The 288,358-nt window shown below is 43.9% G+C and overlaps 3 protein-coding genes and 1 pseudogene across 3 annotated transcripts; 2 read left to right on the top strand and 2 right to left on the bottom strand.

Annotated features, from left to right (window-relative positions):
* The first annotated feature begins 97,001 nt into the window (after nucleotides 1-97,001).
* Nucleotides 97,002-184,119, top strand: KIZ (kizuna centrosomal protein). The gene is made up of 14 exons (XM_066625164.1): nucleotides 97,002-97,171; nucleotides 105,136-105,198; nucleotides 111,931-112,093; nucleotides 114,748-114,825; nucleotides 119,425-120,052; nucleotides 126,570-126,840; nucleotides 136,837-136,971; nucleotides 139,402-139,566; nucleotides 141,656-141,806; nucleotides 142,826-142,982; nucleotides 145,282-145,347; nucleotides 161,498-161,597; nucleotides 182,252-182,295; nucleotides 183,255-184,119. Exons 1-14 carry the CDS (start codon nucleotides 97,074-97,076, stop codon nucleotides 183,356-183,358), a joined length of 2,223 nt encoding a protein of 740 aa, XP_066481261.1. The 5' UTR covers nucleotides 97,002-97,073; the 3' UTR covers nucleotides 183,359-184,119.
* Nucleotides 184,120-189,941: 5,822 nt separating this feature from the next.
* On the top strand, nucleotides 189,942-268,826 carry XRN2 (5'-3' exoribonuclease 2). The gene is made up of 30 exons (XM_066623388.1): nucleotides 189,942-190,086; nucleotides 209,089-209,216; nucleotides 209,294-209,405; nucleotides 211,947-212,058; nucleotides 212,689-212,747; nucleotides 215,093-215,182; nucleotides 215,839-215,911; nucleotides 216,011-216,061; nucleotides 216,735-216,892; nucleotides 217,380-217,454; nucleotides 217,643-217,776; nucleotides 218,738-218,795; nucleotides 218,883-218,990; nucleotides 228,633-228,677; nucleotides 233,305-233,439; nucleotides 236,545-236,663; nucleotides 237,458-237,593; nucleotides 238,569-238,676; nucleotides 238,764-238,853; nucleotides 240,550-240,622; nucleotides 241,442-241,525; nucleotides 243,420-243,517; nucleotides 243,605-243,684; nucleotides 244,974-245,030; nucleotides 249,035-249,103; nucleotides 249,287-249,421; nucleotides 250,517-250,656; nucleotides 260,362-260,431; nucleotides 263,981-264,137; nucleotides 268,290-268,826. The coding sequence occupies exons 1-30, from the start codon at nucleotides 190,012-190,014 to the stop codon at nucleotides 268,344-268,346; spliced, it is 2,886 nt and encodes a 961-aa protein (XP_066479485.1). The 5' UTR covers nucleotides 189,942-190,011; the 3' UTR covers nucleotides 268,347-268,826.
* On the bottom strand, nucleotides 249,893-250,009 carry LOC136650311 (5S ribosomal RNA; annotated as a pseudogene).
* Nucleotides 268,827-279,576: 10,750 nt separating the features above from the next.
* On the bottom strand, nucleotides 279,577-280,978 carry NKX2-4 (NK2 homeobox 4). The gene is made up of 3 exons (XM_066625896.1): nucleotides 280,594-280,978; nucleotides 279,790-280,271; nucleotides 279,577-279,735 (listed from the first exon to the last, which is right to left on the bottom strand). The coding sequence occupies exons 1-3, from the start codon at nucleotides 280,976-280,978 to the stop codon at nucleotides 279,577-279,579; spliced, it is 1,026 nt and encodes a 341-aa protein (XP_066481993.1).
* Nucleotides 280,979-288,358: the final 7,380 nt, after the last annotated feature.

The raw sequence follows: 288,358 nt of genomic DNA, 5'->3' as shown, positions 1-288,358 counted from the left end.
GTAACATTTGCATCAAAATAATACAGCAGGCCGGAGAAAAATCACAATCACATCACTCGGAAGGAAGGAACTGAATACAAATTAAAGGGAAGAATGTAAATTTGGTGCCATTAAGCTTCAATGGCCATTGGAAATGGTGCAAAAGCACAAAAGGGTTTTTTTTTAAATATATATGAGCATCATCCACTTTGATTATTCATACTTGTGTTTCTGCTTGAATTAAAGCAGGAGTGCTAGAGCCTGTTACAGCAAAAATATTTGAATTGGTAGTGAACTCTCACCTTTGCTTGCATCCATTTACTTTTCAAATGAATACCAGATAAGTTAGTGCATTTTCTAATCGGCCTGTTTTTCCAGTGAGTGCTGCCATTACATACCAATTTCTTTGAGAAGTGCCTCCTAAGAAACATTAAATACTTACAAATAAGGATGTGTCCATCACTTTCAGCTGGGCTGCAAGAGCTGCTTGACTAGTGCTCCAAGACTCCAGGAGGGAACTGCTGTTACTTGCCCCTTCTTTGATTGCCTTGCTCCAACCTTATTTGCATCTGCTTTTGTACAGGCACAGTTACTATCTTTTTCTTAAAAACACACACACACACACACACACACACAAAACCTGGCCCAGCCTGACACACAGAATAGAGCAGGTGATGCTTTTCTCATCATGCTGTGTACCAGGAAAACTGTCACCCACTTCATTTCAGTGCATGAGGCTCAAGCACCAGGCCCTGTGTGGGGCTTTTTTCAGAGCACACTTCAGGAGCCTGAAGTAGAAAATCCCAATGGTTAGGACCTGCCTGCCTGTGAGGTGAGGTTTGGTAGCTGCCTCAGGCTGTGGGTGGCAGGCTCCCCCCCCCTTCAGCTGCCATGCCTGCCTGCCTGCCAGCCACCTATCTGGCCTCAGCTTGGCTCAAGAGTCCGCTTGGTTTCAGGCAAGCAGGAGTGGCAGTCTCCTGCTTGCCCTCAGAACCTGGGAGGAATTGGTACCTGCTGCTCCAGCCCATCATCAGCTGCTGTCACCACCACTGCAACTTTAAGATGTGGAGAGTAGAGAAGGGACACTCTAGGCCACCCTACTCAATTTGCTTCACACTGGAAAGAGGAATGCCAAGGTAGGATAATGCATGTGTGTTAGTTGTAACACACACACACACACCAACACCAACACCAACAGAAGGACAGGCAGATGCTTCAGGTAGTGATAGTGGATTGAGCTATGTTTACACATTATGTATTGGGTACGCATATGTGATTGGAACTAGTAAAGAGACTGAGCTGTGAACGTCTAGCCTAGACGCCTTTAAAAGGGGATTGGACAAGTTTCTGGAGGAAAAATCCATTATGGGGTACAAGCCATGATGTGTATGCGTAACCTCCTGATTTTAACCCCTGCTAATTGGGTAAGAGGCACTTTTTCAAGTGGGTGCTCCTTTTTTTAGCAGGGGGAGAGTAACTGGCCCACCTCACCCCAGCACTGTCTGTTTTAGTGGCTGTCTGCTGGCATTCATTTGCATCTTTTTAGATTGTGAGCCCTTTTGGGACAGGGAGCCATTTAGTTATTTGATTTTTCTCTGTAAACCGCTTTGTGAACTTTAGTTGATGAGCGGTATATAAATACTGTTAATAATAATAATAATAATAATAATAATAATAATAATTTTAGAAATGGGTTATGTTAGAATGCCAGATGCAAGGGAGGGCACCAGGATGAGGTCTCTTGTTATCTGGTGTGCTCCCTGGGGCATTTGGTGGGCCGCTGTGAGATACAGGAAGCTGGACTAGATGGGCCTATGGCCTGATCCAGTGGGGCTGTTCTTATGTTCTTATGAACCACTCCCTCCACCATATGCACTATGGGAATAATAATGTACAAAAAGGCTTTATACAAGAGGTAGCCCCCAAGGGCCTACAGTTACAAGCCCCCAATTACAAGTGAAGGGTAGAAGCAACAAAGAGTTCCTAAAGTTCAAGGTCCTCTGTAGTATGAGAGCTTTCTGAGACAAGGCTTGTGAGAAAGGAGATGAGGAGAACTGTCTAAAAAGAGAACTTCTGTTCTGACTGGATCCATATTATCACTGAAGAACAATCTGCCTGACTGAGTTGCTTGATTAAGGGCATAATCCTAACCAACTTTCCAGCACCAAGATGAGGGCAATGCAGCTCCGAGGTAAGGGAACAAACATTCTCTGTGACTGCCACCCAACTATAGGATGCAGCACACACCTCATTGGTACAGCTATGTTGGTGCATGTGGCTCTTTCAGCTGTCTGCTGTGGCTCCTCCGGGTGAAAGTGGCAAAGGGGGTAACAGGAGGCACCTGCATTGGGAGGGAAGACTGCTTCCCTCCTCCCCCTGAGCTCACTGCCCTCCTCTCCCTTCACCCCCACCTGCCCGCATTGGTTTCCCTTTTCAATTTTGCCCTTTCTGCAGGCTTAAGCTCCCTGTTTTTCCCTTCCCCAACTCTCCAGCAGGATGCCCTCCTCCTCAGCCATTGCGAGCCCTTGCAGGTCCCCACTCAGTGCAAGGAGAGGCTTTTCCTCCACAGCAGAGGAGACACCATGTGTGTCTACTCAGTAGTAAGCCCCATTACAGCAGATGAGGCTTACTCCCAGGAAAGGGTACCTGGGATTGCAGCCTTGTAGCCTGCTCAAGGCCAAGCACGAGTGAGTGGGAGCCCAAGCCCGGCAGGTCTGTTTGCGAGCAAGCCCCGATGTAGTCCCTGGGCTACTCCCAGGAAGGTGTGGAGGGCTGTAGCCTCAGCCTCCTCCTGTGCAGGTCTACTCACAAGTAAGCCCCACTGTAGTCAGTGGGGCTTCCTCCCAGGAAGGTGTGGAGGGCTGCAGCCTCAGCTCCCTCCTATGCAGGTCTACCCACAAGTAGTCAGTGAGGCTTCCTCCCAGGAAAGTGTGGAGAGGACTGCAACCTGAGAGCTCCAACCAACTTGTCTGCTCAGAAGTCCCATTGTAGTCAATGGGGCTTACTCCCAGGATAGTGTGGAGAGGGTTGCAGCCTGAGTGAGGGAGGACAGGCAGGCAGGCAGGCAGGCAGGCAGGGCAGAAGCTGGCCTGTGGCTGCCCCCACCTCCCGCTCTGGCTTCTTCTCTTCCCCACCTCTGGAGTCTGTGTCCTTTTTTCCTTCCAGCAGGGTGCCTCTGGAAGGTGGGGGGAGTTCTTTAGTATCCATGTAAGATAAGCAGATGTCATAACTGCCGTATGTATTGGAATCCTGGAAGATCTGGTGAGGAGGTAGATGTGGTGTCAGCAGTGGCCCCTTTAAAGGTAAGGCCTGGGCATCCAGCAGAGTGTGCTGCACAGCTGCAGCCACTTGAAGGCCATAGGGCCCTCAGGGATATAAGCAGCACCTGAGGCAGGAAAGGGGTGCAGGTTGGAGAAGGAGTGCAGGTTGGAGAGGAGACTGGCTGACTTGGCTTATTGATTTTGATTTGGATACTCTGACTGATTTGACTGACTTACTTTGGAATCTGACCTTGGACTGTGACTTGGCTTATTGACTTTGGACTCTGCCCTGGATACTCTTGACTGACTTTGTGACTAATGGAGTGCTGGAGACACTGGAGTTTGAAGTGTGGCTGCTGTGCCCAAGACCTGCTGAGGACCAAGGGGCTGCTGTAGTGGTGGGAGGCTGCTGGCAGGAGAGAGGATCTCTGCAGGTTGAACAGGCGAGCTACCCTGGAGGTGGGGTCCAGCAGGACTGCAGGGCAGAACCAGGGTCATTTGTTGGGGTCTTTAATCATTTGTTTAAGATTTGCTTAATGTGGGCATAATTCTCCAGGCAGAGAATGGCCTTGGAATCAGGCAAAACACCATAGAGGACCAGGCCTCTGAAAACACAGGACAAGAATGTATGACAAAACTAACTAAAAGCTACAAGAGGGGGCTACATTATAAAAATGGGACCTATAAGAGCATTGTTGGCATCCTTCAGTCTCGGAAGACTATGGTGTCACGCTCTGAATGGTGGTTCTGGAACAGTGTCCTCTCCAGTGCGTGAAGCCTGGGTAAAGTAGGTATGGAGGATAGGCTGTTACCCATGCAGCAAATCCCCCCTCTCCACGTCGCTGAAATGGTCCAATAGAAAGGCAGAGGCCAATACGGTTGGTTCCAAGCAGCGTTGCAGGAGTTGCCAGAACGTGACTGTGTTCAGCCATGAACTGCCTCAGGGACTCTGGCTCCAGATTTTGCCTCAAGGTTGACTCCTGAAGCCTTTTCCATAACTGGATGTAGCCACAAGGCAGTGGAGGTTTGGGATCAGAGTTTTCCTTCTCTCAGATGAGCTGCCTTCCCAGGCTGACGAGCCCCATCTACCCAGTGGCTGTTTAGTCGCCTCTTACGACAAGTACAGCCAAACTGAGGGCCTATTCTTATCCCCAGCCCCCAGGGGACATATAAGAGCATAAAGTTAAAAAAAAAAACCAACTATATATGCAGTGTTATCTTCATTTTAGATGTCAAAAGGGTTTTGTGGCTCCTGAGGTTTCTTTTCCTCCAGAAAACGGGTCCAAATGGCTCTTTTAGTGTTTAAGTTTGCCGACCCCTGCCTTAGCCTGACCTGCCTACCTGAGAGGGAGGAGCTACCCACAAGTGGAGGACTGACCCTGCCATGTAACTGACCCTGTTACTGATCTACCTTGTATGATTGTTGTAAAGATGACTTATTTGAAGTGCTTTAACCATCATGAAGTGCTATAAGAAATGCTGATTATTATGAGAGGAGAACACCCATAGCTCCAGAGTAGAACAGTATGTATGTTCCATGCAGAAAGTCCCTGGAACCACCTCTTGAGCTAAAAAAATGCAGGATATAGAACCTTGAATGACCCTGTAGAGCTGCTGCCAGCCAGAGCAACCAGTACTACTAAATGAATCATTAGTCTGACTCAGTATAAGGCAACTTCATCTGTTGATATAAAAGGACACCCAGCAAGAAATATACCAGTTTTGAGAGCGATTTTTAGAAGTTGTGCTATGGCTTTGCAGATTTTTCATCTCATCTTATTTTGATTTGTGATGTAACTTGTTTTGTTGGTTCTCTTCTTCTCCAGAGCTAGGGATTCTAGCTTCCTATTTGGCCTTTGAATACTTCAGTGCCTTCTAATCATTTAACAACAAAGGCTCCCAAATTGCTTGTAGGGCATTTGTTAAATCAGAAATTTCTGATAGGGAGATTGAAGCCTGAGCGCATTTCTTCTGCCACAAATAATGGTTAGGAATCATTCCACTTGACTAGCTGTGGAGAAAAACTGGTCTGATAGAAACTATTTTATAATAGTTGGGAACTTTTATAACAATGCAATACAATTGGAGCTTATTTATTCTAATGTGCCAGTGTGCCGAATTGTTATTCACTAAAGCAGAAAATGGAGCTGGTTTTCCAAAGTGTTTAAAATCAAACATCTCTGAAGTCACGAGCTGATCACTGGAGTAATCATTTGGTGGTAAGGCAATCAGCTTTCATTATTGAGTGGTGCTCTTCTCCAAAGTAATGAGCCAATCCCTACCCCCAGAGGAGGGTGCCTAGGCTCTCAGGTGCTCTCATTATGATGTGGTCAGTTAAGCTGCATTGCAGCCTGCTAGCAAAATAATCTGGGTAGATTCTGAAGAGCCATCACTAGGGTAAAGTCTAACGTTAATCTGGTGATCCTAGTTTCTAGGGCTAGAGCCTAGTTTTACTCCCTCAACGTTATCCCTTCAGTCTATTTACAGCGTCCTAGAGAACCTAGAGTCAGGCCCTAGTGGCATAATCCTACCTCTGTATTTTCATAGCACCACCTGGATTCTATCTCTTGAGATACCAACACTAGCTTTTCATCATACAGATGAATACACATTACTTGATATTAAGGTGGGGGGTTTGCCCATTGTAATGTTAAATGAGATCTTAATACTGCATTAGTCACAGGATAAGGATTTACCTTATTCAAATTTAGCAGATAACCTTCTTCCTTAATTCTAGGAGGCCATTTGTTGTATCATGTATATAGAAGGGCACCATGGCCATTTTTTGTGTTACAGTTGATGTCTGAAATTTGGTGAATGTCCACATGTGAAGACTGACATTCACCAGATTTCAAGTCCAGAAAATTTGATCAATGTCTAGAAGCTTATGGCATAATCCTATCTGGCCTCTGCTCTGGCAGAGTGCATGCTCCTCTGGCACAGACTGTTGTAAAGGTGCCATAAAGCATATTGCCTCAGCGCGCCAGTTAGTGGTGCTGAGAAGAATTCTTGAACCCTCCCGCCAATGCCAGTACAAGGAGCAATGCCCACCAGAGCAGGTAAGCTCCTCTCTGAGCTGCATAGGGATGGGGGAACTGTGGGGAGGGAAAGGGTAGGGAAAGGGCAGCAATATGGGCAGGGGTGAGTGGATGGGGCTTGAGGGGGGAGGAGTTGGTGATACTGGCTGCATCATATCCTATCCCCTTTCCTGGGCCTGATCCACTGACTTAAGCATGAAATATTAAAATCGCTGAAATATTAATAAAGTGAAGTCTTGACACCGTTACTTACTAGTGCTTAATATTATTCTTTTGTCTCTTATATCAAAAAGTTACTATGTAATACCAAAAAGAAACAGCCTCGGGCCTGTTCTCAGTGTTTGTTCACATCATACCTGAAGATCTGTCTTTACACAGAGGGTGGGATTGTTTTCTTCATGGTTCAACAATCCCTTGTGAATGTCATTGATTGTGCCCATAATGGACAAACTGTGCCACTACATCCAAGTTAATCAAAATTCAGTCTGTATGTGAAAGAAAAAATGGTCTATCCATAATCTTTCAATACATTAGTGTGCCTTCAAGTTCCCGTTTTCCTATATTCAGGTCATATCTCATAATCCACTGGGGTTCCATTCTAGAACTTTCAGTTGATTAAAAAAAATCAGTGGATACTAGATCAGTGGAAAAATAACTTTTAAGACCCATGTCCAGGTTTCTTGATCTATGCCGATGCATTCTGGGCTGACAATGGAGCAGCAAGAAACCCAGTAATGGGTCTCTTAAAGCTATCTTTAGCCCCGAGAAGCTTGCAACCAGGGCAGTTTCACAGCATGAAGGTAGAAAATGGGATTTTGGCTTTTTTTTTCCTTGTTACAAGACCTTTAAAGGAAGACCCCAATATCAGTGGTGAGTTAAATCAATGGATGCCAAATCAGTGGATAATGTGGCAAGGTCTGTAATAGCAAGTAAGGGTGCAATCTTCACTGTGCCTTGGGCTGGCACAAGGCCCTTGTGCCGGCCCAGGAGGGTTGCAAACATGCCATAAAGCACATTTGCGCCTCCCTCGGAGTAAGCTGTGCCGGCGCATGGAGGTGCACTGGCCTGCAGAGGTCAGATCTAGCCTCTGCGGTGGAAGTAGCAGGTGATTCTGTACTGGCCAAGCTCAGCCAGCCCATGGATCTGGGGGTGTGTGTGTGGCAAGGGTGGGGAGAAGGCATTTTGGAGCAGGAGGGTGGGCCCATGGGCAGGAAGATGGAGAGTAGGAGGTGGGGCCAGGATCTGGCAGTTATGCCAGATCCTAACCGTTCCTGGGTGGCGCAGAGCAGCTCCTCATCAGGTGGTGCAGATCCATGTAGATCCTTTGGGGCCCACTGTGGCTCTCTCCATAGTAAGGGGCAAAGCCTCAGCCAGCCCCAAACTTGCACTGAATACAGCACAGGCCTGCTGGCCTGCGCAAGTTAGGACTGTGTTGTAAGTGTTCACAGAATACAGTGTAGGATTCCGAGAGCTGATTTAGATCTGCATGAAATGTAGGGATATCAGATGTATATGTATGCTTTTAATTCTCCACTTCCACTGTTGGTAGGAAAACCCAAAACATGGGTTTTTTTTCAGGACCACCAACATGTATGAAGGGACAATCTTGTGCCCCCATCTTTCATGCCATTTATGTTTATTCTCAGTAGCACCAATGTCTGTGACTACTAAATTTACAACCCAATCCTATTTTTTTCTTGCCATAACATTCAGAGCTGTGCCAAAACAGACTATGACACATGCTATGGGTGGGCAGTGGAGGGTGATCAGGAGGCTTTAGAGAGGTAAGGGAAGATATTTTCCTTTACCCCTTCATAAGCCCCTTGACCACCAGTGGGTCTCCTAGGACCTGTGCCAGTACTTTAGCTGGCACAAGTCTAAGGAGACAAAGGTGGTGTGTTGGCTGCCTCTGAAGGGGATAGCATCCAGTGCAAGTCACTCACTCCAGGTGTCACCCATGCCTGCTTCCAACATGCCCCTGGACCTCCCCCAATCAACTCTGATCTACCCACCCCATGGCCCTGTGCTGCCCACACCACTGACTTACCAGCATCAGTGGGGCTCCTCTTCACTGCTGCTGCATGCGGGGTCCTCCTTGCTATCTGCAGCAGTGGTCCAGGAGCAAGAGACTATCAATGCTTCTAGACTGGGATTTACAATGCCATAAAGTGTGTGCCACCACTGGGACACTAGTTCCAGCAATGGTACAGCCAAATATGATTGGCTGTTGATGGGTTTTCCACTGAGTAGTGTTTAGTGGAGGTATTTTGAAAATGGTGTTATTTACTTTACTCAGAAGTAAGTCCATTGTGTTCAGTAAGACTTAGGCTGTAATCCTATCTTACTCACCAGAAACTAACACCTCTAGTTATAAGCAATGAAATGTGTTCATGGACTACATGTACATACTAAAGGCACAAATGCCTTTAATGCCATTGTTCAAAAAGAACAATGAGAAAGGTGACTATAGTTATGAGACAGAATAAAGAAAAGAATTGCAACAAACTTTTACTTGGTTGGTTTGTTTGCAATTTAATGTTGATTGTATTGGGGGGGGGATGACTTGCTGAATTTTATTCTTATAGACTAAGCCTGAGGTATTCAATCTGTATGTTAGGCCTCCCTAGGGAGGTGTGGCTAGTCCCCAGGGGCATCCTGAGGCATCTTGGGGAGAGAGGTGGCCTCAGCTGCACATGCTGCCTCTCTACTTGCTGCTTTTCTGTGAATGAGGTGGGTGGGGCAATGTGAGGTAGGGAGGGTGTGTGAAACATGGTGGGGGGAAGTGGTGGAGCCTCCCTGCCAAACCAAGAGAAGGCTGGGGGGGGATGCTGCATCTCATCAGCACAGGGTGCGCTCCTGGCAGGCTTCAAACTGGGAGGGAAGCCTGACCTAGAGAGAGCAGCGCAGCACTTTCCTCCACTTGGGAAGGAGGGAGTTCAGCCTGCTCTTAGTGGGGGGGGGGAGTGTCTAAATGCCACAGCCTGCATTCCTCCATCTTGCCTGGGGGGAATAGGGGTAGCATCTGCATGTTGGAGTGTATGTGTGTGAGCATGCCCCCATCTACTTTAGGGGTGAGTTGTAAACTTGCTCTGTGTGTCTGCAATCCTATCCACACTTTCCTGGGAGTAAGCCCCATTGACTCAAATGGGACTTACTTCTGAGTAGACCTACATAGGCTTGGGGTCTGTCAGCTTAACCAAGGATCTTCACCTTTCTCTTTTTCCTCCCCCTTCAAAAAAGAAAAAAGCCACTCTTGATCAGCCAAGCTTTGTCTCCAAAAATTGGTTAAAAAATAAAAATACCCATTCCTTTTCAGCCACCCCCCTTTTTCCTCCTGCCTCCTTTTGGGGGGGGGGGCATACTTCCCATGTTGGCTGCTATTATAAGACAAAAGGCACAATCCTAGCTAGGTCTACTCAGTAGTAAGTTCTATTGTGTTCAATGGGACTTACTCCCAGGAAAATGAGCTTAGAATTGCAGCCAAACAGTCTCTGGGTCTCAGTTTCACATCAGTTTGCAATTAGCAGATACACACAAAACAAAGTCTCCCCTCCCCCAGGAAATTCATCACTTCTCTCACCCCTCCCTTTCTAAAACCCTCCAGGTGAGCTGCTAACAAACTCAGGGTACAATCCTAACCAGGTCTACTCAGAAGTAAGCCCTATTTTGTTCAGTGGGGCTTACTCTCAGGTAACTGGTCAGGATTGCAACCTCAGAGTGCTGGCAGTTGTTTTGTTTTTTTGTTTCTAATGTATAATTATAACACCTTCATCCCCATTTTGGGGGTAACTGAGGTGAGGTGATGTAATGGGGAGCTGTGGGCCGGAAAAGTTTGAGAACCACTGGCCTAAGACGTAGCAGTTCCTAGCTGAGACCTGTATTCCATAGCTAGCTTCATGGGATCAAGAATGGCAGGTCCCTTTTTCTTTGATAACCTCTGGCCCTTCTATCTTTGGATTGATGGAGGAATCGGTATCTGGCCTGATCAAACATCATTTCTGATCTCTGACATTATGCCTGTTGGACATTGTCTTAACCAGCTGACTGGTGGAAGAGTAAAGAAAGCAATGTTTCCTAATATACCTTGGGGTTGCTGTCTGAAGTTGAGAACTGCTGTCAGCTATGGATGGCTGAGGGAGGTGTTAAGACAGGGATGTCAACAAATGTATGTAGGGTTTTGTTCTTGGGAGGTTTTCCATAATACACATTGACGGTTTTGAAATTGGTCCTGTGTCGCCCAACAATGAGGGACAGTGCAGCTTACATAGCAGAAAATCCATAGTCTGTAGACACTTGCTTACTACAGAAGAATCACTAGATGTTGACCTTCAATTCAGTCTGCACTATGAGCTGATTCAGGCAGATAACCGCAACTAATCTGTCAGTCTTCTCTTGCTTTTTATTGACTTACTGACACATTGTTATTTCAGTGTCAGTGTCAGCTGTGCCATGGTGTCACGAAAAATACAATTCATATACCTATTGGGTGTTTATTGGACCTGATTGAAACCCTCTTATCTAAAAGACCTTCTTTAAAAACAGCAGCATTTTGGGATGAAGTGAGCCTGTTAAATGGCCCAAATTTTCTTCCAGTTTCTTGACATCAGTTAAACTCCTGAGTGCACTTTGCTTATTTATATTTATACTATGGCGTTACATTAGTTTTAAAATAATATGAACATTTTCATGTCGGCTCCTTGCAGGTTTGAAAATAATTCCACCAAGGCAATATTTCATGGAGAGGTAGAGGGCTCAATACTGCATCGTAAATCAATTCATGGCAAAACTCAATGTAATGTTATATTTGAAATTTATTTTTCCAACAAATAAAAATGAAAGTTATGGAACATCGGGGTCCTTTATGGAACTTCCCAAGGAAAATTTATTGATGGGGCCGTATCTGTGAAAGTCTTTTATGTACTCGTTACAGTATCTCAGCTGGGTGCCATGTTGCAGAGCGATGGTTTACAAACAATTATTTGAACACTGATTCACCCAGACACTAAAAAGCAATTATTTCATAGTTTTTGTTACTCCATTTCCCCCCCCAGCACACTTTGTGCAGCTCAAGTTGTTTTATGCGGTAAATTGACAAGGTTCAAAACTGCGACTCCTCTGAACTTTTTAACCTTCTATGAAAGGGAAGAATTCTAAGAGCAATGGATAAAATTCAATTAACTGAGATGACAGAAAATAATCTACTGAGCAAATACATCAGGCAATTGGAAGCTTTCAAAAAGGAAATAACCTATTTCTTTCCTTGTTATCTAATGATACAGGAGTTTATTTCTCTAGTAGCAGTTACAAATCTATGTAATGTCCCCTAAATACTTTGGCAAGCAATTAAGACCTTTATTGTGTAACTAATTCATTGAGTTAGCAATTATTAGCATATAGCACTAGCAATCTGTCTTTGGTATCTAAAGCTGAATGTCTGTGTGCTTGTACTGTATATTCATATGTGTATATATGTACATATGTAAATATTTGCCCTGATTCATCTAGGGGCGCATATATATATGTATAAAGTAGATCTCTACAAGCATATTCTTATCTGCATTAAGAATTGCTCTTGCAAACATGGGCTGCATGCATGATTCACAACAAGATCTAACAGTGATATTACAGGTAGGAGTAAGAGGTGGGACTGATTCCCTGCTCCTAACAGCTGAGCAAGGCTATTACAAGCTATTTTAGGGCATCTACATATACAGTTAATAGCCATGATACCTGCATACACATGTTGAATCAGGGTTATTTTGTGTGTATGCTTATGAATATTTACATATGTCTGTATTATAAGTGACAATTCCTGGTGGAGAGGGAGAAAGAGACTCTCCCATTCTCCCTTTTCCTGTTCTTCCTCCCACTGCAAACTTGAAGATAGACATCAAGCGATTACTGCTCCCTCTGCAGTTGCTACAACCACAGGCTCATTTAGCCCAGGAGCTTCACAAGTTGAGTAGGTGTGCTTCCATGAAGGCAGCGGTCCTTCTGAGCCAGGGTATGACAACCCATCCATGAGGCCAGCTGAAGCAGTCACCTCAGGCAGCAGATTGGCAGGTAAGCACCCACTTCCATCCACCGGCTTGCCTCCACTGATCCTCCTCCTCCCATTCCCTGGATTAGAAAAGGAAGAGGAGGCCAGAGCAGAAGGGTGGAGGAAAGAAGAGTAGCAGGCTAGAGTGTCAGAGCAGCAGAATCTGACACATCACCAAATAAGGGGGGGCAGCATTTGACATGCCACCTCAAGCACAAGGAGGTCCTCTCTTAAAATATTATCACCATCCTACATGGGTAAATTGAGCAGTAGCTGGGCATCACACAGAAGGGAGGAATGAGAAGAACTAGGCCTTACCATTGCCACATTGTCTCTCAGTACCTTCCCTACTTCTGATGTTCTCCAATGTATGCAGTGACTTAATGGTACCTGTGATGGACTCTGGCACCAAGAAAGTAGTTTAGGTCTGCTTCTTAAATCTCAGTGTGGAGTAGTTATCTCAGTAGTTATCTTTGTAACCATCATGCAGAAAGGAAGAATGAGAAGGACTAGGCCAACAAGGCACATATACAAACAAATGCATTCCTCATCTTTTCCAAGTGTTTGATCATGTTCTACATACTTTTTACCATTGTCAGTTTATTTCTCAGCACATCTCCCCAACTTCTGATGCTCTCTAATATATGCTCCTCAGAGGAGCACCAACCAGTCTGTTGCATTTACATAGTGGTATCCGTAAAGGACCCTGGCATCAAGCAAGTATTTTGTGCCTGCTTCTGAAATCTCAGTGTGGATCAGGATAGAAGCTCCTTGTGGTTGCAATGCACTTAAGAATATCCAAGCACGATCCAAGGAAGAATTTGGCAAGCCAATGTGTCGCTGGCTGTTCCTTACATTTTATAATTGATTTGATTGAAGTTGCAATCAGACTCACTAAGGAAGATCCCAAACTGCATAATTGTGAGCCTGGTCCTGCATTGGTTTCAGCTCATTAATGAAAACGTTGTCCATAATTATTATGCCTAAAAAAGCATTTTATATGCACAGTGACACACTTCAGGGTGTGTGATCGCTATGTCATAGACACACTTCTCAGGTGCTGGTAGCACTTGAACTTTGACCTTGCTCCTCACAATTTCATCTCAGGCATGCTTCGATGGCATTATAGGCTTATGCTTTCTGCTGATGCCTGCGCACTGAACTCCCTGAAGTAGTCCCACAGGCTAGTGGCATTATTCACATATAAGGTGTGAGGGAGTTGTTCTGCGACTATGTAGCTATTAAGATGTGTAGCATACCACCTTACTAAAGGCTCTGAGTGTGTGACAAATTTATGTAAGTTATTAAAAGTCCTGACATGAAGGTTCACAACCTAAAACACAAAGAAAATGGGAGCACAAAGAAAGGAATGATTGGACAGTAAATGAATGAAACTACTCTCAAGGACACTGTTTAGGGAGGGAAGGGTTGGGCAGTCACTAATCCTCACCCCTACCCTGGGTTTCAGACCATATGCAATTATTCCTCAAGGGTATCTCTTTCTCTTGCTAGCTCAGGGGTCCAACACTCATAGTGACTATTGTTATAAATACACATAAATAGGCCTGTGATGCAGAGAGAGAGAAAGAGAGTCATAAGTCATCACAACCCTTCTTGGCCCTGCTGGTCTAAAAGATCCAATTTTCTATGCTAATGCAAAGTATATACTCTCTCTCTCTCTGTGTGTGTGTGTGTGTGTGTGTGTGTGTGTGTGTGTGTGTGTGTGTGTGTAGAAAGGGAGAGAGAACATAAGAAGAGTGGTATAAAAATCTTTTAAATAAATATAGGGGTTTCACCCCTGTGTCAAGAGTGAACGCAATGCCAGTCTCAACCCATTAAAAATCATGGCCAAATGTCACATATTAATTTTTAAAATATGTTCAGGTTGTGTGTCACTCAGATTTCTTCATCTTTCAGTGCCATGTATGAATGCTAAATGCAAAAGTTCCTTTGTGACATACCCAAAAAAAGTGCGTTTTGACCCCCCCACAAAAGGGAAGAAAGCTGGAGCCACACATTGGCCAGCTACAGCAACACTGTTTCCGATCCAGTCCTGTGAGGGGCTGTGGAAAGCCACAGCTTGGTTGTCCATGTGATGAGGGCACAGCCCCTCACCACCACCCCCAAACTGAAATCTTGCACACAGTGTTTACCATGTTATATTTGGCACAGGAAGTGAGTTAACTGAGGAGGAGTCTGCTCTGAAGACCTGCTCCTGAAGTAATGTAAATACGGAGCAGGAAGAGAATGGCACAGCTGTCTCCCAACCAGTTGTCCTCCATCACTGAGGGAGGGCAGGGTGGCACAAAGGGATAGCAAAACACTCGTCCTGAGAAAGTCCAGTTACCTACACTGATAAAGCCCTAAATTGTTTGGGAGCAGGACTGGCTTCTCACATACATAACTGCCTGTAAATTGAGATCTTCAAATGAGTATCTCCTTACTTTCAGAGATTAGGCAGATGGCTATAAAGGGCATGTTTTGTTGTATCGCCCTGGCTCTGGAATCCTTACTTGGCAAATTCACTTGGCACCACTATGATTACCTTTTAGTTCCCAAGTGAAGGCTACTGTGGTTGCCTGACCTTTTAACACTAATTAGCATCAATTGTTAATGTTTATGAGCAATGGGGGGGGGGGGGAGGCAGTGACTGACTAAATATTAACTGCCTGGCTGTTCCATTCCAGGATGAAGCCAGTAGGAGTGTATAGCTGGCACAGCAAGACTCTAGAAGAAGTTGCAAGTGGTTAGGACCACAGAGAGCTCACTTTGAAGCTGGTTTTACAAAGTCATATATGGGCTATAAGTTAAAGCAAAGAATATGAGGCGTTATTCCAGCAATAGTTTGGGGGAACTGTGTTTTTTAAATCAGCCTATAGCTAGGCAGGTGTCTCAGGCACTCCTTTCTCAGTGGAAAACTGGGCTTCAAGGGGCCCTGCCATATTCAAAGCTGGCTAAGCCAGTAGGGCTGGAAAGCCCCCAATGCCCCTGGGTATGGTGTTGTAGTGTAGGGCTGTTGGGTTGGGCAATTTGCAAAGTTCTAAGGAGCCTGTCCTTGTTCTCCCTATGCAGTCTTGTGTGAGCTTCTTATCTTTTCATATACCATTATTAAAAAGCAACTTCTATTTTGGAGTTATTATAAACACTGGAAATGTCTAAAGCAAAGCATTACACTTTGGGAAGAGTGCCATTTTTGTGGCTGTTCTCCTGTCAACTCCTGGAGTATTTTATTTATTTATTCATTCATTCATTCAATTTATATTCCGCCTTTCTCCCCAAAGGGCACCCAAGGCGGCTAATTTTAATTTTTTCTAGTCCCCATTTTTCTAAACTTTAAGCAGAACACTGTGGTTATTTTTTGATAAAATCCACATGTCTCCCCCTTAAATAAATACCTATATATTTCTACTAAAAATGTATCAAATTCTGGTTTTATAGGAGATCCAAGACCAGGATTTGATACCATTTTTAATAGAAATATATAGGTGTTTATAGTTATATGAATTGGTTACACGTCTGGTGTGGTCCTCCATATACAAAACTTCTTTGTTATTTCTGTGTGGTCTTGCATAATGGAGTCACTAGGGGTGTGGCCTGCATTCCGTGATGTGCACAGGAGAGGTGATGCACACTGGGGGAGGTGATACCGCTAATGACCAAAATTGCTAAAATTGCTGTTGTAGGAATAATACTATCATGTTATATACCATTTGATGCATAATTTACAGTAGAATGCAATGGGGGGGGGGGAAATCTCCATTCTATCAAAAGTTAAGGCCAAAAAACAGAAAACAAAAAATGCAACTGTCTTATGCAGTGTTTCTCAAACTGTGGGTTGGGAGCCACTAAGTGGGTTGTGAGCCAATTTCAGATGAGTACCCATTCATTTCAATATTTTATTTTTAATATATTAGACTTGATGCTTACATGGTATGTGACTGCATTTGGGGAAATGTTACAGACCTGTACTTTTAACAAGCTACTATGTATATTCTTTTATCAATGATAATAAATGGAACTTACTCCTCGGTAAGTGTGGGTAGGATTGTAGCATAGGATTGTTAATGTCTGCTTGATTTCTGGTCATGACATCACTTAGGGTGGGTCCTGACAGATTCGCATTCTAGAAAGTAGGTCCCAGTGCTAAATGTGTGAGAACCACTGGTTTTATGTAACTAAGGGCACAATCCTAACCAGGTCTACTCAGAAGTAAGTCCTATTATGTTCAATGGAGCTTACTCTCAGGTAAGTGTGGTTAGGATTGCAGCCTAAAAAGTACATTTCCTTAATTCAAAATGGAGCAGTGAGACTGAATGTTTGAATAGCAATGAGATGTTATGACACAGTATGGAATCAATATGATGTTGGTATGGTGCTATCCTGGAAGGGGAGTGAACCACTAGTGACCAATAATTGCTAAAATCATGCTTTTTAGGAATAATACCTTCATGTTATATAACATTCAATGCATAGTTTACAGCGGAATGCTTTAAGAGGGCAGAGGCCAGGGCCCTCAGTCTGGGGTGTCGTGACACCCTAGTTTGAGAAGCCCTGACTCAATCCCTTTCCAACCACTGCCTCAGCCACATTGCTAAAGGAATATTTCTAGCTTGTCCTTCTCTCCCTCACCTTATTTGACAGAAAAATGACAATTTTTTCCTCGGTTTTTAGTTTATTTCTTTGGCAAGTTAGTGCTTTTTCATCTCATGATACACTGAGAAGGCTCTAAAATGGTAAAGGCACACCATCCTTTTCTTTTTTTAAACAATTGGCAAGGTACACCACACTGCTGTCTGGGGGCTCACATTCCTAATATCCCTATTAATATATGACCTTCAAACTCCACAGCACACCTGCAGACCATTCACAATACACCATTGTGCCATGGCAAAAGTGATTGAAAATCACTGCCCTAGAACAAAGGAGTTGGAGGGAACAGGTGAGGGCAAATTGGAGCTAGATAAGGCAATGGTGGATGAGTGCAGATGCTCTCTGTGTTCATTCGTTACCTGGTCCTGGTGTACTGATGGAGGGACATCAGCATGAGGGAGGACAATCAGTTACCAGCACAAGGTAACTAAATATAGTTTTTACTTACTCTCTGATACTCCATTGCCTATGGGTCTCTTTGGACCTACACCACCCATTTTACTGGCATATGTTCAAGGACAGAGAAGGGGCAGGGCAGCCTAGAAAGAGGGAAAATGATCTAGTACACACCAGTGCCACCAAGATTCACCCCTTCCTCCTCCTCCCTGCCTCCTGCCCTCCTTCTGATCCTTTCTTTTTGGATTCCAGACTGTATTCCAATATATGTATATTTATATTAGATATACTTTATTTTATGTATGTATTTTAAAATGCAAAGGTAGGGTTAGCATTAGGGCTGGGATAAGATACATAGATAGATATAAAACATGGGATTTGTTACCCAGTTATAGTTTGTTGCCTAGTTATGGTGGGATGAAAATAGCCAGGATGCAAAAAAGCCCACAGATGCTAATGTCCAGGGATGCCAATGACCAGGACACATTTGACCCAGGACGCTATCATCCAGGTTGCAAATACCTTAGTACTTAGCGGCAAGAAACAGGGCCTTCTCAGTAGTGGCACCAACACTATGGAATTCCCTTCCCATTGACCTTTGGATATTATCTTCAGGCAGATGGAGGCTCAACCCTCTAGACCAGTCCTCCTGCCTCCTGTTAATGTGTTTTAACCTTGTTTTGTAAGCCGCCTTGAGTCCCTTCAGGGAGACAGGTGGGGTAAAAATAAAGTATAATAATAATAATAATAATACTCCATTTGCAGCATTGACCTAGAAGCACTTGGTGGTGGTTTGGCTTTTGTGTGTCCGTAAAGGGCCTCTAGCTGCCAGAACACTAGTTCTAGCTGCACAAGGTCCCAATAGGATTGGGGCCTCAATAGGGCTGCCCACTTCATTAACATTGATTTTTAGTTCAAATCATATTCTAGACAAAGGTTACAATTACCATAGGCACTGTAATCTGTGCCTACATGTAATCAGTACCAAACCAGGATATGTAAACAAATAATTCAACAATTCACAGAAACTATCAAACAATTCAGGAAAAGCAGCTGACACCATCTTATTGGGCTCTTGGCCTGCTGGACCATTTGGTCACAACAAAAAATAGTTGGGGGAAAACACCAGAAGCAGTTAGAGAACAATTCTTAAAAGATAACCACACGTTTCACATTCAGCAAACTGTGTTAAGTAGAGTAAAATAACATGTAGAATGAACAGTCAAGATGTGTTCCAAATGCATATCAAAATCCCTCTTCTATCCCACAATGGGCTGAAAGTTCTCAAACTGTGGGTTGGGACCCATGTGCGGGTTGTAACCTGATTTTTGGTGGGTTGTGAAACTGATAGCTGATAAGGAAAATTTATTGAGCCCTATGGAAACCAAAATGGAGCAGCATGTTTGTGTTTACTCATGAGTAGGTGACTAAGCATTGGTCCACTTCAAAGGGCAAGCTGAGGGGAATGCAATGTCACCAAAATGGTCCTGTTCCAATGAACATAGGCCCCAACACATTCTTGAGAAAGAAGTTCCCCCTCCAAGCTGATTAGGGAAATGTATTGAGACCTATGGAAAGCAAAACTGAGCCGCACGTACTTGTTTATTCAAGAGTAGGTGAATGTGCCTCCGCTCTTATTGAAGGCCAAGTAAAGGGTAACATAAAGATATCAGAAGGATCCCAATATAATGAACGTGGAGCTCAACAAACTCTCCAGAAGGTGGCTCCGCACCATAGTCAAAAGGATAAAAACAACTTGAGAGGCTGGTAAAGTGAAACTTTTTTCACCTTCAAAGAGCTAGGTGCGTCCTGATAAAGTGTCATTTAAAAAAGTAGGCCGCAGGTCAAAAAAGTTTGGGAACAAATGCACTAGTGCAGGAGTGGAAAATCCACAGCACGAGTGCCACTAGTGGCATGTGCCATGTGGATACTTCCTAAGTGGCACACGCAAAGTCGCTTGTCATGGCCATGCTGGTCAACACAGGGCTCCATGGCTGTGAGTGCCGGCACTTCTCCAGGTGCGAAGCCCAGAAAGGGAGCAACAAGACCAAGGGCGGGTGAAGATAGCAGAGCAGAGACTAGTCAAATCATGTGAGCTGGTGAAACCACCTGAGCTGCTACAGAGAGGGTCAAAATAAGGTGGAGTGGCATGTTCTTGATCAGCCATTTTCAACCACTGTGCCGTGGCACACTAGTGTGCCATGAGTGGTCCACAGGTGTGCCACAGGAATTTGGGGGAAGATCATTTATTAGTAGGGCCAATGGGGATGTGAGCCCCCTTGTCAGTTGTCAAAAACCTGATGGTGTGCCTTGACAATTTTAGTGCCTTGTCAGTGTGCCACAAGATGAAAAAGGTTGAAAATAGCTGTTCTAGATTCTGTACATCAAAAGTGGCACGTAGGGTGCTGTGGGTTGGCCACATCTGGGCTGGATCATTAGAATGAACACCATTAGGGGCCAGTGTATGGTTTCTTAGGGCTTAAGCTCCTTTGTCCCAGAAGGCATCTGTTTAATGCCAGTTGAGTCTCCTACTGGAACTGGTGTGAACCTAGATTGGACACCCCTGGGCATTTGGTCAGGGTTTGAAGATAGAGGAGGATGCCCTGACGTGATCAATGAGGCAGAATGGTGACATCATTCAACAAAAAGGTGCATAAGATTAAACTGAAGGATGTTCTTGACTCTTGGCCCTGACTCAGAATGAGAGCCTGGTGCTTTGACCGGATTCAGCCCAACTTTGGGGAAGATAGGTGCTGTAGCAGATCGGAACCCATCGGGAATAAGATTAGGAACTTGTTTAGAAAAGTTTAGAAAATTGTGTCAGATTTTTGTTTATTTTGCATGCTTGTTTCTACCTACTAGCTGTTGCATTGTAAGGACTAGCTACCTTTTATCCTTTTTATCTGTTACCTCTGTTTTAATAAACTTCCCTCTTATTTTGATCTTTATTTTGCCTGGCCTGCTACCCATTTACTGCTGCATCCATTTTTGGTGATCTCCATTTTTGAATCTGGACCTCCCACCATGCAAGAGGGTGGGAAGTTTTCCATGGCAGCCCCTCTCTGCCTCTTTTTATCCTGAAATAAGAGTTAGGGCACAATCCTAACCACGGGTAAGGCTGGTGCAAGTTCTTTGTGCCATCGTAGGAGGGTCACAAATGTTCTGTAAAGCATGTTCACACCTCTTTGGGATCAAGACATGTCATTGCATGGAGGCTGCATCCAGCTTCAGTGGTGGCTTGCAGCGGGAGTCTTGTGTTGCCTTGGCTTGGCCAACAGAAGGCTCTGGGGTGGGCGGGGAGGAGGCAGGAGGAAGGCAGTGGGGAGAGGGCAGGCAGAGGGTGCCCTGGGACAGTTGGGGAGCGGGGGGGGCAGGGCTGGAATCTTGCTGTTATGCTGGACCCCAACCCCCGTTCCCAAGCAGCACGGAGTGACTTCTCACTACTCCACTCTCCTCTGACTTGTGCCACCTCCAGAGATGGCACAAGTCCAAGGAGACTTATAGGGGCTGCAGTGGCTTATTCAGGGGTAAGGGGAAGAGTATCCCCTTACCTCTGACTGAGCCAGTTTGGTGCCCTATCTCGCGCTGGATACAGCACAAGCCTCCTGGCTTGCCTGTTCCAGCGCAAGATAGGATTGCACTGTTAGTTGAGGAGAGGGAGAAGGGTATTGGGTGCCAAGTCCCCCTACTGACCATCAGAACTTGTGACCACTGTTCAAATAATCCCCAGAGGGATTCAAGTCAAAAGGGACTTGAGAGCGATGGTCAGTTACAAACAGTGCCTTTCTCTTTTGATGTGTGGATTTAACAAGATAGTTTGAATTTCACCTCTGATATGGTATCTTCCTAAGCTGGATCATGCCTGTTAAATGACCTTTGTTTTGCTAGGAACTAATGATTTCTTTTTCTGAAGACCTTGATTGATCCTTGTTTGTTAGAATCTCTGAGATAACTAAAATGGTCAGAATTCACTGGTGCAAGCATCTCAGGGTTCTTCTGTTTTAATATCTTCAAAAGCTTTCCCTTCATACTGGATTTTGAGTATGAATCATATATTTCCCTTTATATGTACTTGTGATCCAAAAGAGAAGCTCATGTGTATGAGAGATTTGTTTCTTGCAAGAGTATGATAATTGACTTAAGAGCCTTTTTCCTATGAAGAAGAAGAATCTTTTATTACGGTCACTGACCAGTACATTTCCTATGAAGGCTTTCTGATGATATGCCTTGAAATATGAGGCTTCTCATAACAAACAATGCTTTGCATTTGTTGGACCAGGACAGATAGACATCTCCTAAAAGAGAATTTAATAACAGTGTCCCTCAATCTCTTTTTTTCTTACAGGAGAAAGGAGTCAGGGACCAATGGGCCTCTTCAGTGTCCATTTCAGAGAATTGCAATCAGGCCATTGACCACTAAGCCATTGACCACTAAGACATGACTTTCTACTCCTCAAGGCTTTTCATATGCATGTGCTACATATTCTCCAGACCTTTGAGTTCTGAAATTCCCCTCAGTTCTATAAATTTTCAACAAACGTCTCTTGCAGCCCAATGGCAGGCTTAAGGCGGCAGATCTGAACTGCCACTCTTAAGTCCTCTTATGGCACTGTAAATAGCACATGCTAATGGTTCCTGGACTCCACGCAGGTGCAGATAAGGTAGTGGGCAGGGGAGGTCCAGAGGAGCTTCAGGGCAGAGAGCAGGGAGAAATTTAGGGGTGGGAAGGGTGGATCTGGGCAGCACAAGCACACACTAGGATCCTATCCCTGTTTTCCCAGACAACACACCCCTGCTTTGCCTCAAACTTATTATGCAAGCAAAATAGCAGGTGTTGGGTCCAAGGAGACTCATTGACAGTCAGGCATTCTATAGAGTAAAAGGCAGTCTAAGTAAAAACATTGTTTTACTTACCTCTCCCAGGTGATCTGGTCACTGTCCCCACTATCGCATGCAACACATGCTCCTGCCGGGCAGCTGCATTGCATAGGATGATGGAGAATAGGATTGACACCTTAATCTAGATGCCTGTTTCAAATACCTCATCAGTTACTTCTCCCTCCTTTATCCCTAAATGGGCCAGTACATACTTTGGATCACCACTTTTAGGAACCAGTTCATGGTTTATTGTTTCAGGATTAAGTTCTTTCATTCCAAAATGTGTCGGCTTAGCATGCCTCTTTCTGTTTTGCCAGCATTTTATTGAAATGTTTGCTTAAGTGGGGTTGTTACAAGATCCCACCCCAGTTTGCTTTATTTTCTAAAGAAGGCAAGCTACCAATTTGGCTTTATTGAAAATAATAATAATAATAATAATAAAGCACAACCTTGGGTCAAAGCACAATTTTTATTGATCCAAGCCAGTGCCAGATCTGCTAATGTGGATTTTGTTACATCTAGGTGGGCAGTGGAATTCTCAATTTATGTCTCAGTCTTAGCTGGATAATGTTGCCCCCTTTCCCTTTCACTACATGGCACCTCTCCATTATGATCACCTTTGGTTACATACTGATTATTTGGAATTGATTACTTCTTTCCAAGTAAATATGCTTTAGGACTAAAGTTTAAGATACAGCTGTGAAAACCACCTTTGGAAACTGTTTAATATTATGTAAAAAGAAGTGTTTACTAGGAGTCGATCCTAATCAAGAGTTGCCAAGACATGAATAATAAACAATGTTCAGTATGACCTCCATATCGGAGTAGTTTTTCTGTGTATCTGCAAATTGCTGCAGGATTGCTGTGTATCTGCAATCCTGCAAATATTCTATGCAAGGTCTAGAACAATACTAGAGAATGCTTGTTTCTTCCCAGATTCCTTCAGCCCATCTGCCAGTTGGGGGCATGCTGAGACAATGGAAAAGCTTTTACAGTTTAGCACAAGCTCTCAGTCCAGTCAAAGGGAGCAATTTCATTTCCAGTGGGTTTTTCCACATGATTAATTCCAGCAATCTAAAAAAAAGCATTTATTCTGAAACAACGTTTTAAAGAGACATTTTATATTTTTCTCTGTGTAAATGAAGAAACATGTGTGGCTCAGGGCAAAAAAAAAGTGTTTCTGATATTATTTTTTAAACCAGTAAAGTTAAACCAATGCAAAAGGCCAAAGAAAGATCTTATTTTGGCTTAAGCCAGCCAGGCTTTGTGTTTCATTCATGGGTGGATTAGGATAAGATGAAACAGGAGATGTTTACCCAGATGGCACTAAATTTGAATCAAGATACATACTAGAGGTCACTGGGGCTTGCTTACTATACTGGCATAAATTGTATGATGTACCTTCAAAGTTGTTCAGTGGAACTCCAAAGATCTATACCAGCTGGGGAGCTGGCTGATGGATTTTGTCTACAGTAGCACAAAGAAACTGTATAGAGCTCAGGGAAACAGGTTAATGTGAATTATCTGTTGGTAGTAATAATGGTCCTCATTCCTCCCTTCCCTTTTGAACCTCCCAGAGTTTTTTCTTAGGGTTAGGGAGGACACTTTGGAAATATTACCCAATACTGGAACTGATTTCAGGAGGAAATGAGGGATACTGCCCCCTCCATACAGGACCCTTTAGTGGTAGCTGGGCCATCCAGTATCAGTTGTGCTATTTCTTTCCCCAAAACATTATATCTAAGTGTAGTGTTTTGCATGCACTCAGAGATACCATATGGGATGGGGGTTAAACATGCTCTTGGTGATTTTCAGTGTTTGGAGTCATGAATGAATTTTACCTCCTTCTCAGTAGCTCCCAAGATTGAAGCCTGGGCAGACTGTTCCATGTGACTCAATGGCCACTGAGAACCAGGTCAGGTCCTATCTGCATAGCTTAATTTCTTCTTCTGCATTTCCCTGTTCCTAGTCACTAACTAAAGACCTTTTGATGGGTGAGCAGAGATGGTGCAGGAATGGATAATTCCAACCCTTTGTCCCATCCCACCTACCTGTATCTGCTTCCTAGAGATGCCAATCTTTTGTTCTGCACCCCACCACTATGACCCACATTTCAATAGTGAATGGGCTGGCAAAGAGATGAGGGTGGAAAGTTCTTCTTTTTTTCTAGCTCCTGCTTTCCCATTTTCAATGGGATATTTTCACAGGAAGAGTAAATGGATGGGGTTAGACAGGCCCTGCCTTTGTTGCTCCAAACTGACCATAGGCCACCAAGTGGAGATGAAGTGTAGAAACAAAGTGCACAGCTGGTGCCACTGACCTTTCTGCACATGCTTGGATGCACCCCAAGAAAACAGAAAGGGGTAGTTGCCACCCGGAAGGGAAAAGGCCCCCAAATACTAGGTACCCTGCTTCCTTCTGTTTGTGAGGGCAGGTGCCTAATTGCTGAGATCCCTCATTTCAAAAGCCATGTGTTACAGGAGTGACCCAGGAAACCACTGGCAGGGACAGCTCAAGCCCCTTAGTACCTGGGTAGAAATCAGCGGCGGACTTAGCACTTGGTGAACAGGGCAAATGCACTGGGTGCTGAGCCTGCATGACACTAGGACCACGAGGGAAGCCTTACTGAGGCTCCTGACACAATTGGAAACTGTACTTCCGGTTTTCTGGAAGTACAGTTTAAGACTGCGAGGAAGCCTCAGAATGCTTCCCCATCAGTTTCAGTGTCGCAAAAGGCTCCGTTGTGCTTGGTGGGTGTGGGGGGATGGCATCATGCAGGGGGTGCCATCGCAGACCTTTGTCCCGGGCTCAGGGTGGGCTGTTACTGGTAGCAATAACCCTGGAGTGATCTGTCAAGGTATGAGGGGTATAGCTCTTGGCTCTGAGCAGAAGAAAATGAGTAAGTAGCTTGCAAAAACAGCAACAGTTTGTAAAGAAAGACAAAAACAAAAAAGGGACATGAGAAAAGGTCAAACAAACAAAAAAACACACTTGAAATGAGAAGCAAAATGAAAATTAATTCTAATACAACTAGCTAGACTCAGGGCTCAATCCTACCTCCTGCCAACACTGCATGCTGTCTGTGGAGAGGGGGAACAACACATCCCAGGAGAGGTTAAAAAAAACATCTTTTTTACTTAACTCTGCATAGGCTGCCTGGTCTCCAATGGGAACTGGAGGTGGTTCAGTGGATTGCTGTTTGCCTACACACTGTTTCCAGCTGTTTGCCTTGGAGGCCAGAGCCCTCTATATGGTGGAGCAGCTTTTTCACTGTTGGTCCAGAACTTACACTGATGGATCACAATATCTGTCAAAGGAGCCTAAAGAGTTACTCAGGGCCCAATTTTATCCAACTTTCTAGCCTGGACACATCTGCAATGGAGCTCCAAGGTAAGGTAACAAACATTCCCTTACCTTAAGGAGGTTTCTCTGACTTCCACCATTACCACAGTTTCTTCTACCACATGCCCCGCTGGCGCAGCTGCATCAGTGCTGGAAAGTTGGATAGGATTGGTCCTTCAGTTACAGTTGCTCAGTTCACTTTGAAGGAGCTAAAGGGACAGTCAGCAAGGTACAGTATAAGTATCCTTTGTCTGTAACAAAATGCAGATTAGAACCGGCCAGTTGTTTATATGGAATATCATATGGAATTGGTTTATATGGAATTGGTTTATATGGAATTTATATCAGTGGTTTACCCTCCTGATAGGCTAATTCAAAGATGGGTTCAGCCCCTTGAACCTCCCATTGACCATGGTCAGATGGATAGTCTTGACTAATGTCCAGATGTTCACAAAACCCAACAAGGTACTAGTGGTTTCTGCCTGACCCATTACTTCACCTAGGTGAAGATGAGACACCCTGGCATGCCAATATACACTCAGGCCTTCCTACTGAATGTGCAGGTTACTGAGACCAAAATGGAGATGCTGCCCAAGCTGATTCATCCCAGTCAACACCATGTGACACACATATAGAGATTTTCTGTTAAGATGAAGGGTCCTCACCCACCACACCCTGCCTGAGCCCAGCTACAGAATTTGGAAGGCAGCTCCAAAGTTGAGTAGCCCATGCAACAGCTCCTTAGTTTTTGCCAAGAGCTTCTTGCATTTGGCACAGTGCTGCAGTGGCTCGCATAAGAAAGAAGCCTGTGATGGATAGTTGGGCCTATGGAAGAGAATGTTTGTATCCTTATAGATCTGTGGATGAATGACACAGCATATGGATTACAGGAGTTAAAAGACCACTATTCCACCTAGAAGGTGATTATAGAACATTAGCATGTACTGTACTTGGACAGTTTAAAGTACCAAAAATTGATCTTGGGGTGCATCCTTGTTCAAGTGACTATGCATTAGCAAGGTTAGGACCCATACTGTTTACAGTGTTGATTGAAATGTAATTAATCCTTGAAGTCAGCTTCAGGATCCAGTCTTATTTGGGAACCTAAGAAGACACAGGTTCATTTAGGGATGGAAGTGGAATCGCTCTGTTTGAAAGTGAATAAATGGGGACTGCTAAATCCATGGATTATGTAGTTGTCACTCATACATACAGGGCTGACTTACAATGAATCTTTCTGAAAATTTCATTCAAAATGAATATGAATACAAAACCAAGTACCATGTATGACTTACAGTCCCAATCCTATCTGGCAGCTGCATGACCAGAATACATGTTGTGGCGGTGTAGTGCACTTTACAGCCATTGCAAAATGCAACGCACCATAGAGTGCTGGCCTGCTGTGATAAATGGTGAGTGGTGGCAGTCAGGCGACAGCAGACTCTGTGGAAGCCTGACACTGGTATGTTCCTGTAGCATAGCTGGTAGGGGGGTGCACCATGGTGGTAGGCAGGTGGAATGGGGCAGGGGATGAGGTGGCAATGAGTGGTATAGCGAGAAGGGATGGCAGCAATTCAATCATTACACTATCCCCCTTCCTGGCCTTGATCCACCTACCTGGATCCACACAGACTTGTACCAGCAAACTGCTGGTGCAGATTCAGATAGAACTATTGGGACAGTGGAGACTTGGTTCAGGGTAAGAGAACAAGTGTTTCCTTACCTGGACAAGACCTCTAGGACCGCCCTTCCCCACAGGATGCAGTGAGCACTCTGGTGGTGTGGCTGCATCAGTGGGGGGGGGGATTTCAATAGGACTGGGCCAATATCTTTGGCCGAACACTGCCCACATTTCACTGAGGACAGTTCAGTTCAACTGACCTTGTTAAGCTCATAATGTGCCAACAGTTACATGGAAAAAATGTTAGAAACATGACAAATATTTTTGCAACCCATTCCTAAGCATATTTACTCACAGTTCTTACGTCCATGTGGAAACAAAATAGGATCAGGTTTTAGGCATTAATGTCATCAAACCATCTGGGAACTTGTAAAGTAAAGAAAAGTATTTACTGTATAATGTCTTTTCCATCTGCCCTTGCCTTGTTAATTAGTTGCTTTGGGGTTTTGTTGTTGTATTTTGTTCTAATTTTTTTATTGTATGGTTATTGCACTTTACATTTCATTCCTATTTTGGCATTTTACTTTTTTTTTTCTTTATATATATATATATATATATATATATATATATATATATATATATATATATATATATATATATATAGTATGCCACCTTGATCACTCTATATATTTGGAGGGAAAAGAGGGATAAATATCATATAAACAAATAAGGTAGTGGCTGAACATATAAGCATCAGCAATTGATAGGCCACTTTCATTACTCTATGAAGAGCATTACTTATTTGTCCATAAGATGACCCAGTACTTTGCCCGAGATGTGCCAGGAGTACAGTGGACTGCCCTGGGGACATCAAAGGTCCTGATCAGTCTCCAAAGCCTTTGTTTGACAGTCCTGATAAAAACATATTTATTATTATTATTATTCTAGAAAGCATGTGCACTGTCTGCTCCAAACCAGCTTTATAAACTGTCAGTGCCAGTTCCATGCCAGTTTCTAATCAGATGTATGTCTGTTACAGCAGCTTGAAGCACCTTTCACATCTTTAGAGTAGAGGTGGTCTTTTCTACACTAGCCTTCGGGACCAAGTTCTTGGATTTGGTTGGGCTGTCCATGCACATGGTTTGAATGGCAAAGGCAAATAAGGGTGCATTCTCAGTGACTAACAGCAATTTTGTCATTCCTTTCCCCCTGAAGTTCTATCAACACCTGAACCAATATACTGTCTGGGGGCCCAAGCCTATTGGGCCAGCACTGGCCCTCCACCAGTGCTGAGTGTCGCAAAGGTGCTATAAGGTGCTGAGCCAGCGCTGGGCAGAAGCCAGTTGCAGACCCCCTGGAATTATGGGCAAGTGCAGGGCAACGGAGGGGTGAGTGAAGGTGGAGGGAGGTGTTCCAGGGCTGGGGAAGGCAGAGGGAAGGTATGGTGGGGGAGGGAGCGAGGTGGGAGGGGGCGGAGATGGTGGCAGGTTATGCTGCCATATCCTAACCCCCTCCCAGCCTAGGAAACACGACATGGTCTCCTCGATTCTTCACCTGCTCAATAGCGGGCGCAGATCCAAGGAGATCCATTGGGGCTGCCTGGCTGGTACATGGGGTAAGGGAATGTGCAGCTGCTTCCTTGGCCCCACTGGATGCAGCGGTTGCAGTTTCAGCACCACTGCAGCCCTGGGTGTTGGAAAGCATAGGATTGTACTGTGGGAGAGTTATAATTTAATGATTAGGATTATGCAGGGTAGATCAATATTTGTTCTTATTGTGCTTTGCTCTATTTTTGTAATCTGCCCCAAGCTTTCAGGAAGTGCAGAAGAGACATTGAACAGGCACTGCCATCCTCTGGTTAGGCAAAGAAGGGTAAAACCAGGCCAAAAGTTCTGCTTGCACAATCCGGTAAGGATTCTGTGCTTCCCAGCAACAAAATCAAAAGCACAACAATAGCATTAGAGGAAAAAAGACCATAGCAACAATAGCCATGCCCACAGAACCCCTGGCAACTAAATTGCTGCCTACCAATCATGATGAAGCTCTTTGATGCCCCCACATTGTGCCCACATGGCTAATCAATACTCAGCAACATCAGGCACACTGGGATGACATTCCATTATCCATTCTATATCCTCTTCCACATAAACTGCACAAGGAGGTTGCCTGGAAGAGCTAGCCCAGGCTCTGATAGGCCCATATGTAGAAACTATCAGGGGCAGGTCTCCCAGAAAGAGGGGGTTCAAATCCTGATGTGGTACCAATATGGATTCCTCAACAACTAAAACTGTGTACAATAGTTTTCAATTCATGTCTGTGATGGGATTCAGGTTTTGCATTAAAGAAGAGACCGGCCACATTGGCAAGGAAGAATGGACATCACGAGCAAAGTCTCAATAGGTAACACAGTGACATAATAAACACCACTGGCTAGTTGTTCAGTGGGAAGGAATGTTGCAAGGGAATGTGGATGGACCTTTGAGCCTAAAAGAAGCTGAGGTGATGCTACAAAGAAAAGCCTGCCTTTTGGATATCCTACTGGGAATAATTCGGGGTAGAAAAAGAATAGACCATCAGGATTGGAACTCAAATCTCCCACATCAGAGCACAACATGTGACCACACAGTCACAGAAGAACACTACTCCTTGGACTTCTCAGAGGTGTTGGACCTCAGCAGGGGCCCAGACCAGACTGTTGGGTGCCTTCACCCAAGGACACTGACCATCAGAGAAGATAGGTCAATGTCCAAGAGACAAGTGCATAGTCATGGCCAGGTGGGTACTGAGATTTGAGTTAGCAGGGCTTGGGTAAAAAGGCCAGAAACAGGTTGCAAGATCATCAGATGGGGATCACTACCCAAGGCAAATGGGAAAAAGTAGTCATATCCTGGAGCCTGATAAACATGAGGGAGATGTGGTTGGATGTCATGAGGGGGTCTGGGCAAAATAAAAGGCATCCTGGAGTGTAGCTGCCCTACTGATCAGGTAAGATAGGAAGTTGTATTCAGCTGCTGCTGCCACTGAGCAGTGACAGAAAGGGCCCTATGCCCTTACTGGTGGGTGTCATAAGGTAGCAGCAGAGGCAGAGGTAGCTGGAATCAGCACTGCACAGACTTGCCACTACTGACTGACCAGCAGCATCCAGTGAAGGTACAGGCCAATGATATCCAGTGTGACACCTGGGAGATGTGGGGAAGGATAGGGTAGGGCACGTGAGGAAAATCTTCAAAGCAAGGGTGCAGTGCCTCAGTATCCAGGGGAGAGGATGAGAAGGGAGAGAGTTGGAATGCCACCCTAGTTCCCCTCCTCCAGACTGGTCAGGTCTGCCTCATGGCTCAATTACAGGCCACCAACACTTCTTGGCCTCAACTGGACCCTTGGATCCCCAGCCACCCTCATTATTGGCTTTTAAGCCACACCTCTTGTTCCACCAGCTCATCTGGCCACTCCCAATCCTGCCATCCTCAGATGCACTGCCCAGTCCACCACCAACTTGCTGTGGTACCTTACTTTTATTTGCTTGTTGCTCAGCAAGAGTAGCTGGGAATGGAAATTTGATCCTGTTTGTTTACAGGTGCAAAATTCAGTAAAGATTATGTACTCTGTAGGTGTATAATTTCCCAGTATCCTAATTCAAATGAGAGATGTTTCTGTTTACTGATTGTGGGAATCCTTTACTTTTGTAATGTTCAACATCCAGGTAAAATTCTGGCAGCTACTAGGTCTCTCTGAGTCTTGCTGAATAAACTTGGTGGGAGGAAACAGCTCTGCCCTTGAAAAGTTCCTCATCCATTGATATGGTTCAGTAAAATATCATCTCTGTAGACATTCCAAGAATACTTGGACTCTCCTCTTCAACTACAAAAGTTAAATCTGCCCAAGTAAATTATCTGTGCCTTGTTTCCTGCACCCCCACCCTCTTTTTAAAAAAAATTATTAAAAGATTACAATTCTGTGGGATTATTCTGAGTACAGGCACTTCTATTTCACACTTCCATTTCATTTCAATAAATATTATGCAGGAGAATTTTCCAGTGGATTTTACTCTTTTGCTGTTTTTGACCAAGGATAAAAGAATAGTAGGTATCGCATTGGGCTGTTATTTTTCTTTCTAGTGTGTTTGTTACAATGACTTATTTTGTGCCTGCTGTATGAGTTACCCTATTCTATACGCTGATTATGTTACTAGGAAAACACTTTTTTATAGCGTGTGCATCTTTTGATTATGAATGAGTGCGGTGTGATACATGCAGGAGTGTTTATTATTTATACAAAATATATAAGCAGGAAGAATTGTCATAAATCACAAGCCAGTATTATCCTTGGGGTTCATGACAGCCATATCTTTTTTTATATACAAAACCAGAATACATTAAATAATGTAGGCACTGGGAAAAGATTTCAGAAACTGGATGATTGTTGCATTTGTTCCATTCATTTTATATATAGCATTTTAAAATCTGACTCCATATAAATCAATCTTTGGAGAAAAAAAAAAAAACTACCAAGAAGAATTATGAGGAAGGCCGTTCTCTCTGTCCACGTTTGCTGTTCTCTCTGTCCACGTTTGCTTTGTGTTTTGTTACCTAAGAATGCAGTAAAAACATTTGGCATCAGACACATGGGAGTCACTCTTCTGCACCTCATTTGATGGGGAGTTTGGAAAATGTCTGCTGTGTAACACCAGCAGCTGAGCAGCAGCTTCTCTAAACCCAAACTGTATGGCAAGAATACATTTCTATGCTTAACCGGTACCTAACAATATCGATTACAGAGGAGGCTTACTTAGGTTGCAGTAGTCAATAGTACTTCTTTAGAGTCTACTAAACCATTTAATTAACTACGTTTATCTTTTAAAGGAAAATTCATTGCGTGCAATTTAGATGGTGGTGTGCTGCAATATTTTTTTTTTCTTGAGGTGACTAGTGCTTTTAACCACTGGCTAAAGTGCATCCAGTGTTAATTAGCATATTTATGATTAAGTAGATTTAGCATACAGTAATCATTCTCTAATTCAGTAAGAACTATCTCTGGTGAATAGTGGACATTAATGACAGTCGCAAGAGCTTAGATATTACATAATCACTAATTACATTCTGCACAATTAGTGGCGACTCCTCCATGTGCATCGCTAATGGCTGATTCATGTCATCAGACTATTCTGGTGGTAAGGAAACATAAACAGTCTGCATAATTTTCTGATTGTATTAGCATAGAGAAGGGCATTATTAATGAAGTTTGGGGAACCATGAAGAGGTTTTTATGTATGCAATGGACAAAAGCAAAAAGGCTCCCTCATTCTTGTACTACTTTTGCCTTGATATACTTGTTGTTCCTCGCAGACCAAAAAACACCACCACCAATGTATGGAGTTTTTAAAAATGCATATATCAAATATATTTATCCCCCATTTACAAAATGCACATGGTAGAACAAAAACAGAGAGTTTTCAATCTAAACAGTATAACATTATCAGGAAAATAATAACCATTCAAAGCTGCTGAAAACTTGTTTTAAGGCAAATAAATAGAGCAAGTATTTTCAATGGGTGCAGCATATAAGAATTGGTAGGCTGTGAGACACAAACAAAATGGAATCTGGAAGGCAAAATATTAAATATGAGCATTTTATCATATTCATTTGAAAGGATGTTGTTGTTAATTATTAAAATTATTATTGTGCAGAGTGGCTTACATTTTCAACTTAAGATGTTATCTTTCAATAAGCAGAAGATCGCATTTCCCTGCACTGAAATATTGCATGCTGCTATCTGTCCATTCACCCAGAATGATAGCAGGGATTGTGCCAGGCCTCTAAAAGACAATAGGCTCACTCTAGAAGGACCAAGAGAAAAATGTACTCTGTATCTATAGAATAAGTATCCCTCTGGCAACTGCTCTATAGTCATAACAGAAACACTAAAGAAAATTGAGTATCTGTGTTGTGCATGATTTCAAACTGTGGGACTTGGGAAGCTGATGTAGATGTATTCCAGAGGTAGCAAACTCCTTATTCATCTGAATAATCCTTATGCATTTGAGAAACATTATACTGTGTGACACAGGTATTAAAATGTCCTCAAAAATTCTTGTTGAGCTAAGTAAAGGATGCAGAATGGTATCTTTTGTATTATCTCATTTAGGTTTACATTGCACAGAGAGGTTGCTGAATTTTGGAAGGGACTCTAAATGCATATGTACTGAAAAATCAGCTTCTTTCTGAATTACCAAAATCAATATTATTAAATATAAGTGAACATTATTTTCTGGGGAGGGCAATATAATGTTTAACTGTACTAGCATCAGTTCATCTTTAAGCCTTACGTACATGTTATGGCAATGCCCCTAAAACAAAACAAACTGTATTTGGTGAGAATACTTTGCTGTTGATTTTTATTGCTCACATTTCCTGCTAACAGATAACAGTGATTTTTAAATCCTTACTCCTACAGAAGTCAGTGACAAACTCTCATTGATTTTAATAAATCTGGCTTGCAGCTCTTGTCATTTATTTTCCCCAATGACTATCACTGCTCCTTTTTTAATGAATCACTGTCATTTCAAATTGATCAAGATTCATTTGTTTCACCTATTTTGCACAACGTTAAGTCAAGTAACATGCTTCTTCAGATAGATATATTTTCCAACCAACAGCAGAGAATTTTGGGCCAATGGTTTCTGGCAACCAAGGGAAGCAAGACTTCATACTTGGAAAGATGTGGATTACTGATAAATAAAGAGGGCTATTTCAATGAAAGCATTATAAAGTTTATCACGTCAGATAAAATATTGCCACAAGAGCTACTAATTGCAACTGAGATCAACATTTCCTTCTTCTTCTTTTAGAATTAAGGTAGGTTTTAAATCAATATGTAGGTTAACAAAAATTATTGTTTGAAACTAGAAGCCAATGTGTATTTAAAGAGCTATTGGATTGTAAGCCCAGTTCAGCAAAATGCTGACAGCTATAGGAAAGCATCCTTTGATTGATCAGAATCTATTGTAATGAGAGTTTGCTTCAATTCTTTTCAATTTGAACTTTTAAAAAATTCCTTTGATTACTGTATCACTACAAGACACATCAAGAATGAATGACATTTAAGAAGATCTGTGCACTGTGTGAACCAATATGTAGGCCCATCACTGTGGAAGAGGAAGCAGTATGCTTTGGGATAAAGAGATGATGAAACAGCTGAAAGTCCAAGCAGAATTCAGGAAGGAAGAGGTAATTAGGCAAGTCAGAGACACTGGTCAAAACAAAAGCATAACTAAAATGCACAAGGCTGCTCTCATCAGGCCTTGCATTTGCTTACTTCCAAGTATATCTGTATGGAATACAGTATAAAATTGATCCACAATTCTGTGCCAATCCATGTACATTAATAACAGTATCTATTTTCTCTCTCTCTCTCTCTCTCTCTCTCTCTCTCTCTCTCACACACACACACACACACACACACACACACACACACACACAATAATGGCACACAGTCACACATCCAACCCTATGTGTCTCAGAAAAGCCATGTATAAACTATGTGTTACAGAAATTTCCAATCAAAGACTTTCTCTTGAAAGATTTAGCAGGATGACAGTAGAAAGTGACATAACTTATGCGGTCCTTCTGAATATAGTCTTTGCACACTGCCTGCTGAGGAATCTGTAGTAACTCCACCAATGAACACCTAATTCAAAAGTCTGCATCTTGAATAATATAGCTTACCATGGAGTAGTTGCACCATTGGAGCAAATTGAGTGGTTAGGTTCCATTGATCCAGGTATCCCACATGGATGCAGGAACTTAAGTGGGATCCCAAAAACCACACAGGCTTCCCCATTCCACAGAAGTGAATGATTCCATATACGAGGTAGATAGTATGTTATCCATCCACTTGTGTTAAGGGAGCTTGTGCTTGAAGGATAGCGCAAGATTCTTGAGTGGAGAAGTTCAAATGGAATCCTCACTTTGTATAATATATCACGCAAGATAAGAAACATAAAATTGTCAGTACTTCATTGTTGTGCAACTTCCTCCACACTTGTTTTCACAACTATATGTGGAACAGCTCAAAGACCATCAATATTTCCACATGTGCTCTTTATTATATAACTCAATACCATTGTATTATACAGCACAGAGAGCTGTGATTTTTAAAGGGCAAATACAAAAGCTACAATCGCGACACTTGAGTTAAGCATACCGCAGATACTCGCCTATAAGTCGATCCCACAGATAAGTCGAGGGCAGGTTTTGAGCCAACAATCATGGAATTTTCTATGACCCTCAGATAAGTCAGGGGTTAAACTTAGGGGGGTGTCTGACTATAGTTTTGTCTGATTTTACTCAAGGCCAGATCCTGAAAAATAACCCACCACTAACTGTTACCTAAGAACTGTAGTCTCTAATTTATTAAAAACATAGAAAAAGATCATAAGATACATTTTTATTCTTTTTAAATTCTGGTCTTCATCACCTTTTTGTAAGCACTATCAGAGTAAGTGCACTGTAAACCCATACCAGTAAAACAGTGGTTCCCAACCTGGTATTCATGTACTCCCAGGGTCATTCAACAGGACCTTTAGGGGTACTTGAAAAAGAATGGAATAATGGTAGAAAAAGGCTGGTCATGCTCCAGAATGCCTTGCAAGGACCAACAAGGCAGGAAGGGAGGTAGCTGGTTGGCTGTGAAAGCCCCACCAATGTGAAAGCTAGTTTTTGGTAATCAATTCATGTATGAACCAGTGATTGAAAACCAGCACAGTAAAAAAGCTGAAACATAATATGGAAAGTGATCAGTCACCCAGAATTTCTCAGCACACTTCTGGTGCAAAATAGTGCAAAGGCAGAGTCTTCTGTTCTTCAAACAGATAAAAAGAGAAAACACTGTAATAAGTACATGAAGTCTGGGCTTTCATATAGAGGAGATGAGGGCTTGTATTATTAATTACAAACATTTTGCTAATATGAAGGGTACAATTTATGAAAATGGGCTGCCCAGGGATATGCAAGTGAAAAAGGTTGGGAACCACTGCAGGAGAACCAGGAATCAAATCCTCCTTTAAGGTGTCCGGTGTGTTAAGCCAGAAGCTCTACGTACAACATACAACCCATAACACATAACTGAGAGTGTGCAATTCAATTCACAGCAGAGAGATGCAGCTGCAAATCTTTGCAACCCTTTTTACTCAGAAGTAGACCCACTGCTTTCCATGGGTGTTATTCTTAAGTAAGGGTGCACTGAATCGTAGCCTGCTTCAGATGGAAAGGAGGATTCCCATCCTGGTGTTTCCAAAAACAGACCTGCTTTGCAAGCATTTGCCAAGCAGAACCAGGCTGCAGCAGAAGGAAGGAGAATAAAAGGTTAACAAATTGCTTCTAAGGAGCTGTGCCTGCCTACTGCTTGAGAAACTTGGCGCCTGCCTGTCTGCCCTTGAGAAAGGAAACTGTTCAGAGTGGAAAGACTTTGCCCTCTGATTGACCCGGAGATCAGAGGAAGTGATAATTGGAACTTGATTACTTGGCAAAAATTTCAGGTACTATAGGCGAGTATCTATGGTACTTTATGCATTGTTGTCCTGTTCTGGGTACCATTACTGCTTTATCAGTAGTACAGGATATTACAAGGCAGGAGTGAATATTTCTAGCAGAGGTGTAGAGCAGACTGAAGGTGTGAGTATCTGCTGAGGAATGCAAGTTGGCTACCCACACAACTTCCCCTGAGAAGCCTGCCATTGCTCCAAAGGGCCTTCACCACATTCTGCAATTGTGGGCGAATGTGGTAGTTCTGACAGAGTGATAGTGGGAAATTGGTTCCCTTGCATGCTTCCCAGGGGAGTCTTTGTAGTTGGAAGAGGAGGGTACAGCTCTGGCCATGGAGGGGGTAATCCAGGAGTGTCTTCCCCCTTTTGCAGGAATTCTTTCCCCTAAATATGTTTAGGCCTCCTCGGCTGCATTTGCCTCATTCCCTAAATGTGGAGGTTCTGTTCCCAGGACCACATCAACTGCTTTCAATGGGCTTGAATGTCCCTAACTCTGTGGTGAATTGTGACCAAAATATTTTAAATTCTGAAATGACCAAAATATGCCAAAATGAACCCAGTCAATCTTTCACTGAAGCCACATCTTTTTTTTCTTATTTAAACTGGCTCATCCAGGCTGGGTGTGCAGTCTCTTAAACGATGCCTCTTGGCCAGGCAACTATAGGCCTAATTTAGCATGTAATCACTCTAATTTCATGCCTGTTAGATTCTATAGAAATCAGTGGTGTCTCCCTGTTGTAAAACAAGAATCAGACAATGCCACCACTGGATTCGCGTGTCAGCTGTGTTATCGGGAGCTGGCTTTTAACAGGGTCTGATCATACAATTTCCTCTGTTAAGAGAAGCCTCACACTACTCTGGAGGCTGCCAAAAACAGCTAATTGGCAATTATTCAAGTAGATAAATGCTTTCATACCAGTAAGTTCTTACAGAAGGAAAATAAAATCCACTCATGAATAATAGTTACCTTGGAAGGAGAATTTCCAAATCTCTAATATAAATTGGGCTGGGATTACATACTCTCCTTTTCTGCATAAAAGAGCGAGTCATTAGATTTAGTTTCACATGATCAGATAAGATTTAAAAACAGTTTATGACATTTCCAGTGTGTATTTTGAGACAGCTGACAGATAATATAATCCACCCCCCGTCAGAGAGCACTAGGTTTTAAGGATCAAGAAACAGTCTTCAGAGATTAGTGTTCTGCTGTAGCCTTTAGGTTCAATGGCCTGATCCTCAGCTCATGCAAGTCCAAGCAGCTCCATTGTAGATATGGCCCCGATATGCATACCTACCCATAAATCAGTGTGTAGAGTGTGTATGGAGGATAGATTTAAGAAGAAGCATTAAGAATTGTAATAGAAAATGTGACCAGACCGAACAAGTGTTATCTCCCTCCCTCCCCATGCAAAAACAAAATAAAAAAATAATTATGCATTGACTGTTTTCTAGGGTACAAAGACTGCATTCTCTGTTGATGAAATGGCTAATAATGTCATTGTTTTTATTTTGCTTCCAGGAAAGGATATTTAGAGGTTTCCCTTCTTCCAAACACTGCTCTCTTCTTGGGTGTGGATTAAATGCAGATCTTGGAATTGAAGGGAATTTACATAAGTGCTGTTTGTCAAAGCAGAAGCTATTCCTTACATTATCACCCGAACATTTAAATCTTAATGACGGGCATTGTTGCCTAAAAGATGGCGATTTTCCTGCTGAGAAACTGCATTAGATTCAAGGGACACAGCTCATTTCCATTCACTCAGCAGTCTCTCTAGAAATGACATGCAGTGCTTGAAACTGTTTATTTCCAAATTCAGGCCTCCTCCGCATCAGTCATCAGCTTCAATTACCAGTTTTCCCGGAGCCGAGCCATCAGGCAGCCTGACATCAGGGTCCAACCTAATTCCCACCTTCTCCAAAGTCAAGAGCATAATGTGCAGATGAAAAGGTGGGAAATAGCCTGGACTTCATTAGCATGCAGAGCCTGCTTGTTCATTTGCTTGCTGCGAATGAAAGTTCTGACACTTGGGTGCTTTCCTGCAATATGAGAAAAAGGCCTCTTCAGAGTATATGATGTCCTTACTGGCAAGGAAAGGTCATCAAACAGGCAGACACTGACCTTGCTCCCTGCTCTTCATGACTAGTTTATTGATTCCAGGAACACCTCATTACATGCTGGATCAACATATTATTGCCATGTTCAGTGACTGAATTGTTTACAAGTGTCTTTATCGCTGGCAAAAGCCGTCCACATGATGCATGACTGCACTCATTTGGATGTGACCTGCCAATTATGTGTTATCCGATATGTTGCTGGGTGTCTTGATCCTTGACCAGGTCTGTTGCCCTGCATCAGCGAAGTCCCATTTACTACTTCTTTCTAACCGCTCTTTGGGAAAGTATCCATTAGCCTGTCAGTGTGTAAATTTGTTTTCTTACCTCCGCTACAGGAAACCGGGAGCGTTATTGCGCCGTCATTTGCTATGCATGAGGTTCATAATCAGTTGGGGGAAGGAATTTTTTTTTTATGGTGTCTCATGATAACCTACACAATTTGCAGTCAGTATGCATGGCGAGAGAGTAATGGGACTTGTTACAGAGCCACACACATAGGCCCTACAAGAGAGACCTGTCATATTTTATTCAGGCACCGCTCCTGAAAAGCTGTGCAAGGCCAATGATTTACTGGCTGGGAAAAAAACCATAGAAACAAATCGCCCCCCCCCCTTGCCTCACCATCACCACTACCACTGCTGGTTGCCTTACCACACAGGGACATTTCTGCCCTCTGTGTGTGTGTGTGTGTGTGTGTGTGTAAGTTTGCACTATCTGCTAAATATTAATATCTGCTAAATATATATTTGATTTTACTGTGACTGGAAATGAGTAATACTGGTAGTAGCAGCAGCAGTAGTAGTGGTAGTTATATAGTATCATCAATGTACATGAAGCTTAACAGAGTAACAGAAACAGAGGACCGGTTCCTGCCCACCCTGACACTCTTCAGAACATCATCTCATAGTATTCGCATGAAATGAGAGCCGGTACAACATGCCTCATTCAATGTAATATTAACAGCCCTAGGTACGTAGGAGGAGCCTGTGCCATGACTCCTCCCTGTTGTCTCCCCCAGAAACTGGGCCAACACAGGGGTGCGGGAAAGAGTGGGGAGACAGAAACCAAGGCATGAATTCAGGGTGTATACAGATTTCATTTCTTTTTACTATTTTTTACTATTTCCTCGACCACATTATCCAGAATTGTTTTTAAATAAGGACACATCCAAAGCGCTTCAGCTCTGGGACTCTGACATTTCCAGAAAGTGAAAGGCATGATACCAATATGACTGATTACTAGTCATATTACTTGGTGTACTTTCTATTCATCCTGGCTTGCCTAGATGTAGGCAATCTGTAATATTAGATCTGTAATATTAGATCTAATAGAATCTATTAGAATCTGTAATAGAATCTATTAGATCTGTAATATTAGAATAGATTTACCCATCTGTAATCATAATCCATTCTAATATTCATATTTATTATCAGTTAGTACTAGTGACCAATAACCCTTTTTGCCCTGCAGAGATCATAAATTGTTCAGCCATTTTTTTTTTTTCCATGAAGAGGTTTGTCCTTATTCAGTAAACTCATTAAAGTATTTGTAACCTGAGCAAATTGAAACCATTTTGGTCCTTCCCTTCCATTCTTTCCATCACCTCTTGATAAGTCAAGACCTTTTCTGGCTGAATCAGATTGAGAGTTGATTCAGATCATGTTTATATCTGGTAGTAATACCCCCTAATAGTTGTGGAGCATGATCTCTGCACTTAACTGTGTACACAGTTTGTTGTTTTCCTGAGACTGTGTACGCTGTGCACTGTGTGCACTGACATCACGGCAAAGACATATTTTGTGATATATATCAGGATGCTTTTGGACATGCACTTCTCATTATGTGTTTACGTTTTAGCTTGTTATCAAAAACCATTGGGAATGTGCATTTTGTACTTGGGTAGTGCTGAGCATATACACATAAAAGAAAACGGCAGCTTCCAATGTGGTGAGTGCCTATATGTAGGTTGCCCTCTGTCATGCTATGCTACTATTGGTTGTAGTTTTTTTATGTATGTGAAAGCCGGGTCGCTTTGCAGGGTTGGGTCACATTCAAGCATCATATTAAGTAACAGACCCCAAAATCTGGAATATGTAGATGGAAGGGACAAGGATATGAACACTGAGGCTGACTAAGGGCCCGGTCCTATCCAATTTTCCAGGGCTGGTGCAGCTGTACCAATGGGGCACGTGCTGCATCCTGCAGTGGGGCGGGGGGGCAATCACAGAGGACTCCTCAAGGTATGGCAACATTTTTTGCCTTGCCTTGGGACTGCATTGTGGCTGCACTGGTGCTGGAAAGTTGGATAGGATTGGGCCCTCAGTTCTCCATTCATCCCTTTATAAGTTCTATTTGACAATATAAATGAGCTGCACTCTGTGATACATTTGAAAGAGTAGAAAACCTGGTCCACACCCCTGATGTTTAAGTCATCTGGATAGGAGAAGGCTTAGCCTCATTCCAATAGTAATTTCAAATGCACCCACTTGCTTTCTTCCATATAAATGAATGACTGTCATTCATTCGTAGTGGAACAAAATGCAGAGTCTATGTAGATCCATTGCAATTCCCCAGGGTCTCTACAATTTTCAGGCCTTCCCTCCAAAACAAAAAAAAACCTAATTACATATGACTGTGCTGCTCCGTCAGTGCTGCATTCGGAGCACCTGGCTGCCTGCACAAGCAGGTACGGCACTGAGTGGCGCAGGGATGTGGGAAGGGTGTTGGGGAAGTGGGGAGGAGGCATTTTGGGTGGGAGAAGGCCAAATGGGGACAGATCCAGCCCTTAAGGGATTGGCAGAGGCCTCCATTGCCATATTGTAACCCCCTTCACAGGGTAGGCAGCCCTTCACAGGGCTACTTGAATTTCCACCAGCTAAATAGCTGGTGGAGATCTGAGTAACCCCATAGGGCTGGCTGGGGTGTTACTTGGGTAAGGGGGAAAATATCTCCTTAACCCAAGGAGACGTCCAGCCAGCTCCCAACTAGTACTGGATACAGCACAGACCAGGCAGCTTGGCTGTGCTAGTGCTAGTTAGGATTGGGCTGTTAGTTAATTTATGAGGTGCCAATTTCAGTATTAGGCTGTAATCCTATACACATTCACCTGAAAATAAATCCCATTGAACTCAATGGGGCTTTTTTAGTAGATATGCATAAGATTGTGTTGTTAATGAATGATGATTTTAATTGGGAGGACTAAGATGAGGAACACACTTGCCTATTTGTGAGGCTCTTTTGCTATCAGTATGTTATTGAAATAGAAAGCAAAATGGATATTACAGATATCCTTTGCTTCTAAAAAAGAATAGCATCTTGCAATTTTTTTTTCCACTGCGATTTTCTCACACTTCTTTCAAGATCTCAAAAACTATATTGAGGATTTGGTAATATGAAAATATATTTAACTTCAGTGGGTCAGTTGCTTAAATCACAACTATTTAATCAACTAAAAATTCCTTGCTTATCAGAAAACTCTATTTTAAGGGAAAGCACTTCTGTACAATGATCAATGTAGCAATTAAAGCAAAAGCTTTGTTAAGTTAGGAACGCCATGTGTAACAAGATCACACAGGAATAAAGTCATCCAATCTGTTTAGGTATCTCCAAGTCATATTTTTCATGCATAGCTTTTCATGCTCAGCTTTTGTAAACCCTGGGCTCTGTTTTCTTGCTGAGAGGAAATGTTTCGCTGACACTGATGTCAGTGCTTTGCTTTATGTGGATAATTGAACATACTGGCATTAAACCATTCCTTTGGAAATATTCGCGGTCTTGCATCAGGCCCAGTGAAAGAGCATGTCTAAGAGCAAATCTCAGGCCAAAAGCATCTTTCAATGTATAATCTTGCCCAAGGGAAGTTGAGAACACTTTATCACTTTGTGTTATCAGGTTCCAGGTCCAATAAGAAGATCGACTTGCATGGAATTGAAAATTATTTTTGATTGATTTGAAGATTGGCAGATTGTTAGTCCTTTCAGGCTCTCGGGGTCTGCCATTTAAGGCTTTTATAGCTTTTGACAAGTTGAAAGGATTGTTGGGTCATCCAGGCTCAATTAAACACTAATTATCTACGCCATGCACCTTGTGCTCCCAAGCAAAGCTGCTGAGGTCATGACAGCAAGTTTGATCAGGCAATAAAAGTAATTATAGTAAGATACATAGCCTAGTGGTACAAGGAAAAAGAGAATATCATAACAAGGAATTATACAACTGAGGATTTTTGCACTCAGTTTTTCATGTATTTTAATGGGGATCACAAACACATATCCATTGTTACAGGATCTACAGTTATGTCAAAAGAAACTGATAAAAATAAGTATAATGGCTGAATTTGGATAGATGCATTTTAGTTCTGGTTTCAGTGGATTAGCATATGGTTGTGGACAAGTCTGTGTCTTAATTAAGACAAATGGAGATGATGCTTCATAAGGTATGCTTTTCAATTATTTAAAAGTCTTGAAAAATCACTGTGTAGACATGGGTGACATCAGGAGAGAGCCAGGTCAGTCACTGACCAAGTGTCCATGCCAATCAGAGGGCTGGGCCAGCCCCCCCCCCCCCAGCCCTGAACCCACCAGTACTAGTCAGCTGCTGCAGATTTCTCTCCCACCATTCAAGAAAGAGGAGGGTGGGAGAAAGTGCTATCTACTGCCAGTAAGCTTGGCCAGGGAGGGCAGTGCAGGGTGCCAGCACTGCAGTAACCTGGTGCCAGCACTGTACATAGAGCCTGATACTTTAATTGTTATTGCACCGGCAAACACTACTTGCATTCTGCAGGCCCAGATATATTTCTGACTGCCTGTGCCAGTCGCAAAGTATATGGCTGAAACATATGAAAGAAAGAGCCCTACCACCTTGCATTGTGTTAAAGATGCATCTCAGCTTGTCTACTATCTCATGCTATGGTAGTCTTCATGCTGCAAGTTTTGAGTGGGTGGGATGAAATGTCCCATTTTACTTTTTTCATTGTTATGGAAAACCCTATTTTTGCTTTACGTTTGTTTGGAATGAAAATAACTCACTCACCTCTGTATATATTTTTATTACATTGGGCCCATATAATATTTGGGGATTTTCTTGTCTGCCATGTTAGCAATAACAAACATAAGTGAATCAATAAGCAATAAATCTTTGGGAGAAGCTTTCAGGTCCCCATTCAGTGAATGGCTGTGGCTGTATCAATACTAAACTCATGGCACAAAAAAAGCATTCCATTGAAGGCATCCTGGCTGACAGCGCAATCCTAACTGGCCTTTGAACTGGCGTAGCTGTCCCTGTGCCATAAACTGGGCCATGCGTGTGGTTACTCATGAACTGGCAGCGCCCTGCACCAGCCTGCCAGTGCTGCATCCTGGAGCAGCATCAGCCAGCACAGGAAAAGTTGCACCAGGCAGCATGGGGTGGAGGCTAGAGAGGGTGGCATTAGGGTATTCTGGAAGTGAGGAGGGGCATTTTGGGGTGGGGAAAAGGTGAAACAGGGATGAATCAGGCCCAAGAGGGGAGCAGGATTGGCAGAGCAGGCCTCTGTCATATCCTCCCTCCTGGTCCACCAGGTGTTAAACTGGGCTTCCTGGATTTGTGCCAACTAAATACCTGGCATGGATCTGACAAGCCCCATAGGGATGACTGGGGCTTTACTTGGAGTAAATAAGGGGAAATAAATCTCCTTACTCTGAGGAGACCTCCAGTAGCCTCCCAAACTGCATTAGATGTAGTGTGGGCCATGTGGCCTCACTGTGCCTATGCAGTTTAGGATTGGATTACCTGTCTCTTCCTTGCTGTGCTGTACTACTTCCTCAGTTTCTGTGAACTGAAATAGTTTTTTGAAGTACCATAACTCTCTGCCACCCCCTTGCACCAAAATCCCACTCACTGTGTTTATGGGGACTTACTCCCAGGTAGGTGTGTGTATAAGATGGCAGTCATGACCTCTCCCTTCACCTAGGTCTTAAATTAAAAATATAACCTTGAGAAAAAATTTTTATTTAAACCCAATTTTACCACCCTTCTCCCTAGCTTATTAAATCCTCCCATCTTCATTCCTTCACTCTCTAAATCTTTTTCTCTTCCTGACCCCATCTCTATCTGATTACCTGTTTTCTTAGCAGCAATGAAATTAGTATTTTGAAGAAGTGTTTCTATATATGCTTCAATATATCTGTCCTAAAAAAAGTACCTTGTTATGAAACGTATTTTTAAACTATGCTGCAGTTATATGCTGTATTACAGGAATCCCGTTTCTTTTTAGAAACTGCAGAATTCAATACATAAAATTAAAAAATAGCAGAGAGTCACTCACCAGAAGCAACCTAATCACAATCACAGTGTCTAGTGTTTTCCACCACATCTGTCAGCCATCACAAAACTAAGGAAATATTCAGCTGTATCCATGGAAACTTAACCCATCTTTGTATACATTTACTGTTGACATTGTTTCACTAGGAAAATACTATGGATACAAAACAGTGATCATATTTATTCGATGGTTGAGGTATATATTGGGCTTTGTCACAGTAAGCAGGAATACCATGCAAACAATTCCATACTCTTCCATTAAGAAACCATGTGTTTTTCAAATTCACTCCAATTTAAAAAGTATTTTCACAAAAACAGTTACAACCTTGGTGAAATACTACTTCCTGGTGTATGGGCCTGGCCACCAGTAAAAAGTGCTGCAGGTGGCAATCTCCTTCCCGTCATTTTGAATCCATGGCTACACCTTCAATGTTATCCTACCATGGCAAGGCATTGGAAGACATGCTGGGAATCAAGGCAAACATCTATCCATTCTGCTTATATCCCACAGGAGGGAGGACCACAGATCCAGTCCCAGATGTCCTCCCAAAGGACGAATCAGGTGAAAGGGAGTAAGGCAATTCCATTAAAAGATAGCAGTCTAGGAAGACACTGGGGTAATTGTTGAGGGAGTACTGTATAGATCAAGGAGTTCCCAGTTCAAACCCCTGCCATAAATACAGTAATGGTCTTAACAACCACTGTCAACTTCAACCCTCCATCTGCAATATGGAAATAATAATTTCTAATCAATATTATAGAGAAATTGTGAGGATTATAATGTATGGAAGAGCTTTGAACATTTTTTTGTGTTTTCCCAAGTGATAAAAAAACTCACTGTGAAAGACTTGTTATCAAACCTGCTCTGTGGTGATGGTGGACATTCAACGCTCTCTGCAGAGGCCTACAGTTCTCCATGGTTCCTCAGTGGAGGCCATGGGGGGGTTGCTAAACAGTACAAGGGAAAAAAACACAAGCCAGGCAGGAACCACTGCTGATCTAGCAGCAAAAGCAACAAGGCTGGAGGGGGTATAGCTTCAGCAACTTCCAAAGTACCATACCACCTAAAGTTTCAGACCTACCTACCTTGCCAGCATCAGTCTTTTGCAGATGCACACCCAGCAATATGGGAGTTTGAAACCATCACTCTTCCCTCAGCTCTTTGATATTACAGACCCTGGCCCTATGTCCCATAGGAATTTTGAGGTGGACAAGTTTTCTCTTCAGATCCTGTCAGGGCATGCCTTAAGAAAGGGTAAAATCTTGGGTAGACATCTGGCAACCCAGGCGTAAGGCAGCAATTCTATACACACCGTCCTGGAAGTAAGCCCAATTGGAAAGTATGGGACTTACTTCTGAGTAGACATGCATAGAATTGTGCTGTAAGTTGTATAGAATGCCATTTTGTCTCTGACAGGATCTGAAGAGAAAACTTGTTCACCTCAAAATTCTTATGGGACTTATGGTCAGAAACTAGACTATGAGCGAAAAGTCTGAATTTCAAGACCCAATGCTGACAGTTCCCTGGAGAAGAATGCAGCTGAGGGCCAAGACCATATCCACATTCCCCATCCAAGTTCTTACCAAACTCTTATTCAAGATAATTAGAGTTCTAGAACTTTCTCAAGATCAGCAAGGGTAGGTGGGGCCCTCAGGCTTTGGCCCAGAGTTCTGACAAGTCCTTTGAAGTCCCATATGCTCTGTCTCTCCAAAATGGTCAATGAATAGCTGCCTTCCCCAGTCCAGGGCCAACATAAAAGCCAAGTTAAAAATTCATTCTTTCCGCAGAGGCTCTGAACAAGCTCAGAATTTTTTGGTGGATGCCCCAGTGACTATCCTGAGCTCTGCTCTGTGTCATTCCCACTGAGAGCAACTGGCTCCAACTGCACCAGTATGACAAGTCCATCGAGGCACCAGTAGCATAGCTGCAAACCTAGCATAGCTACAGCATAACACAGCACAAAGTTTTGCAGGGTACCTCAACACATGTCATGCAAGTTGCCCCTCCCCCTTGCTGGCAGAGCCATTCCAGGAGGTGAGAGCAAAGCAGGAGCCCTACAGAACTTAGTACTTGTGCCCCCCCCGCAGCTATGCTACTGTGGGCAGCATCCAGTGTCCGTCATACTATAATCTACAATTCTGAAGGTTTCCAGGGAAGAAGGCATTATTTCTAAACCGGGTTAGGTTTAGGTTTGTAATGTAAATATACCCTTACACCACAATCCTAGCTACAGTTACTCAGAAGTAATTTTCATTTATTCAGTGAGACTTACTTCCAAGTAAATAAGCTTAGGATTTTATAGTAAGTTCTCCAAAGCCATTTCCTCCCCCCCCCCCCTCCCAGTAGCATATTGGAGATTCTGCTGCACACCTGCTGTGCCTGCCCAATTCATTTTCTAAAGCTTGACGGCCTTGGAAAAAAAATTCAGATTTCTTGGCACAATAATTACTAAGGACAGCTGAATAACAAAACAATGCTAATATATGTTTTAAGCCTAGCTAAGATGACATTAACCTCCAGAATCCTTCCGGAAACCTTGAGATCTAGTTTTATAATACAATTGTTCAGCAAGCTTTTGGATATGAATCATGGAGGCGAATAGAGGGAAATGAAAGAAAGACCATTTGTTTTCTGCAAAACAAAATGCTGGAGAAAATATGTGGAGATATGCCTGCAAAATATAGAATGTGGAGGGCCTTGCTTCAAAAGACCCAATGACCAAATAAGTGAATTGAAAGGAGAATGGGCAGGAAATATAATTAAGACTGTTGAGAGAAGGTGGGAGAAGCAAACTCTGGAAGCCGAGGTAGAAGTAGAAAACTTTAACATGGAGGGACATCCAATATAAAAACTGCACTGGAACCAACAAATGGGGAAAAAAATAGGATCTGGAAGGAGATCCAAATCGCACTCTTCTAGTTAATTTGTATTAACCATCCAAACAGAAGAGTGTCTCCTTCCCAATAATATACTGGTTAGTAATTATTGCTATAATTTTAATTTTTTGGCTAAAGAAAGTAGCAAAATAAAACACACATTCCTGGCATGATTTGCCCAAAGTTAGGCTCTTTTAAGTTCTGTGGATTTCAGTGGGAAACTTACAGCTCAGTCCTAAACAAATTCCCATATTGTGGTGCAGTGAGGCTGGTGCAGCCTCCGCCACATCCTGTGTGGGAACTGTGGCTACTGGAGATGTCCTTGAGATAAGGGGACCATCATCCCTTACCCTAGGTAAAGCCCCAGCAGCCTCTATGGGGATACTCAGATCCTCACCAGCTGTATAGCTGGTCAGTGGTGTCACTAGGATTTGCATCACCCCATGTAGTGGGTGGGGCAATGCCCCAGGTGGGCATGGTGATGGAGCATCACCCCACCCCCACCAGTTTTTTTGGCTGTACCTTTTGTTGTAACATGGATATTTCAACGTGGTTTGTTTCATTGCATTCTGCATGAAAGTACGCATTGATTGATATATAACATGATGGTCTTATTCCCCCAAATTCTGATTTTAGTGATTTTGAAAACTTGTAGAGTCACACACACACCCTGTATCAACTTACTAACACCTTATTGCAGCAGTTCTCAAACTTTTAGCACTGGGACCCACTTTTTAGAATGACAATCTTCCAGGTCCCATTGGAAGTGATGTCATGGCCAGAAGTGACATCATCAAGCAAATTAAAATAAATAATTATAAATAATTAAATTAAAATAAAATAATTAAATAAGAGGAGCCAGTCCTGTTCCACCAAGTGAATCTACTCGGAAGTAAGTCCTATTGTGGTCAATGGGGCTTACTCTCAGGAAAGTGTGGGTAGGATTGCAGCCTGTGAGCCCAATCCTATGCATGTCTACTCTGAAGTAAGTCCCATAGTGGTCAATGGAGCTTACTCTGTAGCCTGCCTGCAATAACAACCCCCCAAAAAGAATCAGTGAGCTCTTCAGCCCTCCCCAGTGCCCAGTTTAAAGTTCTTCTATTTCAGGCATACCAATACAAAGACCCTCCTGGTTTTGCAAATGCAAACTAGAAAACTTCCCCTCAAGTCTCTTTTTTGTCCTTTTTAGTGGGGGAGGGGAACGGGACTGCCTTCTGTTGCACTCCAGCTCCATTGGATCAGGACCCTTCTGGTGTCCTCACATTCCCCTTTGCCTGGCCTGACCACCAGCCAAGGCACATCTGCCTGCTCACGAGTAAACATGACTGTGAGGCTGCTTTGCTTTCCATAGATGGGGAGGGAGGCAGCTGGGAGGGAAGGACCTCCTTCTCAGGTGTTTTTGGGGGCTGCATTCATTGGATAAGGACCATTGACATCCTTGGAGGCTCCAAGTTGGAGCCTCTTGGCCTGCCTCGACTAAGGCAAGTCCCCCTATGCATGAGTAAATGCAACCATGTGGCTTCGTTTTGGGCTGGGAGGGGGGAGCTTCTCCAGTGTTTTTTTGGGGGCTGCATTCATTGGATCGGGACCATTGTGGTGGTGTTGGATTTCTCTCAGCCTGCCCTTTCTGACATACTATGGCAAGTATGCCTATTCGCAAGTTAACGCGCGATATGGTTCACTTTCAGTTTCCATAGGGCTCCATGCATTTTTTCCTTCCGGTTTTTGGGCCATAACTTTTGAATGAAAGGAGTTATTGCAATTCAGTTTGTTGCACTGCACTGGCCATTCCGCATCCAGTGGTGTATGGCGCGATGTGGTAGCTCCTAATCCCGTGAAGTTAGCACGTCCTCCCCCAGAGCGCGTCCTCCCCACCCCCGTGCGTCACCTGGTGTGGCCCGCACCCCCCTAGCGACGCCAGTGTAGCTGGTACAAATCTGGGCACACCATGTGGGACATTCAGATTCAAGAGAAAGGATAGGATATGACAGAAGCCTCCTTCATCATCCCCACCCCATCTCCTGGGTCTGACCTGTCCACCTCCTCACCTTCCCCCATCCTCTCCCCATCCCGACTTCCCACCATCCTGAGAGTACGTGTGCTGGTCTCCAACTAGTGGAGACCAGCACATTTCCACTCTGGCACAGCGCATGGTTGTCTTGCAGGTGCAGGCCAACATACATAGGATTGGGCTGTTAAGCACATGCTTAAATATCTCTCATTAAAACCAGTGCAACTTAAATGTGTTTCATTTTGATTATATCATGTCTTACATTGTTGGGTGCTCTTTCAAACATCATCATAATTGGACAGTATAGAAATATATATAAAATTGATGTGTATATATAATTCATTAAAACGCTCCATTTTTGCAGCTACCAGTTATTTACGTAATTCAGACATAAAATTTTACCTTTTTTCATTGTTTTTCAGTGTTGCCAAGGCAAAGGCTACCACCATTTGAGTTTGTCCTATCCTAATTTTCAACTCCTGCCGACTACGCCAATTTGTCCCATCTGAATATCTCAATTCCCTTCTAATGCCCGCTTTTTGGTTAATTAACACCCTCTTTATCTCTAGAACAACCGCTGTGGTGTGCAAAGGAATGAACACAGAACTCCTTATCTATAGCAACTACTCAAATTTATTGCTATGAACACAGACACTCCCTGCAAGTCCTCTTGTCCAGAGGCTTTCCCTCCCCAAAACTCCACTTAACTCAGTGGGTAAAGGTCTGAAGCCTCCAATTCAAGTCCAATCTGGTCTCCAAAGCACAGTCCAGTCTTCTGTGTCCTCCAGCAGAGTCCTGGCAGTCCCCTTGATTGATTACAGCTGTGGAGCCAGCCCTGCCCTTCCCAGAGCTATCAAACAGCTGTCAAAACATGGGATCACTGTCAACACCACATCATCCTTCTGATGATCTTCTGATCTTCCATTACAAGTTGTTTCAGGATTTTCAATGCCAACCTGGGAATATGGAACACTTTTTATGGCCAACATACCAAGAAGAGATTATATGAAGCAGTACTAGCCACCTAAGGCTGCAATTCTATACACACTTACCTAGGAGTAAGTTTCACTGAAATAAGTGGGACATACTTCTGAGTAGACATGCCGAGGTCTAGATTCAACCTCCAAGAAAATTTTAACCTGGCCCCTTGCTCGCTTACCAAATGGTGGTCAATGTATGTAAAAAACAAAATGTTTGTTTATGGTTAGAAAAAGAAGCATATTTTCAAGTTGTAACAAGCATGTTCCACATCTGATTAATATGTCTCTCTTTTGGACTGCATGTAAAGCATTTTGTGATGTTTCTTTGTTGAAAAGTGGTATACAGTAGAAATAAAATAAGAATAAATGTAACAATATGAATCGGTATGTGCATCCACAAGGCTGAAAGGTATGCGATGAGGGACTCCTTCAGCTAATTTCTCCTGAGCTGCAAATACATTTCAAACCATAGCATTATTTTTCTAGGCATTTTTGAAAAAGGCACAAACTGTATGAACGGAGACAAACAAGAGAGGTATGAGACTCCAGGCACCAGGGCCTAGGAGAGGGCACTAAAGGGAGTAATTTGTACCCGGGCCCAGGATCAAAAGGGGGGCCCAGGAGCCAACTGAGGATGCTGGGGAGACTACTGATGGGTTGGTAGGCTTGAGCTCCAAAGACTTTTCCAGCTGTCTCTATCCTCCCCACCTTTCTCCCCTCCCTGCCCCTATTCTGCTCTCCTGTCACAACCCTCCCCCGCTCTGTTTCACCCTTTCCCCTCTGCAAAGGGGCCCAAAAGAAACTTTGTGCCCCTTGATAAAATTCCTCTCAGAGGCCCTGCCAGGCACAATCCTAACCAGTCCTATTTTGTTCAATGGGGCTTACTCTCAGGAAAATGTGGTTCGGATTGCAGCCTCCATGTGGTTCAGCACAGGCCTTCAATATACTTCACCCAGTTATGGTCAGGAATTAGTTAAATATAAAGATGGTGTTCCAGTATGATTTGGTTTGATTCCTAGAGCAAAAAATGTCCTTCAGTGATCTTCCAATTATTAGTAGAAAAGCAGGCCCACTGTAAAACTTAATAACTGAGTTCTGATCTCTCCTGTAACTACCACTTGTTACGTTCAGACAAAGCAACTGAATTAAACTGTCAGGGCTGCTTGCAAAGAGGTAGGTCAGGGCCTTTCCTCTCCTTTTTTAATTGCCTGTGTACTAAGGCTTTGGAAAAGGACTTTTGGGAGATTTATCCCACTGTTGGGTCATGCTGTGTCCCGTTTGTCTATACAATCTGTCACTTCTAGCCCAAATACAGCACTTAAGCTAAAGAGCTCAAATTTTGCTTTCCACAAGAGTTACAAGATGAGAACTTGATTTCTCCAATGTCTGCTATGAGCAAATACAAAAGAGAGATTGAGGACATCATCCGGGATTCAAGTGAACACTCCTGGCAATTTTTTTGTTTTGTGATATTCACCCAGCTCTAATAAGCTAGGTTTCTCTCATTCAACCACATGTCTGACAGTATGATCTTTTAAAAGAGAGGTCTGGAAAGTGGTTTGTTATTACAGTCTTCTCTTGAAGAATGTTTGCTGGCATTTAAGGATCAGCACTACCATTCTCTCATTAAAGTGCAAGGACATCCAGTTTATTTACTTCTTATTCAAGACTACTCTGAACTTGGGTATAGTCTTCAATGACTTCAAGTATCCATCCATCCAGTGCCATATTTAAGATGGCAAAGGATTTTTTTTCTTGTGTCTATCTGATTTACTTGTAGAACAAAACAACAATATAGTGACTTGCAAACTTATGAGATGATCTAGCCATAGTTATGAACTTTGAGCCTTGTTGATTTCACAAAAAGTTGAGCACAAACCTAACTCTCTCCCATTAATCTCAAAGAGATTAAAAAAAAACCCAACTTTATGTAGGTGTAGTTATATTAATATACCAATCCAACCCTATGTAGGCTTACTCTTGAAGTAAGTTCTGCTGTACTCAGTGGGGCTTACTCCCAGGTACATATGTATAGGAATGCAGCCTTAGCTAGATTGTTCCCAATTTGCTATATAATTATATTTAAACTATACTTTTACTATGGAAAAGTTCCAGAGGCGCAACCATGTTTGTTTCTTGCAACAAAAAACTGAATGGCCTTGTGATACCTTAAGAGACTAAAAAATTATTGTGGCATAAATGTTCATGGACTACAGCCATCATGTCTGATGTAATATCATCTGAACAGCTGACAAAGTGCAATGGCTTTAGTCCTACCAAGCTTATACCACATAAATCTGTTCATCCTCAAGGTACCACAAGATTCTTTGCTGTTTTTGCTATGGAAAAGTCTCTGTTAAAGGATCCTGTCAATTACCATGATGTGCCAGTTTGCACACAGATGTGTAAACTGCATAATCGATGACTGTCAGATGAGTGTGTGAACTGACTCAGTTTGAAAGTATTGCGTCCAGATGAATATTATTTTATTTTCTTGTTTTCTTATCCCACTGTTCAGTGGAGAGGCACTAACAAAGATTCAAAAGCAACAAAATAATTAAACTGTCACACTAAAAATGAACAGAGCAGCCACAGCACAAAACAACAGTCTATAAAATTAAAGTTGTTAAAAGAAAGAGTCAAATAAAAAAGTCTGAGTGCTCAAGCAACATCAAACTTGGTACTAGGTGAGACCAACCTGTGGATGGTTTTTCAAAGTCAGGGCATCACAACTGGAAAGTCTGCTATCTCCACTCACCACTTACCTCATCTCCAAAGACCAGGGGACCATAAAGTTCATGAGTTCATCCTTGTTCCATACTGTTAAGCATTATATGAAAGCAGTGGCGTAGCTGGAGGGAGGGCGAAGCACTCAGCCTGGCAGGGAGGTGGGCGAGTGGCCCCTCCCTTTGGAGCCATTCCCGGCGGGAGGGGGGAGGCAAAACGGAGCCATATGGCTCTTCCCCCCCCCCGCCAGGAATGGCTCTGAAAGGAGGGGCCGCTCGCCCACCTCCCTTCCAGGCTGAGTGCTCCACCCCCCCAGCTACACCACCGCATGAAAATCCAGTGCATAAGATTAGATCCATGATGATTAATTCACGCATGCAAGTCATCATTTGACATTGCAGTCATCAAGTGATGAACATGCATATGTGAACCAGACATGGATTTTTCTCCTGAATGCATTATAATTCTGGATGAACAAAGGCTTAGAAGGAACACAAAGGAGCTGAACCTGGAGTCTTTCCTTAGTCATAAAGCTTGAAAAATGAGGGAAGGCCTACATGAAGCCCCTTCTCTAGGGTAGTGTACTGGGTGAGCTGTTTTCTTGTCAAAGCAGGGCCAACTCACATCTACATGTACATGAGCGAATTTCTCATAATTTGATTATCCAGTTTTTAATGGCATGCAGCTGAAGGCATAAACTGAATGCTTAGCAAAGCCTGGCACTGGAGGTAATAGCAAAAGTCTGCCTGTGGTAAATTCAACTGTGATGGCTCATTCAGATACACAAATACCAAAGAGGAGCAAGCATGTCTGTCACAGCAAAAATGGCATCATGTATTCAGTGCCTTATATATATATATATATATATATATATATATATATATATATATATATATATATATATATGAGCTTGCATGGTACACACGCACATGCAAAAGTTTGAAAGAAAAAATATTGTCTAAAACAGTAGAGCTAAGATTCCCAAAATGACATGGGTAGCCCTAGCCTGTCACATTTCTATGCAGGGCCCAAATGCATATACAAGATAAGAGCAGAGTGGTCCCTTCCCAACAGCAGTAGCTGCTATCTTCCTACATAGCCTGCTACTTTAGTACCTGTAGGGCAGTGGTTCCTAAACCATGGGTTGCATGTAGATGTCCTGAGGATCATGGGAAGCAGCATTCCAGCAGCACAGCTGGAATTGATGTCCCATGCAGTTTCCCTCTCAGCTCTCTGGAGCTCAACAACTTCATCATCATTAGAATGTATACCAACAGCTTGGGTCACTGGATTGAGAAAAATATTGTATTTAGAGCAATGGTCAGTAATGTTTAGGAAACACTGTTGTAATGGGAATGCCTCAATTAAGGGGCTTCCAAATGGAATAAAATTGAATTTGCTGATACTCCTGCAGAGAGGCAATAGCTCAGCAGTAAAACACCTGCAAAAGATCCCAGGTTGTGGCTCTAGCTCTTACAGGTAGGACTGAGCAGGGCTGTCCCTTGGAGAGTGCCAGGCCCAAGACAATCTAGGTCTCACCAAAGTGGGTCACATGGGCAGTCCCTTGAAGCAGTTTCCAAATTCTCCTCACTGCTTTCCTAAAGAGTTCCCATATCCCATCCCCACTTACTGTCAACACCACCTCCTCCCACCTCTGTGATCCCAGAACAGGTGGGCATAGAAGGATGCTGGGAACAGAATCAGTACCCAGCCTGATTGTAAGGAGTAGGTGGGCAGTGGGGGAGTGAAAAGGTGGTGGTGGTGAAGAGTGGCTGCAATCCTGTTCCAGTTACTCTACAAAGGTGATTGGAACAGGATCACTGTGGCTCCCTCCCTTCCAACTTCTCCAGAGCAGCTTCCATCTTGATCCATGCACCTGCTAAGGACTCTGGAGCTTAGGAAGATCCCCTCTGAAACCCTGGGGAGCTGCCGCAGGTCACTGTTGACAATACTGAACTAGATGGACCAGTGATGCACCTCTGTAGACAACAGCTGGTTGTTGGCTGCAGTGATCAGGGGATGCCCACGAGAGCCAGCACTTAGAGCACCACATCAACAAGGGCATTTTCTTGCCAATCGGTGGAAGCTCTTGGAGCAATCTTATTCACAAATAAGAAGACTGAACCCTTCATAAGATTGAGCCCTTCACACATAAGAAGTCATCACTGGATGTTGCAACAGTCATCAAGGGATGACCATGCAACAGTCATCAGTGGATGACCACTTAGAGCATGGTGTCAGCAATGGCACTTTCTTGCCAAGGGGTGGAGGGATTGCTCCCAGAACAGCAATCCTTCCACCCCTTCACACATAAGAAGTCATCACTGGATGTTTGCAGCAGTCCTCAGGGGATGACCCTGGGAGCCAACACTTGCAGCATGGCACCAACAAGGACATTTTCTTGCCAAGGGGGGGGGATTGTTCCTGGAGGGTTTCTCCCTTGCAGTGGGGCTTGTGTTCTCGAGTCCCCGGCAGTACCCTGTCATCCCACCCCACCCGCTGATCCCCCTCCCCCCAGCGCCTGCAAGCATCTTGAGTTCAGCCCAGCGGGGCCCACCCATGCGGTGAATTGCTGGCCACTGCGGGTGGCGCCTGTCCTGGCCGTGGCCACGGGGCGCTTGTTGCCAGTCCCTGATCAGGGAGATGCAAAGCTGCTGGGGGGAGGCGAGGCCGCCTGGGCGCCGGAGCCTTGCCAAGCGCCCCCCTGCCTTGGCAGATGATTCGGAAACTATTTGTCTGCGCCATTTATCAGATGCTGAAGCGCACAGATGTTGCTGGGCTGAAGAGCAGCTGAACCTTCCCGCTGCCAGCCGCGGAGACAAAGGTCTGCGCGCGGAGCGGGAGATGTGCGCGGAATAGGCAATTAATGGACTGCTCGGGATTCTTATGCTAATCCTGACCTCTCCTCCAGCCGATCCATTACCCCGCGCGGGGGAAGGACCAGAAAGCCCGCGGAACAGCGTCTTCTCGGGGGAAGGGAAAGCGGGGGGGAGGGCTGCAGGGGAGCGCCCACTGGCAGGGACAGGGCTAGCTGGCTGGGGAGGGCGAGAGGGTGCTGGCAGAGCAGCGCACGAAGAACTCCCCCCCCCCCGCGTAGTTGGCAACACCATCGCCGGCTCCCTCCCACCCCCCTCAAGAAATGAACCGGGGGGCCTTTCGGTGAAAAACCCCACGATTTCTTTCTGCGTGTCTGAATGATCCAGACCCGTGTATGTCTGCTCTGTTTCAGGGTCCCTGGGCAGCCTCGGTCTGAAGCCAGCAAGCGGCACACACCCGGTCCGGGTCTCTGGGGCTTGAGGTGAGATGATCGGGGCTGCGATCCTATCCACACTTACCGGAGAGTAAGCCCCATTGACTAGAATGGGGCTTACTTCTGAGAAGACATGCATAGGAGTGGGCTCAAACTGAGCGCAGAGCAGAGCCCCCACCGGGATCAATCAGTGGGACAACTGACAGCTTCAGGGTGTCCGTTCCTTCCTTTCTCCACCCATGGACGGCGGCTGAATATTTGGGGCCTTCCCTGTGTTTATTCCTCCCTTTCCCACACCGGGCTAACCCACCTTTTTCTGCCTGCTTTTTAAAATATATGGAAGCCTGCGAGAACAACAACGAACTAGAAGAGATTGTCTCCAGTATTTTAGGCAGAAAGAAAGAAAGACCGCACAAGGGCCAAAAGACATTTATTTCGCCTTTCAAAAAAATAATAAAGTTGACGTCACGACTGCTATGACGTCATCGCATGTGGGGGAACATAAAATTGCGTTGACCTTGGGGAAAAAGTTATTTGTCTCGTAAGCCAGACAGGAGTGTGAAAAGAAGAGAGATCTCTTTGCGGTTGTTTACTCAGGGTGAGGATCTCCCTCCCCTCCCCACAGCATTTTGTTGGGTGCTTGTTTTGTTTTGCTTCCTCCTGTTTTCTCCTAAGGGGTAAATAAACAGGACGAGCAAGTAGGATCCGTCTCTTCCCTCCTCCCCCGCGGGCGACCTTTGGAAGACCTCGGCGGCGCAGTGAAGCCTCTCCAGCGCCGCGACTGGGCTCGGGAGCTGCGCCCTTTTCAGCTCTCCTTCTCCGCAGCGGCAGCAGCCCCCCTTCGCCAGAGCGACCCCACAATATCAATTAATCATGCGGCAGGCAAACAAGGAGATTTATTCCACTACAAATAGCCTCTAAGAGAGCTGCTGAATGGGGGTGATTAGCATGAGAAAAGCGGAGCAAAACTCCACAGTTCAACAGCTAAAGAGCAATTTGATGGGGCTGGGATGGGGAAATTACTTGATTAGCGTCTGTTGCGAAAGGACCACGCCGAAAGCGCGCCGCCCGCAGCCCTGCGCTCGGAGGGCCCGGGATCAAAAGGCAGCGGCCGACCACCGCCCTGCAAGCTCCTCGGGGCAGGGACGCGGCGGCCCCGCAGATAGAACAGCAGCAGCAGCAAAGTTTTAAGAGGCGCCAAGAGCACAAGCTTGTCTACTCAGGAGTAAGTCGCATTGTCCTCAATGGAGCTCACTCTCAGGAAAAGGCGAAAAAGGATGGCAGCCTCACAGCCCAATCCTAGGCCTGTCTACTCAGAAGTAAGTCCCATTAGAGACAATGGGGCTTACTACCAGGTAAGTGTGGACAGGATTGTAGCCTCAGTCTCACCGGGCGGGAACGGAAAGCCAGTTGGATGTAGCAATGCCTCCCGCACACTCAGTAGCCTAGGCACACGTCCTCGGAAATAAACACGCGTCTGCCCACGTCCATCTCAGTAGGTGTGCATAAAGTCACAGCAGCTCTCGACGTCTATACTCCGCACCCTTTAAAAACAAATGACTGGCAGCCCAATCCTAGTCATGTCTACTCAAAAGTAAGTCCCATTATAGTCAATAGGGCTTACTCCCAGGTAAATGTGCATAGGATTGTAGCCTGGATTGTCAAGCCAATTCAAGCGTCCTATGCACTTTTTTTTCGGAATAAATCCCTCTGGAATCAGCAGGGCGCAATCCCGAGTAAGGTGCCTATCAACAGACAGCACGACTAGCCTGTAGTCGAATCCTACCATTGCAGGCCAATTCTACCATGTTGACTCGGAAGTAAGACCCATGCAATTCAGGTGGTGTGGCTTCCACCCAACTGAACCTTGGGCGGGGTGTTGGGCACGATCCGGACAAACTTAAGGCCCAATCCTATCCAATTTTCCATTGCCGGTGTAGCCGTGCCGATGGGGCGTGCGCTGCATCCTATGGTGGCGGGGAAGTCACAGAAGCTTCCTCAAGGTATGGGAACATTTGTTCCCTTACCTCAAAGCTGCGTTGCAGCTACATCGGTGCTGGAAAGTTGGATAGGACTGGGCCCTTAAGCATCCCACGGATCTTCGTAGGCACATACTGAAATCGAGCATCCACACGTTTACACGATAGGGCTACAGTGATTAAGGGCTCAATCCTATCCAACGTTCCAGCACCGGTGCAGCCCCGAGATAAGGGAATAAACATGCCCTTCCCTTGAGGAGGCCTCCATGACTTCCCCTCTACCATTAGATGCAGTGCACGCCCGCTGGTACGGCTGCATCAGTGCTTGAAAATTGGATAGGCTTGGGTCCTACGCCTGCAATCCTGAATAAGTGTACCTGGGAGGCAGTCCCATTAAATTCCGTGAAAAGCAACTGAGTAAATGTGGACCAGGTTGCATTTTGGCTCAGCCATGCACATTGCGTAGTCAGTAAGTGGTGTTGATTCCCCATGTTTTGTTTGCTTCAGTCGAATCTGTGGGTCAGGCTGATGGAGTGGGATCCAATCCTGCCAACCGTGTGTGTTTAATTTGTAGTTCAAATTAACCACCACACCTCCCTTTTCTAGAACGAGATGAGGAAAAATCTTCTTGGGGTGGTGGCCTCTATGTCTCGCTCTTAGCCTGTGGCAGCAAAGACAACAGATTCTTTAGAACCCTTGAAGGCATTGATTGTGGTAGAAGCTGTCATGATCAGAGCTCACTTCATCAGATGCACAAAATGGTCAAGGATATATGTACCATGATTAGGGACATTCTTTTTCCAGGTGAGGCCAAAGAGTCAACCCATGCAAGGGAGAGCAGTGATAGATGCATATGGAGAGCTCGGCCCACAAAGATGCACTCAGGATAGATGTGGCCCAATCCAACATGGAACCACTGGGTAATAATCAGGCCTGAAGTGACTGCAGTGTATGTGTGATATGCAGATTTTTTCTTTAGATTCACAGGGCAGTGTGTGGTGTGGTTTTACATACTATACATAAACTGCAACTTCCTTTCATATATATAATACAAATGGAAGTCATATCTTATTGTCGTGGATTGTAAGGGATGAGTTGCTCTTATGCCAAAGTGGATATATACCATGGGCAGAAAACGAGATCGCAGTGCCCAGTTTTCAGCAGCAGATCACACTGATTTCTGTGGAAGGTGTTGCCGGATCCCAGTCTTCACATCTTCCCATCGTTTCATCCTTAAGAGGTACACAGCAGCTCAAGAGAGTGGATTGGAATTAGGACTGCACACGCCAAAACGCATGGCAACCAGGAGGAAATGGGCAAACTCATCCAACCCGTGGCAAGGGGCAGGGACGAAGGGACCTTCTTTCAATGAGTGTGTGTTCAAAGCTGGTGTGACCTAGATGCGCACTGGTATCTGGTTTGCGTGTTGTTCCCAATCTAGACAAGGAATCCGGTTTTTGTAGGGTGTATCTTCTCTTGTGCTGGAGCCCCATGTATTTAGCTTAGGAAATGTGGAGGCTTACGAACCTGGGGAGTGATCTATCCTAGCTTTTTCTCCGTTACCTTTCCTTTTCCTGGGGGCAGGGAGGGAGAGGGAGAGTGTGTGTGTGTACACAATTATAGCAACGATGGGGAATCCTTCCATCCAGCATACCATCTTTCTCCAGAATTTTATTTCAATCAGATACAGGCAGTTCAATAAGAAGAGCGGTTTTTCACTCTCACAACACTGAATCCTGTGCACATTTTGGCTGAGAGTGACTTTCTCTGAGCTCAGTGGAACACTTCCGGGTAAATATGCCTGGGATCAAGCTGCATTGCTGAAACAAACGTCGTTTAAAGCGCAACCTTTCGAAATCAGCAGGCAGGGTGACCTGATCCAATGGAGGACGGAGTGCTGTATAGGGCATTTGGGCAGGTGCAGCTTTTTCAACCTTCCATGTTGAGCTGCACCTGCCCCAATGCCCTCTTCTATATACAGTGGTTGAAGGTAGAGGCACCGTGTCTTCCATTGGATCTGGTCACCCTGCGTGGGTGTGTGCTGGCGCTGGAGTACTGCACTGGCGTGTGCAACAGAAAAAACCAGGGCAGTCATCTTCGCGTTCATAGGGAGCTGCTTTATAAGGAACGAGACAACTGGTGTGCCTGGCTCCTCGGCATTGTCTAACTCAGGTGGCGACGCCTCCCACGCAGGGGCTTTCCCAGCTCTACCTGGGACTGAATTTGGGAACTGACAAAGCCTGCAAAGCGACGGGATCCATCCCAGCCAAATGTGTCTGTCTTGTCTACGGTGCAGCTTTCTCCCAGACGATCTGCAGAAGCTCTGCTCATTTTAAGGGACGTCATCACGGGTTAATAAGGACGCGGTGTCCAGCCTGTGCATAAAAGTCTATTGTGGTCTGGCAAAAAGCACTGAGTGTTCTGCAAAGAACCTTCAAGGCCCTGATCCGGAAGGAGCTGAATGGAGACCAATGGAGACCTCACCAGCCATCAACCTCTATTGGGGGTGGGGGTGGGGGGGTAGTGGTAGAAATCAATGCACTGAATCGTCAGAAACATCAGGCTCAGGTTGGACTCGCCTTTTCTTTCCAAGTCTCAGGGCCACAATGTTCTTTCAGCCAACGAATGCAATGACATCGCCGCGCTGTCTGTTCGAGCTGAAGGCTTGTCAACCTGGGCTTTGAAATGAAAAAGGGAGGAAGAAGATGCTTTGCAGTCCTCGCTCCAATGAAATGCGACCTGCCAATCGCCTGGGACCCGTTTCCTGTCACTCCAGGCCTTCAAAGTTCTTGCCTCTCTCGATTCCGAGATCGTGATGTGTACCTGGTGTCGCTTAGGGGCGAAATCAGAAATCAATTCTTCAGAATATCTTCCCTTAGAACAGGGGTGCTCAAACTTTCAACTTTAGGGATGCTGGACCTTTAATAAGTGTATAGAAGAGAGAATTGCAGCAGGTGCAGCTTGTCATCCCACAGATGACAAGCTACACCTGCTGAAATTCTCTCTTCTATACACTTGTTAAAGGTCCAGCATCCCTAAAGTTGAAAGTTTGAGCACCCCTGCCTTAGAATCTCGTCTCTGTCCTCAATTCCCTTAGAGCCCAACCCTATGCATGTCTACTCAGAAGTAAGCCCCACTATAGTCAATGGGGCTTACTCCCAGGAAAGTGTGGGTAGGATGGAAGCCTTAGGCCAGCTACTCATCTCTCAGCCTCGGCTCCCCATATACAAAGCTGAGACAATAACGTTGGCCTACCTTGCAAGGAAGTTGTAAGGATTTCAACCATAACCTTGAAGCTATATGAATGTCAATCATCGGTTTTGGGGGGAGGGGCTTTAGGTCTGTAAAGTCAAAACCTTACAGCTCACGACCTTATACACATTTACTTGGGAGTAACTCTCATTGGGCCTTACTTCTGAGCAGACGCATAGGATTGTTCTGTCAGATCGCAATCCTGTCCACACATACTTGGGAGTAAATCCCACTGAGCTCAGTGCGACTTGAGTTGCAATTCTCTTCATGCTTACTTCCGAGTAAGTGAACACGGTGCGTATATAAACATACGTAGGATCAGACTGCACGTGGGGTCCTCACCCGGACATCCTCCCTTCCATGCCCAATGAGCTTCTGTCCCTTATTCGAACACGATTGAGCCAGAATTCTGACCACATGGTCTTCTGAAGATTTGAATTCACAAGAAGCATCTCTTCGGGGAGGCTTGATGCCTTGGAGAAGCATGGGCCTAAGTTCCTCCCATTGCTTCCTCTTCCGTGGGTCCCTCACCAGGGCAAGAGTTTTCTTGTCCCTTAGCTCTGTGATAAATAAAAGGCCACCCCTTCTGCACCCATCTGCGCAGGCTCTGCCCTGGCGCACTGAGAACTAGTGCAGTGTAGCTCAGGTGTGGCCAGAAGGTACCCTATCATTTTTTGGTAGACCACCTGGTGCCTGCTGGTTGCTGGGACTTGGTGACAGAACGCTGCCCTGTTTGGGTCTCGGTTTGATTCAGTAGGACTCATTTTGTATCTTACGCCGGAGCTGCAGACGTAGATCAACTTGACATAAGTACCTTGAGTAGGTTGTGGATTTAAAATATCAGTGAGGTTGGGGTGTGCGTATGCCTAGAGTTGACCTTGAACACGGTGCCCTAGGTTCCAATCCCCATTCAGCCCTGAAGCTCTCGAGATGTTTAGTCAACTTAATTCACTTCACAGGGTTGTTGTGAGGATAATGGGGATTCCTCCCATTATCCCCCCATTATCCATAGAAGTCTTCTATGGTCCCTATGGGTTAAAAACGTGATGAGGAGCTGCCCAATTTGAAAACAGGCGGGGTCAAGGTACTGGAGGTCCTATCAATGGATTTATTTATTTTTTTTAAATAAATGTGGAAACGAGAGAGGCCAGTTTACCTAAAAAGAAGCCCCTTGAACTCTGTTGCCTACACTGTCATGCAGATGGACAGGATCATGGATGCTGGCTGTGATATACGTGCAAAGCTAAGCATGTTTACTGGGAAGTTACTAGGAAGAAAAACGCTGTGTTCAATGGGACTTACTCCCTGGAAAATGTTATAGGATTGCAGGCTTAAATCCAAATACTCTCTCTTGGTGGACGCGATAGACGGACTGGTGGTGATTCTGTTTACTTTGAAGTTGGACTGCCAGTCTGCTAAAAAAGGTTTATGACAATCCCCTTGGCGACGAACGGGGAAGCAGCTGCGCATGTGCAAAGGTTGCTGAGCTTGGAATAGGTTCCTATCCTGGCACTTGTCAGCGTCCACAGGGAAGTGCTTTCTCCAGAAAGTAAGGGTGGGTTAAAACAGCTCCCCCCCCCCCCTTAGCTTCCATCCATTCCTGGAAGTACAATATTCAGGACGTGCTGGAACCCAGTAAAGGTTGTCCTTAACCCATTTCTGTCCAGCCCACAGATGCACATATTTGATCCCTGTTGCGTATATTCAACGTTAGGCAGAAATTTAACTAACCTTTGCTTAACTTTTTGATTCACCGTTGGGTTGTCTACTCGAATGGGTGGATCAATCGATTTAAAGCCACTCAGGGCAATCCTAAAGGTTTACTCTGAAGAAAGGCCCTTATGTTTCCCAAATCTCTTCCCAGGGAAGTGTGTATATAGCATTGGAGCCTTAAACGGAACTCCGTGAGATTCATTTTCGAGTAAACACGTATAGAATTACCCTGCTACGCCGATAAGGCGAAGAGGCAACATTTAATCAATGCAGTTAAGAGTTAAGGACTTCACGTTTCATTTCTAATGCTATTTTCGTTCTATGTGCTGCTGTATTAAGGAATGCAAATGCTAAATAAACCTTTTGTTTTGTACCTAAATGGTAACATTGTCTCGCACGCTCTTTAAAATCCCAAAATGTCATTTTTAATTAATGTTCCCGCAATGAGCAAGTGGGTTTAAAATCAATGATCAAGTCGTCACTGATGAACCAATTTAAAATTCTTTAATATGTGAAGAATCCAAATGTATTGAAACCTGCAGGCCCCCAAATGGTGTGGGGGTCTTTTGAAGAGTGATTTATTGTAGTGATATTGTGATGATTTTTTAAAATGTTGGTAATAACTAAACAATGCAAAAATATAGTATTTGGAAATTAATCTCAAGCTTATACCCAGAATTAAAAGAAACATAAACGGAGGCTGCAATCCTAGCCACGTGTCCCTGGGAGTAAGCCCCATTGACTATAATGGGACTGACTTCTGAATAGACATGTCTAGGATTGAGCTGTTAGGCTGCAATCCTATCCACACTTACACGGGAGCAAGTCCCATTGACGCCAATGGGACTTACTTCTGAGTAGACATTCAAAAGATTGGACTGTGAGTTGTTTAAGAACTGGGCCAGGAATACCACGGAGTGAAACCCAATGAGCTCTAAATATTGGTGCAGCTAGAGTGGTTTTTCCTGGCCTAATCAGGATGACCAGATTCAGTGGAGGACAGAGTGCCTCTGCCATTAACCACTGTATAGAAGAGAGAATGTTGGCAGTTGCAGCTCAACATGGAAGGGTTGAAAAAGGTACACCTGCCCACATTCCTTGTTCTATACAATGGTGAAAGGTAGAGCCACTCTGTCCTCCGCTGGATCTGGTCGCCCTGGGCATAATCCAAGAGAGGTTCTTCTTTGCAAGGCCCACTGCAATGAATGGGAGCTACGCCGGACCAGGCACAACATTGGTGCCAATGCACGGGGACGTTCTCTTCATTAAACTGGAATGAATGGGAAAGCGTCGTTCTTGCGCGACTCCCCACGGATTCCACGGTGGCTTGCGCCAGCCAGAGATCTCACCGGGTAACTGGGCGCCTTGTCCGCTTCTGTTAGTTAGTTTGCGGTGTATTCCAACGCAAAAAAAAAAAAAAAAACAGAGGATGAGGGCAGAGATACCAGTCTTCGCAATCAAGCAATTTGTGCGCATGCGCTTCTTGACTCCTTAAGTTTCCAAGGTAAGGCCTTCAAGGGGTTCTTTGCATGGAAAATAAAAGTTTCACGTGGCATCACACTGAATTTTATCTCTTTTATTTTTAAAAGACACATCTCTTTTATTTTTAAAAGACCAAAAGGTGATAAGAATGACGAAAATAAAAATCTGTTTTATCCTAAAATAAATAGGATAAGATGATCTTTCAGACAAAGAATGATGCTGGATTTCTAGATGTTGGGCTCTTCTGAAGGAAACGGTCCCAAATCTCATTGCTCCCTGCAGGATCAAGGATTATTTTGGAAGTGATGGGTTGAATGTCTTGGAGATCTCTAACCCAGGGCAGATGGTTCCAAACAGAGAACCAGACTAGAGGGTAGGAGTGATGGTGAGGCATACGCACGACCATTCCAACTTGAGTACTCCATAACACATACTCGTAATCCCTGCCTAGTTGAGTCCTAACAGGCTGCAATCCTAACCAAATTTACCTCGGAGTAAGCCCTATTGACTATAATGGGGCTTACTTCTGAGTAGACCCGCCTAGGATTGGGCTCTCAGTCAAGCAATTTGCGCGACTCTCAGAAACAGTGAAAAGGGTGGAGAAGTCTCCTCTTACGAACGCGAATGTGTGTAGGGCACTGTCGTTGGAGGTTGCTAATCCGCGTCATGTGAACTTGGGTAACCCTACTCCTGCCCTTCAATGAACTAATTCAGTCTCTAGCCAAGCCTGGATGGTCGTCACCCCTTGAATTTCCTCGCCAGGGATCGCGATCCAGCGTCTGGGGAGCCTTACAAAGACGTCTGCTGCATGCCCCGAAAAGAGGTTTTGCAGCCACGGGAGGCAGATCACGGGCAGAAAATGTCTTAACTCCCTTGGTGTTTGAGGCTGAGCTGAGAAGATCAGCTGCAACTGCTCGTAGACTCAGAGCGAGGTGGGAGAGATCCGGCACCATGTTAGATTCCAAGTTGTAGACGAAAATGGGGTCTCTCTCTCTCTCTCTCTCTCTCTCTCTCTCTCTCTCTCTCTCTCTCACACACACACACACACACACACACACACACAGAGAGAGAGAGAGAGAGAGAGAGAGAGTTTTCTTACACTCCTCTCCTAAATCACACGTGCAGCCGAAGCCTCTGCATGTTCACTTGGAAGAGAGTCTCGTTGAACTCAGTGATACTCATCTGAATGTGGACAGAATTGCTAAAGCTATTCAGAGCAAACCTTCTCATGTTTTCTTGGAAATGCAGCCTGGTGTGTTCAAAGGTGTGTTTAGTCCATATCAATGAGCCTGGACTGCAGACTTAGGTGGAAAGAATTTCCACTGGTGGCTTTCTGTAGGAGGTATGAGTAAAGGAAGCATTTTTAAAGGCTGCCATTGTAACATAGCAATGGTCTTTTCAGAAGCATCCCATTCTGTTCAGTAGGACCTACTTAGGGGCGAGCATGTCTAAGACACTGAACTCCGCGCCTCAGTGATTTCAGTGTGGGATCCCGGCAGGTGCTCGGCTCTTCTCCCATTAAAATCCATGGGATTTCGTTTGACTCCAAAGTGGAGTCAGGGGAGGGGGAAAAAAAAACCGACAGACGCTGCTTTGCGCTGAACCGAAGCAATGGGAAGACTTATGCAGGCTTACTCAGAAGTAAGCGCCTCTCTGATTTCCATGGGGCTTCCTCCTTAGTCAGTGTGTGTAGTATTAGGATCGCATCCTCCAAGACCCTCAGACTTCTTTTGGGAAGTCTGCCCTGCCGGTTTCAGAGGGACTGACGAAGTCTTCACTTCAGCCTACTCAGAAGTAAGTCCCATTCAGTTCAATGGGGTCTACTCCCAGGAAAGTGTGGCTAGGATTGCCGCCTGGGTCTGCTGGAAGGGCGCTTGGATTGCTCAGTGTGCCCAGCCAGGGTGCCTTGGCTGTCTCCACTCCCGGCAGGCGCGCTCCAGGGAGCTCCAGGGTGGGTCACCCCATCTCTTCTGCAGTGGGGGGGGGGCAACGTTAAGGCAAAGGGCGTCAGGAAGCCTGCCAGGCTCAGAGGGATGGAGCCGAAGGAGCCCCCTGCCTGCGCTGTGCCGGGGAACGGCGCCAGGGCGAGAAGAGCCCAGCCAGGGAGCCTGGGCGCAGGGGAGGCGCGCGCACCTCCGGCTGAGCACTCCAAGTTGCGGGGAGGGGGCGGAGGAGCCTTCGGAGCGCAGCTTATCTGCCTCGGAAATGTCACCCACGCGCATCTCCGGGGAAGCTGCGGAAAGCGGCGCCGGGAGAGGAGGAGGAAGGAGCGGCTGGAGGAAGGGTGGGCAGGCGGACTGACAGCCAGGACGGAGCCTTCCATTGCCGCGCGGGGGACCCTCGGAGACCAGCCAGGCACGTCCAGCCGCCGTCCCTCGGAGAGAGCGAGAGCGAGGCCCTCTTGGCAGAGAAACCCGGACGGGCCCAAGTGTCTCCCGCTCAAGGAGATCCACCAGCAGCGCCGCCGCGGTATGTGTGGGGGTGGGGGGGCGGAGCACTCCCTCTCTCTTGGCAACTGCAAGCCGAGTGAAGGGGGGAGCGCGGAGGAGGAGGAGGATTGCAGCCTGAGGGCCCAATCCTAGGCCTATCTACTCAGAAGCAAGTCGCACTAGAGTCAATGGGGCTTACTCCCAGGAAAGCGTGGCTAGGATTGGGCTGCGAGAGCCCAATCCTAGGCCTGTCTATTCAGAAGTCAGCCCCATTAGAGTCAGTGGGGCTTACTTCCAGGTAGGTTGGGATAGGATCTCAGAGACCAAGCCTATGCATGCCTACTCAGAAGTCAGTCCCATTAGAGACAGTGGGGCTTACTCCCAGGAAAGTGTGGCTAGGATTGCAGCCTCAGAGCCCAAGCCTATGCATGTTTCCTCAGAAGCAAGTCCCACTCTCGCCTATGGGACTTACTCCCAGGTAAATGTGGATAGGATTGCAGCCTCACTGCCTGCTGCAACAGAGGGGAGACCCAGCGTGCGCGAGCAGCGGAGTTTCCCCGCGCGCTCCCGCACCTCGGGCTCCCCACCTCCCCCCCCCCTTTAGTGCAAAGGCTGACTTAGGGGGCCCCCCGGCAGGCAGAGCAGCGCAAGCCCCTTCCCTCCCCGGAAAGGTCTGCTGCAGAAACCAGGCTCCGGGCGGAGGCTTTGCGGGTGGAGCTGGTGCGCCTCTTTCCCGAGCGGCTCCAGCGCGCGCTCCGCTCCCTTCCTGCGTGTCCAACGCTGCCCGGGAGCGGCGGCAGCCGAGAGCCGGCGCGCAGCTCGCGCAATTTGGGGGCGAGGGGGCGGCTTTTCAGAAGCTGGCAATTTGAGGCGGCTGGGTGTTATTTAGTGCAATATGAAATCAAATGATCCTATTTCTGAAATGACAGTGTCTGTGAGGGGAAGTGAAGGCCCTGAAAGGGGTAATTGTCTCCTGATGATATTTCCATTATCCCCAATCTTGGCCTTAAACGGCATTCAGCAGCAGGGCTGCGGGGGTGGGGTGGGGGGAAGTGTGTGTGTGAGCTCAGTAACAATCATGGAATCCAAAGAGACCCCCCCCCACACACATTACAGCAAGTTAGAGCCCAATCCTATCTGTCTACTCATAAGTAAGTCCCATTAGAGTTGATGGAGCTTATTCCCAGGAAAGCGTGGATAGGATTGCAGCCTTACAGCCCAATCCTACGCATTCCTCCTCAGAAATAAGCCCCATTAGAGTCAATCGAGCTTATTCCCAGGAAAGTGTGCATAGGACTGCAGCCACAGACCCCAATCCTAGGTCTGTCTACTCAGAAGTAAGTCCCATTAGAGTCAACGGAGCTTTCTCCCAGGGAAGTGTGGATAGGTTTGCAACCTTAAATGGATTCCCTGACTTCTCTTCCCGTCTGTGGCTACAATCCTAGCCACACTTGTTTGGGGAGTACGCCCCATTAACTATAAAGGGACCTACTTGGGCATGCCTAGGATTGGGCCCTCAGTTATTCCCTCTGGTTGAATGCAACTGAAATAGCCTTTAGTGTTTGTTTTGCCGCCCCCCCCCCAAACAAGGGGGGCGTTATTTCAGTACAAGACCGATTTACCCTTGAAAATGCTTCAGGACCCTTTAGATTTATTAAAGATGTCATAAAAAAAAACACCGAGACTTCTGTGGCCAGCAACCAACTGGAAAGTACAAAATTCACTGGATCGAAAAAATAATAAGTAGGTTGAAATGAATGGAAAAAAAACCCCAAAACAACACAACCACAACAAAGAAGAAGTGTGTTTTCATGGAAAAACATGGTGCAATTTTCCTATATTAATTTCCAAACCGGTTTCATTCCAAATTTGATTTTAGGGTGGGATTTTTGTGTTTGTGAAACCAGCCTCTTACTGATTTGCTCATTTGGGGGTAAGTTGAAAGCAGGCCCTTTCCTTCACAGATTCCTCTGTTTTTTTCTACACATTCCTTGATGTTGCATTTGAGACATAAGATGCTCCAGTAGCGACGGTTTCCTCCGCTCTGGTGAATGCACTCACATACAGGATCAGTGCGTAAAGCGAATTTAAAGAGGAGTTAAACGAGCATGATGATGATATTATAGGTCACATAAACGATTAAGGAAATCTAGAGATTTGGACTTGAACATGCATGCAAAAACAAGGTAGATTTCCACATAGTTTGCACAATGCTGATTTATTTATATGGCTGCTGCTGCTAAAACGCATTTCTTTGCAACTACAACCCAGTTGAATCGTTGTGGTATTTTGAGCTGAAACCTGGATCTGGATTTTCCCCTTTCAAAGCGGGTCTGTCGGAAACAGCAAAGGCGCGGAGCCCTTGAGATTGACTAGACTGGCGAGGAGCTGTCCACTGGTTCAGCAACGCCCGTTTGCTTTTGCTGACTCCAGTACAGTACTGTATTTGCAAAGGGCTTTGCCAAAGAATTCAGACCCTTCTCATACATTATCATGGGGCGATTTGCAGAACTGGGGAAGGGGGTAGTTAAAGTTTGGACTCCATTTTTTTTCACCTTATGGTTTGCAGAGATTTCCCCTCCCCACCCACCCCCAGCTCTGCTGCTGCTTTTCTACCATGGAAATTACAGTGTTTTAGGGTTTCAAGAGCACGTAGAGCTTGGTGCATTTTTTTTTTTAGAGTGAGTGCCGCTGCGCTTTATATATACACTTATAAGTGCATTGGGGAGGGGGAGAGAGAGAGAGAGACTGTATTGAGGGGTTCACACTGCACTATAGATGCTCTCTGTCTTTCCTTGGGCATACCTAAAAATGGCCACATGGTAGAACGCCGGCGGCTGTTGACAGCACTTTTAAGTCAAGGGCAGCATCCACTGGTGTCACTTCTCTTTTCCCAAGATTTACAAAGCGAGACACAGAATGATCCCCTGGATGTCACCAGACCGGGCATTTGTGACCTTCGCGGTAATGTAATTACGCACACACAATTACTAAGGAAGTATCGCCGGTGACCTGATTTACAATATATTCTAATGCCTTTAAGGGCCCTGCGCGCCGGTGTGTGTGTGCCCATGCATAAAGACGCACGAGGAATAAATCAGGCTTTTCGAAATCCCAGCGAGCAGTGTCATGAGTTGGTGCAACTCATCCCTGCACGAACCTCATTGGAATTAAGGGGAACTACTCGTGCTCCGCTAATCATTCATTTCAATGGGGCTGGTGGAAGAGAAGCTTCCGCTGGATGGTGCTCTTCGATTTATGTGCCTGCCCTTCTTTCGGTGCCTTTGCCACTCTCCCATCTAGAATTCCTCGATAGATCAGGGGACTAAAGACTGTAAATCAAATGCCTGCACCATTTCCCGCCCCCCCGCACATCCCACCCTCAGTGGTCTCCCACCCCAAGCATGTCCCCCCTCCCCACCTTCCCACTCTCAAGGGCACTGAGGTGCTTTCTCACCGTTTTATGCATGTTTAAATTCCGGAGTGTTTGCAGCTCTCAAGTACAAGAGCCCTGCAAGTTGTTTTCTTCTCCTCCTCTTGGCAGGTTTCCCATTCTTGGCCCAGCCTTAATCCTAATCTATTTAATCGAAGTAATCCCATTAATGTTAACGGAGTGGACTTCCAACTAAGCATTCAGTTTAGACTGTGTTGGCATAAACACTGAGTCCATTGGCGTCAACTCTCCTGAGTACCATGAAACAAAGATACAGCTTGTGGTTGGTTATAGTCTCTTACATCAAATATAAAAAAAAAAAAACAGATGTAAGGAAGTGTTATACTTTCTTACATCTGATTTTCTTTCCCCCTCAGCCAGGAATTTGGAAGCAGATTCCCATGGATTTTCATTAGGAAGTAGATATGGGGTGTTAACAAAAAGAGTACGGAAACCCCCACAAAAGCGTGCATTGCTTTTGACAGCAAAATGTTTAATTTCTCAAATGCAGCGTGTTTGAGAACTGCTGGCCCTCAAAACCAGATCCAGAACTGACTTGAAGTCCCTGAACAACCTGGAACCGTGACTGCGTTCTCCATAAGGCCCATAGCAGAAGCACTCTTAAATCACATCGAAGAAAATGGGATTAAACACCCAGAAGTGGTTTTGAATTAGGCGCCACTCGGTTTACACTCGAAGCGTTCTCTTTCAACTGGATTCCCTTATTTATCATTATTTACATTGCTCCACAACGTGCACTTTTTACAGTGATGACATTACCAGACTTTTTTTTTAAAAAAAATTAAATTTAATTAAGCGAAATAAAGCAGAACAGGAGATCTCCAGAGAGTAGCAAACACTCCCGATACACCAAAGCTGTAAAAAGTAAAGGAGATCCACCTGAATGCACTCACACCTGAATTAATAACCTCAGTTCATCAAAAGCGATGGGGGGGTGCAAGAGAGATCAGACACACTAAACTTCTCGCGTTTACTCGCCCATTTGAACGGAAAATGAGCCCCCACCGATTCAGGGCACAATCCTACGCATGTCTACTCAGAAGTGAGTTCCGTTGTGTTCAATGGGACTTACTCCCAGGAAAGTGTGGATAGGACTGCAGCTTCAATGCCTAGCTAGAGTGCACTGCCCGCCCCCGCCCCCCCAGTATCAACTTTCCGACGGGGAGGATTAAAACGCGAGCCTGTTATCCTGTCTGGTCCTGAAAGAGCTCAGCATCAAAACGGACAGCCAAACCAGCTTTGCCGGCAGAGGACCCAACGCTGCGAGTGGAGCTTCCGTCCGCCCCCCCCCCCCTTTTAAACAAAAGTGTCTGCCCGTGGAAGTAGTAGTGGTAGCAGCAGCTTCTGGCGAGCACTCCCGAAGGAAGAGATGCGTAATGGAGAGAAGGCAGGCAAACCTCACCAAAGCTCTCCACCAAACGTCAGCCGAAGACTCGTTTGGACATTGGAGGCCACGCTGGCGATCTCCCCGGGAACAGGACAGGGAGCCTGGAGGGTGACCCCAGAGGAAGGGGGGGGAGAGAGAGAGGAGAAGGGGCAAAGGGCCCTGCTTCCTGGTTCTGGACGATGCCCATCTCTGACAGCAGCACATAGCAAACAGGAGGCTGCAGCGCTACCTACCTCTTTCGTGGCGCCTTTGGCTTAACATTCCTGAGTGCAAACAAAGCCTAAGCACGAGTAAGGGCATTTGCGCACATTCATCCCCTCTGATCCGTGCCTCTCCTCCTCCTTTTGCCTCCCCCCCCCTCCCCGCCGATAGACTGTAAGCTGCTGGGGGCAGGGACCTGTCTTTTCTGCCTCCTGTTACTCTGTACCGCGCCCTGCACGTTGATCGAATAACCAATAAGAGGACCACACACGTTGAACGGTGTTTGCCTTTCTCCCCCCTCCCCAGTCTCAATTCTGAGCTCATCTTTCTTTTCCCAGACGCAGGCAGGCAGGCACACACTTCTGGGCTCTTCCCCTGCCTGGGAATGCCTTCCCGGGGATGTGCTCAGAGAGCTGGATGCAAAGGAAATGGCACCTTGGCTGAAAACTGGGGGGTGCAGGAAACCACCTCCGAAAGGGAGGCTGCTTGATCTCCTAGCCTAGCCCAAGGCGATGACCTCAGATTTCCCTCCACCTCCTCGCTTGCTCTTGCCCCGGCGGAGCAAGCTCGACCCAGGGGGGCTGATTCACCACCCAGCAAGCCTGAGTGACCCCAAAGCAGCCTCCTGGTGGAGCGTGATGACGACCGCCTTCCCTCTGTAGTCTGGCTTCTCCCTGCTGGAAGCCAGGAGCGTTTCTCGCTCTCCAGGAAGGAAAATGCCCAGATCTCCATCTGCTTAAAATTGAATTTTAATTGGTATTAAACTATCAAGCATTTAATTAATTAGCCCACCGTTAAATTTTAACACACAAACAGAAACAGAACAGGCTTCTTGCTGTCCTTTTGCAGGTTTCCATTAACAGGGATTCTCGTGATACTGAGGGTTGGAAGGCTGGTGTAAAACCGATTGCCTAGGCACAGACTGCCACTCACAAAACTCAAAGGAGGAGCAACATCCTTTAGCTTTAGCTGTCTTTGGACTGGCCTCTTTTCACCTTTCTCACAGGTATTTTTTCATTTGCTGGTTTTCTTTTGCCAACGCAGAATACTACTGCTACTGCTATCCCCCCCTCTCTCTCTGCAGTTCAAGGTCTGAATTTATATATGTGTTTCAATTATACCCTTGCCAACAATACCACAGCATTCGTGAGATATTTTTTGGGGTGGGGGGGTCAAAGTGTTCCATACACATTTTTCTGGTAATCCTTAAGCAATTTGATGTAAGGTAGAGAGCATGACTGTTATCCCCATATTGCAGGAGTGGGGACAGGCTTGAAGTCTAGATCTAACCACTTTCTTGCTTATTTATTTAATGAATTGCTTTTCTTTCTTTCTTTTTTAAAGGAAATATAAATAAAGTACCTGTACAAGTCCAGGTAAGTTAAGGTACTGCACAACCTGAATCAATGACTGAGGCAAGATTGACTTGCCAAGTTATTTATGTTGTTAATTGTTAAAGTAGAAGGAAGGCATTTGTAATGAAAATGAGCATTCTGTTAAATACTAACTTCCCATTCCTATCATGACTACAAGAGCCCTTTTCTGTCTCAAATGCTAAGGTGCCCTGTTGGAGGAATTTCTTAAAACTGGTTTCCTCTTTAGGGGGGAAGCAGAGTAGCTTCAGCAGCAGACCCCCCCTCTTGCTGGGAATCAACCCAGGGAGCCTCCCACACCTGGCTGACTGCTAATCAAGAAAGACAAACAACATTGGCTGGTTGAAGTTGCAAAGAAGATTCATTTACTCACGGTTCATTAGAAGTATGGTTACAGCATCTGATTGAGATCAGAGGTTACTCTAACTTAAAAGATAACAAGGCCCTGAAGCTGCCTCGTCCTGCATGTGCCATGTGGGCAAGATGGTGACACCAGCAGAGCCCTGCTGCATGCCATCTTGTCTGGTCAGTGGTCAGTGAGGAAGAGAGAGCGTGAGGAAGAAAAAGGGTAAGTTATAGAGTCTGGGCCACGCCCCCACATGGGTCATCCAAAGGGGACAGGTAAAGTGTAGGGTCATTGGGCTATGAGGTCAGAGTTTCCTTCTCTTAGATGAGCTGCCTTCCTAGGCTGACGAGTCCCATCTACCCGGTGGCTGTTTAGTCGCCTCTTACGACAAGTACAGCCAAACTGAGGGCCTATTCTTAGCCCCCAGCCCCCAGGGTAGGGGGGCTAAACAGCCACCGGGTAGATGGGACTCGTCAGCCTAGGAAGGCAGCTCATCTAAGAGAAGGAAACTCTGACCTCAAACCTCCACTGCCTTGTGGCTACATCCAGTTCTGGAAAAGGCTTCAGGAGTCAACCTCGAGGCAAAATCAGGAGCCGGAGTCCCTTAGGCAGTTCATGGCTGAACACAGTCACGTTCTGGCAACTCCTGCGACGCCGCTGGAACCAACCGTATTGGCTTCTGCCTTTCCATTGGACCATTCCAGCGACGTGGAGAGGGGGGATTTGCTGCATGGGTAACAGCCTATCCTCCATACCTTCTTTACCCAGGCTTCGCGCACTGGAGAGGACACTCCAACTTCGCCATACGGCGTCGGCACAACACGGGAAGCAGCAGTTTACCGGTTATAAGTCTTTGCTCAATTGGCGTAGAGCATGACGCCAGGGGCTGCTTCCGACGGTGGGAGAGATCATTGCATCTCATTGGGCAGCTACCGCCCGCCTTAAGCTGGGCAGTCCCCAGCCAGTAAGGTGTTGCCTCGCCACGGTCCGTTAACCTCATGGGGTGCGTGGGGTTTAGGGTGAAAACCGACAAGCGGATCGACAACTCTGCACCATGCAACAGAAAACAGAAAACTACTGCCCTAAAGCTGGGCACCTGGAACGTTAGGACAATGACACCTGGCTTCTCTGATGACCTGCAAGAAATAGACGACGCACGCAAAACAGCTGTCATCGACATGGAGCTGAGCAGACTGCAGATGGACATCGTCGCCCTTCAAGAGACTAGGCTGCCAGATTCCGGATCTGTCAAGGAGAGAAATTTCTCATTTTTCTGGCAGGGAAAACCACCAAACGAAACCAGGGAACATGGCGTTGGCTTTGCGGTCAGAAATACCCTGCTGAAATCCATCATCCCACCTACTGTGGGAAGTGAAAGAATTTTGTCCCTGCAGCTCCAGTCATCAGCAGGACCTATCACTCTCATCAGTGCTTATGCACCGACTCTGTCGTCTCCGGCAGAAGCCAAAGACAAATTCTATGATGACCTGGCCACCACTGTCAAGAAAATCCCTGTAAAAGAGCCATTGTTCATCCTCGGCGATTTCAATGCTAGAGTTGGTGCTGATAACAGTTCATGGCCCACTTGCTTAGGTCAGTTTGGCACTGGGAGGATGAACGAAAATGGCCAACGCCTGCTAGAGTTTTGCTGTCATCACGGTCTCTGTGTCAGCAACACATTCTTCAACACAAAGCCCCAACATAGAGTCTCTTGGAGACATCCAAGATCAAAGCACTGGCACCAGCTCGACCTGATCCTCACCAGACGCTCCAGCCTTCCCAGCATCAAGATCACACGCAGTTATCATGGTGCTGCCTGCGACACTGACCACTCCCTGGTGTGCAGCAGAGTGAAACTGCAAACAAAGCGACTGTATCACATGAAAAAGGAAGGAAGACCTCGCATTGATACCAGCAAGACCCGGGATCAGAGAAAAGTGGAGGAATTTGCACAAGCGCTTGAGGAATCTCTTCCAGGCCCGGCCGACGCAAACGCATCCAACAGATGGGAACATTTCAAGAATACCGTTTACAACACCGCCTTGTCCATATTCGGCAAGAAGACCAACAAGGCGGCAGACTGGTTTGAAGCCCACTCTGAGGAGTTGACACCTGCGATACAAGGACATCTGCAAGAGGGATCTGAAGGCCTTAGGGATGGACCTCAACAAGTGGGAAACCCTGGCCTCTGAGCGGCCCGCTTGGAGGCAGGCTGTGCAGCATGGCCTTTCCCAGTTTGAAGAGACACTTTGCCAACAGTCTGAGGCTAAGAGGCAAAGAAGGAAGGCCCATAGCCAGGGAGACAGACCAGGGACAGACTGCACTTGCTCCCGGTGTGGAAGGGATTGTCACTCCCGGATTGGCCTTTTCAGCCACACTAGACGCTGTGCCAGAACCACCTTTCAGAGCGCGATACCATAGTCTTTCGAGACTGAAGGTTGCCAATACAATTGGGCTATGGCTTAACCCTTTCCAGGACAGCATCCTGCCACCTTTGGAAGCAGACGGAGTTGTACCAACTCCAATATGCCCCATTAAATAGTAGAATAGATGTATACAGATCAGATGTATACAGATCAGACATTGTTTATCTTACACATTTTTATACTACCTGTCCTCCAAGGTGCTCAGAGTGGTTGGTGTACATTGTAACTCCACTCCTTTTGCCTTCACAACATTGCCATTACAACCTTGTGAAATAGGTGAGAGATAGTGACTGGTCCATTAACAGAATATACCACCCACCCACCCACACACACACATTAAAACACATACATATTTTTAAGCACACTAAATGGTTTCAACTAGCCCAAACCTCCTATGCTAGTGATAATCATGTAGAAGAAGGTAGGGTTTTTTTTACACTATCTGCTACTGTTCATCTGTGAATATACTCCACTCCCTAAAGCATTGTCACTCTTGACTATCATGTAAATAGGGGAAAGTATTGTAGGAGAAACTGTGCTTACTATATGCTTGGCACTTAAGCACTTTGTTATTTTTCAGCATTTTTGTTTTCACACAACAAAAACCTTTAAAAAATTTTTTTAAATAATTTCCTCAACCAAGGAACCATAAAAAATTGTTTAGAAAATGGAGTTCCTCTTTTTCAAAGACTGGGGCTGCAAACCTATCCATACTTTCCTGGGAGTAAGTCCCATTGAGCACAATGGGACTTACTTCTGAGTAGACATGCATAGGATTGGGCTGTCAGGGTCCAATCCTAACTGGTCCTTGGGCCAGTGCAAGTCACATGCGCTAGCTTGGGGATGTCAAGAAAGCGCTATAAGACACTTTTGCATTACGGGGAGAGGAGAGAAGCCGACCTAGGCCCAGAGGAGCTGGTGCAAAAGTAAGATTGCAGTGGCTGAGTCAGGCCAGTACGAGAGCTTGGGGAGAGTAGATGGTGGATGGACCTGTGGGCAGGCTGGGGCAGAGCTGGGGGGGGGCACTATTTGGCATTTAGGCCAGATCCTTATCCCACTCCCAGGTGACCTGGCACATCTCCAGGCTGCTTGGATCTTTGCCACCTATTTAGGTGACACAGGTCCAAATAGCCCCATTTAGGCTGCTGCAGCATTACCCAGGATAAGGGGAATGCATTGCTCTTGCCCCAGGTTGTGCTACAGGCAGCTCCAACCCCGTTCTGGATATGGGGCAGGCCAGCAGGCCTCCCTGTTCCAGCATGGGTTAGGATTGGGCTGTCCTTGACTCAACCTGTTGCATACCTGCCCATAGGTAGTGTCTGTTGTAGTTGCTGATTATCATTGTGAAGTATGCCACCACCCTCTCCCCCATTTCTGGTCACCACATCTCAAAAAAGATACAGTGGAAATAGAAAAGGTGCAGAAGAGAGCAATCAAAATGATTATTGGGCTGGGGCACCTCCTGTTACGTGAAAATCCCCCTTTTCCCTTCCAAGTTGTGTTTTTATATCTAGTTATGTATTTTGGACTATACAGACCAAGCAAGCAGGCCACTCCTCCCCCAGCACATGTTTCTAAGGGGCCATGGCCAAGCTACAAACACATGAATTACACAAACCCCCAATTCCTTGCAGGTCAATGTATAACCTAATCACCTTGTCTCCTGATTATGCAAAACAAGCATGCACCTATGGAGGAGGAAGTCTATTGTTCTTTTGTTGTAGCTTTAACACTCTTAAGCACCTTATGCAAATTGCCTCCCTCCCCCAGAGCCAAACTTTTGCTGATAACTGAGTTCTGGACCCTTCCACCTTTTCTTTACATACTCCATGTGTACCATTGTGTGTTACTGAGCATGCCCACAGCTCTGGGATACTTCCGGTCAGTTTAGATCAATTTCCAGGTCCAAGACAAATCTTATAAGAGAGAACTCAGAGCACATGGGCTCTCTCTCTGACTGCCCACCGGCCGGAGTGGCCAGACTCTTCCTCCAATTCTCCCCCCCCCCGACAGGTAAATATATCGTTGCGTCTAAACTCCCCCCCCTTCTTCCCTACCTATTCCTCCCTGCTCCCCCATCTTTAGTCAGCAACTGGGTTTAGCAGATTAAGGAACCCCTATAATAACTCCCTACTTCCTGTCCATTTCTGATTCTTTTTCGGATGCACCCAAAATACACAGCACACGCATCCACCACTAGTTAGGTACACCAGACCAGTACTAGAAATCTATACTTATCGATTCTCTATGTGTATTATGTTTTACCTTTGTGTATTTTTGCAATAAAAATATAATCCTTTGATTGAAAGTTACCTTTCTCCCAGTCTCATTAAGCTAAACAAGAGATTTCTTTGCTCTACGCTGTCTTGTATCCGGCCTATGGTCCCGAAAGTTTCCAAAAGGCTAATATAACTAATTCCCCTAAACAAAACAGCCTTTTTGGTAACACTCCCATATGAGGAAAGGTTACAGTGTTTGGACTCTTCAGTCTAGAAAAAAGGTACCTGAGGGGGGACATGATTGAGACATACAAAATTATGCAGGGGATGGATAGAGTGAATAGAGGGGTATTCTCACACAACACCAGAACCAGAGAACATACACTATAATTGGGACAGTTAGAACATACAAAATAAAATATTTCTTTCCCCAGTATGTAGGTAGCCTGTGGAACTCCTTGCCACTGGATATGGTGATGGCATCTGGCCTAGGTACCTTTTAAAAGTGAATTGGACAAATTTCTGGAGGAAAAGTTCATCACAGCTTACAAGCCATGATAGGTATGTGCAACCTCATGGTTTTAGAAGTAGGCTACACCAGAAGGTCAGATACAAGCGAGTGGCACCAGGATGCAGGTACCTTGTTATTTTGTGTGCTCCCTGAGACATCTGGTGGGCCACTGTAAGATATAAGAAGCTGGATTAGATGGGCCTGATTCAGAGGGGCACTTCTTATGTTCTTATGTTCTGTGTTCAATGGTCACAGAAGCAAGAATGTACCCCACTCAGCACTACAAAGATCAAAAAAGCACCAACGTCCAGTAAGAAACCAGTAGTTCCCATAGTTTTTTCATTAGAGGTCTTGTGCCTTTCAAAAGTATATGACAGATAGAAATGAAATAGGCACAAGTGTTGCCAGCATGCAGGGAGAAGCTATGCCTATCACTGCTCTGTCAGGGCAACACGAAATGCTTGGGGAAACTGCTTGTTCATTCCATTTGCTCCTGCTAACTGGGTAAGAGGCACTTTTTCAAGTGGGTGCTCCTCTTTTATTCAGCAGGGAGAGAGTAACTGGCCCTCCTCACCCCAGCAGTGTCTTTTCTAGTGGCTATCTGCTGGTGTTCTTTTGCATCTTTTTAGATTGTGAGCCCTTTTGGGACAGGGAGCCACTAGTTATCTGATTTTTCTCTGTAAACCGCTTTGTGAACTTTTTGTTGAAAAGCTGTATATAAATACTGTTAATAATAATAATAATTTGCTTATAAAGTGGGAGAAAGGTCTAACTTCTTCTATCAAGAGCAGCATGCAGGGAGAAGGACAAAACCCCGTCACCAAATGATTTCAAAATGCTCAGGTGTTTTAAGCAGTTTTCTCCCGAACCGGTTCATTTTCAATGGTTGGCAACCTTCAGTCTCGAAAGACTATGGTATAAGCCTACAGCACCCGGCATTCCCAGGCGGTCTCCCATCCAAGTACTAACCAGGCCTGACCCTGCTTAGCTTCTGAGATCAGACAAGATCGGGCATGTGCAGAGTTATTTCCTTAGTATATTGCTGGAGAAATATATCTTAAAAGCTGCAGAGCATGGCAATGCAAGTATGTGGGTTTCACTCTTCTCTCTCAAATGAACTCAGGTATAAAAAGTAACTCAACTACATCCTTTTTAAAAAAAAATGCTTTATTTTATTTTATGCAAAAGTAAAACACACACACGCACGCACGCACGCACGCACGCACGCACGATCATTATAAATTTACCAGTTAAAAAAAACAAAGCACATGGATACATCAACAGTCTCTAAAATATTGAATAAATGGATCTACATGCTTCACGCGGTTTTAAGTGATTTGGCAAGGAATGGTCTCCAGAGAGGGTGAACAGATGTCATAAATGCAAAAGAGGACAAGGCACCCCAAAATGTAGGGCACAATAATAATAATAATATTAGAATAATAGCTGTAGTTGTTATAATAAAATATCAGTATTTATATACCGCATTTCTTCTTGCATTTCTCCTCTGACTTTATTCAAGGTGGTTTACACAGGCAGCCTTACTAACAGTCCAAGCTTATGCATGTCTACTCAGAAGTAAGTCCCATTAGTGTCAATGGAGCTTACTCCCAGGAAAGTGTGGATAGGATTGGGCTGTAAATCCCCCATAGGGATTTTTACAATAACGAGTTCTATTTTTCAAGAATGCCTTCAGTCCAGGGGTGTCCTTCATAGTGTGCTTCTGGCTGCATTTGCCTCAGCTGCATAGCTGACACTCCATTCCACTCTCACTGGGGGGGAGGGGTGGAAGGGCCACCCCTGCTTCTCTCTCTAGCTGGGATGACTCAACTCCTCAACACTTCCTGCAGCTCTGCAGTTCTGGGACACTTCCGGCTGTTCTTTGGGCTTCATAGGGGGCAGCTCTACCCCCTGACAGACCTCCTGCCCAAGAAAAATGTAGGACATGACAAAATAAAAGCTAAAAACACTTGTATATTGATCTCATGCGGTTAATTTAAACATTATATTATTAAATTTAAAGAAATGGGCTATGTGAGAATGCCAATGCAAGGGAGGGCACCAGGATGCAGGTCTCTTGTTATCTGGTGTGCTCCCTGGGGCGTTTGGTGGGCCGCTGTGAGATACAGGAAGCTGGACTAGATGGGCCTATGGCCTGATCCAGTGGGGCTGTTCTTATGTTCTTAATTTATTACATACAATTTATTAATTACAAGAAGGCTCTGCGCTGCCTGCTCACAGGGAAAAGGAGGACATTGAAGTTCTTTTCCAGGACATGAGGCTAAAACAGAAGACATGTTCTAGAGAAAGAGAACATCTGGTCACAGTGCCTCCAGATAGTTTCAAACATCCCCTGTCCTGCTTTATAGGTTAAGAGAGCATGCCCTTGCAGGGATATGTTTAACAAACAGGCAGCTGACTCCAACATGCATCTAGGCCCTCACACAAGCAGCTCTCAAATGCAAGAGGAAGCTACAAGCAAAGTAAGATAGGCTCTTACATTCTCAGCCAAGTGGAGGAGAAGTTCCACTGTAATCTGATTCCAGATTAGTGTGTAGAGGTCATTCCCATGAGGGTTTTTAAAACTGAGCCCTGTGCAGTTTTAAGAACCAGCAGCTGACACAGCTGAAAAGCTCAATTAGCAGCCCAATCCTAACCCAACCGTCTGTGGTGAAATGTGGCGAAGTTAAAACGGCTGCTGCTGTATCCAGCATGGGCAATGAGGCAGCTGGAGGTCTCCCCAAGGAAACAGAACTTTTGTCTGCTTCCCTAAGGATAAACCCGAGCAGCCACTATGGGGCTACTCGATCTTACATCAGCAAAATCGCTGGCGCAGGAACATGCAGCCCCATCTTGGTGGATTGGGCCTGGAAGGGGGGTTAAGATTTGGCTGGAGCCTCTGATGCTGTCCCCGCCCCCTTCCAGACCTGGTCCACCCACCCCTGCATCACCCTTCCCCTCCTATCCCAGAATGCCTCCCTGCTGTTTGGCAAGGAACTTACTGCTGTCTGTGCCCAGTACCTCTTCGACTGGTGTGAAAGAGCAGCACCCCCACTGGCCTCCATGCCAGCACTTGCCTTTGTTCGGCTGCCATGATGTGCTTTATGACATTTTTGTCATAGCTGTTGCCAGGGCAGTGTACTGGAGAACAACCCTGTGGCCCTGGTGGATTGGGCTGTAAGGCTGCAAGCCTATCCACACTTACTTGAGAGTAAGCCCTGTTGACCTGAATGGAACATAGTAGTAGTTGGCAACCTTCAGTCTCGAAGGACTATGGTATCGTGCTCTGAAAGGTGGTTCTGGCACAGCGTCTAGTGTGGCTGAAAAGGCCAATCTGGGAGTGACAATCCCTTCCACACTGGGAGCAAGTGCAGTCTGTCCCTGGCCTGTCTCCCTGGCTATGGGCCTTCCTTCTTTGCCTCTTAGCCTCAGACTGTTGGCCAAGTGTCTCTTCAAACTGGGAAAGGCCATGTTGCACAGCCTGCCTCCAAGCGGGCCGCTCAGAGGCCAGGGTTTCCCACTTGTTGAGGTCCACTCCTAAGGCCTTCAGATCCCTCTTGCAGATGTCCTTGTATCGCAGCTGTGGTCTACCTGTAGGGCACTTTCCTTGCACGAGTTCTCCATAGAGGAGATCCGTTGGGATCCGGCCATCAGCCATTCTCACGACATGACCGAGCCAACGCAGGCGTCTCTGTTTCAGTAGTGCATACATGCTAGGGATTCCAGCACGTTCCAGGACTGGAATATAGCTCTGAGTAAATGTGCATAGGATTGGGCTGTGATTTATTTAAGTGCATTTAAACAGTTTTGAGGAAACCTGAAAGACAGTATAGTATACAAATAAGTTCAATCGATCGATCGATCAATTAGACTGTAGAACTAACCATCAGAGGTTTGGATCACCTTTGCTTCAAGGAAAGGCTAAATAAAGTTGGGCTTTTTAGCTAGGATTAAAAGAGGGAAAATGGTTTAGGTTTATAAAATTGTGCATGGTGTGGAAGGAGAGGCTAGAGAGAGATTTTTCTCTTTCATAATAGAACTTGGGATCACCCAGTGAAGTTGATTGCCAGTAGATCCAAAGACAGACAAAAGGAAGTACTTTCTTCAGACTATACATAATTCATTCATGTGGAAATTGCTGCCACACAATGTGGTTACAATCAATAGCTTAGTTTTAAAAGGGAATCAGACAAATTAATGGCAGATTTTGATGGGGGTTTTGATAGGATTGGGCTCCCTATGCAGTTACACTTGCACCTGATATGGTGCAGCCCCCAGCATTATTCACCAGTGTAAGCTTCTGGACCACCTTCAGAGGCAGCCCTGCATACAGCATGTTGGAATAAACCTTCATAGAGATTATCAGAGCTTGAGTGAGAGTGACCAAGCACCAATCCTGATGTATTATATGAAGAGCACAACTCAAAATCATGCTCTCCCTTTGCTTTTAACTGCCATGCAGGAGAAAAAAATTCCTATCAAACTGTTTTGGATCTCCCTCTTGAAATTTCATCAGTCAAGGAGTTCCAACTGTCTAAATAGTAAATCAAAAAGAAAAGAAAAAGATTAATCTAGGAAAGTATATGAAACTGTTATGTGAAAATCCCCTTTTCCCTTCCAAGTTGTGTTTTTATATCTAGTTATGTATTTTGGACTAAAATGCAGGCCTAAAACTTCTCTTTCAGGCCACAAAAGGAGTCAAATCTTAAGCTCACTCATTTCTCATGTTGTTTGTCAGTCTGGGAAGACTCATTTCCTCTAGAGACACTGGAAATGTCTTTATTGTTTAAGTCAATCACTGAATATGCAAACACCTTAAAGGAGGAGGACTTTGGCAGCAAAGTCTACCACCTATTGTTAACTAAATCACAGCCATTAAGCCACCTCCAGACTCCAAAATCCAGTAGCAACAGGAAGTAAGCTACTCCCCCTCCCCCAGAGTCAGGCTTTGCTGATAGCTGGTTGCTGGACCCTTCCACCTTTTTTTTCACCTGGGTGTTACTGAGCATGTGCACAGCTCTGGGATACTTCCGGTCATTTCCAGATCAACTTCCAGGTCAGACAACTCTTATAAGAGAGAACTCAGAGCACATGTCTCTCTCTTTCTGATTGCCCTCCTGCGAGAGTGGTTTTACAAGGGACTCTTCCTCCAACTGCCCCCCCCCCACAGGTAAATATATCTTGCATCTAAACTCCCTCCCCTCTTCCCTATCTATTCCTCCCTTCTCCCCCATCTTTAGTCAGCAACTGGGTTTAGCAGATTAAGGAACCCCTAAATACTTCCCTACACCCTATCCATTTCTGATTCCTTTTCGGATGCACCCAAATACATGGCACATGCAGCCACCACTAGCTGGGTACACTAGACAAGTACTAGAAATCTATACTTATCAATTCTCCATGTGTATTATGTTACCTTTGTGTGTTTTTGCAATAAAAATATAATCCTTTGATTGAAAGTTACCTTTCTCCAGTCTCCTCATTAAGCTAGACAAGGAATCTCTTTGCTTAACGCTGTCTTGGTATCCAGCCTATGGTCCCAAAAGTTTCCAAAAGGCTAATGTACTAATTCCCCTAAACAAAGCAGCCTTTTTGGTAACAAAACCATGGTAAGAAGTTTACTGAATCTTCTCCTTTTTCCCTTGAAATGTGAGTAATATTTGTGAACACAGCAATTAAAAGAAGCAAAGTTATTTTTCTTGTTATGTACCATGCTTACAACCAGTAAATCTCATACTGTAATTAATGTTGAACTACAGGATATACAGCATTTAAAAATGCAGTGCCACAATTTTCATGACTAGGCTAGACTTAGTCTTGCCCAAACCTCTTAAAATTGTAAGTGGGTATGCTGAGCAATATAATGTACAGGTATCTTTAGACTGTATGAAAAGCACTTGCTTAAGTCTTCCACTTCAATCCATTCTACCTCAAAATGGATTAATGCTGGTTGGCTTGTATCCCTTGGTAGTTACTCTCTGTCTTGGCAGTTTCTAACATAATATTTACTAGTAGACTTTTACCACTTTGCACAGGCATTGCCTTGTGATCTGAGGCAACAAATCAATCTTGCTCTGAGCGATACATTAATGAGCTAATGTATGGGGAGAAAATGTACAGCAGCAGCCCTAATTATATATCTTCCAGAATTCAATTGGGGTGTTCTACACTCTGAAATAAGAGTGTAAGGCCCAAATCCTAACCCTCTTTCCAGCACTGGCATAGCTGTGCCAATGGGACGTGTGGTGCATCTTGCAGTTGGGGGGCATTCATGGAGATCTCCTCAAAGTAAGGGAATGCTTGTTTCCTTACCTAAGAGCTTCATTGCTCTTATGTTCATGCTGGAAAGTGGGTTAGGATTGTGCCCTAAAGGACTGAAGCCTCTTTCCATTATGACAAGGGGGCAATAGAGAATTGTTCCACCTGCTCCATTTGGCTGTTCTTCTGCTGGGTACAGGCAATGACTTCAGGGAGAGCCCAGAATGGTGCTTAACACTGCAAGTGAGGACTTGGTTAACCTTCTGTATTCTAGGCAGCACATGGGAGGCCAGAACACTCAAAACTGCATGTGGCAGTTCAACTGGAGGTGGGAGAGGCCTCAGTAGTTCCACCTGCTTTCACCCCAATGCCTAGCTGGTAATTGGCTGCTGTTCTTCTTTTTACATTCATTGTTAATGCTGCTAAGCTCCAACTGTATGTCAAATGCTTCTGTTGTCTCCAACCTTTGTTAGCTTGGTGCACTTGTTCAACCTGGTGAAAAGTGGCAGACAATTATAGATAACATAAACCAATAGAACTGGAGACATTTCACACTTTAGAACATAATTCAGTCATATATGGGGTAATTTATTGATGCTCTTCTCATACTGACTATTATTCATAGTCCTGATATTCTCATTGTACAAGAGCATTCCATATTCAGGAAATATATTATCTTTCTGTGTAACGACTCCATTAATCAGAAGAGCCAAATCTTTTTTCAAGGTTGGGGTTTGAGATTTAAAAACAAAACAAAAAACCAAACACAACACCAGTGTTGTCACATCTCATTCCTGTCAGTGTGAAAAGTGTATTAAAATGTAATTTGGATATAAGGTTGATAATAAGGATATAATTCAGACAGAGGAGTAATTCACATCACACAAACCATAGTTTGTGGCTGTAGGAAATAAAGTTTGGGCTTTTGTGTTCCTTTCTCTCTGTTCGCATTCTAATTAATTGTCATTGCCAAGTGACAGTGCTACTCTTGTTGTTCTTCTGTGGACTACCACCATCTTCCAAAAAATCTCTACCCATTACAGAACTATCAAATACATCTAAAGCCCATGTTACTGTTATTTGTATATTTATTTCATACATTCTGTTGAACCTCATTGGAATAAATTGGGGGGGGGGGAAATGTTGAGAAGCTGATGGTGCCTCTTATGGTAAATGTAAAACTGTATCAAACACTGTCTGGAAATTTGAGGTCATATGCCTTCTACTGGCCTTTGGGAAGCAGAAACTGCTGGAGAGAGGCAAGATGGTGGCCTTTGTTTTAGAGGTCAGAGCCTTATGGCTTACCTGTATACAGTATTTGCAGCAAAATAAACTCTGTTCTTGATCTAACCTGGTGGTAGTTTTTATTAATTTTTTTATATGTTTTAGAAGCCAGAGGACATCTCCAGAAACATTTTACAATGCTAGAAAATAAATCAAATAATGGACCGTTTGCTACTCTTTAGTCCACAATCTGATGCCTGAAGCAGCTTCCTTGCTGTGCCTCAGACCTGCACACACCTTGAGACGCACCAAACCAAATGCACTGCTTTGAGACGCACCAAACCACTGCTGCCTGAGCATGCTCAGTGGAATTGCTGACTTTCTCTATTTGAGTGACAGATCTTCATGCCACGTGGCAAACTGCTTTCCAGAAAGTTTGAAACTGTCAGATGGGGCAGTTTGTAATATGGCACAGGAATCAATCACTCAAAAGGAGAACACCAGAGACTCCACCGCATGGAACAGCTCTCTGGCAAGCCATTATAAGGCTCAAACTAGATGTGGCATACGAAATCCATGCAAAGGATCTCCTACATGTTTTTCAAAGTTAATACCAGCCATGCAGTAATCAGATTGGAGAAGTGACTGGAATCAGATTTGAGAAGTGACTGGGTATTTAACCCTTTTTGTGATTTAAATTTCTTCTTCATATGCTATCTACCCTGCAAAAGAAAGCATACAAGTATCTGTATGGTCACCCCTGTTGGTCAAAAGTCAGTATCAGGGGGTTATTTAGAACAGCCCCTACTGTTGGGGGTGGGGACAGGGGTGGGGAGGAGGCATTCTGGGGAGGGGGGAGCCCAGTGGGGGGCGGAGAGAGGGTGGGGAGGAGGTGTGACAGGGAGGTGTGACATGTGGAGGGAGGCAGGTCCGTGGAGCTCCTCTCCGCAGGATCCAGGGCACTCGTGTAGGGCTGCACGGCCTACACGAGCGCCTTTGCATAAAGTGAAGTGAGTAGCCCCATTGCGGGGCTACTTACCTTAGCTGGGAGAAAGGGATGAAAGTCCGCTTCTCCTGAGGTGCCTCCCACAGTAGCTCGGGATGTGCAGGATCTGGTGGCAGCCCTTCTCGGTGTTGCCGAGCCTGGGTGGCCCAGGCAGCTCAGGATTGGGCTGCCTGGGAGCAATCCTAACCAACTTCCCAGCACTGACCTATCCGCAATGCAGCCTCAAGTTTAGGTAACAAACATGCCTATACCTTGAGGAGGCCCCCTTGACTGCCTCCCCACAGCAGGATGCAGTGCACACCACATTGGCACAGCTATGTCAGTGCTGCAAAGTGGTTAGGATTGTGCACTCATTCATCGAGCCCCTAGTGAGCCACCATGCATGTTGCATTTGTTTTGGTGGGACTCAAATTCTACACACTCTCCCTACTTCATGCACCATATACATTACCTTTAAAAAAATCACGCTTTTTCCATCTGTTTTGCCAAATCCTAATCCACTGGGCCTTGTAAACCAATCCAATCAATCAGAGTTGCCAATAAGCCAAGTTACTATCCAAAGTCAGGTTCCAGGTAGGTCAGTCCAATCAGTCAAGGTATCCAAATCAAAGTCCAAAGCCAAAGTCCAGTCACAATCCAGTCTGATTCCCAATTCCATAAACCAAGTCAGTCAGCCAGTCTCCTCTCCTACCTCCAACCTGCACTTCTTCAAAACCCACCAAACCCTTTCTGCCTCAGGTGCTCCCTATATACCTGAGGATCTCCTTATGATCTAGTGGCTGCAGCTGTGCAGCACACCTCCAGCTACCACCTGGGCTTTAATCCTGCATTTACTCAGAGCAAGGGGCACTGTGGACACCACACCCTATCTCCTCGGTAATATCTTCCGCAATTCCAATACACCATCCTAAAAACAAATCTTAAATGGCTTTGAAAAAAAACAAAAAACATTTAGGGGGACAGAGTAGGACATATGCAACTTCACAGTATGATTGCACAGGTCTGCAGTTTCTTTATGTTCTTCATTCATTTCTGCTGATATGGAAGCGTGCGGCAAAGCAAATGATTTTTATCCTTTGCGCAAAACAGAGGGTTATTTTTACTGCTGTACTCACACTGTTTGGATCCAATCATAATTCTATTGATCTTTCTGCCCGTCTATACAGCTATATCACCAACATGCACATACACATTTAAAAATATGTTCCAAACTGAGGGCCCAATCCTATCCAATTTTCCTGTACTAGTAAAACTGTGCCCATGGGGCATGTATGGTGGTGAGGTGGCAGTCTCAGAGGCCTCTTCAACATATGGGGACATTTGTTCCCTTACCTTGGGGCTGCATTACAGCTACACAGGTTCTGGAAAATTGGATAGGATTGGGCCCTAAAGCTGCAGTCCTATACACACTTACCTGAGAGTAAGCTCCACTGAATACAATGGGACTTACTTATGAATAAACATTTATAGATTGATGTGGCCTTTGTGCCAAAAAGTTTGGAGATGGCTGCTGTAAAATGAAGGATTCTGTAGTCAGAAAGGGCACAGTGACCAGCAACTAAAATATCAGAAGAAATCTGTGAATGTGTATTTGTTGCATAAAGATTCAAATGTTCTTTATGTCTCAGTATTGAGAGAATTGCTTCAAGCTGGCATCACAGTGGCCACTTACACCTTGGAAATGACACAGGATTTATGGTGTGATTGAAGGTAGATGTCGGTACCGTAGCCGTTGGTACCGCTTCACTCATCCAAATGTTTTGCTCCACTCAACTTCCTTAGTTGATAGGGGACCCTAGATTCACCTGGACATTCTAGCCAAAAAATTCAATGGTAACCTTAGGTCCAGGCCTTATCAACTTGCCAATTGCATGGAGGTATCCTTGCTCATTCCAATCTCCAAAAAGGGAGGATTTCTAGTGCTGGGAAGGATTTCCAGCCACCTTGAGTGCCTTTGACTGTAGTAGAAAGGTGGGGTATAAATTCAATAAATAAATAAATAAATAAATAAATAAATAAATAAATAAATTTCTAGTGCTAGTTAGAGATCAATGACTGTAGCAGCTCAGCACAATTATCTCACCAGTAGAGATGTTAGGCACCCTGATAAATTATGCTAGTCTTATCAAAACTCTTTTTGCTTCCCTCAAGATTCCTCAAATAGTTGTCCTGGGCCAGGTGTACAGGAGTCATGGAAGATATTGCAAGGAGATAGGATGTGACGTTGGCAGTGGCCCTTTGCTCTGGTGAATCTGGGGAACATAGGGTTAAGGCCTGGGCTTTCAGCAGAGGGTGTGCTGCACAGCTGCAGCCACTAGAGACAGCCAGGTCATTACAGGGATGAAAGCAGCAGCACCTGGAGCAGTGAGAGTTTGTAGTTGAAGAGAGAGTGGAGGAGGGAAGAGGAGACTTGCTGGCACACTGACTGATGGACTGGAGGATGGACAATGAACTGGCACACTGCCTGATAGACTAACAAATGAACTAAACAAACAGAGAATGTTGAGTGGTGGAGAGCTGAAGTGGTGGTGCTGCTGTACCTGAAAGAAGTGCTGTTTGGAGAACGAGGAGGAGGGATCCTGCAGCCTTATAGGCTAGTCACCTTCCTGCTGGAGCTTGGGTTCAGCAGTAGGTGTCTATGCTGTGACAGCTAGCTGTGCTTGAGCTGGAGGAGGGGCTAATTAGCATGAAACAGGCATTAAGTTCTCCAGGCAAAGGCTAGGATAGGAATGTGGCAAAATGGCAGGAACCAAATCTGCCTTATGAATTTGCACTACATGACATTCATTACAACTTTAGTACCAAGTCATGATGGAGGGAGTCAGAACACTCAATGTGCTGGAGTTGCTAGTGTATTGGACTGTGGTTTGTGAGACTTGTAGTTAAATTCCCCCCCTTTTGTCAATTGGATGATCTTATGCCTGTTGCTGTCTTCCAGATTCACTAACCCCCCCCCCCCCCAAGATTGTTCTGAAGTTAAAATGGGAAGGGAAAGCTACAAACAGAATAGATAAATTTACAGGAAAGGTAACTTCCTTTCAGCAAAGAGTAATTATTCTGGCAACGTGGGAAAGTCCAGTCTTCTATGTATGCTTAATAACAGATTCGAAACAGAGCTATCCGAACTGCAATTTTACTAGCTGGATGGTGTGATTGGCTTAAACTTTGTGGGGAGCTGCATCAGTATCTCATTTGAATTGATGAGCCAAACAGTCTTTAGTTGTCAAACAGCATCCGCAAATGTATTCTGCAATGGATGACTATCTTGTCAAGAGGCAGTTCTTTTGGCTAAGTCCTCAAGATTCTTATAAAGCATCTGAAGATTAAAATAAATATAGTCTTATCATTCATGTTTCAACACTCACTGCTTTTACCATAAGCTTCTTCTGAACGAAGAACCAGAAGAGCTCATTTGACTGACATTATGCAAAACACACTCCCCCCACAATATATTTGCTGTTTGTACATCAGAAGACAGCAATTATTGTAGTTTTAAGCAACTGCAACCCAGAGTGAAAGCATTTCACTGCATTAAAATTTATTAAAATGCAAACATTACATTCAACATATTAATTAGGACTATTTCCCATGCATTGACATTGACAGCAGGAAATGGATCTCCACAACTGCTCTGCAGAGATATGTTCACTGGTCTTATTTGCTCTTTGATTACTAGCATACTCATAGTGCTCTTCATTTAGGTCTTGATTCATTAACAAAGGTCTTAAATTGGCATTATGGAAATTTTGTTGTATGTCAGTTACACAGCTATCAGGCCAAGCATTATGGAAGGGAAATGAAAATATATTGTTGTATCCTGACTGGCATGAGAAGTTAAAGTGGCAATCCTTCATACACCTACCTGGAAGTAAGTCCCATTGACTATAGTGTGATTTATGTCTGAGTAGATGTGCCAAGAATTGGGCTGTTAGTTAAAATCCCAGCTGCATATCAAAAATCAAGTAAAGAAACACTTAAAAAAAGTTATTTAAATGGATTTATGCAAATTCCTGTTTTACAAATCAGAGTAATATAATAGTTTACTAGAATTAACCAACACTGCACTCCTAAGCAAGCTTATTCATAAGTAAGTCACAACTTACAAGTGTTAAGTAGATTTAGGGCCTAATCCTATCTAACTTTCCAGCACTGGTGCAACCTCAATGCAGCCCCAAGATAAGGCAACAAATGTTCCCATACCTTGAGGAGGCCTCTGACTGCCTCCCCACCACAGGATTCAGTTCATGCCCCATTGGCACAGCTGCAGTGGCCCTGGATAGAATTGGGCCCTTGAGAGTGCAATCCTAACCCCTTATGTCAGTGCTTTCCAGCACTGGCATAGTGGTGCCAATGGGATGTGTGCTGCATTCTGCAGTTGGGTGTCACTCATGGAGGCCACCTCAAAGTTAGGGAATGTTTGTTCCCTTACCTCAGAGCTGCATTGCCCTTAAGTCAGTGCTGGAAAGCACTGACATAAGGGGTTAGGATTGCCCCCTAACTCTCTAGTACAGTAATTGAATTTAGGCTTGTAGCCTAAAGTCTTGGCACAGCAAATATAGATTTAGATTGCCCTTCTTGTATGTATTTTGTCACTACCAGGACATGTGTTATGAGGGGTGGCAGGTGAGGAAGAACCACCTCATCAGAATCCTTCAAAAAGTAAAACTGCCATGGCTGTGAGTTCACTAGCAATCATAACCCATATGCTCTAACCACTGTTCAGAGCGTGTGGGTTATGAGTTCTTGCGCATCTCATACGGTGACAGCAATGGTGGTGCTTTTCAAAGGACTCAGGTGGGGCAGTTCTGCCTCACTTGCTGCCACCACAAAGCATGGCCTTGAGTCCCACACTTTACTGCTCCTGCTTTTTTTAAAAAAATCTGTTTTCTGTTCAAAGTCATAAGGTAAGGTTATGTGACCATGTCAGGAGGGCAGATTTGCTGTGTCAATTTATCTATCAGGCACAATCCATTGGGAGGTTCTGCTGTGCAGTTCCCTCTGAAATGAATACCACATACTCTTTTCCAAGACATGCTTATTGATTATGATTTCAAGGCACACTAGGCAATAATGTAATATATTTTTACCCATGAGAATAACATTGGGTATTGATACATGGTTAAGATGGTTTATCTCCAAAAAGATGATCAAGTATACACTAATAACGTATTCCAGTTGTCTGGGCAAACAACATTGTCAATATTATGTGTTTTCATTGTTATTGCTGAATTCCATCCTGGATTTTGGAATAAATCATGAGATCTGTACACCAAAGCACCTAGTTATTTACTCTGCCATATTGCTTAGACTGGTCCTTTTATTTCCCTTTTAGAAACAATTAGGAGCTGAAATGTCTGTTCCAGGACAAAGTCAAGTAACATGAGAAAACTGCTACAATACTGAGCAGGGAGCTTGGAGTAAGAAATTCTGTGAATGGGTACATGGATCAGGTAGAACTGCAAACAGAAATGTTAAAAGCAACATTGACAAGATAGTAAAGACTTCAATGGGAAGCTTGGTAGGCTCTAGTCAGGATCCCCCATCTTTCCCATGAGATCAATGGGCTTTCTACTGTGAAGAAAAAGGCTATTCTAGTTTGAATGTTTTATTAATAAAAATGTACCAATTTCAACAAAGCAGTTTACATAGTAAAATAAATAAATAATTCCTTGTTCCCAAAGAGTTAACAATTTAAATAAAAGAAGAGACACCAGCAAACATCCACTGGAAAAGATGCTATGCTGGAGTGAAGAGGGACAGTTGCTCTTCCCCCAAGCTTGACCAGATTGTTGTTCTCCTCTCTTGGTTTCTCATGAGGTGCTCTCCCTCTCACTCACACACACACCCTACACCCTTATGCAGTTCTGCATTGTGATTTTATGGCGACAACTGCTTAGTTGTACCTCTGTATATGGTCTTGTGAGTTTTTATCCACAGTCTTTGTGCAAACGGCATTTTGCTATAGTTGTGTTATAAGAACTGGAACGGGCTCCACCCAGGAACATTCAGTGCCCATAGAACTTTGCTCCAGGAGATAGGACAGCAAGAGCCACAGAATGCCATTTGCACAAAGGCTAGGCAAACACACATAAGAAAATCAACAGAGGCACAACCCAGCCATATTAGACATTTTTTCCATCCAAAAAACATTTATGTTTGGAGCCAGATCAAAGTGTTTTTGCAAGGCAATTGTTGTCATGCATGTATTTCTATACTGTGCTATGGCAACACTCCTGCTTTGGGCATAATGCTGTGTCCTTTGATTTGTTAGGATCACCTTAGACACTGTTTATGGCATGGTCTTCTGTTTCCATCAGTAGCTGAAGAGACATTTTGGGAAGAAGAGTTGCTTTTTTTCTCATTTTCTTATACCAAGCCTACTGCTGGGGTGTGGTTATGAAGTACACCATATATTGGATGGGTAACTCAGTACACCAGCTGACTCTGTGAATCAGAGGTATGTAATGTTGGCCAAGTTGATAATATGCAGTAACCATTTCAGAGACGAAAAGTGGCTACAGTGGTATTCTACACCTTTTCATCTTCCAGTAGTGCCGGGATGCTACTAAGAATATATGAATTGCCTTTTATGAGGTTGTCAAGAATTTCTATAGTCCAGCAGCCTATTTCCAACAATGGTTGGCCAGATGCTTCCAGAAAGCTGCAGTACTAGCACTTTCTAATTGATTCTGCAGTTTTGGCAACCAATAAGAAATACATTAAGCTAACTGCAGAACCGCCACTACTACCCAACAACCACAGATGCTCCAGCATAAAGCTTCAAAAGAATAATGCTTATGAAAACAATCTAAATTTCATGTAATTTTCTAGGACCTGCCACAAACTCCCAGTTCTATGAGGAACAGCTGCATCATCAAGAGCTTTTTTCATGCTCCAAACTAAAAATCTGCCTCACTAACCCAGAATCATCCATTTGTTTCTGCAGAGCTCTAGTACCTTCACCAGACTCTCCCATGCCTGCCCTTCCACAGACATTTATACTGAGCATCAGGGCCTAACTGCACATTATAGAAGATATATGGATGCTGTTGACCTGTGTTCTTTTTCTTCCCTCTCTGAACGTGATAAAAGAAACATGATGCAATGGCACCACATAAAGTGTTTCTTTGCAAGTGGCAGTCAAACTGGCAAGGAAATGTTAGACATGATGAGATCACATCATATGTTTCTTTAACAAAAATTATGCAGAAGCTTTGGGAGACAATGGTTGGCGGTAGCAGCCATGTGTCCCTCAGTAACATTTAGGCTACAATCCTAGACACTTTCCTGGGTGTGAGCCCCACTGAATACAATGGGACTTACTTCCATGTAGACATGCATAGAATTGTTCTGTTTGACATGCACAGTAGGGACCTAAATATTAGCAACAAGCATGAGAGATGCAGACATCTTTGTCACCTTCTAATCTTGCAAGAATATGTTTCATGAACTTGCTGTGATGCATTTAGTAATAAAAATTATAAACAGGCTTCCATATCAAATGCTCTAAACTTCAACTATATTGAGATCCAATCAATTACCATGATGGGAATAAGCGTCAAAATCTTCTTTTGCATTCCCAAAAGATATGGAATGACCTATTCGCTTTTGTGCATTAACATGTGTAGTAGTTTTTTTTTGCAAGAACAAACATAAATGCCTTTTATAAGGCTCAATAATGAAAGCTTCTCAGTTTCTAAATTGGTTGACTATTTTGAATTTTATAGTGGTTCTATAAGGTTGCAATCCTATACTGGGAGCAAATTCCATTGAACTCAATGGGACATTTCTAAGTAGATATGCATTGGATTGCGCTCTAGCAGTTGGCCCTTTAGCTATAGTTAGGCAAGTGACAAAGCTAATTGTGAAGTACTTAATAACACCTTATTCTTTCAATGGACAATTTAAAAACGAACTCCCCATGGACCTTTAATAGCTGAGAGGTAAATCTTGTTATGTCACCAGGTGCTCAGTGAAAACAATTTAGCAATCAAGTCCTACTACTTCAGCTTGTTTTGTCTGTGAATTTGACTGAGATGTCCTTTTGCCCAGAAAAGTGTTTTTGCCCCCCAAAGGAGTGTTTTTGTTGTTTATTTTTGGGAATGGGGGGGGGCAATTTTGTGACTCATCCAACAGCAAAATTGTTGAATGAATCAATGAAGCACTTCTTGTAACAATTTCACTGCGGAAAGCCTCACATGAATTACAGTGCAATCCAAGGCACTCAGGAGTAAGTCCCACTGTGTGCTCAAGGGGCTTACTCCCAAGGGAGTGTGGATAGGATTGAAGCCTTGGGGCCCAATCTCAGGCGTGTCTACTCAGGAGTAAGTGCCATTCTAGTCAATGGGGCTTACTCCCAGGAAAGTGTGGCTCGGAGCGCAGCCTCAGACAGCAGCCCTCTGCACACGTGCTGGGGGAGTGGAAGCGACTACTCCTGGTCTCAGTGGGCTTTACTCCCGAGTAAACAGGCAGCCTGAACCCCCTGCTTGCCAGGCAATGCAGCCAACTGGAAGTCCTTTAAAACGCAGCTGATTCCACTCAGGAAGAAAGAAGGTCGCAGAGCTGCAGCGCAGCCCCACGCACGCCTCCTCCAGCCGCCTTCCAGGCCCCGCCCCTCCTCCGCTTCCACACCCCGACGTTCAGAACGAGGGGGCGGGGCTGTGACGCCCCCTTGCCGGTGATTGGCTTACGGGGGGAGGGGGGAAAGAGGTGGCCGCCGTGCATGTCGGGAAAGAATCCTGTCGCGTAAACACCGAAAAAATAAAGGAGGGGTGGGTTGGCCTGCCTGCCGCGCTCGTTCGCTGACCGGCAGGATGTGCGGGGCCCCAAACCCTTCCTCGGCCGGGGGTGGCAATGGGGATTTAGACTATGTGGAGAAGCTCCGTCGCCTTCAGGTGCAGATCAGAGACAGGTGAGATGGTGGTGCTGCCGAGCGTCCCCCCCTCCGGGGAAAATGGTAGGGCTGGCCTTAACGGTTTCCTCTCTCCCCTCCTTTTAACTGTACCTCTAGGGGCGGAGCTTCCCGTTGCTACGCGACGATCTCTGGGGGCGGGGCTTGTCATTCCCGTTGCTAGGCGACGAGTTAGGGCAGGGTAAGCAATAGCACTCAGCGGGGGGGGAATCACCACGAAGGGAGGAGTAGCAGCAGACCGAACAGAGCTCTCAGGAAGTGTCTCCCGCGCAGCATGTGAAATGGAACAGTCCGCTTGGGCAGTTCTGCACCTGCCACCACCACACTCTGCAGCGTGTCTGCAGGTTCCAGAGAGAAGCCCGTGAAGTAGGAAGCGGTGGACTGATTTGGGGACTTGCAGGACTGTACCATGTTAGCCTTTGGGGGGTGAGCATGTTTTGAAAAGCCTGCCATGTGAAAATCTTCTTGCGTGTAGGAAATTTGGGTTTCTCTCTGATGCTCTGCTTGGCAGCAACATGCAAGGCGTCTTTCACATGGTGCAAAAATATGGCCCCCCAGCTACAAAAGCCACCCGCAATCTTGGCACCTGCATTTGAATGAGTCAGCCCACTCATCATTATCACCCTCATCATCATCATATGAATCTATATGACTTTTCAACAAAACAAATTCACAAAGTGGTTTACAGAGGAAAAAAAAACAACACAAGTAAACTAAATAGTCCTCTGCCCCCAAAGGGCTCCCAATCTATCATGTGTTCTCTAGCAAAGGTGTAGGCAAATTCACATGTCTATCAGAGGCTATTGGTCATGATGGAACTTCTCTCCTCCGAGGCAGTTTGTTCTGATTCTGGTGACAAGTGATGGGAGAAGGTTTTGAGGTTGGATTAACTAAGCCATTTCTGCCCAGCAGGGATCAAATGTGCACACCTGTGGGCTGGGCACAAATGGGTTAAAGGATCCAGTATGGCAAATTTTATGTTCAGAACTGGACCGTGGCTCTGATGGACACATTATTGTAAATATGGACATACAGTGATCCTCTTCATTCACTACACTTTCTCCCCCCCCAAAAAATTTATCTGGTGTGCTGGTTGATACTACTGAGAAATTGTGTAACTTTATCCAGGTTCCGGATACATGAGAATTTAAGTATAGGCAACTTTTAATATGTATGTTTACAGTTTGCCCAGTATTACTTGTAAAAATGTTTGTATGCATTCAGACTACTTTGTGTTTTGGCATATTCTAGGAGGCTGAAACTCATGCTAGCACTCATGTTTATTGTTGTTGTTGTTGTTATTATTAACAACAATATTTATATACTGCTTTTCAACAAAAAGTTCACAAAGTTACAGAGAAAAAAGTACCAATACTATTTTGATGTGGACGAGTTGGTATATCTTGGCTGCATAACTTTTAAAGGATCAAGTTAGATGCGACCTGTTAGGTGATGGATGGACTTTTAAAAATTATGAAACTGTTTGTTATTACTAATACTTATAAAAGCTAGATGAACCCTCTTTTTCATTTTCAATGAAATCTGCATTTGATACAAATATCAGCAAATACCTACAATTATAATCTTGTAAAATGGAGTCAATTACCCTCTTTTTAACACAATATCAAATAACAAACATGAGTTAAATGCTGTTGTCTAGATAACAGACTGTAGAAAACAAAGTTCCACTTTTTGAGGTAAAACAGAAATGATGTCCTGTACTGTATTTATTAGGTATTTGATATTGTAGGGTGAGAACTGACAAAGTTATTGCAGATGTTGAGATCCCATCTGTGACTCCAGGAGATGCCATCCTGCATCTCATCACTGTAATGTAATGAGCCACCCTGGATAAGTTTGAGTTTTTAATTGTTTAAGTTCTGCAGCCCTTACATTCAGGGTTGCCAACTCTGACTGAAAATATTCCTGGAGACTTTTCTTTTTCAAAAATATAATGTTAGACATTTCTGGAGGCCTTGTTGAAATTCCAGGTTTGCAGTCACTTGGATATTGATGCTGATTTTCTGGAGACTCCAGAAAATCATACTTGCATTTTGAATATGCGACTCTATTACCCTTGTGCATTTACTTTTCATCTTATGAAATACACTTCTAGTCACATCCAAGAGGTCTTCTGAGATCTTTCAGCTGATGGTTCTGCATTGTGAATGCCGAACCTGCCAATAAGGAAAGCCCCTCTGTAGTTAGTTTTTGAAAGTCCATCTGCTTTACTGATCTGACCAAGTGGTTACATTGCTCCTCCTGATTTTAGTCATCTCTCTTTCTTCTCCAGGAAGACATTAATGAATTTGAATCTCCCAGTGCCTTTTGGGGCCACACCACACAGCCATTCTGACAAATTCCATTAGCACATCTTTACAGTTAGCTTGGTCTGTCTCAAGATGTCTAGCACTTGGATGTATGGTGGAGGAAAATTTGAACATATAAATATGGCGTGAAAAAATGTTCTGAAATGTCTTCCATGTGGTGGTATTTTTTTAAAAAATCAATTAGAAAACAAGCATAGCAAATAACCTCGAAAGAGATTCACTTCATTCTGTCACTGCAATAACTATGAAAATGGTAAATGCATATTGACTCTGACTGAATTTATTAACAGGGTCAAATAGGCACTATGAATGGGAGATAAAGTAGGTAGGATGCTCATAAGGCAAATTAAAATGCTTTCATTGAAGAAATGTAATAATGTAATTTCTTGCATATTACTTGAAGATGGAAATGTCTCTCTTGAGCCAAGAGAGATCCACTACCAGTTTAAAAATTGTGTATGCCTGTATTTTTTGTGACTGATAGGCTGAGACAAGCCACTACTATGCCAGTAGGCATTGTTCCAGGTCTGATGCTGGTAGAATGAATCCCAACGTTATGCATGGCCAACAGCAGAATCAACAACGCAGTAATAGCTGCAGGAATACAAACAAATGTAACAACGGACACTGACCCAGTGTCCATGGCAATTTTTCTGCTACTCAGTAAGAACAGTGTTGATGTGCAATGGCAATGTCCCCAAGTTGTCCAACTGCAGAAGGTACCAGTTCATACCAATCAATTGAGGCACAAACAACTCAATGACACCGCTCAACTAAGAATGCTTCCCCATTCCCTGCACAATCAGGCTGTCTCTGTGAGTTGTCAGGTTAGCGTTTAACATGAGAACAAGGTAGAGGTCACATACACAGGAAACTTGAGATAATGTAGTATGATATCCAGTCAGTATGAGCACTTCTGCAACAGGAGGCAGTGCCACAGCTTCGCCGCTGGATGGGAAGGAGTGGATCTGGTGGCAGTGGCACATGCTGGATCCTATCCTGCCCATTTCAAACCTCTCTGGCCCTTTTTCTCTCCACGGTCAGATGCCACCAAAAGAGGTCTTCTTGGAAGACCCATAGTGGGCTCCAGGACTTATGCAGTAGTAATTGTAAATATTTTATACTTCCCATTTGCCCTTGGATTATCTCCCACTGCTGGTTACAGTGTGCACATTTTTGGTGCAGCTGCATTGGCGCTGCTGTGGGGGATAGGATTGGGGCCTTTGTCAAAATCACTCAAATCTTTTTCACTGTGCAGGAGCCATGTGAGGTGCAGTAGTCTCCAGAAGACAGATCATTCAACTGATGCATGCCTTGTTTCTGGTAGTGTTTGTGAATAACTGTACAATGTTCAGTATGCAAATGTAAGACCGAATCACAGAGTTTACCTGTTCAGTGGTTTGAAAACTTCTAGCTGGGTCAGTTCACATTTATGATCTTGATTCCCAAACAAGCTCTTTAATTACTCAGTCTGATGAGACAGCATCCCCTGTTCTATTGTAGGGATAGCATCAAAGACATGTGCCATTTCTACCTTCTTGGGGTTTAATATTGGTTTAAAAGCTGTTTGGAATAGGGAATTGAATTTGGACAGTCCACTTAAAGATTGGAATGGTATTGGGAGCAAACAATCCTTTTAAATTTCAGCTCTTATTAGGGAATATGCTTTTAAATTGAGCATTCGTATTTATACTCCTTTAAATGAAGTTGTATTCAAAATCTCAGCAATGCTGACACGTATGATCGGGCTGCCTGTCTAAGTATGTAAAATGCTTGTTTTGTTTTTGCTGTTGTATTTATTTTTGAGAAATGAATGAAATACACACACACACACACACGCATATATATATATATATATATATATATATATATATATATATATATATATATATATATATATATAGCAAAAAGAGTCTTCTTCTTTAGATTTCTCAGTCTCCAGCTGTTCCCCAAGAGTGTAAAATGGGTTGGCAGCTTCTGTGTGAAACATCAAATGTTTCTCACTGATTTGGAAACTGCTGGAATTACCTTGCTGCTAAACTTAATCAAATGACATTACAGTTTGGGTGATGTATTGCAAAACAGACAAACCTTGGCTAAAACATATATGAAAAGAAAGTCTGCTTCATATCTGCACGCGTCCTACTCTGGTGAATTCTATTTGTTGTAATGCTTCTGTTGCTCTTTTCTGCTTACAATAAATGGGGAAGTTCTTTCATGTGTTCTTTCATTCCATGCTGTTTGGAGTTCATAGCTTAGCAAGGGGAAGGGGAATACAATACAAGTAGTGAGGTGAAAAGTATGGTTTTGTGAAAGTGTGACAGTCTGATGATACAGTGTTAGGTCTGCCATGGGTGACTGGTCCTCCTTCAGAGATGAGTCCTACCCTCAAGCTCTGACTTTCATTTGTCTAGACTAGAGGAACGCTTTGTGAATAAACACATTACATGTGGGGGAAAAAAATGCTTCCATCAAAAGTGCTTATCAAAAATATTTGTAGGAAAGCATCCATAATTTATAGCAAATCTACAGGGAGGAGTGGTGTAATCACTAGTTTGTTTGGGCCATGTTACAGATCAAAGACTTTGAACAGGATTTGAACTCTAAAATACACCAGGGGAGGTACAGAAGAACAGTTAGGGTAACACCTTACTTTTTGTATTAGCCATGCATGGCAGTTCTAACGTGGCCTTTCTTCTCTTATAAAAATCTTACTTTTCACATGAATATTTTTTTGCTTGCTATTGGGGTGTGCATGTTCATCAGAGAGAGCAAATGGAGAATAGAGTGGGGTGCATGATGTTTGAACACTTTTAGGCTTTAAAGAAAGAGGTTGGAAGACCTGATCATGGAACTCATGCACAACAAAGGCAAGACCCATGTTGGGTACAGAACAGGTCCATCCTCCACCTTATCATTCATGACCTGTTGTTGCTATTAATGGAAGTGTCATAGAGTACTGATTATTACTTTAAATTGCAGGTGGAGAACCAGTGGCTTTTTTTCCAGTGAAATGGAGACAGGGACTAGGAAATTCTAGAGAGATAGAAGAAAGGGATGGATTAGTAGTAGTGACAAGAGTTGTGGCAAAATTAGGGATAGAATGATGAATGGGTAGACCTTTTAGTGAACCAGGGTGCATTTTATAAAAGGGGAGCTGAGTAGAGAAATGGTGACTTACTCAAGGCCACATGAAGACCTTGGGCTAGAAACTGAGTTTCAATCTACAACTATTCCAAGTTCACAGGACAAAGCTGTGGTAATCTATACAGGTTGGGCATCTCTGAAGTCTGAGGGACCAGAAGTGTTTTGGGTATTGGATTTTTTCAAATTTCAAAATACTTCCATATACATAATGAGAGATCTTGAGGATGGGACCCAGGTTTTAGCACATAATTCATTTATGTGTCATATACCCCTTATGCACATAGCCTGAAGATAATTTTAAACAATATTTTAAATAATTTTGTGCATGAACCAAGGTTTGTGCATGCAACGCAGTTTGTGATTTTTATTTCTTTAGGAAAACAGTAAAAACAAAAGTTATGTTGGCGCTAAAAAATGTTCTGTATTTTGGAATATTCTTTATTTCAGAATTCCAGATTAAGGATACTCAACCTGCAGTTCAGGAAAACTATATGTTAAAATAAATTTATTCTCTGAGGTGCCATAACTCTATTGTGTTTGAGCAGCAGATCAATGCAGCTGTCTCTCTGGAAAGCCAAAGCTGGTTCACACTTTCTTTTTTTCACTCTGCCCTTGCAGAAATGTGTGGGCAAATCAACATTATCACCATTGCAGTTTAAGCAACTCCCATGTATTTTTGCCAGGGTTGTTACTGCATTAATATTCTGATGCATATTGGGGGCTGTGAGTGTGGATAAATGAATGACTTCAGTCCTATAGACACTAACCAGGGAGTAAGTTCCATTGAAGTCAGTGGGACTTACTTCTGAGTAGGCATGTCCAGGATTGTGGTGTCAGTCAGGGCCATCTAGGAAGTTACTAATTAAGCACACTATAACCTGCTGAAATAGAAGTGGTACATTGGGGATAAATATAGATAATACCAGGTATGTTGAATGGAGGAGGAGGAGGATTGGAGTAAATAAGTGGCCCATGGGAAAGATGGCAAAACTGGGAAGCTGACTGGGGTTTTAAAGCAGGGTGTGGTGGCAAGTAGGCAAGTCCCTCCTCTCCCAGTGCAGACTTCTTTCTGTGGGCATGGATGACATGCCCATTCTCATAAACTGAAACTCAGTGTCCCATGAGGCACTGAAGCCAAACAAAGCTGCCAGGAACAAACCAAACAAAGAAGGGCACCACAGCCACTGTGGTTGTATGTTCTTTTTAATTATACAACACGCCACCTTCATCTGTGTGTGCACAGGCTAGAAATAGACTCACTTCTTGAAAGTTCCTTATGAACATATTGAGGTTATTAGTGCTCGGTTTTAGAAGATTCTAGATGGAATGGAACCTAGTATGCACAATGTTGTTGCACAGGCCCAGTGGACAGAACCTTCTCCATTATGATAGTGGCAACCAACATGCATAATAATGCCTCCTTGAATCTCCTTCAGTGTGGGAGAAAGTTGGCATAAAAATCCTATAAATAGGATGTGTGAAATGACCTTTGTTGATCAGTTATCATGGTCTGAGCATTTATGATGTGTAAGAGATGATCACTTACTCTGTTTAGCATTTCTAAACCTAAGTACAGTGCACATGTAATCAGGTGGGACCCAATGTCAATAGTGTATAGTCGGATGGCTGAAGTTCATTTGTGTATTTTGTCTGGTTCCCTGTCTTTCTAACAGGTAGCAGGATAGTATTTCTTCTCTTTTCCCCACATGAACCTGTATCTAGATGCTAAGATGACCCCATGTCATTGCAAGTGCTTACAGGGAGCAGTCCCCAGAGGGGGGACATGATTGAGACATACAAAATTATGCAGGGGATGGACAGAGTGAATAGAGAGATGCTCTTTACACTCTCGCATAACACCAGAACCAGGGGACATTCGCTAAAATTGAGTGTTGGGAGAGTTAGAACAGACAAAAGAAAATATTTCTTTACTCATCGTGTGGTTGGTCTGTGGAACTCCTTACCACAGGATGTGGTGATGGCGTCTGGCCTGGGTGCCTTTAAAAGGGGATTGGACAAGTTTCTGGAGGAAAAATCCATTACCGGTTACAAGCCATGAGGTGTATGTGCAACCCCTGATTTTAGAAATGGGCTATGTCAGATGCAAGGGAGGGCACCAGGATGAGGTCTCTTGTTATCTGGTGTGCTCCCTGGGGCATTTGGTGGGCCACTGTGAGATACAGGAAGCTGGACTAGATGGGCCTATGGCCTGATCCAGTGGGGCTGTTCTTATGTTCAGTATTTCCCAGTGAGAGGCAAAAGAATTAAAATTAACCAGCACCTCAGGCTAGATAAGCCTAGATAAGATTCTGGCCTAGATAAGATTCTAAAGTGTTTTGATTTAAAAAGGTATGACTTTGGTAGCAGAAAATTAAGGCCATTTTAATTTCTAACTCGTGAAATTTGATAAAATGCTTACCTCTTCTTTAAAGCAATTTATAGTGTTCCACTTGTATAGTAACTTGATAATTCTGTGTGTTTTTTCAGTGAAACAAAAAGGATGATGTTGGAAAGAAAAATGCTTGAGTACAGCGAATCTGACACCTCTGTGTAAGTCTGTTTAAGCAGCATTTGTTTTGTTTTAATAACAAATTTTGATGATTTAACACAAGGGTTCTCAAAGTCCTATTTGGTGTTTGAGAATCCTGTAAGTCAGTGTTCCTCACACTGTGGGTCGGGACTCACTAGGTGTGTCGCGAGCCAATTTCAGGTGGGTCCCCATTCATTTCAATATTTTATTTTTAATATATTAGACTTGATGCTCCCATGTTGTGTGACTGCATTTGGGGAAATGTTAGATGTGTACTTTTAACAAGCTACTATGTATGTTCTTTTAACAATGACAGTAAATGGGACTTACTCCTGTGTAAGTGTGGATAGGATTGCAGCCTAGGATTGTTAAAAATTTTCCTGCTTGATGATGTCACATCCGGTCATGACATCACTTCTGATGGGTCCTGACAGATTCTCATTCTAAAAAGTGGGTCCCTATGCTAAATCTGTGAGAACCACTGCTGTAAGTCTTTGTGGGGGGGGGCAGCAACGTAATTGCCATGATCGTGTTCCTGCTGGGAAGGTTTTTTCTAACTTACCCAGGGGTTGCTATGGCTCTCTGGAGGGTCTAGAAAACTTACTGTTTTCATTGCAAAACCGGAAGTTGTTTTTTCCCCTTTTTACAGTACTTTGGAGGTGCAGAGAGGGCTGCAGAGGGGTTGCATGCTCCCCAGACCTTCCAGAGAACCATAGCGACCTCTAGGTAACTTTAAAAAAGCTTTCCTTCCCAACAGCAGTACTTGTGGGGATCATGTTGCTGCCAATTTCTTGGTCACTCCCCTTAAGGGGAATGACCTTTTTCCATATCCCTTGGTGCGTCGTGACCCACCAGTTTAGGAACTACTGATTTAACTTATTATGTACTTCAGAAATTTTGAGTACTTAGAACTTTTCCACTGTGATATTTAAATTTTTAAAATTTTATTGAGAACTATTACAGTACTTGTATTACCATGTTGGTTGACCCATGCCATAAATATTGTGGTATTGTTCTCAGATTTTGATACTAAATGGTGAAATATGTTGGACAGAAGAAATCTACAACACATGATTCAGAGTTTTGAATGCAACAGCGCTGTTGGTTTTTCATAGTGTATTTCAATTTTTTAAATTGTTATTCAGTCAATCTTAACATCACAGTATGTTTTCAACTCTGAGAGTTAGACGTGATCAGTTGTGGCAGATAGTTGGGGGAAATCTTGTAAATATTTCTTCGTACCCTGAATTGAAATATTGCAAAAACTGAAATTATTTCAGAAAATAATTGTCCAGTAATTAACAGTAAAATCAACGTTGCCTCTGTGTTTTACTCTTCATTGGGAGGTACTTTATTTTATTTTTAAATAATTATTGTTGTTGTTATTCTTTAGTTCTTTTGCAAAATAAGGTAATAAATAAGGTAATAAAAACTGTAGGCCTGTGAAATCAGGAATATTTGGAATCAGTTATTCCATGTACAGAAATATATAGTCCTGCAACACGCTATTCACTCCTGCTAACTGGGCAAAGAGGCACCTTTTAAAGTGGTGCTCCTCTTATGTTTAGTAGGGGGGAGAGCAAGTGTCCCTCTTCAGCCCAGGATGCAATCTTTTGAAGTGGCTGTTGCTGGTGTCACTTCTGTATTTTATTTTTTAAGATTGTGAGCCCTTTGGGGACATGAAACCATTTGATTTGCAGTATTGTACTATGTAAACCCTTTTGTTAACTACTCTTGTTGAAAAGTGGTATACAGTATAAGCATTCTTAACAACAGCAACATGAGAGAAAGGGAAGAAGATGGCTATGAGTTTTAAATTTTCAGTTTTCTCAAATGTACTAGAGGTAAGAGATGGGTTTGGATTACTTGTCCCCAGTGCTTTTTTTGTAAGAAAAAAAGTGCAGGAACTCACAACTTGTTGATCATTCATTCATTCATTCATTCATTCATTCATTCATTTATTTATTTATAAACCATTTTTATTGGAGAAATAAAATATTTTTTATGTGCTTCCCCCCTAAAGATGAATTTACTTCTGAGTAGACATACATAGGATTGGGCTGTCAATCTCCACATGCCCTTCCCCCTAGCTACTTTTTCTACACATGGGGAAAAATACTGTACAGGTGCACTTGTAGCATGTAGTATGTAGTGTGGCACTACTTCCAGGAGAGGAAGCAGTGAATGGATTCCGAAAAATGGTTTACATGAGTTCCATGTAGTAAAATTACTCTAAGCAACTGTGGGAGTAAGAACAAAAAAGGAATTCTTACACGAGAGGGGTCCTTAGGTGCACATAGAAACAGCTACGTTTGCAAACAAGCGATTAAATATGGTTTAATTCAGGCATCAGAATAGTCTGTGTCTTTGGGAAGGCGCTTGGCATGCAATTGTATGTTCTCTGCTGCCCTGAGCAGCTGCTGTGCATTGCTGGAGAGGAGCTGCAAATGCTGGCTGGCAGAGGGCATGCTTGTGGGGGAAGGATGAGGAGGATCTCTGGCAAGGCTGGACAGCACATTGTACAAACGTAGAATCCCTTTTCACCTGCCCTTAGCATGTGAAAACGGGTGCAGATATATATCTCTGCCAGGATTAAGAGCCCAATCCTAGGTATGTCTACTCTGAAGTAACTCTTGTTCTAGTCAATGGAGCTTACTCCCAGGAAAGTGCCTAGGATTGCAGCCTAAGACCCCAATCCTATGCATGTCTACTCACAAGTCCACTTTAGTGAATGGGGCTTACTGTGGATAGGATGGCAGCCTCAGGGCCCAATCCTGTGCCTGTCTCCTCAGAAGTCAGTCCCATTAGAGTCAATGGGGCTTCCTCCCAGGAAGGTGTGGAGAGGACTGCAGCCTCAGAGCCCTTCTTCTGCCTGTCTACTAAGGTTGCAAGGCTATGACACTTTCCCCGGGAGTAAGCCCCATTGAACACAAATGGAACTTACTTCTGAGTAGACATGCATAGGCTTGGGCTCTCAGGCTGCAAGGCTATGCACCCTTTCCCAGGAGCAAAGCCATTGAGCACAATGAGACTTACTTCTGAGTAGACACGCCTAGGCTCGTGCTGCAGATTGGCATGGGGGCTGCACCAGCCAGCTTCCTTTCCCTCCTCCTTCACCAAGCCAGTACCTGGGCGTTCCGTGGGTGCCGCAGCCCGTCTCCCTGGCTGGCTGTCCGTCCTCCTCGGCGTCGGCACGTGTCCCCCACGCCCTCCACCGGCTTGGAAGCTGCATGGGGAAGCAGAGCGCGGGGGGAGGGGAGGCGGGCTGGGCTCAGGCGACAGTTTGGGGATGGGGGCAGGAGGGGGTCGTTGTGCGGTCAGGCAGAGGCCAGGTGCACGCCCACCCTGCACCCCCAGCACCCACCCAGTGAATGCCTCTGTTTTGCTCCCCCCAATGCCTCCGAAGGGGAGGGTCCCCTGCAAAAGGTGCCGGAACTCCGTCCCCCCGCGTTCCATTAGAAAAAAAGCCCTGCTTGTCCCCATCTTTCCTCAGCTATTGTATAACTATACATTGCTACTATTGTATTCTATGGCTAGTTTTACCTGCAACATGTAATATGTTTATTCAGTGGTATAGCTAAGGGGGTGCAGGGGGTAGCGCTTGCACCGGTCATCAAGCTTTGGGGGGGGCAACAAGTTGTGCTTGACACTAGTGACCCAAATTGTGAAAATCTGAGTATGTATAAATAATACCATCATGTTATATATCGTTGGAAAGGTAATTTAATGCAGAAAGCAATGAAACAAAAGGCACTGGAATATCTGTTTTCTGTTGAAAGTTATGGCCAATTAACCAGAAAATGAAAACACAACTGACTTGTTGAACAAAAAGTGGATTTGCTTAACTCCAAACTGACCTATGAGACTGTTTGTTCTGAGTGGAAATGAGAAGTCATTGTGATACAGCGTGGAACCAATAACTTTTTATTTAATTAATTAAATTTGATTTTGTCATGCAGGGGAGCTACAAAATCTTCTTTGACCCCAGGTTGCAGATAGATGCCTTAGCTATGCCACTGACTGGGGGGAGGCAGCAGAGCAAGTGGGTGGTGAGCTGCTGGGAGGAGTAGGAAGGTTCTTCCTAATTTTCACTTTTTAAAAAACCTAGGTATGATGTCACTTCCAGTTGTGAGATCACTTCCGGGGCTTCATTTTGAGCTTTGCAGCGGGCTACATGATCATTAGCTACACCACTGTGTTTATTAAAATGAAGCCTGGTGGATAACCACAACATTTTAGATAGTAATTCAGAACATTGCCAAGTCTGCTGCTCTACAATATTAGCTGCTGCATATAAGAAAGACAAGCAAGTTCTCTTTCCTATTTCTAAACTTCAAGGATATTATCAAATTTTAAATGGATAATCAAAGCAGATATTACACATATTTTATTTCCCCCCAAATGTCTACCCCCTTTCTTTTGAAAACGGAGGAAAGGAATCATAACTTTTCCCTATGCCTTTAGAATACTTGGAGAGCATACCTATTATATTGGAAATCAGGCACTTTTTTTTTTTTTAATGGGAAATGATATGGGTGATAGTGGGAGGGAAAAAGATTAGCTGAGGGCAAACTCTTAGAATGTTTCTATTTCCTTGCTTTTAAGATCCATTTACTATACAGGTATAACCTAATTATACACGGATTTTTCATTTGCCGTTTTTTCACTTGCAGTTTTTTCCTTTAAATTAAAGGAAAAAAGTTGTTTAACAGTAGCCTTGTTAATGCGAGAGGGGGCAGCTGGCTGACAATCCATCAATCATTCTCTCTCTAGGCACTTAGAACAGCTTCATTCCCAGACAACCCACCCTTCCCTTCCCCCTGAGCATGTGAAAGAAAGATAATCACTTTGCATTGGTGAAGGGAGGGGTCCCTGGCTTGGAGTGAAGCATTTCTAAGTGCCTGGAGATAGAATGATTGATGGATTGTCTGCCTAATGACTCTGTCTTACATCACAAAGATCAGCAAGGCTGTTTTTAAATTGTCTAAAAAAGGGACATTGTTTTTTAAATGGATTTGCTTTAATGTGAATTTTGCCATCCATGTGAGTTCTGGGAACCCTCTGGAATAATAAGACTAAACCTGTACACACATAAATTACAAAGAGCCCTATAGTTTTTTTCCTTTTAAAAAACAAATTTACATGTATGAAATCTACCCAGAAACTTAGAATAAGGCAAGATGAAAACCTAAAAAGTCTATTTGTGTGTCAATACAGCCTTTTACTAGAAAATGGAAGTATATGAATTTTCAAAGATGTGGGAACTTAGCTGAACTAAGAATCAAGTACACAAATACTGCTATATTTAAATGTGGATGTATGCTCAGTTTAGCTAGTCATTTCAACAGATTTTAAACATTCTTGGGGCCCAATCCTAGCCAACTTTCCAATGCTGATGCAGCTACAATGCAGACCTGAGATAAGGGAACCAACACTCCCTTGCCTTAAGGAGGCCTCTGTGACTGCCCCCCCCCCCAATGTGCTGGAGTCACTAAGTGTGAGTCACAAGTCAAGTTTTAAGTCTTTAAGATTTGACTTGTGAATCATAGTGCACAGCCCTCATGACTTTAGTAAAAGTCCATGTCTTTCGAGTCACAAGTCAAAGTCATTTACAGCCCAATCCTAAACTTCCCTAGTGCCTAGGGCTCCAGTGGTGCCAGAATGGCTGCTGCTAAATCCAGTGGGGCCAGGGAAACAGCCACAGTTCTCCTCAGGGTAAAGGAATGAATGTGTCCTGACTACCCGCGCCCTCTGATCCCTCCCACACCTCATGCAGCCAAAACAAGCAAACAAAAAAACCCGGAAGCCTTCCTCCTTCCCTCATTGCACTTCCCCCCCCAGCCCCCACATCCTGGAACCAACCTACCTCCCACCACGTCTGCTGATGCCGTCCTTGTGTATGCCTGCTTACAGATCGCCCATAAGGTCTTGCAGTGTGACATGGAAGAGGCAAAGAAAAAAGTAAGCAAGAAAACACAAACCATAAAGATTGGAACTCAAAGCCATTTTGAGTCCATAGTCAATTTACAAGTCACTGCCTTCAAAAAGTGAGTTGAATTGGAGCTTGCCTGTGGCTACTCAAATCTTCAAGGGTAGTGACTTAAGTGCGACTCTGAGTCAAGTCACCCTTTGAGTGCCCGTCCTGCCCCCCACTGTAAGATGCAGCTCAGCCATGTTAGCACAACTGCATCAGTCCTGGAAAGTTGGATAGGATTGGGCCCTTAGGTATCCAGTTCTGAGTGTGAGTGGAGTTCCCTTTGCCCTGTGCATGTTACATGTCCTCTGGAATATGAGTAACAGGAATGACATGGAGATAGACCTCCCTTTCCTCGTAATGGCCTCGTGTGCTGCCTGTGCTCTTGTTAGGGAGAGGGACTTGGTTGGTAGGACTGTATTAAACAGTGCCAGGAATCCTTTGATCAATAAGCCCATGCTTTGAACAGACTGGGTTAGGGCTCTTAATTTACACAAGAATTTTATTTTCTTAATTGTAGCAATGAATATTTCATTGAAGAAATTGATATGCATTTTTTTAAAGTGAAAAAGAATAAAATGATAAACTGTATTGGAATTCTTCTTCCATGAGCTTTTCTCAGATGATGGTTTTGGGCAAGATTTCCATGAGAATTTTCTTTGTGGTGAATATTGTCTTTCAAAAATAAGCAGATATATGTGTGTGTATATATAGTGTGTGTGTGTGTGTGTGTGTGTGTGTAATTTTTTGCTGTGTATATATCTTTCTCTTTGTGTAGAACAAAACTGAAACATGTGAAGCTTAAAAAATACTTAAAAGAAATATGTGAGCGTCAGAAGAAGTCCCTGCTCCGCAACCAAGATTTATTGAAGGAATTTGATGGCATTGAAGCTTGCATTAGGAAGTTTGCTTCATGTTCAGAGTCACTTCAGAAGCTGAAGGTATTCTTTTCTGTGTTGTAATAAACAGTGTCAATAATGGGGTAAAAACAGACTGAGTACTTTGAGACTTTGGATATTGATCAGTCCAAAACACCTTTCTTCAAATTTTGTTTGTTGTGTAACCAATGTAGAGCTCTCAAAAGTGCTGAGTCAACGTGTCCCTGTAGCTTTTGAAACCAGGAAAAGTTGAGGGCACACAGTTTCTTGAATGTTCCCACAATATTGTAGCGACTTGTTGGTTTTAAGAGCAGTAAAACTGGACCAAAAGGACTAAGGAGAAATATCTCTTGAAACATCGCTACAGTTTTTTGTGGAGCTGTTTTGTGGGGGTGAGAGGGTAGTATGTAATTTTAAAAAAAATTGCACAAGTTTCTGAAGCATTCTGGAATGATCCTAATAGATGCTGGACCTCTTGAGTTCCTTGTTTTCCTTTGATGTTGTCTATTTACTGTTGTTGTATATGAAGCTGGCTGATGGAACTGTTACTTTGGACTGGACCGCATCATTGTTCATTGTTTGGTTTCTGCTTCATACTTTTTGTTGAGATTCATTTTGATGACTAGTTCACAGCTATTATCCTTTTTGCAGTATACAGGCAGCCTAGTCCGATCCTCCCTGGTGCCAGCAGTTATAGCAATGCCAAAATGGCTACCTTCCATTCATTCATCCCCTTCCTCCGAGGAAAGCCACAGGCCCTGCAATGGGGCTACTTGAGTTTGTGCCAGCTATTTTGCCAGCACAGATGTGAGAATCCCATCATGGATGTCCTCTCAGAGCTGAGGCCCAGCTCCAGCACCCCTTCCTCCCTGGGTGCCACAAACTTGCTTTAAGGCACATTTGTGACATCCAGTGCTGGCAGAAAACTCGTACCGTCAGCTCTGGAGAACTCAAGATTGGGCTCTAAGTTTGCAAGATAAGTAGTGGTTCCATTGTTCAGAAGTCGGAATATATGTATGTCAAAACCGTGAGCCCAGCACTATTCTGCCTGTTGAGAAGCATCATGATGGACAATGGCTACACTAAAGTGCTGATGCAGCCATCCGTATGTTGTCGTCCATAACTCGTGTTCATAATTGGGGATTCACTGTATCTGGCAAACACAGTCTTTACCTGATCTCCCCCCCCCCCCCCAAGCATAGCTGATTACATATCTGCTGTCTGAAACAAACTCCTATGCAAATATATTGCAGCCATAGATTATGTGTGGGTGGCAGGCTCTGAAAATGGTATTGGAAGTTCTAAATCTAAACCTTTTACTTTAGACAATATGACTGATATGTTGTCACATATGACAAGGTAATTATGGCCCAATCATATCCTGTGCTTATGTGAGAGATGTAGGGCTAGCATTCTGGTCACTACATCCTTTGTACCATCTAGAGACAAAGCTGGTCTTGGAGCACTTCCAGGAGGTGCAGTGCTGGCCTCCTGGGGGGTCCAGGGAGCCTGCGGACCCCTCTGCAGGGCAACCCAAGCCTCTAATCTTCTTTAAAATATATTTTTTTAAAAGGCACTTCTAGTTTCACAAGTGTTCTGCTGGATGCACAGGAAGTGCTTTTTTGTTCTTGGTTTTTTTACTATTTTAAGAAGTTTGGAGGGTTGGGGAGCCCTACAGAGGGGTCTGCAGGCTCCCCGGATCCCCCAGCAGGCCAGCACTGCCTGAGGTAAGTGTTGAAAAACCCCTTTCACCCTTGGCAGCAGTGCGATTGCAGTGATCACATTGTTGCCTTTGCCCCTCCCCTGCAGGGACTTAGAGCAGTTCAGAAACTCTGAGAGAGTTTGGGAACTGCTGATCTAATGCATTCCCTGACAAAAAAAAGTTGTGTTTCTTTATAAATAATACATAAAAAGTGACAGTTTACCATTATTTCCTCTGCAGAATTGTAAGTCTGATGAGAACAAAATTGACCCCTTTAAGCAGTTTTTTAAAATGGTTTTTAATTTATGTGAGCATGTGCACATGCACACACTGTTTCTGCCCTGTTGATCCTTACCCCAATTTCTGCTGGTTGGGGTTCTGCTGGCCAGAAACCTGCCAGTAGCTGGTCTGTGCTGCTCATGGTACTCAGCTTTCTGATGGCTGTACTGGCAGCAGCAGTGCACAGACTGGCAGAGAGCAAGAGGATTGTGGCCTAACAGCCCAAAGTGTATCCAGTGGGATTTACTTCTGAGTAAGCATGCATAGGATAGTGTTGTAAGTCCAGTGAGGTCAATATGAATAGAGTTGATTTGGCACATGGATTAAATCAAGAAAAAAGGAGAAACTCATGAAATGTCATATAGACCAGCGTAATCATTTTTAGAGGAAAATGTTTTTATTTTGCACAACAGATGTTTGGGGTCGTTACGTTATACCTCTGTATGACAGTCATTAATTGTTTCCCACAGTTCAAAGTGCTAATGCCATTAAAAAATATATATATATTGACCTATGTTACTGTATCAATTTTGCAATATTTTTATTGCCACATGAACCAACCATAGTAAAGCACTTGGAAGATCTGTTCATTTCAGTCGGAGAACTTAAAACATGTGACATGCTTCTCTCCCTCCTGTGGAAATCAGTGGGATATAGACTTCACTTTGACTAGATGGCATCCTCTGCAAATAAATTGGTTGTTTAATCTTAATTTTAACACTTCTCTTTATATTAGGCAGAGTATGAACAAGAAATTAAAAGTAGACTGATCCTTCAGAAAAATAATACATTAAAAGGTGATGTGAAACAGCCGGTAAGTAACATCTTTTTTCAAGCGTGTAAAGCACATCCAGCCAGAGCTAAGCTCTTATAATAAGTCCCATTGATCTCAATGAGAGAGTTAGAAGCACATCTTAAAGTCTCTCCCATTTGAATCAATGAGACATAGAAGTGCCTAGCTCTGGCTTGATCATACCTGTAATCTTTATTAATTGAGGTGCTTTTTTGGTGGCTTTTTATTTTATGCGGCTCAAAAAGCAAAACTTGTAAAACTTCTGTAGTTATTTTCCACTGTGCAGTTTAAACCGTACAACACTGTGAAAAAAGTAGAGTCCTTCATTGTGTAATTAAGCAATGGGAAGAATAGCTTCCTCTTTAGCTTGTTCAGTTTGTCTCCTGCTCTTATGTGTCAAACTCAAAAAAAGCACGGCAAAATTTTTAAACTTAAACATGTAGCATTTGTAATTTTTGTACATTTTGACCTTCTTTCCCCCCAAAAGGCCCCCCTTCCCCTTCAAGAAAAGATTGCATATCTAAACCTCAGACAAAGGCTGACAAGGAATACTTAAATATATTCTGCTATATATCTGCAGTAATGCAGGCTTCTAATCCCTCCTCCTATCTCCATATAAATGATACAGTTCAACACCAGAGCTGTTTTTCTTCCCTAAAAGCAGGAAAGCTCTTTTAGATGAAATGTCTAAAAACATCTTGTAATAACTTGGAGCATGCTGGCAAGAGTAGTCACTTGTGACTATGTGTGAAACCCCCTCAGCTAGTCGATATTGTAATAAGCCAAAATGGGTAGCATCACTCCATTATTCAGAAAAGCCAACAGCATGCTTGTCCCTTAGGCTACAGCATTCATTAAGGAAAGCTTACTGGGCTGAAAGCTGGAAACAGATGATAACAGGATATGATTTTCATATTTAATACATTCCTTGGAAGAGTATGTGTGCTGCAGATTGATAGAAGAATCAACTGCTACTTTACTAAAAGACTTTCTAGTTTGCCCTATAGCTACCGATGGAATCATTCAGCCAAGAAATTAACTTTTCCTCCTTTTACCTGCTTTATGTATCAGCTAAGCAGGCTGTCTTGCTGCCAGTAAATGTTATTATGCATTTAACTGTTTGGTATTTAAGACTCTTATCAGAAAAGAAACAGAGGCGACACTATTTTGTGTGTGTGTGTTTTTAATAGGAGGAGGAAGGTTTTCATTTTTCTTTCTTCATTGCGTGAGCAGACATTAATCTGAGTTTATAGATGTTTTCCCATGCTGTAGATTAAAAAAAGTAGAAAAACCTTGAATTTTGGCCATTCTTCACAGTGTGCAGAGCAATGAGACTCCCCAGCCTTGACCTATATAAGTAGGCTTTCAACAATATATGAATTGTATTTAGTTCAGATGTTTAAGAAATGATATATTGTTGTTAGAATTCTGAAATACACATGCAAGCCACATAAAAGTTTGTGTGTTTTAATGAGTTTGAAAATATTTGTCCTTGGTGTTCTTGAGATCAAAAACTCCATTTTTTTTTTGCTGCTGTAGTTGTATAATTTCCTGCATACCAGAATCCTACAGTTTACAGTATACCTTTAACATAAATTGTTGTCATAGTTGCCTCTTCATTGTTTATTTACTTCCCATCTGTAAAGTGCCATGTATCATGGTCGTGCTACTGTATATCAAATAACCATACATTGAATGTATGGCTCATTCAAACAAACCGATGCATGATTGGAAAGCACTTTTGCATGTACTTGCAGAGGTGGACTTTGACAGTCTCCCCCCAACCCTTCATGGGTTGCATCCTTGTGCTATGTAGTGTGCTGATCTGTAACATCCCTGACCTAGAGGAGCAACTTTTGGGGGGAAATGGTGGACTGGAACATGCTTTGTTCACACAGAAATTCTGTGCGTAGCCCTTTTGCTCCTGGCCTGTTAAGTGCTACAAAATACTTGTATCCTGCCCCATCAATAAGGTTAGGACACTTTATATGTTAACATTTTAAAAGGAGGGGGGAAATGTCTTCTCAAAATAAACAGATCCCTTTATTGGAATTCATAAACCACTGGCAGTTCAGGTCATATTTGTGCTGAGGAAGGGCAATATAAACTCCAGGAGCTGCCAGTCTTCTGTCCATTGGATAGGGGACATGCTCTCTTGTTGCTTCTCTCTTTAACAGACTTCTTACTGCAAGGGGCATAGTCTCTCATTGGCTGGTGAATGCTGAGAGGCTTTGCATTTTCTTATAAATTAAAATTGCACAGGCTTATCCCTCTAGTAATGGATAGATCTCTATTTTCAAAATGTTATAAGTGGCCAATATATTCCTTGTATGCCTTGTGACAAGGGACCTGCCTTGTGACCTGCCATCTCTTGAACATTCAGAGATAGATGATGGACACAGTGCATAAGTATCATTGAAGTGAATGGAATTGGGGCGAAGATACCGTCTTTCATTCATTTCAGTGAGTCTTAAGTGAGATTGGTTTTTGAAGCTTAAGATGCTTTTGCCTTGACCTAAAGGACTGTAGACCAGGTTGGGCAGAAGGTAGATTAGGATCTGCTGGTAGATCTCATGGCCAATTGCAGTAGATCTGCTGGAGAAGTAAAATTGCAGGTTTAAAAAAACTGTACTTGACCTATACAAAGACCCTGTAGATGACCGGCCTTGTGCTAATAATTTCTCTGTTAGTCTCAGTGTTCCTCACCTGTATAGGAGTATTAGGACCCAATCCTAAACCAGCCTAGTGCCGGTGTTGAGCCCTAGCGCCTGCGCTGGGTGCTGTAAACGTGCCCCAAAGCATGTTTATGGCATCCTCAGAGCACTGGCTTTGGGCCCATGCCAGTCAGGTGCCTGGCTCAGTACCGGCAGAAGGAGGATGTGCCGCCGCTGGGGGTGACTGCAACCGCAGGGGGAAGATGAAATGAGGGTGGGGTGGAGGAGGAACCAGGGCAGAGCCGTATCCTGTTGTATCCTGCCGTATCCTGAACTTCGTGTCTGGTTGGAAGGCCCAACATGGAGTCTGTCAAGTCAGAGCCAGCAAAATAGCTGGCATTGAGAAGCCCCATTATGAGAAGCTCCATGAAATTCCCCTTCTTCCAAGGAGACCTCCAGCTGCTTTCCAGTGCCTACTGGATACAGTGGTAGCCACTTTGGCACCTCTGCTCCAGTGAGTGCCGGGAAGCTCAGGATTAGGCTGTTAATTGGCTGCCTTTTCAGTCTTTGGGCAGGACTCTTGGCTGGTTTGTGTTACTTTATGTTAGAATCCCTAATCTGTGGTAACCTGGAGACAGATTTATACAAGTTTATGCAAGTCATCCTATTGTATGGCTCATGAGGTACAGTAAGTACCCTTTGAGTGGGTGCCCTTCGGGGAGAATGGCGGAGTTTAAATCAAATAAATAAATAAATAAATAAATAAATAAATAATAATTATTATTATTATTATTATTATTATTATGTACAATAAAAGTTGTACTTTCCAGCACCTGATGATTCAGAAAGCTCTATAAACCAGCTTAGAAAGCTCACCAGCCCCAACTTCTGGTTTGTAACGTATGCTGCTGATGACTACAGAAACTAACAAGTCTAAAGTGAAATTGATAGCACTGGTAGATTCCAAGTGAAACCGACACTGTTGTGCATGACATTGATAGTATCTGAAATTGACAGCTACACCAATGAAGACGTTCTTATGTCTGGAAAATTATATCTAGCAACCCTTCAGTCCTGGAGGTGCCAGATATTGCAGCACATACTGTAATTGGCTCTACCCCCTGAACCATTGTTTTGCATCTGACTTCATCACCAGCTCATTATTTTGCACTTGGTGCACTTTGGGGTTCTAATGAAACAACAACAAAGTGGACCCTGCAAGACTGAAGCCTGCCCACCTCTGCCCTACACACCCCTATAGCTCTGCCCTCATAGTTCCTGTCCTTGAACTGTGCTGAGAATATACACATGTGCACAGATTCAAAATAGACATAGAGAACCATGCACACACAGTCAATTCCAGGGTTCAATCCCTGGCAACTCTGGTTACAAGAGGGGGGTTAAGTGATTAATTTGTACCCAGACCCACAATCAAAAAGAGTGTGCAGGAGCCAAAGAAGGGGGCCCATAAATTTCCTGGGATCTTATATTTTTCTATTTTATCTGGACTTGCTGCCCACATGGGATGCTGGGTGTGTGTCTGCTGCTACTATTGAAAGCCTTATGAGCTGGGCCAAAGAATGTCTACATGACACTCTAACACAGTCTCAAATCTCGGAGGAAACTGACCTGCTACAGTAGCTCTTAGGCTTGTATACATGCCATGAAGGAGTGTATAGCTGCTGAGGGACACAGCTCTTTGGCTTGTGGATCTGCTTACCATGGAGGAGTGCATAGGAGCTCAGGGATACATCCACGAGGCTGCAGCTGCTGCAGAAGGAAGTTTTAGTGGAAACCGGACACTTACCACTCTAGCATGAGCCTAAATATAATGATGCTAATTTACTGCAATGATTTTCAGTATTTAAAAGATTTTAGATAGGAGTGTGTTTGGTTTTCCGTATTACTGTACCTAGTTGCCCAGTAATGAAAAATTACTTCGTTGATTTTGCACTCTGTTTTTCAGATGGCACCAGAAGGAAGGCAGGCAGGAATTAACACCAGGACAGCCATGTCAAGAGGACTGTATCACACAGCAACAATCTTTATGGGCCGCCAAATGTCAGCTGTCTCAAGCGCTGAAGATTTAAGTTCGCTGCAGAAATCTTCCAAGCTCACAAAGAGCTTTTCAATTTCTGACCCACATTCTTGTAGACAGCCATCACAGAGCGGTTACATGACAGACAGCTGTGTAGTACAAACTAATAGTGATCTACAGCGCTCAAATAAGTCTGACAAAATAGATGGGAAGACATATCTGCCGATGGGTGAGGAAATGCCAGTCACATTCAGTGCATCAGATGAGGATGGAAGAACATGCCGTTTCACAGTAGAGAGCAAGACAAATAATTGCAGTGGTAATTTTGTGGAAAGCAAAATGTCTCCTGAACTTAACTCCCTGTTACATGGAAGATTAAGTCCTGAGAACAGAACCACCGATTTCAAAAGTGACAGTTCCTGCAGATCAGCAGGAGAAATACTGACATATAAGCACTCTGTAGTAAATGAACAGGGATCTAAACGGCCAATCTCACTGGTGTTTTGCCGTGAGCAGCTTGTTTCTGGAAATGAGCACTCAAGAGACAGACTCCCAGGTACAGTGATGATGCGTATGATGGTCTTGCTACGGGTTGGTGGTGAAAAAACTCCTGTCTAGTGGGATTTTTATGATGGTGCCCATCGCTGTAAGATCTAGGAATGCAAAGGGGAGGATAGTGCTCTGTTTTTAAAAACAAGATGGAGAGGAATGCAACTGGGGAGTATCCAATGCTTACATTAACATCTTGCTGTCTGAAGTTCTGTCATGGGACTCCATGCACTAGAGATTTCTTATGTGTGTCTTGTTTGCTCCATTTGGGTATAGCTCTGTGTGTGTATCTGTGGTTCTGGCACACAGGTATGTTTTCTGTTGTATCTGTCTCAGAAAGGATACAGGAATGCAAAACTTGATGTAAGAGTCTTTAAGGGAGAAATTCAACTGGAATACACCTTTATTTGGCTTCTCCAAAGACCCACCATGTCTAATCTGAGTTTTTTTAGAGTTGAGTTGTGTGTTTTTTTTTGAGAAGTCAGGTTTGTTCACTTATTTCTTATGAGATATTCTTATAGTTTTTAGATTGAATTTTCATTGCATTTCTGTGTTTATTCAGAGGGAATGGCAAGATAGAAATAATTTAAATAAAACTGTTTTTTTTCTGTGCTGCTTCTTGATAGCAAAGGCTTAGTCTTGCTCTCTGTTTAGCTGTTTTGTTTCGGTGATTCTCCAGTTCTTGCACATGTATTTCTTACTTACTCATACTTATATCCTACCTTTTAATTTATCTTTTCACTGCTTTGTAATTTTCCATGCAAGGCAGATCAATAATGACCAAGGAATAATGAGAATGGAATGGAGGGGGCGGGGGGAGGAGGAAGATGGGGGGGAAGTCTCACTGGAGATTCCGGGCCTAATCCTATCCAATTTTCCAGTACCGGTGCAGCCATACCAATGAGTCATGAACTGCATCCTGTGTTGGGGAGGCAGTCACAGAGGCCTCCCCAAGGTATGGGAACATTTGTTCCCTTACCACAGGGCTGCAATGTGGTGACAAGCAATCTGGGAAGTTGGATAGGATTTGGGCCCTCAGAGAAGGGCACTTCTAGAGGAGTTCTTTGGTCATGGTGCATAGAGTGCTAAGAGAAATCAGTGCAAGGATTTCACTTTGTGTTCTTTTGGGCATTGTCTGCTCAAGAACAGCAGAGTATCTAAATCTGTAATTTGCTGCTATGTGAGAACTTTTCTTTCCAGTGCTGCAAAATTAACCGTTTTGCCAAACCTAGAGCGCCAGATAACCACACCTTTTAATCAGATGAAAGTTTCCATATGAGGAATATAGTTATTCATATTAAAGAGTGTTGTATTTTCCAGCAGAATGTGAATGACTACCAAACCTGTTTCCAAAATAAGATATGACCAGTCAGTTCCACGTCAGGTGAGTTAGGTGCCCTGGACTGAAACCACTCCTCTAATAATTAGGAGAAGGAATCATGTTCTTCTGGGATAACTTTTTAAGAAGTTCAATAGACCGGAAACATTGGTTTTTGCTAAATGAGGCAACACTTTAGGTCTAGGGAAGAAACCTTTATAGCCTTGATTGAATTCTGCAGTCCAGTTCACCATTCCATCCATCACACAGATGAGAAAAATCTGCTTTCACACCTGCTGTTAGCCAAAACAAGAAAAGCTTTGCAAAACAAGAAAAGCTTTGACTTGCCTGCCTGGTGCGAAGGTTGCGGACATCACTTCTCGTCTAGACAGGCTAGTAGACAGTGCTGGGGGAGAGGTAGCGGCTGTGGTGCATGTCGGCACCAACAACGTGGGCAAGTGTAGCTGGGAGGTCCTGGAGGCCAAATTTAGGCTTTTAGGCAGGAAGCTGAAAGCCAGGACCTCGAAGGTAGCGTTCTCTGAAGTGCTACCTGTTCCACGCGCAGGGCCAGCTAGGCAGGCGGAGATCAGGGGTCTCAATGCGTGGATGAGACGGTGGTGTAGGGAGGAGGGGTTTAGATTCGTTAGGCACTGGGGAAAGTTTTGGGACAAGCGGGGCCTGTACAAGAGGGACGGGCTCCATTTGAACCAGAATGGAACCAGGCTGCTGGCGCATAACATTAAAAAGGTGGCAGAGCAGCTTTTAAACTGATCCCTGGGGGAAGGCCGACAGGAGCCGAGGGGCATCCGGTTCGGGACTCCTCATCCCTATGGGATGAGGATGGGGAGGTTAGAGAACAACAAGACAAAGGCTGAGTAGGAGAAGAAATTGGGAAAGGTAGGGTGATGGGATGTGATAGACGGTTTGGCACAATGAGAGGATGCGGGGACAAAGGAGCGAATAAGCAGCCCATCCTGGGGCATTCCGTGTATAAATGCTTTTATGCGAATGCCCGATGTCTACGAGCAAAGGTGGGAGAACTGGAATGTCTGGTGACAAGGGAAAATATTGACATAGTGGGCATAACGGAAACCTTGTGGAATGCGGAGAATCAGTGGGATACCACAATCCCAGGCTATAAACTCTACAGGAGGGACAGGCAGGGGCGTGTTGGAGGTGGGGTGGCCCTTTATGTTAAGGAAGGGATAGAATCCAGCAAAGTAGAGATTGAAGGTGGGTCCGACTCCACCGTAGAATCTCTGTGGGTTAAATTACCAGGCTTGTGCAGCGATGTAATACTGGGGGCATGCTATCGTCCTCCAGACCAGAAATCTGATGGGGACCTTGAAATGAGGAAACAGATCAGGGAGGTGACAAGGAGGGACAGGGTTGTAATCATGGGGGACTTCAATTATCCTCATATTGACTGGGTCAATTTGTGTTCTGGTCACGATAAGGAAACCAGATTTCTTGACATGCTAAATGACTGTGGCTTAGATCAGCTAGTCACGGAGCCCACCAGAGGACAGGTGACTCTGGATTTAATATTGTGCGGTACGCAGGACCTGGTTAGAGATGTAAACGTTACTGAGCCATTGGGGAACAGTGATCATGCTGCGATCCGTTTTGACGTGCACGTTGGGGGAAGAATACCAGGCAAATCTCTAACAAAAACCCTTGACTTCCGACGGGCGGACTTCCCTCAAATGAGGAGGCTGGTTAGAAGGAGGTTGAAAGGGAGGGTAAAAAGAGTCCAATCTCTCCAGAGTGCATGGAGGCTGCTTAAAACAACAGTAATAGAGGCCCAGCAGAGGTGTATACCGCAAAGAAAGAAGGGTTCCACTAAATCCAGGAGGGTGCCCGCATGGCTAACCAGCCAAGTTAGAGAGGCTGTGAAGGGCAAGGAAGCTTCCTTCCGTAAATGGAAGTCTTGCCCTAATGAGGAGAATAAAAAGGAACATAAACTGTGGCAAAAGAAATGTAAGAAGGTGATATGGGAGGCCAAGAGAGACTATGAGGAACGCATGGCCAGCAACATTAAGGGGAATAATAAAAGCTTCTTCAAATATGTTAGAAGCAGGAAACCCGCCAGAGAAGCGGTTGGCCCTCTGGATGGTGAGGGAGGGAAAGGGGAGATAAAAGGAGACTTAGAGATGGCAGAGAAATTAAATGAGTTCTTTGCATCTGTCTTCACGGCAGAAGACCTCGGGCAGATACCGCTGCCCGAATGGCCCCTCCTAACTGAGGACTTAAGTCAGATAGAGGTTAAAAGAGAAGATGTTTCAGACCTCATTGATAAATTAAAGATCAATAAGTCACCGGGCCCTGATGGCATCCACCCAAGGGTTATTAAGGAATTGAAGAATGAAGTTGCAGATCTCTTGACTAAGGTATGCAACTTGTCCCTCAAAACGGCCACGGTGCCAGAAGATTGGAGGATAGCAAATGTCACGCCTATTTTTAAAAAGGGAAAGAGGGGGGACCCGGGAAACTATAGGCCGGTCAGCCTAACATCCATACCGGGTAAGATGGTGGAATGCCTCATCAAAGATAGGATCTCAAAACACATAGACGAACAGGCCTTGCTGAGGGAGAGTCAGCATGGCTTCTGTAAGGGTAAGTCTTGCCTCACGAACCTTATAGAATTCTTTGAAAAGGTCAACAGGCATGTGGATGCGAGAGAACCCGTGGACATTATATATCTGGACTTTCAGAAGGCGTTTGACACGGTCCCTCACCAAAGGCTACTGAAAAAACTCCACAATCGGAATTAGAGGACAGGTCCTCTCGTGGATTGAGAACTGGTTGGAGGCCAGGAAGCAGAGAGTGGGTGTCAATGGGCAATTTTCACAATGGAGAGAGGTGAAAAGCGGTGTGCCCCAAGGATCTGTCCTGGGACCAGTGCTTTTCAACCTCTTCATAAATGACCTGGAGACAGGGTTGAGCAGTGAAGTGGCTAAGTTTGCAGACGACACCAAACTTTTCCGAGTAGTAAAGACCAGAAGTGATTGTGAGGAGCTCCAGAAGGATCTCTCCAGACTGGCAGAATGGGCAGCAAAATGGCAGATGCGCTTCAATGTCAGTAAGTGTAAAGTCATGCACATTGGGGCAAAAAATCAAAACTTTAGATATAGGCTGATGGGTTCTGAGCTGTCTGTGACAGATCAGGAGAGAGATCTTGGGGTGGTGGTGGACAGGTCGATGAAAGTGTCGACCCAATGTGCGGCGGCAGTGAAGAAGGCCAATTCTATGCTTGGGATCATTAGGAAGGGTATTGAGAACAAAACGGCTAGTATTATAATGCCGTTGTACAAATCTATGGTAAGGCCACACCTGGAGTATTGTGTCCAGTTCTGGTCGCCGCATCTCAAAAAAGACATAGTGGAAATGGAAAAGGTGCAAAAGAGACCGACTAAGATGATTACGGGGCTGGGGCACCTTCCTTATGAGGAAAGGTTATGGCGTTTGGGCCTCTTCAGCCTAGAAAAGAGACGCTTGAGGGGGGACATGATTGAGACATACAAAATTATGCAGGGAATGGACAGAGTGGATAGGGAGATGCTCTTTACACTCTCACATAATACCAGAACCAGGGGGCATCCACTAAAATTGAGTGTTGGGCGGGTTAGGACAGACAAAAGAAAATATTTCTTTACTCAGCGTGTGGTCGGTCTGTGGAACTCCTTGCCACAGGATGTGGTGCTGGCGTCTAGCCTAGACGCCTTTAAAAGGGGATTGGACAAGTTTCTGGAGGAAAAATCCATTATGGGGTACAAGCCATGATGTGTATGCACAACCTCCTGATTTTAGAAATGGGTTAAGTCAGAATGCCAGATGTAGGGGAGGGCACCAGGATGCAGGTCTCTTGTTATCTGGTGTGCTCCCTGGGGCATTTGGTGGGCCGCTGTGAGATACAGGAAGCTGGACTAGATGGGCCTATGGCCTGATCCAGTGGGGCTGTTCTTATGTTCTTATGTTCTTAGGTGTGGGCAAAGCAAGCAGCCAAAGCAAGTCAGTCAGTGCAATAGCATTGCTTCAAGTCCAATTGGGCATGGGGCAGAATCTTAATCTGTGGCCAAGGATTAAGTAATCGTACTTAGAGCCAACCCTATCTGCTCTGGTGGTGCCGCTGGCCCAACTATCGCAAAATGTGCTGTAAGTCACTTTTGCACTGGAAGTAAGGTGCACTGCCAGCACCGGCTCCAGTGGCAGTTGGTGTGGGGCCATGGCACCGAAGGATACATGGAGAGGACTGGAGAGGAAGTTTTGCTGGCAGCAGGGTATTTTGGGGCGTGGGGGGAGGGGGTAGTACTGGGTGGGGGAAGGTGGGGCAGGGGAGGAGTGGACCTGGGAGGGGCAGAGATGGCGACAGGCTTTGCTGCCATATCCTAACCCCCCTTCCAGGCCGGGAAACCCGACACAGGTATCCTCCAATCTGTGCCCACTCAATAGTGGGTGCAGATCCAAGGAGACCTATTGGGGCTGCCTGTGTCTTGAATGGCATAAAGGAACATAAGTTCCCTTTCCTTGAGGAGACCTGGTGGTGCTTCCCTGGCCCCACTGGATGCAGCGGTTGCCATTTCGGCACTGCTGCATCCCTGGGTGCTAGGGAAGCTTAGGATTGGGTTGCCTTTCTTCTGTACAATATGAGGAGCAGATGCAACAGAGGGATCAGTGTCTGTCTCTTGCCTTAGAGGGGAAGAAAGGAAGCAAAAAACTCAAGCTGATTAACATTTATATTTATTTATTTGAGAAATTTACATTCCACCTTTCCCATGCTGAAGGAAATGCCCAAGGTGGCTTTCGAAGCTCCATAGTAGAGTACAAATGAGTACTGCTGGCTTCAGATTCCTCTCTGGAAGCAAGGTCCGCCTTCAAAGGGTGGGGGGAGTTCCCTTGTATCTACAGTTTCATTTAACCACGGGGAGTTCTGGAATGGAACCCTGCGGATTCCAGGGCACGCCTGTGTTGGTTTTCTGTATGTAACTGCATATTGCTTTTGATGATATGTTGGAAAGTTGACAATTTTTAATATATGATATTATGGCCTGTAATAAGTGCAATTATCATTAACACCATCTTACTGTCTTGTTTTTTTTTTGGGGGGGGGGTGGTATATTCAAAAATATTGAAGTTTTTGCAACATAAAGTACTTGTCTTGTAATTTGTTTAATGTATAAGTAACACTGTGACATTTTTCTTACAGTTCAGAGGGATGGTCTACAGATGGAAAGAAATACACTAGAGGAGGAAGATGAAAATTCTGATGGAAGCAGTGACCTGACCATTTCATTGAGCGAGGAGGAGGAAGAAATAAATCTATTAAAAGAGCCGCCAAATGTACCAGGCATTGGCAGCAAGATGTCCTTAAAATCAGTAAACAGCAAGGAAGTTCTATCTAAAGAAGAACATCACTGCTTACAAACAATATTGCATCGTATCTCAAGTGAAGATTCATCTGTTAGTCCTGAAAGAAGGTGCAGTAAAGTTATTTTTACCTTATATTTCTCTCAGTTGCTGTGGCTTTTTCCCCCCTCAACTGATACACGTGCATGTTTGGACAACCTCTTTAGAAGGTTTTGCCACTGTCTTTTTTCCTCCTTGCTGATTCTCACACTGTTTAACCTGTCCACTTCATTCCTCATAAACCTTGTTCACTTCTGAACAGCAAACATCTGCCCTTGATGTCACAGATTTATGCTGGTAGCAGAAGTGGTACTGAGACCAGCTGGTCTGCTATTCATTGCCTCTTGTAGCGAGTCATGCAAGGTTGCAGAGAGAAGGCTGAAACAGTTGCATTACCCTCTTGGGTTCCAGCACAGCATCACAACCATCACCCAATCAACCCACTGGTTTCTTTCAATCTCACCTAGCTATTATTTGATTTTTCTCTGTAAACTGCTTTGTGAACTTTTTGTTGAAAAGCTGTATATAAATACTGTTGTTAATAATAATAATAATAATAAATTCTGAGATGAGCCTGGATCACTGCCTAAGCAACAAATATTCTTACCTCGTTTGTATGGCCCTCTTGTCTTCCAAGAACCTACATCCAAGCTTGTTTGCCTATTCTCAGTCTGCCTACTTAGAGATGCCATCCTACGCATACTTACATGGGAGTAAAGTCCATTCTAATAAATCATAGTTTTATCTCAGTAGACATGCATAGGATTGCAGTATAGGTCTCGTGCAAGCTTTGTGACATATTCCTTATAACTCCAGTCCATTTTCAATTGAATTTTCAACACCCTTCCACAATCTGTGCTCTTGGCTGTCCACACCTCAGTGCTGACAGAGAGTTTATGCAATTCTTTGCAGGTTGTACAGATTATGATTGTCCCTGTTTCAATATTTATGCTGCTTTACTGTTTTAATTTACTTTTCCACTTTTCCAGATAGTGAATTTTGAAAAGAAATCTCTCTCTTTCACAATCACCCCATATTTTAATTGAAGCACTTATGGCTATAGTTTAAATGGTATGTTGTAACAAATAAGTTGAGACAATTTACACAAATTGTTCTATTAAATCCATATCCCCCCCCCCCCCCCACATGTAAAAATTAATGAAATGTTTCAGGCTTGCCTGTTGTGCCAGAGCCAGGCTGCTTAAATTTCATTGACATTAACCATGTTTGAATCTTGCATTTCTACTTCATTCACTAGGCTATTGCAACGCAAATGCTTTAAGTTCTGCTGATGGCTTTGGTATGTAGTGGAACATCCAGATTTCTTCTTTCTGCAGATTTCATTTTTGGTGCTCTGAATTTTCTATAAAATGTTTAAAGAATGCTCTTTTGTAGCTAGCTTCTGGTACTTCCGGCCTCTGTATTATAAGAAATAGTCAGTATTGGTTATTGCAGGGTTTTAAGAAACTTACTGTATGTTAGTATTGCCAAACTAGAGGGGAAAGGTTCACCCTTTACTAGTTCCCATCACTAACCTGTACTTCATTTAGAAACGTTAAGCCTCTTGGATTTAGCACTTAGGAAAATAATGAGTATTTCAAACTCGTGTTTAAGACGAAGCAAGGCAGGGACCTTTGGTTTACTTCAGCTGCATTCAAGAGGACTTAGCACAGATGGATTGTGCATTACAAAATGTAACACATAATTCAAGCTGTCAGCTTAATCAGACTGTTTCCAGGAAGCAACCTGTAAAAGAGAAAGACCCCTTGTTTCGTGACCCTTGATCCATAGCCTGCTGCATCATGTCATCCATTTTGCTTTTCTTTATTTATGTGTCCTTTCCTTCCCCTCCTTTTTATTAATGTATTCCCTTCAAGTGGCACCCTGGAAAGACCACCCAGAGGGAGGAGCACAATAGGGAATGAGCTGGCTGAAATAGAGATTTTGTAAGACTTCAGTGCAATGAAAAGCACTGTTGAACTGCCTGTGTGTTCTGACTGGTTGGATGTGTGTTACATCTAAACTTGAAAACTTCACTCCTGCACCATCTTCATTTTCCTCTGTTCTCAGTCACTGTTGTGGAAGTGCATTGCTGTAGGGTTTAGCAAATTTGAGAGAGCGTGTTACAGCTTCATGGGGGAAATCCACAATATAGACTAAAACTACAGATATTTTGAAAAATCTTGACAAGACTACTGAACTTGGTGGTTGTTGTTGTAGGGTTTATAGCCCAGCTGTGCCTTTGCTTTGTGGAGTTCTGCCCTTGAATGCCAGAACAAAGCAGGCAGGCCCAGATAAAAATCTGAATAGCTATTTACACCTCTGTAAAAGGATTAGCAGTGCCCATTGTTAGAATGTTTAAATCTTAATTTGCATCATTATAGAGGTATCATTTTACTACAATTCCCTTTCCCTCCCAGTTCTGTTTTGTACCTCTGAGCGGTCACTAGCTTTTTTCATTCATATGGATATTGGAGATGTGTATAAAAAGATATGTCATATTATTTGAGTCTTGTTAACGTAACCTTTTCTAATTTATTTGAGCTATAGTTTGCTACTGGTTGTTTCAGTGTTCAAACTTTTGTTCATGATGCATTGTTTCTTTCCTAATCTTGATGGTTTCTATCACTTTCCCTTTTTATTTATTTATTTTTAATAAAATAAACTTGCCACTTCTGCTAGAAAAGCCTAGCAGAAAATAGTTGTAATGTCTATTAGCCATAACATGATTATTTAGACAGATTTAAGTGCTAGATGTGCAGTTTTTGTGACTCTAGGGAATATGAACTCAGGCTGGAGCTGGGGTTGCCACAGGCACATGGCTGCCACTGGAAACAGCAGCTCCCTTGTTGCTTCTCCTATCTCTTCCCTGCAGTGTCTTGTAGTGCTCAGTGTATAAGGTAATGTTATCACCCTGTGGGTTTCCCTGCCCCGCTCTGCAGGCAGCCTAATCCAAACTGCATGTTGTGCTGGTGTAGGTCCCCTTTGCCAGCTCAACTTATGAACCAGCTGCACTGGCACAATGATGTGTGCTGGCCTGCCAGCGCTGGCTCAGACCCCAGAGGAGGTGGTGCATGTGAGTGCAGAACCGGGCAGGGAAGGATGATGGAGATGGTGGTGGGAGGGCATTCTGGGACCTGGGAGGGGAGCGGGATCGGCCGCGATGGCACAGGCTGCATTTAATTTCTGTCCCTGGCCCAAGCAGCCTTACACGGGCTGCTTGAATTTGTGTCTGCTAAACAGCTGGTGTAGATCTGAGTAGCCCCACAGGGCAGGCTGGGGCTTGACACAGGGTGAGGGGAAAAATATCCCCTTACTGCAAGGTGACCTCCAGATTGCACGTAACCTGTGCTGAGTACAGCGCAGAGTACTTGGCCTGGCTTGTTCCAGTGTAGGTTAGGATTGCGCCCTTGGTTGGCTGCTTGTCTGCCAAGGAAACTCACAGCATAATGTTACCTTGTACACTGAGTATCCCTGAATGTCATAGGGAGGAGGGTAGAAAGTGACACGCTGCTCTGTTTTCAGCACCAGCCCTGCTTCTACCATAACCTCTAGTTCCAACCTCATTCATGTCATCTTCTGTCATGTCATATGACAGAAGAGGATGCTCTGAGAAAAAAGAAAGAAGCTGGAACATGGCTTTCATCCAGCATTTCTTTCGATAGCTTCTTTTACATTGACTTCACCAATCAGCAGTAGAATAAGAAGAAAACCTCCAAAGATGCTGTAGAATAGTGTTCTTAAAAGTATGGGTTGTGACCTAGTCCTGGGTCATGAGGTTAAAAAAAAAAAAAAAAGAGGTACATGATATGTTCTTGCAAAGTACATCAGGAATTCAGATTTTTATCAACAATTCACTTAATCAAATACTGTATTAGAGCCCGATCCTGTGGTTCATGCTGCGCCTCTGTGGCGCGGACCACAGTTACAAATGTGCTGTAAGGCACGTTTGTGGGACTTACCGCTGGGCTTCTGCCGGAGCTAGGTCAGCTCCGGCTGGTGCTGAGCCAGCGCTCGGCGGGCGCCCGGGCTCCGCGGCTTGGCGGTCTCCTGGACCGCTGGACCGCGGAACGGGAAATGGGGGTGTGGCTGGGGGTGTGGAGGAGGCGTGTTGGGGGCGGGGGAGAGGCGGATCCGCGGAGCGAGCTCTGCAGGATCCAAGGCGCTCGGGCAGGGCTGCTTGCCCTACACGAGCACCTTTACTTTAGCGGCGACCAACCAGTCGCCGCTAAAGTGAGTAGCCCCATTGCAGGGCTACTCATTTACCTGGGGGAAGGGAGCAAACATCCCCTTTTCCTGAGGAGCCTCCCGCGGTAGCATGGGAGGCGCTGTATACGGCGGGAGCCCTCTGTGGAGCCACCAGGTCCCGGAGCTCTGGGCAGTTCAGGATTGGGCTGCCCGTTATCTTACTGGAGTTCTTCATAATATTATTACTGTATTACTTGTACTTAGTGCCATATATTTGTTTTTATTAGGTATTTATGAAAAAAGTATTTTTAAGTTAATAAGAATATCAGGCAATAATAAATACTCTCTCTCTCTCTCTCTCTCTCTCTGAAATGCATGCGTGTGTTTATTCCCATGAGTCAATCACAGTCCACACCTCACAGTATGTCTAAGCCAGACATTTTAAATTTATTTATTTGTTGTATGTTTAATTATCAAGAATATCTTTAATACTGTGCACCTTGAGGCTTTAAATTAGTGTACCTATTGTTTTATATTGCATGTCAGACATTTTCAGACAGACTAAGTACAGGAATAGGGTCGTGAGAGTATGTGATATTGCAAAGTGAGAAAAAAGGTAGAATGTTTTCTTTTTAGAAATTTTTTTAACAGAGAAGAAACAAATTTCAAAAGCATTTGCATTGACTAAATGAAGTTTCTAAAATCTCTTTCTTTAAGGAGAGTGATGAAGGCACATCACATTTGCTTGTGTTCATCTCGTTCATGTATAAATCGGGTTATGGGAATGCTTCTTCTACCAGAAAGAGAGTAGTAGAGCATGGGAAGCGGATGACTTGGCTCTCCTCACCCATGCTCCTTTTTTGATTCAAAAAGTGGAACCCTCCCCACTCCACCTTTATATATGAACTTGGCAAACATGAATAAACAAACGTAACAGCATTCTTTAAGTCTAATTTGGCCCTAAGAAATGAAGTGTGCATTAATAACTGCATTAAGTGTTTTCACTATTTGAAAAAAAAACTCTTCTCCAGTACAGTGCAAAATACTTTGTATGAGTAAAACCAACCTTCTACTGCCTTTGACTATTTTCATCTTGCTTCTTTCTTTAGCTTCTTTCTTGTTATGCCAATAAAAGGTTTCTGAATCTGAACCTTTTAGTGCAACAGGTATGGAGAGCAACCTTCTGTGGAATGTCCATTGCAAAGAATTAAAAGTTCTCGCAACTTATTTATTTTATTTCAAATTTATACCTCGCTGTATCTCCCTAATGGGCATTCAGCTTATGCTTTCCTCCTCTTCCCTGTGAAGGTTTCAGTTTGCAAGTTCTTTCTACCATAATGAACTGCTTAAAAATTAACAACCGAATCCTATTGGGCCTGTGCACTGCTGGAACACATGCTCTGGTGGTGCAGAGTGTTTTTTAGCAGTTGCAAAGTGCAACCTGCCATGACATGCAACCTGCCAATGGCATGACTGCCATTTTGTGCAGTCATGCCACCTGCAGACGGACCACACGCCAGTGGCCATGGAAGCAGCCCAGGTGCTGGTAAGTTGGTACAGAACGGTGGGTGGAATGGAGCAGGGAGGGGGGAGAAATGGGGCAGAGACCTGGACAGAGAGTGTGTCAAGGCCAGGAAGGGGACAGTATCGGGGGCATTGAGATAGCACCTAGTTCAGCCACCATTGAAAATACAGAGCTGAAAATACAGGATACAGTGCTGCAGGCTCCCCCAGTGGGAGAGAGGCATGGTGCTTTGCCCTGAATAGATGGGAAGTTGGGACACTGGAAATGTGGGAAGGGCTGTGTGGTTGGAGGTGGATCCAAGTCTGTTTTCTGCTTTGACTTCTGAACTGGAATGTTTTGAATTCTGAGCTATGCAAAATAGCAGCATGAGCACACTGTGTAATGAGACCTTTGGCTGATCTTGGCTTAGGTTTGAAACCTAAAATGATTATTTCACTTCCAGCCATGACATCACTTCCAGGTCAATGATAACACTTCTGGTGGGTCCCAATAGATTGTCATTCTGAAAAGTGGGGTCCCAGTTCAAAAAGTTTGAGAACCACTACAGTAGCTAATATTGTGACACGTGTCACGTGTGACATGTGTCACAATACATGTCACAACACTTGGAGGACAGGTAAAAGCTAAAAATCCAAAAACTGCAACATGACTTCTTGTTAATCTCTGTGTAACTCCTGGACACACTTTGATGATTTTCCTTTCAAATTGGCTCACACCTTGAGGCTATAAATCAGAACTGCTGGGGACATACACGTGTGCACTCTCAATCAATGATATCTCTGGATCCTGGCATTCAGAGATCTGCTGTCTGTATTTTGCATAGCTTCCCATTCTAGCAATAGCAGTTCAGTTGAGCCTTTAGTGTAGTTCTTCAGTTTTGTGGAAAGTGGCCAAAGCTGCACACCATAAACACTGTCTCAGACAAGTTTATAGGCCTTTATTTTAAAGGACCATGACTTAGTTCAGTATCACAGATGCTAATTGAAAGATTGCCCACCTGTAGAGGCAAACCCTTTTTGCTTCAAAGTTTAAACTCTATGAAGAGTTGCAGCCAATTGTAGCTTCCCTATCAGTATACCTGCAATTGTTTCTTGCTTTTACACTTATTTAGGTGGATGACTGATTTTTTCATATATTTTTTTAAATATTTTTTCCTCCAATGAGCTCAGGGTGGTGTACATGGTTCCTTCCCTTCTTTTTGTCCTCAAAACAACTCTGGCCAAAATCCTAACCAACTTTCCAGCACTGGCATAGCGGTGCCAGTGGGGCATGTGCTGCATCCTGCAGTTGGGTGTCACTCATGGAGGCCTCCTCAAAGTAAGGGAATGTTTGTTCCCTTATCTAAGAGCTGCATTGCCCTTATGTCGGTGCTGGAAAGTGGGTTAGAATAGCGCCCTCAGTGAGTTAGGTGAGGTTGATAGATAATGACTGGTCCCAAAGTAACCGAGGAAGCATCCTGGCTGAGCAAGGATTTGAACCTGGATCAAATGATTAAAGCATCTTCTGTTTTAACATCTAAAAATGCAGCATTTGAAGTGATCAACATATGAAGGCTTCTTAATACTGGGATAAAAAGTTCCCAAAAGTTTCAATAATGTTCTGCTCTTTCTATGCAGGGGAAAGTTCAGTGCTATGGTGCATCATCTCTTCTGACCTTAAGAGACTTTAAGAGAGAAAACATGTGCCCTTGTAGGTATTGCTGTAGCACTTGTTCTGCAGCTGTACAGGGTAGCACCAGACTCTACCAACTGCTTCTAGTCTCAATATTGTGCTCTGCCAATTATCTGAGCTTTTCCCTCTTGAATTGTTAATCTCTTTTTTGCCTGCATAATCATGAGAGGGCAACTGTATTTAAATAAGCTCAAAGGACTAAAAGGAAACAACCCCACACCCTTCCTTGTGATCTCTACAACAGTATTTTTTTTCTTGTTCTGAACATGTTTCAGACGGAAAAAACGGACACACATGAATACCTGAGCATACAAATCTCTGCTGATTGCTTATCTGTATTTCCGGTCTTTGTGCAAACTGGAGCTGAAAACAGACTAGTGTGTTTTGTGTTCAAACTCTTATGTTCCGACATATAATTTAATTCAGATAAAAATAACACCTAGTCCTTCTCTGTTTTCAACAAACAACCCAATCCTATACTTACCACAGGAAACTGACTGATGCCAGTTCCCCCTTTGTGATGGCACTGATTGTCGTAAAGCAGTCAGAGCCTATTGGAAAAGGCACTCCTACAGTGTGCAATTTAGTGCATTGCCGGGAGTGCTGGTGGGAAGGACTGCGCCTTCCTGCCCTGTCATCAGATGTTTCCCTGCTTACCGGAGCAGGTAAGATGTTGGAAAAAGTGGGAAGGGGTGGCGGAATTGAGGGGGGATGAAACGGGGAGGGGGTGGGCAGATTGGGTGCCAGGAGGGACAGGATTGGCGGTGCCAGTGCTGCTGATGTCCTAACCCCTTTCCTGGGCCCAGTCCTGCAGCACAGATCAAGGCAGATCTATGCCAGCAAAACTGTCATAGTCCCACGCACACCACAGGGGCTTACTTCTAGGCCAGTGTTTCTCAAACTGTGTGTCGGGACCCACTAGGTGGGTCGCTGGCCAGTTTCAGGTGGGTCCTCATTTATTTCAGTATTTTATTTTTAATATATTAGACTTGATGCTACCATGGTATGTGCCTGCATTTGGGCAAATGTTACAGATCTGTACTTTTAACAGGCTACTATGTATATGCTTTGAACAATGATAGTCAGTGGGGCTTTCTCCCGGGTAAGTGTGGGTAGGTTTGCAGCCTGGGATGTTAAAATTTTTTCCACTTTATGAACTTCTGGTCATGACATCGCTTATGGTGGGTCCTGACAACTTCTCATTCAAAAAGTGAGTCCCAGTGCTAAACATTTGAGAACCACTGCTTTAGGTAATAGATTGATGGTTTCCTTACCTAGAAGAGACTGCCTCCCACCATAGAATGCAGCGGTCACCATTTTGGTGCTGCTGTTTCAACAGGTGGTGGAGGGGATGGGATTGGGTTCAAAATCTTCTATATTATAGGACCTTGGGCCAGTCATTATCTCTCAGCCCAACCTACCTCATAGGATTCTTGTGAAGACAAAAGGAGGGAAGGAACCATGTATACCACCCTAATATTATTTTTTATCATATGTAACTATAACATGAATACAATGATAATTATTTGACAATTTTTTTTACTGTTTTAAGATTTTTATAAACCAAATGCATACAGTAGGATAAAAACTGCAGGAAAATAAAACATAAATTATACAATTGAAAATTGAGTGTCTGATCATTGAAATATTTATTTTGAACTTGTTACCATTTTTTGTGTTGAGAGGTTTCTTTCCTATTCAAAGCAACCAAGAGACTATAGGTACAGTAACAGATCACTGCAAAAATCTCTCTGAACCAGTTTTTGGGATGGGGGTCAGATCAACTATCTGGGACAAACAGAAATGTAGATACAGGTGTCCTCCCGTATCCACTGATCCGGTATCCACAGTTTCACTTATCCAAGGATCAGCAGGTGCTGGGGGGATGGGTGGACCTGGTAGTAGCACTTGCAGCATGTATGCTTCTTGCTTAACATTTTTGCTTAATTGGAGAATCTATCATGCAGAAAACCAGCCTGCAAGCTAGAGGGAGACTAACTGAATGTTAGCAGGAAATGGAAACTGTTCACCTTACTGTTAACATTCAGTTAGTTTCCTCTCTGTAGCATGCAGGCTGGTTGCCTATGCATTTGGTTCTTCAGTTAAGCAAGAATGTTAAGCAAGAACCACCCGTGCTGCAAGCGCTACTACAAAAAAACGAAGGTACTGTAATGGGCATGGGGGTGTGTGTGGTGGCCTGCTATTTATAGGGTTCCCTCATATCCGTGGTTTCCAAATTCGTGGGAGGGGGCTGTACTTTAAATGCTTGGGACTATTAATATACTTTTAATCATGTATTTTCTGGAAGTGCTGTAAAAATTTTTTCTTAGGCATTCATTTGTAATTAAGTAAGTGAAAAAAATTCAATTTAATTACATATTCTGTGTGTGTGTGTGTGTGTGTGTGTGTATTAAACAGCTGCTACCTGCCCCAAGTTCTTAGAAAGCAATGGAATATTCACAGAATATGGAAGGTCTGATGAAATCAAGGAATTGGGGAGCTTCTCACTTTTTCCACACGGGGAGATAGAATGAACTGATTTCACTGATTTAATTCCAATTATTTATATCCCATCTTTCTCTCCGATTTGGGGCTGTGCCTTGACATCACAACTTTTATACCGTTTTTGTGCATGTGAAATAATTTCATAGGTTGTAGATAGTGTTTGTTTTTATTTCTACAGAGAATGTTTGTCGTTTGAGGGATTCTCTCATGTGCTGATGTTCATTGAAGAGTTTGTGGCTAGAGAAGCTCCTAAATGTTTGATGTTATACCAGGGCAAACCTGTGAATACAGCAGAACTGGAGACCCTGATAAGGTTAATTTATATTTTCATTTAAATAAGAGAATGCATTAGTATACTGCTTGTCTTAAGTTTAATAACATTAAATATAAATTTGCTGGCTTTAGCGACTGTGTTTGGAATGCCCTTCACAAATACCCTGAGTGATGTGGTTGATCCCACACTGGTTGGGTCTCCATAGTAGAATTGGAGACTGGTCTCATATCCCAATTTGCTTAAAAATAAGTCATGTTATTTCCAGAAAGATTGTTGAGGAAATCTGTGCCTTCTCTTTAATGTTTTTGGAATCTGTGATGGTGGCACTCTTGTTACCAGAAGAGAGTAGAAGGGAGATCTAGTGTCCATCCACAGAGATGGTTCTTTCCCCTCTTTCTGTCTCTGTTGCTACCGCCAGTGTCCATCTCTGCAGGTTGCTTGGGGGCTGTGCAGTTAACTGTGCAGTTAAAGAAAACAAAAATAGTTCCTTCTGGTCTAATTGATAACCAGGGCTGTTTCATAGGGCTGTTTCTCCATAATGAGCACGGCCAGCTATTTCCCCAATACATGCTGCTTCTACCAGCCAGAAAAATTTCTCACCTTCCTGTGGATGGCTGTCATTATCCATATTTGCAAGGAATAGCAGAAACATTTCTTCCTTTCATGTTAGCCAGAGCTAAAATTATTTTCTGGGAACCCTGCTGGCTCAGAAAAATCACTTAAGAAGACCACTGTATCCGAGCTAAACTTAATCTCAGATGTTTGTTCTCGCCTAATGAGGGAAGTGCATGGAAACTAGCTGTACTAGCAAGAACACACTAATAGATGAGAGTGGATTACGTGGTACTCCTGGATCCCTATAAAGACTTTCGGATCAGGCTTCTTGGTGGAATGTGCTTTCCAACTGCTGTAAATGGCAATCCAGAAGTGTACATAGCCACATGCTTCTGGACCACTGCTGGAAACTATGCAGAGGCCTCCCCCATGGCATCAGGTCAAATAAGGCCTGCTGATGGAGGCGAGTCAGTGGAGTGGGTGGGACAGGGTGGGGTGGAGGGATGGAGGTGAAAAGGAATGGCACTCAGGTGACTTGGGCTGGATGGGATCCCCTTCCTCACCTCGGACTTGTGCCAGCTAGCACTCCAAACACTCTAACACACTCTACAAAGATTCCCCTCTCCCTTTCCACTACCTAGATCAGCCATTTTTAACCAGTGTGCCATGGCTGTGGCATGAATGGTCCCCAGGTGTGCCATGGGAATTTGGGAGAGAGTCATTTATTAGTAGGGCCATTGGGAGATATGAGCCCCCCATGGGTAGCACAGTGTGCCTTGTCAATTGCCAAAAAACCAATGGTGTGCTTTGCCAGTGTGCCATGAGATGAAAATGGTTGAAAATCATTTACCTAGGTGCTCTGTATTCTCTGCAGGACAGCAGTGAAGTGCACCTGCTGCGGTCTACAAAAACCTAACTTGCAGGAGAGAGTTACTTCACTTTTTCTCTTTGTGGGGGAAAAAAGGGAGACAATTTTTCTTCTCCAATTCGAACATGCAGAATGTATCAACCATGTTTCTAAGTTGTCCTCTTCGACAATCCAAACAGAAGACAAACAAGATGATCTATCTTTTGTGCTGAAGAAAGGGGGGTGAGGCTTCTCTCTCTGCCAGCTGGATTTTTCATAAACTAGCAAGGAGGTTTGCTGTTGAGTCATGCAAAGCCCAGCTAACGGGAGAGAAGCTACCTTTCTTTTCCTCCACAAAGAACAGAAGAAGTAGCTTCTCCCATGAGTGGGGCTTTTGCTGGGAGTGTAATGGTGCTTGCCAGTGAAGGATGGCCATTGCCACTAGCATGGAAGTAAGGTAACTGGATTTCTTGATGCTTGGTCATGCCTGAAGGTGTCCTCTGGACCAAACTCGAGTTGAAACCATGCCAGATTGTTCCATTCTTCCTAAACAGACAGAAATAAACCAAAAGGATTATCTGTGTGTCTTTCTCTCAAAGGAATGCAATGAACTTGAGTGTGGTAGGCTTGTTTCATGTTTTTCCTAGGTCATTACTTCAAGGCCTACTGTGGATGTGAGCTCTGACATACAAGAAGTCCTTAAGCTGCAGTGAGAAATGGGAGGTTGACCTACAAACAGTCCTCCCAAATGTATCATCAGATTCTTCCCAAAAGGAAACTGTATTATGGATGATAGTCTTCCTTTTTTGAAAATGCTCAGTTGGATAAATGCCAATTTTCAAGTGTGTTAGGTATTGGGGGAATAACGTTTCTTGATCTCAGTTGTCCCATAACAGAAGAGGATGGGCTGGGTGACATTTGACCTCTGTCACCTCTCATTGTTATAGTTCATATTTAATCCATTTGCAATGAGAACTACAATAAATTCCATGGAGAAGAATAGTGTATTACCTCTTATAATGGGTTTAAGCAAACATTTCATTAAGTATCTGTTTTTTGTTTTAAAGCCTCTGTAATCAAACTGGCAGCTTGGAACAAGAAGACCTTGAGTTATGTGAAGCACTTGTCCTTCATCAGCTTCAGAGATTATTGCAAAACCCACCAAATGGATGCCTTTTATCTGAGAAAATGTGTAATAACAAAAGTAGGATGCTGAATGAAAAGCAAGCCAGGTACAATCATTGTTGAGACTCACACAATTCGTGTAGGTCCTATATATGTGTAACATTGAAATTCAACAATTTTCAGAGGGGAACTGCGGATGTTAGGAGGGAGGGGGGAAAGCAGAGTAATCTGTGAATGCACCCCCTTCCTATGAAAAGATATCCCACCATCTAGGCTAGTTGCTACACAGGAGTGGAGGCTTGGTTAAAGTTTCAAAAGAAATACTTTACTCACAGTTCACAGTTGTGTACGTGCATCTTCTGATGGTAATGAGAGGCCCTAATACTTTAGGAAACCCTATAGCTGTTCCCTTTGTGTGGAAGTCTGGTGAGGATGGGAGCCCTGGCAGAGCATATCCTTCTCTTGCAGTGTTCTGGAGAGGAGAGTGTGAGAAGGAGAGTAGGAAGGAAATAGTGTTAAGGACCACACCCCCTCCAAGAACCACAGAGAGGACAAGTACCACAGATACTCAATGCCACAGATAAGTCAAGTTGAGAAAAATCGTGAAATTCTCTGTGACCCTCAGTCAGGGTCTGTGACCCTCAGTCAGACCTCCTAAGTCAGGGGTTAAACTTGGGGGGTGTTTGACTATAATTTTGTCTGATTTTTACCTGAAGCCAGATCCTGAAAAATAACCTACCAGGAATTGTTACCTAAGAACTGTAGAGTCTCTAATTTATTAAAAATATAGTAAAAGATCATAAGATACACTTTTATGCATTAATTTAATTCTGCTCTTTGCAACCCTTTTGTAAACACTGTCAGAGTAAGTGCACTGTAAACAACATACAAGTAGAACCATTAATCAAATACTTCTTTAAAGTGCCTGGTATGTTAAGCCAGAGGCTCTACATGTAACATACAACATATAACATATAACTGGGAGTGTTCAATTCAATTCATAGCAGAGAGACAAGCAACAAGGAATGAGCGTGAGCAAGCACAGCTACACATAGTTGCAAACTGATTTACTCAGAAGTAGACCCATTGCTTTCCATGGGTGTTATTATTAAGTAATGGTGCACTGAATTGTGATCTTGACCTTGTTTAAGATGGAAATGAGGATTATATCCTGGTGTTTTAAAAACCAAACCTCTGCCAAACATTTGCAAAATGGAATGAGGGGTATAGAAAGGTTGGGTGTGATCCGGCCAAAGAGAATGAGTCTTGTTTAAATGGCAGTGTTGAGCCCTGGCTTACTTTTTTCTCAGGAGGAGTGAAAAGGTTAACTTTGGCTGCAGCTTGCACCCTTGTGGCCTTGGAAACTAATTGTACTCTAATCATCTCTGCATTGTTCTCTTGCTCTCCTCTGGGCTTCTTCTGTGCCTGAACAACCCAGACCCCTGAGTGACCTGCAAATAAGGCGAGGAGATTTACATTTGATTTATTGGCAGAAATTTCTCGACTTATAGGCCAGTGTCTACAGTAGATAGTCTCGGTTGACTGGCAATACACTGCTGTCCATAGTCTTGCAAAGTGGTGTTACATCTAAATTCCAACAGAGTTGGTGTATTACATATGAGCAAGAAAGGACCCCAAAGTAGTGGTGGTGCTGGTTGTTGACCTTAACACTTGTAGGGTTGGATCCAGAGCTTGTGTTGGTCCAAAGATGTGCTTGGACATGCCCCAGGGGAATTTGACTTTTTTCTTTTGAGTGACAGATTCCTATGCAATAGCACAAATTGCTTTTATGATAGGGCATGGGGTTTTAATATAATTTATCATGTTTGTGTCCTGTCCATTCTCAGCATTCATGAGGTGATCCTATTTTATGGTTGCACCAGTTCTGTGAGGTGGCTTAGGCTCTGAACTTCATGGGTGAGTGGGGATTTGGACCCAGGGCTCTCTGGTTCAAGTTCATCATTCTGTCCACAATGCTACAGTTAAGATCTGTTTGAAATAAACTGACATTCAAGTTATTCCAATTCATGTCTAGGTGAATGAGCAAAGAAGAGGGGTGTGTGTGTGTGTGTATGCTTGTCTTGGAATAATGAAACTTGCACTACACATCTGGGTAACATTGAAAGTGTCTAGTCTGATTTTTTTTTATTAGTACATGCTGGGTTGTTGAATATATTTACTTTCATCTTTTTGCAGGTCTGAATTGCCACCTTATTTTGCAGTGACATGGGAACGTATAAGCAAGCATGTCTTATTCTTGCAAAAGTATGGTGCCTTACTTGGACAGGAAGCAAGAGACGCGTTTAGTACCTTATTGCTTTTGAACAGAGATGAACAAAGTGAACTGGTCAGTATTTATTTCATTTGCAACCAACATAATGTATCTGTTTTGCCCATGTAAGGTAAAAGACTGTTATCAGGTGCAAGCTCTTAGGAAAAAATCATTTGTAGAAAGTTTCTAATACATAATAGAAGGTTTGTCAAGTATTGGATCTGTAACATATATGCTGAAAAGCAGCCTTCTTTAGGCATTTAACTGATGATTGCTTCTTAGACTATGAGTGTATTTATCCCTATTCAGGATCCCTAAATGCTAGGGAAAGTGTCATTTTGAAAGCAGGTGATGCAGCAAGTTACTACTTTGTTCCTGAGAATGTTCTGAAAATCTGAGATTAGTATTGGTTTTAAAAAATATCTGTTTAAAGGAAGATCCTATGTGGATTTACATAGAAGCTTATTCCCATGTATGTGTGTGATGGATTGCAGCTGAAATTACTTGTATCTCTTACATCAGGGATGACCAATTTTTGTATTTTTGTGTGGGATGAGAGCATGTCAGTTCAGTTCAGTAAGACCTTTATTGACATAAAAGAGAGCACATCCTTATTTTCCAAATACTGGTCTGGGAGTTGGAATTGTCCAACTGTTTCATGGGTCAGATTCTGTAACAAAAACCTGTATCACTTAGCAGCAAGGCTTTCACAGATACAAAGTTCAAATGCTCTGATGATAGGAGGTCATTGATTCGGGACGGGGGTGAAGGACTAATGTACTCTGTGGAAGATTCCTTCAAGAGGCAGATTGGGCAGTTTTGGATTTCCAGAATGCCTGTGAAGTAACAATGCCATAAACTGCATATGAAAAGTCATTGCTTCAGTTAAAAATGTTAAGACAAAACATGAGGGAGCTGAAGCTGATTTTTTTAATGTCAGAAATGTACTCATATTTAATTTTTCATTTATTAATATACTTGCTAAACATTGTGGCACCTTAACAGCCTTTTAAGCTTCTGTTGTCTAAAGGGTTGTAAAAGGGAATAAATGAGTACTTGTTTGTCCTAATAATGTTTTATTTCTAATGCTATAGGCTATGCCAGGTTTGCAAGAGAGCTTCCCAGAAATATGTGAAGACAGATCACTTGCTTTTAGCAATGAAACATCCTCTAATTCTCAGACAAACAGTAGCAAAATAAAACAAGAAAAACCGGCACAAAGCCTTGATAGCAAAGATGCAAAAGAACAAGGTAAAATTCTTTAAAGGATGTGTTTTTAACTTATTGCTCTATTCCACTGGTGCTCAAAGTGGTGGGTCGTGATCCACCATAGGATATTAAAAGGGCCATTCTCCCTTAAAGGGAGTGGCCTAGGAATGGGTGCCCCGGCAGCACCACAGCGATCATTGTGCCGCGGGCACCCAGTGGCTTGTCACCCTACTGAAGGTCTGCAAGCCTCGGAGAGGGTCCGGGAGACCTGCACTCCCCTCTGTGGGTCTCCCCCAAGTGTTGTATCACTCCGATCTGCAGGTCAAATAGCACTTCTGGTAAACTGGAACCAACCTGCAAATCGGAGAAATAAATTGCTTGCTGGAGAGGTGCAGAGGAGACTGTGGGCCTCCCAGACCATCTCCAAGGCTTGCACATCCCCCCAAGGAGGGTGACAAGCCTCTTGGTGCCTGCGGCGCCATGATTACTGCGGTGCCACGGAGGCATAACGCCCCCCTTCCAGTCCCCACCTCCGCCAGCACTTTATAGTGGTTCTCGAAGTCCCGCACAGTTTGAGAACCGCTGCTCTAAATATTCCTCAAAATGTGTTTGTAAAATGAAACAGTGAAACAGCACAAGATATTTGCCAGACTAAGCAGACGGTGGCTCTATAGTAAGCATGGAACTCTCCGGTTCATTTCAGTTATTTTAAATGCAGAATTGTATATGGGTGGAGTGTTCTGTGTTATTGAAATGAATGGAGCAGTCCCTGATTCTTTTGAAGCTTCATGTATGCTGTGGAGACCTAAACCTGCAAAATGAATAGATATGTGTATTTTTGAAGTTGTCAGCTATTTCTGTCTTATGGAAAAAGACCATTTTGGTTTCAGATATAAATAAGAAATGGAATCATGCTTAAAATATTATTACTAAGCATTTCCACAGATTTCATGGGATATATTCTATATTAAGTGTACATAGGATTGTAGCCTGAGAGCCCAATCCTAATGAGTGCGACCAGTTCACCGCCAGCGTGCGCTGTTGCAAACATGCCATAAGGCACGTTTGCAGACATAAGTGCCAGCCCAGCACGAGTCCATGCTGGGACAGCACCAGTTGGCTGGTGGTTCACCACCTGGCAGTCGCTCAGAGCACCACGTGGAGCGCCCAAGTCGGGGTGGGGGGGAGGCGGGGAGGAGGTGTTCCAAGCGGATGGAGGGTGGGGAGAAGGCATGGCAAGAGTAGGGAGTGGGGTGAGCGGGGTCAGAGCTCTGCTCTGCTAGTTCCAGACCCTGTGTCGGGCCTTGTGGCCTGACATGAGGCATCCTTACTCTGCACTGGCTAAATAGCCGATGCAGAGTCAATTAGCCCCATTGCAGAGCTGCTTCCCTTATTCAGGGGAAGGGGGCGAATGTCTGCTTCCCCTGAGGAGGCGTCGGGAGCCGTCGGTGTCTGCCTGAATGCCGATAGGATGCCATGGCAGCTGTTTTAGCACCATGGCAATCCTGCGCACCAGGCAGCTTAGGATTGGGTTGTAAGGGTGTTTTATGTGTTAGCCATCTTGGGGATCAGTGTATGGAAAGGTGAACAGTGTTGATGCAAGAAATACTTGTATATTGTAAAAACCTTTCTTTGCAGATGCATTGAACAATGTATACATAAGGAACACATTTGTTCCTAGTATATCTGTGCAAAGGAAGCATAGATGCATTTCTCCCCCTTCTTGAAAGTAAGAAGCTCTATAATGAGAAAAACATGCACTGGCTTTCCAAATTTTTTTTAAAAAAGGGTTTTTTAGATGAATTTGTTTTGCTCAAGAAAGTACTTTGATTTAGGAGATGGTGACTTCTTTGGTGTGTTATTGTATCAAAGGCCAAAAGAGATGAGCAATTAGGATGCAAACTTCTTGACAGAATATACATAAGCAAACCCATTTAGGTTGCTTTACTAGTTCTTTGTCAACAAAAGAGAAGTACTATGATTTAAACTAATTTGCTAGGTTTTGTTGTTTTTACATGTATCATTTTTTTTAATTAATGGCCACAATGGAGAAGTTATCACTAGATTTAAAAAAGAAGAAAGTCTCAGGACCAAAACTATTCAAGGTATTTGGGTGGTTTACTGTTTTCTTTTGCAGCTGTACAGAGATATAGTCACAGCATATTTGACTAAAGTTCACAGTAGGGTCCTTTTGTAGAGAACTGTAATGGACAGTTTAGATCAATAAACAAGAGATAACAAAACTGAAAAATTAAAGGGAATGGGGCTTAAAAAGACAACAAACTGGTCTGATCACTGTGACTTTGAAATGTGCTTCATTATTGTGTGTATTCACATACAGAAGTTGCAAGCTGGTGTGAAGATGAGAGCAAGGAAGAAAGCCTAATGGAAAAGATTCCTATTACAGGTAAAAGTAATGGCTGCATAATAGCCTCAAATGCAGGGTTTGACTTTATTATATAATCAAAACATTGCATTTCAGTGGCTTGTGAATCCCCCTAATAGTGAGTAAATTCAGCTACTACATACTGAGCACAGAGATTAAACGCAAGATCATAAAGTCCACGCTTATGCTAACATAAACCAAGATGGAAAATAACAGTGCCTATTTTAATTCCTTGTAATCATGTTATGCGTTTTAAACCTTGTGAATATCCTCTGTCATTTTAGCCTTTCAGGTCTTGGTATCGGTGTTACAAAGGTCAGTCTCCATGGGGAAGAATCAGTAATTATATGACAAACTACAGATGTTTCTGATTTGACTCTTTTCTTTTCTGTAGTAATAGAATGTGTATCATTAGAATAAGAGCAGGGAAAAATTTGTGCCAGACAAGAAGCTGAGTTTGTGCCTCTGTTACAAAGGCACTCTGATAATTTAAAAATATTTTGAAATAAGGTTTCATTGGGACTTGTTAAGGTCTCTCTTTCTGGCAGCTGCATTATGTTGTTTCATAAAGAATATCAAAGAAAGGATGACAGTTTGGGTTTGGGGATATTGTAGACATTAGCATCCTTGACAAATGCCCATTGTAGCAAATAAATTAGTAGTTACTTCTGTAAGGAAGAAACACTTTCATTGCCAATGTACATAATGGAATATGAATGATTTATGCTGAGAGAGTTAGCAGAGAGTTGAAGAATATATCTTTAAATCTGTTACATTTTAAATGCTAAAAGTACTTTCAATGAGATATTGGGGTACTGGGGGAAGTTGTCCCACTGGCACCCACGGTTATTTTGCCAAGGTGAGATTATTTATGGATTGCATCCTTCCTCTGCCAGAAGGAGTACCCACTCTCCAGAGGAAGGAAAACCTTTGTATCCAACTCTGTGCATACAAACAAAACAATACAGAACACCATCCTGTGCAAGCCTCATTGAAATGAATAGAATTTGCTTATGGTGGGAATTAATTGTAGCCTTCTTTAACAGGTATATTGATTGAATCAACATAAGGGTGCATTGGCCTTCCAGGTTAAGATTAGTTGTAAAGGTTTAGACATTGCTGTTTCTTTTTCAGAAATAAGGTTTAGACATTGCTGTTTCTTTTTCAAAAATGGAGGCTGCCTATCAATCTATACTAAGTACCAAATGTTTGCATGTCCTCACTAATATCTGGGATTTTTATAGAATTGAATAGAATAGAAACTTGAGCTCACATGAGATCCTAGTAATGAAAGATCCTCCAGTTAGCTGTGTATGTGTGAAGGAGATATCGCTGCATATTTGTTTAGCATGTATTTGACCAGTGATGTGCAGTGAGATCCAGGCCAAGGGAGGCAACACACACTCGCCCCCTCCCTTCCCCCTTAAGCTCAGTCTCTGCGATACCCCACCCCCCGAAAAAAATAAATAAAGCTCAGTCTCTGGAAAACACACTCTTGCCCCCACCAATAATTTTTTTTTTAAAGTCTCATCTCTTCTTCCCCACTCAGAACTGGAGAGAGCTCAGCACAGGTCTCCTGAAGCAACTAGAAAATGGCTGCACCTTGTGCTTTAGAGAGCTAGTGCATTGTGCAGGCTCCTCCCTGCTTTTTTCATGGTTATTTTTTTTTAATAGAAGAGAAGCAAGTCTTCCAGCTGCCTCCCCAGAGCTTGCTGATGTAGGCGTCCTATTTTTTAATTGGCTAGCCAGCCGTCCTTTTTTTTTTTTTTTTTGGTAGCTAGCTATGAATACTGGCCCACCTGCTGGAGGCAGCTCTTCCTGATGCCTCCCCAGAGACGGAGGACACAAGCGTTGTCTTTTTTTATAATTGGGAAACAGAAGTGACTGTCCGTGATTGCACATGCATCCCTGCCTGTTTTGTCCCTTGCATGCCACCATAGTGACTGAGCTGATTGGCAGCTCCTTGTTCCCTCCATGTTTGTGCATTGCTTTAAAAATGGACTGTGTGCTGCAGCAGAGAGAAGCAGCTTGGGAAAGGCAAAAGGTACTTCTTTTTTTTTTTTTTAAACTCCTTGGGTCCTTTACTTTTCTTCTTGCTGGATTAGGTGAGGCTCTGCCTACCCTGACTGTACATCACTGATTTGCACCAGTTGTTTTTCATGTGTTATATCCCAGAATATACTACAAATAGCTGGTATACTGTAATATGTAGAGAACACCAGCTGTTTGTATACTCAACCTTATTTTTCTTGCTTGGGAAGGGAGGGGTCTGCTAAACAGTGTTCAGTACACCAGCACACCTTGTATGAGAGACAATTCAGTCCAGGTTATTCTTTTTTTCTTGTGTACACCCATCTCTGTATACACAGGGAGGCCTTTCATTTTTTTCTTCAACCAGCAGCTCTTTTGTGTTGCATCTACTTCTTAAACTCTGGGAGGTTGGAAAAAGCAACTGTTAACATGCCATCAGTATATGTGGAGATACTATTGCTGTTTGGGGAAAGAAAATAAGCAGCCCTATTGAGCACACAGATTTTCCAACTTGACAGTTTTTTTTCCTGCATGTTTGAAACTGTTTCTCTTCTTATAGCACCTATTTTTTTTTTTAAGGTTAGAAATTGTAAGTGAAATTCAGAGTTTCCATAGGATTAATACGATCATAAATTTTTACATCAATTGCAGCATATCTTTGTATGTGGTGTGAATTTGTCTTTGCCGACGGCATGACAGGCTATTCAGCTAGCCCATTGGCTCAGCTGTTTTTAAATGGCATGTAAATCCCTCTTCTATTTATTGGGGTGGGGTGGGGGATGACCACAAAATCAAAAACATTTTTAAAAATGTTTGCAAAGAAGTTCTGGAAATTGGAGGGAAGGAAGTGGTTGGTGATGTCATATGCAGTACTCAACAGGTACATTCTACAGCTGTTTTCTGCTGTTAAAATTGAACCGTGCTGAAAACTCACAAAATAAGTTATTCACTGGTTGCCTTGGGAAAGCAAAAATACACTCAAATCAACTGCTGTTGTTTCTGAACTACCCTTCTGGCTCTTAAGAAATCTCCATCCATAGGTAATATCCAGTAACAGAATATGGTAAAGCATTTAAATAAACCAGATGGCAACCATGTTTTTGTTAAATGACTGCTATTTAATTGACTCTTTTGTTCAACAAAAAGAAAGAACTAATATGCCACTTTACAAGGTCTTCAAAATTTTGTGTAGAGCAGTGGTCCTTGTGTAGAGCAGTGGTCCTATGACCCACCAACCTGAGAAGCCCTGCCCTTTTGTCTTTAAGGTGCAGGGCAGGGAGAAAATAGCAACATGCTCCCCAGGATTGTGCCACTGCAGGGGGAGGGGAGTTGTTTTTTTTAACTTCCCTTACCTTCTGCTGGGATCTGGGGGGTGTGGGGAGCCCTGTGGAGCGCTCTGCAGGGCTCCCTGTGGCTTGTAAAAAGTGAAAGTTGCGATTGCAACCCACTTCCGGGCTGCAATTCAAAAACCGGAAGTGGATCACGATCGCACCTTTTACTTTTTACAAGCCATAGGGAGCCCTGCAGAGTGCTCTTCAGGGCTCCCTGCATCCCCTGGACCCTGGAAGAAGGTAAAGGAAGTTTACCTACAGTTGTGCCATCCTGGTGAGCATGTTGCTACTTCCCCCCCTCCCCTGCAAAGACTTACCTTGGAAGATTTACTCCTGAGAAGTTTGAGTACCAGTGGTGTAAAGACTTAGGGCCCAATCCTATCTAACTTTCCAGAGCCGATGCAGCTCTGCCAACAGGGTGTGCACTGCATCCTGCGGTGGGGGCCAGTCATGAAGGCCTCCTCAAGGTAAGGGAATGTTTGTTTCCTTATCTCAGGGCTGCACTTAGGTTGCAGTGGTGCTGAAAAGTTGGGTAGGATTGGGCCCTTAGTTTTAAGAGAGAAAAGGCTAGGAAAAGTGCAATAAGTTAAGAAGATGGGGGTGTAAAAAAATATCACAAAAGTATATATGGATAAAATTCAAGGACACAATCATGTTCTTTGTAAAGATTAGTTTTCTGAATTGATTGAAGGCAGAGGGCTATGGAACACCCAGTCTGGATTGGTTTTCTTTGGCTAGCCATTAAAAGCTAGCCCATTTCAACTTCAGATTTTGTCAGAGGCTGCTGACCTGGATAAACCAAATTCCTTTTCACACTATGGCCCTTCAGGGCTGCTGAGCCATTGCTCTTTCACAATCAGCTGGAAGCAAAATTAAAACTGTATTTCCACATGGCCTTAACTTGGTGCTATATTTGCCACAAACATTTCACAATTCAAATCACTGTGGTAAGATCATAAGTATGTTTAATTGGAATTCAGCCCCATTTCCTTTCAAAAGGGTGCTTAGGACTGCAACATTCAATCAGTAAAGAGTATCCCATTGCATGTGGTTTAAAGTGGCTTCTTTTATTCCTGGTCTCAGTGCTGCTGAAATCAGGCCTTTATTTATTTGTTCCTTTTTTACAGCCAGAACAATTCCAGTATTTGCTCATTCCCTTTTTAATTTTTTGTGTGTGAGTGCAATTGCACTTTACTGGGATACTTGTGCTCTTAGTGTGAGCATGAAATGGGACACACTTTAAGGCAAAACCTTGGCTATGAGAAAAGGAACTGTTCTGCAGACATGTTAATGGCAATGCAATAGGAAATGTAGGCCAAGTCACAACACTCCACTCCTGCACTGCCTCATGGACTTCTTGTTCTGCCAATTCCATCAATAACACTTTTTCAATCCATACTGGACTGGCTGATGCTGCAGTTGTGTTTATACACCTTTTCCTCACTACATGAACCTAATCCGTTCCTAAAAACAGATCTTATAGTGAAAATCTGGATAATGAGTACAATTATTTAATTGCACTGGGAAAAATTCTAACTTGTTCCAAAGCCCAAAAATCACTTGGTTCACCCCAAATCACCTGAAATACCTAGCAGCATAAGTAAAAAGGTGTGTGCCATAGTAATATAGAATAGCATTTAATAGCAACATTATACAACATCAATAAAATGTTAAAGCTGACAATGAAAATGTTTTAGAATTTCGAGCGTAATGAGGTTTAGCTCATCAAGCTTTAGTTGCAAACTGTGAGCAACTCCCTTATTTGTTATCTGTTTTTCCATTCCCCCCCCCCCCATCTTCTTCTGTTCTTTAGGACCCATATTCACATTAACTTGTAGAAACACAGCACAAAACAGATACACTGTAAAAGGGAACAAGTGATGCACATGACTTGAAAGCATGGGGTTGCACTACTCAGAAGACACTGAAGGCGGGCACCTTCTCTAGGGCCTCGCTCTGTTCTGAGGTTCCTGAAGAGCACTTCCCCTAAAGCCTGCAGGAGCACAGCCAAGACGGGGCAGTTCTGGACCTTTGTCCTGTCAAGTGGAGAAATCCAAAATTCCATCCAATTTCCTGGAACTCCTCCTTGGGCACATGAGGCAGATTTATTCCTTTCTCTGTTTCTGAAGCTGAAAGCAAAAGGGAGGTGTACTCAGGGTAAAATGGGAGGTAGAACTTGCCTCCATGGGGGGCTTTTTCTTTTTTCCTCCTCCACTGTTCATAGATCTTACATAAAAAATCTTGGTATGGATAAAGAGAGATGGTCTTAATATGTGCAGCATATATAAGTGAAAATTTGTATAGTTAGAGTACTTATAAAGAGGGAAGAGTGTATTCTGAAAAATTGCCAGAAACTAATCTTTAAAAATGGGAAGATAACATGGAAAAACAGAGATTGCAGTAGTATGTTAATGATGGCATCTGAATTTTCCCTAATAACAGACTGAGGCTGCAATCCTACCCATACTTACCTAGGAGTAAGTCCCATTTACTAGCATTGTTTAAAGCATATACATAGTGGCCTGTTAAAAGTATAGATGGATAACATTTTCCCAAATGCAGTCACATATCATGGTAGCATCAAGTCTAATATATTAAAAATAAAATATTGAAATGAATGGGGACCCACCTGGTGGGTCCCAGCCCACAGCTTGAGAAATACTGATTTAATGGAACCTAAAACAGCTTTTGAGACTTGTGCCCTTTTCTGAGTGCTGCTGTAAATGTGGCTGATATAGAATTGAAAGCAGAAGAGAACGGTTTTTAAGTGTATATTTTAGTATAGGCTAGACCACGTATGAATTACAGGTGCTGGACTTGGGAAAATGTATCTAAATGTCCTGTGAAATTGACTTTTTGAAGCAATGCTTCAATTTCAGAGGAACTGAGATGTCAGGAAGGAGAATGGTGTGGTTAAGTATGATAAATCGTCATTCTTCTTATTTGAGATTAGATCTTTACAACAGTAAAGCATTAAAGTAATTTTCAGTTATACAGACATTAGAGTTCTTATTTTTTTATTATCTTGATTTTATAAGCCTGTTTATAGGTTTATACTCTTGAACTTAAAAATCTGGGCATATCATTAGAAAAGCTAGCATGCTTAAATAGAATTTGAGCATAGAAATGGTTTGGGTTTGATGACATATTTCTAGTGTAGGCTGGGAATCCAGAGGAACCCATGAGTTCAACACCTGTTTTCCTTCCTGTGACAGCTCCTCCTGCCCCATGGGGTGCTGCCTCATAGTCCCCCCCTGCAGTTTCAACAGCGGGGGGGGGGGGGAATGAGAGGCTGCCACCAGAAGGAGAGAACTGAAACCTTCCTTGTAAATACAGAACATTGTGTATGATGCTTTGAATCTCGGCATATTCTTTTAAATTATTTTCGTGTATTGGGGAAAATAGGAGGGTCCATCATCTCTATTATTTTGATTATTATTCAGCAAAGGAGTTTAAATTGTCTCTGACAATGCAGAGTATCGGGAGGATCTGTTAGCTAGATATTTCTACTGCCATCTAAAGGAGCACAGTAACAGTCATTTTAATGTAGATTAGTTATCCCTTAATAATACCTTCTTCCTGGAAGTACTTGAAATCGATTCAAGGTTTTAGAGTCTGTAATAAGATGGAATTGGGTGCTGTGCGTCTGGTAGCTGGGTGTGGGTTTTAAAGGGCGATAAGTGGGGGTTTCCTTTTATATTGTTTTACGAAGTAAGTCGCTTGCATCCACTTCAACTGCAGCACCACCTAGTGTCCAACAGCCATTTTGGAATAAAAATTCCAAAGTGTACAGTATAGCTTTCCATCCCACTGCAATTCTCACTGGATTTCAAATGGGTGTGTATGCAGCGGGGAAGAGAGGATGCTTTTTGTAAAGATTTTTGGAGGGACTGAGTTCACAAATCAACCTTCAGAACTGGATAGCTGAAGGACATGTAGCACATCTTGGTTGTTTTGTAGCTGGTAGAAGCTGTGAAAAAGTGAGAGTGGAGGCAGTTTGATATATGTGACTAATTTAAAATTAATTCCTCCTCTTCCAGATTCTGCACTTTTCTTTCATTGTCTTTTGCAGAGTTCTTGCTTGTTTTGCTGTCTGATTCTGACAGAGATCAGATTCTCTCTGTCTGATACGTTATTTAATAAAGTATGTACTGGTCAAGTCTTCCCACTTATCCACTTGAATATCAATAAGAAATGTTACGTTCTTCATTATATAAAATGTCAAAAAAGAGATTTGAAGCATGTTCCAGATGATTTTGCATACTTAGATTTTTCAAAAACCATTTTAGTAAAAACGGCAAACAGATACTAATACTTAAGCAAAAAATGTGAGGTTGGTTCCATCCATGAATTGATAATTTGCGAAAGAAAGAAAAGAATTAACATGATCTCCTCTCTTAGTGGGTCACAGTAGACCACAAAGTCGTTATTAAACAGCACAGAGTAAAGTATAGGCAAAATTTGCATATGACTTTATTGAGCTCTTTGGGGACAGGGAACCATTGGTTGATTTATTTTGTTATGTAAACTGCTTTGTGAACTACTCCTGTTGAAAAGCGATTTATAAATATTCTTACTAATAATAATAAAAGCAGGGGGAAATCATTGCATGATTATTAAAAAAACAAAATGGAGTGACTTGTTAATAAGTGACTGGTTTGCCTACCTTTCCCCATTGGCAGAATGGGCAGCAAAATGGCAGATGTGTTTCAATGTAAGTAAGTGTAAAGTCATGCACATTGGGGCAAAAAATCAAAACTTCACATATAGGCTAATGGGTTCTGAGCTGTCTGTGACGGATCAGGAGAGAGATCTTGGGGTGGTGGCGGACAGGTCGATGAAAGTGTCGACCCAATGTGCGGCAGCAGTAAAGAAGGCCAATTCTATGCTTGGGATCATTAGAAAAGGCATTGAGAACAAAACAGCTAATATTATAATGCCTTTGTACAAATCGATGGTAAGGCCACACCTGGAGTATTGTGACCAGTTCTGGTCGCCACATCTCAAAAAGGACATAGTGGAAATGGAAAAGGTGCAAAAGAGAGCGACTAAGATGATTACTGGGCTGGGGCACCTTCCTTATGAGGAAAGGCTATGGCATTTGAGCCTCTTCAGCCTAGAAAAGAGGCACCTGAGGGGGGACATGATTGAGACATACAAAATTATGCATGGGAAGGATAAAGTGAACATAAGAACATAAGAGCAGCCCCACTGGATCAGGCCATAGGCCCATCTAGTCTAGCTTCCTGTATCTCACAGCGGCCCACCAAATGCCCCAGGGAGCACACCAGATAACAAGAGACCTCATCCTGGTGCCCTCCCTTGCATTTGGCATTCTGACATAGCCCATTTCAAGTTGATATAGAGATGCTCTTTATACTCTCACATAACATCAGAACCAGGGGACATCCACTAAAATTGAGTGTTGGGAGGGTTAGGACAGACAAAAGGAAATATTTCTTTACACAGCGTGTGATCGGTCTGTGGAACTCCTTGCCCACAGGGTGTGGTGACAGCATCTGGCCTGGATGCCTTTTAAAGGGGATTGGACAAGTTTCTGGAGGAAAAATCCATAATGGATTACAAGCCATGAAGTGTATGTGCAACCTCTTGATTTTAGAAATGGGCTATGTGAGAATGCCAATGCAAGCGAGGGCACCAGGATGCAGGTCTCTTGTTATCTGGTGTGCTCCCTGGGGCATTTGGTGGGCCGCTGTGAGATACAGGAAGCTGGACTAGATGGGCCTATGGCCTGATCCAATGGGGCTGTTCCTATGGCTTTTACTATCTCTTTATCTGTCTTTTGGTTGGCACCCACTAGATGGATTGCGAGCCAATTTCAGGTGGTTCCCCATTCATTTTAATATTTTTAATATATTAGACTTGATGCTACCATGGTATGTGACTGCATTTGGGGAAATGTTACAGACCTGTACTTTTAACAAGCTACTTTGAACAATGATATTCAATGGGACGTACTCCTGGGTAAGTGTGGGTAGGATTGCTGCCCAGGATAGTTAAAAATTTTCCTGCTGAATGATGTCACATCTGGTCATGACATCACTTCTGGTGAGTCCTGACATATTCTCATTCTAAAAAGTGAGTTCCTGTGCTAAGTGTGTGAGAACCACTGGGTTAGAGAGTTACTACCAGTCAGAACATGCAATATAAACTAATGTTCTGATTTAATGTAAGGCATGTTCACAGTCAGAGACTGGCAAATTCAGCACAGCTTGACTTGAGTCACATGTCTCTGCCCCTGCGACTTGACGAGTCCCAACAGGTGGACTTCCTGAGTCTCCCAGAGTGTTTTGATGACTCAAAGACTCTAGTTATGTGTCTTTCCCTTTAAAAAGCCAAATGTGGCTCCCCAGAAAAAAAATGGAGTGCTGCTAGGATGTGTTTGTGTGTGTTGGAGTTCTTTAACCACTCCCCTGATGTCCTCATCCCATCTGTAAATAAGGCAGGAGTGGGTGGGATGGACTGCATGAGAATGCAGAAGCGGCAAGAGGGAGGAGGGTCACACGCAGTGGCTGGGCGGCTTACCAGTATGACCTAATTCTTTGCAACTCTACTCAGAAGCAGTCCCAATTGCACAGGTCATTCAATGAGGCTTCGTCCTCCCAAGTAACAACAAAAAGGAACCATGCGGTTGGAAAGCATGATCACTATGAACCATCTTCTCCAGCTTCCCTACCTCCACTCCTTCCCTGGGCTTCTCCAACTAATTCTAAAGCAGGAAACCCTTTGCGCTCCTCCTTTTGTCCTTCTTCATCCAAGGAAAAAAATCAGTCCACCCATCCTTCATCCAATGATCATTGGTTCCTTCAGAGAGGGAAAAGAGCCCACTCCCTCCTCCCCCCTCCGCTTCCTGTTCCATGCAAAAGAAAAACATTCTTCTCTGCCTCCTGGCTGGAATTTCCCTGCTGCTCCCCCAGTCTGAATGATGGCCCCACAAGGTCTTTCATGCATTAAAAAAAGTAAGCAAGCGCACCCAGACACAGGCAGATTTGAGTCTGCATGTGTGGGAACAGAGTGCTGAGGCAGTGGCCTTAGACTCAAGTCAGTGCCAGAGTCATAGACACAGGTGACTCAAGTGTACATGAGTCGGCAAAAAACATGTTTTTGCGACTCAGGCTTGAGTCACCCTGTTCATTGCAGCATTTTTTTGTGAAGATCTCACAAATCATTATTACTTCTTGGATGCCATACTTCCCATTGGTAATAGTATAGTCCTAATTAGTACTTGGGAAATGGGAAAATGAGATTTAAAAATGTTATTTCCTTGCCTGATTAGTTAGGTTTTTTTCCTCTAAGTTTGGGAACACTTTTTCCCCCAAAAGTTTGGGAACACTAGCATAGTCGTTCTTCGTACTGTCTTGCCTTGAAAACGTGTTCTGGCTGCATGTTTGAGGTGTGTTGGAATTGAAGATCTAGGTTCAAATTCTCGTTTAGCCATTAAGCTTCCTGGGTGACCTTGGGCCAGTAACTATCTCTCACCTACTTCACAGGGTTGTAAGGACTAAAGGTCAGCGGAGGGGAGGGGAGGGGGAATGGCAGAATGGAGCATTCCGGGTGGGGGGAGGGTTAGCCCTGGGTGGGGCAGCAGGCAGGCCAGTAGGAGGACCAGGCCCAGGAGGGAGGCGGGACCAGCATCTGGCACTAAGGCTGGATCCTAACCCCATTCCAAGCAACCTGGCTTTTCACTGGGCCACTTGGATCTGTGCCACCTCTTTAGATGGTGCAGATCCAAGTAGCCCCATAGGGGCAGCTGCCATGCGACAAAGGGTAAGGGGAATGAATTCTCCTTAGTTTGAGTTGTGCTGCAACCTAACCCAGCCTTGTTCTGGATGCAGCACAAGCCAGGAGGCCTGCCTGCCTGCTCCAGGTTATGTTAGGATTGACTGCCTGTGAGTGTATAATGTATGTACTGAACTGTGCAAATATGTATAATGTGGCTGAAAGCTTCAAGGGGCACATTGCCATTTGGCAGACTCTGGAGAAAACATTCCAGGGGCACTCTGAGGTCTCTCAACGGTGGTCTCTCTATTGACTGCGTTACAACAGAAAATCAAAATGCCTTACCGTTTGGTGTTTATGATATTTATATACAGCTGCTTTTTAACAACAACATCCTCAAAGTTTACTGAGCAGAAAAAGTGAGAAGTTGCTTTCTTGTTTCTCAAGTGCTCACAATCTTTGAAAAAAAAAAATTCTACAGTCTGAGAGGGATGCTGTGCTGGGATGAACAGGGACAGTTGCTTTTCTTCTGCTAAATATAGGAGAAGCTGCCTTCTCCTTAAAAGGTGCTTCTTTGCCCAGTTAGCAGGGGCTCTTAGAGCTTAGGCTCGGCTGTTCTCCAGTTACAACCTTTGGCACAGGATCCAGGTTAGTTCCCTTTCTATCTATCTCCGCATACTTGCGTAGCTGGGTGGGTGGGGGTGGGCGGATGCTACACTTCTAGACAGCACAGTTTTGCTGCCCAGTCCAATTCTTCAGCACTGACTGTACCCCCCCCAAAAAGCAACCGGAGCGGTGCTTTGGTCACATCCAAAGGGTATTCTGAGGCTCGGGGAGGCTGTGCACGGCCTCACTGGACTTCAGGAGGCCTTCTGAAGCCTTAGGATGTCACTTCCAGTTTTTCAAGAAAAACTGAAAGTGACATTTGAAGGCCTCCTGAGGCCTCTCCAGGTCTCAGAACACCCGCTTGATGCGACCGGAGCACAGCTCTGGTTGCATTTGGAAAGGTACAGGTCGGGGTGGCCTGGAAGGTGTGCCTCGGGGCAGCATTCCTTCCAGCTATGCCAGTGTTGCCACATACTTAGTGAGAGCTCATGCTTCCTTCTAATAACTGGTTCAGCACAGAACATAATGTATAGGTTGGCCCAAACTTCAGAAGAGGATGCAAATTGACTTTGGCAGGCCTTACCCCATTGTAATTGGAATCATAGGACATAGGATTCAACTGATCAGAGTTAAAGAGACTGCAAAAATATTAAAAGATGCAATCCATTAGGCAGTTCTTCTGCACGAGCCACATTTAAGTAAGTAGAAATTGCCCAAGAAAAGGAAGATTGCAATTGCAAAAACTGCAAAAGGATTGTCATGTAAAAATGGGGGGAAAGCCCTTGAGAGTTGGGTGGATATTCTCCACCCAGCATTTCAGTTCACCATTTCTGGTTGCTCCCCGCCCCCCAATCTTAAGAACACTAGGAGTTGTACTGTTGGGGCTATAAAGCATTAACAATATCCTCTGTATACACATGGTTTTCTTTTACATATAGCTTGAATATAAAAGCAATATTCATAATGATTGACAATGCTTTCCCACCCCGGCCTCATTCCTTATTAAAAAATGGGGGTGGGCTAAGGGCCCAATCCGAATGGCCGATAGCGCCCATGCTGAGCTCCAGCGCTAGTGCCAGGTGTCACAAACATGACATAAAGCACGCTTATGGCACCATGGGGAGAGGAAGCGCTGGCACCAGTCAGTGCTGGGTGCAGTACTGGAAGGAGAACACTACGCAGCCACGCAGAGGTGAGTAAAACTGCTGGGTGGCAGTAGAGGCTTTCAGGGCAGGGGGGGAGGTGTTCTGGGGCATGGGGAGGGTGGGAATGGGGAGGAACTGGCCCGGAACGGGGGGTGGGACCGGCAGAGCCTCTGCTGAATCCTATAAACATTCCCTTCTCCCGAAGAGACTTCCAACAGCTTCTCCACACCTGCGGAATACAAGAGTCACCATTTTGGCGCCGCTGTTCCTCCAGGCGTTGGAATGTTTAGGATTGGGCTGCCTTTAGGATTGGGCTGCCTATCTGCTATTGTCAAAACTCTGCTTAGGGTGGGATGACAGTGCCTGATACTCCATCACAATCCTTTTGAGGTCCTCTATTGAGAATGACATACTGACAGTCCTATAAGTGCATGAAGTTTGAACAAGAGTATTCAGGGAGGCATTCTAATTAGCTAGTCTGTGGAATGCCCTTTCCTAAAAGTGTATCAAACCCCTTAAGGTTAGTGACCCAGAAATGGGTGCTCTGATGGTGCCACAGTGATCATGGTGCTGCGGAAACCCAGTAACATTTTAATGTACCTAGGAGGAGGGGTTGTGCAGCCTCCAGGTGGGTCCTGGAGGTTCGCAGTTCCCTTGGCTAGCCTCCCCTCCGCAGCAGTGAACTCCGATCTGCAATCGGACCTCACTTCTGGTTTCGGCTGGACTCCCGTGCTTTGGTCTGGGCACTCCCCCATCATCCCTGACCCTGTCAAAATTTACGAGCGAATCTCAGACTCCCAGAGAGTTTGAGAACCACTGATATATCCCATATCCAAGTATCTCAGGGTGGTATACCTTTTTATCCTTGCAACAATCCTGTGAGGTAGATTCAGACTTGAGAGATTGCCCAGTGAGTTTCATGGTTGAGTGGAGATTTTGATCCTAGATATAGTGCCATACTATACCTGTCTATAGTCTACAGTAGGATTATAGTCCACTATACCCCTCTGCAGGGATGGGAACTCTAGTCAGGTGACTTGAGTCCAAGTAGCAAAAAACACACGTTTTTGCTGACTTGTGTACATTTGAGTCACCTGCACCGATAATTCTGGCATTGACTCGAGTCTGAGGCCACCTCACTTAGCATTGATTCCCCACGCATGCACACTGGAGTCTGTCTGGGTGCACTTGTTTACTTTTTTTGGTGTGTGAAAGACCTCGTGGAGCCATCATTCAGATCGGGTGAGCAGCAGGGAAGATCCAACCAAAAGGAAGGGAAGGGTTAATGCTTTGCTTTTTTGGGGGGGAGGTAAGAGCGGGCTCTCTGATAGGAACCGATGATCATTGCATGAAGGATGGGCAGTCTGATATTTTCTTTGGTTGAGATAGGGCAAGAGGAGGAGCCCAAGGGGGTTCTTGCCTTAGAATTGGCTGGAAAAGCCCAGGGAGGGGAGGAGACGGTTCACGTTTCAATCACGTTTTCCAACCTCATGGCTCTAGTAGCATAGCTAGAGGGGGTGCAAAGCACTAAGTTTTGCAGAGATCCTCACCTCGGCTTACTAACCACTACATGTTGCTTACTAACCACTACATGTTGCTTGGAGCCTCACTACTGGCTGACAGGAATGGCTCTGAAGCAAGGACATACTAGTGTGGGGTGGCATGTGAGGCAGAACCTCCCTATTGTAGTCCATGGAAAAGCACTGCAGCTGCCTCACCTGCTTATACCTGAGGCGTCTCTCCTTACACCTGAGAGAGTGGGTGTAAGGAGAACCTCTCAGGTGTAAGCAGGTGGGGCAGCTGCAGTGCTTTTCCATGGACAATGAATGGAAGTTCTGCCTAATCTGCCACCCCCACTCTGAAGGGTGAGGGACTGCTTGCACATCTACGGTGATGCTCCATGCAACACATAGTGCTTTGCACCCCCTCTTACTATGTTACTGGTAGGATCCATGTTACTTGGAAGGAGAAAGCCTCATTGAATGACTGGCTACAATGGGACTGCTTCTGAGTACAGCTGCAAATGATTGGGTTGTCCTGATAAGCATCACAGCTGCTGCACATGATCCTCCTCCCCCTTTCTGCTTCTGTCCCTTCCTTCTCGCAGTGCATCCCACCCCCACCTGCCTTGTTTACAGATGGGATGGGGACATCAGGGGAGTAGTTAAATAGAACTTTGACACTCACAACCTGGCAGCAGTTCCATTTTTTTTCAACGTCTGGCTTTTTAAAGGGAAAGACTTGTGACTTGAACATTTTTGAGTCATGAAAACACTCTTGGTGACTCGGAAAGTACCCCCATTATGACTCGTTTTTGAGTTGAGTCGCAGGGGGCGGAAACTCTTGACTCAACTCAGGTCAAGCCATGCTGGACTTGCCCATCCATGTCCCTCTGGTTTTTTACATGATTTTGAAATCACTGATGCAGTATGACCTGCAAAGGTACTTTATGTTTGTCACGGGGCATCGTATAAATCCAACTAAGTAGCATTTTGTCATCTCAAATTAGGTTCAAAAATGCTAGATAGTGTGTGCCTAGGTAGATCACAGATGTATAAGAAAGGTTGAGACTAGGTTTTGGATTTGGTTGGCAACCTTCAGTCTCGAAAGACTATGGTATAAGCCTACAGCACCCGGTATTCCCAGGAGGTCTCCCATCCAAGTACTAACCAGGCCTGACCCTGCTTAGCTTCCAAGATCAGACAAGATCAGGGATGTGCAGGGTTTTGGATTTGGAAACAATGTAATCCATTAAACTGTACACTTAGAGGAATACTGTGCTATATAGCAGGACAGATTGCCTGATATATTTTAAGAAAAGGTAAGCACAGAACAGCTTATTGGTCACTATTTCAAAATTTTTGTGCCATCAACTGAAATATTTAGTTAATTTTCGTGGGTGTCAACAGCAATAATGTCCTGTAATGTATTTTGGGATGTAGGCTTATGGAGTGGTTGAAAAAAACACCAAAAAAAAAAGTCAGAGTTCTATTGAGACATCAGTTGTCTTCCCACTGAAGACCAGTCTTGCTGCTTAGTAACCAGAATGCACTGCATCTGCTAGATCTTCCAATTGAATGGGAAAATATTAACACATTATTTGTAGGAAACTGTTCCTAGGTGATTTGAGGTGCCATGCTCCCCAAAACAATATTTAAAAATAATATTCTTCAAAATATGTATTGCAAGTTACTGTAACTTTACCCTATTACTTATGTAGCATCTCTTTCAACATGCTGCTTCAGGTCATGTTACTTTAAGTGCTCTTAATTTAATTTAGACAACAACTAATAAAAGATGTTTTATCCTTTATTACAGGTTTAAATATTGATGGTAGTGGTTTAAAGGAACGGAAAAGCAATGGAACCAGTTCAGAAGCTAGTTTTTCATCTCAGGAAAGAAGAAGCCCTTTGTCAAGGTACGGCCATTAAAGCCTTTCTTTTATGAATCATTTTTAACCTACCGAAAAATGCCTCTAGGAAGTGAACAGAGCTGGCAATAATATTTTGATCCAAGGGCTAAAGTTCAGTTTTGTGTTTTTCTAAAACTACTTAAAATTTTGTACACCTCAGAAAATATTTGCACTAGGTTCAGGTATTGTTTTGCAGCTGTTGTTTTCTCATTTTAAGACTCAATTGACATCTCAGTGAACCACAAATTAGCGTGTACAGCTGCTCTCAGTAGGACTACTTAGAGACCAGACAATAGAAGTTGTCAAGAAAAGGGCAGACGTAAAACATAAAGTCTTGAAGAAATAAAGTGGTGTGTCGTCTTCTGGATGTAGTTGAGATGTAAATGAGGTTCAATTCAATACCTATTTTTGTATCTTCTAAAAGGAGTATTTGATACTAGATTATTTGTTACTTTCTTTGAATTTTCAAATTGAGAGCATTTAATTAATATCCTCATTTTCTCCTAAAGGGGTACAATTTGTTTTTTTCAGTACTTTGAGTAACAGTTACACTTTTTTTTTCTGTTAGCAGCATGAATTAAATAACCAGCAATAAAGCAGTAATAGAAAAAGAAGCATATTGAATAATCATGCAATTTTAAAATGGCTTTAGATTGTTATGTAATAATTATTAAAGTACTTTCATGGCTTGCTTCCTTAGAATCTGCCATTTATGATGCCCAATTTTAAAAAATAGACTGGGGTATGTGTTCACAGTAGTGTTATAATGCCTTTCACTACTTAATATAGCATCATGATTCTTACCATGTTCTATCTTTTAAAGTTCTTAGAATATTTGATTATGAAATACTGACTTTCTGTGCAGGACTGAGGACAGAAACAATTGGCCAGGATGGAAGATCTGCCACCATGTATTTCATATCTGATTTTTGGGAGGCAGAGCTGGAAATAATACCTTTACAAATAAGACTATTGGTAAAAATTTCATTTTCTCCAGGTAATTATTACTTGGGGAAAAATAAATAATTTGAGGAAATAATATTTGGCACCCAAGCATTCAAAATAGCTTTTAGCTATTATTGGGCAGGAGTAGATTGTGTAACCATTTGTCTAGATTTGCCCTTCAGCAACTTTAATGGAAGAACTGGGCCTTGATAATTCACAAATGTCAGTTTTTATGTGTTATATAGAAAAATATATATGCTACAACACTCCTTTTAAAAAAGGAATATTCTGGAGGGTAGTGGTTTGCATTATAATATAAGCTAGCCATTCCTAGTATTTCTGAAAGGCTGCTCATACAATGCAAATTCAGTAGCATTGAAATTATTTTCTGAAAATTTGTATGCATGGCAGATCGAGTTTTGGGAAGTGTTTACTACACCATATGATTTCATGCCCTCAGTCTCTTGGGAGGAAACACATTTCATAGTACAGTATGAATTATTAGTTATTTAAAAATTAATAATGTGCATTTTAGCTTCCTGAATAACTTGGAAATAAAATACCTTTTTAGACCAAATCGGTTGGTAACACTTACTGCTTTACACTTGACATCCATCTTAGAAAGATGTTTACAAGCACATTGTAGGAATAAAATGTGAAAGAATGGGAAATGACTCAGGTGCTTATTTGCAATTGGGACACAGTGAAATTTCTTCGAGGCTGATGTCTGAGGATTCCACTTATTGTAGTCACTTCTTGCGCTTTATTGCTTTTACAAGTGGTCTTGAAACCCTGTACTTGAAAATAAACATAACCGTCTAGTACCACTGTGGTACTTCTAATTTTTTTTTCCTTCGCAATGTTTAGTCACTGAGCTGATGAGTGACCTCGAAAAAAAACCCTGATGGACCTAAATAAAAAAAAATGGCTTCCTCTGATGTCCTACAGACAATAATTATGATGTGCTAGTTAAGCCCAAACTACAGCTGAGGGATTTTACTTTAAAGCAGAGGCTTGGGCGCAAAAATGCATTTATAGCTCTTTGTCTGGCACCTCATTATGCGTGGGCCTGATTCATTAAGTAATTGGTTTGCAGTTGTTTACATGAGTATTAAGGCTTTCTATTCAGCAGTCTTTGAGAGATACATTGTGCAAATGTTGCATGTTATGAATGCAGAATGAGGGGCAGCGGACAAGTCCTATTGGCTAAACACTGCACTCTGTTGAAAAGCAAGAGAAAGAGATTGGGTGCTGCTTTGCATAGCAATGACTTTCTTAATAAGCTTTACAGATTAATACACACAAGCTATAAAAGATGCAAAGAGATACTCTTAGCACATTTATCCATGCTCATTTCACTATTATGGCACTGGAGATGGGAAGAATTGAGTGCTTTCATATTCGTTCTTTTTTCAGTGCAACTTCAGTGCACAAGACTTAATAGAATCCAATGTTTATTGTATTATAAATCATGGGGGAAGTAGGCAGACCTGCAACAGTTTATTATTAAAGATTCTTTCAATGTAAATCTTTTTCCACCATTGTGTGTCCTACAGCAAAATCATTTTGTGGTTGAGTGGGGATGAAAGGCATAATGTACGAAGGAGTGAGTCTTAATAGGAAGCTGCTCTCCGATTGAAGGCCACTTGTTCCCTTTTGTTCAGAGGTGCATGCCACAGCTTCCTCTTCTCCCGCAAATATTACCCTGTTGTACTTTAGCTTAAAATCATTTTCTCACAAGATTTCTGCAGTTTTATGTAAATACACTTAAGCCAATACTGCCTTTTTTAAAAAAAATTTGAGGATTATAATATGTTGTCAAAAGGCACAAACTATGTTTAAAACAAATGAAACGGTTTGGAGGAAGCGGGATCATTGGCTGTGTCTTAATCTCTAAACCAAGCACCACAACACACTGTGTGTGGCATTTTGTAGTTCTGTAGCAATACAATCAGCCAGTGGAGGTCAGTAGCATTCTATTGTTGCAGTTTTTGGCTCAAACGCAGTGTCTTTTTCTTGGGCTTATTTTTTTTGCCACATTTCAACATTATTTGAAAGTTAAAACAAAATTGGAGACCAAAATGCTGATATATTCTACTGTGTTTAAAAAAAAGTGCATTGTTAACATTTTAATCTGGATTCCAGAAGTACACTATTAAGGATAGTTTTCAGATTTGCTCCTTAACCAGAAGCTACTGTTTAAAATATTTTGTGCACTTGAGTAAATCGCTGGTTATCACTGATGGCTGTTTGTCTTAATGACTACAAATTGTAATGTTTAAGGCATCTAACCATGAATGTGTCTCTAATAAGTGCTTTGCAGACAACTGCAGTGGCCATTGGGGGTCACTGTTTCTTTGCTAAATTGCAAGAGCTATAATTCTTAGTCTTGCTTTCAACCACATTAATTTACAATTATGTAATAATCTAAATTATTTAAAATGATCATTGTGGAAATTTATTTCATTTTTCCCTATTTTGCTAGGGTATAGTAGAAAAAGACCGTATTGTATACAGATGTGCCTGTTGAAAATATTTATTTTTCTGTATTGAATATAATTTCAAACAGTGAAAATAATAGACATCTTTATTCCTGAGGAATTAAAAATTTTTTTTGGCTGAGCTAGATCATCATGTTTCATCATATCAGCATCAACCCTTGTCCAGCTCCCCAGTGTCCCTTCTCTATATAATCCTTTCCTTCTCGGTCCCTTCTATGTCTTTCTCCCTCATGCCTCCCTCCTGAGATCACTTTTCTTTTCTGAAGCAAAGAAAATGAGTTCTTTTTTTCTCTCCTATAAAGATATACTGATACAGTAAGCTGACTGTGACTGAATGTTCATAGTAAAGTCTTGCCTTGGCATATGCGTGGGTTCTGTTCCCGGAATCCCCACAGATGCCAAAACCTGTGGCAGGCACCCTGTGATCCTCCAAGCAAACATTATGGAATTCAGGTCCAGACTGATTATCTGCTGATTCAGGACCTGCAGTTTTGTCTAACCTCAGGTTCCGAACTCATGGGTTCAGTTGGACCTGGTTCCTCTGAACATAACCAGAGCTGTGCCGCATCCAGACGGCCTTCTGAGTGCTGGGGAGGCCTCCGTGACCCTTAGAAGGCATTCTAAGGCCTCCAGAAGGCCTAAAAGAGCAACTTCTGGTTTTCAGCCAAAAACCGTTAGCTAAAACTGTGGATCACTAATCAGCAGATAATCAGTCTGAACTTGTACTTCATAATGTTTACTCATACTCTGAGCAGGTGTAGCAGGGTGGATAAGGCTAAAATCTTGTGCACACCTGCCTGGGAATAACACCTGCCTACTTCTGAGTAGACATGCTTAGGCTAACACTGTAGGAGACATAAGTGCAAATTGAAACCTCCTTAGTTTCAGTCTTGCCCTCTGTCATGAAACCACTAGGTGGCTGTAGAAAAGCCCCCTCAACCTCATATTGCAATCAGGCTGATTTATCTCACATTGCAATCCTATGCACGTCAACTCTGAATGCATAGTTCAGTGGGAGGAGATCAGTGGAGTTCATTTAACTCTGTAGTTCAGTAGGAGGTCAATGAACTCCTCTTGAGTTCAATGGGACTTACTCCCAGGTAAATGTGTACAGGATTGCAATGTTACTGAGCTGTTGTAAGGATTATAAGAAGATAACATATGTTATGTGTTTTGAGGACTCAGAAGTGCTATACAAATACTGAGATTTATTATCAAATTTGAGTGGCATCTACCTCTAGGCCATGGCTGTATTGTGGCAGTAAGTTTCATAAATTAACATTGCATGACATGAAATAAACTTCCTTTTTGATTGTCTGGAACCTCCTGCCAGTCAGTTTCATTTGGTGAATCTGAGGTCCATTACATGAGAGAGCATAATTTCTCTCTGTCATCTCTTTCCACACCATTCATAAGTTTATACATCTTTATCTGTTCATGTCCATAATCGTTCCCCCCCCAACTAAAAAGCCCATATGTTTTATCTTTTCTTCATGGGATGAGGTAAACCTGTTCTTGCAAGAACTGTCTTCTTAAGCAAAGTTTGTTTGTCTGTATGCCTGAAAGACTTACTAATGACTTCCACCAGTCTACCTTGAACAGAAGTCAGGCTCACAGTTTCTTGATACCCTTAGTAACATTGGTGCCCTTTTAAAAACCTACTAGTTCACTGGAAAAACTCAGTGTAGGTAGTTGATACATCAAAAACCACAGCAGATCTCCTAAGAACAACAACATATGAAATAAGAAACCCTCATATACAACAGCATGATATATACAAAAAAAAGCTAATATGCTGGATAAAAACTAACCCCCAAAGGCTTTTTAGACCAAAAAAAGTCTTACGTTTCTTCCTTATGAAGGAAGTAACATTTACTGTTGACAAAACTAGTTTCAAAATAGTTTAACAATGCTTATATCTCGTACTGGATCCTGGGCACTCACTTTGCCTCTCTTCTTGTTGATTCAGTATCTGGAAACATTTTGTCTCTCTGCAGTTACTTTGAACTTGCAATTTTATGCATTCAGTTTAAGGTGATTTGAACCCCAGTTTTTCTTCTCCCTGATAGATCTCCCTGATTTCTTTCTCTAGCTCAAGGTTACTGCTTGAGGTTCATCAGTAGAATGTTAGCAGAACTTTAGTGAAATAGTAGACTAAGTTTTTTGACCTAAAATGTGATAGCCAAGTTAGACTAGCTATAGCTATGTTTGTTGTTCACGTGTCTGACCCATTCGCATATAAAGTGTGGAGCAAGAGAGTTAGACATGTGTGGGGTACTGAATTGCCCCTGCCTTATCTTCCCACAGTCACTTGAACCAGGTCTTTTTCTCTTAGCCTGGATCAATTTATCAATCTATTTATCTATTGGGCTGGGCAAAGCAGGAGTTTTAGTATTGGACTGTGGGTAAGTGAGGTCAGGATTTTCAATCTGGGTTCAGCTGTGGCACATTACCATTCTGTCCTGCAGCATCTTCATGCCTGATTGTTGCAGAAACTTGCACCGGGCAGCTGTTTCCACTGCTGATTGCCCCAAAGACTCTGCACCCCAGTTTCCTGGGAGAAGTGGCTGCTTCAGTGCCTTCACAAATTCATTACTTGAGGCAGTTGCCTCAGTTCATTGTGAGGCCTGTTCTGCTGATGAAGGAAGCCTTAAAAAAGTGAAGGGAAAGGAATGCCTCAGTTTAATTAGCTCATTTAGGACAGGATTGCTTCTCAGTTAATTGCATACATCATATGAATGCAATCATATGCTTGTGTAAGAAGTATTTGACAATTCAGAATGACAAATATTACACCAATACAAAATATTATAGGCCACCAAAATGCTAAGAAGTATGTTGTTGGCATCCTTCAGTCTCGGAAGACTATGGTATTGCGCTCCAAATGGTGGTTCTGGAAGAGCATCTAGTGTGGCTGAAAAGGCCGATTCAGGAGTGATAATCCCTTCCGCACTGAGAGCAAATGTAGTCTGTCCCTGGTCTGTCTCCCTGGCTATGGGCCTTCCTTCTTTGCCTCTTTGCCTCAGTCTGTTGGCCAAGTGTCTCTTCAAACTGGGAAAGGTGCACAGCCTGCCTCCAAGCGGGATGCTCAGAAGCCAAGGTTTCCCATGTGTTGAGGTCCACTCCTAAGGCCTTCAGATCCCTCTTGCAGATGTCCTTGTATCGCAGCTGTGGTCTACCTGTAGGGCACTTTCCCTGCACGAGTTCTCCATAGAGGAGATCCTTTGGGATCTGGCCATCATTCATTCTCACGACATGACCAAGCTAATAGAGCTGGAAGAATAAGCATTTTAGATGAGCAGCCCAATCCTAACCCAGTTACCTCCAGTGGAATGGCATATGCAGTGTCACAAATGTGCTATAAGGCAGATTGCGGCAGTGCACAGGATCCTGGCACCGGTGAAAAGGTTTGTGCCAGCCTGCTGGTGCCAACTGGAGGCCATCTCCTGCTGGAACAAATAGGCTTTACACAGGCTGGCAGAAGGGCAAGGAAGGTGGAACAGGGAGGGGCAGGAGAGAGGTGGATTGGGTCCCAGGAGGAGGGAGAATGGCAGCAGTGGATACTGCTGTACCCTATCCCCACTCCTGGGCCATGGAGCTTGCACCAGCACCGCTGCATTACAGCGCGGGACTTCTGTTAGGATTGGGCTGTAAATGTCATAAGCTGCTTACCTGCCCAAAAGGGTCCTCAAAGTTGAATACAGAAAGAAGCAGAAAAATACAGTTAGAATTTAATACTTCAAAAAAAAATAAACAATACAAAAATAGGAACTTAACAACAAAACCAGTTTATGAGGGGGACGACATAACTAATTTTGAAAGAACATTAAAAAGATGTTCTTCACTAGGCATTGAAGTTCAGTAAAGAAAGGGCAGATCTTCCCTTCTGGGGAGAGAGTTCCACAGTGTGGATCCTGCAGCAGAAAGGTTTCTTTTCTGTGTTCCCAAACAGTAACTCTGAAAGTGGTGGGGCATGGAATGAATTCTGCCCAAAAACCTCTGGGGTGAACAGAATCTTTCAGGAATTAGCAGTTCTTTAAATGTCCTCATCCCAAAACACTGAAGTTTTTTTAGGTAAGATAAGCACTTTGAATTGTACTCAGAAACAAACTGGGAACCAATGGGTGGTATCTTAAGGAGTGCACATGCCATGTACAATTGTGCAAGCATTTGCAGAAGAAATTGCACATCAGTGAGATACTGACAATTTTATAGGACATCTCGTACAATGTGTTGTGCAAAGCAAAGTCAGGACTTCATTCTGATTTCTGTGAGCAAGAACCTTGGGCTATCATTTCTGTGTGCACAAGAGCTCTGGTAACATGAGTAGAATAACAACATAGGATACAACCCATTAAAGACTGAATATTATTGTCGGAACATGCTTCATGGAATATGTGCCTGTCAGGACTCTCACTGTATCATTCTACAAAAGCAGCAGTTGAAGAACTTTTCAAAAGGTCCTCTGCAGAATGCGTTAACCTGTGTGTGACCAAGGCATGTGTGATGTGGCTAGGTTCAGCTTCTCCAGGAAAAAGTGCAGCTGGCACAGTAGCCAAAGCTATGCAGAAACATTCTTCTCAGAGCTATCAGAAGCATTCTTGCATAGCCAAAGCTGTGCAGAAGCCACCTAACCCTGTAGGAGAAGAGTTGGGTCTAAGTGTGCTCACAAGAAGTGAGTCTGATGCCTCATGGGGAATGCTACCCCATCGAAAACAGGTGTACACTTGGTCTTGGATCAACGTTCTTACCTGACCAAATGAATCCATGTCTTATCTGGATTAAGTTTCAGCTTCTTAGCCCACATTCAATTCATTTCTGACCTCAGATGCTTATTCAGGATCTCCACTGCTTTCCTGGAATCTGATGGTAAGGAGTAAGTGAGAGAGAGTGAGTGTTGGGTATAATCAGTATACCTGTGACACTGCACCTCAGTCATTCAGATGACTTCCCAAGTGGTTTCATGTAGATCAACTTGTTCCAACTGTGGTATGTGAGCTGGATCTGGTACAACGCAAACCCTTTTCCCATCCCACATGGTGCTTACCATTCTGCATGGCAGCCTTTTATCTTTCCCTCTGATCTCCTCAGAACCTCAGCCTGGGCAGTTGCTTCTGCTGCCCATTGTCCCAGCAGGCTCTATGCCTGGATTTCCAGGCAGATGTGGCTGCCCAACCTGAGGTTCTGAGGAGATTGGAGAAGATACAAGGCTGCCATGCACTACAGGGGAGGGTTTGAAGATGTAGATGTTTTAAATAGTATAGAGGAGGCCATACGTTAATGGGACAAAAACTATCCCCCTATAACTATCTTATGGCCCACAACCCATCCCAGCTAGGTGATCCAGAAGGATACCATGGTTACTGGTTTCAAGTTTCTAAGAGATCTGTTGGAACCAAAATGTCCAGTTCCCAGAAACAAATCATCCACCAGTCCATTTCAGTCCCAAAATCACACTAGATGCCAGACTGAAATGGTTCAGATAAATGGTATCATCCAGGAAAAGCTGGAGTTGGGCTGTAACCATATGCTCAAGCATCTTGCTGAGAAACGGAATGGTGGTAGGTAATTCAATATGGTGGTATCTAAAGAGCGCTTCTTACAATCCAGAACCACCATTCAGAGCGCGATACCATAGTCTTTCGAGACTGAAGGTTGCCAACATGTTCTTACAATCACTTCCTTCAGAACTGTTGGCATCTTTCTGTAATGCAAGGAAGCATTTATAATCTCCTTGCCCCCTTGGCCAGTCCATCTCTGGCTGCTTTAATCAGCCAGAAAGGGCAAGGGTCAAGAATGTAGGTGGCCAGCCTTGCACCTCCAAGAATCCTGTTTACATCCTCAAGCTGCACAAGCTGAAAGGTAACCATAGCAACAGAACAAGTAGAAACCACAAGCACATCCTCAAACTCTCAGCCAGAGTGAAGTCCGAATCAGAATGGACCACAAGTAACGTCATCAAGGTGTTTTTTCAGATTGGTCACATCGAGCCTCTGAGGGTTCAACTGACCTTAATGCAGGCCAAAATGTAACAGGCCTCTCCTTACTCAGAATAGCTCCACTGGTTAACACTGCTGAAACACAATGGTGCAGATGAAGTAAGATTTCTTCACCATCACTGCCGCAAAATAGGCCCCAAATTGCTAACTTTTTATTATATTGTTCATAATTACTCGAGCTGCTGCCTCTGCCATTTCATCATACCTATTCCTGCCCCACCCCCACCCCCCAAAATACCAAGGAACTGACCACTCTCTTACTAGTAGGCTGCTATTACCAACTTGGATCATTTCCCCAGTTTTTTTCCCCCTCTGTGACCAGTACATTAGGCTTAAATATTCCAGACATCAATAAAGATCAAATAAGAACAAGATATTAACAGCAGCCCCCAAAAAAGGGGGGGGAAAGGCCCGCTATGAATCAGCCAGCAAGAAACTGGAATCATTCCTCAGCAAAGCGGCAGGAAAAACCACAGCTTAGTTAGACTTTCCAGAGAAAGGATTCCCTGAAAAGCCATATCTTGATGAGACAGTGAAACAAACTTAAAGGCTTATAATGCACTGCTTATCTGGAGAGGGTATTCCATTATGTAGATACCACAACTGAGAAGGTCCTGCCCTTTTGTGTGGTCCCATTGCACCTTAGTTTATAGGGTAAACTAGAACAGGGCCTCTATTGCTGATTGGAGTCCATGGGAGAAGGTGGTCCTTAAGCTACCTAGGTCCAAGCTATTTACAGCCCAGTCCTATTTGGATGCGACCACGGTGTTGCACAGGCACAGGCACAATGTCAGCCATATCCTATGTTGTCCAGGCAATGCCACGCTAGAGCAGTCTTTCGGTAATGCTGGTGTAGCCCTTCCCAGCAGTCACCTATGAATAGCATCCTGACATTGGTGTGAAGTCAAAAGAGCCAGTCACCACTTCCACTCAGTTCAATGCTGAGCAATACCTCCAAAGAGAACTAAACAGGTAGTAGGAGTGAATGCAGGGCCAATGGGCAGCCAATGCGGGAAAGACGCCCCTCATTTCCTGCCACTAAGGTTTAACAACAGGCACCCCAAGCACCCCCACCAAACAGGGGAAGATGTGTCAAGGACAGCGCACAGCCACAGCATCCCCACTTCTTACAGGAGTTAACAGTGGCTTCAGCAGTAAAGGGGCAAAAGCAAAGACCTGTGACAAAACTCTGGACTCAGTCCCCCTTATCACAAGCACACACATCCAGTGATTACCTTTTTGATCATAGCAGAGCACAGAAAGATAACTCCCAAGGAACATTCACCAGCTGGAAGAAACCCTTTGGCCAAGGGAGCACCTGTGACAAGTTACAAGGGAAGCTTCAACAGCACTCAGGCAAAGCAGGGTTCTGGTAGTTTGCTGCACAAAGACACAGGCTGGAAGCCAGGTTAGATGGTTTCAAGCCCAGCCAAGAGGCTTTCCTTGACCAGCAAGGCATTCACTTTTTGCATGACTGGACAGAAACCCCTATGGTAGGAACAAATAGAAAGAGGGGGAGGCAGGTCTAGGACTCACACTGGCCACTCCACAAAGCTGCTGTCTAGCCTTCTAGCTGCAGCAGGAGATAGGCAAAGAGCACTTCATCCAGCATTGAACCTCTCACCACTGCAAACGGGCACACCTGGCTGGGAGGCCATAGCACATGAACCTATCAGAGCAATATGGGTCAATCATTGGGCTGGCATATGACACAAGGCACCTACTATAGTGCTATAGCTAGCCATACCCATACATATGCCATGCTGAGTGCTTCATCACTGGTACCTAACAGCGTGGCTATCAGTATGATGCTTTTCCTGTCCTCCTGCCATTGTCTGCCATACATCATGGCAGGAGAGAGCAGGAAGCTCATGACCATAGAGGAGTGCTTTTTGTCTGCTTATTTCTCAATGTTCCAAGCATTGGGGAGCCCTGCAGAGGGCTCGCAGGGTTCCCTGCACCTCCTACAATCTCCAGCAGCCCAGAATCAGTAAAAGTAAGTGAAACCACACAACTCCTTGCCCCTTTAGCAATGCAATCCTAGGGATTGCGTTGCTGCCTCTCCCCTTCACCCGTCCCTTAAAGGGATGAGGGAGCCAATATGAGAACCACTAGCCTAGTAGATCAAGGGAGCCATCAGTCAAAAAAGTTCAGAAACCACTGAGTAAATAGAATTACTGTGTCCATGCCTGTCTTATCTAGCAAAGCAGTGTTTCTCAAACTGTGGGTCGGAACCCAGAGCCAATTTCAGGTGGGTTCCCATTCATTTCAATATTTTATTATTAATATATTATGCTGCCATGGTATATGACTGCATTTGGGGAAATGTTACAGATCTGTACTTTTAACAGGCTACTAGAAGGGATTGTCACTCCCGAATTGGCCTTTTCAGCCACACTAGATGCTGTTCCAAAACCACCTTTCAGAGAGCAATACCATAGTCTCTCGAGACTGAAGGTTGCCAACAACACGCAATGTACATATATGCTTTTAACAATGATACTGGGACTTACTCCTGAGTAAGTGTGGGTAAGATTGCGGCCTAGGATTGTTAAAAATTTCCCTGTTTGATGATGTCGCTTCTGGTCATGACATCACTTCTGGTGGGCCCTGACAGATTCTCATTCTAAAAAGTGAATCTTGGTGATAAAAATGTGTGAACCAATGTAGTAAAGGGCACAACAGTTAAACGAGCTAAAGAGATGGGACAGGAGATACTGAACATGGTATATTTTAAGAAACGCTTTGAGATAGCTAGAATCCAGCTTGGTTTTGTTTTGGTTTTCATTCAGGGCAGCTTCACTGTATACAGGTTTGTTTGTTTTTTAAATGTTTGCACTATATTTTATTGACTTTGTAACCTTTCTTGCACACTTCAAAATGTGAAATGTTTCAGTGTCTGGCGAGTAACTGAATCCTCATTTTGCAGTGTTGGTTATAGGGTTTGCCTTTTCTTTTTCCCTTGAATGACATCATTACATCTGATCAGCTCCTCAGCTAATGAATATTCATCAATTATAATTGGGTAGTTTATTGGACACCTCTCTTGCATCAATTAGTTTTCATGGAAGCGACAATTAAAATTCATATGATGAAAGTTGCTGATAATTATGACAGGCATGACTCTCATCTCATCTTTGAAAACACAAAAACCTCTTGTTCTGGTTAAATGTAGGAAGGAAATATAGGTATTTAAATTCTAGCACTGTATCTTGATATGACTAACAGCGCCTCTCTTTACCATAGAGATATCTATATTTGAGAGTGATCACCAGCTCAAAACCGCTTTGTGAACTTTTAGTTGAAAAGCGGTATATAAATACTGTTAATAATAATAATGTAATAATAATTCCCATCAGAACTGCTACCTGTAGAAGGATTGTGTTTCAGATGTTGCTTTAACTGAAATTAGATGGAAGATTCTAAACTAGTATGAAAAAACTAAGGGCCCAATTCTGTGCTGCCCTGGTACTACTCAGTACAGTGGTATAGTATTCTGTGGGGCCACAGCAGCAGCCAGGGCTTTCAGGCATGGGAGGGGAATAGAATCCAGCAGCAGCCTCTGCCTTTGTCCCTGACCCCTCCTGGACCTGAACTGCCCTCTAACTGCCCTCCAGCTCCCCCACCCAGTTTCTACCCCTCCCTGACTTCCTCACCATCCTCCACCCCCAAAATGCCTTCCAGCAGCTTGGCAGGTGCCTTACTAGGGAGTGATCCTCTTGCTTCTCCCATTGGTTTGGAGGGCTAGCAGTAACTGGCACTGGCCTCCCTGCCAGTGCCTTCCCTCTCTTGGCCACCACAATGTGCCTTATAGCCCGTTTGCACAGCTGTTGCCCAGGCAGTGTGCAATCGAGTGGTAATGCCCAGGTAGAAGACTGGGCTGTACGTTGTGTTAGTTAATAGGACTCTATTCCTTTTACAACTTTATGCAGAAATACGAGAAAGAGAGAAAGAGCTCTCTATGGGCTGTTTCACATACTGTACAGCAACAAAGCACACTCAAATGTACACTCAACATGGAGCCATACATAGTCAATCCCTTCTCTCTGATTGTACTTATGATGTGCATTTTTTCAAGCACCTCCTTAGACTTCATGTTTTAAGGGTAAAGCATAGGTATACACCTTAAAATGAATTATGTGAATACCCTTTTTTTAAAAAATGCACCAGTTAGGGGGCTAGAAAGGTGCATGTTTACCTTGCTTCATTCTCATTGGTGATGTACTTGGTTGATGAGAGCTTCTCCTAAACATTTCTGCAACTTTGGGCACAATCCTAACAAGGTCTACTCAGAAGTAAGTCCTATTGTGTTCAATGGGACTTACTCCCAGGAAAGTGAGGTTAGGATTGCAGCCATAGTCTTGCAACTCTTCCATTTGAGTATGGGAAATCTGGAATATAACTCCCCAAAACTCTTTGCAAAATTTTGTTTTGACCATATAGATTTGATCAGCATTTAGGAATTACCAAGTAAGCTGGTTCTATAGTGGTAAAATTTTATTTTAGTTTTTTGTATCTAATATTATGCAGCCATCTGTCCTTGGGTCCATCTCTTCTGAAAATCTATAATCCCTTCAGTGCTGTGAACTGTAGAGCTGTTTGACTAGAGTGTTAACCACTCAGATAACAGAATGATGCCATTTGTTATTGAAGTACCTCAAGAAGGCAGGCTGCCTACCGTTCTACATACTACTTGTAGTATCTCTTCGACTCCTCCATCTCACTTTCTCTAATGGCTTCCTAGACAGTCTTTCTTCCCACTCTCCTCAAGGTTGGAGAGGGCTCTTTCTCACTGCCTCCTTTCAAGAACTGCTTAGATATCTGGTTACTGAACTATCTACTTTTGTTTAGGAGTGGAGTGGGTGGAGGAAGTTTGGTGTCTGAGTGCTGTGTCTCAACCCTGGTTCAACAAAGAGCCTTTTTGGTACAACTGTGACATCAGGCATCCAGAAGGGAGGATGTTGGTGGGCACTGGATGGCTCCGAGTTGACCTGGAAGTGGAAAGAGAGATCTAGGATTTGAGGCAAGCAAGATGGTAGCTTTAAAAGAAGCCACTGTCCAAATGAGAGGTAGAGCTGAAGCTTTAGGGGAAGTGGTCTGTAGGAAATGGAAGAAGTTTGTTTGCCATTCACTGCTTGTCTGGTCCTTTGGAGTATTTGAGGAGGTCCCAATGGAGGTATACATTCATCACTGCCATCATAAAGTCACTCAACATATTGAATAATACTGCATGTCTGTGGGATGGTTATTCTCTCTCTCTCTCCCCCCCCCCCCCATTTTGTGCAAATAGAGGAACATCTCTTCAGCCCAATCCATAAACCAATTAAGTCAGAGTGTTTGGATTGAAAATCAGCATGGGTCAGTTTAAAGTTAATGAGGTCAGTGACGTAGAAATTAATAGAACTAAAACAGCTTCAGTGAAACTGATGCACTTTATCTGGTTTCTGGAGTAGGCTGTGAGATGCTTAAAGATTGCAGTGAAGAGTTCTAGTGGTACTATGCCACCTTAGTGTGCACCTCTTCACATTTTTTACCCATTATCTTTTCAGTTTCTTAACAACAGAAGTGGCATATCGTTTAAGTCTTTCTTGCAGATCTGTAGAGATCTTGGTACAACAGTAATAACAGGTGATTTTCTCTTGGAAATTTTCATTGATAATAACATAATGTTGCTATCTGTTTAAAATCTAACTAGATATAGCTGCTGTCAAGAGCCCTAGTTCAAGAACACTGAGGGAATTAAACTCTGTTTTATCATTATGTAGAGCTTCTGTCCAACTTGCTTTGCAAATTCTGACAGTGAGACAAAGCTGGTTATTGCAAACGTAAACTGAAGAACGAAATCGCCTCTGTTGACACCTACTTCGGGCTAGTCATTTTTCAATATAAAAACAAGAACAGTGCCTGATTTCAGTTGGCACACATACACACACCCCAACTTGAGCCATAGGAATCTTGCTCCCTTCTTCCCCACGAATCTCTGTGGCCTTCCTCTCTTCCCTTCCTTCTCTGTACCCCAGAACTTTAGTTTCCTCCCCCCAGGTTCCTCTGGAAATCCACCTAATCTCTCTCTCCTCCCTTGTTTCCCCCTTCTTTCTCTGCCCTCTTTCTCCTTCTGAGAACTTCCTTTCTCCTCCCTCTCCTCCTCATAATAGCTTTCACAGGACACTATAGTGGGTAAATGATATAGCTTTTCCTCTGGTGCTTGTCCTCCAATGATGGTGTTGCACAGTTCAGTTTTTTAGGCTGGCAATCTGACTTGCACATTGTCTTTCTTGATCAGCCACCTTTCAAGAGCTGAAAGTGTTGGGCTCTGTTTTAACCCCTTTCTGCTGGCTTTGTTCTGCTACTCTTTGTGTCACCCCCCCCCCTTTAACATCAACAATTTGCCAATTTTGGTGTTCTCTTCCTCCTTCCTTGGTGCAATTAGTGACTTTCTGCTACCATTAATGACCTTCCTATGCTCACCCCTGAATGGTTGTTTATGGCACACTGCATCGCCTGCTTTTTTCTTGAAAATAATGCAGGTAGTGGTGCTTTTCCCCCCCAAAGGGATAGAGATGGGGGGGTGCTCAGAGCAGTCACCTGCCTCTACTACTTTCAGAAAAAAGCAGTGGTCTAATGCATGTTGCAGGGGGAGTGGAATGTTGCAGGGGAACCACCCTCACCCACGTGGTGCACACTCACCCATTTCTTTTCAAAAAATGCAAAAAACTGGCAACCGAGTGCATGCCTTGGGAGGCGCCATGGGGAGAGTGGATGGCAACAAGGTGGAGCCTAAGCATGCCGCCCGGGGGCACTTGTCCCTGCTGACACCAGTCGAATGCCTGGTGTACCTACAGAGATGCCAGAGTTTACAATATGATGTCCAGAAAAGACTCCTGCGACTGTCCTGCAAAAAAGACATGTTTTGACTAGCTGCTTGGCAGACTTTTTGAGGGAGTGAAAGAATTGCCCCCTACCTCTGCCCATATGTTCACTGGGTTTTGAGTGATGTGGAATGATTTGGATGGGACATGCTCTTTTAAGCATCTTGATCATCAATGTGGCAAACAGAGTCATCTTGGAGCTTCAGTTGTTGCATTTAGAAAAGGAATTGTAAGACATAGGGGTCTTGAACTAGGGATCCTTGATAGCAGAACCCATGTGACTTTTCTCTGTGTCTGACCATAGTAGCTTACTGGAGATAGGAGAGGCAGACCTGCCCTATGGTACACCATCAATGAACAACAGTTGTTCAAACTATCCATTAGTAGAGGTGTGCTTTTTCTGTTTTATTTTTTCATGGATTTTGTTTTTTTTAACAAAAATGAGAAGTGCAGAAAGAAGTTTATGTGTCTTTATTCCAAGGGCGCATTTTTGTAAATTATAAGTTGGGCAGCCCAATTCTATCCTGTGCTGGCAGGCTGGCTAGCCTGCACTGTATCCTAAAGAGGTGGCACTGATCTGAGCAGCCTGGCATTAGTCCAGGCCTCCCAGAAGGGAGGTTAAAATCTGGCCTAAATGCTGAATCCTGGCTCCACCCCTCTCCCAGGCCTGGTCCACCCATGGGCGCACCCGCTGCCTACACTCCCCCCCCCCCAAACACCCTGACTTCCCCAGACTCCCATGTCAGCCAAGGGAGGCTGGCACAAACTCATGTGGTGCTAGCACACCAGAGACTGAATTTGGCCTCTGGAGGCCAGTGCACATCTGTGTGCTTGTCTGCCTTCTCCCACAGTGATGCAAAAGTGCCTTATGACACTTTTGTAACACCTGTGGGCTGCCACAAGACTTGCGCCAGCCCAACTGGGCCTTTGGATTATGCCCATAATCACTTTGAAAGCATACTAGGTTGGTGACATAGTGTCAGCAGATGCAGCCACATGTCTGTAGAGGTGTTAGAAAATATGTAGAGGTATTTTGTTATCACCAAAAAATACCCCATCTCTATCCGTTAGTCATTATTTTTCCAATACTGGCCAGAATTCTGGTAAATGAATAATAAAAATCTGCAATTCATGCAGTAAGCATTATTTTGGAAAATTTAAATCCCATTTTCTGGGCCCTCTGATTCATACTGAAATGTACTGTAATTTTAAAGCTGAATTTTACAGATTTATGAACAGTCTTGGTGACTCTGGTGAAAAGGTTTAATGTTTGTCTTAGTAGCTTGAGCAGCCTTTGTCAGAAAATATAATCTTTCCTCCACTAGATTTGCCACATTAAAATTGATTGGAGGTCCATTTTTTGGTGCTTTGTCACAAGACTCTTAATAGAATAGTTAATTCTCTTATATCATTGCCCCTTGTGAGATTATTTCACAGCAGCAGCAGCAATAGCAACACAATACGTGTACAACACACAAAAGATCAAAATGATTCCAGCTTGTTTGGCAGATTCAAAAGGGTCTGTGATGCTCCAGACACAAGAGCATTCATTTAGCAGAACAGAACTGTGACTGCATTTGTATCAAGGTAGATCAAAGGCGGGCAAAAGCCTGCAGCATTTACATAGTAAGGAGGGGGAGGGGGAAGGTATGGGAACCCAACTGTTGAGTTCTATCAATACTTATTCAATCAGGAAATAAGGATATTTAAGAGGAAGAAGGTAAAATGGAATTTTCTTCTAATATATTTTAAGATCCAGGTTATTGACTTTTTAAAGCTAAGTTGACTTCAATGTGCACATGCAGAACAGTAAGCAATTGTGAATAATTTTCAAAGCCCTTTTATACTACTTGTGAAGGGGGCCTTCAAAGTTGATGTGTGCTGTCCAAATTAAAGACAGTTTTAATGGAATATACATCCTTAAGTTATTTAGAAGCATGTTTTAGTATTAGGGTGAAGACATGTGACCTTTTAATAGTGTTCACAGTGGGTCCTTCACTTGTGAAGTGATGCCATGGTGCAATTCACAACTATCCTTACAGACACACAATAACATTTCACATACCAGGTCAGCAGAGAGTCTGGCTGTTCCCCTTGTTTTCCAGGCAGGCAGTTCACCTTTTTCAAAATTAAAAGTTTGATTACAGTGGTAAATTAGGTTTAGGTCAGTGGTTCCCAAACTTTGTAGCACCATATCCCACTTTTTAAAAATGATTCTCTATCGGGACCCACCAAGGTTTACTAGACTTTAAAAAAAGGAGATCTAGATTAAATTAAATTATGGCCCAATCCTATGGTCTGCACCATGCCTCCGTGGCGCGGGCCACAGTTGCAAACGTGCCTTAAGGCGCGTTTGTGGGGCTTACCGCCGGACTCCCGCCGGAGCTGGCTCAGCTCCAGCCGGCGCTGAGCCACCGCCCAGCGGCAAACAGGGAGGGGACAGGGGCGTTCCGTGGAGGGGGGAGTCCACCGTGACGTGGGGAGGGGGCAGGGAGGCCAGCATGACACAGGGAGGGGGGCGTGCCAGAGGCGTGCCTGGGGCGGACAGGAGGAGGAACTGCGGAACTCTGCTTCGCAGGATCCTTGGTGCTTGTGGAGGCTGTGTGCCTTACACAAGCCCCATTGCGGGGCTGCGTCCCTTACCCGGGGGAAGGGGACGAACATCCCCTACTCCCGAGGTGCCTCCCGCGGTTCTGAGCTGTCTGTGATAGATCAGGAGAGAGATCTTGGGGTGGTGGTGGACAGGTTGATGAAAGTGTCGACCCAGTGTGCGGCGGCAGTAAAGAAGGCCAATTCTATGCTTGGGATCATTAGAAAAGGTATTGAGAACAAAACGGCTAATATTATAATGCCGTTGAACAAATCGATGGTAAGGCCACACCTGGAGTGTTGTGTCCAGTTCTGGTCGCCGCATCTCAAAAAGGACATAGTGGAAATGGAAAAGGTGCAGAAGAGAGTGACTAAGATGATTACTGGGCTGGGCCTTTCCTTCCTTATGAGGAAAGGCTATGGCGTTTGGGCCTCTTCAGCCTAGAAAAGAGGTGCCTGAGGGGGGACATGATTGAGACATACAAAATTATGCAGGGGATGGACAGAGTGGATAGAGAGATGCTCTTTACACTCTCACATAACACCAGAACCAGGGGACATCCACTAAAATTGAGTGTTGGGAGAGTTAGGACAGACAAAAGAAAATATTTCTTTACTCAGCGTGTGGTTGGTCTGTGGATCTCCTTGCCACAGGATGTGGTGATGATATCTGGCCTGGACGCCTTTAAAAGGGGATTGGACAAGTTTCTGGAGGAAAAATCCATTACGGGTTACAAGCCACGATGTGTATGTGCAACCTCCTGATTTTAGAAATGGGCTATGTCAGATGCAAGGGACGGCACCAGGATGTGGTCTCTTGTTATCTGGTGTGCTCCCTGGGGCATTTGGTGGGCCGCTGTGAGATACAGGAAGCTGGACTAGATGGGCCTATGGCCTGATCCCATGGGGCTGTTCTTATGTTCTTAATGTAAAAATTGCCCTATCGGTCCAGCTCCTCCATAAAAAAGATTCCCTATTATCTCTAAAGTTGGATTCATCCATAACGTTAATCTACAGTGGGAATAGGGATCAAATTCAAACTTCCTTGCCATCATATTCCAAATATACCTAGCTGAGATTACTGTCACAGGTACTTGTCGATTAGTAACGTGTTTAGACCCCAATGCTACCCATTTACACAATGGAGCTAACACAGACATTTCTAACACCACCCATGATGGTATCTCATTTTGCTGGTTATTCCATCTATTGCAGAAAGTTAACAAGTATGCACAGTGATACAGATTAAGGTCAGGAAGTCCAAACCCTCCCTCCTTATGTGACAATTGCATCCGTTTTAATGAAATCCTTGGTGTTGCAGAACCCCATAAAAACTTCCTAAACAAAATATAGAACTTATTAAAATAACTTTTTGATATATATTAAAAAATTGCATGTTGCACATATAATACGAGGAATAATATTCATTTTTAAAGTATTCACTTTTCCCCATAGAGACAGATTTAGGGATGCCCATTTATCAAGATCCAATGACATATCAAGTATCAGCTTATCAAAATTCAATTTAATCATCTGCTTAATATCTCTGGGAATAAGAATTACCAAATACCTAATAAACGTGGGACACCACCTAAAATTCCATACGCTAAATATATCCTGCAAAATACTGTCTCCAAGAGGCAATACTTCGGATTTGCATGTGACCCACTTCATAAGTGTGTCTGAGTACAGTTGCAGGAGTATTGACATAAATGTGTTTACTAACACATTTTTAATACTACTTTTCTTTTTTTTAGAGATGAAAACCAAAGGGTAGTGGTAAATACAACAAAATCCAGAGGTGAGTACAAGTGATAACATCAAGTAGAGTTGCTACCATTTTTTGTTCTGGAAGGGTCATAAGAACAGCCCTGGATCTCAAACCAAGAGATCTTCTACCATCCCGTCACCAACAGTTATCAGTCAGATACCTTCAAGTAGCCCACAGTCAGGGCCTGAAGGCACCAGCTCCCTGTTATATGTCCCCCTCTGCAATTTATATTTCAAGAGTTATATTATAAGAGTAATATTTTACTACTTCCTCAAAATCTGAAGTCATCTAGCTTTCGACTAATCACTTTTGATAGTTGTGCTATGTCATCTTTGTCTTAAATGTGCTGCCAGTCAGTTTCTTTGGGTGACTTTAAAGTCATGTAATATGAAAGAGGGGGAGCCAATCTCTCTCTCCTCCCACTCTCCAAACAACCAATTTTCCAGTGAGACTGACAGCACAGTCCTATCCTTTCCCCCTCCCACTGGTGCAGTTGTACCAAAAAGGTGTGCACTGTATCCGGGGGGGGGGAGCAAATCGGGATGCTTCAAGAGGGGAAAGGGGATCCTGTTACCCCTCCATAAGCCTCCTACTCTGCAGTAGGTCACCCTGGACCTGTGCCAGCTCTTTGGATCCACTTCATGCAATCGTCGCTGGATCCACCTCTTCCCACAGCCTCCCTGTCCCCACTCCATCCAGTTTTGCCAATCTGAATTGGAGAAGAAGAAGGGGTTCTGTGACTGAGCTAATTAAAAACAGGTCACACTCACATTCCTAACCAGATAGTTGCAACATTTGACAGCACCACTAGTTATAAGTACAAATCTGTGCTTATTTTCACCTGCGAAATGGTGGAGGGTATGTAGCTTTTTGTAACTCTTGTGATGTGACCTGATCTCAGTCTGTAAAACTGTATGAATATCTTAATATTATTCCTTGGTTATGTGGAAGATAAAGTGTATATCTCTCCCATGTTCTTCCCAATACAGCCTTCTGGGGTGATTCCGATGACAGCAACTCTGATATCGAAGCAGCTCTGCGTCCTCAAGTGCATTGCTCACGTGAAGATGAATTTGATGACTTCTATGACTGAGGAACACACACACACGCATATACGTACATACACACATGCCACCCCTTTGCAAACCTGGAAATGCAGCTTTGAGATGGAGCAATTTGTAGCAGATGAGGTGCTGGTTTGTTTCTATACATTTCCCCACTGGCTGCTTTCCAACTCCAAATCACACTCAGCAGCTTTTCTGCTGCAGGGTCAGTGACTTGTCAATAGTTGTTTTCTGGGTTCAGGGAGAGGAGGTGCTCCTCCCGCCCCAGGCGTGGTGTTACTATCTCCTCCAAGGTGGGAAACTGCGAGGTTTCAAATCATGCTTGCTAATGGATGTGAAGTATAATTGTGTCCTGAGAAGACTTGTCCTTGAAAACATTTGCTCAAAAGCCTCTTTGGAGGAGGAGAAGCAATTTGGAGCAGCAAAAGTGAGGACAGGGGAAGAGTTAAGGGCCTCCTCCCTAACCTTTTCTCTGCTCTCAATTGCTTCACTGGAAGTGGCTTTTATTGTTCTATAAGGTTTGTTAGATTAGTGTTACACAGGTATACATGGCACACATAGTTTGGAATTAATTTAAACAGCAGTTAGGGTGTGGAAATAAATCATATTATTTCAGAAATCAAACTTTTCACATATGTGCCTGGACTGCACAGTAGCTATTGTTTGTGCTATAGCTGCATAGTAGCTATTGTTATCATTCCTACTCTCGAATAAACTACGTCCTTGGCAATTTGCATAAAGAAATTCCTATTGCTGTAAGATTTTTTCCTTTTGAATTGCTGCCCTGCATACGTTTTTGTTTACATTTTAATAAATCCTACAGTTTTGAAATAAATGGAATCTTCTTGGTCAGAAAGTGGGAGCCTGAACTCAGAGGTTAATTGCAGGTGAGGGCACTTTTTCATTGAATTGTAGAGATTCTGGAGAGACATGAGGACATCTAGGCCAACCTTTTATTGAGGCAGAGCCTTGCATCTTCTAATAATGAGAATCCAGGAGTATTCAAACAATAGTGCAAAAGGGGCTTCTGTAGAAAGGACTAAGGTATAGTATGGCAGATAGACCCCTAGAGTCAGGTATACATATTACAGGCATGCAAACTTGTGACTCACCAGGATGAATACAATTCATCAGCTATTTGTTGTAGCCTGCTTGGTGTTATGACCCTAAGCTGCATTTTCAGTTTCAAGCAGATAGTACAAATGGAGTTATTGAGTCCCTACTATAGTCTACTAATATGTTAACAAAATACTATAAGCTGCCTTGGACACTCTTGATGGGAAGAGGAAAGGCAGGATAGAAATACTTTAAATAAATACTGGATATATGACTGGCTGTGTTGGACTTGAGTCACAAACTGTGTAGTCTGCATTTAGTAAAATACAATCATATCATAAGCCAATCTGACCCAAGAGAAATTCCTTTCCCATTTCTGGGATTTTTAAATATTTCTTTGTAGGCCATCCTATTTGTAAAACAAAACAATAGAATAGCATAAAAACAGCAGCATTAGCAACAATAAACTCAGACAGGAGCAACTAATCAGCCATATCACTCAAGGACCTATTAAAAGCCTGCTGAAAAAAGCAGGTCTTCAGATGGGCAAACGCCAACAATGAATGGGTTTGCCAAGCCTCACAGGACAGTGAGTTCCATGGGAACTACCCCTCAGAATGCCCTCTTGTGGTTTCTGCCAGATGCGCCTCTGAAGGAAGTGGAATCCACAAGAGGATCTTCATGAAAGATATCGTAGGACAGGCAGAAAGTTGTGGGAGAAGGCAACCCCTCAGGCATTTTGGTCCTAAGCTCACAGAGCTTTAAAGCTCATAACCAGCATCTTGAATTGTGACTGGGAACATACTGGTAAGCAACAAACATGTATCAGTGATGTGACATGATCACATTAATGGACAAGCGAGCAGCTGGATTTGGCACCAGTTGGAGTTGCTGAAGGGTCTTCATGAGTAACTGTATGCAGTGTGTTACAGTAATTGAAACAAGAGGTACCATATACACTTGTGTATAAGCTGAGAAATTAAGGACACAATCCTAACCAGGTCATAACCAAGTAAGTTCTATTTTGTTCAATGGGGCTTACTCTCAGGAAAGTGTGGTTAGGATTGCAACCTTAGTTCTTCAGATTGATCCTAAAAACCTGGGATTTTAGGTTGTATATGGTATATATGTATATGTGTATATACATATACCATAAGTGTATATGGAAAGTCTGGTGACAAACTTTATTCTCAGATCAACTCAGAGTTTAAAGGAAAAAAAAAGGAGGCAACAGAGGCAGAGAGAGAGAGAGAGAGAGGTTATACAAGCACTCATCTGCATTTTCTAAGCTGCACACTGTATGTTGCAGCAACAGCAGCTTGGGTACGTTGAAGGCAGGGATTATGGAATGGAATATTCCATTCCATTGCAGCACCATCAAGTCTGGGTGCAGGTACACTCGGCTGAAGGGGGAGAATAAGCCTATAAGTTTAGCAGCATCAAGTTTGGTTGCAGCTACACCAGCCTGGGTAGCCTGTGTGAAATGGAACTTCCAGTGGCATAGCCAGGCTGAAGTTACCTCAATGGAGGTAACAAACTCCCCCAAACCCAACTTATCCATGGATCATATCTGGAATTTTGGCTTCAAACTTGTCGACAACTTATCTACGAGACTGACATATACTTGAGTAGATATGGTAAGTAAGACATGGATTACTGTGGCCAGAAATGGGTAAACCACCACCATTGAGCAAAATCACCTGCAAAGAAAGCTGGATCCAGAAGTATGCCCAAGCTATGCTGCTAGAACCTTCAGGAGACATGCTGTCCTATTTATTCATTTCAAAATTAGTATCAGACAGGCAATACATATACAATACAAACACATAAACTATCTATAGGTAAAATATAGCAAGTACTATAAAAGGTAAAATAAAGCTGTACAGGTGGGGCCCGGTATCTGAAAGGGATCCATTCTCAGACCCCCACTGAATACACAGATAAGCAAATCTGCAGTTTTTGGCCCCTTCAACCACTCGAAGGGGACTGGAGCTCTGCTCCAGTTGCTTCCGGAAGGCTTTCTGAAGCCCACACATGTGCATCTGCCTGTGGTCTCTGAGGACTTCAGAATGGCCAAAAAAAAAATGCTACTTCCAGTTTCCGGAGGGAAACCGTAAATGAGGGAAACCGGCCTGGGCCTCCCAATGCCTTATAAGGCATTAAATACATCACTTCTGGTTTCCCTTCAGAAACCGGAAGTAGCTGCTTTTTCCTTTTTGCCTTTTCAGCCATTCTGACACACGCAGAGGCTGTAAGCAGATGCACAATGCCTCTGGGGTCTTCAGAGAGCCTTCCAGAGGCAACCAGAGCAGAGCTCCAGTCCTCTTTGGAGGGTTCAGGTACAGCCAAGTCTGGCTCAGTGCCAATCTGGGGGACCCGCATTGAGCCGGATCCACAGATATAAAATTCAGGGATAAACAGGCTCCACTTGTATATCATATTTACTTATATCCCTACACCAGTAGTTGCCAAACTGGGGAGCTACGGAATCCTTGCAAAAAATCTGCCACCCTATACAATGTAGGGTGTAGGGCAACCAATGTAGTCCTAATAGGGAGCCATGGCCAATGGCCCAGTAGGTCAAGGGAGTTTCTAGTTGAAAATGGTTGGAAACCACTGCCCTATATGATCTATTCCATACTTCAAATTACATAATTCAAATCTCCCTCAGAGCATTTTAGACTTATTACTTTTTTCTATAATTGAGTTTATTTCCACTGTTCTTATTCATGAAATCCACAAATCATTGTCCCATTTTTTCTTCTGCATAGAGAAAGTCAATGAGTGGTTTCCTATTTTCTACAAAAGAAATTACTGATTTTTCTTTAAGCAGGGTTGTCAGTTTGTCCAGTGCTACCCTGTCTTGACTGGCTGATATCCTATGCCGCCCCAGCAGATCTAATCAGGAGAACCTCATGTCCAATTGTCTTGAGGGAGAGCCATGCAGAGAGGGTGGGCAAAGAAAGGTGTGGCAGAGGAGAAAGGCAGGAAGAAACACACAAAAGGAAGAGTGACTTGTAAAATAGAGCTTGAAAGAAAAATCATGGAATGCAAGGAGGAGAGGAACAGCAAGGAGATGAGGAGCAAAGAGATGTTGAGAAGGGTGGCAGAAAGGCAAGGAGAGTAGAGAGGAGGTAAAGAAGAGATAAAAAGAAGATGGAGAAGGCTGGAAGGAGAGGACATTGGAAGAGAGAGTCTTACGGAGCAGAAGAAGGGGCCAGGAGTGCCCCCCAGAAGCCCTAGCAACTTAAGAGTCACCCTGACCCCTGTACTAGTCCCCAAGAGGCCCCAGGGTCAGAGACTAATACCCAGGAGAGGAATTTTCAGTCCCTGACTTCTTGTCCCCAGGCAGGGGTTGATGTAAGTCTCCATGGGGGAGGGGAGAGAGAAAGAGAATGAATGAATCAATGAATGAATGAATTCAGAGACCACATTGCTAGACCTTGACTGAGCTTCCCTACCTGCCTACCATTCTTTTATGTACAAGAATCATCAAATAAAATCCGACTAGCAGCATTCTCTTGCCTCCATTTCATTTTGCTTCCCACTGTCCACAGCATTTTATTCCTCTCCCCCTCTATGATGTGAACCTCCCCTGTAGGTCAGCTGAAGGGGAGGGGAAGATGTGCTACGCTGCCCAACTACCTTTACGTACACATCCTATCCAGTTAGTAAGTGCTGCTTTGTGTGTTGAGCTCCAGTTATTCTAAAAGTACAAAACATCTACTGGAAGACTGAATATTCTAACATTAATAAATGAAAAAGTGTTGTGGTCAGCTTACTACCAATTTACTCTGAAACCACAGCAGGACAGGAGATGTCTAATTAAATAAATACAATGGAACACAAATGCAAAAGAGCCTTCAGTGTTGTGTAATACTGGATGTACAGTGATCTTTAGCTGTCAGTCACAGGGGTGTTGATTTCAGAAGACCACCATTTTCATTTGTGAAATGGTCCAGTGAGACTTTGCAATAAACAAAAGTAGCAAAAGACAAGCCAGCAACTTTTTAAAGGCTCTAGAGCAGTGTTTCTCAAAAGTGGTGGATAGTGACCCACCATTGGGAACTAAAACTGGGCCATTCCCCCTTTTTGCACAAAAACTGAAAGTGCACTCTGTTCCCCAAACAGAGCAATTTTCAGCATCAGGGAGGCCCATGGAGGGGGATTCCTGGTCTTCTGGACCCCCCCAGGCCAACAGGGCCCCCCATGTAAGGGTGAAAGCTCCTGGGTTCCCACAGTGCCGCGATTGCTGCAGCACCATTAGGACACCCCCATCTCAGACCTTGTCCCAGGCCCCACCTCGACAAAAACTCACCTGTGGTCCCAAAATCTAAATAGGACTTTGGGAACAGCTGCTCTAGAAAGATATTTTTACAAACTTTGGAGTATGATCTGTGTGTATCTAGTGATGGTTCACCAGAAACATTAGCAGAGAAATGTGTTTATATTTGATATTACACAGCCATTTCACAGACATGAAATATCTGTTTGTGCATTACCCCAAAGGCAAGTGACTTGTACAGTTTTGTGTGCAAGGACAGGGTAAAGCTGGAGATGACTGTTATAGTACTAAACCTAGTTAGTCATACAACAGTTAGTGTTCCCGCTGCTCTCCTAATATAAGTGTCATAAACAGAGTGCATCTCCGTACAAGCTGGACCTAGCTTGTACAAGAGAAAGCGATAAATGTATCAGTAATACCTGCCTTTCATCTGACACAACCAGATGCCCCTCACACAATATTGTGCATTGTCCATGCAAGTTTCTGAAGAAAACACAGTGAATCCACTGAAGGAGAAATTAACTTTCAGCTTAGGAAAAAAGGATGTCTTAGCATGTTCAACGGGAACTTGTTTGTGGTATACAGTTTAGGACTGCAACTTGAAAGAGAAGCAGGAATGTACATGGAGGACACTCCTTCTGCTTGAAGTTGGGCTGTGCTACATGACAAATTGGTTTTTAATTACTTTTCCCAGTTAATAACTACAGTATTCAAGGGTGTTTCAATGCAACTACACAACCAATTTTAGAGGGGGGAAAATTACAATCGTAAACTAAAGAAGTACTTGTCCACTTTCCTCCACACAGCAGGTCAAATTTGGACCTGTTCCCAGATGAGAGTCTAATTCTATGCCTGTCTACTCAGAAGCAGGTCCCATTAAAGTCAATGGGGCTTACTCCCAGGAAACTGGATAGGACTGCAGCCTGAGAGCCCCATCCTACCCTCAGAAGTAGGTCCCATTATACTCAATGGGGCATACTCCCGGGAAAGTGTGGGCAGGACAGCAGCCTGAATTGCAAGCGGCCGCGAGCCAGCTGCGTAACAAAAGCCCCGCTTCCTAACTGGACTATTCGCCCACTCAGCCACGCATGCGCTCATCGACTTCAAGGGTGGCCGCAGAAGGAAGTTTGGCCCCGCCCCTTACATCAACTCCTGCCAGTTTCAGAGATGGCGACGGTCCGCCTTTCACTTCCGGGTCACGTGAGTCCCGGGGCGGCCCCGCTTTCTTAGCTCGCCCGTTGCGCCAGGCGCCCCCTGGTGACCCGGAAGTTTTTCTGTATCCCGTAGCCGGCGGCCTCTCTCCCCGCGCAGTGCGTGTACAAGCAGCAGCAGGCGGCGCCGATGGGGGTGCCGGCGTTCTTCCGGTGGCTGAGCCGCAAGTACCCGTCTATCATCGTGAACTGCACCGAGGAGAAGGTGAGGGAGCCGCGGTCGCCGGGCCGGGCCGGGCCGGGCCGGGCGTGGGCGCCTGGGCGCACCGCGGGTGGGTGGCCGCCGTGGACTGTCTCCGCTCCGCTCCTTCCCGTGGGGCTGCGCAGATAGGACCCTGCCCGCCACCTGCGCCGCTCGCAGGGCTGTTCTCGGAGCTTCAGGCGGGGCTCCTGCGCGCCTCTGCTGGGAAGGAGGCCCCGCTGCGTTCCATGGGGCTTCCTCCCAGGAGTGAGCGCCTACCGGGGGGGGGGGGGTCCTGGGTCTGTGGGGGAGGCGAGGGCACCACCAGCCCCAGAGCACCAACCAGGTGCTGGCTGGCCAGGCGTCCTCCTTTTCCCGGACCCGGCCACTTTTTAGCCTCCTGTCCTGGAGAAGAACTCAAGCGTCCTCCTTCCCCTGTGAGCAGGCAGCGCAGAGCCTTTTGGGAACCAGTAAATCCTATGTAGTTTAGCTTTAGTCACAATTACATTAGCCACGTGAAATCAATAGCTGAGTATTTTTGGTCACGTCCTACATTTTTCTGGGACGTCCTACTTTCTGACCTCTTTTGCAGTTTGGACATCTGGTCACCTTTGCCTAGACAGGTAGACCTAGGCTGCAGTTTGAACTTGATGGCCTCTGTGGCCAAGGTTTGGTGGGTGGGTAGACCTGGGCTCCCGCCTGGCTTTGGAGCCCAGGTCTACCAGTTGGGTAGACTTGGGCTCCCACATGGACTTGAAACCCAGATCTGCCTGCAGGTTAGACCTGGGCTCCCAATTTAACTTGCAGCCTCAGTGGTCAGGGTTTGGTGGGTGGGTAGACTTGGACTCCCACCTGACTTTGGAGCCCAGGCCTACCGGCTGTGGACTTAGGCTCCTATTCCAGCCAATCTCACCTGTACCTGCCCAGCGGGCATTCCCTTCACACCCAATTTTGCTCCCCAGCCCGGCAGGCACCCTTGCCTGCTGGGAGACAGTTTGGGGCCACGCGCTTGGGTCCACCCCTGCCCTTACTCTGTTATAGCAGTGCTTCCCAGCGTTTGTCCTCCATCATACCACCTCACATAGCCCACCTATTTGAAGTACCACCAAATTAATTGGCAACGCCATCATTACCAGTCACTTCTGGGTTGGGAGGCCAGATGTGAAGGGACAAACACCAGTAAGAGGCTCAGGGTGGACAGGAGGGCTTTCTCAAGTGCACAAAAGTATACTTTGAAGCTATGCCCACTGAGCCAAGATTCCTCCCACCGTTTGTGTCGAACTCCTGGTCTCACTGAAAAGTGGCAGAGATCCAGCAAATACCACCAGGCACCTCCTCAAGTACCACTGGTAGTACGCATACCACTGGTTGAGAAACACTGTGTTATAGCAAACACAGTGAAGTCTTGCGGCACCTTAAGAGACTAGTGTATTGTTTTACTAACAGCTTTCTCAGACTAGCATCCCTGAACACATATGCTGAAATTACCTGTCATGAAAAGTCCCCCAAAGCTTATTATGCTAAAACAAATCTGTTCATACTATAATAATAATAATAAACTTTATTTTTATCCCGCCCTTCTTCCCAAAGGGACCCAGGGCGGCTTACAACATATTAAAAAAAAACAGATTAAAACATAATTTAACAGATAAAAACATATTAAAAACACATTAAGAGGAACCATAAAAACAGTAATCAGATAAAAGTCAGAATAAAAAGAGCATAAAACAGCAATTCAAGGAGGAATCACGCCTGTAAAAAACTAAAAGATGTATAAAAGATGTTAAAAAGGCCATAGAGTCAGAAGGCTTGTGTAAACAACAAGGTCTTCAGGCCTCGCCGAAAGGTCTCGAGGGAGGGAGCAATTCTCAAGTCAAGGGGAAGGGAGTTCCACAACATTGATGCCACTACTGAGAAGGCCCTGTTTCTTGCCGCCGCCCCACGTACCTCTTTAGGCGGCACATGTAAAAAGGCCTTCTCTGATGACCTGAGAGGACGAGCCGGATTGTACGGGAGAAGGCGATCTCTAAGATAGCCTGGCCCAGAGCAGTATAGGGCTTTAAAGGTCAAGACCAGCACCTTGAATTGGGCCTGGAAACGAATGGGCAGCCAATGTAGCCCCCAGAGAAGTGGACTGACAGAGTCAAACCGCCTAGCTCCAGTGACTACACGGGCCGCCACATTCTGCACTAATTGCAGTTTCCGAACCGTCTTCAGGGACAGCCCCACATAAAGCGTGTTACAATAATCTAACCTCGATGTCACCGTAGCATGGATCACCGTGGCCAGGTCTGCACGATCCAAGTATGGCTGCAGCTGGCGCACCAGCCGAAGCTGCGCGAAGGCCCCCCTAGCCACAGCCACCACCTGGGAATCCAGGAGCAGCTGCGAGTCCAGGTGGACCCCAAGCTATAAAGCTCTGTAGTTGTAGTTGGCAACCTTCAGTCTCAAAAGACTATGGTATCGCGCTCTGAATGGTGGTTCTGGAACAGCGTCTAGTGTGGCTGAAAAGACTGATTCGGGAGTGACAATCCCTTCCACATTGGGAGCACGTGCAGTCTGTCCCTGGTCTGTCTCCCTGGCTACGGGCCTTCCTTCTTTGCCTCTTTGCCTCAGTCTGTTGGCCAAGTGTCTCTTCAAACTGGGAAAGGCCATGCTGCACAGCCTGCCTCCAAGCGGGCCTCTCAGAGGCCAAGGTTTCCCACCTGTTGAGGTCCACTCCTAAGGCCTTCAGATCCCTCTTGCAGATGTCCTTGTATCGCAGCTGTGGTCTACCTGTAGGGCGCTTTCCTTGCACGAGTTCTCCATAGAGGAGATCCTTTGGGATCCGGCCATCATCCATTCTCACAACATGACCGAGCCAACGCAGGCGTCTCTGTTTCAGCAGTGCATACATGCTAGGGATTCCAGCACGTTCCAGGACTGTGTTGTTTGGAACTTTGTCCTGCCAGGTGATGCCGAGGATGTGTCGGAGGCAGCGCATGTTTCCTCTCCTGTTGTGAGCGAAGAGTCCATGACTCGCTGCAGTACAGAAGTTTACTCAGGGCGCAAGCTCTGTAGACCTGGATCTTGGTATGTTCCATCAGCTTCTTGTTGGACCAGACTCTCTTTGTGAGTCTGGAAAACGTGGTAGCTGCTTTACCGATGCGCTTGTTTAGCTCGGTATCGAGAGAAAGAGTGTTGGAGATTGTTGAGCCAAGGTACACAAAGTCATGGACAACCTCCAGTTCATGCGCAGAGATTGTAATGCAGGGAGGTGAGTCCACATCCTGAACCATGACCTGTGTTTTCTTCAGGCTGATTGTCAGTCCAAAATCTTGGCAGGCCTTGCTTAAACGATCCATGAGCTGCTGGAGATCTTTGGCAGAGTGGGTAGTGACAGCTGCATCGTCAGCAAAGAGGAAGTCACGCAGACATTTCAGCTGGACTTTGGACTTTGCTCTCAGTCTGGAGAGGTTGAAGAGCTTTCCGTCTGATCTGGTCTGGAGATAGATGCCTTCTGTTGCAGTTCCAAAGGCCTGCTTCAGCAGGACAGCGAAGAAAATCCCAAACAAGGTTGGTGCAAGAACACAGCCCTGCTTCACGCCGCTTCGGATGTCAAAGGGGTCTGATGTGGAGCCATCGAAGACAACAGTGCCCTTCATGTCCTTGTGGAAGGATCTGATGATGCTGAGGAGCCTGGGTGGACATCCGATCTTGGGGAGAATCTTGAAGAGGCCATCCCTGCTGACCAGGTCGAAGGCCTTCGTGAGATCTATGAAGGCTATAAAGAGTGGCTGTCGTCGTTCCCTGCATTTCTCCTGCAGTTGTCTAAGGGAGAATACCATATCAGTGGTGGACCTGCTGGCTCGGAATCCACACTGTGATTCTGGATAAACGCTCTCTGCAAGTACCTGGAGCCTCTTTAGTGCAACTCGGGCAAACAATTTTCCTACAACGCTGAGAGATGCCGCGGTAGTTGTTGCAGTCACCCCTGTCGCCTTTGTTCTTGTACAGCGTGATGATGTTTGCATCCCTCATGTCTTGAGGTACTCCACCTTCTCTCCAGCAGAGACAGAGGATTTCATGCAGCTCAGTGACAATGATCTCTTTGCAGCACTTTAGGACTTCAGCAGGGAAGCTGTCTTTTCCAGGTGCCTTGCCAAAGGCAAGGGAGTCCAGTGCCACGTGAAGTTCTTCTAGAGTTGGTTCACTGTCAAGCTCCTCCAGCACAGGCAGGCACTCAATGTTGTTCAGCGCTTCTTTGGTGACTACATTTTCTCTGGAATATAGCTCAGAGTAGTGCTGCACCCAGCGTTCCATCTGCTGCGCCCGATCCTGGATGACCTCGCCTGCTGCAGACTTCAGAGGGGCAATTTTCTTCTGTGTTGGACCTAGGGCCTGCTTGATACCATCATACATCCCCTTGATGTTGCCTGTGTCAGCTGCTATCTGTATCTGGGAACAGAGCTGGAGCCAGTAGTCGTCAGCACATCTCCTGGCAGTCTGCTGGACTTTGCTGCGAGCAGCTCGGAGGACCTGCTGGTTGCGCTCACTGGGACAGGCCTTGTATGCTGCTTGAGCTCTCCTCTTTTCCTCAATGACTGGTGTCCTCAGAGTGGGCTTCAAACCAGTCTGCCGTCTTGTTGGTCTTCTTGTCAAATATGGACAAGGTGGTGTTGTAAACGGCATTCTTGAAATGTTCCCATCTGTTGGATGCGTTTGTGTTGGCCGGGCCTGGAAGAGATTCCTCAAGCGCTCATGCAAATTCCTCCACTTTTCGACCTAAAAGCTCTGTGGTGTCATCTTATAGTAGTAATACTGTATGTATATAAAGCTTTTAAGTGTTCAAAGTAGTTCTTGTCAGTTGTTTTAGTCTATTCCTTAGAACAACCTTGCCAGGTAGGTTAGTTTTATCCCCATATTTCAAATGGAGTGATCCAGATGGGGGAAGGTAGGTTGTCTAAGCTCACCTAGTAAGTTCTTGACCGAGAGGCAATCTGAACCAGATACTGTATATGTATTTTCTGCTTCACCCCCTTTTGTTTTGTTTTGCTGCTGACTACATGCTAGCTTTGCAAGGCATGTTCTTGGGAATTGATTGTGCCTTTTTGTCCTGGGTAGATTTTTGGGGTGCTGCTTAGTATGCATATAAGGTGCATCCACTAGAACTTCAGCTTTCAATCCCCAATTCCTTGCTCTTACTGTTAAATTTTCAAAGGGAACAGAGGAGAGTGGAAGAGGAGCATGTCTTGACTCTTATTACATAATATGCCCATATAAATATATATGCACGATCATGAACTGTGAGCACACTATTACACACATGTCACTGCCTAGTCAATGTGAGTGTGTATATTTGAGGTACTGCTGTTCTGTAATAAATATATCCTGATCTGTTGTGAGATGGAACAATCTTAAAATAAAAACTAAACACGCTGTATAGTACTGTAGTTTATAGTATAGAATAAACTGTATAGAAACAGGACGATGTGTTGCACCATAAATTAACAGCAGGTGGAGATGATAGTTCAGCAAGACTGTGTGCAGGGGAGGGGGCAGGATCAGTGGTTATAGCAGTTTACCACATACACTAGAGCTATCATTTGTGAAGTGCTAACAAGTATGTGGTCCTGTGTATCATTATTCAGAAATACGAGCTACTCATTATTGTATATAAATAAAAGTATACTAATAGGCATGGGAATACGAGGTTCACTGTTGGTGAGAAAGTGAGACGTTGTGGTTGCTGCATACCCAGGCATGCACAAAAAAATTAGTTTGTATGTTAAAAGATAGAAAAAGGTGAACCCAGAGTTGGCTAAGTATGCTCAAGTGTCCTCCATGAGCTATTGAATGTTAAAGGCAGTTGAATATTATTATTATTAAAAATATTTATATACTGATTTTCAACAAGAGTAGTTTACAAAGCATTTTGTATAATAAAATAAATCAACCATGTCCCCAGAGGGCTCAATAAAGTCATATGCAAATTTTGCTTCTACTTTATTTTGTGCTTTTTATGACTTTGTGGTCTACTGTGTCTACTGTGAGAGGAGATGTTAAATAAAGAAAAGAATTATCAATTAATGGATGGAACCAACTTCATTGAGGAAAATTGAAGAATTGGAGGCTTGAACAACAAGAAATACTGTAGTATTCTAGACCGGGAGGAATTAGTTTCATGCTACACATCTTCTGACTTTAAATCACTCCCTCCCAATGTTCAATATGTTATAAACTTTCAAAGACTCTGGCCCTTTGAAAGTTAAAAGCCCTTTGGTGATGAATTTCATTCCATCTTTGGTGATCAAAGGATGATGATAATGATGATGATGATAATACAGGTATTTATATACCGCCTTTCTTGGTCTTTATTCAAGACTTTATTCAAGGCGGTTTACATAGGCAGGCTTATTAAATCCCCGTAGGGATTTTTACAATTTGAAAGAATGTTCTATCTTACAAGAACCACAACATTCAGGTGTTACTTTCTTGATCTGGTTTCACATTCTGGCCTCCATCCTCCCATGCTCAGAGCAGATGGAATAACTCGGCTCAGCTTGTCAGCTGCTTCAAGGTCGTACGGTGCCAGTGGCCTCGAACTGGCGACCTTTGGATGTTATCTTCAGGCAAATGGAGGCTCTACCCTCTAGACCAGACCTCCTGCCAAAGGATCACCTTCCTCCAGACCTAATTAATGCCCCTTGGCTATAAAATGCCCCTTTTTCAGTTGTGAAAGGGCCACAAATTAAGAATTCTTAATTTGAAGGCTTCTGGAATGGGGTGTGTCAAGAACTGGACATAAATGACTTTTAAAAGAGTCAGGTAAATTGATAAATGTCGTATCAGCACATAAGGTTTATTTCATTGTAATGCAGCAGTTCCCAAAGTGGTTGGTCATGACCCACCATGGGAACCAGAAGTGTACCATTCCTCCTTAAGGGGAGTGGCACAGGAATGGGTGCCCCAGCGGCACTGCAGCAGTGGATCAGTGCTCACTGCTTCAGCAGGGAGGCTCACAGAGGGGGCTGTGAACCTTCAGGACCCTTCAGGAGGTTTAACACGCCCCCCAGGTATGTTAACATGCCCCAAGTCCCCGTGGCACTGCAATTGCTGCCACGCCATCAGTACCCACATACCTGCTCCCACCCTAGAAAACTAGACTGGAAATCTAGTCTTTCAAGCTACTGTAAAATAAAGGCTGACAGCAAAACAATAAGGCACAGAGTAAAACATCATATTTAAAGTAACCACTGAGCTCATTTAACTGGAAGATGAATTTGAGTGACTTTGCGGTTAGCATGTTGGATTTATGCCAGATATTTAGTGGCACGCAACCTACACAGTAATAATCTCTTAGTACTTGACTTGGTGGAGGCCTTCACAGTCCAATGAGTAATTTAGAGAATGTCAGGCAGCTGGGTCTTTCATTGCCATGAAATGTGTGACCTGGCAGTCATGGTCACTGCTATTAAATGCTGAGTTCTGGGGAAAAAAATATGTTATGTTGAAGGGTTAAGTACATAACCTCTTATTATGGAGCTGTTCAACTAATAATGCTGATCTCTGTGTTGGTGAGTCCCTAAAGTGGTTTTGTAATATTTATTTTTAGGTTATATGATGGTACAATGGGCCATATCGTATAGAATGAACTTATTAATGAATGAAAGTTTAAGGTGTTAAAACAGCTTAGTGCTTGTAGTTGTTTTGATAAAATCAGTACCTTTATAACTAATTGCATCTTTTCAGGTGGTTGTCAGTAGATAGTGGCTCAGCATGTAATTAAACATATTTGTTGAAGAATGGCTTAGTATTTATTCTGTTGCTGAACTCTTACAGATGTAAGATGTGGCCTATGATAAATGTAAGAATGTGGCCTATGTTAGTCACAGTAGTGAAATAGAACCTTGGTGTTCAGAGGAGGTATACCTACTGCCTGCAACCAAGGAGACCTCTGATGCTCTGTTTTGGGTTTTCCCCAGAGTCCTTGGGCTAGTCACTCTTGGCAACAGAACATTGAACTGTATAGTTCTTCACATTGGGTCCTGATGATGGATGAATCCCCTTTGCTGCATTGTTTTGTGATCATCATATGAGATTAACAATTTGTGGTTTTATGGGACAAATTATTACAGTGTTTCAGGAACCCTTATTTTGGTACGGTCATTCCTGTGGTTACTCCCATATAAACTCCTTGACAGGTGGTTATTCTGTTATGTACAGGGGGCAGGGTTACTTGGTTTGGATTCTTGCTTTGTTTTGTTGCCCTGTTTTTAGTCATTAAATAATCTGGATGTTTTCATTGAAGCAAGTCAGTGTGTAATGTAGGCTTGGGGATTCAAATCACAAAGCTCACTGGGTCATTTTGGGCTGATGCTAAGAGAGTGGCTTACTCTCACTAAATTGTTATGATGATAAAATGGCTCCTTGGCAGAAGGGCACTACATTTGTCATGCAGCTGTTTCTTAAGCAATTTTTGAAAATTGTGCCCATTGTTTTCAGGAACAGCATAGGATAACTTAAAAGTATCGGTATATGGTTCAAAACCAAATGCATTTATGAAACATACAGTTTTTCTTTTGGTGCTATTTTTATCCCCCATTGGGGGGGATACATTTGGTACATATTTTGTGTGCATTGGAAAATACACATGGTATATATTGGTTCAGATTAGGAGTTATAAACCACAATGTCCTCAGTTAAAATCTCACCTCTGCTATGAAATTGTTAAGTTACCTGAGGCAAGCTGCTATGCCTTTAGACTGCTTTTATTTATACCTCAAATAAAATTGAGATAGAGATGGTTGTGTACCTTACAAGATTTTTACAAGTATTGAAATTATATGTGGAGCATATTGAACACTTAAGGAAAGTGCTATATTGCCAATGCTAGTGTACAGCAGTGGTTCCCAAACTGGTGGGTTGTGACCCACTAGGGTAGCTGGAAGTAGGGCATTCTCCCTTAAGGGGAGTGGCTTTGCTCTGATGGCAGTGACAGTGCTGCTGAGATCACAGCACTGCTGCCGCCAAGGAACTTTTTTTCTTAATTGGGGCACTGTCACTGCCCTCCCCACCCACCTGCACAAACACTTACCTGGTTTCCATATCCCCTGTAGGAGTTTGGGAACCACTGGTATACAGTATTCTAAGATAGGAAAGTTCCAGTGCTTTTTATTTTGCTACTTATATAACTGTATCCTACATATATAATTGCATCCCTTAGCTCAAGGCTTACAAAATTATAATGACTTCCTCTCCGATTTAAAGTTAGTGGGTTGTGTATCTGTTTGCCTTGCTTTAAACCCGAATTTCAGTGTTTGCCTTTTCTCTTCACTATGACTTTTTTTTTAATAACATTGTTTTTACATCTTATAAGATAATTAATTTTCAGGAAAATTTTGTATACTTTTGGAAGTTTTCTAACTACCTGAGTTGGAGAGCCCTTCTGCAATACAACCAGACTCTAATCCTGAATTTTACGCTTAAATCGTGTTGCTTGCAAGTATGAATTCTGGTTAATTCTGTTTACTTGCTGAGATTTTTGATATGTCACATTTCAGTATTTCAACATGACTGTGTTGATTATGTAACTTCTAAATGAATAGTGGTTGCACTGGGAATATGAGAACTCAAGAACACAGAAGTAATAGTTCCACTCTGTTTGCTCTAGTCAGACCTCATGTGGAATATTACATACTGTTTGGGAACCACATTTTAAGAAAGGTGGAATGGGTTCAGAGAAGAGCAATTGATGCTGCAGTCCTATAATTTCCTGGGAGTAAGCCCCACTGAACAAAATGACTGACTTCTGAGTAGATATAGATAGGCTTGTGCTATAAGATGAAAGATCTGGAAACAAACTATGAGGAAAGATTAAAAGAGCACAGTATGTCTAGCCTGGACAAAAGACCATTAAGGAGAAATATGATAGCCTTTAAATATCTGAAGGACTGTTATGTAGAAAAAGGTGCTGACTCACAAGCTTACTCTTGGTGGTTCCTGAGGAAGACTGGAACCAGTAGGATTGAAAGTACAGGGAAAGAGATTTAGGTTGGATATGAAGAAGGATTTTCTAATTGTAATTGGAACAATTCTATTGCATGCAGTTGTGGACTCTCTCTCATTGCAGGTTTTCAAGGAGAGGGTGGATCTTCACCTGTTGGATGTTGTAGTTGTCTGCATGAGCAGGGTTTTGGACCAGATGACCTCCAAGGTCCATTCCAACTCTGACTTTCTGTGTTTCTATCTTTGCATACAGTTTGTATTACTTGTCTGGTATTTTAAATGTGCCCTGATTTATGCTAGAATAAAAGTTTAGCTTGTTAAAGCTGTTTGGTTTATCAGAAGGTTTCTTAGTGGTGCATTAAGAGGTGGTGATTTTGAACAAGGAGGGGCTTGAACCGAGAGTATAGCGATTTTACAAGACTGGATCAGGTGTAGCAGTTCTGGGGTAGCTTCCAGTGCAGGTTTCCAAGACAGCTGGGGAAGGACTTGAATATCTAAATAGCAAAGTAGACTGTTATTATTAAAGTAAGTACCCAAATACAGAATTACCCTTTATCTTAGAGTTTTTAATCTGACCAGGAATTAAGGGGCACACCCTGACCTGATCTTTCAGTCTTCACTGGGTGATGTCCAGAAGCAACTTCTTCTCTGCCAGAAATAGTGTGCTACTGCATCTTAATGGAAAGTAAATGTTAATGATAACATAGTTAATGGCCCCCTATTCAAGGTTTTATGCCTTTAATTTGGTTTTATTAGGTTGAACACACTGGCGTAGCTAAGACTTGCAAAATTCTGGCTTGGTGTTCTCTTTAGAGTGGCTAATGACAATCTGATGAATTGGTGTCAGACATAGTCCAGCCATATGGGATCACTGTTCTGCTTGCCAAGTTGAAATCAATAGGTCTTGGTGTTGAGAGACTGGGTATGATGGATCAAACCGCAGCATTTAGAGCTATCAGGGCGAGAACTCTTGATACTGAACATCAAGAGCTAATTAATATAGCTAAAACCTCTTGTTCTCGATTGTACTTCCATATACCTGTTCAGCTTTGTAGGATGCCATCTTATCTCATTTACCTGCATAACCCACAGCTAAGAAGAGCCTTTATGCTGGTGAGATGTAATGCCCTTCCTTTGGCCCCTTTTATGGGGGCGATATAGGGGAATACCTCTGTCAGCAAGGTTCTGTCCCTGAGGCCTGAATCACTTGGAGACACTAGAACATACCATCTTGTTTTGCCCCTTGCACAAGCCTCCAGAAATACCTTATACCAATTTTGGCACGTCTCCAGGGTTGGGTGGAGGCAGATGTACTGTGAGCCCTTTTGTCAACAGAAGAGGGAGAAACTCTTGATAATGTTGATCTTTTTATCTATAAAGTTATGAATTCTTGGGTATGGGAGCAAAAACTTAGTTCTGTAACAAGGTAGTGCATGGGGCATTTCTGACCCAGAAATTAGGTCAGGTTAGGTTCCTTTTTTGGATGTATACCATGTGATTATGGATTTGTGTGATTTTAGTTATGCATTGTCATAATGTATATGCCAATAAAGATATCATCATCATCATAGTTAATGGTAATACAAAAAGAAATGTTCAAAGTCTTTACAGACCTTGCAAATGTGTCTACCCTGTGTGTCATGGCACATGTATATCCTGTAATCCAATTTAGCCCATACTCACACCAGTGTTGCCTAGTCCACCTGAGTGATAGCCGTGGTAATGTGTTGTATCAATGCTATTAAATCTTGGGGCAGAGGTGGCACAAGGACCTAGTCCTTATCGTAGCGCCAGAGGAAATAGAGCACAAAAGTGCCGTGGAACCACAATAATGGACTCTGTTTTCATGTACAGGTCATACCTAATTATCCACTGGGGTTCTGTTCCAGAACCCCCAGTGGATTTTTTTAAAAATCAGATACCAAATCAGTGGAAAAATAGCTTTAAAGACCCACTTTCAGGTTTCTTGCTCTTCCACAGTTGCTCCAGAATGCATTGGTATAGATCAGGGGTGTCCAAACATTTTGACAAGGAGGGCCACATCATCTCTCTGACTCTGTGCCGGGGGCCGGGAAAAAAAAATTAATTTACATTTAAAATTTGAATAAATTTAAATAAATGAATTTATTAGAGATGGAACTTATATGAATGAATGAAGGTCTTGCAGTAGCTCAAGGCCTATAAAAGGGCTTGCAGAAAGCAAGGCCAGCCTTTCCTTCACTGCCATTGCTGCATCACAGACGTGAAACAGCAAGTAATGGAGGGTGCCCTTGTCCCACAGCTCAGGTGAGAAGTCGAACAGTCATCCTCATGCTGAGAGCAGTTGCATCGGGCCAGCATGGGCTCCAGCAAGTCTCTGGAGGACCAGAGGTTCATTGGAGACTGGGGGCTTCCCGAGGGCCTGATTGGGAGCCCCCAAGGGCCTCAAGTGGCCCCAGGGCTGGGGTTTGGGCACCCCTGGTATAGATACTATTCTGTGTTCAACCACTAGATGAGATGAATAATGGAATAATTTCATTCCATTAGATTCCATTATTTACCCCATCTAGTTGCTGTACACATTATAGTGTCCATACCAATGCATTCTGGGTCAACAGTGGAGGTGCAGAAAACCTGGAAGTGGGTCTTTAAAGCTATCCTTAATCCTGAGAAGCTTGCAACTATTGTGGTTTAACAGCGCGAAAGTAGGAAATTGGATTCTGGTGCTTTTTTCCTTGTTACTAGAACTCCTCCACCAACCAAGATTGTGCTGATTCCCTGGTGCATGTGCATACAAAACTTGGAGATTTTCTCTTTCTATTACCATGTGCTGTGTTTCTGTATCCCTTACTGTTACAGTGTTATGCTGCAGTTTTCAAACTCTCAGGGAATTTGAAGACCACAGTAAGTCCTTGCAGGGGAGGGGAGGGAGGCAACGGGGGCGGGGGAAGGCAGTGACATGATCCCCAGGATTGTGTTGCTCAGGGGTTCTGCAGAGACTGGGATGCACTCACCCTGTCCCTGCAGCAGCTTTCCTAGGGTGCGGGGAGCCCTGCGTGAGCGTCTGCAGGGTTCTCCAGCCTTCCAAAAGTGTAAGTGAAGCAATCGCGCTCCACTGCTGGTTTTGTGGAGCTGCAGCCCCCCATAGCGAAGTGATCCTGGGAATCTCATCACTGCCTTCCCCCCGCCCCCACCCTTAAGAAGGCCGAGGGCAGAACTCTCAGGCTCTCAGGCGTTGTGATGCCCCAGTTTGAATAGATCTGCTGTTATGACTTGCCAAAATCCCAAAGAGGACTCACCTTTTATAGAAGAATGAAAAACTGAGTGGTTGTTATTTTTCAGACTTGTTCTTGGGCCAGCTTGGAGTATGTGGTATGTCCACGTCTATCAAGATTTCCTCTGTTTCAGAATCCCTGATGGGAAACTTGTAGGAATTGTATGGAACCTGGGCCATTAGTAACTTCACTGGAAGTATTTAAAAACTAACAGAAAAATAGCTTGGATGGTTGAGTAATGATGATTAATCATTATAGTGCTCTGAACTTTAGTAATAGCCAACACAAACTTATAATGCCGCTCAATAATATAAATAATTGTTTCCCAAATTGTGAGTTGCACCAAATCAGTGTATCATGGCCCGATTGTTGGCTGGTTGTGAAACTGAAAAGTTGAAAGCTAACAGGGAAAATGTATTGAGCCCTATGGAAAGTGAAACTGAACTGCCCATGCATGTTTACTCTGGAGTAGGCAAATATGCTTCAGTTCGCTTTGAAGGGCAGGGCAAGAGGAACACAACACCATCAGAATGGTCCCAATCCGATGAATGCAAGCCCCAAAAATACTGGAGAAGGAAGTCCTGATAGTGTGTCATTGTAAAAATTGGGTCACAGAACTAAAAAGTCTGGGAACCACTGGGGAAAGGGGTGAGAGAGAGAGAGTTGGTCAGTTCAGATGTAACACTCCAGGACTTCAAGACTGTTACATTAGAACTGGTCAAATTGTAGTTTACTCAAACAAGGAACTGAATGAAGGAAAAAGGAGTGTAGAAGCCCATGACAGTTTTATGTTTGAGCTGTCTTGGTGGCTTTCCTTAGGCTACACAGCAAATTTACATTGACAGTAAGCTTTGAACTTAGGAGTCCTGACTTACATCTCTTTAAACACACTGAATCTATAGCAGCCTCCACCTGTACTAGACAGCGTAGATTAAGAAACAGACTTAGTTGAGACTGGGTGTTACTCCTAGTTTGTGTTTCCATTCAGTAGTCTTTAAAGATTTAAAATAGAGAGTGTGTGTGTAAAAAATATCCACTAAATCCCCAGTGGGTAGACAATATTTTAAAATGTCCCACATTTTGAACTAAAATACCACTGAAAGATGAATACCATCAACTGAACACTGCATTGTATGGTCTTCTGTATCTGAAAGCCAGGTTAGGTAGACAGGGAAGTGTTAGTGCTCATAATGATTGAAGATGCTTTTTGGATCCATATAGAATAGCAGTGTACCATAGAAGAAGGTGCAGATACCACTGTAGAGGTGACAGAAGAAGTAAAGCAAAGTAGAACCAATAATATTGAACTTCAGGCAGTTTGGTTCCCAGTCTCCTACGTGCTCCTTCTGTACCTTAATGTTCCATTGTTTCTCACAGGGCCATTTTACAAAACAAAGTCCTCAGTTAAAATTAAAATGCAAAAGAATCAACATATATGCCTGAAACTCTCCTAAAAGGCAAACATTGGATTGCAAATCTTTTAGAATGGTTTTGTTGAAAGTTGTTTATGCAGCTCTTATCTTTGGACACTGAATAACCACACAATCAAACCATTCTCATATATACCTGTGATGTTTGTCTCTTTTTTTTTAATTGTCAAATTGTTTCTAAGTCAAAGGTTACCCAGGGTTTGAGGGCAAGAAGTCCCAAATCTTCTGAACAACCCCCCCCCCCATGTGTGTATAAAAAGTAGAGGCTCAGCACAGTCAGGTTGCCTGCCTTTCAAGTTTCAAAGCCCTGATGCCATCTGTAATAACAAGACCAGCTTCCCAGGCTCTGAATAGGGAGATGTTTCTCTTCCTTTCTGCACAGTAGTAAGTGGTGGCAGGTTAGCCTCAGAGCCCTTGTGGCCTGTGAGACAAATGCTAAACTGGCTGGAACACTGGGGCAATAGGCTTGTATTAGAACTGTCTTGGGTAAACAAGGACAGGTGGTCATCCTAGTCATATTGCCCATGTTGGGAACCACTGTGCTAGAGTTCTTAATCTAAATCGCATGCATTTTCAGTAAATATAAAATGACAAATGAATTTCCCCTTACAATCTGCATCTTCACCACCATTCTTTGTCAAGCTTTGGTTATACAACCATAGCATTACTTTACTAATAACGTGCATGTGTATAGACTAGAGTATACAAGTACGTACTAATCAGCAGGGATTGGAACTTGAGTCAGGTGACTTGTGTCCGAGTCTCAAAAATCAATGTTTTTTGCTGACTTGTGTACACTCGAGTCAAGTGTGTGGAAGACTTGGCAGAACACTTGAGTTGAGGGCTCCTGGCTCAGCATTTGGTCCCCACACATGCAGACTCGAGTCTGTCTGTGTCTGGCTGTGCTTTACTGTTTTTGCAGCGTGAAAAACCTTGTGGGGCCCTCATTCATCCCAGGCGAGCAGCAGGTTAGTTCCACTCAGGAGGCAGGGAAGGGTTAGTGTTTGCTTTTGAATCTGAGCGGTGGGGGGGGGGCAGAGCGGGCTCTCTTGCCCATCTCTGAAGGAACTGATGATCATTGGACAAAGGTTGGGTCGTTTGATTTGTTTCTTTGAATTAGAGAGGACAAGAGGAGCCCAAGGGGGTTCTTGCCGTGGAATTGGCTGGAGAAGCCCAGTTTAAAAGGAGGTGGGGAAGCAAGGGGGGGATGCTTCCCAATCACATGGCCGCTGTGAGCTCCTTTGTTATTTGGGAGGAGGAAGCCTCACTGAATGGTGAGCTACAGTGGGACTACTTCTGAAGAGAGCTGCAAAGGATTGGGTCGTCCTGATAAGCCTTGCAGTTGCTGTGCCGGATCCCCCTCCTCTTGCCGCTTCTATCCCCATTCTCCTGCAATCCGTCCCACCCCCTTCTGCCCTGTTTACAAATGGGATGGGGCAGAAGGGGGGAGAGTTTAAGGACAACTTTGACACATACATTCACCCCAGCAGCAGCAGCTCCAGTATTTTTCTGCATCTCACACATGTATCAGAAAGACTTGTGACGTGAGTCTTTTTGAGTTGTGAAAACTCTCCAGGTGACTTGAAAAGTTGCCCCCATTAGGACTCGTTTTCGAGTCAAGTCATGGAGGGGCAGAGACTCGTGACTTGACTCAAGTCAAACCACACTGGATTGTCCATCCCTGCTAATCATAAAGATCATTACTGTTCAACCACATATACTATTATTCTTCTGAATAATGAGTTCTGAAATCTCATTCCTCTGCTAAATGTAAAAGCACTGCCACAGTTTAAGAGGAAAACTATAAAGAACACATTTGAAGTGCTGTAAAGAAATAGTTTAGAGAAACTATGAGGCAAATAGAATTTGGATGAGTGATACAAGTAGCTGAGTCTCTACATTTTACCTACTTGGAGGAATTGTGTTCCTCTTTGGAATCTGAATAAATAACATGAGCATCTATCTTGTAGACATGATGGAAGGAATCTGTCCTATTATTTATTTTTCACATTTTTATATCACCCTTCCTCCAAGGAGTTCAGGGTGGTGTATAGTACATAGTTCCTCCTCTCATTTTGTCCACACATCAACCCTGTGAGGTAGGTGAAGCTAAGGGATAGAGGCCAAGATATTGTCCAAGGTCACTCAGGAAGCTTCATGACTGAGAAAGCATTTGGATCTGGGTTTTCCAGGTCAAAGTTCAACTTCTGACCCACTACACCAACCTGGCTCTCATAAGTAAGTGATTAGAAATCCTGCATGAAGACCCATGATGATTTGTTAGCCCTCCTGTATTCTCCTATATTCTTTTCTTTCATCCCTATAGCTCCAATCTCCTGCTACCTGTACAGAAGCCATGCTTGTATAAGCTAGTACTTTATGCTGAGCTGTTCTTGGCTAAAGAGTACTTTGTTAGAGCATGAGAGAATTCAGGAGAACACAGTCTAGCAGTAAATGTCAGAGTCCATAATGTGGGATTGTAAATGGGAACTATCTGGTAGGGATGGTCGCACAGGCAGGTAGATCATGTGCCTCTGTGTGTACACAAGGTTATATGTATTCGTAAGCAGTACAAAGCTAATTTCTTTACACTAAAAAAAAATGCCAACTGTTTTGTAAAAATGTGGTGTTCATATGCATGTCACTATTTAAATGTTTCCTTCACTCAGATTAGCCTGCCATGGGGATGGCAATAAAAATTCCAGGTGCTTGGTTGCCCTGAGATTGAGAGATATGATTTACATGATTAGGAATTATGAATATTTGTTTAGCCATCTGAAGGGCTGACTTGTCAGCATTCATGCTGGCTATTGGAAATATGAACTGTGTTTTTCCAGCTTATGCTGAATTAATTCTGTGATTGATTTAATATCTTCTCATATTTAGTGAACTTTGGTCCCTAAATATAGGCATCCCCCCTACCGTATCCACAGGTGGTTCATTTCAACACCACCACCACCCTGCTTATATAGAAACCATGGATATGGGGAAATCTATAGGTGCTATGCTCTGCGGCCTCCTTGCCGCCGCCCCCCCCTGCTCATTACGTTCCATTTTCTTCATTAACAAGCAGTCATGTTTCTTCCTTTAGCGGACACTACAAGAGGAACACCACATGCAGGCACGGAGCCTGCACACTAAGGCTTAGCAAACATTAACAGGAAGCAGGACAGTTCCTGCTTCCTATCACCATTCTTACTGTGTCCCCCTAGTGTGCAGGCTTCCTGTCTGCTTGTCGCTTTCCTCTGGTAGCATCTGTAAAAGCAAGAAACATGACTGCCTGTCAATCAAGAAAACGGAAAGTAATAGAGCGGGGGTGGGGCAGAGTACCATAGATACCAGGTTTGCTGATATGGGGATACCTGTAACTGTTTATAAATTGTGTTCATAAATTGGATTGTATTTTTTCTAGTCTTGTATAACTAAGGGTGCAATCCTAACCCCTTATGTCAGTGCTATCCAGCACTGGCATAGCGGTGCCAACGGGGTATGTGCTGCATCTTAAAGTTGGGTGGCACTCATGGAGGCCTCCTCAAAGTAAGGGAATGTTTGTTCCCTTACCTTGGAGCTGCATTGCCCTTATGTCAGTGCTGGAAAGCACTGACATAAGGGGTTAGGATTGCACCCTAAATGTTACATGGCTGTAATACAGGGGTGTCCAAAGTTTTTGGCAGGAGGGCCACATCGTCTCTCTGACACTGTGTCGGGGGCCAGGGAAAAAAGAATTAATTTACATTTGAAATTTGAATAAATTTACATAAGTTTACATAAATTAATATATTAAAGATGAACTTACATGAATTAATGAAGGTCTTGCAATAGGTCAAGGCCTATAAAAGGCCTTGCACAAAGCAAGGTTGGCCTTTCCTTTTTGGTTGCTACTGCATCACAGACATGAAACCATAAGCAGTGGAGGGAGCCCTCATCGCACAGCTCACACAAGTGGTCAAACAGTCGCCCTCACACTGAGAGCAGTTGTGTCAGGCCAGTGTGGGCTCCAACAAATCTCTGGAGGGCCAGAGACTCATTGGAGATTGGGGGCTCCCTGAGGGCCGCATTGAGAAGCCTTGAGGCCGCAAGTGGCCCCAGGGCCAGGGTTTGGGCACCCTTGCTGCAATAAAAAGGAACAAAATGTTTAGCTTTTGTAGGTGCAGTGTACAACCTATTGTACCTTTGTTAAAAAATACTTGAGCCACAATAAGGGAAGAAAGATTCCAGTGGACAGATAGTGAGACTGCAGGCTACTTTTTTCCAGTCATTTCCACTTCCTCCTGATTTTTAAAAATACATTTTCCTTTGAGTTGGAAAATTCCAATATCTAATATAATGGTCTGTTTATTGGTCATTGTTTTCAGCCTAAAGAATGTAACGGGATCAAAATTCCAGTTGACACCAGCAAGCCAAACCCCAATGAAGTGGAATTTGATAATCTCTATTTGGATATGAATGGCATCATCCACCCCTGTACACATCCTGAGGACAAGTGAGTGACTCTTATCCTTTGAATAGTGTGTGTGAGAGAGATTGTTTGGCATATTAACACAATGCTGTCTATTGCAGACCTGCCCCCAAAAATGAAGATGAAATGATGGTGGCAATTTTTGAGTACATTGACAGACTTTTCAATATTGTGAGACCAAGGAGGCTTCTCTACATGGCGATTGATGGGGTGGTGAGTACTAATACGTTTGTAATCTTGGTGTTTGGAACCACTGATGCCATGTCAAGGTTGCTATAAATCAGCTCTCTATTGTTGGAAAACTTTTTTTTCCCTTCTGTAATTGACCTTCTACTTCTTCATTTTTACATGATAAAGTTCCATTTTGGTCTCTACTGGTCACTAGAGAGAAATAAAATCTGAGCTCCATGGTTACCGCATTTATACATGATGATATGTCTTTAATCTTTTTCAGCATGAACATTATTAGTGTGCTTTCAACTTTCTAGGCTCTGTACACAAATGAAAAAAACAAAATAGTCCATAGACATGGTACAAAAAAGGCGGGGGGAGAGGATAGGGAGGGAAAAGGAAAACAAGAAAATTAAGTACCAACATGTTCTTATAGCATTTTAGCTTTGGCATCTATTGCTAGATCCCTCAATGAGCTGAAGATCAGAGGACTAAAAACAGTTGACACTTAACATTTAAATGACAATGGGTGCAATCCTAATCCCTTATGTCAGTGCTTTCCAGCACTGGTATAGCAGTGCCAATGGGACATGTGCTGCATCCTGCAGTTGTGTGTCACTCAAAGGCCTCCTCAAAGTAAGGAATTGTTTGTTACCTTACCTCAGAGCTGCATTGTCCTTATGCCATTGCTGGAAAGCACTGACATAAGAGGTTAGGATTGCGCCCTGTATTTAGGAAGTCACCATGATTTAAACTTTCTTGATCTATCCAGCCCCAATCCCACTGATTTTATTATCATTACTCTTAGTGTTCGTACATACGTGGAAAGTTCTAAAAGGCATTACAGAATAAGATGGCTTTATCAGCATTCCTTCTTTGTCTCCAGTAGTATAGTTTGTAACTTGTGGGTCTGAACAACTACAGTCTTCAGGGCAATCCTTGCTTTCTAGAAGGATTCTAGGCCTAGTGTTTATGAGGCTTTCATTCTTTTCGTTTGATCTTATGTTAGCCCTTTATAAGTTCATAATTCTTGTAATGTATGAAGTAATAGACTTTAATAGAACAAGTTGCTGTACAGAGCAGTTTTTAAAAAGGAAAACACACAGTATAATAGCTCAAACTCCCACTTCTTTCCCAATTTTCAACCCATTTCTTACTGGAGGACCTAGTAACAAATTATTTTGTGTTTGATTAAAGAACATTCCCAGTTATTCCAAAACTAAATTAACTAGCATAGGTGTAGACTTGTAAAGCTGCTCCTATTTATTTACTTCCTAAATATACCTTTTTGCATAGAAGATATATTTATTGACTTCTGTTAAACTATTCCTAGTTAGGATCAACACTTCCTCAATTTCTGTTGCCTCTTCTACTTTAAGTACCTCCACTCCAAGACTCCAGTACCAATGAATCAGCCTGCTGGGGACCCATTCTGAGGCAAACCTTTAAGAGAGCTTGGGGGGGGGAACTTAAGGACTTCTGGGAGAAAGGAGGTCCATGGAAGCCTAGGTGCATGTAGGGGCCCATTCAAGCAGCTCTTGAGATGCCACTCTTTGTTAGGGAGTATTTAAAATGTTGGAAGAACACAAGGCTAAGACATTTTTGTTAAGTAGTGTTGAGTTCTGGAGGTCAGAAATTCAGCTTAGGCTTTCCAGGTTCATACAAGTATGAAAACTAAATTTGAGAAAAACAAATTAGCAATCTCAGTGTGATAATACAGGTGCAGCCTATTTATCCATGGATTTTTGATTTGTCTCAATGAGAGTGGGGTGGGGGAACCAAAAGTCACACACACCTTTGCCTCCTTTACCCTGCACTGGTGTCTCGCTCCATTTCCAGGCAACCCAAAACACTGCAAAAAGGCTCTACCTCACCCAGGCAGGGAAAGAGCCCTAGAGTCCTGGAAGAGGTTCCCCTTGCAAAGGAACAGTAACACTCCTGGAGCCCCTGAGCCAGCAAAGAGGCTGAAGAGGGGAAGGGGGAGCCAAAAATCTCTGTAGCCGGAACATGTGCAGCAAGGTGGAGTGCGCGCGCGTGCTCTCTCTCTCTCTCTCACTCACTCCCACTCACACAGGGGCAGGTGTGGTAGCAACAGAGGGGATTGCTTTGAAAAACTCAGGAAGTATTTGCCAAATTCCCCCCCCCCCCATTGAGATGGTGCAGGCAATCACTGACACAGGCAACCCTCCCTCCAATGGTGCAGGCTATCATGGGCACAAGCAAGCCTTCCCACCAAGCAAAGCCTACAAAATGAGATTTTGCCTACAATCATCTCCATACTTTCCTGGGAGTAAGCCCCATTGACTACAATGGGGTTTACTTCTGAGTAGAAATGCATAGGGCTCTTAAAAGATCAGCATCCCAACTGTGAAAGAAGCCGGGCAGCTGGCAATCGGGAGGGCTGAGTACGGAGGGGAAGGGATTGTTAACAGCTGCCTTAGTTTCCTTCCATCCGGAAGTCTCAGTCTGCAGCGTATTTGCGTAACTCTATGGAATTTAGCACAACGCATTTTTGTCAATCGCACCAAGTCACGGAATGGAACTAACGCGGATAAATAGGCTCCACCTTTACTGTTGTTCTAGGCTCCTCGTGCAAAAATGAACCAGCAAAGATCCAGAAGATTCAGAGCATCAAAGGAGGGAGTGGAGGCTACAGAAGAGAAGCAGAGAATAAGACAAGAAATCTTGGATAAAGGTATATAGATTTGCTACTTGTCTACATCAGGAACAGCAGATTTGAAGGGTAGTTGTATCTTGCGAAATGGATATGGTTCTTAGGAGAAACTATGCAATGCAGGTAGGAAATGACCCATACAAGATTAAGGGAAAGTTCTGTGTTTTGTGTGCCATGATTTCAAGTAGAAAATCCTCCAAATGTGGTACTGGGCACAAAATTTGGCTTCCTGAATTTCTGATAATATTTTTAAACAGAACAAGTTGTTATAATTTTGAGAATATGTTTGAAAGTGTGAGAAATGCATTGTGAAATTGGGAGAGTTGCTAAATAAGATGTTGAATGATAGGAAAGAAGGGCCTTGATCCTCTGTATAACCCCCCTTGTCTCTCCCTAGCACTAGCACAATGAATTGTGCAAAATAAAACGTAAATATACATGAGTTCGTTAGACGCCAACTATTGTGCATATTTAAATGTTTAGCTACTTTTTATTGGAACTAGTTGTTTCCATAGTAAAGCCATTGATAAATGAGAGGCTGTGGGTTCAAAATAAATGAGGTGAAATGTCTTGCCTCCCCACAGACATATTTTATCCTGGTCAAAATAGCATCATGTTCCATTAAGAATTATGACTTTTTTTGTTTTTAAGGTGGCTTTCTTCCTCCAGAAGAAGTAAAGGAAAGATTTGACAGCAATTGCATTACACCAGTAAGTGTTGTTGGGCTTAATTTCTACATTGAGGCGCAACATAAGACATAATCAATGAACTGATTGTTGGTGGATCACAGGTTTTCTCTGTCCTCATGGTTAAGAACTGTTGTGCAAGGGTTAAGATTCAGCAGCTGCATAAAGGTTATTTGTGAGCCCTTGCAAAACGGAACTCTGCTAGTGCAGCTGCTGAGCAGCATTGTACAACAAAAGAGAACTGAGAAGCCAAAAGGGACATGTCAGAGTTCTGCAGGAGCTCTAATAATCCAGGTATTTTTGATGCCAAGTGGTTGGAGGCCAGGAGGAGAAACCCAGTACTGGGCCTCACACAAAAACTGTCACTGATAGTGTATTGGGTGCTTCCCACTATTGTTGAGGATTGGGGTTAGTCTAGGCCAGGAATCTCCAAACCCTGCACCGGGGGCCAGATGCAGCCCATGGCAAGCCTCTATTCGGCCTGCGGCCAGCCTCTTGTCCCCTGAAAGCCTCTGGCCCACTTGGCCGAACATGACTGGAACTGTGCTCTGGTTGCGTCTGGAGGGTGTTCTAAGGACCAGAGAGTTTGAAGGAATGAGTCCATTCATTCATTTATTCACTCATCTAGGTTTCATCTCTAATTTATTTATATAAATTTTATATTTAAATTTTTTCCCGGCCCCCAACACCGTGCCAGATATTTGATGCGGCCCTCTGGCCAAGTTTGGAGACCCCTGGTCTAGGCAAGTGCCATCTCTGAACCCAGATGCCAGCTTATAGCAAGACAGAGCAAACATAATTAAAAGGAACCAGCAAGGTACTTAAGCAGATAAATGTGCTCTCATATTTCTCCACCTCTCCTGCAAACGTGTGGTGCCACTCTTCTCGCATGTGCTATTTCTTCCTTGCTAGGCTTTGGTAAGAATAGCATGGAAGGGTGCAGGCACACAGAGGATAGCAGTATTCTGAGGCAAAGGGTTCCAAACCAAGAGGACTAGAATTTATGGCAGTTAGGATGGAAAAATTGCTATTTATAGTGGCTAGTTACACAAGAGGTCCTGGGATTCGAGGTTGCCCCCCCCAACTCATTTACACTATCTCAGATATGTAAGCTTGTTGTATTCACCCATTGGTGAGGTAAGGTATGCATTAATAATGTTTCTGCTTAAATGACATCTGTGGCAATTTACTCAGAATTTACTGCACGGTTTTCTTAGAAACCAGGTTCTGAGCCTAGGAGAGTCCCACAAACCACATAAAGGCATGCTTTCTTTCTTATTACAAGGTCCATCTACATAGATGAGATTTGGTATTGAAAATAGGTTCTGTCTGTCAGCCTTGGCAAACCCTGGCTTGGATTTAGACCTGCTTTTCATCTGGAGACCTGTTTATGTTTTGTGGAAGGGGTGGCGCTGGGTGTATTCTGTTTTCAATTATCCCTGACATTGACAGAATTGATCTTAAGAGTGTCAGAGGCTATTTGGCTGGTGTCATGTCAAGGTTGGAAGAGGAAACAGTTCCTTCTGGTAAATGTATTTGAAGGGCTTGGGCTGTCTTCCCCTGCCCTCTCCCCAGGTGTGGTTACTGTCTTTCCAGCTTTTTATAGAAACAGATTTGGTTCAAACTTTGCTAGTCTTCAAAACATAAAATGTCAGGCAGAATTTCAGCCTAATCATAGCCAAGTTGAATGTTTCTTTGCCTCATTGGTCACCAATTGCAAAATAGAGCATGCAAATGGCTGCACAAATTGCAGTTGTATAAAAATTGTAAATAAAGAAAAATTCTGCCATGGATTCAGTGGCTGGCCTGGAGGCTAATCAGTTAACTCTCAGCCTAGGTGTTTCTCATCTGTAATTGTTGTATTGAAGAATTGTCTGTGGACAGATTTTATATACTTCTGGTGGGTTTTATGGCTTGAACTTAAAATCCCTAAATTATAGTTGCTCGTGTGTGGATATTTACTTGTATATCAGTGATTTTTAACCTTTTTCATCTCACAGCACACGGACAAGACACTAAAATTGTCAAAGCACACCATCAGGTTTTTGACAATTGACAAGGCATACCATGTGGGGGGCTCCCATCTCCCATTGGCCCTACTAGTAAACAACTTTCTCCCAAATTCCTGTAGTGCACCTGTGGGCCACTCACGGCACACCTATGTGCCACAGCACAGTGACTGAAAATGGCTTTTGTTTATAGACAGGTTGCCCCACATAACTGTGACATTCCCCCCCCCCCCCCAGCCAAACGGCGATTTTGTGACTAGCTCCAGTTGAAATTCTGGGGCTCTGACCTACAAGAAAAATAAAATGACATACATCTCAAATCTGCCCACCTACATTATCTGCTGAATTCTTGCTCTTTAGGGAACAGAGTTTATGGACAATCTTGCTAAATGTCTTCGCTATTATGTTGCTGATCGTTTAAGCAATGATCCCGGGTGGAAAAACGTGACGGTAAGTTCTGTATTATCTACTTCAAAGTAAATGGGACTGGTAGTATTCTTGACTGTAACTCAACTCAGCAGTGTACTATTTCCACATAGATGAATTCCAAAAGATAAGTTATTGATAATCAAGTAACTACTGTACAAATGTACTGTTGAGCTATTTAAAAGATGTTCATCTGTGTTACCTTGGATTTGAAAATCTTGGAAAAATTATAAATAAAGTCTTTGGTTGTTAGTAAGGTTGGATATAGTGATTTCATAATTTCTAATGTTGCAATCTAGGTACCTGTAGCTACTTCAAGCTTGATTTCCTGAGGTATGCAGCCTGCTGTATAGTTGACAGATATGGGTGAATTCCAGAAGCATGAACTAGGAATTGTGGACTTACCACTGCACCCTACCTCAGCAAAGGAGAGAGCAACATTAAGAAGTGGGCTGTCTCATGTAGGCACTCTGCTTACAAACCGTTGTTTTGGGATGCATACATACAATTCTATAGATGTATATGAGAGTGGTGTAGTCTTCCAATTTTAATCCGGAAAAAAGTTGACCCAGGTATTAGGGAACGCTTTGTGCTGAGTAAATATCAATTTGTAGCAACGTTCACGGTTCTGTTATTAAGAGTTTCTTTATTGCTTCATTTTTATGGTGTGTTTTTCATAGGTTATTTTATCTGATGCTAGCGCTCCTGGTGAAGGTGAACACAAAATCATGGATTACATACGAAGACAAAGAGGTAGAAGAAATTAAGATTTGTATGTTAAAAGATATATCTAGTGGTATTAGTATTGCATGTGGCAGTTTAATACAAACAAATCTGTTTTCTTTTGTTTAGCTCAACCAAACCATGACCCAAACACACACCATTGTTTGTGTGGGGCTGATGGTAAGTCAAAGTTTTCCTATAGTCTGTTAAGTGAAGAATGCTGTTGTGTCAATCACACATTGGTTGTTCCGTTGGTCAAGCTTCTTTTGTCTTCCATAATGTTGCTTGTATTCTACTGCATTCTAAGCATCATGCTGTACCCATACATAAAGGGTTATTTGTGTGTAAACATCTTCCTGGGATTTTTTGTGGAGATATCCATAGAGGGCTTAATCTTAGACTCTGTGTGTGTGTGTGTGTGTGTGTGTGTGTGTGTGAACAATGTCATCTACTGCATTTGAGTCTACTACATCTACTGCAATGTCATTTACTGCATCTACTGCATAAAGACATTGTGAGAAGAGTTCCTTAGTTCTTGCTATCTCAGAAAATTGAGACACTCTTTCCAGTTTACCATTTTTGGGCAAGGTGTTCAAGTGGGTGGAGCACCCAACTCCAGCCTTTCCCGGGCAGTACCGGTTATCTTCATCAATGTGAGTCCAGATTTAGGACTGAGACTGAGAAATTTATCTTGTGTGCCTGGACCCTGTGTATTAACTAGTGACACAACTCAGTGGTTGGCAGAGAATGAAGAGGGAGTTAAAGGGTTGACTGAATCCAGCACTGAATGTTATTAATACACACAGATATTATAAAAGCATTAATACATAAAGTTTGCTTAATTTTTTTATAGCTGACCTAATTATGCTTGGATTAGCTACTCATGAACCAAATTTTACTATAATCAGAGAAGAATTTAAGCCTAACAAACCTAAACCATGTGGTCTTTGTAACCAGTTTGGACATGAAGTTAAGGATTGTCAAGGTTTGCCAAAAGAAAAACAAGGAGAGGTAGGTTGAATAGTTTTGCTTGATTCCTGTTCATAGAGCCAACGTGATGTGCACAAGATAAAGAAGAGGGGCTTGGATATGGGAGAGATCTATGTAGCCTAACCTATGTAGTCAGAGTGGCTGCCTTCAGGGATAAAAATGAAGGTCTTTTCACAATCTATCTTGAGCCATTTGGAGGGGGAAGCATCACAGAGAGTTCTTTACTTCAAAGCAAACTTCTGTGTTTCAAAACCTAACAAATTATGGAACCTTAATTGATCATCTTTCCTAGATGAGATATTTCAGCATAAATGTCAAATGCTTATAAATACTGCAGGGTAAAGATCAAAGATAGGAGGGGTAAAATAACATATCTGAATAAACACTGCAAGATTGTGCTAGTATTAGAAATTTAATTAAGTTTATTCACTTAAATGCTGGATTGAGACAAGTTACTTCAAGGTGAACCTTACATGCAAATTGTATGTCTTTTTCCCTTTCTTTGCAGCATGATCAATTTGCAGATTGTCCTCCTGGTATGGAACAAGAATTTATCTTTATTCGGTTATGTGTTTTGAGAGAAGTAAGTTATTCAGGGTTATTTAAGACTGTGATGCTGTGCATACTTACCTGGGGGTAAGCCCCATTGGCCACAATGGGACTTAATTCCAAGTAAATATGCTCAGGATTGGGCTGCACATTACATTTCTATTATCTGCAGAAATGTTTGATCCTGTCATTACTTTCTGTTTCTGTCTCCAATACTTCTAGTATTTGGAAAGAGAACTAACAATGGCCAGTTTACCTTTCACTTTTGATGTGGAAAGAAGTATTGATGACTGGGTTTTCATGTGTTTCTTTGTGGGAAATGACTTTCTTCCTCATTTGCCATCCTTAGAGATCAGGTATGGAAAAATGCTTAATATTCAGAAATACTTGGTGGTTTTGAGGGAAGTGAGAATGGTTGTATGATAAGTGTTTGATGTATTGGCGATATGTTATATTTACCAAATCCAGTAATTGCCTCCATGGTCTTGGTCAAACCTAGTGGTATTTTTTCCTGTTTTATTTTTCTCTGAATAGCCATATTACAAGTTTTTTTAAAGTACATTCTCACTGTTACCAAAGTAATTTGCCATAAGGCATTGGGGAGGAGGCATGATCGGTGGCTGTTTGTTTTGCTCAAATCTGAAACCTCTGCAAACTTGCATAAGCCTTGGCTATAATGGGTTTATTACTGTTTCAAATGCAGTGAAAATCTGTAAGTTAGGTGTGTCTGAGTTAATGCTTTTTAAACACATGAGTTCGTATGCCAAATGATGGCTTTATGTTCCTTATATTTATGGCACATTTTACTCTCAGCCTTCTTGAACCCTCAGTTGATTGCTGTGTGTCATAGCCCTAGTCTCATCTGCTACTAATTTAGTAGTTGGCTGTAGCCCTTTAGAGAGTGAGTGTGTTTTTGTTTTTACACGGCAGGTGTTTCAGAAGGGCCTCTCACTACATTAGCTTAGGGCTTTTCTAGATCACTGCCCCTTGTAGCCTGCCACAAGAGGACAATTATAACAAAAATAAGGGGGAAATCTGCTGCCAAAGTGAGTCATATGGTTCAGCTCTCATTTTCTGTGCTACTTCACCCCAAGCAAATGAGGGTGGCCTTTTGCTTCTTACTGGTAGAAGAAGAGTATAGGGTTTTCATAGTCATCAGAGGAAGGCTCTGCAGGAGTGATCACTGAGATCAGCACCTGTTCATATATCAAATGTTAATCATTGGTTTAGATTTTGGATATTCAACATTGCTTGAAAACAGCAAAGAACTAAAAGTTGTTTTTTGTGTGTGTTCTATTTTTGTTTTAATTATTACAGGGAAGGAGCAATAGATCGCCTAGTTAATATATATAAAAATGTTGTGCACAAAACTGGGGTGAGTTGCTTTTCACCACAAAATTTAATATCACATTATGGAATTTAAGGGGAAAAGATGATTACAGTTTTATTTAACTATTTTCAGGGATATCTTACAGAAAATGGCTATGTCAACTTGCAAAGAGTACAGATGATCATGCTAGCTGTTGGGGAAGTTGAAGACAGCATTTTTAAGAAACGTAAAGATGATGAGGTAAAAGTGTTCTCATGAAACTTGCTTGTATATTTGGTTTGGTTTTTAACATAAAAATTCATGCTGGATTTATGGAAGGAATTCATAAAAATTCCTTCATGCTGGAGAGAGGGAAGGTCTTGTTCTGTCATGCAGAGTATTTTTAAACTTGGTTTATACTGAATATTTTCTGTTGTACATTATGGAAAATAGAACACAAGTGTTCCTCTTCTCCTCCCTGGGATCCTCCTGCCCAGCCCTTTTTGACAAAGAAGTGGGAGAAGGGGAAATTGCAAGGTGTTCCTGCTTCCCACACCCAGATTACTCTTCTTCCAGAGAGATCAGAATTAAACCATCTCCTTCTCCTGTCACAGTTGCTTGCTTTTTGCAGCAGTCCTGTAGATCAGTGATTCCCAACCTGGGGTACGTGTATCCCCAAGGGTGCTTGCCAGGGCCTTTAGGACCTGGCAATACTTGGAAAAGAACTGAATAATGATGGGGAAAGGTAGGTCTGTATTGGACTGCCTTGCGTGCTGACATTAGACTGCATTGCAGGGCTAATATGAGGGGTACAATTTATAGAAATGAGCTGCCAAGGGATACACAAGTGAAAAAATGTTGGGAACCAGTGCTGTAGATAGAGGTGAACCACAATCACCCTACCCCTTTTCTCACTCTCTTTTCTTGTTGGAAGGAGAGTGAGCAAGAAGAGGATCAGGGTGGCAGACCAGTGGGAGTGGCAGGCAAGTTTGGAATGTGGGCACTCTCCACCAGCCTGTTGCTAGAAGCCATTGCTTCAACCGTCGTTATGGGCTCTGAAGTTGTCTGACTTGTTTAGTCTAACTGTAACCTGGACCTATTTGACACAAATCTTCCCATTTTTATTTATGCTACTGGGATGCCCTTGAGAGGGCAGGAATCTTGTAATCAGTCTTGAAAAGCAGCAAGACTGAGGATCAGTTAAGGGGATGTTTCCATCCTCTACTGAGCCTAGACAGAGTGGTAGATCTTGTCAACCTTGGTCTGAGCCTCGGGAAGGGTGGGGACCTTGAAGACTAAAAGAAGCATTTGTCATTGCTGCTCTGACAAACATTTGTGAGCCCCTGTGTTTCTCAGATCTGATTGCACTAGCTCATTAATATTTGAAGGAATAAAGACTTTTGATGTGGCCATTAAACAAATTATTAACTCTAGTTCATGATTGGCTACAGCATGTTTTAATGCACCAGAAAAAAAAAAATTAGGACCACATTGAATAACATATCCAGTTATCTTATTAATCCTTCAGAAACATGTTTTCTGAACTCCTTTATCACTGGATGGCCAAAAATGTGAGATTGCTAGGAAGTCTGACAATATCAACAATTATTATTAAATTTCCTTTAATTTGAATCAGCGTTGCCAAGCTTGAATGAGTTGGAGGGACCATCCTTGTGCCTAATGCCTTTGCCCTTTGAAAGACATTAAGGCTGCAATCCTATACACATTTTCCTGGGAGTAAGCACATTGAACACAATGAAACTTCCGAGTAGACTGCATAGGATTGTGCTCTAACTTTCTTCTGAAAATCATTATATTGTGTTTCTGTGTTTGAGGGGTGATATCACAAGATTCTTGTGGTTTCATAACTGTAGAAATTGTATACATTGTGTGGAAAGTTTAGAGCAGGGGTGCTCAATACGTCGATCGCAATCGACCGGTCGATCGCGAGGCAAAATGAGTCGATCGCAGGCTTCTCTCCCGTCCATGCATCCCTGGGAGTGAGCCCCGTTGACTCTACTGGGGCTGACTCGTGAGTAGACCTGGAGAGGAGCCGCTGGCAGGCTTCTCTCCCACCCACGCATCCCTGGGAGTGAGCCCCGTTGACTCTACTGGGGCTGACTTACCTTTCCCCTGTTTTTGCACTGGTATGTATGGAGATCTGCCCCCCCCCAACTTCCACCTGTTGGTTCTATGTGCAAGGGGTTTTGCACTGGTCTTGCTGTGATGTCTATATAGAGATCTTCCCTCCCCCACACCTTTCCCCTGTTTTTGCACTGGTATGTATGGAGATCTGCCCCCCCCCCCCAACTTCCACCTGTTGGTTCTGTGTGCAAGGGGTTTTGCACTGGTCTTGCTGTGATGTCTATATAGAGATCTGCCCTCCCCCACACCTTTCCCCTGTTTTTGCACTGGTCTGTATAGAGATCTGCTCCCCCCCCCACTTGTATTGGAATCGAGGAAGATCTGGTGAAGAGGTAGATGTGGTGTCAGCAGTGGCCCCTTTAAGGGTAAGGCCTGGGCATCCAGCAGAGTGTGCTGCACAGCTGCAGCCACTTGAAGGCAATAGGGCCCTCAGGGATATAAGAGCACCTGAGGCAGGAAGGGCTCCACTTATTTATGTGAGTCAGCCTTTTCCTACATGAAGATCATTAAGTCCAAGTACTGTTCCACCATGACTGATGAACATTTGGAAGTGTGCTTGAGGCTGGCTGTCAGCAGCTACTGTCCAGACTATGCATCCTTGGCTGATTCACTTCAGTGTAAGTCATCAAAGTAAACTCAAGTAATTACAAAAAATGTTTATAGTTAATTATGTTGTGTTGTGCAATATTGGCTCATGCAGTTATGCAAGGTACACCAACATACATTGTACACATAAATGTTATATGTTATGATGGCGCGAACATTGTAAAAAACTCTGGTAGATCTCCGGGCCTTGCTGGGTTTCAAAGTAGCTCTCGAGCCAAAAAAGTGTGAGCACCCCTGGTTTAGAGCATTATTAGTTATGATGTCTGTAAGAAATACTAGCTTGGACTGCTGAAACATTCCCAAAATGAAGAGAGTTCACTTTGGTTGAAATTCCTTTTGTGTGATTTTTTGTCAAGGGTGGTATTGCTGGTCCCCTTCTGACATTGTCTGCAACAATACCCTGGTGAATTTATAGCATTAATAGTTGTGAGAACAGGGAGGATGAATATATTAAGGGCATGGAAAACAGCCTATGACCTGGATAGGGGACTCTTGTCATTCACTAGTAGTTGCCAGAGATATTGTTATCTTGGATAAAGGAATGTGTTCTCTTGTGTATTTTAAAATATTGATTATACCACTTGAAAAGTTCATAAAACAATTTACAGAATAAATAAAAATATGGTTACTTCCCACCTCAGTCTCATCAGAGAGGCATTTCTTTGGATAGTGCCCTCATTGACAAGATGGTCTTGCTACCAGAAATGGGGCAGTTTTTGATGCTATGCTTACTATACACAATGGATGAATGGATGTGCCAGACTTTCTGAGCCCCAGACCAAAGATGCTCCCTCCCAAAAAAGAAAAGAAAAACCCACAGAGAAACAAGCCTTTCCCACAAAATAAGTGCACATTTGGATGCAAAACCCATGTGTGTTTTTTTCCATGCAGTAAGCAAAATACCTTTTTCACTTCTTATTCTCTGGGTTTCAAATCTTCCACATGGGTTTTGAACATATGGTTGCAAAATTCATGTGATAATTGTTATCTGTTGGTTTGGAGTCCTCTGAGTGAGACAACGTCCTAGACTGGCTCCTGGCAGAGCCCTTTTTCACCACTGCCAGTTTTTCCCCTTGTTTTGGTTTTAAAGGGCAGCTGTCATCACCCATTCATTTGTGGCAAGTAGGAGAAGAACATGTAAAAGCATACCTAGCTTGAATCTTGACTGAATCTCAGGATCTTTGGCTCAACCACAAGGGAGGAAAGTGTCCCAGCTATTCCTGTCAGCAGCAAGGAGTGTGCTTGCCATCTGAGGAATCCTTTGTGGAGTAGGGAGGCATTGAGAGCCTTCATCAGTATTTGGTAGGAAGAGGTTGTCCAAGTGGCTCTTGCCAAAAAATGTGTATTTTAACTATCCAAAGGCTACTTCCAAACTATCCAAACTATCTTGTATCAGCTGAAGGTGTAGTTGAAGTGCTCCTTTACTAGGGGTTTATAGATAGGGCTTCATAAGCAACAGTTACAGTGAGTAGGCAGCATCCCTAATGATCATGAGCAGGAAGCAACTATGTCATAAGAACATAAGAACAGCCCCACTGGATCAGGCCATAGGCTCATCTAGTCCAGCTTCCTGTATCTCACAGCGGCCCACCAAATGCCCCAGGGAGCACACCAGATAACAAGTGACCTCAACCTTGGTGCCCTCCCTTGCATCTGGCATTCTGACATAACCCATTTCTGAACCCAAATCAGGAGGTTGCACATACTTGTCCAATCCCCTTTTAAAGGCGTCTAGGCTAGACGCCAGCACCACATCCTGTGGCAAGGAGTCCCACAGTCCTCCTCAGTCATATTTGGTGGCCAATTTACCCCCCTCCTTTTGATCAGAGGGGTCACCTTTACAATCCTGGCATCATTGTATCTGTTGGGAGCCCCCCCCCCCCCCCAAAAAAAAAATCCAGGAGCATTACTTGAGTTCACCACTGCCAGAAGCACCATTTAATGGTATCTCTTGAGGTTCAGGTAAATGTTGGCTGCATCAGACACAGAACACGGTCAGACATGGAATGTGGTGGTGCCTTCTGTCTGGGGCAGTGCTTCCCAAACTCCTATAAGGGAGTTGGGAGCACTGTATGTGTGTGGGGAAGGCAGCAATGCAATCCCCAAGATCGCACTGCTGCTGGGGTAGGTTTTCCAACTTAGAGTGCCAGCCTCCAGGGGGTTGTGGGGAGCCCTGCAGATGGCTCCTTAAGCCTCTGTAATAGTAAAAAAATCTTGTCTGAAAGCCATCAGGTAAGCTAGAAAAAATACCCTCCCCCACTCCAGCAGCATGATCCTGGGGATCATGTTGCTGCCTTTCCCCTCCTCCCCCTTAAGAGGTTAGGGCTACGTTTGGGAACCACAGGTCTAGGGCATTGATGCAATTAAAGAATCATTGAGTGCTAAACTCCTTGATGACCATTTGTGCATCATCAATTCCAGTGATCAATCCTAGAATGGTCCCTGTGATCTCTTCACAAAAGTCCTCAAAGTTGATGGAAGCTGTGGAAATGCCAATGATGCACAGAGCTGATAGTAACCTGCAATCTGAAAATAGTCATGGTGACTTGTTTTTTTGAGGGGTGATCAGCTTTGATATTGGGGTGGCGGTCTCCTGTCTCGGTCATCTTCTTGTGCATGATTCCCACAAAGGTGGATCGAGACATGTGATTATAGCTTCCCCTCTGGTTGTTGTCCCAGATCTCAAGCACATCAGTCTGTCATCCGTGCCAACACATGCACCCCAGTATGCCGATTGAACATGCCCGGCAGGGGGGAGTGTTAGCTTTTTGTTCCTAAAAATCAAAAATTCTTAGAAATTTAGTTTCTAATTTAGTCATGTGGAACGTGTGACTTTTACTCCACTTTCCTTTCTTTGCCCAGGTTTCCTGCTTGAAAATGTTATCTTCCTAATTCTTGTTCTGACCCCCAAAATTGGAATTGTGGGAAAGGAACAAAAGTGCACTTGTCCAGCATTTATTGAGCAGTAATTGTGCACTGGTCACACTTCAGTTGATTGGTATGCCATGTTCTGTCTAGCCCATGGGCCCCTTTCCTTGTTCCAACTGGAGTCAGCTGAACAACAATCAATTGGATGGCCTTCCAGTCAACTTATGCTTGGAAGCAGGAAACGGGTGTGAGAATTTTTGGAAAGGGAGCCTCCTGGGAAGAACCCCTCTTTCTTGACTAACTTGACTAACTTTCTTGACTCTCTTGACTAACTTACAGAACTTAGTAACAAGGGAAGAGAACTTCCCCATTAAAATTGAATCAGCCAATCGCATAACAGGCCTGTAGCTGGCACATCTCTTAGACAGATTTGTTAAAGAGAAGACAGACAATAATAATTTGCCCCCCCCCCACTGACACATCTGTAACTGGGGAGAACAATACATATCCAGGTCTTAATAATTTGTTCAGTGAGATATTTAAAGATGTTTTATTTATGTAAATATTTGAAGTAGAGCACCTTGGGGTATGGCTTTTCCTTCAATGCCTTTATTTTTTATAAATCTCAAAGAGATTGCTTCATAACTTTTTAAAATTGCCTTTTGAATTCCCCTAATCAAACCCAAGGTTCTGTGAGTGAACCTCTTTTTCTTCCTAAATCACCATAACCTTGGTTGTAGCCCTGATGCAGTCGTGAAGGATTTCTCTTAGTCCAATTCGTTGTGTGTTAAGGAACAGTCTTCTACCTGTTCCCAACAAAAATGGTCCCAGTTTTTGGAAAAAGAGACTCCTTTTGGGGGATCCCAACAACACTTGTGGAATGACCCATAACTGCAGGGTTTGGTGGGGGGGGGGGGTTTCTATATGCATCATGTAATATCATCTGACCTGCCCTCCCTGCAATGGCATTTATCCAACCAGGAGGTGTGCTGCCCTCAGAAGGCCAATTCCTCATGCCAGCATGTGCAGCTCCACTACGCAGATTGAATGTGCTCTGGGTTGGTGCTGGGCCTTGCGCTTTTCCAACTCAAACAATTCATGGAAAATCCAAACATGTGGAATGCTCAGTTCCAGCTCCACATTCCTTTCTTTGCTCATGTTCCCCATAAAGAACTTCCCTGTTTTCATTCTTGTATTGGTCCCCAAAACTGGAAGCATGGTGAGGGAAGCAGAGGCATGCCAGGCCTTCATTCGACATTTCTCTTTCCCATTAGACTTTGCAGAGTTGAAGGTGTCCCTTCAGGTTTTGGAGAGGGGTTTCCCTCAAGGGAACTTTACTTTCTTGAATAAAGAACAGAGCTTATTGATGGGTGAAAGAGAATTCCCTTTCCTGACTTCACTTGAAAAAGATAGAGATGGAAAAATTCCAGCCTGGATCCATAATGTTTCAGTTTATAGGGGGGACAGATTCGCCATGTGCATCATATAATACCATTGCAATATTTAACTGCTGTGCCCTCCAGTAACCACACCAGGAGATGTGCTGACCTCATGCATGCAGGCCAGCACACAACCTTTAATATGCAGATTGAATATGTCCCTGGGAGCCCTGGGACTTGTTTTTCCCAACCAAGAAAAATAAATACAAAAATAGATCTATTTTAGAAAATAGATACATGTGTATTCTTGGTTTTGTGGACATACAAATGTGTGGTTTTCACTCTAGTCTCCCTTTATCCATATTCCCTGTTGTAAAGTTCCCTGTCCTTGCTCTTGTTGCAGTTCCCAAATCTGGAAGTGTGGGAAAGAAAATAGAGGTGCACTTGACCTGCCTCCTTGAACATAAATGAATGAATTTCATGAATGAATAGGCCACGGTTCTAACCAGGAAAGTTGCCCTGGGCAACCACCCAATCAATCAGTTCTCAGTGAACTTCATTTAAATCTGGGGAAAACTTCCTGATCAGAATCGGGGAGGGGGGAGACTATTTTTTCAATACTGGTTCCTCCTGAGGGGAACTATACCTTCTTGGTTAAAGAACTGAACAATGAAAGGGGAGAAAAAAAACTTGTCTGACTTGAGTAGAAGCGGGGGGGGGGGGATTTAGCATACATGTTGAAGGACTTCACGACTCCCTTTTGTGAACCCGTTTGCCTGCACTTGTTTTGTGTGCATTTTGTAAATAGGTGGTGTTGCTTTGGAATGCAGTGAATGCACCATCTTATTTTAGAATGTTTTTTAAAAGGTAACACAGTAGTTAGCTGTTATTAAAAATAAATCCTTGGTTGTTCAAAAACAAAACCATCTGTTTATTTGAGCCACTGATTAATTCAGCCCCTCACTGTTGAAGTAGCTGCAGAGTGTACTCTGATCTTTTCGGCAGAAATCGCACGGATCCAGCAGTGCCACTCACCCTGCCTGTCGACCCACCCATCGGCTCCCTTCCCTGGTTCCATCCGGGTAGGTTGTCCTAGGTGACCCACAATCAGCTGGCTTGGGGAGAGCCTTGCCTTCATTGTCAAAGAACTGAACATAGAGGAAAATAACTTTCCTATTAAAACTAGACTGGCTGATTGTACACCATGCCTGTGTCTGGAGCAACTATTAGGCAAATTTGCCACACTGAAGCCAGGCAATAGTAGCAATTTTCCACCCACTGATATTCCAGTTACTGGAGAGAATGTAACATGCCTTACTGGGTGAATAATTAACAAACACCTGAATATTTTAAAGTACTTTATATATCTAAATGTTTGAACTAGAACTTCTTGGGGTATAGCTTTTCCTTCAAAAATTATTCTTAAAATTGTCAAATAGGTGGGACATTTGGCTTTTTGCCAACTTTTCTCCTTTTGCCCACGTTCTCTGTTCCCCATTGAACAATGGCCTCTGTCTTGTTGCGGTCCCTCAGATTTAAGAATGGTGACGTCAGGCACACTTGCTTGGCTGCCATTTCACTGAAATGAATTGTGCATTTGCCGCATCCCCAGTGATTGTCTGTCGAGTCACCTAGTGGCTCAGTTCCCTGGTTCCAACTGGGGTAAGTCATCTTGGGTGACCACCAATCAATTGATGTGAAACCTCCCTGCTCAGAAGCAGGAAGGGGAGCCAAAAAATTTTTTGCAGAAGTTTCCCTTTGGGTGAATCTCACTTTCTTGGTTTAAAGAACAGAACTGAACAGTGCGGGGGAAGTGGGACTTCCCTGTGAAATTTGGAGTGGCAAATCGCAAGGTATGCCTGAACTGGGAAGTTTTCTGCCCCCAGAAGGGTAAGCCCTTGGGGGGGGGGGGAACTTTCACTCCTTCAGCAGGCAAGTGCTTCTTGGTTACATGCAGACACAGGAGGTTTGCTGGAGGATGACTGACAGCAGCAGAGGCAGCACTGTTTTTGCCGCAGAGAGACCCCTGAATTGGGATGAATGTGGGTTGACACTCACAGATGCATTTTCCCACAGAACCATGCCTGGTAGAGGCCCAAATCTTTGGTAGTGGGTTTGTCTCTGTAACCTGTTTGTGAATATGTGCAGGGTAGGGGTATATCTACTGTTAGCTTTTTCTTAAGTGAAAGTTGTTTTACAAGATGACAAGAGTACAAGCAGTGATGCTAGACCATTAGAAAAGTTCCATATGTGGCTAGTATACCAACACCTTTATTTGGGCCAAGAAAAGTCATGAAGTAGTATGCAAGCTTTTGAGTTCCCCACAATTCCTCTTCAGATTTGATGTTGTACAAAAAAAAAACAACCCCTGGGGGGGTGGGGAGTCTTGCTGGAGTTGATGTTGCAGCAAGACATGCTGGGACATAGAAGCAATGGCTGCCCTTCCACAACCTGTAGACTGGAGCTGCCTCTGTGCCTAGCAACACTTTTTTTCTCTTCCTCCTTCTGTTTGCTTCACATCCATTTTGAAGATGAATTCTGGTGAACCTGAAAGTTTTTGTATGCACCTTTGAAATTTCTTAAAATTGTTTTTATTGTGTGTTTTGTTCTGACCCACCTTGAGGGCCCATGTGTTGGAAAAGTGACTTGAAAACTGATATATAAATAAATGGATGCTGCTAAACATTGTAACTTGTGTGTATGAATAAGACTAGTTTTAGTATGGAGAAGAGCAATTCTTTGTAGCAAGAAGCGAGTAGTTCTACAAAACCGTTGTACCCTGTTGAAGTGAAATCTGTTTGGACATTTTTATCTTACAAATGTAATCTGAAAATTGCTTTCTGAGTTTAATGTTTTATCATGTGATTTACATTGTGCACAATTCTAATGTTTTTTTTCAATTTAGGAAAATTTCAAAAGAAGACAGAAAGAGAAAAGAAAAAGAATGAAGGTAACTATAAGGCATCTACTTCTGTTTTTATTTGCAGTAACATCCAAATTAAAGCAATGTTATAGCTGTATTTTAAGCCAGGATCCAAAGAACTGTTGCATGCTCCTAACGGAATTTCTTATTTTTTTTCTTTGATCAGCTTTTCCTCCAGGCCATGTCGCAAACTGCTGTAGATGTTCCCCTTGGAACATGCAGCATGGGTTGATGTTCTTTGAAAAATACATCCCATACCTCTTTGCGCACACCAAACTGGTTTTGTGGTTTTTTTGAATCCCAGCCATAGAGAATCAATCCAGAATCCATAGAGTATGTGTATCCAAGGGCTTGCCTTCACCCAGTGGGATCTTCGACTTTGTTTTTAATTGAATAACAGACTCAGGTTGAACGGCTTTTGGAATCTGTGTGAAAAGTAATTAGCTATGGAGGGGTTTGTGAGCTGGGGCAGGTGCTGCTGTTTTAGAAATAAAAGTACTAAACCCCTTGGGTACAAGTTCTTTGGTCCTGGCCTAAATTTTGAACATATATTTTGAACACTTATAGCCTAATTTGTTGGAAGAGTTATGCCACTGGAATACAACATGCCGGAGAGCAAAACCTGGCCACCCCCATAAGCAGTGAGCTGCTAGATTCATGTGACAATGGATTGGGAGTTCCCACATGTGCCAGTAAGTTGGCACAGGTGGTAAAAGGGAAGTAGGGAGGAAATGGAATGGAGCAGGGGGTTTGGGTGGAATGGGGAGGTGATGGGGCAGGGAGGAGAGTGGATCAGGCCCAGGAAGGGGCAGGTTTGGAGGCAGCAGTGCCTGCTGAATCTTAACCCCTTTCATGAATCCACCTGGACTTGGCTAGCGATATTGCTGGCACAGATCCAGGTTGACCCACCAGATCAACAGGGGCTTACCTTGAGGGAAGAGGAAGCTTCTGGAGGCTGAAACTCCTCCACAGGAGTCAGCAGGGGCCATGTTGGCACCAGACATTGCCATGGAGGAGTCAGGATTGGGCTGTTAGGGTGAAATAAATCAGGATCATTGGCTTTCTTCTCTACCATTTTTGTACTTTGTTCCCATAAGCTCTTGTTGTAGCTTGTCATGCAATAATTTAGAAATCATGTTTTCTCACAGCTGTGAATAGGGATAAGTGGAATCCTTTCAGCCTTTACTATAGATTTGCCTGTTGTTCCTCCATCAGCCTGCTTCAGTCACATGCCCTATGTTGTACTTTGGTGAAGAGCAGTTCTCAAACAAAATTATATAGAAAGCAGATGTTTGTGACTCACTGTCACTAATATTATGCCACTAATTAGTGAAAGTGGCAGTGTCATGACTCATTAGAATAAGGGAGGTGGTAGCATTTGGTGAAGAGTGCAGAAGACTTGTCTCTTAATGGAATGTATAGATTAATGAGTTGTTTTTCTGTAAACCAGTGTAAGAAACTGTTGATGCTTGAGCTTTTAAAGAAAGGCCAGTTGAATTTCTGAGGATGGAGTTACTTTGCAAAACAGAAATGGCCAGTTCCTTTGTACTATTTCTCCAGTCTAGATGGTTGCTGAACCTCCTTTCCCCTCCTCTCTTTACTAGTCAGTCTCTTTAATAAAGTTGCTGTTGTCTAATGTTAGGAATAATCTATTGAGGCATGCAATAGGAGTCTCTGAGGAGTTAATGTGTTTCTTGAAAGATCCTGCCAAGTGGCAAGCAGGCAGTGATCTTTTGCTCTTCAAGACTGTACAGGAAAGATTAGTAAAATAAACTTACAACAGCATTTATCTTAAACGAATGTGGAGGTTCAATGCTTATTGAGACTGTGTAGGATAGTGACTAAAAGATAAAGCTATGAATCAGGTAATTCTGGATTTGAATTTCATGTCTGCCATGAACTCACTGGGTACCAAGCCACAGTCTTCCCTCATCTGCAATAGTGTCTCATTTTACAAAATTGTTGAAAAGCTTACTAAAAGGTAATGCATGTGAAGCACTTTGAATGCTTAAATAGTGGTAATGGTTTCCCTTGCAAATGAAACTGTGAGCAATTTTATCCCTTGATAAAGTTGTTCTAGGTTTTGGGTATAGGCAGTGTTAAAAGTGCTCAGCTCCTACTGCTTGCAGTTGGAGCATATGCTTAGTTTTTTCACTGCTGCCAAGTGCTTATGATTTGCTGATTTCAGTGAAATAATTAACCACAAACTCCTACTGAAATAGGTGGGAGTTTGTTGCATTTTGGTGCTACTTGAGGAGCAGCCTGAGATGCTGCGTTGGTGTGGCAGAAAAGCCATGGCAAGAATTAGACAACAAACACAGGTTTCAGAGAGGTTGAAAGTGCTGGAAGCAGGAGCAAGAATGAAATCAAGGGAGAAGTCAAGTGCCGTATCCCGGCTCCTGACCCAGCTTTTTATTAAGTCTCAAAACACATGATATAAGGTTACGTAGTTGGGAAATTTCCACAAGGATGCTACCTTTCATACCGGCTGCCAACTAGCTAGTTCTAGCTTAACCACAAATACATTCCTAGATAAGATTCTCCTTCCTAGCATTCTGCTGCTCACAGGCACAGAGTTCAATGACCCAACATATTTTCAAGGGCAGTTGAGTGTGCCCAAACTGCACAGGTGTGCCTGACTTGTCCTTGATGCCAAATATGCTAAGACATCTTACCTCAGTGCCTGGGCATATAAAAACTACAGGAGTTGAACTTTTTTAACTGATTGGATCACGCCCTAAGTGTTTTACATGTTTATACTCAAAAGTAAATCCTGCTGAGTGTTTAACTTTCTGGTAAGTAGATGTAGGAATGCAGCGTTGGTATGATAGATGGCGTTATGTTCTTAGATTTTGATTCTGACCTTCCTTGATTCAGCCTTGTGTAGCATAGAACTGTGAAACTTTGCCACCAAAGATGTCTTGATTATCTTGGTAGCAACTGTGTCAGTGAAAATAGAGTTGGTTCTAAAGGTGCCTTTCTGCTTGCATAAGGCCTCTATCCCAGAAGGGTAGTTTTCAACTTGGTAGAAAAGTGTTGCATAAGACAAATGGCCTCAAATCCAGAGAAATTCTTCCATTGGTGCAACCTAGTTTCAAGACCTTGCATATCCACACTTCAAAATGGTTTCTTGCAGTCTGTTTTACTTTATACATGCATCAACCTGTAGCTTTTTTCATCATGATTCTCCTACTACTATAATACAACCTAATATATTGCAATGCAGCACTGCAGTAAGTGTTCCACTAATGCTTGTGTAGAGCAGGAGTCTCCAAACCCTGTCCAGTAGGCCACATCCGCCCTCCGGAGGATTTTATCTAGCCTGTGTGGTTCCCTAGCATCTCAGGGTTAAAAATAGCTCAAAAGATGCACTTCTGGGTTTCCCAGCATGGGTATATACCTCATTCAGCCACTGGAGGTGCTGAATGGAATGCAGTATAACAAAGTAAAACAGCCACTGGGTAGATGGGACTCGTCAGCCTGGGAAGGCAGCTCATCTGAGAGAAAGAAAACTCTGATCCCAAACCTCCACTGCCTTGTGGCTACATCCAGTTATGGAAAAGGCTTCAGGAGTCAACCTCGAGGCAAAATCCGGAGCCGGAGTCCCTGAGGCAGTTCATGGCTGAACACAGTCATGTTCTGGCAACTCCTGTGACGCCGCTGGAACCAACCATATTGGCCTCTGCCTTTCCATTGGACCATTTCAGCGACGTGGAGAGGGGGGATTTGCTGCTTGGGTAACAGCCTATCCTCCATACCTACTTTACCCAGGCTTTGCGCACTGGAGAGGACACTCTGTTCCAGAACCACCATTCAGAGCATGACACCATAGTCTTCTGAGACTGAAGGATGCCAACAACAATAACAGAAAGAAATTATTCTATTATATTGCATTCCATTCAGCACCCGTAGTGCCTGAATGAGATATATACTGATTCTGGGAGACCTGAAATATTAACTAAATCTCTAAACTTATATGGAAAATAAACTGAGGAGGAAAAAAAAGTTTGATTTGCTTTCTTGGTTGCTTGATGTTTTTTCAAAATACGTTCCACCCTCTTTCTGTGCAAGTTAATTTTGTGCTCTGCTCCCCTCCTGCTTCCACATCCACTAACTTACTGTATTCAATTAAACTCTCAGCACGTCGGCTGTCCATGTATGTACTATTTATTTATTTTCTGGCCCTCCACACCATGTCAGATATACAATGTGGCCCTTATGCTGAAAAGTTTGGAGACCTATGGTGTAGTAGAGGATCACAGAATGGCACAAAATTTATCTCTCTTTTGCTCACACTTTGAATCCAAGATGTTTTGAATTATTTTGTGAGTTTTTTTGTTAGTGTCTGTAGAAAGTAGAAAGCCTGCAGAAACAATTTCTGATACATCTTTATAGTGATACCTTCTGAAGCACTTCATCAAATTTGGAACAGTCAAATTATTCACCGTGTTCAACTCAATTTGCAGTAATCATAATAACATATGACTATTTAAGATAGATTCTTCTTAACCAATTATGTTGCCAAAGTCTTAATAAGTCAAATGTAACTCCTACTCGGTTAAGTAGGAATCCCAGAGGTCCTCTTTTTGCATAGTGCTGTCTCTGCAAATTTTATAGTTGGCATTTCTTCTAATGTGTGTTTTACTCACTTTAGAGAGAACAGCATTCTATGGCTGGGGGACAGTTTACTCCACAACCTTTGGGACGGGACAACAGAGCAAGTCACCAGCCAATCAGTAATCCGAGACATGTGGCCTATGAAATGAGAATGCAGGACAGACAGAACACAGTAAGTGATTGATTGAAATTTTTAAAGCAAGTAATTAATATGCCAACTTATGGACATGTGGCTTACTAATTTTTAGTTTGTTTCTGAAAACCCACTTCTTAAACACACCTTGACTGTTTTCCTTCAGTATAGGTCAGCACCTGACAATATACTTAAAGTTCACTTATAATTTGGACATCCAGGATAATTTTCCAGGCAACCAAGGTTGAACACCATAATTTGAGTTTCCATAGACTTCCACTGTTGTGTTTGAATATCTAACAATTTTCATTTTTATCTCACTCTTCCTCCTGGAGGTTCAGTGTGATGTTCATGCTCTTTCTTCTCTCCCCCCTCACATTTTATTCTCATGACAACTCTGATGTACATTAGATACTGTAGAAGGCAACATTAAAATAGAGTCTGACTAACTGCCTCTTAGAAATGCACACAAAAAGGAAAACCTGGAGGAGGAGGAGATGCAACATACAAAGCCAGAACTTAGTTTGGAAAAAAAAAAAAAAGATGCATCTTGAGACATGCCTAAAGACAGGTGGGATCTGAATAGGTATCTGAATGCAGAGTATTCCATAAATAAGAAACATATAAAGGGAATGTGCAGACAGTAGAATTCTATTCTAGACGCACTGTTGTGTGCTCTTTTATTCCTCTTGGTGGTTCTGTGTTCATTATGGGTGGCAAGATTATATAAGATGTATGTAAGGGTAATGGTGGGGGGATATATGTGTTTGTATTTAAGCATTGGGTGGGTTGGTGTTTTGAACCATTGAAATCAGTTTGATTGCATTTATTACTAAACAGGAAACCATATAGAAAGCATATTTTCTGTTAGAATTGTGGGTCGATTAGAAAGTTAATTTGCAAAGTCCACACATATAATAAAGGGCGCAATCCTATCCAACACTAGAATGGGCAAGTCAAGACAATGGGGCCCAAAGTGGCTCTGGGTAAGGCACCCTGACCCCTATGGGTCTCCTTGGACCTGCGCCACTTCCGGAGGTGGCACAAGTTCGAGGAGAGCGGAGCAACTTCAAGCCACTCCGAACTCCCCAGGAACAGGGGTTGGGATCCAGCATAACTGCAGGGTGCCAGCCCTGCCTCCCACTCCCCACCCGCAGGGCTGCCCACTTCCCACCCTCAACATGACAAATTTTAAGGCAGACAACATGACAAGTTTTAAGGCAAAAACAAGGGGGAGGACATCATACCAGAATGCCCACCCTGGGGACTCCACTGAGGGGTCTCCTCTGCCCACTGGGCAAGGCCACAGAGCCTGTTCCAGTGTGCTAATCAGAGGCAGCACTGATCTTGCTAACCAGTCTGCCCTCATTTTCACCTTTACTGGCAGGCAGATAGAAAGAGTAACTACACCAATCTCTTCAGTACTGTTATGGGTGCCTTGTTATACTGGTGGCTGCACTCTGTAAAGAGTGGCTGATCTCAGGGGAAAGAGTGATAACTGATCATGCAGTTATTCCAAATTATAGAAAAATCTGATTTCCTAAACACTTCTGGCATCAAGCACTTTGGATATGGAATTCCCTGAGTGTGTGTGTGTGTGTGTGTGTGTGTGTGTGTATTTTTCCCAGACAAAGTACAGTCTGAACCCACAATTGACTCCTAGCATTACATCATGTTTTGTTTGGAAAATCATGGTTAAAATAACCCAGTTTGGGCCATTTTTACATTCATGCGTTGTTTTACTCAGAAGCAAGTCCATTGTGTTCAGTAAGACTTGGGTTCTAATCCTATCTGACTCACCAGAAACAACCTTCTCTACTCATGGCTAATCCTGACTTGTTACAAAGCATAATCAGAAGTAGAATTATTCCTTCCCTTGTACACTGGGGAAGGAAGGGGGAAGTGTGCATTCCTGAGGCTAGGAGACTTTCCATGAATCCATGGGCTTGTTCTGACCTCTGTAGTCCCTGAATTGGCCCATTATAATTCTAAAGTATGTGTGTTACAGACTTGTTGCTTTTATATCTACTAAATATATCTATATAATATAATATAAATATTTATAATTTATAAATTATAAATTTAATATTTATAATTTTATAATTTATAAATATAAAAATATAAATGTATATTTCCCCTGGGGGCTGGGAATAAGAATAGGCCCTTAGTTTGACTGTACTTGTCATAAGAGGCGACTAAACAGCCACCGGGTAGATGGGACTTGTTAGCCTGGGAAGGCAGCTCATCTGAGAGAAGGAAAACTCTGATCCCAAACCTCCACTGCCTTGTGGCTACATCAAGTTATGGAAAAGGCTTCAGGAGTCAACCTCGAGGCAAAATCCGGAGCCGGAGTCCCTGAGGCAGTTCATGGCTGAACACAGTCACGTTCTGGCAACTCCTGCGACGCCGCTGGAACCAACCGTATTGGCTTCTGCCTTTCCATTGGACCATTTCAGCGACGTGGAGAGGGGGGATTTGCTGCATGGGTAACAGTCTGTCCTCCATATCTATTTTACCCAGGCTTTGCGCACTGGAGAGGACACTCTGTTCCAGAACCACTATTCAGAGCACGATACCATAGTCTTCCGAGACTGAAGGATGCCAACAATGATCTACTAAAACTGCATATGCTTTGGGTTCAGGTTTTTATTATTTCATGTTTGAGGAAACAGTCTAAGAAAGCATGACCAACCTTGACTTTCAGCATTTATTTACATTCTGTACATAAATTTAAAGTCATACAAATGTGTTTCAAACATTACTATTTCAGTAAGTGGTCAACACGAGTATGTGTACCTGTCAGAATGGTAACTAATGCAACCTTAGATCTTTAAAAAAGTTGGCAGCAATTCTCATCAGAATTCTCCCCCCCCCCTTTTTTTTGGAACAGCAAAATATTTCCCTTTCCTCCCTGCCTTGTCCAAATCTGCTTTTGAAAGTTTCTTATTTTTCAGAAGTGGTTTGTTATGTGGCATGAAGGACCTCCAGTCTCTCGGGTGTGTGGAATTGGTTGTCTTTTTTAGATCCCAGCTTTTGTTCCTAAAGAAAGTAGATATTTTTTTAGTTCTTTATGGCAAAGCCATTAATTTTAATTTTATGAGTGTAATGAGACCTTAACTCTCTGCACGCTAACTGCATCCCCAGACTCCTTCAGCTTCTCCTAATACGAGCTTCACGTCCGATGGTACGCCATCCCCAGCAGGAGGAATTAAGCGAAAAGCGGAGGACAGTGACAGTGAACCTGAGCCTGAAGATAATATCAGGTGACACATTTGGTACTTTGTTAGCACGTTGTCAAAAGGGATACTGCCTCATTAATACTGTTTACCCGATATCTGTGGCACCTTCTAATACTTTTCCATGATCTTTTTATCCACCGATAATTAATGTGGAGGGTTGGGACGTTCAGTAAATTCCAGTGAGATGTGTAGGCTGTAGCTGTTAAATTTAAGTGTCTCCATTAGTATGCATGCAGGTTTTCATCCTAAAAGCTGCTACTCCCTTTGAGACTCGGCACCAGATTGGCTAGAGGTTCAGTATTTAGCTCAGCCTCTGTGAGCAGAATGTCACTCTTCTGCAATATAAATTAACTCTTAACGCTCTACAAAGCTTAGGCCTTCACTTTGGCCCCTTTTGAGAAGTGTCATTTGTGGGTAGATAGATCACCTGGCACAAGACCTCAGTTTCAAACCTTGATATTCTCCAGTGGTTCCAGGATGGGTCAGTCTTGAGTATCTGGGAAGCTCCTGCTCCCAAGCAGGCAGGGTTTGATGATCCAAGTCAGAACACTGTATGAAGCTCCTTGGATCCTAGCCCATAACTTTATCCACTCGTGCCTTTACTGATAGGAGAAGAGGGCGGTACAAGATTAAAAAAAGACTTTGTACTACTCACCACTTGTGGTCTTCCAGGGCCAATACAGCCATGTGATTTAAAATGTTACTGTTAACGGTGTGTATATGTTACTTATCCTTGTGTTAAAACATTTTAAATTTCATTTCTACGCTACATAAATTCCAGCTAAATCACAGTTTACAAAAATTATATTGCTGTATAGGTTATGGGAAGCTGGGTGGAAACAGCGGTATTACAAGAACAAATTTGATGTCGATGTCTCTGATAAAAAGTTCCGTAGAAAGGTTGTACAGTCTTACGTGGAAGGGCTTTGCTGGGTTCTCCGATACTATTATCAGGTACTTATTCCACAATTTGGATTTTATTTTCGTCACCCTTGATATTTATTTAATTTATCTTGCCATTAGTCAATAAACTTTGTTTGCCTACCATTGGGTTTTAATAACAATCAACATAATCAGGATGCAAACGTCCAGCAGTCCAGTAGCCAGTGGTACTTAAAAAATAATATATAATAATAGGATTGGATTGCTGCATGAAGGATTGGCAGTTGGGTTAGTAGTCTGTTTACCATTGGAAGACTAAGGGATTTGCAGCCTCTGTTTTATTTGTTGGATTTTTTAATGTTGTTGGTTCAGTGTTTCAAGGTAGTATACAAAATACATTTTGTTTCTCTCATTGTTCATGTGCAGCGATTTTCAACCTTTTTCATCTCAACCTGACATGGTACTAAAATTGTCAAGGCACACCATCAGCTTTTTGATAATTGTCAAGACACACTGTGGTGCTGGTGCGGGGGCTAACTTCTCCCAGTGGCCCTTGCAGACCATTGATGGCACATCAGTGTGCCATGGCACAGTGGTTGAAAATCAATTATATTTATTAACTTAAAACTATTTATATCTTTACACCAAGCAGTTTACAAAGCAAAACTAAAATATTGTTGCCTGTCCCAAACAGGTTCACAATTCAGTATAAAACTGAAGGAAGCAACAGCCCCTGAAGAGATGCTATGTTGGGTTACATATGAACAGTTGCTCTGTCCTTGCTAAGTATAAGAGAGCTCTCACTTTAAAAGGTGGTGCTTTGCCCAGTTTGGAGGAATTCACCTACCTTGAACCATTTCTGCGTGATGTTTCATATACACAATAGGGATCAAATGTGTACACCTGTAGACTGGGCAGCAATAAGTTAAGAACTACTGTGTGATGAAGAGCTGTTCTTCTGCAGCCATAACCAAATGACTTCCAGCACTTTCTATCTCTTTACAGAGGTCAGTTATTGTATGATTTTTCTTCCATTTTGCAAACTAGGGCTGTGCCTCCTGGAAATGGTATTATCCCTTCCATTATGCCCCATTTGCTTCAGATTTTGAAGGGATTACAGATATGCCATCAGACTTTGAAAAGGGAACCAAACCGGTAAGGTTTACTGGCTGTTTGCATTATAGTTCATTGTAACTCACTAATGTTCATGGAGGCTTACTATTGACCTTGATTTTTTGGCAGTTCAAACCTCTTGAACAACTTATGGGAGTATTTCCAGCAGCAAGTGGTAACTTTCTCCCTCCAACATGGCGGAAACTTATGACTGATCCAGTAAGAATTTGCTTTAATTTTTGTGTGTGTGTGCTCATGTGTGTAAAATTAGAATGTTTTTGAATTGTTTGACAACTTCAATATCTGTCTGAAAAAACTGGATCCTATATTGGTGGCCCCTGTTCAGAGTGCCCCCTGGCCTCAGAGAGGGTCCTCTTCCTGACTCTTCCCCTTTGCCTTAGGACAACTGACAGAAAGAAAGTTCTGATTTTTATCCTCTTAATTTCTAGTAATTATCTACACGTGTCTAACCATAAGCGAGATCCAATATTAAGGATTCTCCTTGTTACCTAAGAAATTTTTTTCAGTAGGAGTGATTTCTCCTTCATTTTCTCCCTCCACAAACCTTTGGCACTTACAGACAAAGCTTTTGGGAGGACCTCAAGACCTAGAAAAGGTCCACTGCCCCAGTATCCTTGCCACCTTTGCCACTTTGCACAGAACACAGATGTTGGAGATAGCGTAAATCTACATTGTCCATCTCTATCAAATTAAAGGTTCCTTCCTAAGAACCTCCAAACTCCTAGAGCCAGTGCTGCTGTTAGGCTTTAACCAAACTCTTTAAAATGCTTGAAAAAATGCAAGGTTCAGAAAATCATCAAGACCTGTAAGAGTTTATACATCCCGAACCTTCAAGAAAAATAATTTCGTTCTTATTCACGTTCAGAGTATTCTGCAGTTACTGTGCTTAATGTTGGTGCCAACATCTTCCTTAGCAGTTACAGCAGGAAGAGAAGAATCTGCCTAAGAGTCAGAGGGGCAGAGTATGCAACTGGACTTGAACTCTTAACCATGATTGAAGTCTACATTTTGTCAATGTAGGCATCATGTCAAACCTTAGCACAAACTATGGTTTACAAACCCATGTTATCAATTCAGATATCATACCAAGCCAGAGTTTACCATGGTGTGGTGTAATGTCTGAATTGATCTAGTATGTCTGCTTGGAGCATTCAGGTTTAAGAAATGTTCAGGAGTTTCACTTTGAAATTTCATTTTGAAATTTAAAAACCTTCAGTGAAGTTTCACCAATGACCAATGACAAGCAATATAAGCTATCACCATTGACAGTTTATACATGTAATAAAGATTTGTTTCAGTCTTCTCTCTTAATGAGAGAGCAATCCATTTTAGCCTCTCCACCAGTGCAGCTGCTGCACTGGCAAGAGGGTGTTGCAAACTTGCCATAAAGCATATTTGTGGCATCCAGAGAGGAAGCCACACCAGCGGGGAGGCCATACTGCAACTAGATGGCTGGCCGCCGGTGGAGAGGGAGCGGGAGGGTGGATTGTAGGCAGGAAAAGGGCGTTTCTGGGCAGGGGAGGCAGAAAGGGGGTTGATCAGATCGAGGAGGGACATGGGATCAGCAGAGCAGGCCTCAACTGTATCCTAACCCCCGTCCCAAGCCTGCCAGCTTTATACAAGGTTGCTTGAACTTGTTCTTGATATTTAACAGGCACAGATCTGAGTAGCCCCATTGGGCAGGCTGGGCCATTACTTGGCAAAAGAGGAAAAAAAAAACCCTGAGGAGACCCCCAGCTGATTCCTGACAAGTGCTGGTTACAGTGGAGGGCACATAGTCCTACTGTGCAAGCACTAGTCAGGATTGGGCTGTGAGTGTAAGAAGAAGAAAGTATGCCGATTCATCCAGTACTGTATAACTTTCTGAATCGTAACAACCTTTTATTAAATACAGGAATCAAGTATAATTGACTTCTACCCTGAAGATTTTGCAATTGATCTGAATGGGAAAAAGTATGCTTGGCAAGGTAACATTTAGGGTCTTAAGAAATTATTGTTTTAACTTTTGCTGAAGAGAGTTTTGAAGTAATGTGTTGGAACAAAATGGGAAGGCATTTATTTCATAGAGTTACTCCCATTGCCCAAGTGATTCCTGTAGTGTTAAGTTTATTAATACTTAAGGAGAGTTGCTGAACAGGTGGCCTAGGGTTTAGAGGTAGTGAATAAATGTAAATGGCTCTTTAATATGTAACTGAAATCAGTTGTTTAGTGCTGAAATAAAAATGCTGGTTATGCAGATATTACTGCTTTAGTCACACTGGAAGGGTGTCTACTTAATAGGAAGTTACTTTTCTAGTACCTAGTAGGTTTGGAGAGAAAAAAGTTGATTTAATAATGACAAGATTTTTCTTAACATGGATAATGCTTTCACCTAACCTTCTGAAGAAAGTCACAGGTCGTGCTTTATCTATAGTAAGGGTGGATAAACTTTCAACTTTAGGGCTCCTGGACCTTTAACAATTGTATGGAAGAGGGAATTTCAGCAGGTGCATCTCACAGATGACAAGCTGCACCTGCTGAAATTCTCGCTCCAACACAATTGTTAAAGGTCTAGGATCTATTTCTAAAATTTCTAAAGTTGAAATTTTGCCCACTCCTAATCTATAGCTAAGCACTTTTAAATCTTATGACTTGACTTGGGAAGCTAAACTTGTGTTCAAGTCTCCCATTAAGATCAATGAGACTTAACTTCAGACTGATTTCTACAAACTTTTTTGTAACTTCCTTTTATTTTCCTTATTGCTATTGGAAATAAAACGCAAGATGTAATAACTTGTTTTCTACAGGTGTTGCTCTGTTGCCTTTTGTTGATGAACGTCGTTTGAGAGCTGCTCTAGCAGAGGTGTATCCTGACCTCACTCCTGATGAAAGTAAGAATTATAGTATTGTAAAATGTTTCTGATTTGCAAAGCATTTGGCAGTGGTACTTTTATGCAGTGTTATGTTGTTATATAATACTAAACCCAAATCTGCCTTTCTAAACCATCATTCAGTTTGCTTGCATGTTTACTCAGAAGGTATGTCCCACTGGGTTCGGTGGAGTTTACTTTCAGATAAGTATGCAGAGGATTGCACCCTTAGGGCACAATCCAGAAAATGACTTGGGCCAGCGCAAGTCCCTTGCTCTGGCCCAGGAAGGTTGCAAACGTGCTATAAAGCAGCTTACTCCTAAGCAGTGCCAGTGCGTGGAGGTGCGCCGGCACATGGAGTTGAATCCAGCCTCCCTAGCAGCTTACTCAGTGAACCTTGCATTGGCCCAGCTGGGCTGACTCAAGGCTCTTTGGTGGGCAGGGAGGAGGCGGGATGAGACATTCCTGGGCGGGGGGAGGGTGGGTGGTGGGCAACCCTGGCGGTGGGCAGGCAGGTGGGGCTGGATGCAAACCCCCGTTCCTGGGGAGTTTGGGGCGGCTTCAAGTCGCTTCGCTCTCCTTGGACTTGTGCCACCTCAGGAGGTGGCGCAAGTCTGAGGAGACTCATAGGGGCCAGCGTACTTTACCAGGAGATAAGGGGAAAAGTTTCCCCTTGCCTCTGGCTGAGCTGCTTTGGACCCTTATCCTGCACTGGATATAGCACAAGCCGCTTGGCTTGCCTGTTCCAGCGCAAGGTAGGCTTGCGCCCCTAGTTTCAGAATTAAATAATAATGGTAGAACTTAGGCCCAGCATTTTGGGCAACTGTACCAGCGTAAAGCTCTTGCTGTGGGTTTTGATGTTAGGAACTCAAAGCTAAAGCTTTGGGGAATCCTAAAAGATAGAACTTGGTAAGTTAGCAGAAAGAAAGAAAAAGTGAGTTGATAGAGGGAATCCAGTAGGCCTTGTGCAGGGGTGCTCAATAGGTGGGTCGCGATCTACCGGTAGATCGCGAGGCAAAATGAGTAGATCGCGGAGTGCCGATCCCCCCCTTCAGGTGCCTCTGGGAGGAAACGCCGGGAGTAAGGCCCATTGTACTCAATGGGGCTTACTCCCAGGTAAGTGTGGCTAGGATTGCAGCCTCACAGCCTAATCCTAGGCATATCTACTCAGGAGTAAGTCCTGTTATACTCAGTGGGGCTCAAGGTACACCAACATACATTGTACACATAAATGTTAATGTTATGATGGCGCGAACATTGTAAAAAAAACTCTGGTAGATCTCCGGGCCTTGCTGGGTTTCAAAGTAGCTCTCAAGCCAAAAAAGTGTGAGCACCCCTGGCCTTGAGGAACGCCATGGGCCTTCACAAGATGATTTGTTGCACAGATGGACAAGCAACCCAAACTCATGGGGTATGATTGACTCCCTACTCGGCGGTTTGATTAAAGAGTCTATAGTTTCCTTATGTGATCTGCTGTCCAGGTGCTGCAGTTAGTCAGAACTCGCAGCTATAAAATGTCATTTGACCATTTTGCATTTTTAACTGAATGATCTAACATGACTCCTAAATCTCCTGATAGAACCTGTTGGTTCCTGATACCATAAGCAAAGTGTTTAGCAAGAAACTAGAGTGGGGTCAGACACCTCCCTGACAAAACAATGAAGGCACTTATGTTTAGTAGCAGTGGGAGAGAAATTCATGCTCCCCTCTTCTCATAACCTTGTTGAAGAATAAACTGAAAGCACATGAAGGCGTAATCCATGTGCGGCTTCAAGATGATAAAACTATAGGAAGGGCTATAGGAAGGGCTATTTGTGGTGCAAGTGGTAAACCATATGAGCCTATGTTTGTAAGTTTTTTACTCATTCTAAAAATTCCTGTTAATGAAGTATTGTCCCTTTATTTTCTTCTCCAGTCAGAAGAAATAGTCTTGGTGGCGATGTTATTTTTGTTGGAAAACATCACCAACTTCTTGACTTCATTCATGAACATTACAGGTCTAGTAACAAGGAGGTATGTCAAAGTTGTTCTAAAGGCGCCTAACTTTATAATTAGAGGTTATGTGGTTCACCTAACTAGCATTTTCTTATTCTCCAATAGCCAATAGACTTGCCCCCTGAACTGTGTCATGGAATTCAAGGAAAACTTACCGTGAATGAAAACCCAGTTCTTCCAGATGAGTAAGTATAGCATTCAAGGAGGTTTAGTATCTGGTGAAGGGGGTAGCTACTTATTAAAGATTCTCCAAACATTAGAAAATAAATCCAGGTGGCTCTACTTCTTGATGAGCTAGCATTTGCTACCATCACAGTGCAGCTTAATGAAAACAGCTTAATGAAAGCCATTCATCTTCAACTAGTGCATCATGCTGTGTCGAATATGAAACAGACCAGTGGCATCACCACCAGTTTGTTTAGGAACTAAAGAGAAGGTGTGCTGGAGAAACTTGGATGGAGTCAGGAATAAGGCAGGTGGGAGAAGAGAGCAGAAAGAAGTCAGGCAGACATTATAGGGGTTACAGAAATAAAGGCTACAGGTATATATGTATACCAAAAGAATGGTTAAATTGATTCGACATAAGCATGGCTTATCTAACATCCATTCAGTCTTGAAACTAATGCGTTTGCATTAAATTACTCCATTTTGTTCTCTTATTTAATCCATCTTTGCCCAGCCCATAGGTGTACACATTTTGTCCCCGTTGTGTATATGCAACATTGGGCAGAAATGGCTTAAATTGGTCATGTTCATTCTACTTCCTGCCTTTCTTCCTCACTAGAGCAGTACACCACAGCATATTTTAACACTAGTAGACTGTCTTTCCCATTCCTTTACTATTCTACTTGGATTTAAACTAATTGCTTTAATTCCTTTTAACCTTACTATAGTACAGCGGGTGCCAAACCCCAGCCTGTGGGCCGGATCCAGCGCCCGCCATGATTCTTCCCCCAGGTAAATGGAGCTTACTGCTCTTCCCAGGGGCCTCTCCATTCTGCCACAGATTCCCCCTGACCTTTGCAGTTGTCAACTGAACATGCCCAGAAATCCAGGTGCAAAGTCTGCTGGGGCGTCAGACCCTTGAAGCATCTGGTCACTGAGAAGGTTGGGGGCAGCCTGCGGCAGAATGGAGAGGCCCTCAGATGGAACAGTAAGCTCAGTTCATGATGGGTACACCTTTACTGGCAAACAGTGGTCCTCACTTTGGAGATCACTGCTATAGTAGAACCCATTTCAAGCCTCACTATTTGAGGTTTGTCTCTTATGAATATTATTCAGGCTCTAAAATATTTGTGTAGAGTTTTGGTCCAGAATTGGATCACTTTAACTGAAGTGTCTGCTTGACTCAAGGGGCACGTCTTCTAGTGGTCACCAGTTCCAGTTTATCTCCAGTATATGTTTCATCTTTCTCTGCAGTTAAGAGGATTTTTCTTTTAAATGAACAGTTGTTTCATTCCTCCTTACCTTTTAGGACTGTGCGCTCTCCTGTGCCAATGCTGCGTGATGTGACACAGAATTCTGCCATAAGGTAAATGATGTTTGGATGAGGTTATTGGAGTGACTTCACCTGTGTATTGTAGGTTATGGTATGACACTCCCAAAGGTTGTGCATTGTTCACCAATATTGACTTGCTTGTTGCTCTTCTTGAGGGATAGAGAAAGGGAGAAATCAAATCCAAAGGGTGTAGGTGTCCCAAGTTCTTGCTTCTGTGGGTTCATAGGCAACTATGCTAGTAAACCTCGGAAAGCATAGGCCCTTGGTATGAATGATATGTCAAATGATCGCTCTTGAACTGGATTCAACCTTTAAGACTGCAATCCTGTGCAGACTTACCTGGGAGTAAGCTTACTTCCAAGCAGACAAGTATAGGATTGTGAATTTAAGATGTTTGAAGCTATTAATTTCACTTTCTTCTTTGCAAAGGGATCTATCAACTCTTCCTAGTCAGCATCTTAGCTGACATATTAATGGTCTTACTTCCTTATTTCTGCCGGTCTCTTATACCAGTACCCTACCTTTCTCTAAGTTTGATCATTTCCTGTGGGATCCACATAATCCAGTGGTTTTCAAACTCTCATGGAGAGTTTGAGCCACTGTAAGTGCTTGTGGGGGCGGGGGGAGGCAGCGGGGGGAAGGCAGCGGTGCGATCCCCGGGATCACGCTGCTCAGGGGGCTGCAGGGGCTTGGGTGCACTTACCCAAGCCTCCTGCAACCTCCTGCAACCAACCTCCAGGGAGCCTGGTGCGATCTTCAGCAGGGCTCCCCGCAGCAGTGAAAGCGGAGCAATCGCGCTCCACTTCCGCTTTAGCAGAGGCAGGTCACAGTCGCTCTGCTTTTACTTTCACTGCTGCGGGGAGCCCTGCTGAAGATCGCACTGGGCTCCCTGCACCCCCGGGAGGCTGCAGGAGGCTTGGGTAAGTGCACCCAAGCCCCTGCAGCCCCCTGAGTGTTGTAATCCTGGGGATCGCGCCGCTGCCTCCTTCCTGCCTCCATGCTGCCCCCACCCCTTAAGGGGGCAGAGGCCAGGGCCCACAGGCTGGGGCATCGCAACACCCTAGTTTGAAAAGCCCTGGCATAATCCCTCCAGTGTAGTCATACCCAATCTGTGTCCCAGATAACCCTAGTGTGTCTCAAGAAATAAATGAATTTCTCCGGTGATCCCCAAAGTAGAATGAACCACTTGTTTGCCTATGTGACTTGCTGCTCTAGACCTGCCTCCTTGCTGGGAGGAGGCATTGTTTTATTGTGGAAGACAGGGCTGGATAGTAGACAATTTTTACTCTTACGCTTGAATGATAGAAGTAAATCTTCTCAGCTGGGAAGTATGAAAGGTGCATCCAATTTTAAGACAAAAGTATTCCTTGTCTGTCAAATTTGGGAAGCACTGGTCTGTTCTAAACTGACTTTGTTCAGATGAAGAATCTGGAGTCAGTTCGTATATGCATGTACGTGCCCTGATTGCTCACTGTTTGGTAGTTTGCTGAATCTGTAACAACAAAACACATGGGATAGTCGTGTAGGTGAGGTGAGAAATGAAAGAGGGGTTTTGTATGTGAATGGCTCGTTCACACATGTAAATTGGCACTTGATGCTGCAGTCTTCAACTGATGATTATACCTGTATGAACCAATCCAATCCCCCTGTCTGAGATGGTCAAGAGCATCATTGTTAAGCAAGCTGAAATGACAGTTACCTTAATTTGTCTTAAACAAATGTCAGCTTCCTTTAAACATTCCCACTTAGACCTTTTTCCAGGACACTACTGTCATTATTGCACACATGCCTGCTAAGACCACCTCTGCATGCAGCATTATGACATATTTCTTGTTTCGGCATGAACCTGCAGGTGGGCCCGCGTTGTCCTTGAGTTCGGTACCCGCAGACTTCTGTGTCTGCAGATTGGACCTTCCAGAGACAAAGGGAAGCTATATTCCCCTTGTCTGTGGAGGGTGTTCTCAGGACCTGGGAGGCCCTCTGGGAGGCCTTAAAGGTCACTTCAAGACTTACAAAAACCAGAAGTGACATTTTAAGGGCTTAAAAGGTCTTCAGGGGGCTGGGAAAGTCCTCCAAGGCCTTAAAAGACCTTGAAATGTCATTTCCCGGAAGGCGTCCTCAGCATACTCTCAGTAGGCAAAGGGAGCATAGCACAGCTCCCTTCGCCTCCAGAGGATTACAGATGAAACCCATGGATTTCGGAACAGAACCCTCACAGATAATGAGGGTGGCCCTGTATATGTTTCTTCAAAGCAGAACTAAACAGCTTATGTCCAGGGAGTCCCAATATGATTTTACTGCTTCTTTGCAACACCAAAAATAGATAGGTTATCAAGCAGATCACAGTACCTTATTAGTGGGCTCTGTTTTTATTGATGGTTCATAAGTTGTGCCGGCCAATTTCAAGTCAAAGTCACTTTAATAAAGCCTTGAATACATATACAGCAGGCCCCTGCCTTAGGAAATCCTCAACTAATATAATTTTGATTTTAGGTAAGTTTGGACTGCTCTTTTGGTAGGGGCAAAAGGCGCCCTCACTTGCCACTCTATAAACAAAGCAGGAAATGCAGCGCATGGTGAAATTCCTCCTAGGGCACTCTGTGTTTCCTTCATTTAAAGAGCTTATGTGGAGCAAGAGGCAAGATCACTTTGTTCCAAATCACAGCAATCTGGCCCCTTGCCTTCTTGGTGGAAGGGTGCAAGCTGAGAAAGCAGGGGCTAGATTGTTATTGTGACGAATATCCTGTTTCCCCCCTGTTTTTTGCTTTGGACACTTTTAGCCCCCTAGAAGCTCAAGGCATCATCTTGCAGGCAGCACTTGTCTGTGTGAAACTGTTACAAGAGAGAGAGAGAACACATGGATTTGTGGGTTGGGGTCCTTGTCCTGTCTAGAATGGCTACCCCCCCCCCCCGCTCCAGGATTGGCATAAACTTAGTGATTGGGTAGCCAAACCTGTTCATCTAGTTCAAGGGATGGGATGGAGTGACCCAGGTGGGTTCTTCAGTTAGGTAACTTGATAATATAATCAAAGCAAAGTTATATAAGCACCAGCCCACAGGAAGTATTTGCCAATGCCTGAGTCACCCATTCACTGGGAGCATCAAGGGGAGCATCCGCTTGCTCATCTACAAGTGTAAGAACAGAGGCTTCCTTGAACAATGTAAGTAGCTTAACTTAAGGACTGACTAGCTAGGAATTCCTTTTTTCCCTAATTGTTAGTTGACTCCAGCTAGTGTGCAAAGACATGTTGGGCAGGGTTGTGGTCTGAAAGTTTCAAGTAGCATCCTAGCACGATCAGATGAATGTTACTGGTTACCGCTTCAATTCGATGAAAAATTTTCTTTGTGCTTTCCATTCAGGCTCAGGCATTTTCCATGAGCCTAATTATACTTTGTCTACCCACCTTTCTTACATTTTGATCCTTTTTCTGCCTAGTCCATGTTCACAGGTAATTCAGTGGATTTTTACATCTCTTTACCCAGCAGATGCTAGTGGGGGGTTTGATTTTTAATAAGAACCCCTGGGGTTCAGTGCTCTCCTGTGGGGGGGGGGGTTCCCAGACAACAGCAGATACAAACTACCTAGATTTTTCCCTGTTCTGCTGTTGGTTCAGTAAAGGGAAAGCAGCAAACAAGAAGGGGTGTGGGTATACTAACCGTTTGGCGCTCTTTCCCTTGGTCAGCCTGCCTTCTCCCTGGAGCCACTTTCCTTACCAGTGACCTTCCCCTTCCTCCACATTGGTTCTTTAAATAAAAGAGGAAACACAGAACACTCTGGGAGCAATCTCAGCATGCTCTCTGTTGTCTGCTTTGTTATAGTTGCTCCCACTTCCACTTAACTAAAAATCAGCTTATGTGAGGTTGACCAGAAGAGAACTTTTACATTAAGTGGAAGAGTGCCTTTATTTAAGAAGGGGCTGAACAGAGAATTGTATTTCAACTTCATTTTAATTTTTAAGTGAGGAAATAACTTATGAGTTTTGATGTTATGTGTCAGAATTTGCATTAACCCTTCATATTTGTTCCAAAATTTTCAGTATCAACTTTAAAGACCCACAATTCCAAGAAGATTATATTTTTAAAGCAGTGGTGTTACCTGGGGCAAAGTAAGTAACCTGTTTATGTTACTTGCATGATTTATCAACTCTTCTGCATCAACAGTTGCATTGGAGACTGTATGGGATTGGTTCTGGTTTGTGTCACAGAATTGGACTTAGTGACTTTTGGCTGTCTTCCATCTTCATAACTTGATGCCTTTTTGATTAAACATTTGTCATCTTAATATTCAGAAAACCTTCACCAGTTCTGAAGCCAGGTGATTGGGAAAAATCCAACAATGATGGCAGACCTTGGAGGCCACAGCTTGGGTTTAACCGTGATAGAAGGCAAGTTCACTTGGACCAGTCAGCATTCAGAACATTAGGGTAAGTAGCAAAAGATTGCATCTGTTTTGGGGCTTTTGGTATGTTCATATACATTTATCTGCTCATTGAGCCAGGAAAATGTAGAGCTATTAAAACTGAGCCATGGCAATCTTGAATGTTTAATAGATATAACTTGTGTGCAGCATTCTTACGTGTTTGAGTTACTGTAAGGGAAACAGAATTACTGACAAAAAGACACTTAACCATCTTGTTCACAAGGAAGCAAGTTGTGTAAACCCAAAAGGCGTTTCAGCCTTGCATTTTGTCAACACCAACTGTGCCCCTGCCTTGTTTCTTATCAGCTGATTAGAGGCTTTCTTGTGCCCCTTATACTTTAAGATCTTCTGAATAATGTTCAGTGCCAAAGACCATCCCAGCCAAGTCCCTGGCCTGCATTTTTTGAAAACTGCAGGGTAGAAAGTTCCCTAGCTTTCAGAGAAAATGGTTGGCAACCTTCAGTCTCGAAAGATAAACCTACAGCACCCGGTATTCCCAGGCGGTCTCCCATCCAAGTACTAACCGGGCCTGACCCTGCTTAGCTTCCGAGATCAGACCAGATCAGGCATGTGCAGGGTTACAGTTGCTGCTTTCAGAGAAAGCTTGTTCAAATTGTCCAGTGGCATTTTATATTTCCATATATCCACCTTAAGAGACACCACTCCTTACTATACTATTTCATTCTTCTGTAAGGCATAGGTAACTTTGATTGAGGAGAGGTTCATATATTAGTGGACCAGGTAATTTCTTATGCTCGGTGGGACAAAGCAACAGAATCATACTGGGCTGGTATCCTAAGTAAGAAGTGATAGAGGTGTGCTGTTTCAGTTTTATTTTTTCACCGATTTTGGTTTGGTTTTATTTCTTTTTTGGACAAAAATGAGAAGTGCCGAAAGTGGTGTTATGTGTTACAGTGCTCATGTCCAATCATATGTAAGATAGTCCCATGCCCACCTCAAATTGTAGAATGTATAAGTCTGTAATGTGAGCTGTTTTCATAAGAATCAAGTCATTGTTGCCATTTGTGAAGTGAACTGTGGCAACTGTGTGCTTTTTATGGATATGTGCATTCATTATTTTTCTTCCACCTTATTACAGCCATTCAATGTCAAGGGACAGAGGACAGTCAGGTAGTGGAGTTTACAGCAATATTGCTCCCCCTGGAACTTACAACCAGGGAAATGCATACAGACCACTGCTGGGCAGGCCACAGCAACAAATTCCAAAATTGTTATCAAGTAAGTTTATTTTCTTTTTTGCTTCATCATTCAACCAATTAAAAGTGGAAATCTGGAATTTTGTTTATTTTTGCGGTCTGATATGTTACAAAAATTAACCTTCCTATGGCACAGTAATACTGCGGATTGTTAGAGTTCCTCAGCTATAGATATACTTTCCTCACACTGCAAGATAACAGCTGGTTTAATATGGTAGCTGAGAGTGTCATCCAGGAAGAAACCTGTTCAGATTTTGTTTGAGCAACAAACTCTGTTCAACAGTTGCCTTAGCCACTCCCAATCTCAGCCTTCCCATCTGCAATAATTCTAGCCTACCTGTTGTAAGGCTTACTGATATATAGTGCTTTCGAATATATTACATAAATGCCTTTTCTTATGTTTGTATAATCCTGGGGAAAAATAACTATACATGTTTAATGAATTTGAGTTTTTTGTAGTACTGTTTAGGCATTTCCAATTTCACGTGTGTGCTCATGTGTCTCAGTCGTTATAGTGCTTTTGTAGCCACTTTTTTGAATGTGGGCTCAAACTGTTGGCCTTGAATATGCCCACTGCAAAAGTTGGGCTATATGCTACTTTTATTTGGCTTTCTCAACAAACAGCTGTTCTGGTCGGTGGAAAGATGCATTAACCATTCTTATCATGCCAGAATGAGAGGGCATGTTGATGATAGAGATTCTTAAGTGTGGGTTGTGAAGAGGCTGTTTTCCACATTTCTTTCAAAGAGCAGGTAGCTTTAGTTGTGAAAACCCTGTTGTGTTCTTGATAAATAAAATGGCAGAAACTTGCCATGAAGGCTCTCAAACTACAAATTAAACTCATTTGATGACATTAATGGCACAAAAATAAACCAGAGTGGGAACCATGCTGGTCTGATGCAGAAAGACTAACAAAGAGTCTTATGGCATTGTGGAGAATAATATTTATTGTGCCATCAGCCTTTGGGAGCCAGAGCTGCCTCTTGTCAGATACATAAAGCGAGATCCTGACAACTATGGAGTGAAGAGAGAAAAACATATTTATAAACAGTGGGAGCAAAAGGCTGTGAAAAAGGAGTAGCAGCAGCATGTCTGTCATATTTGTATGCAGAGGCTTCTTCTAGCTAATTCTTTTCTTCTTTTGTATTCCTATTCACAAGACTTGAAATATGAAATAATACAAGTAGCTATCCCAATAATTTTATGTTTCTGCCACAGCATGCCTTCTGCTGCAATTTAATACTTATTCTGTAACATGGTGCCACTTCCTTAACGGACGGTTATTTTCTCTTTTCTATCTCTGATTCAAGACTGGGTATAGGAGGGCTTCTTCTTAACTCTTTACTTTTCCTTGCTTCTAAAACTTCATGAGTAGTTTCAAGAGGCAGTTTAGCCCCAGTTCTTCCCCCCACCTTAACTCTGGTGCAGTTAGTGAAGTCAGTTCTTCCATCTTCATCCAATATTGTTATGATTGCATAGTCAATAGTATACAGCAGCAGTACTCAAACTTTTGTCTCTGGAACCCTTTGCTCTCCTACAAGGAGTCTCTGGGAGTCTTGCTGGCCAATGCACAGAGTTTCGGTGAGCCCGAGAGCTCAAGCACACATGTGGAGCGGCACAGCACCAAGCCCAGTGTTGAATACCATCTAAAATGTGGAGGGGAATGAGGAAGGAGAACCACAGACAGGGGAGGCGAGAGAGACAGACAAGCAGACTGGGAAGGGGGGCAGATGGTGGCCATTCATGCTTATGGAGCCCTGGAAGGAGACTTGGGGAGCCCCAGGGCACATAGGAGCACACTTTGAGAAACACTGGTATATAGGAAAGACTTAATAGAAAATATTTAGTTCAGGGTTTTCAAACTGTGGATCAGGACCCACTTGGTGGGCTAGGACCTGATTTCTCGTGGGTCTCACAGAGCCTCCAGTGAAAATACAGGTGATGGAAAGATCAAATAATTAACTGCCTTAAACACTGAGGGTCTTCAAAAATCAGCTAGTTGCCAACTGCCCTGCAAAGAACTGAGCATCTGCAGTTTGCAATATAGTTGCTAATTGCCCTGCAAACAGATGAGCTCCTGCAGTTTGCAAGCTTGTGTAACTATAAGGAAATAAATGATTGTGCGTTTTTTTTCTGATGTGTTCTCTTTTGCCAAGTCTGTCAATAACAGGTAATGGGAGCAGGTGAAGGCTGGCCTTGAGACTATCCATTAGGATTGCCTCATCACAAGAAATGGATTGTTTTTTGTGACTAAATAAAATATTACTAGTAAATAAATTAATAAGAATATTTCTTTGTAGGTCACCTTTTTAAAAGTCTCATAAATAGAGTGTCATTTTAAAAAGAGGGTCCCAGTGCTAAAACGTGAGACACTTGTATACCTGGGGAATGTTTGGGGGGGGTAAATACCCTGGGGTGCCACTGTGGGGGGGGCGCGCTGCCACAGCTCCCTCCTCCCTGCTGCCCCGCCTTCTGGAGGCCTAAAAACTTCCAGTTTTGACTGAAAATTGGGTGACATTTTTAGGCCCTCTGGATGCTTTGAAAGGCCTTCTGTGGGCCAGGGAGGCCGCAGGCTGCCTCTCCGTCTCTCAAAAGGTCTCCAGCGTGCCCAGTGGGGGTGGGGCAGAATGGGTACAACATTTTGTGGTCCTGGTTCCAGGTGGCACAGGGACTAGGATCACAATCGGTTTGAGAACCAGTGATTTAGATCAAATACTTCCCACATCTTTAAAAGTTGCTAATTCTTTGTCTCTGTGCAGTGATGCATAGTGGAATTCTGCACATGCTCAGAGCTTACTTTAGAAGCTTGCAGACCTTTGTAAAGTAGGGACCCCCAGGCATGGTTGCATGACTCAAGCAATCCCCCAATTACTTTGTGACCACTGCTGAAGCAGCATTGGAAGAAACACTTTCCCTTTGTCCTTTATTCACAGAAAAACGTCTTCTACCTCAGTTTGCACCTTTAGAATGAGTTGCGTGTATGTGTAGTTGTCCAAAACAAAACTGTGCACTTAGCCTCCATGATAAATATGAATTCCATTCTGGAGGTTTGTCCAGTAGTTGGAACATATGTAAATCGATATAGTTGGATCTTGAAGGCAAGCACTTTCGTGCCTGGCAAAAGCACCACAGTGAGAGACTGCACCTATGCCAAAGTGCCAGTGTGGCCATCCATAAACTGGGTTCCTAGGTGATCTTTTAATAGTCAGTTAGTAGCTCGGTATGGTCATATGGCAGACTGGGTCAGATTTTAATAGTGTCATTTCTGTGGTGTAAAACTTCCCTCTACTTGTGAGCACAACACCTGTTTTTCTGCCCAGGAAGGAACCACCTCAGAACACCTTCATTTAATGTAAAAAGTTATCTAGGCAGATAAGGAAGAACTAGAAATTTTTTTCTCAAATCCACATTTTGGAACTTGATCCCCTCTCCTAAAGAGACCATCTCAACACAGCCTGCCATCGTGCCTACTCCACCACTGCCATCGACAATTTCCTTGGAGCAGACTGCACATAATTCCTCTTCAGAGAGTTGGAGAGACCAAGGTGATGCCCGCAAGAGGCATGGCAAGCTCCATGAGGGGCAGGTGGCCAGTGCTTGGGATCCACTCAGAAAACATTAGCTGGTGACCAGAACTTCTAAAAAGCCTTCAGAGGCCTCCACATCTATGCAGTTCACCTTGGTAGCAAGGCTGTTAACACTAATGTATCCCTTGGGCTTAGATGTTGCATGATAGATAAAGTAATAGTAAGGGAACACCAAGTTTATATTCATTTAAAGCAAGTAACCCAGGAAGCTGAAGGAGCTTGTGGATGTGATCTTGGACACTTGTAATCTCTGAAAACTCCTGGGGTTCAGGTGACATGCCAGATATCTTCTCTATCTTTAAAAGGGGGGATCTGGAAAACTACAGATTGGTCAGCGTGACATCACCTGGAAGGGCCTCAAATAGATTTTTAAACAGAATGATTGTGAGCTTTTTAAGATTTGTCAAGAACAATTGTCAAAAACAATTGACTAACAAGCATTTGTCAAGAACAGTTCATGCTAGACTAATCTCATCTCCTGTTTTGATAGAGGGGCTTATCTGGAGGTTCCACAGACATAGTGTACCTTGTATTCAGCAAAGCATTTGCTGTGATATCCTTGTGGATAACATGGTAAAATGTAGGCCAGATGATACTGTTGTTAGGTGGGTTCGGAGCCAGTTGAACAACCATTCCCAACATGCTTAAAAGTGGCCCCACGTCATCCTACAAGAGAGGTATTGGGTGAGGTGCCACAAAGCGGTATCTTGGGCCCTGATCTGCTTAACATTTATAAATGATCTGAAAGAGAAGTTGCTTGTCAGACTTGCATATGACACAAAACTATGGGGAGGGGAAGCTAGCACCATGGAAGATCAAACAGGGATCAAAATAATCCTGGCAGGATCAATCATTAGGCCCATATTAACAAGGCAGAGTTTAATGAAGACAAATGCAAGGTCCTACACATAGCTTCAAATAACCAGATGCACAAGTATAAGATGGGAGAAACTTGGCTTTGCAGTAACACGTATGAAATGGATCTCAAATGGAAAGGATCTCTTAGTGGACCACAAGCTGAACATGAACTTCCAGCTGCAGAAAAAGCTAATGCAGTGGTTCCCAAACTGTGGATCAGGACCCACCAGCAGGTCTCAACCTGGTTTTTGCTGGGTCGCAAAACTGATAAGCGAACATGAAAAATATATTGAGCACTATGGAAACCAGAACAGAGTAGGCTCTTATCAAAGACTAGGCACAGGGGAATGCAATGCCGCCTGAATGGTTCCAATCCAATGAATGCGGAGTTCAACAAACACTTCAGAATGCGGTGTCCCGTGCCAAACCCCCCCCCACACACACACACAGTAAAAAAAAAAAAACTGGCAATTGAGCAGCTGGTAAAGTGAAACCTTTTTTTAAAGTCTTATAAAGCTAGGTGAGTACCAATACAGTGTTGTTCTGAAAAGTGAGTCCAGGTGCTAAAATGTTTGGGAACCACTGAGCTAATGCGTTTGACTGCATTAGCCGAGACATACAGTCCTGATCAGGTGAAGTAATAGTTCCATTCTGTCTTTCTTGAAATATGTGCCAGTTTTGACACCACAATTTAAGAATGACATTAAGGTAGGAGGGCAGCAAGGGTGGTAAGGAATCTGAAAACCTTTTATGGCTAGATCAGGCCTAAAGTCCATCTAATTTGCATTCTGCGCCCACCATGACCAACCAGGTGCCTACAATCAGGGCATGAAAGCAATAATCCTTCCTATTGTTACTTCCCCCTCTTGTAATTGGCATTCAGAGGGTACACTAGCTCTGAAAAACTGAAGTTCCATGTGGGCATTATACAAGGGTCCAAAAGTGGTGATGATCTGCCCTTCACTGTGCCAGGTGTCTTAACTGATCCAGAAGTCAAGGAAAATTCCCCCCCCTTCTCCATGGGGAAATGGATACACAGAACCTGACTATTTGCTGCTTTTCTGAGATACTCTGGTGTTCCAAAGAAGTTGATCAGGAAATAAGGCAATCTCTGCTTCCTCTGAACTTTCTTAAACAACTCAAGTGAGGTTCTTTAGAAAAGCAGTCAATGTCAGAGCATAGTTTCCTAGTTTGAGCAGAATTTCCTAGTCAAAAATTTCTTAATTTTTTAAAAAAATACTAAATGTATAATCCAATGGCTTGAAATGCCCCCACCTTTAGGGTATCTTTTCCATATCCTTTTCTGTGTCACGGAATCTTCTGTATGTTGCAGAGGATTCTGAGGAGTTTTCTAGGGTGCACATGTAGTTTGTGGGGTCCTGGCAGCTGGGGAGAGATTTTCAGCAAGGGAAGAGCTAACCTCCCCCAGTGAGCTGATTTTTGGTCAGTGAAGCTGCCCTTAACAGTTGTACGCTCACCTCTTGCTGTATGTTTAACTTGACCCTTATCTTGGTCTTTGTGTGCATTTATTTGTATTTGTCTTGTGTTTTTTCATCTTGGAGAAATAAAGTTTTCAGGCATTTGTTCAAATATTAGTTTCTTTGGTTTATTTTTTCAAAATCAGATTTAAAATCTTTTTGGTACAACGATCCTAGAAAAAGGTACAACTATCCCATGCCACTTCATTTCTGGTTTTTTTTTTTTAATATGGTTTTTTAAATTTTTTTAATTTAAAAAATGTGTTTTTTTTAATATGGTGAAATTTTAACTTGTAGACTTAATAAATTAAGGCTTTTTATTTTCTAAGACTTTTTCTATAAGTGAGTCAAAATTGGAAAACAGCAGAGTAGTACAGTAAATCCAATCTAAGCTCTCTCAGAGCTAGGTGAGGGAATTAGTATTGTTGCCTGATTTGACACTGATGTGCCAATTTTCAGCTGATGAATAATTGTGTGCTGATAGCCTGTGGGAGTCAAGTGGAGTCTGGTAGTACTTTGCAAATGGCAGGCTTGGTTTCTACAGTCCAGAGTGTCCAATCTTATTACTTGCATTTCAGTCAGTAAACTTGTCAATTAGCTGGCTTGCCACTAATCAGAAAAAAAACATTTTTCAATCAGTAAACATGAAGTCTTAGCTTTGATTGCCATGCTGATTACATAAGTTGTCACTTGAGTTACTAGTGGAGAGGGCAGCTTAAATTGCTGCATCAAGGAATTGCTTACATTTTCAAGACCAACAAAATAGTCACTGTCGCTTCTCTCAGGGGTCTGTACCTTTTTGAAGTACTATACCTCTCATTTTTATTCCCCCCTTTTCTGATCATATTCTTTCAGAGCCATAATAATGAATGGTTAAAAGTTGATGTTGAACCCTTCCCATTATTATTTAGATGAGCTCTGTCTGCATGTGATAATTCCAAAGCTGTGTACATTCCTTGTATGAAATTTTCAACACTGTCGCTTGAAGAGCAGTTCTGTATCTTATATAAGATTTTGGGACAACATTCTCACCTAATAGGCTGTGATCATTTTCCAATAATTGTGTGAGAAGGTGGCACAATCCACACTGCATCATTTGACCTATTACTTATTCTCATTTAACTCATCTTCCATGTTATTTAATGAATTCTTCTATATCACTAAAGTATTCTGACCCAAAAACAGAAATCAGATGAGTTTTAAAAAGCAATATGTGGTCCTACTCAGACTATATTTGATCATACAAAGTAAAATCCAGCTTTTTCTGTTGATCATACTCTTGCATTCCTTGACCATACCTTTCTATTTGACAAAGTCAAGATTTGTCATTCAGCAGCAGATTTCCAGAAGCACAAAAAAATAGATTCTAGGAAGACCAGGTTTATTACTCATATTGCCCTTCTGTTTACAAAATGCTACATCTTCTCTTGTTAGAAAAGTCAGTAGAGCCTCCTGATGTGAGTGGGACAGAACTAACGGTTGATAGAACCCTTTCTCCCGTTACCCACAGAAAATAGCTCCTGCCCTGTCCATAAAAGTAGAAATGGAGCCCTAGCCTACCCAAGTGACTATGAATTTCCTGCTAGTCTCCAGTAAAAAAAAAAGAGCTGGTTTGGTATAGGAAAGGTTGTTGTGTCCCTTTTATGATTTATACGTTGCTCATTTTTTCAGAATAGGCTGGCATTTTTCAGAATATGCTGTCAAAAGGATTCCAATAATATTGATCTTAAATGGCTTCGGTTTTATTCTTCTGCTTGAATAAAGGATTTTGGGGGGACTTTATCTTTGAATTTCCAAGATTAAATAATGAGGGTAATAGCAGATGCTTTCTGTAATAAAAACTCACAAGGCTTTGTACTTTCTAGATTGTTTTAGTTCTGGCAATACTGCCATTAGTGTGTAAGGAATTTTAACTGTGTGTGTGGAGTTTGTGTGTTAAATTGCTTCAAATCTCCACAAGAGTTTTATTCATATAGTTCAGATAGAGATATCCTCAGTTTAATGTGATCTCTGATGTACGTGGTGCAAAGAACTTTGTATGACTGAATGATTCTGATCAAATGGTAGCCAAAGCAAGAATTGCCAAAGTGTTGCAAATTGGGTTAGATTTCCTCCAGCAAAACTATGTTGGTGTCAAACAGGCCTGCGTGCTATGTACACAGTTCTCTCAAGTCGCCACATAAAAGGGTTTTGTTCAGGTCAGACCATTAAATCATCAGCCGTCCAGTTTGTTAGTGCCTGGATTGGGTCTCTGGTTTCCTTCTAGTCATTTTTGTTTTGTTTTGGAGGGGTTTTTTTGGTTATGTTTCTATTGACTAAGGTAATGTAGTATTCCAGTAAATAATTGCTAGACTTCAGTGTCCTTGAATATTAACAACTTAACAGGATATTACTTGTCTGTGACATAGCATATCCATTAGAGAACTCCTGAAGCCAGCTGTTATAATTAGGTTGCACTTAAACACTGTTGAAGATGTCACTGAAACTGAAGCCTTTTATTGACACACGATTTAAGTGTTTTGAACTGGCCTGGGAGCTATTGATTAGATGTTTCTTTCATTCTGTTTACTGATCTATTTATTTAGAAGAACAGAAGCCATTTAATTACATGGCTTGTTAAAATGATGTTGTTGTTGGTCCATCTTTGTAGTATCTTGTACTCTGGTACTAAGAAAAAACTTAAGTGGGTGATGTTTCAGCAGTATTAGATGCCTGGAAGGCTTTATGTCCACATCCACAGTTTATCTAATATATATCCAGAAACTATATAGGCTATAAATCTAAATATACTTCACCCCTTCTGGAACACTCACACCAACCGCCACTCCTCAGGAAAACAGGATAAGACAGTCTCACATTAAACCTTGTTTGAAATGTCCTTCCCTTTTATTGAATTAACCCTGAACCTCTGTGTGAGCCCAAGGTCTGCTCCTTTCCTCTGGGCCCATTAGGGAAGTAGGGGACAGAATTTGGAAATTTCCAAATGGCCGATTCAGCTGGCATTGCCATTGCATCAGACATATGTATCAATGGGAGGGTTACAAGCTTTAACCAGCAAATATTTAGTTGCATGATTAAGAACATAAGAACAGCCCCACTGGATCAGGCCATAGGCCCATCTAGTCCAGCTTCCTGTATCTCACAGCAGCCCACCAAATGCCCCAGGGAGCACACCAGATAACAAGAGACCTGCATCCTGGTGCCCTCCCATGCATCTGGCATTCTGACATAGCCCATTTCTAAAATCAGGAGGTTGCACATGGGACTCATGCATGATTCACAATGCTTATAAGTGAAGTTACGGTTAAAGACATTTGTGTGACATTTAATTTTGTGTATTTGGTGTCTTTGGAGCAGTTACCTTGAATTGGTGAGTTTCTATAATGGAGGAATGCAAAAGAAAATGTATTACAAATGTCCTGATGATGCGTAATGGCTTTTGTATGTTTAAATCGAAAGTTATCTCATTTTTCAGTTTTTCAAAATGGCCACCCAAGATTTTTTATGATTGGTAATTTGGAATTTAAATATAATTGATTGGCTTACAAGCATATAACTAATGAAATCACAATAATAGTGCTCTCACTGATGCTGTTCTAGAATCTCTGTCCATTGAATTTTGGAAATTAGGCTACTTTCTCATCTAGTATGAGAAACAGAACTTGCTTTCCACCTATCCCTCAAAATTTACTGAATGTGTTTTTGTTTGTACTAAATAATGTGTTGATTTGTTTTGAAATTCTTGAAACTTTATGCGTCTATTCATTTTACATATCAATGTTACTCTTTGTTTTTAATTTATAGATATTAGGCCTCAGGATACCTGGCAAGGGCCTACACCACTGTTTCAACAGCCGCCACAGAGATTTGACAGGTAAATGACACTTCCTAAAAATAGATCTTTTGATCTTTTAAGGTCTTTTTCCCCCTTGATTTTTCTATATATACTGTGTATATGAGATCCTGAGTGCAAACCAATTAACAATTCTACAGCTAACATTTTTAAATAAAATGCATTATTTGTATCTCTAAAGATGTGAATAGTTTTGGGTTTAGTTTGTTTAAGGGAGCAACCTTTCCATTATTAATCAGAAACTTCAAAATTAACTTTTCCGTTGATGCTCCTGGTGTAGCATGCTTGGTTCATGGCCTTTATCTCATTGAACCTTTTGAGGCACTATGAATTTCAACACGGAGAGCTTAAAACTGCATTAGGTTTTGGACAGGCTAAACAAATTTCTTTTTAGGTGAGTCGTGGAACTTAATGAGGCATAACTAATGGTGGTCCACTTTTATCATTGCTGTGCTGGAACCACTGCATTAGTACAGACCAGCCATTGATTCTTGCTACAAACCTCTTGAAGTCCTAATCAGCTTCTTTGGTATAGCTTTTTCAGGCCTGACAAGTCTATTGTAGGGCAGTGTCACTGTAGGTCAGTAGTTATTAGTTGCCACTGAAAACAGTTTCTTAAACTACTTAAGACTGAACAGAATTAAATGCAGGAGGGACTCCGGGGAGGATTAGGGAATCTGCAGTCCAATAAGTACCATGGAACAGAAAGAATGTGACATGGTTTGATAATAAGGGATGTTTTATATGTGTTTCTTCGTTGAGAAGCTGTTGTATACCCTTAAACCAGATATCCTGGAGTTTTCTGAGTGTATCTCTAAATAATTCTATTGTATCTGTGGTGCAAAATAAGACTACACATTTAGAAAGATTGCTAAACTGAGCATATGTATTTTTTCTTCATATATATTGTTCCATTCTAAAAGAGAACAATTGATGACAAAATAATCAACTGTGATTCTCCAATAGCTTCTGATTTTTACTGCAATCAATAAGTTTCTTTTTAACTTTTCTATAAGAGGTCACATTTACAAAACTATATATTTTTATTTTTTGAATAAAACAGAGGCCAATTGTAAGGGTGTCTGAAAATAATGTCATGGCTTGGTCATAATCTTACTGTCATAAAAGCTTGATTCTTGTACATTACTAATTTGGTGATCTTTATTAAAACATAAATCTATATTTTATAGTCCTAATTAAGAATATTCATGATTGTATTTTCATGGCTTTTCATATTTGTACTGAAGAGAAATCAAATCAAATCATTACCAGGGCTGTCCTACTTTGTCACTGTGAGTCTCTATATCAAAATTAAACTCTTTTGAGGTTTCCCACATTTCACTGGGGGGAGGGGGACTTGTTGGGATAGTTGCAGTTGTTCTTGTACAAGCCAAAGGGGCAACGCAGGTCAAATAAAAACACTCTCATTCTTTTATGATTCCTACAGCCTTTACAAAAACATGACCATCTTCTCAATCAATCTCTTTCCCAGTACTTGCAGGCAATTAATATGAGGCATATTGGTACCCTGTCACTAGTCTGTCTACTGATCCGTTAATATTTCTTGTACCTGAGCAAGTCCAGAAGGACAATCTGTCACTCCTGGCAATTGTATACAGTGCCTTTGGAGAGCCTCATGAACATTTTATATGATTATAAATAGCTTTAGATGCAAGGAAATCATCTTCATAACATATTCAAAATGTATAAAACCTTAAAGCCTACTACCTCTGAGGCTAGTTGTGTTTTATGACAAAATGATGCTAGACATGCATCGGTTTTGAAATAAGTTGACCATTAAGTCTAAAGGCCCCTATTGAAACAAAGAAATTTATGACTCCTTAAATTCTGGCCAAAACTTATCTAGAACACTACCAGGAACTCTAAGGCTGGAATCTCATGTATACCCTTACCTGGGCGTAAGTACTTTTCAACTCAGTCAGGTTACTTCAGAGTACTCATGCATAGGATTGTACTCCAAGACTGTGGTTCTCACACATTTATCACCAGGACCCACTTTTTTTCAAATGAGAATCTGTCAGGACCCAGCGGAAGGGATGTCATGACCAGAAGTGACATCATCAAGCAGGAAAATTTTAACAATCCTAGGCTGCAATCCTACCCATACTTACCCAGGAGTAAGTCCCATTTACTATCATTGTTAAAAGAATATACATAGTAGCTTGTTCAATGTACAGGTCTGTAACATTTCCCCAAATGCAGTCACATACCATGTAAGCATCAAATCTAATATATTAAAAATAAAATATTGAAATGAATGGGGACCCACCTCAAATTGGCTCGAGACCCACGGTTTGAGAAACACTGCAGAAATCCTTAGCCCCAGCCTATACCACGTTGACTGCTTTATTGAAGATTTAAAGTGTACACCAAAGTAGCAGCTGCTCACTTGATTCCTATTGCCCAAAGTTCACTACATGTGCAGTTTTTTTGCCAAGTGGGGTTGATCCTAATTATGTAGCTAGCCATGTTAGCTGCTATTCAGTGTCTAGTCTTACTAATAAAACTACATTTTGATGAAATGATTGTTTCTGTTTTTAAGTGAATTTTGAATTATTAAACAGAAGAAATCTTGTTTGAAACCATTCTTAATATTGGAATCATTTTACTAATTTTACTAATATTTTTAGTTATTTTTATTTTAGCATCGTTTTATGTCATTTAAAAAAAAGTTTTGATTCTGACAGGAAGTAAGCATCTATGTTTACTTTTTGCTTTATATTGATCATGGTCACCTAGAAGCTTGAAGGCTTGAGTGCTTTAAGCATTTCTTCCAGTCAGTAACTTAGGGTGGTATTCTTGGTGATAGAATTGAATTTGTATTCCCATATAAACTGTACAAGCAAATGTCAGTTGGCCCATGCCAATTAGTGCTCACGTTGCTAGGTCACTGTGGTCAATTGAAAACAGCATCAATAGAACTTGAAAAGGTTTCTTCCTGATCAGACCTTCTGACATATTGAGTAGAATAATGGATATGGGGGCAGGGACGGCCAAAGCTCCAACCCTGGATTCAAACTTCTCTGCAGTAAGAATTCATTTGCAACCTGCAATTAACTGGAAATAATGGACTCCTAGAATTAGGCTGGACATCCTGAAAATAAAGCCTGCATTTGTTTACCCTTGAGATAATGTCAGGTTTTGTGGATGTGGTTTATCCTCAACCTATACTTCAAGAGAAAGCAGCAATACCCAACCAGCTAGATCCTTTCAGATTGTCAAATTCAGATTCTGGTTTTATAAGACAGAGATTTTTAAATCCGTATGTTACCAATGAGCATATGGGAATGAAAGGAAAACACAGAAGCTTTTGTTGGATTTTTAAAAGGTTTCATCATTAGGAAAGCATCAGCATTGTTCTAGTATAACTATGGGCCTGATACTTGAGAGCTGCTAAACATTTAGGTAAATAAACTGAACGCTAAATGGAACCAAAGTAGGTTGTACCTCTTGAATAGTGCTACTCTATTTACATGGCAGTAGTCTTCATACTAGGGAGGTGGCGGTTGTTATGAGAAACCCCCATCTATAATATATGTATTCTTTCAGAAATTCTGCAGCCACTCCTCTTCTTGCATGGAACCGCATGCCCCATTCACAGGGAGCACCATACCAACAAAATCATTACCAAGGACCAGGTGGACCAATGAATTACCCCCAGAGACCCAATGATCGGAGGGAGCGGGAGCAGGAGCGGGGGAGACAGGTAACAAAGCACTGAATTATTTATTTATGTTTGCATTGGTATGGTCCTTCAGCAAGCAGTATGTGAAGGAAACTAAAAAAATTAATTTAGTCTTAGTCCTGCAAACTATGGATAATGTTTGGGCTGTGAAAAAATGGAGGGGTGTTGTATATTTCATTTGTTAGGCATTTGTGAAGGGTGTAGTTTTGCAGCAAGGTATTTGGGAACCTAGTGAGTTTTTGGTGATTGTAATCCAGGGTTCTCCAAATCCCGGCCCAGGGGCCAGATGCAGCCCATGGCAAGGCTTTCGACTGCTTGACCAAATTAGACTAGAACTCCAGTTGCATCTCCAGTTGTGTCTGCAGTGTGTTCTGAGGACCAGGGAGGCCATGCGTCTCCCCTCAGAATGCCTTCTAAAGGCCTAAAAACATCACTTTCTGGTTTTCCTGAAAAACAAGAAGTGACGTTTTTGGGCCGTCTGAATACCTTAGGATTTCTGAGGCTTTCTAATATATTTATTTAAATTATATAAATGACTTACAGCCCAGTCCTGAGCTGCCTGAGGTGCCCATGCTCAGTGGCACCAAAAAGGGCTGCTGCCAGATCTTGGCCTCCCGGGCTACCGCGGGAGGCACCTCAGGAGAAGGGGAATCTCCTTATCTTCTGGGTAAGATAAGCAGCCCCGCAATGGGGGCTACTCACTTTACTGCCGACCAAAAGGTCAGCAGTAAGGTAAAGGCGCTCATGTAGGGCGCGCAGCCCTACACAAACGCCTTGGATCCTGCAGAGCAGAGCTTCGCGGACCCACCACCCATCCCTCCCCTGGCATGCCTCCAGCCCGCCCCCCTCTCCGCGTCACACCTCTCCATCACACCTCCTCCCCACCCTCTCTCTGCCCCCCTGCCGGCCTCCCCCCTACCTGGAACGCCTCCTCCCCGCCCCCATCCCCGCACCCACGTGTCATGCCGCTGCTCAGCGGTCCAGGAGACCGCCGTGCCACGGAAGCTGGGCAACCGCCCCACGCTAGCCAAGCATCGGCCGGTGCTAGGCTAGCACTGGTGGGAGCCCGGCGGTGAGGCTGTCAAACATGCCTTATGGCACATTTGCGACAGTGCTTGGTGGCACGGAGCTGTGCTGCCGAGCACAGGATTGGGCTCTTATTTGTCTCATTTAGAGTCATTTGGCACCTTGGTGCAATGCAATCACTCTCTTTGTAATGAACTCAGATATTAATGGTCCTGCCTTACTACTGGATTTGGTATTTTTGATTTCTTAATTCTGCTGCCTTTTAGTAGCCATGATTTACTTAAAAATGAAGAGAATTTATTTCATGTCCTGAACTACTATTGCGACACATTTTCTTTTTGGAGTATTTTGCAGAGTTGGAACATCATAACCAGAGTATGAAAATATATATTCTTGCATGCTAACCAATTGAAAATTGTATAATTGGGTGAGGGCGCAATCCTAACCAACTTTCCAGCACTGACATAGCTGTGCCAACGTGGTGTGCACTGCATCCTGCAGTGGGAGGCAGTCAAGGGGGCCTCCTCAAGGTAAGGACATGCTTGTTACCTTGCCTTGGGGGCTGCATTGCGGCTAAGTCAGTGCTGGAAAGTTGTATAATGTATAATTAAGAACATTAAGCTGAACATAACTTGATGTAGAAGTTCTTGAACTCTCCAGTATAACTAAACTCACCTTTTGAAAGGATTTAAAAACGAAACTTTTGTCTTGCATTCTGTGCAATAGTAAGTAAATTGGCATTGTATGAAGACGTTGGCAGCAGTATGAAGTCTCACTTTTCTGTTCTGCTGGGATCTACTGTCCTTCTTTGGTAGATGGATAATGCTGTCTCATTTTTAACCTTTTTTTCCCCTGGGCAATCTGCTCTTAGTATGGATCAGTATAGTTGTTTTTAGGAGAATAAATTTCAGCATTTCCCAAAGATGGATAATTTAATTCCCTTCTTATAATCACCATCTTATAAATATGAAGCTGCACACAATGTGAAAGACAGAAATGTGTTCTAATCTTTATTGCCCCCCCCCCCCACTGACATTTCATTGCTAGCACCAAAACACAGTAATCCATTGATACCTCAGACCTGCACTTGTGCATTACTGGGATGATTGCATGAGAGTGTGATTCAGCGATTCCTGCCATGGACATCTGGTTCTGAAAGCTCTGTTGAAATAGCATCAAGACAAGTTGTCCTGAGCATTTGATGTAGACTTCTTACCACAGTTTTAGGGGGGAGCTGTCCAAACACTCGAGAAAGCATCACTTGGCTTCACTTCCCGTTTTTGTTCAGTATCTGCTGTCTGCATCCCTCAGGGCTGTGGAAAATAAGAAGCTAAAATTCTGCATAACTTGGCATGTTTTACAGTTGCAGACAAGAAGCATGTCATGATAGCTGCTTCACTTAACCAGAATTGCTGAAGATGTGCTGCTTGGCTGTGTCATAAGCAACTGCTGTTTGGTAGGGCAAGCATGCAGGCTGAGTTAGGTGTACCTTTGAAAATTAAAAATGCTATCTGGTTAGTGGTAATGGTGGTCATATATTATGTTCCTTTTGTCTCTTTAAAAAGATACCCCAAAGCTCAGGTTTAGATTGCATTTTGAAAATAAAATAAAATTGTGCGTATGTTTTCTTTCCTGGAAATGTACCTACTACACATGACACCAAAATGTATGTCGTGTCTGGACAAATAGTTAACATATATCTGTTACTAGTACAGAAGCTTGTACTGCCTTGCTGTCAATAGGTTTGTGTGCATAACACATGGTATCAGTTCACTAATGGTCTGGGTTTACAAAAGTCTTACTTTACAATGTTATAATTATAACAATTCAGTTGTAAAATTTTAAATTTTTTTTCACCATAGATCCCTGGTCAGCTGCAGTCTTGTACACACTTACCTGGGAGTTGGTCCCATTAAAATCAGTGGACTTGCTTCTGAGTAGACATAATTGCACTGTAAGGTTTATTAGTGTGCCAGTATGGGAGATGGTCCGCTTTTCCACCTCAAATATATTGCCAGAAAGTCCTGTTGCCACAGTCACTACTCTCTTTCCCCTGAGATGGTAGTTAATGGGTTGGCCAGTCTGAGCACAATTCAAGGTGCTGGTTTTGACTCTGAAAGCCCTTTATGCCTCAGGACCAGGGTATTTGAGGGACTGCCTCCTTCCATATAATTCTGACCTGTTCTCTGAGGTCATCAGAAGGGGCCATTTTAACTTCTACGCATGCTGTACTCCACATTATATCTCTTAAAATAGTGTGTTTAGGCGTATATCTTAAAGAGTGAATGCAGGAAAGATTTCAATAGTCATGAAATCATGAGTAGCGATGTTTGAAAATGGTGGGGTTTTTTTACTCAGAAGTAAACCCATTGTGTTCAGTAAGGCGTATACTGTAATCCTGTCTTATTCCCTGGAAACCAAACACCTCTAGTCATGAGGGGTTGACTAAGTGGCAGATTCAAGTTTACCCTGCTTAGTGTATGAAATGACTTTTTTGCTTTCTCTCAGTGAGCAGTTTCAGGCAGAACACTAAATTATGACTTAGAATTAGTAGCATGAACCTTGCTCCCTCTCTCCCACCCTTGCTTGCAAGAGGACAAAATTTGTTGCTTCCATTCCTGACTTGTTCACAATGGTGATTGGAACAAACTGCAGTTCACTGGATTTGGATGCAAGGACAAATTGCAATTAGTGTTCCAACAGCACAGAGATAGTAGGTTTCTTCCTCTCACATGTGAACCCAAGACTATGTTAATCATGGTTTAGCATTACATCTGAACCCATCCCTGTATTGCTTGGGTATTTTCTTCTAACATATCTAGTGGAACTGAAAGGATACAATTGGCCTGAAGTTCAAATAAAGGCAAATTCGATGAGAGGGGAAAGTGTATGTATCTTTATAAAAATGGCTATCTTATGATTACATGGAGTTCATAGTTCTGCGGTTGTCTATTCAAGGCCATGATCCAGGGCCATAGTCCAGCCAAAAGTATAAGCCATTGATTTAATGAGGCAGTTGGCTGCATGTTTTAAATCACTTAAAATTGCTTAACTTTGTCTGAATTGTGCCCCCATTTGCACCTCCTGTTTTGCTAATGACCTGTGGCTAAAACAAATAAAATAATGCAATTTTTGTTGCTTTTGCAGAGATATGGAAGACCTTACCCATTGCCACCATCATCTGGAAGATACAACTGGAATTAGTCTTTTGGAATCTTTCCCCCATTTAAAAAAACACCTGTTTTTATTATCATTGATCATCTGAATAGTTTTCAGGTGACCTTTCTTTTTAAATTGTGTACATTTTTACTGATACAATTTGATATGATGCATATGTTGCTTTCAGTCTGCACTGCAGAATACAGGTAAATTCATACTTATGGCTTGTGTGAAACGTCCAATGAAGCAGGAGTACTGTTCTGTCTTTACTGTGTGTGGAGTTAATCACATTACGTTGTAGATGCCTTTCAGTGTCACATCGGAATATTCCTTAGGCTCACTGCTAAGAAGAGGTTTACTTAAGAATAATACATTTGAAATTGTGGAAATCTGCTTAGACAGCCATCTGCAAGCACAACATTTTAAAGATTGTGTCAGGATTCCTTCTAAAGTGCTTCATTGATATACTGTACCTGGTCCTTAAAAACTGCTGAACTTTCCAAGTAAACATTTCAACTTTTAAAACTTCTGTGTTGTCTTTCATTCAGTTTTTATATTGAATAAGAATGAAAAGCTTTTAACTTTGGCTGAATTATGCCTGTATTGGTGCTCAAATGTCATATAGGTTTGAAATCTGTGAATGGGCAAGTTTCATCCTTGGGCCACTTGTGCTCCCTTCCTACTGCAAGCAAACTTTTGTGTGTGTGGGAAAAAAATCTCATTTCTTTACCTTACTCTTAAAATGTTAAAGACTTTCAGATGAGTTTGTCCTCTTTTTCCCCAGAACACTAATTAACCTTCATGTGACACAATAATATAATGCATTCCCTACAAGTTCTTACACATATTCTAAGGGGCTGTTCTAGTTGTCCTGTACTCAGCCATTGGGTGTGCAGTGCTTCTTTTATTTTTAAGCTCAGCTCTCTGCTCTTGGAAGGGCTGCTGATGGGAAAGAGGGTTGGCAACAGGAAACTTCAGTGTGAAGCAGCACAGGAAGAAGTGCACAGAATGCAATGCATGGCTAGATTGAGCCTCGAAGGTTTAACTACAACGAAATTGTGATTTTTCCTATGTATTTTATTAAACTTTATATAAAATAACAGGAAACTTACAGCTCAATCCTAAGCTTCTCGGCGCCCACTGGAGCAATGCCACCAAAGCAGCTACCACTGTATCCAGAGAGTGCCAGAAGCCGCCAGGAGTCTCTTGGGGGGGGGGGATTTGTCCCCTTACCCTGGGGAAAGCCCCAAGCCCCACAGTGGGGCTTCTCAAGTCTGCACCACCTATTGTGCCAGCACAGGCTTGAGAGACCCTGTGTTGGGTTTTTCAGCCTGACATGGAGTTCAGGATTCAGCTGAGCCCTGCTGTGCTGGTCCCACCCCCTCTTCGACCAGCTCTTTCCCTGTCCCACCCTTGTTCCACCTTCTCACCACCCCTCAGAAGCTGCACCCCCATCCGGCGGTTTCACTAACACCCCAGAAGTGCCATATCGTCCTGCCAGCGCTAGGCTCGGTACCTGACTGGCACAGGCCCAGCACCATTCCCTGGGTGCAGCAAATGTGCTTTATGGCATATTTACAGCACCCAGCACTGGTGCTAGTGCTCTGTGCTGGTACTGAGGGAGCTCAGGATTGGGCCTTTAAGTTTCCCAGGAACTTATACTTGCTACACTAAGACACCATTTCTCTGTGAAGGCATTCACGGCTATTTACAATTTAGTACTAATAAAAGTTACAAATGATAAGGCTGGTTTATACAGGCATGATCATCTCTTGGCTGCAACATCATGTGTAAGTAAATGAGCTCTCAGAATCTTCATCATAAATAAGAGTTTTAAAGGCTGCCTGATGTGACCTCAACTGCATTATGTCTAACAGCACAGTCCTTTGCAAGTCTACTCAGATGTAGTTTTCATTTATTTCAGTGCAAGGTACTTTTGGGCAAGTATGTATAGGGTTGCAGGTGTGGTTGTTCAGCTCAGTTCCACGAGTTGTCAGTTATTGAGAAATTAAATAATGAAGTTGAACATATAAATCTACTTAACAGAAATGAGAAGGATTTTTCACAGACTCGTATGTGGCTGCTTGTGGGTGCTCAGCAGAAAGAGTAACTTATTTATTACATTCTCAAAATTACCTAGTATTTTACCATGGTTAATCACTAGTTAATCTCAAACTTTGCTTATAGATTTACAATACTCTGAACTAGAGCTTGTCTGCACAAGCAGGTGAATAAGGTAGTAGAATGGATTGCATCAATTCACATTGCAGGTGATGGGGGGCACAATTTTTAATGGATTTAAACAAAAAGGCAGCCTTTCAGTCACCTAGAAACTAGCACACAAGGAACAAGTGGGCATCAAACCTTTCTCCCTGATGTATCTTTATATGTTGGCAGTTTCTTGAGTAGAATCCCTAATACTAGGGATTTTCTGTGTTTGTACTAGATTTACCAGCAGAAACTACTTTTGTGATACAAGGATGGGGAGGGGACACTTCCGCGGAAGTGTCCATGGGGTACAGCAATTTGGACAAAATAAGTTTGAGTCCTGTTGATGGTGTGAAAATGTACCCATTTGCTGCACGTTGATATGAGATCAGCTGCTGAGAATTTAAGGCATAGTTATTTACTGAATGTGACACAAGGCAAAAACTTGCATCCGTAAATGAACCTTCACAGGTCTAATTCCACACCTATGGTGGTATTCCCCCTTCTGATTGTTTTCTGCAACATCTTGGACTTGGATTGTCTCATAAACAGTTCCATATGAATTGCCTTTCCTCTGCAGCTTTTATAATATTACTGGATCCTTTTGAATTGTTTTGACATCTGTACAAAAAGTGCCCAGGAATAAAAGGTAAAAGCTTTTGCTAGTGAGGGGACCATATCATGCAGAGCAGAAGCTTGTCATTAAAAAATGCAATATGTGACTACTAATGTGTTCAATGCTATGTAGAGCAGAGAATCAGGGAATTAAACCTAAGTCACTCTTGTCTTAGAAATGGAGAATGGAGACTCCCACGCTGTCTGTAGAAAATAATTTACTGTAAAACTCTGGAGGAGTTTTTGAAACTGCAAGGACACTTTCTATTGTATTATGCCAGATTTTGAAATGCATCACAAGATTGACCATGATCTGGAGCTGAAAGGGAATGGCTTCAGAAAGTACCCATCTAGAATGGCAGTTAGAAGAGCTTAGTGTTGAAGAAACCAGGGCTACAAAATCTCCAAAGTTGCATTTTGGTTTCTATGTGGAAGGATCTCTATAAGTCAAGAGGCCTAATGAGAGGTGGGATGTGCCTCTCACAACCATAAAAAACCAGCTCAAGCATTGATCTGAACATTAGTCTACACCCAGTGCATAATTCACAAATGAGGTGTCTTTTTTTTTTTTTTCTTCTAAAGGCACAACCCAGCCCTGTTTAAAAGGCAGGTAAATTCCATTGACTTGCGGTAGCACAGTTAAACTCATACTTAAGCCTGCAATCATGCAAACGTATGCAGGAGTAAAAGGCATTGAATTCAGTGGGATGGACTTTTGAGTAAACCTGCAGGCAATCAGGCTGCACATGTCACCTGGAAAGTAGTAGGAATTGGAGGTTGTTTTGCCTTAAATTCACAAAAGTTCTGCAATAAACCAATCATATAGCAGTCCAGGTTTGTTTGTTTTTTGTGGGGGGGGGGGGGGAAGGAGGAGAGTGGTGTTTGTAAATAGCCAGTTGATCAGCTACCAGTAATGTAGGTTCATTTTACATATTCCAGACCAACAACTCTGGGGGTTGCAAGGAGAGGACACTTGACAGGAAGTTTCAGATAATTGGTACCCCTTGAGGAGCCTAATGTATGAAATATGTTTGCCAGCACACCTGCTGCATTCACCCTTCATGCATTTTAGATGTCCCTTCGCCAATGCCATGGGGGGGGGGGGAACCTGAAAAAGTCCAACTCATGGTTTCCTCAGCTCCAAATAAGCGGATTCCCACTGGGCTTGGAAGGACCAAGTGAGCCCCCAGAGCTGGGAGGGCTGGTAGGCTCCCTATGATGGGCTGGAGAGGATGAACTCAACCCCCCATACGCCTCCTGTGTATGATGCTCTACAGAGCTTTTGATCTGAGAGACAGGCGGGTGAGGTAGCTTTGGGCAGGTTTGAGGGAGGGGGTGGCAATTGGGTGCCAGGGTTGGGGGCCCTCAGGCTAAAGGAACCCGGTTCCCTTGAAGCCAGTGGGCCTGACTTTGGCATAAACCCACTGAGGATTGTCAATCTTCAGCCCTTGGGCAGCATCCAGAGTGCAGAGAAGCCCAAGTGGGTGAGTGAAGTCAGGTGGCGACGCTGGCATCCATCCTGCCCCAACTAGATGAGGTCCTGCAATGCGCAGGCCGGGTGCCATCCCTGCAAAGAAGGAGGCGCGACCAGGTCCGCTCCCTCCCCCCTTGCAGGTGCCTCTACACGGAGTGAAATGCAGATCTCTGGCCGGGATCCAGCCCTGGCCTCCCTTGGAAGCCCGTGGGGGCCTCCCCGCTGACCCCCACCCGCGGGGGAGGCCGCAGCTCCAGGGCAACTGGGGGAGGCCCTTTGTTCCCACTTGAGACCCCTTCCGTGCCGGGCCGCTCCGCAGACACTTCGAAGCCTCTTCAGTTAATGAGCTCCAGCCAGGCTGGCCCGGCTGGTCCTCGCATTCAAGACGCGGGCAGCCCTAATTGCTGGGGGAGCCCTGCCTTTCAAGCGCCGCCGCTGAAAGGCTTGCCCGGGCTGCGTGAGAAGGAGCTGCAGAAGCCACCGACGCCCCGCCGCTCCAGGCAAAGCAGCCCGGGAGAGAGACGTGGAAGTAGCTCCTATGGACACACTAGAGATATGGGTGGAAGCGCAGGGAAAAGTCTCCATCCTCATCCTCCTCTTGACTGACTGCCAGGTGCTGTACATGCCACCAGTATCTGATGTAGGGGGGAGGGACTGCAAGAAGCAACCACCATGCGAGATGGGGCTGGCCAAGCGGTTCCTGTGCGCTTTGCGTTCTCTCTGCGAAGGGCACCGCGAGGATTCTGCGTGGAAGGGAGGCGCCAGCTTCCAAAGGTCCCTCTTCTCTCCTCGCTAAGGCTCACCCGGCTCCGTTCCTCACTGGTCGGTTGGACAGTTACAGCCCAAGCCTAAGCGGGTCTACTCAAAATTAAGTCCCAATGGGGCCTGCTCCCAGGAAAGCGGGCCTCGGATCGTAGACGGGGTTGAACACGCGACCCTCCCGCAAACAAACAAACAAAAAAGTCTACGATTCCAATAAAATTCGCAAACCCCAGTCGACAAACTTTGGGGGGGCTCTATTCTTAACCCATTGCTGCCCAACTCACAGGCGCACACATTTCATCCCTGTTGCGTAGATGCGACGTTGGGCAGTGAATCTAACCCAACAATGTTGTGTTTGGCCCTGGGTGGATGATTCACATACACGTGGACGTGGCATCCTTCGCAAAAATTCCCTCCCCCCACAGTCAGAGGCACCCCCTTGTCATTGGGACTTCTTTGCCTGGGTCTCTCTGGTCCGCCTGTTCTGTTCTTTTTTTCCCTAGCTAATGGGGAATAGCTGGAAATAATCGGGTTTCCTCCTCTTCAGTAGGTGGAGGAAGGATTGCAAAAAGGTTCTAAGGAGATTTTTTCCCCCATTCAAGCAGCAGCAGCAGCAGCAGCAGCAGCAATAATAATAATAATAATAATAATAATAATAATAATCGCCTTGTAATTAACTAAGTAATTAAGTTCAGTTAAAGAACTGGCAGCCGTAATATGAGTAGTTGTAGTAGTAGCAGCAGCAGTAAATTTGCCGGGAAGTTCTCCAGCGCACCCCCCCCCCCAACTGTTGAATAAGAGCCCCACCAACGCGCTCTCCATTTGCAAAGCCCCTTTTCCTTTCTGCCCAGCCCGATCCTACTCAGAAGTAAGTCTCATTGTGTTCAGCGGGGCCTACTCCCAGGATAATAGGGCTAGGATGGCAGCCTAAGTGGCCTTCTGGGCCGCCAGTCTAGACGGAAGGCAGCTGAGTGAACGGGGAAGAGAGCCTGGGAGTTTTGCAAAACTGCCTTCCTGGGAGGAAAGCGGCAGGAACCCGAACTGCTCTCCGCCTACCTAGGAAGACCCGCAGAAGGACCTCATGTAGGCGGGGAAAGTGCCTGGAGCTCAGTCCAAAAGCACCCGCTTCCTGGTGCTGCCTTCCTCCTCCTGTGGGATCACAGCCTAAGCCTAGGCATGTCTACTCAGAAGTAAGTCTCATTGTGTTCAATGGGGCCTACTCCCAGGAAAGTATGGATAGGATTGCAGCCTCAGCCCGCTGCTCTTTCCGAGGGGAAGGTCCCGATCAGCGGTTGGGACCCCCGCGCTGCGCTCAGGCTCTCCGCCTCTTTCCACGAGCAAAAAGTCCCGAGGCTTGCCAAGGCTGCCGGCCTCTTTCTGTCCAGATCTGGCCCTGCTCACGTGTGCATGCACAAGCACCTGATGACTCTGTGCACGTCTGAATGCGTGGCGGCACACCAAGCCACAGAGAAGAAACTTTCCACGGCCTCCTCAGCCCAGAGTAGTTCAGAGGAGCCGGAGTCCACAGGAGGCCGAGCGAGTTCTAACGATTCGAAGCCAATGCGGGTTGACTTCCAAGTCATGGAGAGGTTCCGTGGGACTTTTTGTTTCCAGTAGAACTGCCGCCCACGCGAGGTTGCATGCGATGGTGGACCGATCCTTTCACACTTCAGCCTTAACCGAGTTTCTTGGGAGTAAGTACCACAGATAGTATGAAGCTTCTGGGCTTACTTGGAAGTGTGTCCCACTGCATTCAAACGGGTTTGCAGCCCAATCCTGTGCCTGTCTACTCAGAAGTAAGTCCCATTGTCTTCGATGGAGCTTACCCCTGCCTAAGGCTTTGCAGCCTTTCTGCCGAGCAAGAGCCCTTCTTAAAAGGAGGAAAATTCCTTTCCAGTCCAGCCAAGGCTCCCTCCGCAATTCGTTTTCTAGCTCGAAAACTAATCCGAAAACTAATCTTTTCAGACATCCTGCTCAACCAGCATCTCACACGCGTTCCAAAAATTCCTTATCACAGTACATTTCAATTCTTATTCGTTCTTTTCAGAAAATCAATGGGAAGGGGAGCCCTTCATACTCAACGTGACCAGAGCCAACGGAGGACAGAGTGCCTATACCTTTAACCAATGTATAGAAGGGAAATTGGGGCAGGTGAAGCTTTTTCAACCCTTCCATGTTGAGCTGCACTTGCCTAAATTCCCTCTTCTATACAACGGTTAAAGGTAAAGGCACTCTGTCCTCCATTGGATTTGGTCATATTCCTAAGGGGGAAAAATTGCAAGTAACCGAGAGCCCAATCCTAGGCCTGTCTACTCAGAAGTAAGCTCAATTCGAGTCAATGTAACTTTCTCCCAGGAAAGTGTGGATAGGACTGTAGCCTGAGTTGCTCCTAAAAAAAGGGATTTGAAGACAAGAAAAATGAAATTGGTGTCTCCAAAAAATTAAAATGAGTTTTGTCCAAATGTTTATTTAAGGTAGTAAATACAGTAATGCAGAAAGTGGTGGGGGGAGGGGGAGGAGAGGACTGTAGTTTTTCCGTACAACCTGATCCTTGCACAAGTCGAAATGTTTAAACTTATAACCCGATCCTGTCCAGGTTTACTAGAAGTCCCACGTAATGATTCCCAAGTAGTTGTGCCTAAGATTGCAGTCCCAGGTACTTACAGTTGAGCCGAGCCCCCAATGTGTTTCATCGGACGCAGGCTGTCATTTTTGACCCGCAGCCTTCAAAAACCTGCTGTCCCAACAGCAAAAACATACCCAACTCCCCCCCACACACACACATTTTAAGTATTTTAAGAGTTTTTCTACTCCTCCAGTTTCTCTCTCCCCTGGAGCCCTACTCCGAAGTCAAACCCACAGTGAGCTTCACCTCCTTGTAAGTATATTTCGGAAGGGACCCTCAGGCCAACACTGCTTGTATTTTTTGTTGGTTGGTTGGTTTAAAACCGATTCCCAAACACGTGCAGATCCCGACCCAAAGAAAATGAACCTGGTTGCACTGCAATCAGAGGGAAAAGTTGGTCACCACTAACTTTTAGACCTACATATATCAGTGAGACTTGTGCATAACACACTCTGGAATCCCCGCGCACGGAAATCCTGCCGAGTTCAACCATTTGCACCAATATTAAAGCCTGGCTTTCTCTGAATGAGCACGATCGGGCCAGCTAAAGTGGGTGCACCTGAGAGCGGTTTACCCGCACTTCCCCCGCGGAAAGCGGAACTCTACGGGTGCAATCCTATGAACGCATCTAAGTGCCACTGAATGCAGAGCCCATGCCTATGCATGTCTACTCAGAAGTAACTCTCATTATAGTCAATGGGGCTTACTTCCAGGTAAGTGTGGGTAGGATTGCAGCCTGAGAGCCCATGCCTATGCATGTCTACTCAGAAGTTAATCTCATTATAGTCAGTGGGGCTTACTCCCAGGTAAGTGTGGCTAGGGTTGGAGCCGCAGAGGCTTACTTGTGAGTCCGCAGCATAGAATTGGGTTGCAAACGCGTCTAAATGTGGCTGAATCGTAACCCCTGAACTCTAATTGAAGTATAAGATTTAAATTTCTAAAGACTAAATGTTACCCGCGAAGAGAACAATTCATTTATTTCAATGGCACTTAATTTTAAACATATTTTCCTGGGAGCAAGTGCCCCTCTGCCCAATCGGGAGAAAATTAGGGCAAATCAGAGATTCAAAACCTTCTGCTGCAATCCTATGGGGTGGATTTCCACTGGGGTGAGTTTCATTGAGCTTAATGATCCTTACTTCTGAGCAAGCATGCATAGGATTGCGCTGCGCTTGCATCTTGAGTAGGAGGGCACTGGAATCGATCCGCTCCAAAAAGACGGTTCATTGAAATTAATTACCTAAGGATTATTGGAGGGTCCCCTTAAGACTGACCAACCGGCCTCTTAAAGGCAAGGGGCACAATCCGCAGCCAGTTCCGTGCAAGCGAATGGGTGTCCCTGCTCTTCCGTGCTCCCCTTTATTTCAGTGGGGCTGCGTGGGGGAGTTTCCAAGTACATTGTGCCCTGTTTAAAGCACATAAAATAAATTACATACATTAACTTCCATTCCTGCATTAAAAAAAAATAATCTGTGATCTCCTGCTAGTTGACTGATAAAGTTTTGTGGATGTATTTTAATAAAGATATCACACCATCCAATAGACTTTCTAGGCATCTGTAAACCAGATTAAGACCAGATGCTGGCTGCTTTGTTTTTTAAGGCTGTGAACGGTAAGGCCTTCCATTCCCACGAACTGAACAGCCTGTCTGCTCGCTGAAGTTGTTCTGAAGACCTTCAGGCTTCATTTCATTCCCGTTATTTTCAGTATGAGGTTTTTCAAAGCGAGCAACCAAACCTCATAGGGTCTGATGGTAGATAGATGCTAGGTAATAAATGTACCCAATAAATTAGCACATTTATTGAAGAAAAACAAACAAACCCAGTCTCATCCCACCGCAATAACAAATAGAGCCACAACCAACTTTGGGGGAAAGAACAGATTTTGTTTTTCATGAAAAAAAAAAAAAATCATTATCGACAAACTGCGTGGGAATGAACACTGGTTCAGATCTAAAACTGGTGTATTAGAAATAAAACTCTCATTCTTCTTAAAAAAAAAAAAAACCTAACCAACCAACCACACAAACCCAAACAGGGACCCCAAGCCCATAAAAAAACTGGGAACTCCCCACATTTTGTAAGAGTGATTTTCTTGGGCCACAGGACCCTGAGACTGGCTTCGCGCCGTCCAGGCTACTTAAATCCTACGGATTTTTAACAGGATTTAAACCTGTCGATGGTTCGCAAGATTTCAGCCTCATTCTTTTTTAAAGATTTTGAGGGCAATCCTAGGCATGTCTACTCAGAAGTAAGTACCGTTAGAGTCAATGGGCCTTGCTCCCAGGTATGTGTGGATAGGATTGCAGCCTTAGAGCCCAATCCTAGGCATGTTTACTCAGAAGTAAGTCAGTGGGGGCTTACTTCCAGGTAAGTGTGAATAGGATTGCAGCCTTAGTGCCCAATTCTATGCATGTCTACTCAGAAGTAAGTCCCGTTAGAGTCAATGGGGTTTTCTCCCAGGAAAGTGTGGATAGGATTGCAGCCTTTGTCTTTACAAGAGGTTCTTTCTTTTGCCTCCAGTTAAATGGGAGGACGAATTCTACCTTTTAAAGGTTCAAAATGGGGCACCTGTGACACCTTCAGCACTTGGTTTTGGTTCTTCAAGAGGGCGGCCAGGTAGCCTGGGATGCCTCCCTCCCTATTGTACCAAGGGAATGAGGGCACGGTCGAGAAGGGAGGTGATTCAGCTTTCCCGCAGCGCTCAGTTCCTTGTGGCGGGGCTGGCGTAGAATAAGTTTTTGTTTTGGGGGCACCATCTGCTCAGGATGTTCACAGCCCCCCCCCCCCGCTGTGATTTTTTTTTTTTGGTTTGTTGCAATGGGTGGCTTTGTTGGGGGCTTGGCCAGGAATGCATTCAAGCACATACTAAATGGGACTTAATAATAATAATTAAAAAAACTTTTCTAGTCTTTCCTTTTTCAATCTGAGAATCCAAGTTCAAAAGGGGGTCTTAAAAATATCCTTGCTGGGTATAGCACTACAGACAGTCTCCTCCCCACCACCTTCCAGCCACGGGTTTGTCCCTCTTCTTTGTGGGAATCGCGTGGCCCATCGACCCTGAGTCGCCACTCAGTCAGCTCTCAGTCGTCCTTCATGAAATTGCACTTAAGGGGATCCCTTATAAAATAATTAGTAAATGTTCTTTTTTTTTTTTTCCCCCCGGAGGTAAGTTGCACTTCAGAAGACTGGAGTCGACCTTCTTCGGTGGGCCTCGTCAGAGACTGCCTGTACACGCACCGATCCAGCCCAGTTCCTGGGATCCCCCTCCGGCGGTTGGACCGTCCTGGGGAGCTCCCCCCCGCCCACCAGTGCGCGGGGCAAGACTGCTTTCGAGGAAAGACCCACCGCCACCAGCCAAGCACCCCCGGCTCCGTGTGAACAAGCGGCCACTGGATCCCCCTGCTTGCTTTGCGTGGTGTCTACCTGACCTGGAGGAGCCACCGCGGAGGGCTGAAGCGGGGCGGGAGAACCAGTCCCAGCAGCAGCCAGTCCAGCTGGGTCCCCTTGGAGAGCCAGGCAGAGGGCGCGCTGCTCCGAGTGGGGGGCTCCGGCGGGCGGGGAGGAAGGGTGGCCGCGACGCCTCGCCCATTACCATGTCCGTCCGTAGAGCAGGCTGGCGTTGACCATCCCGCCGCTGTACTCGACGGCGGCCGCGTCCATCTGCGCCAGGGCGCCCACCTGGCCGTGCAGGGGCGGGCTCGGGGACATCTCCTCCAGGTCGGGCGCCTGGCCCAGCGAGGTCACCTGCTGCTGCTGCTGCTGGGGGTGCTGGTGCTGGGCAGAGCTGCCGCCGGCAGTGGCGCCCGGGGCTTGCCCGCCCGCGCTGGCGCTGGCGCTGTGCGGGCAGGGCTTGCCGTCCTTCACCAGCACGGGCACCGCCACGCGCCTCGGGGACGCCGCTTGGGGCTGCTGCTGCTGCTGCTGCTGGCACAGGCTGGCCCCCTCGGGCTGCTGCTGCTGCTGCTGCTGCAGCTGCTGCGCGGCCTTGTCCTTGGCCTGGCGCTTCATCTTGTAGCGGTGGTTCTGGAACCAGATCTTCACCTGGGTGGGCGTCAGGTGGATCAGGCTGGCCAGGTGCTCCCTCTCGGGCGCCGACAGGTACTTCTGCTGCTTGAAGCGCCTCTCCAGCTCGTAGACCTGCGCCTGCGAGAAGAGCACTCTTCTCTTCCGGCGGGGCGCGGCGTGCAGCCCCGGGGCCAGGGACTTGGCTGCCTCCGCGATGCCCGACAGCGCGCCCATGCTAGCCACGTTCATGCCCCCCGACGGGCCCATCAGCCTGGAAACTGAACACACACAGGCACAGCGGGGTTAAGAGACGCTCCGGGAGGGCGCAGGTAGCAACCTCGGAGGAGGTGAACGGGGGCAGTTTTAAACTAGGAGGAGCAGCAGGACTCAGCCTGATGCTGGAGGGTCTCCTCCGGCCCCTCTTCGCCTTGGGACGTCCACAGTGCTTCTGAGCACGTCCAAAGTGCCTCCCCTTCCCACCCCTTCGGGGATCCAGGCAAGGGGGATTGAGGAGACGGCGAGGACGGGACCCCCCTCCCAAAGGCAGCCCGCCCCCCAACCCAGTCCTGCCCAGCCCAGCACTGGCCCCTCCTCACTTACTGGTGGGGTAGCGCGGGTCCGCGTTGGCTCCGTACCAGCCGGAGGCGGCCGCGCCGCTGCGCACGCTGTCTGGATAAGGCGCCAGGTCGCCCACGTTGCCCAGCCCGCCGTTGCAGTAGCCAGCCACGGGGCCGTGGGCGAACTGGGAGACCCCCGCGTGCGCCATGGGGTGGTAGGCGGCGGCGGCGGCGTTGTGGCCGGCCATGGGGTGCTGCTGCTGGGGCTGGAGGGCCGAGCTCTGGGGCTGCCTGTAGGCGGCGGCGCCCACCCCCAGCGGGGCACCCAGGCTGCCCTCCATGGCGCCGAACTTCTTGTAGGTCTCCTCCATGGGGCTGAGGATGTCGGAGACGGAGAAGGGCGTCGTGTGTTTGGGGCTGAGCGACATGGCTCGCCGGGCGGCCCCTGGGCTCCCTCTGCGCTCGCCCGGCGGACGTGGCTGCGGAGTCCGGAGGAGAGGGGTGCGAAGCTCCGCTGGAGCCGCCGCCGCGCTGAGCGGGAACCCGGCCAAGAGGAGGAGGAGGAGGAAGAGGAGGAGGAGGGGGAGGCGGCGGCGCGCGCCAGCCCTCCCTCCGTGCTCTCCTTCGCTGGGGTGGATTTTAGTCCCGCAGCTCCAGGTTGCAGACAGACCCCGGTGGGGCGGAGCCACAACATCCCCCCCCCCCCCCACAACGCAGCCCGTCTCTCCCTCCACCTCGAGGCCAGCCAGCCCACCCCTCCGCCGCCAGTGGGAGAGAAAGGGGAATCCCCCGGCGCGCCCCTCAGAGGACTCTTGCACCTGCGCCAGAGACTCCCATGGGCAGCAGGCAGTGGCTCCCTCAGACTTCTCCCCGGAGACCCTGCCGGCGAGGGGACTCCCGGAATGACACCGTCCCCCGCCTCCTCCCCAGCAGCCAGTACCCCTCAAGCGACGGTGCCCCCTTCAGGGTTTTTCCAGGCAGGGGGCCTCAAAGTCCTTTCCATGCTCCAGGGGCTGGGAAGAGACCCCTCAGAGGCCCTGGATGTCCCCAGGGCGGCCCCTCCAGGACCTCCTTCGGGGAGCCCAAATCAGCCTGGGGGCAGGGGGGCTTCTCAATGGTGCAGCTGGTCCTTGGCTCTCCAGTCACACGCCCCCCTGGCGCCTGGGTGAGGAGGGGGGAGGCCAACAAAACGGGGCCCCGGGGAAAAAAGGGAACTCCCGGACGTCAGCCGTCGAGCCCTTCTGGCGGGGCGAGGCAGCAGACGTTTGGAGCTCGAGGGGACGGGCGTGCAGCGCTTTGGACCCTTGGACAGCGGCCAATAAATGGTGAGACGGTCTGGGAGAGGAATCCGCTCACCCAGTCTTCTGGAAGCAACCGGGGTGGGGCATGAGCCGGACCTCCCCCCACATTTGGGAAGGGGGAGCAGGGGCGCGAGCAACGGGGTGCGGGTGGCCGCAGAGAGGGCCAGGGGGCACTGGCTGGGGGGGGGGCTGTTCTCTGCGACTGCTCCGGACCAGCCCGAAATCTCCTCCAAAGGAATCGTGAGATCGCAGGTCTGGACCAGGAGCTTCCGCCTGTGCGCAGCCAATTCAGGGGGAACCCACAGCGCTGGGTGCGGGAGGAGGCGCCGACTGTTCATGGGACTTTGGCCCTCTTTCTCTGGCCGTCTGAGAAGCCGACCCCGGGCAGGAGGCTCCCAAGTCGACTCGAGTGTGAGTTGGAGACGTGAGCGCGGTGAAGAAGGGCGGCTTGGCGTTGACGCGGACTCGCATCGAGCCCCGACGGGACTCGCCGGACTTGCTGAAGCAACTGCCCCAGGGCGGAGAGGCGGGGGCCCCGTCCAGCCAAGGTGCGGAGTCTGAGCGCGCCCCAATTGCCCCAAGACCGCTTTCTTCTTCCCCACCCGCTCCCCAAGGACCTGTGCCCCGGAGAGGGCCAGTCAGGCCACCGCTGGGACTGCAGCTGGTCTGCAGCCAAGCGCCCTTCGCTGCCAGCCCCCTCGGGGCTCCTAGCCACCAGCCTCCGCCTTTGGCTACAGATGGGGCCAGGCAGGCGCAGGGGGGCCTTTGGGAAGCGGGACGCGGCTTGCAAGTTCCCAGCAGTAGGGAGCTGAGAGCCCAAGCCTAGCCCTGTCTACTCAGAAGTAAGTCCTAGTATAGTCAGTGGAGCTTACTCCCAGGAAAGTGTGGATAGGATTGCAGCCTGAGCTCCCCCACAGTGAATCGGACAGGCTCCGCACAATTCTTGGGGGAGATCCACAGCTCGCCTTGCTCCGCGCTCTCGTTCTTGAGGACGGAGGTGCCCGTGTCGAGGGAGGAGACCTGCCTACTCTGGAGTCCGCCACGGCTTTCAAGCGCCGAAAGGGACCACTTGGGTCCGGGAGCGAGAACAACGGGCAGTGTGGGGGGAGGAGGAAGACCCCCAGAAACACCAAGCGCGGCTGAACAAGACAGTCAGGCAAAGTGGCCCGTCTCTAGTGGCGAAGGGAGGTGGGAGGGGAAGACGTGATTCGTCTTGGGGGAGACAGGAGAGTCCTGCAGGGAGTGTGAGCCCCCCCCCCGACAGTCGCAGGGGAGGGGGGGGGCTGAGAACCGGCATTCAGCATAAGCTGGAAAGTACAAGTCGTCTTCTTGAGTATGTTATTTTCCTATCAAGGAGATGGCAAGAGGGAGGAGGAGCGCACTCCGACGTCAAGGGTACCTGCTGCAAGGTATGTGACCAGGACAAGTTCCCAGCGCAGAGATCGGGACAATGCCCAGAAGACAGCAGGTCTCCCACTCCTAGTCCCGTTTCTCTGCCACAGAGGTTCCCAGTGGAGGGCCTCCTGGGTTCTTCTTGCACCCCTTTCTGAAAGACAAAGCAAAGCTGAAGTGGCCCCAGGCATTGCTGTCCTTCCTCTCTCTAGTCCTAACCAGGTGCCAGTTCTCAGGCCAGGCAAAATCTGAGACTAAGTCTGAGCGTTGCAATCCTCAGTGCACTTACTAAGGGGTAAACCACTAGAAACTCAACTGCTTGACTTCTGAGTAGACATACTTAGGATTCTGCTGCAGGGCCCCATTTTCAACAACTGGTAGGCCTGGGCCTGGACTGTACCGTTTCAGACCGCATGGCTGAGACTCACGTGACTGACTGCTCCTTCTCAGGAGATCTTGAACATGAAGTCTTTCACATTTTAAAAATCCCTGCAGCTAGAAAAGTGGCACGTCAGGAAGAGGGGTGAAGTTGACCTCCTTTCTGATATATGGGTTCACTCTATGTGTAGGAATTCATTATTTTCCTAGGGAGTTCCAGCAAGGGTATCTTCTGTAATCTAGGCCTTAAGTCTAGGCCAGTTCTTAAGTCCAAACAATATCTATGGTTTAGCAAGATTCAGGTTTATCAATGTTTCTACCGTTTGCAGAACGTTTTCTGCTATTCTTATGAAAGTAAGGACAGGATGGTCCAGGCCAGGGGTCGGTTATGACATCTGCTTATCTTACATGGATACTAAAGAACTCCCCCCACCTTCCAGAGGCACCCTGCTGGAAGGAAAAAAGGACACAGACTCCAGAGGTGGGGAAGAGAAGAAGCCAGAGGGGGGGGGGGCCAAAGGCCAGCTTCTGCCCTGCCTGCCTGCCCTCCCTCCCTTCCTCAGGCTGCAACCCTCTCCACACTATCCTGGGAGTAAGCCCCATTGGCTACAATGGGACTTCTGAGCAGACAAGTTGGTTGGAGCTCTCAGGTTGCAGTCCTCTCCGCACTTTCCTGGGAGGAAGCCTCACTGACTACTTGTGAGTAAGCCTGCATAGGAGGGGGCTGAGGCTGCAGCCCTACACACCTTCCTGGGAGGAAGCCCCACTGACTACAATGGGGCTTACTTGTTAGTAGACCTGCACAGGAGGGGGATGAGGCTACAGCCCTCCACATCTTCCTGGGAGTAGCCCAGGGACTACATCGGGGCTTGCTCGCAAACAGACCTGCCGGGCTTGGGCTCCCACTCACTCGTGCTTGGCCTTGAGCAGGCTACAAGGCTGCAATCCCAGGTACCCTTTCCTGGGAGTAAGCCTCATCTGCTGTAATGGGGCTTACAACTGAGTAGACACGCATAGGAGCAGGTTCCAAGGCTGCAATCCCAGGCACCCTTTCCTGGGAGTAAGCCTCATCTGCTGTAATGGGGCTTACAACTGAGTAGACACGCATAGGAGCAGGTTCCAAGGCTGCAATCCCAGGCACCCTTTCCTGGGAGTAAGCCTCATCTGCTGTAATGGGGCTTACAACTGAGTAGACACGCATAGGAGCAGGTTCCAAGGCTGCAATCCCAGGCACCCTTTCCTGGGAGTAAGCTTCATCTGCTGTAATGGGGCTTACTACTGAGTAGACACACATGGTGTCTCCTCTGCTGTGGAGGAAAAGCCTCTCCTTGCACTGAGTGGGGACCTGCAAGGGCTCGCAATGGCTGAGGAGGAGGGCATCCTGCTGGAGAGTTGGGGAAGGGAAAAACAGGGAGCTCAACTGCAGAGCGGGCAAAATTAAAAAGGGAAACCAATGCGGGGCAGCTGGGGGTGAAGGGAGAGGAGAGCAGTGAGCTCAGAGGGCGAAGCAGCCTGCCCTCCCAACACAGGTTACCCCCTTTGCCACTTTCTCCAGGAGGAGCCGCAGCAGACAGCTGAAAGAGCCACATACGGCGGCTCTAGAGCCGCAGGTTGCCGACCCCTGGTCCAGGCAAACCAAAACCATCTTGAGTCTCATCGATATCATTGGGAATTAGGCTGGTGCCTAAATCTCTTCCACTGAAATCCACCCAATTGAAATGTACTGGATGTGTACACACATATCTCTCTATCTATCTATGTTTGCACATGCACACAAAAGATGACCCTCTTTCCCCCCCCCCCCGGAGGGTAATCTTTTATGTGTCTGTGCAGGTGTTGGGGATCCCTTTATAAAGGCAAGGACCAGCAGCTGACAAGGCCAGCAGCTGTCCTCCACCCCCTGCCTCCCTAGTCCCCAATTATTGGAGACCACCACCTTTGAGAAGAATACCTATACCTTGAACGACCTCAGTCTTTCCTGGCTTTGGAAATCCGACCTGGAATAGACTCCTGGCAGAATGAGGTGGTGGAATTCTGAGGAGGCAGACAGAGGGGACTGTACCACTTTAGAATGTATTTGAGGGCTGCTCCCCCCAAAGCTTCCTGCCAATCAGAACCTCAGAGGGCATTCAGTGATGCCACCCCCTTCCCCTCCCAGTGTGAAATGATGCAGGGTTCACACTTACTTGGGAGTAAGCCCCATTGACTATAATGGAACTTACTTCTGAGTAGACAGGCATAGGATTGGACTGCAATTGGGATGGGGCCTGGCGGAGGGGAACATCTCTCCCCTCTTCTTAAGAAGCTACAGTGTCTGCGGGTCCTGGCTTTTAAAGCCCTAAAGGGGCTGGAGGAGCTAATGGTGGTCTTCCACCACACCAGGCTGCCCAAACTGGACCTGCTTCGTTGGAGGTCCTCCTCTGAGCTTTCCCCTTGACGAACTCCTTCTGGTATATTCTGAATAAGTTTTTCATTCAATATGGACTAGAAGACTTTCAGAAGTACCTTCCTCAGTTACTGTACATTCAATCCACAATAACTAGACCAAATTTAGTCATATCTAGACTTGGGTCTATTCATTGTTAGTATTTTATGTTGTTAAGTGCCTATGTTAGGATGCTGTGATGGGTCGTTTGTATGTTCAGTTGTATACTATGAATGTATTGTTATTTTTATGCTCGTTGGTGACCGTAATAAAACAGAACTGAACTGAACATTGGATCAGGACCATTCTGGTGTGGTTGGATTCCTCTCAGCCTGCCCTTTCCGACAGACTAAGGTAAGTTTGACTACTTGTGAGTAAACGCGTGATATGCTTCACTTTCACTTTCCATAGGGATTCATGCATTTTTGTTCTCCAGTTTTTTGGCCATAACCTTTGATAGAAAGGAGATATTTCACTCTAGTTTTTTGCATTGAATTCCGCTTGAAATTCCACATCCAACGGTATATAATATGATGGGATTACTCCTAACCACCACAGTTTTAGTGCGTCACCCCCAGTGTGCATCACCCCCCCTGTGCATGTCACCTGGTGCTGCCCGCACCCCCCCCACACCCTAGCGACGCCACTGCTCTCTTTTCCTAGCCTAACCTTGAGCAGGCACCAGCCAAAGTCAAGCATCTGCACATTCCTTGGCTTTCGATGTGAGATTGAAGCGTCCTCTGCCTAAGGGCTAAATCCTATCCAATTTTCCAGAGCTGGTGCAGCTGTGCCAATGGGGTGTGCACTGTATCCTGTAGTGGGGAGGCAGTCACAAAGGCCTCCTCAAGGTATGGGAACATTTGTTCCTTTACCTCGGGGCTGCATTGTGGCTGCACCAGTGCTGGGAAGTTGGATAGGATTGGGCCCTAAGGCTACAGTCCTATCCACACTTAGATGGAAGTAACCCCACTGACTCTAATGGGCCTTGTTTCTGAGTAGACATGCATAGAATTGGGCTCTAAATCACCTCTGCTGAAAGCAATGGGGCTTAGAGGTGCTGGACAGAGATTGTGATGGCAGTGATATGTTGACTGGGGATTTCCTTGGAGCCAGCTGGGACAATTTTGGTGTGGGAGTAGACCAACCAGCAGCCAATAGGTGATTGCATGGGGCATTTTGAAAAAACATTTCTGGTGCCCTCTCTTTGGCTCTTACCATGGTGATCTTCCAATGTCTTGATGAAAAGAAACTTAACCCTGAAGCAGGTAGGACTCTGACAGCCCACTCCTAGGCATGCCTATTCCCATTAGAGCTTACTCCCAGGAAAATGAGGATAGGATTGGGCTCTCAGTCCACTTCACAAGTGAAGGCAATCTTCCAAAGTGACTTAAGAATTTAGGATGAAAGAAGTGAGAAGCAGATCCCACATCACCTTAGTAACTTTCTAAGGGTTCCTTTACTTCTGAGAAAACATGCCTAAGATCAGGGGTCTCTCAATGGGGTGAGTGATCAAGCAATATCAGGAATGCGTATATTTGCCCATTCAGAAATTCCACTCTTCTAGGTAAAATTCAATGGGAAGAGGGGCAGAAACTTGCAGCCATGTGTTTCTCTGTAGGGGGAAATTGCCAGCTATAGGGGTGGGGAAGGAAGAGAATAGATCCCAGGCGAAAATAGCTGGTGGCATTAGTAGATGCAGGTTGCTGGATGGGGGGGGCAACCAAAAGGAGAAGCAGCAGGAGAGTTCTCAGACTGGATTATCTGTAAAGTTGTAGAAAACCGACAGGGGAATCCACAGTTTCAGAGTCTGGGGGCTGGTGAAGATGGCTCAGGAAGGGAGGAGTAGGCCTCAGACCCCTCCCCCCCATTGCTGATGTTACCCATGCATCTAATGCAACTCTCTGGCAGACACCTGTGGTTGCCTGCCTTCCTTCATTCTGATCCAATTCATCTTTTGCAAAGGAATGAGCACCAGGTAAGTGCACCAGATGGCCTCCTCTTGCTTCAGTCAGATTTGTTGCTGGCATGTAAAACCGCTGCAGTGGCACGAAGTAGCATTACAGATGTCTTACACTAACTCCAACATTAAGAACCTGTGCGTGAGAAGCCAAAGAGAGGCCCATGAGTTGGAAACCTCAGGCCTGAAGGAGTGAATAGGAACACCTGTAGTTCCACCCTCCACAGGAAGCCCCTAGAGGCCTTTAGTGAGAAGGCAGGATTTCAATCCAATTAAATAATTAAATTAAATAGTTCTCAATGATACCGCCCCCAGCCATCACCTCCTCAAGATGCAGAACTACCTTATCACACCA

The sequence above is a fragment of the Tiliqua scincoides genome, chromosome 4 (genome assembly GCF_035046505.1).
Source record: "Tiliqua scincoides isolate rTilSci1 chromosome 4, rTilSci1.hap2, whole genome shotgun sequence".
Classification (NCBI taxonomy): domain Eukaryota; kingdom Metazoa; phylum Chordata; class Lepidosauria; order Squamata; family Scincidae; genus Tiliqua; species Tiliqua scincoides.
Note: the sequence above shows the minus strand (reverse complement) of the source record. Positions and strands in the feature narration are given on the sequence as shown.

What these genes read in the sequence shown, in the direction of transcription:
- KIZ (XM_066625164.1), top strand. Translation starts at nt 97,074, where the DNA reads ATGTGCGGGGCCCCAAACCCTTCCTCGGCCGGGGGTGGCAATGGGGAT. An exon ending in AAGGTGATGTGAAACAGCCG is followed by an intron (nt 114,826 to 119,424) that starts GTAAGTAACATC and finishes TCTGTTTTTCAG; the next exon opens with ATGGCACCAGAAGGAAGGCA. An exon ending in GGAAAAGATTCCTATTACAG is followed by an intron (nt 145,348 to 161,497) that starts GTAAAAGTAATG and finishes CCTTTATTACAG; the next exon opens with GTTTAAATATTGATGGTAGT.
- NKX2-4 (XM_066625896.1), bottom strand. Translation starts at nt 280,978, where the DNA reads ATGTCGCTCAGCCCCAAACACACGACGCCCTTCTCCGTCTCCGACATC. An exon ending in GGACCCGCGCTACCCCACCA is followed by an intron (nt 280,272 to 280,593) that starts GTAAGTGAGGAG and finishes GTGTGTGTTCAG; the next exon opens with TTTCCAGGCTGATGGGCCCG. An exon ending in CGGGCGGGCAAGCCCCGGGC is followed by an intron (nt 279,736 to 279,789) that starts GCCACTGCCGGC and finishes CAGCAGCAGCAG; the next exon opens with CAGGTGACCTCGCTGGGCCA.
- XRN2 (XM_066623388.1), top strand. Translation starts at nt 190,012, where the DNA reads ATGGGGGTGCCGGCGTTCTTCCGGTGGCTGAGCCGCAAGTACCCGTCT. An exon ending in TTGAAAAGGGAACCAAACCG is followed by an intron (nt 238,677 to 238,763) that starts GTAAGGTTTACT and finishes ATTTTTTGGCAG; the next exon opens with TTCAAACCTCTTGAACAACT. An exon ending in ACACAGAATTCTGCCATAAG is followed by an intron (nt 245,031 to 249,034) that starts GTAAATGATGTT and finishes CAAAATTTTCAG; the next exon opens with TATCAACTTTAAAGACCCAC.